The sequence below is a fragment of the Panthera tigris genome, chromosome F3 (assembly GCF_018350195.1).
Source record: "Panthera tigris isolate Pti1 chromosome F3, P.tigris_Pti1_mat1.1, whole genome shotgun sequence".
NCBI lineage: Eukaryota > Metazoa > Chordata > Mammalia > Carnivora > Felidae > Panthera > Panthera tigris.
Window position 1 is genome coordinate 44,891,745 of NC_056678.1, and position 248,219 is coordinate 45,139,963.

Here is a 248,219-nt window from a genome sequence, read left to right on the forward strand (position 1 = left end):
GGGAATGTGGCAAAAGCACGATAACCTCTCTTAGGAAAAGGATCATACAAAAAAATCTTGTGTACCATTTCAGGGAGTTCACAGATCCTCTGAAGACCAACTAAAGACCTCTTCCATGAGTCCCCAGTTAAGAAGTTCAGGGCTAAAGAAAGCATTTGTTGGATAAGACTCTTCCCTGTGACAAGGCCATCATGCCGCAGCCACATCACAATCTACCATCACCAGTGGCAGCGTGCCAGCGTTGGGGAAGAAGTCACTATTGTTGAGAAACCCATGTGCTTTTAGGATTTATTTTTATCTAGCCCAAATGTTGCTGCAACTTAGGGCCAAGACTTTCTTCTTTTGCCTTGCTCCATGGCAGAGAATAGCTGAGTTCTGCTTCTATGCGACTAACCCTTTACAGATGTGAAGGGACTATTTTTGGGCAAGAGGCTGTGGACTATTTGCTTAGAGGGGCTTTAAAACACTGGAAGTCCCTACCTGCCTGAGCTTTGGATGGGCCATCTGGCCTTGAAAGCAGGAAAGGCACTAAACCCACTGAAATCACATGTATAGAAAAGGGACTCCACAACAACCTCTTATGTCAATTTAAATTGGCGAATGACTGGGGCACCTGGGTGGCGCAGTCGGTTAAGTATCTGACTCTCAATTTCAGCTTAGCTCATGATCTTGTGGTTTGCGAGTTGGAGCTATGCGTCGGGCTCTCTGCTGACAGCTCAGAGCCTGGAGCCTGCTTCAGATTCTGTGTCTCCCTCTCTCTCTCTGCCTCTCCTCTGCTCATGCTCTCTCTCTCAAAAATAAATAAATATTAAGAAAACAATTAAATTGGCGTATGACTTGAAAATTTTACTACAACATTTTAGCTAAGTGGAGGAAACAAGAGGGAAATCAGATTTAGATTAGAATAAAAATTTATTTTGGTAAAGAATTATATTGTTTCATTTGTAAAAGCTGAAAATGCTCATATAAATTACCAGCCCAGAGCTTGATTTCCACTGGATCGCCCGCATGAAACAAGAGTCTGTTACTTCTTCTTGCCAGGTTTGGGGGCCTTTTCGAGGCCTTGGATGTGTTTCCGAGGAAGCTGATACTCTTCTACAATCCAAAAAGCAGAAACTCCAAGCTCGCTCTTCTCCTGCTCCCTCCCTGCCACCTCCTGCCCTTGGCCCCCCACCCCCATGGGCTGACCCACCTGCACAGCTACCTCCCCGCCCTCTCACCCCACTGTGCGCTCATTTCTGTTGTGAACTTCCGTTCAATCAACCTCCATCATGTGACCGCTTCTTCTATACCCAGCCCAAACCTAGCTCCTCTGGGAAGCGGTCTGGGATGGACCATTTATCCTTATACCTCATGGCTGAAATGTGTATTTTAGCAATTTTCACACTGATAGCCACTTTCTAGGGTATACTTGAGGCATTTATAATTTTCTCATGAGAGAGAATGTATGCATCTGTGTTTAGTCATGTGCTTGGCTATTTTCCTCTGTATTTCTTCTTAGTATCTCAGATAGGAATTCTTCACTTAAAGGGGTCAACTCCAAAAGTTAGCTACAGGGTCCTGCCTTAAGCCCTAAAATACATTTGCTTATTGAGCATTTACTATGCCAGGCCCTGAGCATGAAAAGGATGAAGGCAAGGTCTCTGACTTAAGTTGCTCCGTCTAGCAGAGCGCTGATATTAGGAAAAATTGGCCAAGTCGCAGACGCTAACCAGAAACATAAACACAACTGGAAAGTGATACATTGGCAATTTCTTAAATGCTAATTTAAGGACAGAAAAAAAGTGGGGCTGCTCTAAGACAGGCTTTGTTTGACCCCTAAGCTGGGCCAATGAGCCCAGATGTGGTTGGGCAGATGTGGGCTGTGGGAGGGCGGGCGCACCAGGCAAGGGAACAGAGACAAAAGCACCAAGTGTGAATGTGCCTGGCACATCTGGGGAACAGCAAGGGCGGCAGCATGGCAGAGGCCCAGGGGTGGGGGAGAGAGCTGCCAGAGACCCCGAGGGGAAGATGATCTGGACTGGGAGGGTCTTATTTACTGAGTGTAGGAACTTATTCTGAAGGCAGTGACAAGGCGTAAGGAGTTTTTACAGGAGAGTGATGCGATCTCGTTTGTTTTAGAAAGCTGACTCAGACAGATATGGCGTGAACTGAGGACAAACTGGAGGCTGGATGCCCCAGACGTGGTAGAAAGAACTCAGGCTCTACAGTGTGACAAACCAAAGTTCAGAGCTGGGCTACACCACCAAACAATTGAGTATCTCAGGGCAAGGTACTGAATCTCTCTGAAGCTCAGTTTCCTCATCTGCAAAAGAGAAACAGTTCTGCAGCATCATCAGATTAAGAGAGATCATGCCTGCATGAAGCCCAGCAAAGTACCTAGCCCAGTCTGGATGCTCAAAAAATGTTTTATAAAAGGGAGAACCAGGAAGAAAACTACTCCGATAGCATGGTGGAGAGAGCTCTGAATTTGGGGGGCGGGGTGGGGGGGCGGGGCAAAGGATCTGGCTCAAGTATTAGCTCCAACTCTTGCTGGCCAAGAACCATATGGCCACAAAGATTACGACGACTGGCGTGAGTTGAATTGGTGGGAAGATTTCTGCTCCTTCAGAGGGGATGCTCACCAAGCAACAGGCGGCTGAGGTGATGGACCTGGTTTCCCTGGATCTGGACCTGCAGGCTGTCCTTGGCCCCAGGGGCAGGCGTGACGGTCGCACTAGCCTGGCATCGCTGCTGGAGGATGGCGGCCACTGAACACGGGTCCAGGCCATAGGCCTCCAAGTTCCGGACCACAGTCACCTGTGGGGACAGAAGACTGATGGCAGGTGCAACCACAGGCCCTCCCCTTCACGGAGCCTTCTGGAGCCTCCGCAGCTCTCCACCCTCTATGTTCACCATCCCCACACCCACGGTACCTTTTCCTCCACGTGGTACTTTTATTTTTATGCTTGTTTCTTTCTATCCCATCCAATATATATACTTAATGGAATACTCTCTATCCCACATGTAACATGTGGGAACTTCTTAAAAAGTTCTTTTATGGGGCACCTGGGTGGCTCAGCCAGTTAAGCGTCCAACTTCAGCTCAGGTCATGAACTTGCTTTTGTGAGTTCGAGCCCCATGTCAGGCTCTGTGCTGATAGCTCAGAGCTGTCTTCGGATTCTGTGTCTCCCTCTCTCTGCCCCTCCTCTGCTCACACTCTGTCTCTCTCTCTCTCTCAAAAATAAATAAAGTTAAAAAAAATTCTTTTTAAGTTCTTTTATTATGAAGAGTTAAAAACATAAATAAAAGTAGAACTGATTACTGAGCTCCTACGTTCCCATCACTGGCTGCAACAATTATCAACTCAGGACCAACCTCAATTCACCTAGACCCCTGTCCATATTACTTTAAAGCAAATCCTCCTGCACATCAGATCATTTTATCTACAAATGCTTTTGTACGTATCTCTAAAAGATAAGGGTTCTTTCAAAGACAAAGACAAAACCATCATCACACCTAAAAATGAATGGACAATAATTCCTTAATATCAAGCATTTCATCAGGAACACACTACATTTTTCTATTATTCATCAACTTCACAAATGACATATATATCATTTTGAGATTTAAAAAGAACATCAACACTTAAAATCACAATTCTCTCTTTTTGAAACAAGTTCTCTCGCATTATTTGTGACTAGAGAGAGATGGTCGAGTATGTTACCATCAGGAGTGGGTTGGGGAGGGCTGCTCTCGATAAAGTTACAGGTTCCAAATAACCCAGGCCTGTCAAGGGACTCCAGCCCCAGAGAATCTCAGAATTGATAAGACATCAGAGGTCACACCTATTTCGGCACCCCCATCTGATGCATGAACTCCTGGCTACATCTTCCCCCAAGTGGTTGCCCAATCTTTGCTTGTAGACCTCCAGACAATAACTCCCTATTTTGCAAAGCACCAATTTTAATTTTGGACAATTCTAACTGCAATCATCAATATTAAAAGTTAATGTTTAAATAAGTTAATACAAGCATTCCCTGATTTTTCAGAGTACACGGTATGCCACTTGGCTCTTATGAAAAGTCCTACATTAGTACCTGTTTTTGCTAACTGATTCAAATCCACAGGGTTTTCGCTTTTGTAAAAAAAAAATGTGAAAAGGGAAAATAGCATTCGGCATTGGTCTTCTGGGAGCCCTCACAGAGGCAGCAGGCACCAAGCAGCAAGAACACCCCGGTCACTCCTTCCCCGGAACTATACTCAGCCACCAGAGCTTTGAACTTTGTGAGCATCTGGGCCTTATCTCCATCTATTCTGTGTATTTGTTAGCAAGATGTGTCCTGAGGTATCAGAAAAGCCTAAAAGAAGTTATTTCTGGGGTCCAGGAACACTCAAAATTTTTTCCATATAAATTCACGGTAATTGCTTTTTTTGCTTTGCAACCCTTTCAGGTTACAATAGGATTCAGAGGAGTGCTCCACTTTAAATAGTGGGGATTGAAGAAGACACAAAGAAATGGAAAAACATTCCAGCTCATGGACTGGAAGAACAAATATTGTTAAAACATGAATACTACCCAAAGCAATCTGCACATTCAGTGCAATCCGAATCAAAATTGCACCAGCATTCCTCTCGAAGCTAGAACAAACAATCCTAAAATTTGTATGGAACCACAAAAGACCCCGAATAGCCAAAGTAATATTGAAAAAGAAAACCAAAGCAGGAGGCATCACAATCCCAGACTTTAGCCTCTACTACAAAGCTGTAATCATCAAGACAGTATGGTATTGGCACAAAAACAGACACATAGACCAATGGAACACAATAGAGAACCCAGAATTGGACTAACAAATGTATAGCCAACTAATCTTTGACAAAGCAGGAAAGAGTATCCAATGGAAAAAAGACAGTCTCTGTAGCAAATGGTGCTGGGAGAACTGGACAGCGACATGCAGAAGAATGAACCTGGACCACTTTCTTACACCATTCACAAAAATAAACTCAAAATGGATGAAAGACCTGAATGTGAGACAGGCAACCATCAAAACTCTATAGGAGAAAACAGCCAACAACCTCTTTGATCTCAGCCACAGCAATTTCTTGCTTGACACATGTCCAAAGGCAAGGGAATTAAAAGCAAAAATGAACTTTGGGACCTCATCAAGTTAAAAAGCTTCTGCACTGCAAAGGAAACAATCAACAAAAAGAAAAAGCAACCAACGGAATGGGAAAAGATATTTGCAAATGACATATCGGATAAAGGGCTAGTATCCAAAATCTGTAAAGAATTTACCAAACTCAACACCTGAAAAACAAATAATCTAGTGAAGAAATGGGCAGAAGACATGAATAGACACTTTTTCCAAAGAAGGCATCCAGATAGCCAACAGAAACATGAAAAGATGCTCGATGTCACTCATCATCAGGCAAATACAAATCAAAACCACACTGAGGTACCACCTCACACCAGTCAGAATGGCTAAAATTAACAACTCAGGAAACAACAGATGTTGGTGAGGATGTGGAGAAACGGGAACCCTCTTGCACTGTTGGTGGGAATGCAAACTGGTGCAGCCGCTCTGGAAAAGTGTGGAAGTTCCTCAAAAAATTAAAAATAGATCTACCCTATGACCCAGCAATAGCACTGCTAGGAATTTATCCAAAGGATACAGAAGTGCTGATTCATAAGGGCACATGTACCCCAATGTTTATAGCAGGGCTATCAATAATAGCCAAATTATGGATAGAGCCTAAATGTCCATCAACTTACGAATGAATAAAGAAGATGTGGTTTATATATACAATGGAATACTACTTGGCAATAAGAAAGAATGAAATCCTGCCATTTGCAGCAACGTGGATGGAACTCGAAGATATCATGCTAAGTGAATTAAGTCAGAGAAAGACAGATATCGTATGTTTTCACTCATGTGTGGAATTTGAGAAACTTAACAGAAGACCATGTGGAAAGGGAAGGGGAAAAAAAATAGTTACAAACAGAGAGTGAAAGAGGCAAACCATCAGAGACTCTTGAATACAGAGAACAAAATGAGGGTTTATGGGAGGGTGGGAGAGAGGGGAAAATGGGTGATGGGCACTGAAGAAGGCACTTGTTGGGATGAGCACTGGGTGCTATAAGTAAGCGATGAACCATGGGAATCTACCCCCAAAACCAAGAGCACGCTGTACACACTGCATGTTAGCCAATTTGACAATGAATTATTTAAAAACAATAATAAACAAACAAATAGTGAAGAAAACTTACATACATAGAAACTGCTTAGTACAGAGTCTGGCACATAACTATACACTCAAGAAACAGTGCCTATTGCTAATTATTATTGAGGTTATCATTACCGGTTCTCATTTACTGCTTATATGTCAAGCACAATTCTAAGTGCTTCACGCATGTATATGCCTTCATCTGGTCCTCACGGTGCCTTATAAGGTAGGCATTACCACCATTTTTCACATTAGTAAACTCAGGCAAAAAACCATTAACTTTCTCAACGTCAAGCAGCAAGGCAAAAGCCACATTTGAACCCACATGTTCCTAATGCCAAAGCCCACTCTTATAACCATACATTAGAAAGTTCTTTATTTTGAACCCAAGTATGTCTTCTTGGGATTTCCACCCAGTATTCCTACTTGTCTTCTCAAGGCATCTCAGAATAAGTGCACTCCTTTTCCCAAGAACAGCTTTTCATACACTTGAGGACAGAATTTGTTTCCTATGTGTCTGTTGCCAGGCTAAACACACTTCTTTACAAGCTATTTTCACTGAGCAAGGCCCAAGAAGTAACAATGAGTGAGAGCTGAAAGCCCATGACAGGTCTAAGAGAAAAATAAAAATAAAATCTTGTTTACCTTTGGAACTAGGCTCTAGCGAGTTTCCCAGCACAAAATCCCAGAGGGAGGGAGTGAGGGGGCAGCATTACCTGTTTTCTATAAGGCCCAGCCCACTTACGCAAGCATGGGTCTTTCATTAACTATCTTTGTGGTGTGCCAATCTAAAATCCTCTAATCACATTGTAGAGAATAAAACTTATAGCAGGGACATTAAATCACCATCTTCCAACATTGTGTCTTTTAAAATTTACCTTTTTATTAGATGCTCTCTGTGCTAGGGTGATGTCAATTGGGCAGATTCTGCCTTTCTTCACAATGGGCTCTTGTCCTGGAAAAGTCACTTGATACACAGGCTGCAATTTTTCCAAACATCTGAAACAGGAGTTCATAAGCTATAGACTGGTAAAGCCAACAGAAGCTATCTCCTCATTCCCCGCTACGAGCGGGCGGCTGGGTGTGAGCCAATTTGCAGGCAGTGGTCTGCCCTGGGCTGCACTCAGAATCACCGACCTCACCCAAGGAGCTGCACCCAAGACCAATTACATCAGAAACTCCAATATTCTTTAAAGATCCCCAGAGCTTGGCCAAAGTCAAGGCCCATGGATTCAGGGAAGGGATCATCAGTGACCTGAACCCCTGAAAACTGTCCAGCGGCCTGGCCTTCTGAAAATCTGTCCGGGCTGCCTTGTGGAGTTTACTCCGTCTCAAGACTCTCCTGTACCCAGTGTGCTGAAGTGCTGCTTCACATTTGTGACGTGTTCCAGTGAATCTTTTAGAGAACTCCTTTACCACAAAGAGTGTCCACCTTCTACCTAACCAGATTTTCTCGTTATCCTATACACTGGGACTGACCAACTTTTTCTATGAAGGGCCCGATGGTAAATATTCTACGCCTTAAGGCCACAGGGTCTGTGCAACCAGTCAACTCTGCCATGGTAGCATAAAAGCAACTGACAGACAATACATAAACAAATGGGTGTGGCTGTATTCCAAAAAATACAGGTAGCGGGTCAGATCTGGCTCATGGGCTGTAGTTTGCAAACTCCTGATGTACATAATTTTCAGTTTTGATCTGTGGAACGAGAACAAAGAATAAGAATCTTTCTTTTGAAGACTTTAAGACAATTTCTCCCAGCCTTCTTTTTGCTTCTAAATCTTTCTGAAGCTCTTAATTTTAATTCATTGTTCTTCTTTCTCCCTTTTCTCTTTTTTTAAAAAATTTTTTAATGTTTATTTTTGAGAGAGAGAGAGACACACACACAGAGTGAGAGTGGGGAAGGGGCAGAGAGAGAAGAGAGAGAGAGAGAGAGAGAGACAGAGAATCCGAAGCAGGCTCCAGGCGGAGCCTGATGCGGGGCTCGAACCCATGAGCCGTGAGATTATGACCTGAGCTGAAGTCGGATGCTTAACCGACTGAGCCACCCAGGTGCCCCTTAGGTTCTCTTCTATATTGTGTTGGCTCAAATCATTCCAAGGAGCTTCCACATCAAAATCACCAAAACTGTGTTCATGTAGACGATTATCAGTTGAATTATGGAAAGAAAAATCAAAGACTAAGACAGTGACAACTTTACAGTTCAATGTGATAGACATTCAGGGGAGGGTGGGGGGAAACACTGGAGAGGGACTGCCAATCCCCACTACCTGGTCAGGAGACTGTCCCATGGAAGCTTCATGACTGTGTGCTGTTCGTTTTTCTCTAAGATGCAGTCACATAGGATGGGATCCAATTTCACGAGACTGAAGGGAAAGAAGAGATAATAAAGAAATGCCACTCCCGCCCCTACTGACCCCAGGGCCACCTCAGGATTCGTCTCTTATATGTCCTTTGTTGTCATCCAGAACCATTAGAACCAATTCAGGGACCACAGTCCATGAAGCAGTGTACCCTGTGGATGGGACGTATGGAAGGTTTTCCTAGAACAAGGGTAATGCAGGTGGTAGAGGGGAGGGGGTGATGGGATCCCTGGCTCAGTTCTGCTAACTCATCATGATTAGGCCAACAGTTTCCAACTCTCTGATCATGGGGATATCTTCTGGAAAAAAAAAAAAGGAATGGAATGTTCTTCATTTAGTAGTTTATCTTTTGTATCCACTTACTAAGAAAACAGAGAATACCAAAAAGCCACAAGGACTTCGGTAAAATTTTTCTAAGTTTGCATTTTATTCCTCACAATAGCACATGCATTTGAAAACCAGCAGTGGATATATACGAGCTGATACGAACTCAGGCTATATATAGTCAGTGCTAACAGCACATGTGGATCCGAGCACCAGACAACTCGAGGTGTCCACAGCCTCTGGCTCAGGAACCACTGGTCCAAACGGCTGTGCTTTCCCCCGTTCCCCTCCAGTGCAGACATCCTCCACAGGGTGTGCAAGAGTGCGTCGTCACGGACTAATCTCCAGCAGAGCTCCACACCCACTCACTTTTTGTTGTCTGCATCAACGAGGTCATTTCTCTTGACATAGTTGATGATGATCATCCGGACCTCACCGCCCTCGAGAATGCTCCCCTTCCTAGGTCAGAAATGACCGGGGGGGTGATTAGTTCCTGCTGTGCCAGGAGATAAACTGTGGACACCAAGACTCGCTCTCTGCTAGGCAGGCTGCTTTCCTGGGCTCTCTGACCTCTATTTTCTTCCCTTTCCTGACTGACGTGAGCAGGACCGTGTGCAGAGTAGTTACAGGTAGAAAAGGGAGAGGACTACTCTCATTTGTTCAGAGACGCTTCCCAGGGGAAGGAGGCTGGAAGCTGGACGTGGGAGAAAGGGAGGACTGGGCAGAGCACATTCTGCCAGTCCCAGAAGAAAGCTACTCAGCTGGAGAGGATCTATGGCCAGAGCACCAAGCAGGCAGAGGAGGGCTGCTCTCCAAAAACTCACTTGTGGCCAGACTCCTGGAAGAGCAGAGTCATGCTGGCTGGGACACAGTAGAGGGATTTTATATCTGGAGGGTGATAGGGCTGTTCCCTGCTACCCTCCTGGATAGTCTGGGAGGTCGGGGAGGGCTCGGCTATGACGAAAGATGTGATCCTAAAACCCGGCAGAAGGAAAGAAAAAACACATTTTATACTATACCCACGTGCCCCGGGCCAGCTGAGCTACGGTGACCAGGCCCCCCTGCACTCACCTCGGGTGCTTCCAGTCCACAGCCACAATGCTCTCCACCCCTTTGCTCAGCTCCTTCACCTGTATAATCTGCTCCTGCTGCATGTGCTGCAGGAACTTAGAGAGCTAAGGGAGAGAGGGCCAGTGCCAGGGACTCCACCGATGGCACGCACATCCTGAGCGCCTGACATACCCCACGCTGAGCCTGGCCTGTCCCTGGGTGGGGCGCATGACAGTCCCTGCCCTCATCAAACCAGGAACTGGGAGGCCCCCCACTCTGAGGCTCAGGGAGTGGGAAGCGGCTACAGACTAACTGGTGAAACCTTTTGGAACTCTGGCCAGATATAAAGGGGTGGAAGGGAGAGAGGGGCGTGGGTGCCCGCCCAACTGCCTCAGTCCAGGGAGAGTTTTCTTTCCCCTCCTTACACCAGGAATCAAAAAGCTTAATTCTAGCCTGAGCCCTACAGACAGGGCTTCCCCAGCGTCCATCCAGCTCATGGCACATGGGCCCCTACATGACTCTCTGTGTGGGTATGTGGAGAAGGTACCTGCTTACCTTTTTGTAGCTGGACTTCTTGATGTCCAGCTGTCGTCCTTCAGGGCTGGTGGCAGATGGAAAAGGCAAGTTAAGCTAACAGAAGAACTGTGGTGGGAGCTGCCCGGTCCTGAGAGGGGGACATTGTTCCTCAGCCATCCCCCTCCACATTCAGGTAGAAGCCGCTGTTCCAGACTCTGACCAGTGGTGGCATCAGAGAGGGATACCGACTTTAGGACACTCTAGATCACTGCTATCCGTCAGACCTTTCTGTAAATATGGAGCGTTCTCTGTCTGTCTATCCAATATGGTAGCCACTAGCCACATGTGGCTATTAAGCCCTTAAAATGCAACTCACGGGACTGAGGAACTACATTCTAAATGTTATTTAATTTTAACTAGTTTCAATTTAAATAGCCGCATATGGCTGGTGGCTACCATACTGGATATGGCTTTAGAGTTCTCTCAAACTAGACCACCTTCTGTGGTCTCCAAAGATTCACCTCAAGGAGAACCTTTCCAACACCAAGCTCACTGAGGCAACTGGGCCCAGGACAGGATTTGGCAAACTACGTGCTGTCGGCCATATCTGGCCACATCCCTTCACTACTGTCACTGAAAGGGTAGAGCCGAGTAGCTGCAATAGTGACTGTCTGGTCTGCAAAGTCTAAAATATTTACTATCTGGCACTTTATAGAAAGAGTTTGCTGACCCCTACCCTACAGCTGTTAATTTTGGGGTGGGATGGTCCTGAGAAAATCATAATCAGTCCCTGTTCTCAGAACTTACATTTTTCTCAAAATGTGACAAGCAACAGCAGTGGGATACACAGAGAGCCCTTCTAGAACCCCTCCCAGGTTAAGAACCTCTATCCTAGAGAAGACTCTAGGACCTCTTTCCCAGTTACTCACAACCCAGCAAGAACAGGACAAATTACCACACACTCTGACCCCACACTCATATAGGATGCCTTAAAGAAGCCCACATGTAAACAGGAAGAGAATCACATTAAAACCACACTTTAAAAAACACGGTAAAATTCTCAAAAAAGAAAAGTTAGTCTGAGTGTAAAAATCAGTGAGCAAACCATCTGATCTGATATTTACTGGGTGCTTATTAAATGTCAGGCTATTTAACTTTGACAACAATCCTACAAGCGCTGGAAATGAGGGTTCAGAGAAGCTCCATAACAAGTTCAAATACACCTTGTTCCAAAACCCTGGGAGCTGGCATTTAAGCCGAGATGTCTGTTTTCAAAGTCCAGGTTCTCTCTACATGTGATCCTGTCTCCTGGCCCCTGTGTTCAGGGTGTGGGGGGGCTCACATGGATTCTTCCTCCTGACACAATGTAACCAGGCCCACCTACTTTGAAAGTAACCTGTGAAGGGGCTGTACAATCCAAATGAAGCCTCCTGACTGAGAGGCTCCGGGGGGGGGGGGGGGGGGGGGGGGGCTCTTCCTGAATAGGACAGGCTGCCCGATTCATGAGACAGCCCGGAATCACCATAGCTGAGGCAATGCTCGGAGAATATGGGGAATTTTAACCCGAATCAACATCCTTTTGCTCGCTAAAACTGAAGTGTTCAACACTCAGGACCAAATTCATTTGCCAGATCAACCCTCCACTCCACTCTCTCCAGAGCATGTCCCTCAACCAATTCTCCCACAGCCCTGTCCTGACATACCACCAAGGGACAAGAGAGAGCCCTCGCCCCGGCCGCCAGCCCCCACCACGCCTTCCATACCAGCAGGACAACATGTGGCTGCCAAGGAACGTGCTGGTGAGTAAAGGGAGGTCAGCTTTTCTGACTTGGCATTTTAAAGCATGCAAGAAGCATCGCTGTACCAGTTCATCCATTTGTTCTGCAAGGAAAAGACAAGAACCACATTTTTCTGACGGATACAGAATGCCTAGTGTAGTACAATCCCCACCCAGCCCCACCCCTGCCTCACCCCCTTAGCCCTGGAAGGAACCCATCCTGGGCAGTGCAGCTTCTGAGTACTGAGCCTTTCAAGAGGGCAGACGGCAGAGAAGAGGTCTAGCCACAAAGTCCCACCCAGCCAGGAGCAAGTGCTTCTCTGACAGAGAAGTCAGAGCCTAAAAAAACCGTGGAAGCCTCTGGGGCTGGAAACAGTCCAAGTGCCAGGACAGACCGGCACCAGGGAAACATGACTGGTGTGAAAGAGACTCCAGGTCAGATGTCAAAGGGCTGCTGAACTACCCTCACCAAAACAAGGACTTTCCTGTTCTCCTAGAGCTGCTCTAGTCAGAAGCATAGCAAAGCACGTTTCCTAAACTGACAGGAAGTGGGTCCTTCTACTCCCAGAGCTATACCTTGAAGGGTCTTGCTGTCTGTGGGGTCTGGGTTCAGGCCCCTGACACTGGGGTCTTCCGAGGCTTCTGATAGGGACTTCTCCTCACACATCCGCTGAACCTCCCCATTCTCCTCCTCTCCCTCCAGGGTCAGGCGCCTCAGGTCTCCCTGCAGGGTGGGGTCTGCCTGGACAGACTCCTTCTCTTCACTGAGATCTGGGGGATCCAGGGCCAGTGGAGCAAGGGAAGGTGGAGAAGACTTGTCTCCAGATCGCCTGGAAAAATCGCATGTCAGAAACGGCAAGCAGCAGCCACGATATTCTCCAGTCCTACTCAGGGTCAGCTGGGAGTCCAGAGAGAGGAGGAGCCATGGCAGTGGTGTCCAGGAGAGAGCAGAGAGTCTGAGCTCCCATCTAAACTCTATTTCCAGGGCACCTGGGGGGGCTCCACTGGTTGAGCATCCGGCTTTTGATTTCCACTCGGATCGTGATTCTAGGGTCGTAGAATTGAGCCCCGTGTCAGGCTCCATATTCAGCATGGAGCCTGCTTAAGATTCTCTCTCTCTCTCTGTCTCTCCCTCTGTCCCTTTCCCCAACTTGCGTGCGCTCACACTCTCTAAAATAAAATAAAATAAAATAAAATAAAATAAAATAAAATAAACTGTATTTCTAATTCTGGGCCCAGAAAAACCCCTGCCTCAGTTTCCTCATCTCTCAAATGGGGAGGGTAATTCTTGCTTCCTCCCTGGCCCAAAGGAATAATAATGTCACTAATATACATCTGGGGACAAGGACAGATCAAAGAAAAAGTAGTTAAAAGAGAAGCCCCCAACAGTATCCCCTTCACATGAGTTAACAATAAAACATTTTGGGGGCGCCTGGGTGGCTCAGTCGGTTGAGTGTCCAACTTCAGCTCAGGTCACGATCTCGCGGTCCGTGAGTTCGAGCCCCGCGTCGGGCTCTGGTCTGATGGCTCAGAGCCTGGAGCCTGCTTCCGATTCTGTGTCTCCCTCTCTCTGCCCCTCCCCCATTCATGCTCTGTCTCTCTGTCTCAAAAATAAATAAGCATTAAAAAATAAAAAAAATAAAAATAAAAAAATAAAACATTTTGAATTAAATAAACAGGAAGATGCGCAGGTACCTGCAGTACCAGTGTGGGGAAATACAAATCCAGGGCTCAGAGTACTTGTCAAGGAACAAACACCTGGCCTGCTCCACAACTGCAGAATCAGTTGCTTCCCTGTGATGTCAGGGTGCAATCTAACCTGCAGCATGGAGATTACGTGGCTTTATGCCACCGAGTCTCGGGAAGACAGGGAAAAAAGCAACACCTCGTACAGAGCACGTGGAGCAAGATCACAGAAAGCAAACTCAGTTCTAACTAAGGGTTGCAGCACGTCTCGTAGTAGTGTTAATAGTGAGGCCGGACTCTACATTTAGGCTGTTCTGCTAAGTACACAAATTTTTTAAAACGTGGGCAAGGGGAACGGAGCCGCTGCTGGTAAAACAATTAGCAGTGTGACCCCGACGGCCCTGCTCACACTGACAGAACAGCAGGTGCCTGGAGAACATCCGGAAGCAGCCCTCACATATCCGCTGGCACACAGGCCAACGGGGTGTACCTGCAGCACAGCAGGCTTCGGCCAATTCTTATCAAATGAGGGACTCCGACGCTGGGCTGAAGATGTAAGGATGTGTCTATGCCAACAGGCCACATCACCCAGCCTAAAGACCAGGTAGAGTGCTTTTGAGAAAAGTACTATTACTGTTTTGGTAAAAATGACAAGAAAATAACCAGAAAATAAACTGGTACATGGCCTGAGAAAGCAAGTGTTATGGTGAGAAAACGTAACTTCCACAATAGGGAGATTGGAAATGGGAAATCTGAACAAAAAAACTAATCAGGTCATGACTGTGGTGCCTGAAGGTCTACTCTGCTTTGATCTGGAATCATAAGCGAGAACACCGGCGCACTCACTGTAGGCAATAAGATGCCTAAATGTGTGTGGCAGATAGAACCACACTGATTAAAGCCATATAAAACAAGAATATCCCTGTACTGAAAGGCAGAGCAGAGAGCCTGTAAGGCCTTCTTCTAGGCCCAGGATTCTACAATCCACCTGGAAGATAATCAAAGTTCTCTGCAATTTTTCTCTGAACAAGAACAAAAAAAATTAAACCAATCCATCCATCCATCCATCCATCCATCCATCCATCCATTTTTCCTTTCCACACTAGCAAAGAAATTAATATCTGGACCAGCAACTTGCAGAAGGATGTGGCAGGGACCCAGGCTCTCATTTGTGAATGTAGGCCCTGTGCTCTATCCCCCCAGCCAGCCATCTCTCTGACAGAAGGAACACGGAACCCACCATAAGTGGTCCTGGTAGGTGTGGAGCACAGAGAAGCCCCTTCCCTTCAAGCCTGAAGTGAGCATCTCGGCTGTGGACATGGCAGCAACTCCGACGGCAACGGGGGCTCTGAGAGGGAGGAAGCCAGACACACACGTCAGGGAAAGTCTCACAGGAGGGCACATGTCAGGACTATCTCTCCACACATATGCTAAGAGCACCGCGTTTGCAAACTGGAAGCAACCACCCGCATCACAGGAGTAAACTCAGTCAGGTCTCAGTGTTCTTCAGATTAACTCTAAATAGGACTTTCAAAAATCCCTTGACCAACATGCCCCTTCTAAGTAACTACTCTGCTGATGTCATCACTGTTTGTTTTATCCCTATTATGAATCAAACCCAGGCATGACTTGCAAGCATATTTAAAGTTACCTTTGTTATGATCTCACGGTTGTGAGATCAAGGCCCATGTTGGCTATGTGCTGGGTGTGGAGCCTCCTTAAGACTCTCTCCCTCCCTCTCTCCCTTTCAAAAAAAAAAAATTCCCTCCATTTAATTCCAAAAATATAAATGACCTCCCTTACCTTAAAGGCATAGCCATCCTATGCAGAGATTCAAAAGGAAGGCCATTCGTATGCCATAAATTAGGCCAAGGGAGGCCACAGGGAAGAGAGAAGAGAGGAACAGTGGAACTAACTGGGGAGGTTCCTTCTAAGCTGGCTCTTTATTACAGGGCTCGCTCCTTGTAACCATCTACTAAGAACTGAGTGAGTCCAGTGATTATCAAAAACAATCTCTTTCACAGTAACTACATACACTTCCAAAGCCCAAATGGGACACGTGTGCCAGCCCAGTCCTTAAGCATTTCCCACACACTGCCTGTAAGGTCTGCTGCCCGACAGGATCACAGAGAACAGACAAGCCTGGCCAAGGTCACCTGGGCACAAGGGAGGAGATTCAAGGGCAGAGTTCCCAACACCTGAACTTAAGAAAAACGTTTGCTAAGCTGGTGGCTCCACTTACTGTGCCCACAGGTCAATCAATTACTGCCACAGAAACTTTGAAGCTGGCTTCTCTCTCAGTTCCAAAAAGAGGGATCTTTTTCTTCTACCTCTGGAAGGGCCGATGGCTCAAAAACTTCAATCTCGAACATGCTTCATATTTTTAATAAACCCCCCTTCATACCCTCATTCTCTGCCACAAACCATCTAAAGCTACATCCCCACAGACGTTTTAAAGGCCAAATTGAGCAGGCCAAATACACGTTTCTGTAGTTTTCTCCCATCTTGGATAGAATCCCGGGGGAAAACCAGTGACACCACCGTCCTTTTCAACTGCAAGTTGTGCAACAGGTAAACAAGGAAGGAAACCTTTCCAGGTCTTGGTTCCAAAAGGTTCAAGGAAAACAGGAGAACATGAGTAGCAACAGTAAGATCTTTCAACGCTGACCCCTCCCATGCCTACAATCTCTCTTTCTCTCTCAAAGAAGCAATGAGAAAAATGAGGTATGTTTCACTCAAGATGCCACAAGGAAGAACAACGGATTGTATCCAGTGTTGGTGGGAGTGTAGGAAGACACACTCTCCCTAGAGGCGTCAGTAAGATACTGTTTGTGATGAAGACACACTGGAGGCGACCACAAGGTCCACTCGGAGAGGACCTCTTCCATCACCATATAGCAGGTAAGAACGCTCAGCGTCCCTGAGCTTGCTGACCTGGAAAATGTCCCCATGATCTTAAGTGAAAAAACAATACAGATAAAGTGTAATTCCATTTGGTTGTATTTTTAACCTACACACCAAAATCGTACATTTTTATATGCACATATATACACACATTCAAGAAGGCTGACAAGGATGTATGCATCAAATGATACAGTTACTTCTAGGAGAAAAGAATTTTTCTGAACTATTCATATGAATATTCCCTAATTTATTTTTAAAAAGAAGCCGTGGGGTGATGGCTGAACGACTCTATAAAAATACACTACAAATCACTGAATTGTACATTTGGAATTGGTGAATTTTAGAGTAGGTAAACTATATCTCAATAAAGCTATTGGGGCATCTGCGTGGCTCAGTCAGTTAAGCTTCCCACTCTGGGTTTCGGCTCAGGTCATGATCCCAGGGTTATAGGATTGAGCCCTATATGGGGCTCTGTGCTGACAGCATAGAGCCTGCTTGGGATTCACTCTCTCTCTATCCCTCCCCCATTGCGTTCTCTGAAAAATAAATGATTAAAAAAAAAAAAGAATTAAGAGAGAGAATGATGACGTAGATGATGGGGAAAAAGGTGTTAAGACAATGAAAGAAAGACCAAGAAAATGTCACAGACAAGATGTGGTAGGGTCCCCTCCCTAAGGAGAGAAAAAAAGAGAGGGGAAAAAAACCACTTCAGGTAATCTGGCTATGCACCTACGTGACAACATCATGACCTTGTAAACTGAGACTACTTAATCAGACTACATGTTTGTGTGTGTCACCATACATGGAAGACAAAGAAATAGAAAATATATAAAAAACTATGCCATGATCTTCAGGGCTCAATTCTTCAGGTATGAACCTAACTGAGCGGTACTGGTAGGAATAAAGTTGCTTCCTGGAAAGAAAAGCCTCGGTGTCATGACTCCGTGTGAGAATTCTGCTATATTACTTGGGGGCTCGTCCGGGATCTGATGGTGCGTTTCCACCTCCTTCGTCACTGGGGATACAAACCTCAGGGCACCAGCAAAGGCGGCCTCCCCTGGCGCCAGTGGACTGCTTGATCCGCAGGAGACCAGCCCTCCCAGCATGCCGAGGCAAGGACCCCGTGTGTGCCAATGAAACCAATGAGGCCCAGGAACCAGCTCAGGGAGCACTCCTTGTCAGACTGGTAATAACCTGGGTTTGTTTAGGCATACTTGCCCTTAAGAGGCAGAAGGGGAACCTGATCATCTCCCAGAGTTGCCATAGTAGTTCTACAAGGGACAAAGAATGAAGCTGCAACTCTAAGGTGTTGGGCACTGGGCAGCAGGTTGGAGTTGCTGTGTGAGTGTGTGTGGGGACTTGTCTCTCGTTCATTTCCTGGGTCAATGACTATGATAATTAGAGCCAACTGTCTCTGGTTATTCTATCTCAGAACGGGGACTTTAAGGAATATTCCCAAGAAGCTGCCGAAACTACTTTTATTTTGGGGAAATTCCCTATCTTCTCTGGACTGACACAGACTGCCTAATTCCACTAGTGGAAAACAAAACAAAACAAAAGAAACCTGGAGTCTGCTTCTCTGTCTGAGCTGATAAGATTTAAAACTGGGAATTCTCTTTCTGTGCCTTCTGCTCATACCTCTCCTCTTCTGCCTTCCCTTCCCCCTCCTTTTCCACACCACCTGGGGGGCAGCCTGCATAACTGGCTCCTCAATGCCTCAGGCACCATCAGCCCTTTCTCCCATCCTAGAGGTCTTGGAGCAAAGACCACACACTTCATATTTCCCCACCGGTGCCCCAGGTAAAAATAGACAATGGGGAACAGATTGATTCACTTTTAAATGGACACAGATGGAACATATTTAGTATTTAAATGGATTTAAGTTTGTTGGTTTAAAACAGACGACTCTTTAGAATTATCAGCAGTAAATATATAAAACTTTTTTCTACCTAAGGTTTTCTAAAGGTCAAATAAACTGTTATCTCTGTTGCAATTTGTCAGCAAAAAGGTGACTTAAAATGATGGTTAATTTTGTCTGTCTCAAAGTTTTCATGGGTAATTGTTAAGATAGCTTTCAAAGTCATTGGTAACCTAAAACATTAAAGTTTTGCTTGCATGATAAATTGAGATTGAATTCATTAGATAGCTAACGAGATAAGAGGCTAAAGCACTAATTACTAGACGTAGGTTTGTGCTTCTGACTTGTCACAGAGAAACTAAAGATATTTGGATCTGTGGGAAAACATGCTTTATGATTAATGGATTCTTAAGTTTGCCATCTAAAAAAATTCTGATGTAACATAAAGTACACAGTTAGTTACCACTTAGTTTTCACTGGAGACTAAGGTTTCAAAGAGTTAAAATTCTGCTAAATGTAATTAAAACCGATAAAAATAAGAAAAGCAACTCTGTATGTAGAAAAGTAGGAGATATGAAAGAAAGATATAAGAAATGGAAAGATATTTTTGTTAAAGGTAAAAAAAAAAAAAAAGTAATTTTGTCCTAAATGAGACTGGTTATTTGGAGAGAAATGGCTTGGGATAAAATCTAAACGCAAAGAAAGGTTGTAGAAGGTTCATGAAGAAAATCTTCACACAGAAATTTTATGTGTGGTCAGGATGCACTAAGGTTACAATAAAAGGATTTTAAAAGTATACTGGGTTAAGATTAAAACTCCCCCTCCTTTGTTCCAAAGGCTGGGAACATGATGTCAATACCCTTCGTGCCGGCCTCCAAATCCTCCACATTTCTGTTGTTCCTGGTCAGCAGAGGACTGGATGCCCATGCCATATGAGGGAGGGATGATATATGAAGGGCTTTTACTAAGATATGTGGGAGCCATTTTACTAACCTTAGTCCATTGTATGCTGAAAACGGATATCCACATGGCTGAAACATATTTATGTGGGCATTGTTGAAAACAGCAGGGGAATAGACCTTGACTTTGGCTCTTTAACCCCTTCCCTCAATGGCCAATAATCAATATGTAAGTTACTGTTGGGCCAAAATAAAATTAGTGCATATTATGACAACCAGGAAAGTCTTGCTTGGTCACAGTCCATACCCCAAAGGTCCTGCAGGTGGGAAACGGAGGGGTAAAAACAAAACAAAACAAAACAAAACAAAACAAAACAAAACAAAACAAAACAAAACAGGAAAGACCAGGTCAGCTCTTGGGAGGTAGGGTCAACCCCGGGTAAGAATGACTACTCTCAGCACCTTGCGAGACTGACAGGGCTTTTGGCTGCCAGTTGCATAGCCAGCCAGAACCCAGGGCCAGGAGATGAGGTTTCTCCTGGCCAGCTATAGGAAATTGAGATAAGGGACAACTTTCTTCCTCTTTCCTATAAATGGGTAATTCCCCAACCAAGGGCATTACTCCTTTGGAATGCATTATGATTCATTTTCTTTTGCACAAAGGCTTGGCCCCAAAACAAACTGGAAGAGGGAACCTGGCCACCAGAGGGAAATATCAATGACATTACTATCCTACAATTGGACTTGTTTTGCAAATGTGAAGGGAAATGGGGAGAATTCCCCTATGTTCATTGTATTTGGGCCAAAACAGACCTAGAGAAGGAGGAAGGGAAGTCTCCCACCTCAACCTCCTCCTCCTCCTCCTCCTCCTCCTCCTCGGGTTCTCAATCTGTAAAAAACAAAAAATACAATTCTGCTCCCTGCTACCCACCTTATCCAGGCCCTCCCTGTAACAGGCATGTATCCCTTATAACAAGCTAGAATGCCAGAAGAAAAAACCTTTATGTTACAAGGTTTAAGACACATAAAAGGAGATCTAGGTAAATTTTCTGATCGTTAAGTACATAAAGGCCATTCAGAATATTATGTATGTTTCGGTGTTGATCTGGAAAGATATAATGCTTTTGTTAAACCAGACTCTTAATGAGACATGTTTTGAAAAAAAAAATTAAGGAAATCTAAGATTTGGCCCTTAAATTATGCTAAATTAGTCACTATCTTACAAACACAAAATGAGAGCCTGATGGCCTTCCTGAAGAGGTTGAGGGAGGCTCTCATTAAATATATGGCCATCTCCCCTGACACCCCTAAGGCTGAGATGATTTTAAAGGACATTTTGTCACTCAAGCAGCCCTAGATATTCAGAGAAGATGCAAAAATCGGCTGTTGGCCTTTGAAGGGACCCTGGAGGAGCTCTGATGAGCTGCCAATTGGGTATATTACAACCAAGATCAAAGGAGAATAAGAATAAAAAAACAAAACAAAACAACAAACAGAAAAGGAAGCTTAAAAAAAAATAATCTGAGACCTTAGTTGTGGCCTTATGTACTATGTCAGACCGGACTTCCCAAGGTCCTGGCACCAAGTGCCATTTATATGCCCGTTCAGAGCACTAAAAGGAGAATGTCCTCAGAGGGGACAACCAAAATGAAAACCCTATAAGCCATGCCCCTTATGTGGAGACAATCAGTGGAGATCCGAATGTCCTCAGGGACCTCTATCTGTGAGGGCTCAGATAACTAATGTCCCTGGAAGGGACTAAGTGGGGCCTGGGGCTCTTCAAGGTAGCTCCCCTAAACCAACTGTCTATCAGAAACTCAGAGCCTTGGGTAACTCCAGGACAGAGACACAATTATGTGAGTTTTTAGAAGTTACTGGATATTGTAGGCTGCAGATACCAGGTTCAGGAAAACAGTTTGCCTGCTATATCAAGTATTAAAGGAAACTCAATCCCATCTACTCTCCCGAAAAAATAATAAACTGGGGTCTGACTCCTAGACACTGTCTCCAGCCCTTGGAATGATTATAAACAGAGCAGAGTCATTACTATTACCAAACTCACAGAGCTAAAAGATCATTAAAACACAGGATCAGGGGCGCCTGGGTGGCTCAGTTGGTTAAGCGTCCGACTTTGGCTCAGGTCATGATCTCGCGGTCCGTGAGTTTGAGCCCCGCGTCGGGCTCTGTGCTGACAGCTCAGAGCCTGGAGCCTGTTTCAGATTCTGTGTCTCCCTCTCTCTCTGACCCTCCCCTGTTCATGCTCTGTCTCTCTCTGTCTCAAAAATAAATAAACGTTAAAAAAAAAAAAAAAAAAACACAGGATCAGACCTTTCTTTTAGGAAGGGACAAAATTTAATCAAATGGCCTAAAGGGTGTTTACTGGAAAACAATTTGTCAAGGACAGTTCTGCAAGTGGTAGCAGCCTGTGAGGTATGTCTTAAAAACAATCCTTTCGGGGCGCCTGGGTGGCGCAGTCGGTTAAGCGTCCGACTTCAGCCAGGTCACGATCTCGCGGTCTGTGAGTTCGAGCCCCGCGTCAGGCTCTGGGCTGATGGCTCGGAGCCTGGAGCCTGTTTCCGATTCTGTGTCTCCCTCTCTCTCTGCCCCTCCCCCGTTCATGCTCTGTCTCTCTCTGTCCCAAAAATAAATAAAAAACGTTGAAAAAAAAAAATAAAAAAACAAAAAAAACCAAAAAAAAAAACCAATCCTTTCAACCATAAACTTGCTCTCCCAGACAATCAAGAAACTGGAGGCTATCCAGAAAGGACTGACAATTAGGTTTCAATACTTTTACTAATTGGTAAAGGTCTTCCCCTCCAAGACAGGAAAGGCACAAAAAGTAATACAAATTCTGCTTTATAAAATAATATCCAGGTTTGGCTTACCTAAAAATTTACAAATTAATCATGGTAAATGGCTGCCTCGACTCTTTCTCTAGAACTCCTGGCTCTTGGAAGTTTTACACCTCAAAATAAAGCAAACTGCTTATACTCAGCAAAACTCTAAAGAACACCTCACAAGCATTAGAAGCTTTAAAAAATTTTTAAATGAAGTTAGGGCCGAACTCTTAAAAATAGAGCTGCCATAATGACTAACTGCTCCTGCTCCTCCATCACCTGGGTTATAAGAGAGTCCCTGACATACGTTGTTTACAAAGGCAGGGTCTCTCCTAGACTGTTTGACAGGTTTGGAAACCGTAGACATTATCTTAAGATACTATCTTGTCGGTCAGTATAATCTTTACTTTGTGTTTTTCTCTTTATGTCCACTAATGTTTATGCTACCTCATGCCTGCCAGCCTTCCTGTAAAACCATACTGTGGGCCACTCAACCGACTCTTGGGTAGACTAACAGCTGTACCCCCACACCATCCCTTATCAGCTTAAAGAAGCCGGAACGGTCATCGTCCCTGTTTCCTAACAGCAGTTACAGGCCCCACTTCAGGGAAGAAATAAATAGGGAAAGGGTTGACATTAGGTAGGGAGAGATAAAGGACCTTCAGGGAGGCAGACTGCAGCTGCAGGTGGGAGGCAAAAGAAGCAGATGGGGTTCTCCCTTTATGAAATCCTTTATGGGTGCCCTCCCCCCATTATCAAGGGCATAAGAGGAGATCTAAATGAGGTAGACAATCTAACACTAAGACAACAGATGTGGGCCCTCGGCTCTACCCTAACCACCTTACACCACTGGGTCAGGGATATTACCTGTGAATCTGAACACAGATGCTCACCCCTTTAAACCAGGAGATGCAGTATGGATAAAGGAGTGAAATGTCCAACCCCTAAAGCCCCCTCTGGAGGGGCCCATTCACTGTTATTTTGTCCACCCCTATTACAGTAAAAGTGGCCAAAGTGGGTCCCTGGATTCACTACAGCAGAGAAAAGCTGGCATCTCGAAACTGGGAATGCATTCCTGGGCCTTCAACGCCATACAAGCTGACCATACAGAAGAAGATATCTGCAACTCCAGAGGCTTGGGGAGACTGCAGCCCTGCTTTAGTCACTCTGGAAGCTGACTAATCTACACACAGCAGAAGCTTAAGGAATCGATGGTTTGGTGAAACAAAAGACTGTCCTTATTTTCCAGATCTATTTCCTTACTGTGATGCACTGTCATGTCCTGTTTCTCACTATTATTGTGATTCTTTCTCTACTCTGCCATAGGATTGGCCGAGGCCACCCCGGCCAGCTGGAAATGTGGGGAGAGGTTTCTGTTAACACTCACCTTCCTTTTGTGGATAGGATACTTTGATGGTACCAATGCTGGGAAACAATGGCCATGAGAGACTAGAAAATCAGATCCCCACAAACCTTACAGTAAAACAAAATACCCCAGTCCTACTACCGGGGTTTGGCTTCCCAAAAGCTCAATTATTGGGAAAGACTGTCTTGTCTAGTGGGGAAAAAATTCATCACCATCTGTTAAAAACTTAACATGCCTAGGCCAAAGATTTTATAACTCAAATGCCCAAAAAAACCAATGTTGGGGAACCCCAGATCACCGTAAGCCAGATCCCCACCGCTTATCTAACTTCTCTCATCTCCAAGAGGCTGAAGACAATGTCAACGCAGCCATCAAATGGTGGGCCCCAGGGGGACTACACTAGATGTGAAAAAGGAGCGCCTATATAGTACCTCCCTAGTCTGGTCAGGGTCATATGTGCTGGAAACTATTCGTCCATGTCTTCCTGATCCCACTTGCCAGAGGGAAACATTTGGGAGCCCAAGTGTATGGACACAAGGAGACTAAAAGGAAGCAGGGTGCCTTACAGATTGGTAATTAAAAAGATGATAAATGGCCTCCTGAGCATATAATCCAATATTACGGCCCTGCCACCTGGGCAGAGGATGGGTCTTGGGGCTACCACACTCCTATTTATGTGCTAAACCACATAATCAGACTGCAAGCAGTTGTAGAAATTATAACCAATGAAAATGCCAGAGCTCTTAACTTACTAGCCAAGCAGCAAACCAAAATGTGCAATGCCATCTATCAAATGCCATCTATCTACCTGCTTGCTTCTGAGGGAGGTGTTTGTGAAAAATTTACCCTGAGGAACTGCTGCCTACAGACAGATGATGAGAGGAAAGTCACAGAGGAGATCACAGATCAATGAGAAAGGTTACTCATGTCCCAGTTCGGATCTGGAAAGGTTGGGACCCCGGGGAGTTATTTGGAGGATGGTTTTCAACTCTCAGGAGATTCAAAACCCTCATGGGAATTATCCTCCTAATTTTGGGAGGGTGCTTAACCTTACCCTGCTTAGTTCCCTTGGTTGTACGGTCCGTCTCCAGTCTCACTGAGGCCATGATTTAAAAAGGACAGCCACTCAAAAAAAAAAAAAACAAGAAGAAGAAGAAGAAAAGCAGGGGGGGGCGCCTGGGTGACTCAGTCGGTTAAGTGACTGACTTTGGCTCAGGTCATGATCTCGCAATTTGTCATTTCAAGCCCTGCGTTGGGCTCTATGCTGACAGCTCAGAGCCTGGAGCCTGCTTCGGATTCTGTGTCTCCCTCTCCTCTTCATGCTCTGTCTCTCTCTCTCAAAAATTAATAAACATTAAAAAATTTTAAAAACAAAAAAGGACGGCCACTCATGTAATAATGTTATAAAAATATAAACCTCTTGGGGAGCCTGGGTGACTCAGTCAGTTGAGCATCTGACTTCGGCTCGGATCATGATCTCATGGTTCATGGGTTTGGGCCCGCGTCGGGTTCTGTGGTGACAACTCAGAGCCTGAAGCCTGCTTCGGATTCTGTGTCTCCCTCTCTCTCTACCCTCCCCAGCTTGTGCTCTGTCTCTATCTCAAAAATAAATAAATATTAAAAAAAATTTTTTTTAAATATATAAACCTCTAAACCAAGATGATGCTCTATGAAACAAAATAGAGAAGTCTGAGCATCAAAGGTGGAAATGTTTCTCTCCCTAAGGAGAGAAAAAAAGAGAAAAAAGAAAGAAAAAACAAAAAACAAAACAAAAAAACTTTAAGGTAACCTGGCTATGTGCCTATGTGACAACATCCCTCATGACCTTGTAAACGAAGACTACTTAATTAGACTACGTGTTTGTGTGTGTTACCATATATGGGAGACAAAGAAATAGAAAATGTATAAAAAAAATTATACCACGAGACATTCGGGGTCCAGTTCTTTGGGTACAAACCCAACTGAGTGGTGCCGGCAGAAATAAAGTTGCTTCCTGGGAAGGTAAGCCTCGGTGTCACGATTCTGTGTGAGAATTCTGCTACAAAGAGACTAAGAAGCCAACAACTAAATGCAAAAGGTATCCTAGATTCTTTTTCTTTTTTTTAATCTTAATTTTTGAGAGAGAGACAGACAGAGCATGAGCAGGAGAAGGGCAGAGAGAGAGAGAGAGGGAGACACAGAATCTGTAGCAGGATCCAAGCTCTGAGCTGTCAACACAGAGAGCCTGACATGGGGCTCAAACTCATGCACCGTGAGATCCTGACGTGAGCTGAAGTCGGACGTTTAACTTTAACCCCTAGACTGGATTCTTGAATGGAAAGAAATTTCATGGAAAAGCTGGGGTAATATGAATAAAATCTACAATTGTATTCATAGGACTGTGCCAATGTTAATTCCTTAGTTTTGATACCTGTACTTTGGTTATAAAAAAACGTTATCATTACAGGAAGCTGGATAAGAACTCTATACCTCTATACTATCTTTGTAACTCTTGTGTAAATGTAAAATTACTAAAAAAACAAAAACAGCAGCAGCAGCTATGCTTGGCCCACATGTATAGACAGCCCCACAGGCTCACTACCATCCCCCAGTGGCCCACTCCACAAGAAGCTGCTTTTTCTTCCTTTAATCCTTTATCCATAAGCTTGGGAAGTTGTCATTTCCCAAACCCTTCCCCAGTTTTACCCAAGCTTTTCCCCCAAAGGCACAGCGGACTGACACAGTACCTGTTCCCCAGCAAGGCAATGGCACAGAGGTCACCCTTCTGTACCTGAGGCAGACCAGCAGGGGGCACCACGAGTCCTGGCAGCATCAAATCTGTAGCAAACAAACAAATGCATCACAACCTGTATTCTGCCTCTAAACAATTCCAAGTTCTACTTCATCATTTATTCATTCATTCAACCTACAAACCTTTATCAGGTATCAGCTAGGTTATTCATAATGAAAATTAAAAGATGGCAACCCGAGTATCACACCATTTCCCTAGGGGGGCTAGTGGTCCAACTGAAGCACCAAGGCCAGTTCCATGACCTATCTTATTCTGGTTTCCCAAATTTAGCTTACTGACTTAAAGGACAGCATATGGCAGTTCACAAACTGTTTTCTCATTGAAGTACAAAGTACAAAGCTGATTGAAGCCTTTCAACAGTGTCGTAGACGCCCAGGGACCTCACGGAAGCAGTCAAGAGAGAGATGAAACGCAAATGGGGGAAAAATTCCATTTTTCTACCATATGAACGCAGGAAGCGGGTACATTTATTGGAGTAGTCGGTCCTTCCTAAGTGGGTTTCAGTCGATAGCCAGAATATAGGGAAATCTTCTTACCTGCTCCCCCCACCAGTTTTTCAAGCACCGGAGGCCACGTTGTGAAAGCTGGGAGAAGGTCAGGATAGGACCACAAGGTATACACTGCCCAAAAAGAGACACAGATTTATTGCCAAAAAGTCAATCCCCTGGGGCACTGGCAAAGCCAAACGCAAAGGCCACTTTAATTCAGGGACAGTAAAGGAACTCAGCTCAAAGCTAGAGAAGAGGCTATGAGGCCCAAAGAGGGTTCATTCTGGTCTTTTTGTGTTTTTTTTTTCAAATTTAAATGTATTTATTTAAATTCAAGTTAGTTAACATACAGTGTAGCCTTGGTTTCTAGGGGTTTCGTTCTTAAAATAGGCAGATTCTTTTTTTTTCTAATATACCTTTTTATCTTTTCATAATCGCAATATAAGCGATTACAAATATACATAAAAATGCTTACAAATCACATAAACATATTTATACCATTATACAGCCATATAAAATGGAAATATGGAAGGATAAATATTAGGGTATCATCAAGAATTTCCACACTTGTGAAGGTGGTAAAACTACTAAAAAGTGAAAAAGTATACATATATACAAAATTACATGTGAATGTAATTTTTAAAAATTATAAATGGTAATCACTCTCTTGTCTTTAAAGCTCTCTCCTCAGTGACTAAGGAAATCTTCTGTGGGTATGCTTAGGAAATAACAGGGAGGCAGTGGGCCCACAGGCTTTGCTATTGGAATGAAGAAGGTAGATTCTTAAAAACCTGGATGTCACCTGAGACTGGGAGGCCCCATCATTCCACCTGATTGTAGCTGCAGAAATGCGCACAGCAGGTAAAAGCGGGGACAAACACCAAGGAGGATTCCATTTGTGACCTCAGAAACAAGTAGACTAAGAACAGGGCACCAGCCTGTAAACAATTTGGAAATTTCCGCATGTTTATTATTTGTATTCCCTCTGTTTTCATAGTGATTAGTGGTAAAAACCCTTAGATCAAAAAGCGCCCGTGTCCGTACAGCAGCAAAGTGGGGTGGGGGCAGCAGCGGCCCAAGGAGACCGCCCTACGCTGCTGTAGCCCAGCTTAGGGCAAGAAAAGCCCCAAGTGACAAAGCAGGTGTCAGCAGCTAGAGACAAAAGGACCCTAGATGTCTGAGATCTGTCACAAGGAGAGAAACCAAAGGATCCTGAGAGCCAGACAGAGCCGAAGGAAGAATCCCTGGGGGGTATCTCGATGGGAGTACATCACTAAGACAGCTGGGTACGTGGTTTCATTAACCCAGCTTCTTTCCCATCACAGGATCTTTTCAGTCTCTAAAGAAAATCCTGCTAGTCATCCTTTTAAGATGTATTTCTCACATGTTCTGAAATGCCACCCTTTTCGAGACCCCTGCTCCATCCCTAGTTAACCCACTAGGAACTACTATTCCTTCATCTCAGAATATCTCTTGGCAACCACGCTCTTTCTGTATTGGCCCTTTCATTCTCCCTCCTACGGCAGTAAGTTTCGACCTTGAAAGACCCAATTCTAGGGACACTGGGCCCGAAACGATTCTTACGGATGGTACTGGGAGATTTGGCACTTACTGTTTTGAGTAAGACAGGTGAATGAAAGAAATAAGGAGAAACGGATGCCAGGCAAGGATTACAATAATGGCCATCCTGTTGCCATACCTGTCGGATACAGATTTTTCTCCACTTCGAACAGGATGGGGTTACCACCGCTCACGTACACGGTCACTGCATCCCCTCTGTGAGCATACAGTTTCACAATGTTGAGCTCCTCCTTTCCAGGTACCAACACAGAGACCTGATCTGTTCCTAGAGTGGGGAAAGCAGCCATCACATCAGCCCGAAGCTTTCTCCTGCAGAAAGCAAACCAATGAGTGGTATGAATCGTGCCTGGATGCATTTTGAGAAATGCAAAGGATTCGGAAGGACTTACTATCAAATCAAAGGGCCAAGGAAAAACTGCTTTATGATGCCCTACTCTCGTACACTCTTCCAAAACATCCTATTCTCTTTCACATCCAATGTCTCCTCTATTGTCACATATTCTTGGGGGCAAGACTTTCCATTTTACGAAGAAAGAGGGAAACTGCAGTAACCAAGTTAGCCTGACTGGAAATTCAGCCCTGCCTTCCTGCCTCTATGCCTAGCCCTCGCACCCACTCCCTTCTCTATATGCTTGGCAAACCTGTCCCGATGCTTAAAAAGCTATACCAGGGCACCAAGAGTGACAACTATAGAACACGGGGTCCAAAATTCGCAACGTGCTATCTGCGTTTGCGACACTGTCTGAACAGATACAGGTCTCCTCAAAACATGTCCCGTAATTCTCCCTCACCTCTCCCTCCATCTGTCTGTCTCTCCTGCCAGAAGTAATCACTAGACACTGTTCCTCCCATCGTTGTAGTTCCCGGTTCCCCATCTGATTTCTCCTCAGGGACTTAAGCTCTTAGGAGAGTGGCACCCTGTCTGTCTGTCTTTCTTCCTTCCTTCTTTCCTCTCTTTTTTGGCGCCCTCCGCAATACCTTCTATAGATCGCAGTCAGTAAGCGCCGATCGAAGTACGTTTTCCTTTAAACGAACGACAATATCCAAAAGATAGCCTGGGAGATAAATCAGGCCTCCTCTCCCTCTTCACCCTCAAAACATGTCTATCCCAGCCTGGTCCCCTGGGGTCCCTTCCCCCGCTGGACCCCTCGGCCTCCACCCCGGGTCGGCTGAGCTAGTCCAAAAGGGCTGTGGGCCAGCCGGGATGGAGAAATGGCTGGGTGTCCTGGTGGGCGGAACAGGGCCCTTCTCTCCCTCACCTGTCCGACCCCTTGATGGCCGTGTTGGACTTGACCCGAAAGGCCTTGGCAAACATGTCTGCTGGAGTGGCCTGGGGAAGAGAAGGAGAGCACAGACGCCAGGGGCCGTCAGGAACGCGACAACGCGGCACCGTCCCGACCCGCAGCCCTGGGGGCAGCCATGCTGGGGCCCGGCCGGGAAAGAGGCCCGGCTGGAAACCCGGGCCGCGCAGCTTCGCGGCTTTGGCCGCTGCCGAGACCGCGGCCGCCCCTACTGACAGGACCCGGAACTGAAGCAGGGAGGGCGGGGCCCGGGGAAGGCGGGGCGGATTCCCGCTCCGGCCCTGCGCCTGCGCGACTGGCTGGCTCCTGCACGCCTGCAGGGGTCCCGCGGTGGCTAAGGTGTCTCTGTCTATTGCCGCTCAGTAGGCGTTAGGGCGTCTTGACTTCCCTTCAGTTTAATTCAGCCCCACAGAAGTACGTGACCGTTGTGTTTTATTCGTTTCGTAGCCCTCTCGAATGGTTTTCTTAAGGGCTTTGTTTGTCTTTGCATTTAATTGCATGCTAGGAAGTCTCCGAATTTTCTCTTTTGTTTTAAATTTACATGGGGTGATAGCAATACGGGGAATCCGCCCTCGTCCAAGGTTTGCGCCTCCTGTTATGAGTAAAAACACTACAAACAATCTTCCAATCTGTTTTAAAATAGTTTTGACCACCTGCAGGTAACTTTTGCAAAGCGTTATTGCATTTTGGGTCAGGTGTTATATGGGGAGGGGAGGGTTTTCCAAAACTAAATTATTCACGTTGTTTAATAGAAAAAAAAAAAATCTGTGAGCCAGATTAGGGTCAGGTTATGGCTTGGCTTCTCCCTAGCAATGTGATCCTGAGCCAACGACTTATTCTTTCTAAAACCCTTGAATTCTCTGAAAGATGTGCATGGAGTACCTACGTCATAGGGTTTCCATGAGAAACGATTGAAGTAATGAGTGTGATGTGCTACACAGTGTTTTGCGAATTTCCAGTCATATCTTTCAAAATTCTGACAGGTGTGAAGTTTTGGGTTTCCCTGAAAGGGACTGCTGTGTGCCCTGGAGGCATGGATTTAAAGACCTGGGGTCTTGGCTCCTACTAGGTTAATTTTTGCGCATGGGAACGGTTAAGGGCAGAGTGTCCATCCACCAGGAAATAAATACTAATTGCTCGTTCGCTGACACAGTTACACAAAGGAGGATTTCACACTGCGCGTCCAAAGATTAGGTCTCCCAGTGTCTGCCCGCCACCAGGATTCTTACAAGGGCCCCTAACGTGGCCTGGGGCCAGGCGCAACTTGGGCTCCTCCTACCCTTCTGACCTAGGAGGCCTTTTTTCTCAAGCACCCCAGCGACAAGGCCAAGGTCAGAGGAGCCCAGAGGAGGGCAGTGCCAGACAGCCTTTTCCCTTCTGGCTCCCAACGCAGCCACATGTGGGGACGCTTGATCCAGACTGTGCTGTTGACCAGTGTCTACCGCAGCACAGCTCCTGAGGCAGCCTCTGTGCAGGGAGCTGAGGAAGGCTAGTCAAGAGAAGATTAGAATAATAAATACGACAACAGCAAGGTACAGATAAATGTGTAAAATCACCTCCCTTCTATATATTGAAAAAAGGAGATTAATAAACACTGGGAGGATGACAGAAACTAATAAAAATATAACTTTATTAAATGAGGAACAGATAAATGATGGAAAAAGCTTACTCTTCACAGAGCCTTGTCATGTGACTTTGACTTTTTTTGTTTTTTAATTTTTTTTTTCAACGTTTTTTAATTTATTTTTGGGACAGAGAGAGACAGAACATGAACGGGGGAGGGGCAGAGAGAGAGGGAGACACAGAATCGGAAACAGGCTCCAGGCTCCGAGCCATCAGCCCAGAGTCCGACGCGGGGCTCGAACTCACGGACCGCGAGATGGTGACCTGGCTGAAGTCGGACGCTTAACCGACTGCGCCACCCAGGCACCCCGTGACTTTGACTTTTGAAACATGTAGCTGTTTTTCATATCTAAAAAGTTTAGCTTAATAGAGGAAGAAGCATGATTTAAAATTAAAATATGAATGCAAATAAATGTAAAACTGTATTAAGTTGGGAAGTGAACCAGAAGGTTCAGAAACCTTCAGGATTATTTGAAGTCATTTTGGAAGAGAGTACTTACATTCAGAGTTGAACATCCCGGGACAAAATCAATGCCAAGACATTGTAACCTTCATTCAGTAGGTTACCTGGTAGTAGTAATGTTTGCATTAAACTTTTTATATTATTTTTGCAAATATTGAAATATAAGAATATGTGAGTAAAGAGAAGAGACAGAAAATGTACTAGAAAGGTTTTAACCCTGTGTTATTAAACTTGAATTGTAAGATCCAATAGGAGCAAATGAATTTTAAATTTCACTTCTATTTCAGTCTTCTGACAAGCAAAAAGACATTTAAAGACGTTTCCACAGTGTTGAACATTTCTATTTCAGCATAATTCTCTTCACAGCATGGTACAATTCTTGGGTTCTAAACACTATTTCCCAGTAAAAGGAATCAGACCCCTTTGGAAAGGTGTATGCTTACAGGCGTTGGGCAGGGAAATACCCAGCGAGCCTGGAACATCATGTTGTCTTAAGAAATGCTCAAAGAATGATGGGGTATAACAAAGCAATCAGCAGCTAGTTTCAAGAGGCTCTCAACTAGCCAAATTTGGGATACTTTGAGTTTCAAAGACAATGCCTAGAATTAATTATGACAAATTGAATAAATAACAATTCAGGAATCCATGCTGATTATCTATCTATCTATCTATCTATTTATTTATTATTGTGTGAGAGAGAGGAGAGCTCGGTGGGGAGAGTGGGGCAAATGGAAAGAGAGAAAGAATCTTAAGCAGGCTCCCCACTCAGCGCACAGCCCAGAGCTCGAGCCCTGGGCTCGATCCCATGACCTGAGCCAAAATCCTGTTGGATGCTCCACTGACTGAGCCACCCAGGTGCCCCGGTGATACATTAAAAAATATACATATATATATATGGGGCGCCTGGGTGGCTCAGTCGGTTGAGCATCTGTCTTCAGCTCAGGTCATGATCTTCCCGCTCTGAGTTCACGTCCTGCGTTGGGCTGTGGGCTGACAGCTCAGAGCCTGGAGCCTGCTTCAGATTCTGTGTCTCCCCCTCTCTCTGCCCCAACCCACTCGTATTCTATTTCTGTCTCTCTCAAAAATAAACAAACATTAAAAAAAAATTTAAAAAATGTGTATATATGTAAAGCTATCAGAAGGTCACTATCATCAAGTTCTTATTCTAAAATATTCCTATTTAGTACCAAGGGCACAATAGTTGGCTTCTAAACACTATTTCCCAGTAAAAAGAATCACGGGTGTCTGGGTGGCTCAGTTGGTTAAGTGTCTGACCTCCACTCAGGTCACAATCCCGTGGTTCACGGGTTCAAGCCCTGCGTCTGGCTCCGTGCTGACAGCTCAGAGCCTGGAGCCTGTTTTAGATTCTGTGTCTCCCTCTCTCTCTGCCCCTCACCCACTCATGCCCTATCTCTCTCTCTCTCTCTCTCTCTCTCTCTCTCAAAAATAAATAAACATTAAAAAAAAGATTCAGACCTTTTTGGAAACATGTATGCTCTCAGGTATTGGGCAGGGAAGTATACAGCAAGCTTGGAACATCATGTTGTACTAAAGAGAAAAGAAATGCTCAAAGAATAATGGGGTACAACAAGGCAATAAGGAGCTCATTTCAAGAGGCTCTCACTAGCCAAATTTGGGATAATTTGAGCTTCAGAAATAATGACTATATTTAATTGTGACAGTTGAATAAATAAAAATTCATGAATTCATGCTGATACATTTATTATTTTTTTATTTTTTAATTAATTAATCAATTATTATTACTTTATTTTTTTGAGAGTGCAAACTCAATGGGTGGAAGAGGGGCAAAGGGAGAGAGAGCAAGAATCTTAAACAGGCTCCACACTCAGCACAGAGGCTGAGCTGGAGCCCAGGGCTCAATCCCATGACCCTGGGATCATGAACTGAGCCAAAATCTAGTCAGATGCTCAACCAACTGAGCTACCCAGGCTCCCCACTGATACAACTTTTAAAAAAAGAAAAAGAAAAAGAAAGAATATCTCTAAAGCCATCAGAAGGTGGCTTTATCAAGTCCTTACTCCAAAAATTGGAAATTAAAGAGCAAATATAAAGATTTACCAAATCTTTTTAGGTAAAAGTATTAAGGAGTTGGCAAATCAGCACTCATCTTTACATGGGAATGGCAATAAATGCAGAAAAATATTAGAATTAATCTTAAAATTTACTATTTCGCAGCCAAAAATGAAAATAATTGGTTATAGGCCATATTGGTTACAAGGCAAGTGTCGTACATACATTCCACAGGCTTTGGGTGAAAGGTTCTGGAGAAATAGTATATACACCAATATTGACAGCAAAGATAACTTGTGGATTGTAACAATATTCCTTTAAATGTGAGAAAACTGACTGTCATTTGTGATTCAGATTTAGATAAATCGGCTCCAGCAGAGACAGCCTGGTTTCTCATTCTGAGAATACCACTTGATTTGATGCAAATGAAGGAAGAAGCTATCACCTTAAGATACTTTTACCTTGGACGAGCACTGGGTGTTGTATGGAAACCAATTTGACAATAAATTTCATATATTAAAAAAAATACTTTTACCTTGCTTATATCTTTATTTTCATCCTAAAAATTTCATGTTTTTGTAGAAGTTAAAAATGTTTTCGGTCAACTGATTTTAACTGTTTATGTTGTTTGAAATGTATGAATTTAAAAATTGCATTTCAGACTCTTGTGGTTGAATGTGTTCAAAACTCTCTATACCAACAAAATCGTGGAGATGTCATTAGATTTGAACATCTTTACCAAAGAGGTCTTCATAGTTCTCAACATGTATTGCCTTACTTTATTTTAAAACAACATATTCTTGTGGTTCAAAGGTGATGTATATTAAAGACAGATACAATGGAGAATGCAGGTTAGTATTAAGAAGTTAAACAGCTACTCTTAACCCTAGTTTCTCTAAATTCTGCTGTCAATTTTTTATTGTGCTTCCTGACAATCTTTGTTTTATAAATATTTATTCAGTGTTCAAAGCACACTGTGCGTGTGTTTACACTTGACATCAGATTTTTTACTTTTCATGTCATGTTATCATAGTTATGTACCCAGTTCGATTCTAATCTCCCTTTATTCTTTCTTTAATTTTCATTGTGCTAGAGAGTTATCTTGTAGGAGATCATGTATTCCATTCTTTTTTTGGTATATCTTTCTTTTGATAGATAAGCAAAAGTAAGTAATAACTACTTACATCGTGTTAACATAGGTATGACGTAGTTAGGTTTTGAAGTGTTTTTGAAGTGAAACTATTTTGAAGATGGAAAAGCCTTTTCTCCCATTTCCTCCAAAACGGACGGTCTCAGGAAGCCTCAGAAGTTACCGAGGAAGATTTGAGAAAGGTAGGAGAAAGATGCATAGAAGTCGTCACTGAAGTGATTGAATCTCATTTCTTGTCATAGATATTTTTTTAATAGGACACAAAGCATTTTGGTTTGCCAAGTTTTAATGAAGTGCTTTTAAGAAGTGATTTATTCACTTCTCAGATTATAATTACATCATCCATGAAATATTTAACACAGATTCTGATATGAATATAAAGGAGTTTAACAATACCTGACAAAATAAGCATGAAAAATTTGAATAAATGTACATGTTTTAATTTTAGGACTGCATCTTAACCATTGCTTTTTACACAAACAGGATAGGTCAGTTTCCCGTCCCAACAGGTTGCTCGGAATGTTTGTTGTGATGTCTGTCTACGATATCCAGAATTACATTGAAATTGAACAGTTTCCCTTGTTTGGAAATATCTCTTTTTCTTAGAAGACCATCCTAATTGTATGTTATGTTTTCTCATGGTTTCTTCTGATACTATACAAACATCTGAAGATTTAAAAAAAATGAACATAAGCATTAAGTAGTAAACAAATATTTTCCACAGAATTTCAGACTTTCAAAGTAGAATCGTCTGCACTGGTCCAGGGCTTTGTTCTCAAAACCTTTTCCGACCAGTTCATTGACAATCCATCACATAGATGTAAACCATTTTAAATGATTAACGATGTAAAAATGAGGTACTGTGTTTAAGGTGTGCTAATTAAATGTTCTAATGAAAGATGCAGCATGTCAATAACAATAGGAAGAGCTTTCATTAAAGAATATTTTGGTGCTGTGGTTGCTTGACTAAGACCTTTTTTCTAACTTTATTTCTTCACATATTAATATTTGGTAGTCAAACATTTGATAGAATGATTGTGGTTAATCCATGAATATTCTGTTAATAAAGCAAAACACCTTTCTCATTATAGTGATTTTCCCAGGATCCAGGTGAATATTAAGATATTTACCCAAGCACTTTGGCGGTTCTGACCACTGTCCATATCTGCATGTGATGACCTTGTTTCCCTCAAGCACATACAAGGACTGGCACTGGTACTCAACAGATGACCCTGGAGCATATTCTGATGTTGGGAATGTGGTCATGTCTCCATTGTCAATAGCCGGAGGGGGCCCACATTTTTCTTTAGGGTCTAAAAAAGAATATTATTTGATTTATTGAACATCCAAAGAAAAACAGGGTAAAGTAAAGCAAATAAAAATATAGCACAATATACAACATCAAGACTGGTGATTTCTGCTGACAGAAATGATTCGTTGGAGAAATTCTAATCACTGAAACTGAGAAGAACACTTTTAAGCACTTCCTTTTGTCCCACATGAAAGCACACACAAAGCATTAACAAATTGTCTGCTTTGTAGTATTCTGGTATTAAAAAACATTTTCCCTAGTGAATAAATGCCAGACAGATGGAGAGCTAATATACACAAAGAAATTTTCTCATTAGTTACAACATATTGTAGTGTCTATTGGATCTCAAGTCACTGTGTATTGACTTTCATTGTTATTACAAAAGAAACATCAGCTTTAATTAAGTCAAAGAATTACAAATTTGTATAATGTGAAAGGGAATTGTTGGCCTCCTATTCTGGACAAGGTGAGGTAGAAACATTTCTGCTAATCCCTTTGCTAAGTAAAACTAAAAACCCTGAACGTATCATAAAAAACAATAAAAGGGATTATGGAAGATGCGGAGTAGATATCGATCTCATCAGAGACCTTGGGATTCAAGGAATTACACTGTAGTTAGTGAGTTTGGGTTTTCATTGTCTCTTCTATGGATCCTGGACTGAGCACTGAAGAAGACTGGAACCCAGAAACAATATCAAGTTCATGGAAAAAAAAAAATTCCAAGAATTGCCTGCTCTCTTTAGCCAAAGGCCCAGGAAAGGAGTATTCTAACAAGACAGAAGTATTTTTTACAGTATTCGAATAACTCCGAAAAAACATCATCAAGAAACCATGACCATTCCTCTCCACGTGTTGCTCAGAGATCAACAGTGATCAACACAGGCCAAGTGAGGTGCCCAGACTTCTATCCACACTCAGCAAACAAGACGCCTCTCCACTTTCCATGGTGTCAGTGGAGGCCAAGTGGGAAGTCTGGACTTGCACTCTGGCAGTTTTGGAGGCCTGATAAATAAGGGATGTCAATAAAATCCGGAGCCTTAAAGCATCATATCCAAAATGTCTAGAATACAACTGAAAATCATTCATTATAGGGGTGCCTGGGTGGCTCAGTGGGTTGAGCATCCAACTCTTGATTTGCGCACAGGTCACGATCTCACGGTTCGTGAGTTTGAGCCCTGTGTTGGGCTCTGTGCTGGCAGAGAGGAGCCTGCTTGGGATTCTCTCTCCCTCTCTCTGCCCCTCCCCTGCTCACACACTGGAATGAGTGCTCACTTTCCTAAAATAAATACACCTTTAAAAAAAGAGAGAAAAACATCACTCATTATGCCAAAGACCAGGAAAACCCCAAAAGAGAAAAGATAATCAACACATGGCAACACTGAGATGACACAGATAATGGAATTATTTAGTGATGGTTTTTCAAAATCCAATGGGAATTATAACACAGAAAAAGAGAATAATGTATTTTTAAAAATCCTCACTGGATGGGCTCTATCATGGATTACACATGACAGAAGGATAAATAAACTCGAATATAGAATACAGACTACTCACTTTGAAAACAAACAAAAGTGGACAGGGCTTCAGGGACCAGTAAGAGTATAGCAAAAGACTGGACAACCAGAAAGGGAAAAGAAAGGGGTTAGAGATGAAAACAAACAAACAAACAAACAAACAAATAAAAAACCCTCAAACAATAATGGCTGAAAATCTCCCATGTTGGGCACAAGGCATAAACATTCATACTGAAAAAGCCAAACAGGATAATCCTAAAGAAATTCAAGCCAAGATACATCATAATCAAACTGAGGGAAACTAAAGAAAAGGAAAAATCTCAAAAGCAGCTACACAGAAATTAGGCAAACCTCTAAGGGAAAAAGGGTTCAAGTGTCCGTGGGGTTCTCATCTGTGTCCATGGATCCAGAGAGCAGTGACAACGTTTCTCAAGTGCTAGAAGAAAAGAAACTGTCATCTCTGAATGCCACATCCAGTGACGCCATCCTTAGGATACAAGGGAGAAATAAAGACGTTCTGAGACAATGGAAAAGGGGGGAAATATCTCCAGCAGATCTACCTTTAAAGAATTGCTAAAGGAATTCTTCAAATAGCACCGAAAAGATAACAGAAGGAGGACTGAGACTTCATGCAGGAAGAAAGAACAAGGCGACTGAGAAAAATAAGGGTAAATATAATAGACTCTTTTTCCTAAGGAGTTTGTTATATTGGATGTTTGGGCAACATTGTATCATTTCCTATAGTGCTCAACATATGTAGAAGAAACACTTAACATTTATCCCCCCCCCCCCCCCCACCAAAAGGTATTTATGTTTAAAATGCGGGAGGGTAAGAGGTGCCTGAGGGTTTTAGTCACTTAAGCACCTGACTCTTGATCTCAGCTCAAGTCTTGATCTCAGGGTGGTGAGTTCAAGCCCCGCAATGGGTTCCACGCTGGCTGTGCAGCCTACTTAAAAAAAAAAAAAAAAAAAAAAGGTAAAATAAAATAAAATGTGGGGAGGATAAATGGACCTAAATGGAAGTAAGGTTTCCACATTTCACTTGAAGTGGTAAAATGTCAATTCCGGGAGGAGTGATAAGCTATCTATGTACATCTTAATATTAGGGCAACCACTAATGAAACTATACAATGAGATATGCCCCCAAACAATATAGAGGTGTCAAAATAATATTATTTTAAGATGTTTCAAAAATCTACAGTGATGAGAAGAAAGGAAACGGAAGTGAGAAACAGGAAACACAAAACAAACAGTAAAATGCCTGACACAGCCCCTAATCTATCAAAAACTACTTTAAGTGTAAGTGGTTTAAATACTTCAGTGAAAACACTGAAATGGCAGAGTGCACACGTAAACAAGAACCGACCGTCTGGCGTCTAAAGAAACTCGCTTTAAACGTGAAAACATAGGTGGGATCAAAGTAAAAGACTGGAAAATATATATGCCAGGCGAAAGTGGATTTGAAAACAAGTGGCTATAATATCGCCTTTGTTGGCTCCCTTCTTTCGTAAACTCTAAATGCTGGAGTGTCCTATGATCGAGTTCTCAGACTTTTTCTTCAGTATACACTAATTCCTGGGTTGAGCTCAACTAGTAACCTTCCTTTAAATATAATCCACACGCTGAAGAAGCCCAAATTTGTATCAAATTCTGGGATCACGCCCCAGCTGCGGATTCCATGTCTCCAAGTGGAATTTCATAGAGCTGTCAAATGTCCTCAATGTATCTTTAATACATTTATTCCTCAGGAAATAACCGAGTGTCTTAATGCTTAACACAGAGAGAATTTTCCATGATTCCAGCTGTCCTAATCTGGTCAAATCTTTCATAAAATAAATACATCCACAAAAAAGTCCACTGAAAGAAAAAACTGGATTTTAAGCAACACCACTTTATTTGCGATTAAAAAATGAACCAAAATAACTACTTCATTATATATTTATATTAACATATTTAGTCCCTGAAATTATCTCTTAATATTTAACGAGAATATTTTAAGGGAAATAAAACACTTTACCTACGCACTGAGGTGGTTGTGTCCAGTTCCCATTTGAACATGTCACTTCTCTGCCCCCAACCAGGTAAAAAGGTATGATGCATTCATAACGTGCCCTCTGACCAGGTAGATACTTAGACATCTCATCCAGTATAATAGCATTTTTCACTCTGGGTGGATTCCCACAGGAAATATCTGAATAGAAAGAAAAAAAGTCGCATCTCTAACATAACGGTCATTTTGAATAGCAAATCAACGCACGGGATTCCAAATAGATCTCTAAGAGGATTTTAAATCAACAGTTAATCTGTCATGAAAGGCTGCTAATTTTAAGAAATTTACATATAAGATTGAAGAAAAGGAGATAAAGCAATATCTTTTATTTTATAAGACTTGGCAAAATAACAGAAAAATAAATGTATAATTGACAAAAACAGCCTTCAATGATTCTTTCTTGCAAACGCTTAAGGACATTTCAATGCATAATGTATAATTCACCAGTGAGATTCAGGTGGACATAAATGTAACAGGCTATAGGTATGGTTCCTAGACTGGAGTATACACTGAATCCCTTGGGAATTGTTAAGACACTTTCAGGGTTGCAGCCCCAGAGTTTTTGCCACCACAGGTCTGAGCAAGCCTGTGAATTCACATTTGCGTTTCTAACCATTTCCCAGAAGATGCTGATTCTGTTCTTCCAGAGACCACAGTTTGAAAACCACTGGGCTTTCAGATTGACCACTGAGTACACAATTATACCCCTTTATGTTAAAACATAAACTTCTTCGACCTGGCCTCAAAGAATAATCCATGTCCATTTCATAAGTGCTCTTAGAAGGAATTGCATATTATATTAGTGAAGACATTTTGACAAATAGGTTTCAAAATTTCATTGAAGTACCTCTGCACATTGGCTTTCCTATCCATTGGCTGTTAATACACTGGATAGTATTTGGTCCATCCAAAAGGTAATTATTTGGACATTTATAAGTCACTTTTTCTCCTGACCTATAGAACGTCTTCTTCTGGCCTATGGGTGTGGCATTACCGAAGTCGGGTAAGCTAAAACAATCCGTGTCTGAAAGAAAAAGAATATGTACTTGTTCAGTAAATATTTTAAAATACATAATGGCTAATAACTATAATGTAGAATAATAGGTACACATCGAACCAATGAATACCTTGCAAAATTTTTCTTATACCTTGAAAAAATATGTTAGAAGTCTTCCTTATATTATATTGAATAGTCCTAGGTTTATCAAAGTATAACATGGGGATGATGACATCGTAAGTCTGAAGAGATATGGATACATGTAATGCTTGAGATCACACTTCTTACATTCAAATTCTTTCTTGCCCATACAAGCCATCTACCTTATTTGTATTTTCACCTCTATCAAAATCTGTTACCCTTATTCATGTCAAATATCTCAGAAAACTATACGTACAAGGAGATAACTGACAAACTAACAGTAAATTGAATAATGATGGGATTGATGAGCAGGGACCAGCTGTGACACAGGAACAGAGATGAGAAGTCTGAGGATGTGTATCACAGGAGGTCTAATGTGCACACACGGTGACATGAAAGTGAAATAATTTGGCTCATGCTGTCACACTTTTATTATTACTACGGCTATTAATTCTCTACTAGAATCCACAGCTTCCCAGAGATACCTTGTTAAATTATGGAATTACTGCCTAGTTTCATATTTGTACCATTTATGCTCTGAATTAAGAATATTTATCAATCGTAGAGTAAAATTAAATACACTATACTTTTGCATTCTGGTGCATGGGACCATTTTCCTCCTATACATCTTATGAATGCAGGTCCATTAATCTCAAAACCTTTGGTGCATTTGTATGTTACTTCTTCCCCATATTGGTAACTGTCTGATACGTGAGATAGAATACCATGTGGAATCAAGTGTGGTGGCTCACAAGAAAGTCCTAAAAAAAGAAAGAGACAAAGAAAGAATGACTCCATGTTTTACTAAAACTGAAACTTAATTTTATGCATTGGTTGACAAATTTGGCAGTTTATTTGAAAAAAATAACACAGGATCTGCAATTATATCACGGAGATGGTGTGCAAATGCTTCCCAAAACCATCATTCTGATGTATCCAGTTGACAACCTGAGTAGGACTTTGAAACTAAACATGTCAGTACATTATCAGCCATAGCGACTTCTTTCTAGATTGGTTTCCTGAGGCAAGGGAAACAAAAGCAAAAATAAAGTATTGGGATTACATCAAAATAAAACACTCGTGTACAGTGAAGGGAACAATCAACAAAATTAAAGACAAGCTACAGAAAGGGAGAAGATATTTGTGAATGATGTACCTGATAAAGCGTTAGTAACCAAAATATATAAAGACCTTATAAAACTCAACACCCCCAAACCGTAACCCAGTTAAAAATGGGCAGAAGGCAAGAACAGACATAGATCCAAAGAAGACATACAGACAGCCAACAGACACATAAAGAGATGCTCAACATCACTGATCATCAGGGAGATGCAATTCAAAACTACAATGGGATATCACCTCACACCTGTCAGATAGGCTAAAATCAACACACAAGAAACAACAGGTGTTGGCAAAGATGTGGAGAAAGGGAAACCCTCCTGCAGTGTTGGTGTGGGAATGCAAACTTGTGCAGCCACTCTGGAAAACAGGGTGAAGATTCCTCAAAAAGTTAAACGTAGAACTACCCTATGATCCAGCAATTGCACTACTAGATATTTACCCAAAGAATACAAAAATACTACTTCAAAGGGACTCATGTGCCTTGATGTTTATAGCAGCATTATTTCCAATAGCCGAGATACGGAAGCGGCCCAAGTGTCCACTGATAGATGAATGAGTAAAGAAGAGGGGGTACAAATACACAACAGAATATTACTCAGTCACAAAAGAAAGAAATCTTGCCATTTGCAATGACACAGACGGAGCTACAGAATATAATGCTAAGCGAAATGAGTCAGAGAAAGATAAATAACATATGATTTCGCTTATATGTGGCAGTTAAGAAACAAAACAAATGAGCAAAGGGGGGTGGTGGGGGGAAGAGGGAGAGGCAAACCAAGAAACAGACTCTTAATTATAGAGAACAATGTGACGGATACCAGAAGGGAGGTGGGTGGGAGGATGGGTTTAGCAGGTGATGGGGATTAAGGAGGGCACTTGTGATGAGCACCGAGTGTTGTATGGAAGTGTTGAATCACCATATCCTACAACTGAAACTAATATTACACTGCATGTTATCTACCTGGAATTTAAACTAAAACTTAAATAATAAAAATAAAAAAATAAAAATGTCAATATATTTATGAAAGACACTATCAGTGTTTCTCAAACTAATAGTGAATAATAAAAAGAAGAGCATTGAGAATTAATCATCTTATGTACCATGTGTTGTAAGAACTCCCATGACATTATAGGAAAAACAAAAGAAATTTATAAAAACTCATGGCAAAGCAATCAGTACAAGTTCCATATATAAATGGGTAGGAATATGAATAGGCGGTATGTATACGGACAGAGAGGTTTAGTTGTACTACACATCTAGTTGTCATTAAACAATTGCCAGAATTCAAAGTGAGTCTGTAATGAGTCAATGAAATTACCACAAAGAGGATAGATTTGATTGTGCAAAAATTGCTGTTAAGGTACATGAATATATAAATGATTTTAGATATTTAGCTATAAATGAGTTTGTATATTTAGAAATCTAAAGGATTCTTTCTCACGAATTTGACAATTGATTATGCTTAATGGATTATATCGAAAATAGAATTGTGGTTTGCATACTGTCCTCACCTACACACCGAGGTGGAGAACTCCATTTTCCCATGTGGCACGTTATCTCATCTTTTCCAGATATCCTGAAACCATCCTCGCAAATGTAATTTAATTTGGTGCCATGTACATAAACCTCAGGTTTCAATGTTTCGTCCATCTCTTCTGAAAATTGAGACGATTTAATGGTTCCATGTTCTATCTGAGGTGGTTGAGGACATGGGCTTTTTTCTGTATAAACAACAGAGATCAATGTTTAAATTGAAAAATGTAATCAAATACTAGGTGAGGTTTTAAAATAAGGATAGTCTGAAAAATTAAATTACTGAAAAACTAAAAAACATCTGAAATTTGCAAGCTTATGTCTCCATCAAATCTACAGTAGTATCTGCTTGTTCACTCTGCCCCCACATTCTTGTCCTGTTCATCACGAGTGAAATTTTCTATGGTATTTACACAGTAACCCAAAGTTTTTGTCTGTTTCTTTCATAGTGGAAGTGAAAGAATGCCGATTGATTTGTATACTTAGATTGCAATTTACTGTTTCAAGATAAAGTGAAATAGATAGACAGAAAGGTCCTTATCTTGTTCATTTACACAAAGCACAGGGGAGTATTAACCTCATTTGAAAGAATGTTACAAAGCAAGTTATGCATTACTGACCAACGCAGTGTGGTATTGACTGCCATCTTCCATCCTTGCACACGATTTCCTCTGCATCCTGAATTATATAATTGTCTTGACAGACAACAGATACTTTTTCTCCATCCTGATAATTTACCGTCGTTGCCATATTGTGAGCATTGGGAATCTGAGGTGGAGGTGGGCATGACTGCATTTGTACTTCTACAAATATGAAAATTAGATTTTGTGATGAAAATCACAAGTTAAAAATACTAAAGAGAAAGCCCAATAATAATGTATCATAAACGATCAAATAATAAGGTTATGCTTAAATATGTGATCCTCTTCAGCCTGTAGAGCGCTTTAATACATCACACGTGGTCTTAATGGTAGTATCTTCCTTTTATTCCTTCTGTGATAAATCGTGCATAATTTATGTAAAACTTCTTTTGATTATTTCTAACCATTACGATGTACTAACTGAATCATCCACTCAGTAACAGGCACTAAGTAAATACTGATATTAGGATCTTTTTACAGCTATCTATAATCAAATGTATTGTGATTGCATTAAAACCCTTATAAGATGTGGAATGGAAAATAATTAGCCACAAGAAGAATTACACGTAATCAATTATATGATACAGGTTCCTGGCCAAGACATGAATTAGATATGGTCACTAGTGATTAACAGTGTGTCGTTTGAAGTTCAAAACTCTCTGGAGATACTGTTGACTAGGTTGCCGACACTGTTTAGAGATACACAGATGATGAAATGCACCCTGTTTAACGGATTAGACAGCCTGACTTTACTTCTATGACCAGCAAGGTATACAAGATTCCTTTGCAAACTTGAGTTTGAGCTCCCATAAAGCAGAGATACCTCACATGTATCGTGGCAGTTCATAACCTGGAGACAAAGATGTCCTGTTACAATGAGGGAAGACTCTGGACGGCTAACCCTGGAGGCTTTTGGACCTCTCTATGATACCTACGTTTTGCTTTCTCCTGCCATGCGTTTATTTCCTTAAAGACCTTATGTGACTGTACTTTGGGAAGTCTCCTGAGTCCTTCCAATTATCTGACACTTTGTATTCAATTCAGAGAAATTGTTGACGGAATAGAATTCATTCATGCTGACTAATATGGTCATATTTTCTATTTCTATCTTTAGACAGAAGCAGGAGTATTTTATATTTAATCAAAAGTTGTTTTCTTATTTCTGTTTTCATTATCTTGGCATATTTTTTCAATGTATTCTCAAGGATTTATTCTCTTCTATATCTGCTTGTTTAAGCATTTTTGTCCTAATAATCTTAATTTCTACTTCCTCTTGATACATTTTACCAGAGGTTGGTCTGGCAACTAAATCTCCGGCAGGTGCCATGTCTGCACTTTCCCTCTACCTTGATGGCACCAGTGGGTGCACTCCAGCCCAGGGCTCTCCTGTGGCTTCATCAAAGCCGGCGAGCGGGCCCCAGCCCCGCATTCTGCTGCCTCGCTACAGCTGGCCAGCATGCTCAGCCCACAGAGGGCACACTCCTTGATCCCCAGGCTCTAGTGGCCAGAGGGGCTTGCATTTCTGGGGCCTGCAACGCACTACAACAATCCGAGAGATAACTCTTGGTGGGCCACTACCTCCAGGGCACCACAAAGCAGCCTGAAACACAGCCCAGACTTTCTGGGGAAAAAGCCTAATTATCTGTCTTAGACCGGTAGCCTGAGGGGTGGACTTGAGATTTGCCGCACATCTGGGGGCCACCGAGGTGCTCTCAGGGAACGTGGACCAGGGGATGCCATCTTTGTGCTCTCCTCAGCCTCAAAGAAAACCAAATCACTATTTCTTAAAGATACCCGACCGGCATTAATTTGAGGCCATCAAGTTTCTGGGTGGGTTGTTTTATAGGGGACTGAAGCACTGATGCACTTAATATCTAGAAATGATGTTGTGGTTAGTTTCTAAATTCCCTTCCGGCTTCAAAGTTATTTGTAATAATAAATAGCTAAACATGTTTAAAAGATGCCCAAATACTGCTTTGGCAAGTTCGGAAGAAATAGAATAAGATTTTGAAAGTACTATAAACAAGAGCTTACCTGTGCAGGTTAGTTCAGGATCCCATCTTCCATTTATGCACGTTGAGTGTTTCTGTTCTGATTTTCCTCTACATTTGTAACTTATGTTCTCATTATGATCAAATTCGGTCTTAAATGGATTTACGTCACGTATAGTTAAGCTGTGTTTACACTTCCGAAGTTCATCTGTTGCTAGAAATGAAAATATTGCCTTGAAAAGACTACTTATAAGAATCAAAGCAGTTAATGCAGAACAATAGCTTAGACTCAATAGTATATCGAAATTAGAATTTAGGCCCGTAAGTCCCACCAACCAAGCCATTCCTGATCATATTGCATGTGATGGGCTATTTATTATGTCTGAACATAAGTCCCGTGTCCAGGCTTTGAAATTTCAGAGAAAATGTCTGCCATAAATACAGCCTGGATGTTGGGGATTAGAAAGGCATTAAGAGGCTCACTTTTTTGGATGATTTACACACTAAACAGTCATCACCTGGTTAAATTTGGTCTCCTATTTATCTGTGGAAATAGAATATATGAAGCTGATAGTTTAAATATCAGAAAATATTTTTGTTTCAGAAAAATGAATCTATTTTTTCACTTAGGGTAATTTAAAAAAAAATTTTTTTTAATGTTTATTTAATTTTGAGACAGGGAGAGACAGCATGAACGGGGGAGGGTCAGAGAGAGAGTGAGACACAGAATCTGAAACAGGCTCCAGGCTCTGAGATGTCAGCAGAGAGCCTGACGCGGGGCTTGAACTCACTGACCGTGAGTTCATGACCTGAACCAAAGTCGGATGCTTAACCGACTGAGCCACCCAGGTGCCCCTTCACTTAGGGTAATTTAATAAACACATCTAAGATGTATTATGTAAAATGTGAACACTTAAGCAGATCTTTTGCATGATCACTAAAATGGGACAAATACTTGGACTAAGAAATTGGGTGCTTCAAGTCACAAACTGTTTACTGTATATACTCTTCCAATCTTTGAAATACTATTTTATACATCAGGTCAACCTATAATTCAATAATATTGTAAGAGTCAATTTTGTTGACTCTAATACGAGTATAACAACTTTTTATACAACTACATAGTTCAAAAATTCAATGCAGCCCGGAGTACTTTGTCAAGCTGATAAAATGTCAATTGATGTAGGTCTTTGGATTTTTTAATAAGTGCCCAAAGAAGTAATGATTTTGTAATACAATAAAAAATAATACAAAGGGGAATAATTCAAAACACACTAGAGGCTGAAAATAAATTCTGGTTTTAGGGCTTGTCCTCAGTGTTGAGGAAGAGAAAACAAAGTTTTCTGCAGGTGATAGTAACTCACCCATAGTCAAAAGGAGTGGTAGTGGGTGTTGTCATGGTCCTGTGATTGACTGGTTTCTGAAAGAAGTTCCTTGATTCTTACGAGAAAATAAACATTTTGAGAAGAGTGAAAAGCTAGACTAGCTAGAGGTACAAAATCAACACTGAGAGGAGAAAATTGGAGTAAGGTCTATGATAGTTAAAAGTGGATTATGGTAAACTTGAAGATAGGTCGAAGATTAACCTTGGAAAGGCAAATCTGAGATCTAAAAAGACTAATAAATGAAATAGATGTTTTAGTATAAGAGTGAAAAGTTGAGAGTTTTCATGCCTGTTACAACCTTGGGTTTTCCCCCATATAAAATGAGGGGAAATCGTTTGTGGAGATAGAAGAGGACAAAGATGAAATTTGGTCTTGAAAGACTGGCAATACTTCTCATGGGAATGTGTCTAGCAAAAATGTAAGGATTAAAAAGCAACAAAACCTAATGGTTCATTCAACAAACTCCTATTTCATGTCTGCTGTATGTTCACCAGTCCTTTGTATATTGGGAATACATCGTGAACAAAACAGGTGTCAATCTCTGCTCTCATGGAACTTGAGCCTAAGCCCTACCTTCTCCTTGGAACAATTAATGCCTAGACATCTGGTGAATAAGTAAGATTGGACATCCAGGACTGTCTTTGAATGTAGGACCCAAGAAAACTGTAGGAAAGAACTCATTCCAAGGGAAAAAGGAAAAGGGCCCCCAATATTTTCCCAGCTAGTCATCAAAGACTTGGTCATCCAAAGGTCAGGATGATGCACGTACATCAACCAGAGTGAAGTCCAACAATCAGGTTTGTTTCCTGGCCCCACCCTGACTGCCTCCTTTGACTGACTTATACTGCGAACCCAGAGGGTCTGCAGCTCACCCACCCTTTGGCACATCAACTTCTTGCTGCCGCATTTGAAACAGACTGAGAAATGCTTAGAAGCTTTGAGAGAGGCAAGATTCCTATAGGGATGTAGCAAGTGGGCACTTTCTTGACACTGTCTGTTTTCCAGGGCCTGAAAACAAGAGTGCCGCGTAAAATGAAAATGGGATTTATGCAAATATGCTTCTATTTTCCTGGCGATTAATACTCAGATTTAAATCATATGAATAACTGTAAGTAAAATTTAGCTTCACACTTAAAAAGCATGTTAATTTCAGGGATAGAAAGGGTGATCAGACTCTCTTGCTAGTTTATATTTTTCCTTTGTAGATGATAAGCAATCATTATAATTTAAGACCTGACATTTTCAAGCATATATCTAAATTTCAAAACTATGTTTGCAAATACAGTTTGTACAATAAAAATATTACATTTCATTGACCGTCTATTTGAGAAGGGTCTTCTCACCAATGCACTGAGGAAGTTGGGTCCACGATCCACTTATACATGTAATTGATTTCTGTCCAATCATTGTGAATCCTTCTCTGCAATTGAACTCCACTGAATCTCCATGGTGATAGGGAGGGTTAGAAGTCTGAACAGCGTAGCCATAATTAAGTTCTGGTATATCTCCACATGTAGTCTCCACCTCTGTGAAAATTTCAGAAAAATATGTTTACTTATAAAATACAATTTATGTGTTTCTATAAATATAAAAGGTTGGTTTATTTTAAATATGAATATATTTTATACATTACCAATACAAATAGGCAAGTCTGTCCACCGTCCATCAACACACTGAATTTTATTAAAACCCTTCATCAGAAATCTAGGATTGCACACATATTCCACCAAATCGTTGTGTTCATAGTTTTCTTTCTGTGTTTCTTTAACTTTCCCATTAAGGAGTTGAGGAGGTGGAGAACACCTTTTTGTTTGCTCTACAGGAGAAATAATGTGTAAATAATGATCAAATTACCTATTTCACAACTTAAAAAACAATAAAATGGAGAGTTTTTTCTTTAATTTATATTATTTATAATGTACTTTATTATAGCCTTCTTAAGCAATGAAAAACAAATAGTGCTTAAACAAGAAACATGTTTCCCAGTTCTTTTTTCAAAATTATTATTTTAGAAAGAGAGATAGAGGATAAGAAGGGAGAGGAGAAAGAGACAGAGTGAGAATCTTAAGCAGGCTCTATATGTTCAGCATGGAACCCGACATGGGGTCGATCCCATGACCCAGGGATCATGACCTGAGCTGAAATCAGGATTCAGATGCTCAACCAACTGAGCCACCCAGGCACCGCAACCCAGTACTGTTAATTACACTGAACTAGTATATTGGAAGTATATTGAAACCCAGAAAACATGTTTAATAATCTAGATATTCTAGAGATGTATGCAAACCAATTAATAAATATGGTCATGTAAATGTTAACAATATTCATATGCCATGGAAAAAGTTTATCAAAACTGTTTGAAAAAAAAGTCATCATTTGAGGCTAGCATTTTATCAACATATTTTAACTTTGGTTAAGACATACATGTGATTGAATGGACTGAATTAACTATACATTGCTTGAATATTGTTTAGACACTCGATGAAGGTTGAGGGAAGGCCCATGCCATACCAAGTGTCCAGTATTAACAGTGGAATTGTAGTCAAAAGGAAAAGTAACAAACATTAAGGCATAACACATGTATCTATGGCTATTACCACTACATACATCATACTCTGGTTTCTCTTCACATCGTGTAAATCTTTGGCCTTTTACCACTACATATTTCAAGAAACAAGTGGAGATTAATTTCTTAAATAAGAAAATCTGAGATATCTACTACCCAACACATGTCCTGGCTTAATGAATTAGATTACAGACACACACACTTGAAGCCAACAGAAAATTAAGCGTGAGAGAAACAAAAACATAAAAATGTTGGTTTCAAAAATCCTATTTCTTGTTGTAGCAATTAGAAGATAAATATTCACCTTTACACGTTGGAAGATTAGGGGACCATCCAAAGTCGTAACACTGAACTGAATCTGGTCCAACTCTTTTAAGTCTTTGTCTGCAGAAGAATTTCAACACATCTCCGACTCTATATTTGTCTTTTTTGGGCTGAGTATTTAAGTTATCTTCTATTTCAGGAATCTTGCATTCTATTTCTATAAAAATGTTCAAATAATTTGGTGAGAATATAAAATTAATCATTGGCAAAGTAAATTTTATATGTGTCGTATAAAAATGAGGTGCTGGGTACTGCTTATACAGAGGAGCCACAGAAAATTTTACATATTAGGTTTTCTACGCCCTCTAAATTCATAGGGGACCCTGAGAAATATTAAGGCATTGAAGAGCAACATATGTACCCTGAAAATGTATTTGGAAGGTCAACTTGCTTGCACTGGATCTGATTTTATAACTGACATTTATAAAATAAATGCTATATTATTTTGTACTCCCAAAACAGAAACATATTCTTTCACATTAAAAAAAAAAACCCCTGATGCTACATTTTCAAAATTGCACTAAATAAGATTAGGATTTTGTTTAATGTAAATATAATTGGACAACCAGAACACTAGGAGACATTTCTAACAGTTTCTAAGAAACTATTAAAATAGCTTAATTTATATTGATTATATTATATTAGTACAGAAACCAAACTGAAAAATGAAACAAAATAAGGAACCATGTTCAAAGCCAAATAGTTAGGCATATTCTAGGCATCCTCAGTATTTATGTAATACCCAATTATCTATTCTTATTAAACCTTTATACTATCTATTAAGAAATTATTGATTATTCTGATTCAATTTACGAATGTGTAAAATTATCCCTTCAAATTTGTCAAGTTTGTGACATTCGTGACATTCCCAAATAAAAATAAGCTAAATTCCTAAAATAAAGAGCTTCTCTCAGGGTCTGCAGAAATTAACACTCAAGGCAGAAGGTGTAAAAGCAGAAACTCAGGAGCAAAATAGCTGAGGAAATTGTAAGAAACTACAATTTTGGTTTTCTTATAGCATACACTCAAAGAACCCAGTTTTAAATAATATGATACCTTGCATTTAGAATAACAAACAAAATTATTCTTTGTTTATAAACCTATCATGTATATGGCCCATAGGAAACACTGTGTTAAAGAGAGATAATGGTCCTTGGGCTTTCAAACACCCTCTTCTCCCAGGTTACAGTAAATCAGAAGAAGACACCTTGATTTTAATCATGACTTCTTAAAACTTAATTAATTAATTATTTTTAGATGATTATTTGTTTTTGAGAGAGAGAGAGACAGAGTGTGAGTAGGAGAGGTGGAGAGAGAGAATGAGACACAGAATCTGAAGCAGGCTTCAGGCTCTGAACTGTCAGCATAGAGCCCCACATGGGGCTTACACCCGAGAACTGTGAGATCAGGACCTGAGCCAAAGTCTGAGGTTCAACCCACTGAGCGACCCAGATGCCCCCAAAATGACTTTAAATAATGCAAATTTGTTCAAATTGGGATATCTTAAACACGTTTTGGTAATTTTGTTAGTCCTGAAAAAAAAAATACCTGGAAAAATGGTACTTACCATAACATACTGATTTATGAGACCAACCATCGTTACCACACACTATTGAACCTGCGCGCCCATCTTGGCTTTCGTATCCATCGTGGCATTCATAGTCCAACTTGTCATTGAGTTTAAACCACGTGCCACTGCTTTTGGCTTTGGCATTCTCAAATACTGGCATGTCACAAGATTCTAATGCATAACAGAATTGAAGATTTCAATTCTAATATTATTTAATGGACGATGTAATTAAGTCTCATCCCAAGGAGGTAAAAAAAACCTTTATCAATTAGCTTGTGCTAGTAAATTCAGTATCATATTAAATTAAGAATACCAGTGATAAATCATTGTCTTCAAAGTTACTCGAAATGAAAAAATATGTTTCTACACAGCATTTTCCTTATCACTTAAACACTCTGAAAAAATTTTTCTACAAACACTTTTCTCAATCAGTTATACTTATGTGTTTATGCCATGCTTGTAATCAAATAGGCCATTACAGGTGCATCATATTTTAACTAGCAGAGAGGAATAGGATTTGGTGAACTAAGATGCCACATTCACTAGCAAGGTGACAAATATTCCAGACAAAACTGGATCAGTTGAATACGATTGGTTTTCAAAAATGCAAGTAAATTTTTAAACATTCTATAAAACTCTACTTTAAAACATCATAATTTCTAAAGCTCACATGCTGATTTTCTTCCCCAAATATTTTCCTAATGGCTGTTCATTTTTCTAAACTTACCAAGATTGAATGGAGAGATAACTATTTTTATTATTAGTTATAAGACAGTAAAATGTTAAAAGTTTTAATTTTTGCTACAGTGTGTTCATAAAGATTAGGTAATTCATCTCAAATTTTATGCTGTGTTACAGAGCCAGCTACCTTAAAGCTTTAAAAAACAAAGCAAAACTATACTAGTGAAGAGAGACAGTGTGTTTCTCTTCCATAGTAAGTATTACAATGGATAACTAACTAACATTCAGTATAAAATGACTTTATATGGGAGCCACTTTTATCATTTTTTTTTTTTGTGGCTAGTGCCCATAGTAAGCATGGACATTGAAAAAAATAAGGAAATGAAAACAGTACAAATGGATAATCAAATATCCACTTCCTTTAAAGTGAATATGTAAATATCGGTTCAAAACTATCAGTGTGTAGCTTTGGAGTATAAGATAAACTGAGGAAACTGTTCATAGAAATCTTCATAAACATCCAGGGACAGGGAAATGTTTCAACACAGCTGTATTTGGCACCATCTAGCAGTATTCCTTCTCCACTAACTAGATGTTTATGAACATTTTCTAAAGGAGAGGATTTTTAAAGTGGGCTACCCTGGAATGTCAACCATAAAACTCCATACTTTAATTAAAATTCTGCACTATGGACCCACATCTTCACTTACAAACATTACTTTCATGTCTAGAAACAAAGATTCTGTCATCAAAGTCTGATCACCTAAAAGCAGGAATAGGCACAAATATATTTTGCCAGCCAAAAATAAGTGAGTTTCCAGGAGAATACACATAAGGCTCCCTAACTCGTTTCCAAACCACAGGATATTTTAAAGTGGAAAATAACAGGGGCGCCTGGGTGGCTCAGTCGGTTGAGCGGCCGACTTCAGCTCAGGTCATGATCTCATTGTCCGTGAGTTCGAGCCCCGCGTCGGGCTCTGTGCTGACCGCTCAGAGCCTGGAGCCTGTTTTGGATTTTGTGTCTCCCTCTTTCTGCCCCTCCCCTGTTCATGCTCTGTCTCTCTCTGTCTCAAAAATAAATAAACGTTAAAAAAAAAATTTTTTTTTAAATAAAGTGGAAAATAACGTAAACTGAATGATGTCCTGCTACTACACTGTATAAGTGATTACTCTTAAAGGCAAAAAATTACATCTGTTTTCATTTATCTTTTCAAATGGGAATCATGTCAACCCCTCCCCCCAGAAAAGAATTAACTTAGAGTAAACTTTTGTTCAATAGCCATCAGCATAATGAATAGGAACATAATAAATTACTCACTAATACATGTGGGTTGAGGTGACCATCCACTTTCCAGACATGTAACCTGTCCTGAAGTTTTACCATCTGGTGTTACATATCCTGGTTTACATTGATACTGTGTTTCTTTATTTAAGGAATATGTAGGTTCATATTCAGAAAAAAATCCATTTTCAATTGTTATCTCTGATTTTGAACATGTTTCTGAAAGGCAGAAAGTATAAGGAAAAGCGAAGCATATAAATAAACATTTTTATAAAGATTCACTGTAACAACACAAAAATAAGGAGTCATTTACAAATGAAAACCGGGAAAAATCTGAATCATCCAAATTCCTGGGACAGAAAAAGTAAGCGACAAAGATACTAAATCAAAATAGTTCATTAATTTTTTTCTCTTTGGAATGAAGCGACATTTAGAATACCCAGAATCCCTACTAGGAAATTATTATGAATCTGTTTGTCTAATGGATCTGGAATCCTGCAGTGTGTCAGAGGTGTACCGGCAATAGGTCCTTTCCAGGCACTTGTTTTAAATATTGCCAACGCGGGGTCTCCTAAGCAACTCCAGTACTCAATTGGGGTATCTGAGATCAGGTGACGATCTCAGAGAAACTGCCACCATAGCTACCACAACTCTGAGAATCTGCAATGTTTGTCATCATAATTGGGTGCTTAAAACCATATGGATACGTGGAGTTCAATGAGTATGACACAGATCAGCACGTTCCTTCATGTTCTGAGACCAAAATGATGATTCCTCAAATTATGTGTAACGTGACTTGAAACAATAAACAAGACTTCTGTCATTTACAAAGTCTTCACAAAGTTCAGCTTTAGTTTTTAAATAACCCATGGATAAAGAAGAAATCAAAAGAGAAAATATGAGCTATATATTTTTTCATAATTGGTAATTTTATTCCTTCACTTGGGGTGCCTAGTACACTGGAAATGGGATACTAGGAATATTAAACACTCAGGATAAGGAGTAAAGTACATAATCTTATTTATTTATTAAAAAAATTTTTTTAAGTTTTTTTTGAGAGAGAGAGGGAGACAAGAGTGTGAGCGGGGGAGAGTCAGAGAGAGGGAGACACAGAATCTGATGCACGTTCCAGGCTCTGGGCTGTCAGCACAGAGACAAATGTGGGACTTGAACTCCCATACCATGAGATCATGACCTGAGCCAGAGTTGGATGCTTAATCACTGAGCAACCCAGATGCCCCTGTAATCTTTTTTTAAAAACATTAAATCTTTTGAATTGAATTATAAGAAAAATATTTTACATGAAAGTTTGTGAGATGATAACATAGTCTGAGAGGAAATTTTACTGTTATATACATATAATAGAAAAGAATACAGAATGAAAATCAATCTTCAGAAAAAGAAAAGCAAACAAAACCCAACATACATATAAATTTGAAAAAACATAATAGTGTTAGTGAGATGATGGAATAGGGTGTTTTGTTTACACATTATTTGATTTATTTCTGTTCTAATCTTTAGTATTTCCTCCCTTCTTCTAAATTTGGGCTTAGTTTGCTCTTTTTCTAGTTCCTTGAGCTATAAATTTAGGTTGTTTATATACAATCTGCTATGTCAAGCTAAATTTTTTATGTTTATTTGTTTATTTTGAGAGAGAGAGAGCGCACACACACACACACACACAAGTGCACATGTGCAAGCAAGGCAGGGGGGGGGGGATAGGGGGAGAGGGAGGGGGAGAGGGAGAGGGAGAGGGAGAGGGAGAGGGAGAGGGAGAGGGAGAGGGAGAGGGAGAGGGAGAGGGAGAGGGAGAGAGAGAGAAACCCAAGCAGGCTCTGTGCTGTCAGCTCAGAGTCCTACTGCGATGCTTGATCTCAAGAACCCAATCGTGAGATCATGATGTGACTCAAAATCAAGAGTTGAACACAAAACTAACTGATGGAGCCACCCAGGCGCCCTGATCTTCTTTGTTAATGTAGACATTTATCATTAAAAATTTCCCTCTTTGCACGGCTTTTGCAACATCTCTGAATTTTGTTACACTGTTTTTGTTTTTATTTGTCTCAAAATATTTTTAAAAATTCTCTTGCTCTTTCCTCTTTGACCCTATTGTTGCTTGAGAGTGTATTTTCTTTCCACCTATTTGTGAATTTTCCCATTCTAGTTTTACCCCATTGTGACTGAAAAAGATAGTGCATACAATCTTTCATGTGCAGCAGAATGTACTCTTTCACTGTTAGGTTGAAAATTCCATATATATCTATTAGGTCCAAAAATATTTATATTGTGGTTTAGTTCTTCAACTTCTTTCTTGCCTTTCTGTGTTGTATTTATTGTTCCAAGGGAGGTATTAAAGTCTCCTAATATTACTGTATTGCTGTCAATTTCTCCTCTTCACATCTGTCCATATTGCTTTATATATTTATGAATTCCAATGTTGGTTCCACGTCTGTTGAAAATTGTTACCATTTTCCTGATGAATGGACTCATTATTATTATATAACGATCTTCTTCATCTCTAGAGACAGTTTTAGATTAAGTCAGTTATTTTTTCTGATAGAAGTATAATCACTCCATCATTCTTTGGTTGCCATTTGCATGAAATATCTTCTTCCATTCCTTCACTTTAGCCTATTGTGTCTTTAAATCTAAAGTGATTTCTTGGTTATTTTATTTTAAATCATTCAGGTACTCATTCCTTTTAATAGGTAAATTTAAATGATGTATATTTAAGGAATTACTGGTAGGTGAACACTTACTATTAACATGTGGCTAACTGTCTTCTGTTTTGCATCTGTTTTTTTCAATTTGCTCCTCTTTTGATGACTTCCTTTGTTATTTGATTATAGTTTACAGTTATTTACTTTGATTCTTATTATCCAGTACATTAGATCTCCAGAATTATTTATAACTGAAGGCTTACACTCTTGGACCAGCATCCACACCCACCACCGGTACAGAACTTCCATTCTACATTCTGCTTCTATGAATTTGATGTTTTCTTTTTTCTTTTTTGATTTCATATAGAAGTTTTATCATGAAGTATTTGCTATCTCTGGATTATTACACTTAACGTATTGTCCTCTAGGTTCAACCATGTTGTTGTGAATATCAAGATTTTCTTCTTTCTCATGGGTGAATAATATTCTAGTGTGTGTGTGTGTGTGTGTGTGTGTATACATATTATATATATATATATATATATATACACCTTCCTTATCCATTCATTTATCAGTGGATCCTAAGCAGGGTCCATTCCAAGCTCCACATGGGACTTGATCTCAAGACCGAGATCATGACCTGAGCTGAATCAAGAGTCTGATGCTTAACCAACTGAGCCACCCAGGAGCCATGTTCCTCAGTCTTGAATGTCCTCCTCCCTGGCATCCTTATTTCCATGACTCCCATCCAACCTTCAAAGCCTACCCAAGATGCCATCGTGACCCTGACAGATTTGGCTCTCTTCATTCCACCTCTTACAAACAAACTCCCCAACCCAATCCCACTCCAGACTCTCATTCCAACTTGGAATTCTTGTCTCCTCTAAATGATCCTGTAGTCTCTCTTTTGCTTGCCTCCATCACAATGCTTTATATAGTAAAATACAATATGTTGATGAAATACAATAATCATTCCTTTTGTTTTCCCCACTAAATGGCCTTTTGGTAAATGCTAGTCCTAATGCCTGGCACTTAGCAGGCACTTAGCAGTCACTTAAAAAGTGACCATTGGATGGGCAAATAAACGAATGAAAGAATGAATGGATGAATATGAAGCTCTTTTGGAACCTTTCCATTATATCTGCAGATTGCAGGCAACCCATGGGAAGAGCACAATGGACGGTAACCAATATAAAAGGTAAGACATGAGAACACATGTGCAGTGATCTCAAAGCTCTACTGCATGAACCCAAGAAACTCTGCTATCTGTAACTCCATTGTACCTCTTGACTACATGTCTTAATTTTGAATTTATGCCATAATTTTGAAGTCAGGAATCATTTTAATTTTGTTCAAAAAGGCTTTTGGGAGCCTTTGAAGGAACAATTCTATAATCACTTTCCTATCTATTACATTTTTGGTCAACATGGTTTGAGAAAATTGGCTCTCTCAGTTAAAATGTCCAAACACATAAAAGTACTCTTTCAAATATTTTTACCCCTTTCCTTTTGTTCTTTTTTTGTGATTTTTTCCTAAAATATAGCACTTTTTACCTCAATTACATCATCTCTTATTTATGCACCATATTCTGAAACTAAAGTTGTTAAGATATGGGTAAAGTACCTATCAGGTAAGTGAGCACAGGATAGACTGGTTGGGAAAATCTTACATCCTGCATTGGTAGGGGATGGTGTGTGGGGTGAGGGGGGAGGCATAACTGGGATGAAGGAAAAGTGCAAAGGTTGTAGAACAATGAGGGATTGAGCAAAGAAAAGTGGATCAATGTAGACTTTGGCAGAAGCCCTAGCAATCAAAGGCCAAAGATGAAGAACCTACTAATTTATGTGTCATTGGGGGACTTAGTTTCAGCTAAGAACAATTTCAGCAATACTTAGTAATTCAGTTCTAGTTTAACATTATATGCAGGCAGGAGAGTAGCATATGGATTCTCTAGATATGTCTACATTAAAAATAAGGCTTGCTGTGGCACACCTCTCCCTCTTGTGACACTACTGGGGCATCTGCTCTGACCCTTCGCATGGCGCTCACTGTCAACTTTCACCCATCAGATCTCCCCTCCCCAGGGCCACCTCACCTTCCAGAGTTCCTTAGTCCCCTTCTTCACCTTCATCATCCATTTCTACCTTTCCTCACTGAAATTGTAATAGAGAACTTTTCAGCTTATAATGATTCACAGTAAACTGCAGTAAATACGATTGGATTTTACTATTCTAAAGTATTTATTCACAGTGTTTGTTATTCCACATAAATTTCAGGTTTGTTGAATCTAGTAATATCAATACATTTCTTTTTTTCTTTTTTAAAAAACATTTTCTTTTTTCTTTTTTTAAAATAGAATTTATTTTTTTAATGTTCATTTATTTATTTTGAGAGAGTGCAAACAGTGGAGGGGGAGAGGGGGAGAGGGGGAGAGGGGGGGAGGGGGGAGAGGGGGAGGGAGGGAGAGGGGGAGAGAGAGAGAGAGAGAGAGAGAGAGAGAATCCCAAGCTGGCTCCCAGGTGTCAGCACAGAGCCTGCTGTGGGGCTCAATGACACAAACTGTGAGATCATGACCTGAGCTAAAATCAAGAGTCGGATGCCTAACCTACGGAGCCACCCAGGTGCCCCTACTACATTTCAAAGAAGAGAGGATACTGAAGGCAGTTGGGCCACTGCACAACTTTAAATCACACCATATAGGTAAACATCACACAACTATTTCTAAAAACTGGAGTTTTCTTGACAGCAGAAGGCGAATTCCTATTTATCATATTGGCATTGAAACACAGGGTTCGGGATTAAACGCCACTACCTCAAGTTTTCTGGATTACATAACTATGTATAACATTCATACACATCTTTATAAAATAGTACTTTTAATTAATTTATAAATAATTCTTACGATTGATAATGTCAATTTTTTTTTCCATTTGAGGGTTAACTCTAAAATTGGAAACCATCTTGTACTTGAAACAATATACAAAAAATTGTTTTACTTTGTTTTCTGATAGAAGAGAATCTCTCTAACTTTGATCTATATTTTAGGTCCTGAAAGATTATTTTTGGCCCTTGAAACCTCCAGAATTAGGTAACACCCACATCTCATGAAAACTTATTTTAATTTCTCTTTCTGATAGTTCATTATTAGTGTTCAGAAATACAGCAGATTTTTGTATATTGATTTTGTATCCTACAACTTTACTGAATTCATTTATTAATTCTAACAGGTTTTGTTGTTGTTGTTGTTGTTGTTGTGGAGTCTTTAGTGTTTTCCCTAAAGAATACATCATATGCACACAGAGCTAATTTTACTTCTTTATTTATTTTTTATTTTTATGTTTTACATTTATTTATTTTTGAGAGACAGAGAGAGACAGAGCACAAGTCGGGGAGGGGCAGAGAGAGAATGAGACACAGAATCTGAAGCAGGCTCCAGGCTCTGAGCTGTCAGCACAGCACCCAATGTGGGGCTCGAACCCACGAACCGTGAGATCATGACCTGAGCATAAGTCGGACGCTTAACGGACTGAGTCACCCAGGTGCCTCTTTACTTCTTTATTTCTTACTTGGATACATTTTATTTCCCTTTTTCAACACTGATGAGAGTGGGTATCTTTGTATTTTTCCTGACCCTTGAGGAAAGCTTTTAGCTTTTCATCAAATGTGATGTTAGTTATGGGCTTTTTATTTATGGTCTTCATTATGTTGATGTACATTTCTTCAATACCTAATTGTTGTCAGTTTTTATCATAAATGGATGTTGAATTGTGTCAAATGCTTTTTGTGTATCTATCTGGATGATTATATGATTTTTACCTTTAATTTTGTTAATGTGCTATATCATATTACTGATTTAAATCTGTTGAATCACCCTTGAGTCCCATAGATAAACCCAACTTCATCATGGTGTGTGAATCTTTTAATGTGCTATTGAATTCAGTTTGTTAACATTTTGTTGAGCATTTCAATATTTATGTTTATCAGTGATGTCGGGTATAATTTTTTTTGTAGCATCCTTGTCTGGTTTTGGTATTAAAGGTAATCTATTTTTGGAAGTGCTCTCCCTCAAAATTTTGGAGTTTTTAAATAAAAATTGGTATTAAATCTTCTGTTAATTACCAGTGAATACTTCTGGTCCCAGACTTTTCTTTGAGGAGATATATTAAATTAATTATTCAGTGTTGTTACTTGTTACTGGTTTGTTCAGATTTTCCATTTCTTAATGATTTTGTCTTGTCAGTTTTATATTTCCAGGAACTTATCCATTCTCTGTCATCCAATTTGTCAGTGTGTAATCATTTATGGTGGTCTCTTATGAACATTTGCATTTCTGTGATATCAGTTGAATATCTTCAATTTCATTTCTATTTTATTTATGCGATCTCTCTTTTTAATTAGTTAATCAGCTTAGGTTTGTCAATTTTGTCTACATTTTGAAAAAGGTAGGTATCTATTTTGTTGACTTTTTGGTCTTTATTTCATATATTTCTGCTCTGATTTGTTATTTCCTTCTTTCTGCTAATTTTAGGCTTAGTTTTTTCTTCTTTTCCAAGTTTTTTAATGAAAAAAATTTCATTTTATTTGTTAGACAGACATCACAAGTCAGGGTAGGGAGGGGTAGGAGAGAGAGAATCTGAAACAGTCTCTACCCTCACGTGCGGAGCACTATGTGGGGTACAAGCCCATGATCCTGGATCATCGCCTGAGCAGAAATCAAGAGTTGGACACTCAACCAACTCAGCTACCCAGGTACCCCCTTCTTTTACTAGCTTTTTGATGTATACAGTTTGATTGTATATTTGAGATCATTTATTTTTTTACTGTAGGCACGTATTACTAGAAACACCTCCCACAGAAGTGCCTTTGTATGTGAAGCAGGTTTTTCTTTCTTGTTGCTTTCAAAATTCTTTGTACTGTATTTTTTTTCTAGATTGACTGTATGTATGTATGTATTTAAGTTTTCATTTTAACACCGGTTGGCTGACATACAGTGTTATATTAGTTTCAGGTATGCAGTATAGTGATTCAACAATTCCATACATCACCTAGTGCTCATAGTGACAAGGATACTCTTTCATCTCCATCACCTATTTCACCCATCCCCTCTGCCCGCTTTCTCCCCTCTGGTAACTATCATATTGTTCTCTACACTTAAGACACTGAAGAGCCTTTTTTTTTTTTTTTTTTTTGGTCTCTCTCTCTCTCTCTCTCTCTCTCTCTCAAATTTCCTCCCTTTGCTCATTTGTTTTGTTTCTTAAATCCCACATATGACTGAAATCATATGGTAATTGTCTTTCTCTCACAGACTTATTTTGCCTAGCATTATACTGTCTAGTCCATCCAAGTTGTTGCAAATGGCAAGATTTCATTCTTTTTTATGGCTGAATAACAGTCCATTTATCTTTATCTATTCACCAATTGGTAGACACTTAGGCTGCTTCCATATCTTGGTTATTGCAAATAATGCTGCAATAAAGATAGGGGTGCGTGTATCCCTTTGAATTAGTGCTTTTGTATTCTTTGGGTAAATACCCAGGAGTGTGATTGCTGGATATTACAGCAATTCTATTTTTTACCTTTTGAGGAACCTCCATACTATTTTCCAGAGATGCTGCACCAGTTTGGATTCTTGCCAACAGTGCAAGAGGGTACCCCTTTCTCCACATCCTCACCAACACCTGTGAGGTGACATCTTATTGTTTTTTCGGTTTGTATTTCTCTGATGATAAGTGCTAATGAGTATCATTCATGTGTCTATTGCCCATCTGTATGTCTTCTTTGGAGCAATATCCGTTCATGTCTTCTACCCATTTTTCATTGGATTATCAGGTTTTGGGGTGTTGAGTTTTAGAAGTTCTTTACATATTATGGATACTACCCTTTACCAGACATGTCATTTGTAAATATCATCTCCCATTCCATAGGTTGCCTTTTAGTTCTGTTGATTGCTTCCTTTGTTGTGCAGAAGCTTTGTAGTTTAATGTAGTCCCAATAGTTTCTTCTTTTTTGCTTTTGTTTCCCTTGCCACGGGTGATCTATCTAGAAAGCTGTGGCTGATGTCAGAGAAGTGACTGCCTGTACTCTCTTCCAGGAATTTTTATAATTTCAGGTCTCACATATAGGTCTTTAATCCAGTTTGAATTTATTTTTGTGTATGGTGTAAGAAAGTGGTTCAGTTTCATTCTTTTGCATGTTGCTGTGGAGTTTCCCCAACATCGTTTGTTGAACAGAATGTCTTTTTCCCACTGGATATTCAATCCAGCTTTGTTAAAAATTAATTGAGTGTATAATTGTAGGTTTATTTCTGGGTTTTCCATTCAGTTCCATTGATCTATGTGTCTATTTCTGCCCCAGTACCATATGCTCTTGATCACTATCTCTGTAATATTAATTTGAAGTCCAGAATTATGATGCCTCCAGCTTTGCTTTTCTTTTTCAAGATTGATTTGGCTAACCAGGGCCTTTTGTGGTTCCATACAAATTTTAGGCTTGTTTGTTCTAGGTCTATAAAAAATGTCGTTGGTATTTTGGTAGGGGTTGCATTGATTGTGCAGATTGCTTTGGGTTTTGTAGACATTTTAACGATATTTGTTCTTCCAGCCCATGAACATGGGATGCCTTTCCATTTTCTTTGTGTTGTCTTCAACTTCTCTTATCAGTGTTCTATAGTTTTCAGAGTACAGATCTGTCACCTCTTTGGTTAGGTTTATTCCTAGGTAACTTATTATTTTTATTGCAATTGTAAATGGGACTGTTTTCTTAATTTGTCTTTCTGCTACTTTATTATTGTTATACAGAAATGCAACAGATTTCTGTGCATTGATTTTGTATCCTATAGCTTTCCTGAATTCACTTCAGTTCTAGCACGTTTTGGTGGAGTCTTTTGGGTTTTCTGTATAAAATATTATGTCATGTGCAAATAGTGAAAGGTTTACTTCTTCCTTACCGAGTTGAATGCCTTTTATTCCTTTTTGTTCTAGTTGCTGTGGCTAGGACTTTCAGTACTTTATTGAGTAAAAGTGGAAGAGTAGACCTCCTCGTCTTGTTATGTCTTGTCTTGTTCCTGACCTTGGGAAGAAAGCTCATAATTTTCCCCCATTAAAGATGATGTTAGCTGTGGTTTTTTTCATGTATAGCCTTTATTATGTTAAGATATGTCCCCTCTAACCCTACTTTGTTGAGATCTTTTATCACGAATAGATGTTATAGTTTGTCAAATGGGTTTTTTGGTATATGTTAAAATGATCATATGGTTTTCATCTTTTCTTTTATGGCTGTGATTTGGTTGATGTGATGTATCACACATTGATTGGTTTGTGAATATTGAACCATCCTTGCAACTCAGGAAGAAATCACCGGGTATAAGTCGTGAACAGACATGACTTGATTGTGGGGAATAATTTTTTAAAATTTATTGTTGGATTCGGATTGCTAGTATTTGTTATGCATTTTCGCATCTATACTCATCAGAAATATTGACATATACTATAGTTCTCTTATTTTGTGGTGGCTGTATCTGGCTTGGTATCAGGGTAGTGCTGCTTCATAGAATGAATTTGGGAGTTTTTCCTACTTTTCTTTTTTTTTTTTTTTTTTTTTTTTTTGGAGTAGTTTGAGAATAGGCATTAACTCTTATTTATTTATTTATTTATTTATTTATTTATTTATTTATTGCTGGTAATTGATCTGTTCAATTTTCTTTCTTTCTTCCTTTTTTTTTTTTGAATATAAACATGGCAAGGTTTATTTGGGGAACTCCCAAATTCTTTTTTTTTTAATATGAAATTTATTGGCAAATTGGTTTCCATACAACACCCAGTGGTCATCCCAAGAGGTGCCTTCCTCAATACCCATTACCTCTCCACCCTCCCTTCCCTCACACCCACCATCAACCCTCAGTTTGTTCTCAGTTTTTAAGAGTCTCTTATGTTTTGGCTCCTTCCCTCTCTAACCTCTTTTTTTTCCTTCCCCTCCCCCATGGTCTTCTGTTAAGTTTCTCAGGATCCACATAAGAGTGAAAACATATGGTATTTGTCTTTCTCTGTATGACTTATTTCACTTAGCATAACATTCTCCAGTTCCACCCACGTTGCTACAAAAGGCCATATTTCATTCTTTCTCATTGCCACGTAGTATTCCATTGTGTGTATAAACCACAATTTCTTTATCCATTCATCAGTTGATGGACATTTAGGCTCTTTCCATAATTTGGCTATTGTTGAGAGTGCTGCTATAAACATTGGGGTACAATGCCCCTATGCTTCAGCACTCCTATATCCCTTGGGTAAATTCCTAGCAGTGTTATTGCTAGGTCATGAGGTAGATGTATTTTTAATTTTTTGAGGAACCTCCACACTGTTTTCCAGAGCGGCTGCACCAGTTTGCATTCCCACCAACAGTGCAAGAGGGTTCCCGTTTCTCCACATCCTTGCCAACATCTATAGTCTCCTGACTTGTTCATTTTAGCCACTCCGACTGGCGTGAGGTGGTATCTGAGTGTGGTTTTGATTTGTATTTTCCTGATGAGGAGCGACACTGAGCATCTTTCATGTGCCTGTTGGCCATCCGGATGTCTTCTTGAGAGAAGTGTCTATTCATGTCTTCTGCCCATTTCTTCACTGGATTATTTGTTTTTCGGGTGTGGAGTTTGGTGAGTTCTTTACAGATTTTGGATACTAGCCCTTTGTCCGATATGTCATTTGCAAATATCTTTTCCCATTCCATTGGTTGCCTTTTCGTTTAGTTGATTATTTCCTTTGCAGTGCAGAAGCTTTTTATCTTCATGAGATCCCGATAGTTCATTTGTGCTTTTAATTCCCTTGCCTTTGGAGATGTGTCAAGTAAGAAATTGCTGCAGCTGAGGTCAGAGAGGTTTTTTCCTGCTTTCTCCTCTAGGGTTTTGATGGTTTCCTGTCTCACATTCAGGTCCTTTATCCATTTTGAATTTATTTCTGTGAATGGTGTAAGAAAGTGGTCTAGTTTCATCCTTCAGCATGCTGCTATCCAGTTCTCCCAGCACCGTTTGTTAAAGAGATTGTCTTTTTTCCTTTGGATATTCTTTCCTACTTTGTCAAAGATTAGTTGGCTATACGTTCGTGGGTCTAGTTCTGGGGTTTCTATTCTATTCCATCCGTCTATGTGTCTGTTTTTGTGCCAATACCATGCTGTCTTGATGATGACAGCTTTGTAGTAGAGGCTAAAGTCTGGGATCGTGATGCCTCATGCTTTGGTCTTCTTCTTCAAAATTACTTTGGCTATTCGGGGCCTTTTGTTGTTCCATATGAATTTTAGGATTGCTTGTTCTAGTTTCGAGAAGAATGCTGGTGCAATTTTGATTGGGATTGCATTGAATGTGTAGATAGCTTTGGGTAGTATTGACATTTTGACAATATTTATTCTTCCAATCCATGAGCATGGAATGTTTTTCCATTTCTTTATATCCTCTTCAATTTCCTTCATATGCTTTCTATAGTTTTCGGCATACAGATCTTTTACATCTTTGGTTAGATTTATTCCTAGGTATTTTATGCTTCTTGGTGCAAATGTGAATGGGATGAGTTTCTTTATTTGTCTTTCTGTTGCTTCATTATTAGTGTATAAGAATGCAACTGATTTCTGTACATTGATTTTGTATCCTGCGACTTTGCTGAATTCATGTATCAGTTTTTGTTCCTGTTCAGTATTTGTTCCTGTTTCAGTTTTGGTAGTTTATGTTTCTAGGAGTTTATCCATTTATTCCAGATTGTCCAGTTTGTTGGCATATAGTTTTTCACAATATTCTCTTACAGTTGTTTGTATTTCTGTGGTGTTGGTTGTTATTTCTCCTCTCTTATTTGTGATTTTATTTATCTGGGTCCTTTCTCTTTTCTACTTGATACGTCTGGCTAGCAGTTTGTCATTTTATTAATTGTTTCAAAGAATCTGCTCCTGTTTTCTTCGATCTGCTCTGTCGTTTGTCTAGTTTCTATATCATTTATTTCGGCTCTAATCTGTATTATTTCCTTCCTTCTGCTTTTTGGCGTTTTGTTTGTTGTTGATTTCTAGCTTAAGTGCCAGGTTAGGTTGCTTATTTGATTTTTTTCTTGCTTATTGAGGTAGACCTGTATTATGATAATTTCCCTCTTAGAACAGTTTTGCTGCATCCCACAGGTTTTGAATTGCTATGTTTTCATGTTCACTTGTTTCTATGTAATTTTTTTCCTTTTATTTCCTGGTTGACCCATTCATTGTTTATTAGCGTGTATTTTCACTTCTGTGTATTTGTGTCCTTTTCAGATTTGTGTGTGTGTGTGTGTGTGTGTGTGTGTGTGTGTGGTTGACTTACAGTTTCATAGCACTGTGTTCTGAAAAGATTCATGGTGTGACTTTGATCTTTTTGAATTTGTTGAAGCATGTAATATTTATACACCCAACTTGTGACTCCACAACATAAAAGTTGTATCTTCTTGTTGGGTTGTCCCCTTTATTATTATGTAGTGTCCTTCTATGTCTCTTATTACATTCTTTGTTTTAAAGTCTACTTTCTTCAATATAAGTATTGCTACTCCAACTTCTTTTCACATCCATTTGCACAATAAATATTCTACATCCCCTCACTGTCAATCTCCAGTCAATCTGTAGTTGTCTTTTGGTCCAAAATGATTCTTTTGTAGGCAGTATACAGATGGGTCTTGTTTTTTTCATTCCGTCACCCTATGTCTTTTGATTAGAGCATTTAAACCGCATACATTCAAAATAATTTTTGACATGCATTTATTTTCATTGTATTACTTGTTTTGTGGTTGTTTCTGAAGATTTTCTCTGATCATTTCTTCTCTTTCTCTCTTTCATGGTTTGATGGGGGTTTTTTAGTGATATTTTGTTTTTCTCTCTCTTTATTCTTTGCATATTCATTAGTGATTTTTGATTTGTGGTCACCATTAGGTTTGTATATAACATTTTTTGTATATAGCAGTCTTTATTAAGTTGGTGGTCATAAGTTTGAACCCAAACACTACTCCTCTCTTCTCCAGGTATATGGTGTCATATGTTATATGTTACATCCTTTTATTCTGTGAGTTCCTTGACTGAAATTTGTTCACAGAAATATTCATCTTGAGTGCTTTTGTGTTTCCTACCTTCATACTGTCACTTTTGGTCTCTCCTCTCCACTCAAAGAGTCCTCCTTAATATTTCTTGCAGGTCTGGTTTAGTGGTCGTGAACTTCACTGGTTTTGTGTGTCTTGGAAACTCTCCTATTATGAATAATAGCCTTGCTAGATGGAATACTCTTGGCTGGATAGAGTACGTTTCCCATTCAGCACTTTGAATATATCATTCCACTCCCGTCTGGCTTGGAAAGTTTATGCTGAAAAATGCTCTCATGGCCTTATGGGTTTTCCCTTGCATGTGACTGCCTTTTTTCTTTCTTTCTTTCTTTTTTTTTTTTTTTTGTCTTGCTATTATAATTTTTTCTATATCCCTATGTTTTGCCAATTTAGTTACAATATGTCTTGGTGTGGTTTGCATTTGTTGATTTTATTGGGGGTTCTCTGCCTTCTGTATCTGGATATCTGTTTCCTCCTTCACATTAGGGAACTTTTCTGCTATTAATTCTTCAAATAAATTTTCTGCCATGTTTTTTCTTTCTTCTTCTTCTGGGACTACTCTAATATGAATGTTGTTATGTTTGATGGAGTTCTGACTCCCTGAATGTATTCTTATTTTGCACCATTCTTTTTTCTCTTTGTTTGGCTTGATTACTTTCCATTACACGGCCTTCTAGGTCATTAATTTGTTCCTCTTCTTATTCCAGCCTGCTGTTCATTCCATCAAGTGTGCTTCTAATTTTGTTTGGTGAATCCTTTATCTCTGCTATGTTATTCCTTATCTCTTTATTAAGAGTCTCACTCATGTCTTCCACTTTTTTTTCAAGTCCAGTGAGTATCTTCATAATTTTTACTTTAACTATCTATTAGGCATGTTACCTATATCTGTTTCACTTAGATCTCTGGCATTGGCCTTGTACAGATCTTTCATCTTTCACAGATCATTCTTCTGTTTTCGCATTTTGTCTAAGTTTCTGTGCCTGCTTCTCTGTATTAGGAAAGTCAGCTACTTCTCCTGTTCTTGAGGCTAATGGCCTTATGAAAAAGAGGTTCTGTCGTGCCCTGAGGTGTCCGCGATCCCTCTTCCCCAAGGCCTGGCACTTCAGGGAGTGTCTCCAATGTGTGCTGTGTTCACACTGCTCTTGTGTCCTGATTGCTTTGTCCTTCATGCCCCTCATCTGCAGAGGCTCTCTTTGCCTGTGTGGGCAGTGGTTGGTCTCTGGCCTGAATGTGGTGAGTTTTAACTTGGTGTGCTCTGGTCTGCTTGTGAGATGAGACTTCTCGCCACTGCTGCTGGAATCATGGCACCCCAAACACCCAGGTTGGGAGATGAGGTGTGGGCAGGGATTTGGTCTGGGCTTTTGGGGTTGGGGGCCACCTGTGCTGGGACTGAGGCCAAGTGTGACTGGGAAGGGTGATTCCACTGGAGCATGGGGAGGCAGGGCTTGGTAGAAGCAAGTTAGAGAGCAAGTGTGGGTCCTGTGCTGGTTCCCAAAGGTGACCATGTCTATATGCTGAAGGGCAGGGGAGGGAAATGGTACCTACCAGTTCCTTTGTTCCCAGAGGGGTCTCTGTGAAGGCTGCCTTTCTGCAATATTCTCCAAGGTGAGCAAATAACCTCCCCACTGTGTTCTCCAAGTGCTCTTCAGATTGCTGTTTCCATGCTGTATATCCACAGGCTCTTTGCTTGCCTTTTCTCCAAGAGCAGCCTCAATGCTGTTTGAACTCTCCCAGGGCCAAGTACGCTGTCCTTATAATACCCTAGGCTTTAAGCCCCACTGATTGCAAAGCTCACAAAATTTGCCCCCTCGCCCTTTCCAAACCAATTGCTATGGAGATTCGTTTTCTCGTGTGTGCTCACCTGTGTTTCAGTGTGTCTCTCACCATTCCCTCTGACCACTACTCCTTTCCCACCTCAGTGTTCACAATCTGTTTCTTCTCAGTTTGGGAAAGAAAACTGAATCTCTACACATCTTACTTCCTTGATATGGCTTGTTCTCTACCTTCAGTTGCAGAATTTGTTCTGCTGGTCTTTAGGTTAATTTCTAGGGTATTTAGGATGATTTGATAGTTATCTAGGTGTATTCATGGGATGAGGCAAGCCTAGGATCCCCCTACACCGCCACATCTACCTCCTTCCTCTTGTGTCACCCTATATTAGAGGTTTCTTCCTTGTACTTCCATTACTGTTTTCTTGACTAATGCCTATCAGTAAACATTTATTTTGCTATACATGTATCAAGAAATTTGTATATCCACTCATACACACTTGGAAAAAAGAAAACTAAGTAGTTCCATAGGGGAGATAAGAAAGTTGTTATAGATATTTTGTTACAGTCCATCTAGATGAGGGTTAGAAAAGCATAGTACACTGGGATCTCAGATCATTTACTTACTGAGAGGAATGCATTCAGGAGGAGGGAACCAGCCATCCTCTGTACAGGTCATTACAGTCTGCTCATTTTGAAGACTGTGGCCAGAATTGCAATTAACGCTTACATTTTCACCTTGTACATATTTAACTCCTTGTTTTGGATACTCTCCATTTTTCAAATGATTGAAGATACATTGTCCTAAAAATAATGAAAATAAGAAACAAAAAAAATTTAAAACCCATAAGTTCAGTGAAAAGAGCCAATTAAAAGTTATTTGTACAAAATTTAAACTCATGCATAAGTATCCAAAATTAAAGCTACTACCAAATGCTGGAAAAAAAATCAATGTTAAATATTATTTATCTTCAGGTTTATAATTAAGTCCTTGTAAATGATATAGTTATTTTCAGAAAGCCTCTATCTTTATCTTTAGTGTGATTTTTATGAAGAACTCTTCATAAAAGGAAAAACTCATATTGGTATTTTTGCTCATAACATTCATCCTTTGGCTTTATGTTAGTCATACTAAGCTTCATTGTATTCACTTATGTGTTTTCCCCCCTCTACTATTTGAAATATTTATACATATACAATTATAAAGGTTGACTTACTGCGGCATGGTACTGCTGGTGACCATCCTTCTTGTGTGCAATGAATATGTTCCCAGGGCTTTTGTGAAACAGTCACAAAATTTTGATCACAGGAATACCAATATTTTTCTCCTACACGTACTGGAAAGTTTTGTCTATAGTTACTTTCATGGTGTAGACTACCATGTTTTATTTCTGGAAAATCACAACGATACCCTTGCAATAAAAACAAAACAAACAAAAACAGTATAAATGATGTTTTACCTTAAGAAAAAAAATCAGATGGGAAATGAATTGTTTCACTGATGAATTATATCCTCTTATTAGTCTAATTTCACTCATTGCATCAGGTTTTCTAGGACAAGAGAAGTTATAAAATTCAGATGACTGGGATATGCTAATGAAGTTAAAATTATATCTTGTGGGTCATATGATATAGAAACTTGTATGAAGACTCTTCATAAATAAAACTCTACAGATCTATTTGGGTATGTATATGATCCACCGACTATGTATATCCTAGCCCTGGTATGTAAATGAGCAACTTGTTCGAGAGATGAAAGTATAGATTTTATTCCTAAGATCATCTATCTTCTTTATTTTCTTTTCTGCTCTCATCAGAAATCAGAGCCCTGCCTTTTCTTCTCAGACCAACTCAGTGTAGGGAAACAGTGCGGTTTTTTTTTTTTAGATAAACATTCATTAATTTACTTTTCTATTTATTCAAATAGTGTAAGAAATATAGAGAAACACATTTTCCATTCATCGCATTATACAGAAAACTAACCTTCTAATTAATGCCTGAAACCAATCATCAAGGAAAGTTTTCATTTAATCAGACAAATGAACTAGGACTATTTCTTAATATTCAAATAGTTAAGATTAGAGTAAACATTTGATTGTTATTTCTAATATTAATTGGAGAATGCGGTGTTTTAAAGTATGTCACATGTGTCTCAGAATATATATAACATATATTATGTACATGAAGTGATTTAAAATGTCATTCATAGTATGTCATAGTATATAAGGTTTATATGGCACACATATATGGCATATATATCATATATAATGTGGCATATGTTGTAACATGTACACATCATATATATGAGGTGTTTGTAACATGTCATATATATCATAATATATATATATATTTTTGAATACAAGTGAACATTTAATGCAACCATAGTTCAATTCTTTTTAAACACCAAAATGTCGTATTGTAATTGAGGTATAATATAATTGCATTTTATTGAGTTTCTTATATATGGAATATTTTTGACACATGTTTAAGTGTTATGCTGTTTATAACACATTTATATATAATATTTCCCAGAAAAAATTTCCGTTTTCATTTGATGATTTAGAGATAATCTAGTACTTTTAATACCATACCAGTATTAGTTTTTTCCCCACAAAATGATTCTATTACAAGAACTGTTGTGCAACACACGAAAAAAAGTTCCAAACACACACACACACACACACACACACACACACACACACACACACACACACCCCAAGTATTCATTATCATCTTCATCTTCCTTTTTTTTTTTTCAAGGTTTATTTACTTATTTTGAGAGAGAGAGAGAGAGAGAGAGAGAGAGAGAGAGAGAGAGAGAGAAAGAGACAGAGCATGAGCAGGGGAGGGGCAGAGAGAGAGGGAGCCTGAAGCAGGCTTCAGGCTCCGAGCTGTCAGCACAGACAGCCCCACAGATGTGGGGCTCAAACCCAGAAACCGTGACCTGAGCCGAAGTCAGACGCTTATCCGGCTGAGCCACCGAGGTGCCCCTCATCTTCATCCTTCTAAAGTACACTGGTAACATTTTCTTTCTTGTTTGATTAAAGTTTCCAGTAGTTTCAGCAGACTTATGTAGATTATACACCTGGAATACTTGAATATACTGATGTTTTTCTTTAGTAAAGATTTGTATATGATACCTTCTCTAGATATAGATTCTTGGCCTCCAGTTTATAGCTCTCATTGATAAATTTTTTCCACCACATTTTTGAAGCTTCCAATATTGAGATCAAGTGTTCATTTAGTCTTATTCCACTTAAGTAACCTTCTAGGTATTTTTCTCCACTACTCTTTGACGATTTAGATGAACTTCTCTTTATCCTTGGATGATGAATTTCATCATGATACATCCCAGATGAGTGTCATTTAACAATCATTCTACCTTGCGCAAACTTCACTGTTTGGATTTGCAAGAGTAGAGTCTTAAAGAACTCAAATAAATTGGTGTAAAATTGTAAAGGAGAGATTTGAACCCTGGTGGTCTGATTTTAGAACAAATCTGGTTATCCACCTATTATGGGTTTTCAAAGGATATCAGTTAGGAGTTAAGATGGTGGAGAAGTAGGGGGACCAAGACTTCACTTGTCCTTGTTTGAACTTGTTTGAACACAGCTGTTTTGGGGTCAGAACACTTGGAACACCCAGGAAATCTATCTGCAGAGTGACAGAAAAATCTGCACAGGTGGAGGGAGACAGCTTGGTGGGACAGAGGTGCTTGTATGCAAACTGAGGGAGATGAAACAGCATGGGCGTGGAAGGCAGGGATCCATAGAGAGAAAAAAGGGAGAGAAAGAGAAGCTGTGGATTGCCCTAACGTAAGTTAGGACAAGAGAAAAACCTCCAGATCACGGACTGGGGAATAAGAAATATGGAGAGTGCCAGTCTTTACTTTGAAAACAGCCAAAGGAGCTGAAGATCAGAGTTTTCAAAAGTGTGTGCCATTCTCTGGACCAAAGCCACTGTCACGTGCATGTGCCTGGGGAGGAGGAGAGCAGTGGCAATCTCAGGGGCACACTAGGAGAGAACAGTCCCCTCCGTCGAATACTGTGGGATATATTGCACCCTCAAAGACAAAAGACCCTGCAGTCGTCAGCCATATTAGCAGTGCAGAATGGCACTACCCCAGAACCAAGTGCCTATGGTGCAGGATCCATTACTATATCGGGTTTTGAATCCCAGCTGAGCACCTAGAAGTGTGGGAGAAGTGTGGAGCAAGACAAGCCACCTGCCTGCGCTACTGTGTGAGGCCTGCCTGAACAGTGTGGTTGAGACTGGGGTGTCATCATTTTCTTCCCCATCACCAACATGGTGGGGCTTCAGGGAAAAAGACCCCAGCACAGTCGTGATCTGCTTACATGAAGCCCCACCCCTGTGTGCCCGAAACTGCTCATCTACTGGAGCAGAACTGACACTGAGTGAAACAGATGACCTCTTCTCCGGACCAGCACAGCCGTAGGTCCCAGACACCAACAGACAACTGTCCTGCAGTTGTGTATGTTAGTCTGTTGCCCTTTTTTCTTTTCTTTTCGTCTTTCCTTTTCTTTCCATCTCTTGTCTTTTCTCATCATTTCTTTCAATCATCTTCTTTTTTTCCCTTTGGAATCAGGCTCTTAGTTTCTGATTTGATTTTTGGTCAATTCTTATAAATATATATATTTTGTCTTTTCTCTATTTTTCTGCTTTGTTTGTTTGTCTGTTTAATCAAGCATTTTTACTTTATTTTTTTACAGTTTTTCTATATCTCCTTCTTTCTTTTCCTTTCTTTCTCTCTGGATTAAGCCTTATAGCTTCTTTGATTCTCTGCTTGGTCCTTTTTTCAGACCTTTCATTTTTTTCTTTGTATGGGATTAGGTCCCCTGCCCTCTCATCTTTCTAGGGATACTTCAATGAAAAATCAAAGCACCCCTGGTGGAGGGTCTAAACTATCCACCACTGCAAGTAAGGAGGAGCCTTATAGAAGACTGTTTGGTGGGTTACAGCAACCAAATACACAACAAAGGAGGGCATGCAACACACTCCAAATGCAATTCCTGAAGTGCCAGGCCCTGGACAGTGTATGACCCCTTTTAAATATAGTTCTCACAGGTGCAGGACATATAACAAACTATTAAAACACATAAGGACAGAAACCAGGCCAAAATGATGAGATGGAAGAATTCTCCTGAAAAGAAATTCCAGGAAGAAATGAGAGCCAGGGTAGACATGTAAGGGCAGTAACAGACCTATCCACTGAAACTTGGCAGGCCAGGAGGGAGGGTAGGAAACATTAAATGTGCTGAATAGGAAAAATATGCAGCCAAGAATCAATTATCTGGCAAGGCTGTCATTATAATTGAAGGAGAGATAAAGGCTTTCCCAGACAAAAAATAACGAAAGGAGTTCATGACCACTAAACCAGCCCTGTAGGAGATTCTAAGGGAGACTCTGTGAGTGGAAAGCAGCAAAGACTACAAAGGACCAGAGACATCACCACAAGCACGAAACCTACAGGTAACACAATGACACTGAATTCGTATCTTTCAATAATCACTCTGATGTAAATGGACTAAATACTCCAATGAAAAGACATAGGGTTTCACCACGGGTTAAAAAAAAAAAAAGATCCATTTACATGCTGCCTACAAGAGACTCATTTTAGTCCTGAGGACAACTGCAGATTGAAAGTGAGGGGATGGAAAACCTTGTGTCATGGTACTAGATGGCAAAAGAAAGCCGCAGTAGCCATACTTATACCAGACAAACCAGATTTTAAAAGAAAGACTGTAATAGGAGATGAAAAATAGCATTTTATCATAATTAAGGGGTCTATTCATCAAGAAGAGACAACAGTTGTAAAAATCTATGTCCCCAATGTGACAGCATCCAAATATATAAATCGTGTAATTACAAACATAAATAAATGTATAGATAATAATACCATGTTTGAAGGGGACTTTAGTACTCCACTTACAGCAATGGACATATCATCTAGGCAGAAAATCAATAAGGAAACAATGGCTCTGAAGGACACATTGGACCAGATGGACCACTTGGACATTCTCCAAAATAGATCACATACTGGGTCACAAAACAGAATATATAAAAGGACTGAGATCATACCATGCACATTTTCGGATCACAATGTTATGAAGCTTGAAATCAACCACAAGAAAAAATTTGGAAAGCCCCCAAATGCGTGAAGGTTAAAGGACCTCCTACTGAAGAATGAATGAATCAACCAGGAAATTAAACAAAAATTTAAAAAATATATGCAGGTAAATGAAAATGAAAATACGACAGTTCACACCCCTTGGGATGCAACAAAGGCAGTCCTAAGAGGAAAGTATATTGCAGTTCAGACCTATTTCAAGAAGCAAGAAAGGTCCTAAATATACAACCTAACCTCACACCTAAAGGAACTAGAAAGGCAGCAGCAATGAAAGCCCAAAGCCAGAAGAAGGAGAGAAATAACAAAGATTAGAGCAGAAATAAACAGTATACAATCAAAAAAAAAAAAACCTTAAAAAACAAAAAAAACCACATTGGAATGGATTAATGAATGTAAGAGTTGATTTTTTGAAAGAATAAACAAAATCGATAACCCTGTAGCCTGACTTCTCAAAAAGAAAAGAGAAAGGACCCAAATAGATAAAATTACGAATGAAGGAGGAGAGATCACAACCAACACCACACAAATACAAACAATTATTGAAGAACATTATGAAAAATTATATGCCAACAAACTGGACAATCTGGAAGAAGTGGACAAATTCCTAGAAACTCACACACTACCAAAATTCAAATGGGAGGACATAGAAAATTTGAACAGACCCATAAGCAGTGAAGAAATTGAACTGGTTATCAAAAATCTCCCAACAAGTAGGAGTCCGGGGTTAGATTGCTTCCTAGGGGAATTCTACCAGACATTTAAAGCGGAATTAAGACCTCATCTCAAGTTGTTCCAAAAAATAGAAATGGAAGGAAATCCTCCAGACTCATTCTATGAAGCCAGCATTACCTTGACGCCCAAACCAGACAAAGGCCCCACTGAAGAGCAGAATTACAGGCCAATATCCCCGATGAACATGGATGCAGAAATTCTCATCAAGATACTAGCAAATTGACTTCAACAGTGTATTAAAACAATTATTCATCATAATCAACTGGGATTCATTCCTGGGCTGTAGGTCTGGTTCAATATTCACAAATCAATCAACATCATACATCACATTAACAGAGAAAAAGATAAGAACCATATGCTCCTGTGAATAGATGCAGAAAAAGCATTGGACAAAATATAGCATCCTTTTGTAATAAAAACACTCAAGAAAGTAAGGATAGAAGGAACATACCTTAACATCATAAAAGCCATATATGAAAGGCCCACAGCTAATACAATTCACAATGGGGAAAAACTGAGAGCTTTGCCCCTGAGATCAGGAACATGACAGGGATATCCGCTGTCACCCCTGTTGTTTAACATGGTATTAGAACTCCTAGCCTCAACATTCAGACAACAATGCAAAATAAAATGTATCGAAATTGGCAGACAAGCAGTCAAATTTTCACTCTTTGCAGATGACATGACACTCTGCATGGAAAATCCGAGACACCCCACCGAAAAACTGGTAGAGCTGATACATGAATTCAGCAAATTTTCAGGATATAAAATCAATGTACAGAAATCTGTTGCATTTCTGTACACCAATAATGAAGCAACAGAAAGGAATTGATCCCATTCTCAATTGCACCAAGGACCATAAATTACCTAGGAATAAACTTAACCAAAGAGGCAAATTATCTGTTTGCTGAAAACTATAGAAAATTGATGAATGACATTGAAGAAGACACAAAGAAATGGAAAACATTCCATGCTCATGGATTAGAAGAACAAATATTGTTAAAATGTTGATATTACCCAAAACAATCTACACATTCTAGCCATCTCAATCTAAATGGCATCAGCATTCTTCACAGAGCTAGAAGAAATAATCCTAAAATTTGTATGGAACCACAAAAGATCCTGAATAGCTGAAGTAATGTGGAAAAAGAAAACCAAAGCTGGAGGCATCACAATCCCAGACTTTAGCCTGTTTTACATAGCTGTAATCATAAAGACAGTATGGTATTGGCACAAAAACAGACGCACAGACCAGTGAAATAGAAAAGAGAACCCAGAAATGGACATACAAATTTATGGCCAACTAATCTTTGACAAAGCAGGAAAGGGTATCCAATGGAATAGAGATAGTTTCTTCAGCAAATGGTGCTTGGGAGAACTGGACAGCAACATGCAGAAGAAAGAAACTGGACCACTTTCTTACAACATACACAAAAATAAATTCAAAATGGATGAAGGACCTAATGCTAATGTTAGGTCAGTGTTAAACAGGAATCCATCAAAATCCTACAGGAGCAAACAAGGCAGCAACCTCTTTGACCTTGGCCATAGAAACTTCTTACTTGACATGTTTCCAAAGGCAAGAGAAATAAAAGCAAAACGGAACTATTGGGACCTCATCAAGATAAAAAGCTTCTACACAGCAAAGGAAACAATCAACAAAACTAAAAGGCAGCCGACAGAATGGGAGAAGATATTTGCAAATGACATATTGGATAAAGGGCTAGTATCCAAAATCCATAAAGAACTTACCAAACTCAACACCTGAAAAACAAATAATCCAGTGAAGAAACAGGCAGGAGATACAAATAGACACTTTTCCAAAGAAGACATCCAGATGGCAAACAGACACATGAAAAGATGCTCAACATTGCTCATTATCAGGGAAATACGGATCAAAGCCACACTGAGATACCACCTCATACCAGAGTGGCTAAAATTAACAACTCAGGAAACAACAGATGTTGGCGAGGATATGGAGAAAGGGGAACCCTCTTGCACAGTTGGTGGGTGTGCAAATTGGTGCGCCACCCTGGAAAACAGCGTGGAGGCTCCTCAAAAAATTAAAAATTGAATTACCCTATGATCCAGTGCTTATACTACTAGGAATTTATTCAAAGGACACAGGAGGGTTGATTCATAGGGCCACACGATAGCAGCACTATCAACAATAGTCAAATTATGGAAAGAGCCCAAATTTCCATCACTGATGAATGGATAATGGAGACATGGTATATTTACACAATGGAATACTACTCGGCGATGAAAAAGAATGAAATCCTGCCATTTGCAACAATGTGGATGGAATCAGAAGGTCAGTCAGAGAAAGACAGATATATTATTTCACTCATACGTGGAAATTGAGAAACTTTACAGGTGACCATCGGGGAAGGGAAGGAAAAAAGAAGATACAAACAGAGGGGAAGGCAAATCATACGAGGCCCTGAGATAGAACCTGAGGGTTGATGGAAGTGGGGGGTTGAGAGGATGGGAAAAATAGGTGGTGGGCATTGAGGAGGGCACTTGTCAAGTGAGGAGTATTGGGTGTTGTATGTGAGTGATGTATCAAGGGAATCTACTCCTGAAGCCAAGACTACTCTGTATGTTAGCTGACTTGTTAATACTAATTTTAAAAAATGGCATTAATTAAATAAAACAGTCCACTGAGATTTGTTTTCAAGAGGTATACAAAGGGGGTAAAATTAAGGTAGGTATTATTATGACAGGCTTGAATCCCTTTGCCATATTCTTCTCTCATCTGGGCATACTAAAACATGTTTTACGCTTTTAGAATATCATCTCTGAAGCAAATATAATATTTCATATATGGTCTGATCAGCACTGGGATGGGCAAAATTTAGAACAGCCTCATTCTACCTTAGATTTCTATCGATGCAGGGCGTGGTCTCATTAACAGTAGTGGTGGTTCTGTCATAGTTTTGACTCAAACTGATCTCAAAATTGATTAAAATATTCACCAACTTTTAAAATTCTTTCTAATCTGTCTGTACTTGTACATCTGATTCCTTTGACTTATACCCAGGATCTTATAGTTATCACTACTAAATGTCACATTATTAGATTTAACAGAGGATCCTTTTTGAATGATGAATCTGTGCTAATGCAGATTCACTATCATGACCCCCTGAATAATCCCACTTGTGAATTTGTACTGTGTTTCCCCTAAATCACTAAACTACCTGATAACACAAAGGAGTAATGAAATAGGCTTGAGAACAAAGTCCTGAATCTGATACTCGGGTAAGTTTACTTAACGAAGTTTCAAACTATCTCATAAACCATCTAACTGGTCCATTTCCCCATCTTGTCCACAAGAACTTCATAAGGCCCCTTCTGGAATAAACTTGGTGAGATCCAGATCCAGTTGAGCTGATCTACCATTTCCATAAGCCAACCAGAAACACGATTAAATATTTTCTTTATGGAAGTGGTTCAAGATGGAGAGGTAGGAGATCCTGAACACACCTCTTCCCTTGGACACACTGAATCTACAGTTACATACAGAGTAATTTTGTGTGGGGGCAAAAGAAAAAAAAACCTCTCCAAAAAATAACTGAGTGATTCCTACACACTGGGCAAATGAGAAAAAGCTCACATCAAAGTAGATGGAAGAAACTGAGATACGATCTGACCCTAAACCTCATCCCCAGCATGATGACCCACAATTGGGAGGGAATTCAAAACCCCAAGCTTCTCCCTGAGGAGTGAAGTGTCTGAGCCTTACATCTGGCACCCTGATTTTAATATCTACACCTGACAGACAAGCCCCCAAAGCATCTAGCTTTGAAAGCCAACAGGGCTTGTGTCCACAAGGACCCACAAGCTACAGCTAAGTGAGAAACAGCTCTTAAAGGGTCCACAGGCACTCACCCACCCCAGGGTCCAGCATAGAGGAAGCCACCTGAAAAGTGCCCAGACTTTCTGTGAAAGAGCCTTATTTGCCTACCTTAAGGCTCCGCTCTGAGGGGTAAGCATTTAATGTAAAACACATCTAGGGGCTTAGTAAAACTCTCCTCAAAGACAGAGACCAGCAGTCACCATCTTTATGCTCTCCTTTTGCCTCATTGGCACAATTTGCTAATTGCTCCCTGGTATCTCCAGGAAAGGAGCTTAGACCCTCCTCAGACACTCTCTGAATTTTGCAGCCACCACCAAGGAGATACCCCTAGATCACATGGCTGTAGTGGCTAGTGGGTCCTACAGGACTGTAACAAATAAAGAAAGACTTATTAACAGGCCACCACCCCCAAGGCACAGGAGAGTGCCCAGACTGAAGCACCCACCTTTCTCTGGAAAAGGCCAATCTGATTAATCTTTGTTGCTGTGGCCTGAGGGCAGACTTCTAATTAAAAAGACAACTGAGGGCCAACCATAATCCTCTACAGGGAACTTGGAGAATAGGCACTATCTTCAGGTCCTCCTTCTGCTGCGCTGCAGGGCACTGGTAACTCCTGGAGGGAAATCTGGACAAAGATCTGGTGCCCCAGCTTCTATGTCCGGTGCACTGGATTTCGTGGCTGCCACCCAGGGGACATTCTTTGATCTAATGGTCCGTGGGGTTTGTATTCACGGTTCCCATGGGACTGCAAAAAGTTCAGCGCTGGCCACCACCGCAAGGGCACACTGTATATACAGACTGAACTATACACTCAGTTTTTTCTACGAAAGAGGCCTGACAGCCTTTCCCGGAATTTTGGCTTGAGGAGCAGACTTGAGGCTTGGCACACATCTAGGGGCCTACTTAGGTGTGCTCTGGGGATAGAGGCCACTGGAGGCCATCCTTGTGATCTTCTTCGGCTTCGCTCTAGGTCAAAGGTATCTCTAGGAAAGGAGCTTATGCTTTTTTTATGGTGCCCTCGCTTCTGTGGTTGTCAGGCAGGACTTACCTCTAGATTGCCTGGCTCTGGTGGTGCGCTCTGCTTATGACTGTGGGTCCCCCAGGACTGTAACAGACGGAGAAAGTGTTCTTGACCGACTACCACCCCAGGGCGCTGCAGAGAGGCAGGAGAATAAAGAATATACTTTTTCTGTGAAAGAGCCCTAGCAGCCTGTCTTGGGGCGCCTGGGTGGCTCAGTCGGTTAAGCGGCCCACTTCGGCTCAGGTCATGACCTCGCGGTCCGTGAGTTCGAGCCCTGCGTCGGGCTCTGTGCTGACAGCTCACAGCCTGGAGCCTGTTTCAGATTCTGTGTCTCCTTCTCTCTGACCCTCCCCCGTTCATGCTCTGTCTCTCTCTGTCTCAAAAATAAATAAACGTTAAAAAAAAAAATTTAAAAAAAAGACCTTGCAGGTGCCAACCTGAGGCCCTTTGTTGGCAGGGAGAGTGGCATTATTCCGGAACCAGGCTCACGCAGAGCGGGATACGAGGTGCTGGAGGAGACTGTGGAGCAGGACAGGTTGAATGCCCACGCTACTCTGTAAGGCGCTGCCTGAACTGCACGGTTTGAGACACCCCCTGCGGGGAGGAGAGACTGGGGTGTTGCCATTTTTCTTACCAACACCAACATGCTGGGGCTTCAGGGAACAGGACAGTGGCTCCACTGGGAGCCTACTTACATGAACTCCAGCCCCTCCGTGCCTGTAACTGCTTATCTACTGGAGCAGGACTGACACTGAGTGAACCGCAGGGGCCAGATTCCAGACCAGCACAGCCACCAGTCCCAGGCACCAACAGACAACTGTCCTGCAGTTTTGTATATACGGACGTTAGAATCATAAAAATGAATCAGTGATATACAAGATAAACTTATGGAAAATAATGAAGCTGAAGAGAAGAGGTAAAGAAAAATATCAGATCATGAATGCAGACCTAGGGAACTCAGTGACTCCATAAATCATAGTAACGTTCGTATCATAGGAATCCCAGAAGAAGAGAAGGAAAAGGGGGCAGAAGTTTCACTGGAGGAAATTATAGCTGAAAACTTCCCTAAACTTGGGAAGGAAACAGACATCCAATCCAGGAGGCACAGAGAATTCCCATCAGAATAAACAGGTCATGATCTCAGGGTTGGGAGATCAAGCCCCATGTCAGGCTCCTCACTGGATGTGGCGCCTACTTAAGATTCTCTCTCTCTTCCCTTTGTCCCTCCCCTGACTCCCATACACACGTGCTTTCTCTATTTCTAAAAAACAAACGAAAAAAACACTCAAACGAAGAGAGATAGAGGGAACATACCTCATTATCATAAATGCCACATATTCTCAATGAGGAAAAACTGAGAACTTTTCTTCTATGGTCAGGAACAAGATAAGGATGACCGCTTTCACCATTGTTACTTAACATAGTACTGGATGTCTAGTCTCAGCATCAGTCAAGAAAAAAAAAAAAAAGGAAAGTAAAAAAGAAAGAAAAAAAGGAAGGAAGGAAGGAAGGAAGGAAGGAAGGAAGGAAGAAAGAAAGAAAGGCAGGCAAGGCATCCTAATCAAGAAGGAAGAAATCAAAGTTTCATTATTCACAGACAACATGATAATCTACATAGAAAACCCAAAAATCTCCACTAAAAATTTCAGGAACTGATACACAATTCAGTAAAGTTGCAGGAAACAAACTCCATGCAGAGAAGCCTGTTGCATTTTTACATACCAATAGTGAGAAAGAAAAATGAAAGAATTCATTTCCATTTGAAATTTCCAAATGAAAGAATTTCATTTCCAAATGAAAGAATTCACTCCATTTATATTTGCACCAAAAACCATAAGATACTTAGGAAAAAACCTAATCAAAGAGGCAAAAAGATCTGTACTCTGCAAACTACAGAATACTGATGAAAGAAACTGAAAGCAACACAAAGAAATGGAAAAATATTCCATGCTCATGAACTGGTAGAACAAATATCATTAAAATATCTATATCACTCAAATCAATCTACACATGTACTGCAATCCCTATCAAAATACCACCAGCAGTTTTCACAGAGCTGGAACAAACAATCCTAAAATTTGTATGGAACCACAAAAGATTCCAAATAGCCAAAGTAATCTTGAAAGAGAAAAGCAAAGCTGGAGGCATCAGAATTCCAGACTTCAAGCTACATTACACAGCTGTAGTCACCAAGACAGCATAGTGCTGGTATAAAAACAGACACGCAGATCAGTGGAACAGAACAGAAAACTCAGAAACGGACCCACAACTATATAGTCAACTAATCTTTGACAAAGCAGGAAAGAATATCCAATGGAAGAAAGTCTCCTCAATAAATAGTGTTGGGAAAACTGGACAACAACATGCAGAAGAATGAAACTGGACCACTTTCTTACAAGGTACACAAAATATATTCAAAGTGGATGAAAGACCAAAATATGAGATGGGAAACCATCAAAATCCTAGAGAACACAGACAGCAACCTCTCTGATTTGGGCCATAGGAACCTCTTACTGGATACGTCATCAAAGGCAAGGGAAACAAAAGCAAAAATGAACTATTGGGACTTCATCAAGATAAAAAGCTTCTGCACAATGAAGAAAACAATCAACAAACTAAAAGGCAACCTTCAGAGTGGGAGAAGATATTTGCAAATGACATATCTGATAAAGGGTTAGTATCCAAAATCTATACAGAACTTATCAAACTCAACACCCAAACAAATAATCCAGTTATGAAATGGGCAGAAGACATGACTAGTTTTCCAAAGACATACACATGGCCAACAGATACATGAAAAGATGCTCAACATCACTCATCATTAAGGAGATACAAATCAAAACCACGATGAGATACTATCTCACACCTGTCAATGGCTGAAATTAACAGCACAGAAAACAACAAGGCATTGGCAAGGAGGCAGAGAAAGGGGAACCCTCTTGCAGTGTTGGTGTGGGAATGCAAACTGGAACAGCCACTCTGGAAAACAATATGGAGGGTCCTCAAAAAGTTAACAATAGAACTACCCTACAATCCAGCCATTGCACTGCTAAGTATTTAACAGAAGGATACAAAAATGCTGATTCTGAAAGGCTACATGCAGCTTGATATTTACAGCAGCATATCAACGATTAGTCAAACTATACAAAGAACCCAAATGTCCACTGATGGATGAATGGATAAAGAGATGCAGCACACACACACACACACACACACACACACACACACACACACACACACACTGGAATATTACTCAGCCATCAAAAAGTATGAAATCTTGCCATTTGTAATGCACCGACAGAACTAGAGTGTATTTATGCGAAGCAAAATAAGTCAGTCAGAAAAAGACAAATACCACATGATTTCACTCATATGTGGAATTTAAAAAATGAAAGAGATGAACATAGGAGGAAAAAAAGAGAGGCAAACCATAAAACAGACTCTTAAGTATAGAGAACAAACTGAGGGTTGCTGGAGGGGAGGTAGGTGGGGAAATGGATTACAAGTAATGAATACTGAGGAGGGCATTTGTTGTGATGAGCACTGGGTGTTATGTGTAAATGATGAACCACTAAATGCTACTGCTGAAACTAATATTGCAGTAGATACTAACTAACTGTAATTTAAATAAAAACTTTAAAAGATAGAATGATTACATTTAAATAAAAACTTTAATTTAAAAAAACACTTTGAAAGATAGAATGATTACATTAGGTCTCCAATGATTACTTTTAAAAATGGCAAATTCAAAGATACTTATCACCAGACATATTTATTAGTATTACTTTCACTGCATAACTCCTTTCTTTACTTGGTTTTATGACAATGGCTTAACATTCTATTCTAGAATTTCTTTTTAAAAGGTAAGGGGCAAATAATCAACAGAGGTGAAGACCATCATGGAACCCATCTCTGATGAACATGTTTCACATTTCATACACGCTCCATATAAAACTAGACTTTTCTGTAGTAAATAATACTTGTGTGAGATTTCATATGCAGTAATTTCTCTTTGATGTTTTAGCACATTTTTAGCACATTTATGTTAGGGAACTTTTAATAAATGATTCTACATTAATTTTGATTTTTAGAATTTAAGTAAACATTCTGTTTCTCCACTAGATGGTGCTAACATCCTGTCATAAGACAACACAAACCACTTCTCTGGATTCCCCCCTCTTCCAAAGAGCCAGATTTTTTTTGTTGTTCGTTTTTAAATTTAATGTTCATGATGAAGATTTTATGCTTAATTGCAGGCTAATATGTGTGTTTTTCATTTCAGAAATTCAAATCCACTTCATGGCATTCTGGCTATTGGAAAAATAAGTTAATTTTCAAACACAGATGCCAATATTGTGAGTACAGAACTGTTTTTTAGTAATATGTTAATATTTTGATAAACACAGTTCCTATCCTATTAAGCTAATGCAAGGTAAAGGTAATAAAGTTTTATCAATTAATTTATTTCATTTAAATTATTTTTTGAACTAATCGGCCAAGAGTAATCCATCTTCAAAACATTTAAAGTAATCAATTCACACACACACACACACACACACACACACACACACACACACACCACTAGCCCATTAGCTAGCCTGAGGCAAATGCCTTTTCCTCAGGTTATGTTTCAAAATAATACATTTATACCATCTGCTCTTGAATTTTCAAATTTGGTTAATTGCTTTTAACAACCAGATGGGAAAGACAAATATACACACCTTTCACATAATCTTCCTAACAGCTTCTCACAATTTTTACTATGTATATATGTTTACTATAGTATAAGTATTCTCATATTGATTACCCTTTTTACTTCAAATAACTCTTAAAATTATGGTGCTTTTTCCATGAACTTTGAATGGCATCTCTTGACTGTACGAAAACAGTGTCACGACCCCCTACTCCATTGCCCCATTTTCCAGTGCCATCTCCAAAATCTGAGTTGTGATTATGACCATTTGCCACCTTCACTGTGACACAGTCTGCTAGCTAGTCTGCAAGCCTCCATTCTCCACGGGGTTACATAGGATTTTTTTTCCAAAATTGGTCATGTCACTCTTGTGATTAAAATTCTTTGCTGAATTTTCCTTTCATTTGTAAGACATTCTAAACCTAATCAAGAAAACCTCAATCAAATGTATACCAGACTGCTTTGGTAGAGTAAGGTTGGTCTCTTTGTACAATTACTCTATTTTTCTAAAATTATTTTGAGAAAAAAAGAATAGGAGATACTACTTTTTAAATAGCTTAATTCTAAACTCAGTAGGCATTAGAACAGATTCTAAAGCCAAACTAAAAATCAACATCGAAAAAGTAAATCAAATGGACAAAATGGAAATGGCAAAATAGATATTTTATGTTAAATTTCTTTCCTATCTTCTCATTGGTATATATGAATATTAGTTACATATACATGTACATGATATGATCCAATTAGTCTTTCAAAATACGATATATTCAGATTATTTTACAAATAACATGAGGATAAAGATATGTGGCAAATAATATATACACGTCTATAAATAAAGTTATCGGTTGCAATGAAGTTTTTAAAAATATAAACTCTAGAAAAAGCAGAGAGAGATTATATTATACTATTGAGGCATTTGAAAAAATAAACTTATGCTTAAATATTTTCTTAAATATGACTATGCAATTTCCTCTTGAAATTTTAACAGTGTAAAGACCATGAAGATAATTACAGGATTATGGAAAGCAAATGGGAGAACAGGTCATAGCTATAAGAAATTGGGCAGAATACAAGTATGCCATAATTAGGATTGAAGCAAGTTACTATCAGGATACAGCCTGAATATATCACTGAAATCAAATTTCTTGAAATGTGTAGTATTTGGATCGCTACTACCTAATGCCAATTATTGTTCAAGTCAAAATGGTAGCTTCTTAAAATAAGTTGTTAGTATATATTGACTGGTTGCTATAAAAAAGGAGCTTAGTTGGAGGGAGACATTAAAATAAGGACGTTTAAAAACTGTAGCAGGAATGATTCTGCATCTGAATAATTATCATGTCAATCCTGAGGATAAGGATTAAAAAAGAAAAGAAGAAAAACAACACACACTATACCCAATTTCACCTGTAGTACTTCTGGAATTGTAACTGATGGAAGATTTAGAAAGGTGGGGATGATTTCAATCCTCCATTTTTACAGATCTACTATCAGTCTTTTGTAAACACAACTGATGTTTCCTCAGTCCTTTTTTTTTTTTTTTTTTTTTTTTTTTATGGAGGGGGCAGGAGTAAAAGGAGACAGAGAGAGAGAGAGAGAGAGAGAGAGAGAGAGAGGGAGAGAGATTGAGAGAATCCCAAGCAGGGTCCATTCCCAGGGTGGAGCTCCACACGGGACTCGATGTCAAGACTGAGATCATGACCTGAGCTGAATCAAGAGTCCGATGCTTAACCAATTGAGCCACCCAGGAGCCATGTTCCTCAGTCTTGAATGTCCTCCTCCCTGGCATCCTTATTTCCATGACTCCCATCCAACCTTCAAAGCCTACCCAAGATGCCATCGTGACCCTGACAGATTTGGCTCTCTTCATTCCACCTCTTACAAACTCCCCAACCTGATCCCACTCCAAACTCATTGCAACTTGGATTTCTTGCCTCCTCTAAATGACCCTGTAGTCTCTCTTTTCCTTGTCTCCATCACAATGCTTTATACAGTAAAATACAATATGTTGACGAAATACAATAATCATTCCTTTTGTTTTCCCCACTAAATGGCCTTTTGGTAAATGCTAGTCCTAATGCCTGGCACTTAGCAGGCACTTAAAAAGTGACCATTGGATGGGCAAATAAACGAATGAAAGAATGAATGGATGAATATGAAGCTCTTTTGGAACCTTTCCATTATATCTGCAGATTGCAGGCAACCCATGGGAAGAGCACAGTGGACGGCAACCAATGTAAAAGGTAAGACATGAGAACACATGTACAGTGATCTCAAAGCTCTATTGCATGAACCCAAGAAACTCTGCTATCTGTAACTCCATTGTACCTCTTGTCTACGTGTCTTAATTTTGAATGTATGCCATAATTTTGAAGTCAGGAATCATTTTAATTTTGTTCAAAAAGGCTGTGGGGAGCCTTTGAAGGAACAATTCTATAATCACTTTCCTATCTATAACAGTTTTGGTCAACATGGTTTGAGAAACTTGGCTCTCTCAGTTAAAACGTCCAAACACAGAGAAGTGCTCTGTCAAACCTATTTAACCTTTTGTTATTTTTCTGATGTTTTTCCTAAAATGTAGCACATTTTACCCCAAATATATCATCTCTTGTTTATGCACCATATTCTGAAACTAGTTAAAGTTGTTAAGATATGGGTAAAGTGCACATCAGCTAAGTGAGCACAGGATGGACTGGTTGGGAAAAACTCACATCCTGGGCAGGTAGGAATGGTGTGTGGGGTGAGGGGGAGGCATAATTGGGAAGAAGGGAAAGTGCAAAGGTTGTAGAACAATCAGGGATTGGGCAAAGAAAAGTGGATCGATGTAGACTTGGCCAGTAGCCCTAGCAATCAAAGGCCAAAGAGAATTTACGTGTCATTGGGGGACACACTTATTTTCAGCTAAGAACAATTTCAACAAAACTTGGTAAGTGAGTTGTAGTTTAACATTATGTGCAGGCAGAAAAGTAGCATATGCATTCTCCATTATGTCTACATTAAAAATAAACAAGGCTTGCTGTGGCACACCTCTCCCTCTCGTGACACTCCCGGGGCGTCTGCTCTGACCCTTCTCATGGCGCTCACTGTCACGCTTCACCCATCAGATCTCCCCTCCCCAGGGCCACCTCAACTTCCAGAGTTCCTTAGTCCCTTCTTCACCCTCATCATCCGTTTCTACCTTTCCTCACTGAAATTGTAATAGAGAACTTTTCAGCTTATAATGATTCACAGTAAATTGCAGTAAATACTATTGGATTTTACTATTCTAAAGTATTTATTCAGAGTATTTGCTATTCCACATAAATTTCAGGTTTGTTGAATCTAGTAATATCAATACATTTCCTTTTTCTTTTTTAAAAAACATTTTTTTTAATTTTTTAAAATAGAATTTATTTTTTTTATTGTTCATTTAGTTATTTTGAGAGACAGAGTGCCAACAGTGGAGGGGGGGAGGAAGAGATGGGGAGAGGGGGAGAGGCAGAGACGGGGAGAGGGGGAGAGGGAAAGAGGGGGAGCGGGGGAGAGGGAGAAACAGAGAGAGAGAGAGAGAGAGAGAGAGAGAGAGAGAGAGAGAGAATCCCAAGCAGGCTCCCAGTTGTCAGCACAGAGCCTGCTGTGGGGCTCAATGCCACAAACTGAGATCATGACCTGAGCTAAAAGGAAGAGTCAGATGCCTAACCTACAGAGCCACCCAGGAGCCCCTACTACATTTCAAAGAAGAGAGGATATTGAAGGCAATTGGGCCACTGCACAACTTTAAATCACACCATATAGGTAAACATCACACAAATACTTCTAAAAACTGGAGTGTTCTTGACAGCAGAAGGCGAATTCCTATTTATCATATTGGCATTGAAACACAAGAGTTCAGGATTAAACGCCACTACCTCAAGTTTTCTGGATTACATAACTGTGTATAACATTCATACACATCTTTATAAAATAGTACTTTTAATTAATTTATAAGTAATTCTTACGATTGATAATGTCAATTTTTTTTTCCATTTGAGGGTTAACTCTAAAATTGGAAACCATCTTGTACTTGAAACAATATACAAAAAAATTGTTTTACTTTGTTTTCTGATAGAAGAGAATCTCTCTAGCTTTGATCTATATTTTACTCCTGAAAGATTATATTTGGCCCTTGAAACCTCCAGAATTAGGTAACACCCACATCTCATGAAAACTTATTTTAATTTCTCTTTCTGATAGTTCATTATTAGTGTTCAGAAATACAGCAGATTTTTGTATATTGATTTTGTATCCTACAACTTTACTGAATTCATTTATTAATTCTAACAGGTTTTGTTGTTGTTGTTGTTGTTGTTGTTGTGGAGTCTTTAGTGTTTTCCCTAAAGAATACATCATATGCACACAGAGCTAATTTTACTTCTTTATTTATTTTTTATTTTTATGTTTTACATTTATTTATTTTTGAGAGACAGAGAGAGACAGAGCACAAGTCGGGGAGGGGCAGAGAGAGAATGAGACACAGAATCTGAAGCAGGCTCCAGGCTCTGAGCTGTCAGCACAGCACCCAATGTGGGGCTCGAACCCACGAACCGTGAGATCATGACCTGAGCATAAGTCGGACGCTTAACCGACTGAGCCACCCAGGTGCCTCTTTACTTCTTTATTTCTTATTTGGATACATTTTATTTCCCTTTTTCAACACCGATGAGAGTGGGTATCTTTGTATTTTTCCTGATCCTTGGGGAAAGCTTTTAGCTTTTCATCAAATGTGATGTTAGTTATGGGCTTCTTATTTATGGTCTTCATTATGTTGATGTACATTTCTTCAATACCTAATTGTTGTCAGTTTTTATCATAAATGGATGTTGAATTGTGCCAAATGCTTTTTGTGTATCTATCTGGATGATTATATGATTTTTACCTTTAATTTTGTTAATGTGCTATATCATATTACTGATTTAAATCTGTTGAATCACCCTTGAGTCCCATAGATAAACCCAACTTCATCATGGTGTGTGAATCTTTTAATGTGCTATTGAATTCAGTTTGTTAACATTTTGTTGAGCATTTCAATATTTATGTTTATCAGTGATGTCGGGTATAATTTTTTTTGTAGCATCCTTGTCTGGTTTTGGTATTAAAGTTAATCTATTTTTGGAAGTGCTCTCCCTCAAAATTTTGGAGTTTTTAAATAAAAATTGGTATTAAATCTTCTGTTAATTACCAGTGAATACTTCTGGTCCCAGACTTTTCTTTGAGGAGATATATTAAATTAATTATTCAGTGTTGTTACTTGTTACTGGTTTGTTCAGATTTTCCATTTCTTAATGGTTTTGTCTTGTCAGTTTTATATTTCCAGGAACTTATCCATTCTCTGTTATCCAATTTGTCAGTGTGTAATCATTTATGGTGGTCTCTTATGAACATTTGCATTTCTGTGGTATCAGTTGAATATCTTCAATTTCATTTCTATTTTATTTATGCGATCTCTCGTTTTAATTAGTTAATCAGCTTAGGTTTGTCAATTTTGTCTACATTTTGAAAAAGGTAGGTATCTATTTTGTTGACTTTTTGGTCTTTATTTCATATATTTCTGCTCTGATTTCTGTTATTTCCTTCTTTCTGCTAATTTTAGGCTTAGTTTTTTCTTCTTTTCCAAGTTTTTTAATGAAAAAAATTTCATTTTATTTGTTAGACAGACATCACAAGTCAGGGTAGGGAGGGGTAGGAGAGAGAGAATCTGAAACAGTGTCTACCCTCACGTGCGGAGCACTATGTGGGGTACAAGCCCATGATCCTGGATCATCGCCTGAGCAGAAATCAAGAGTTGGACACTCAACCAACTCAGCTACCCAGGTACCCCCTTCTTTTACTAGCTTTTTGATGTATACAGTTTGATTGTATATTTGAGATCATTTATTTTTTTACTGTACGCATGTATTACTAGAAACACCTCCCACAGAAGTGCCTTTGTATGTGAAGCAGGTTTTTCTTTCTTGTTGCTTTCAAAATTCTTTGTACTGTATTTTTTTTCTAGATTGACTGTATGTATGTATGTATGTAAGTTTTCATTTTAACACCGGTTGGCTGACATACAGTGTTATATTAGTTTCAGGTATGCAGTACAGTGATTCAACAATTCCATACATCACCTAGTGCTCATAGTGACAAGGATACTCTTTCATCTCCATCACCTATTTCACCCATCCCCTCTGCCCGCTTTCTCCCCTCTGGTAACTATCATATTGTTCTCTACACTTAAGACACTGAAGAGCCTTTTTTTTTTTTTTTTTTTTGGTCCCTCTCTCTCTCTCAAATTTCCTCCCTTTGCTCATCTGTTTTGTTTCTTAAATCCCACATATGACTGAAATCATATGGTATTTGTCTTTCTCTGACAGACTTATTTTGCTTAGCATTATACTGTCTAGTCCATCCAAGTTGTTGCAAATGGCAAGACTTCATTCCTGGATATTACAGCAATTCTATTTTTAACCTTTTGAGGAACCTCCATACTATTTCCCAGAGATGCTGCACCAGTTTGGATTCTTGCCAACAGTGCAAGAGGGTACCCCTTTCTCCACATCCTCACCAACACCTGTGAGGTGACATCTTATTGTTTTTTCGGTTTGTATTTCTCTGATGATAAGTGCTAATGAGTATCATTCATGTGTCTATTGCCCATCTGTATGTCTTCTTTGGAGCAATATCCGTTCATGTCTTCTACCCATTTTTCATTGGATTATCAGGTTTTGGGGTGTTGAGTTTTAGAAGTTCTTTATATATTATGGATACTACCCTTTACCAGACATGTCATTTGTAAATATCATCTCCCATTCCATAGGTTGCCTTTTAGTTCTGTTGATTGCTTCCTTTGTTGTGCAGAAGCTTTGTAGTTTAATGTAGTCCCAATAGTTTCTTCTTTTTTGCTTTTGTTTCCCTTGCCACGGGTGATCTATCTAGAAAGCTGTGGCTGATGTCAGAGAAGTGACTGCCTGTACTCTCTTCCAGGAATTTTTATAATTTCAGGTCTCACATATAGGTCTTTAATCCAGTTTGAATTTATTTTTGTGTATGGTGTAAGAAAGTGGTTCAGTTTCATTCTTTTGCATGTTGCTGTGGAGTTTCCCCAACATCGTTTGTTGAACAGAATGTCTTTTTCCCACTGGATATTCAATCCAGCTTTGTTAAAAATTAATTGAGTGTATAATTGTAGGTTTATTTCTGGGTTTTCCATTCAGTTCCATTGATCTATGTGTCTATTTCTGCCCCAGTACCATATGCTCTTGATCACTATCTCTGTAATATTAATTTGAAGTCCAGAATTATGATGCCTCCAGCTTTGCTTTTCTTTTTCAAGATTGATTTGGCTAACCAGGGCCTTTTGTGGTTCCATACAAATTTTAGGCTTGTTTGTTCTAGGTCTATAAAAAATGTCGTTGGTATTTTGGTAGGGGTTGCATTGATTGTGCAGATTGCTTTGGGTTTTGTAGACATTTTAACGATATTTGTTCTTCCAGCCCATGAACATGGGATGCCTTTCCATTTTCTTTGTGTTGTCTTCAACTTCTCTTATCAGTGTTCTATAGTTTTCAGAGTACAGATCTGTCACCTCTTTGGTTAGGTTTATTCCTAGGTAACTTATTATTTTTATTGCAATTGTAAATGGGACTGTTTTCTTAATTTGTCTTTCTGCTACTTTATTATTGTTATACAGAAATGCAACAGATTTCTGTGCATTGATTTTGTATCCTATAGCTTTCCTGAATTCACTTCAGTTCTAGCACGTTTTGGTGGAGTCTTTTGGGTTTTCTGTATAAAATATTATGTCATGTGCAAATAGTGAAAGGTTTACTTCTTCCTTACCGAGTTGAATGCCTTTTATTCCTTTTTGTTCTAGTTGCTGTGGCTAGGACTTTCAGTACTTTATTGAGTAAAAGTGGAAGAGTAGACCTCCTCGTCTTGTTATGTCTTGTCTTGTTCCTGACCTTGGGAAGAAAGCTCATAATTTTCCCCCATTAAAGATGATGTTAGCTGTGGTTTTTTTCATGTATAGCCTTTATTATGTTAAGATATGTCCCCTCTAACCCTACTTTGTTGAGATCTTTTATCACGAATAGATGTTATAGTTTGTCAAATGGGTTTTTTGGTATATGTTAAAATGATCATATGGTTTTCATCTTTTCTTTTATGGCTGTGATTTGGTTGATGTGATGTATCACACATTGATTGGTTTGTGAATATTGAACCATCCTTGCAACTCAGGAAGAAATCACCGGGTATAAGTCGTGAACAGACATGACTTGATTGTGGGGAATAATTTTTTAAAATTTATTGTTGGATTCGGATTGCTAGTATTTGTTATGCATTTTCGCATCTATACTCATCAGAAATATTGACATATACTATAGTTCTCTTATTTTGTGGTGGCTGTATCTGGCTTGGTATCAGGGTAGTGCTGCTTCATAGAATGAATTTGGGAGTTTTTCCTACTTTTCTTTTTTTTTTTTTTTTTTTTTTTTTGGAGTAGTTTGAGAATAGGCATTAACTCTTATTTATTTATTTATTTATTTATTTATTTATTTATTTATTTATTTATTGCTGGTAATTGATCTGTTCAATTTTCTTTCTTTCTTCCTTTTTTTTTTTTTGAATATAAACATGGCAAGGTTTATTTGGGGAACTCCCAAATTCTTTTTTTTTTAATATGAAATTTATTGGCAAATTGGTTTCCATACAACACCCAGTGGTCATCCCAAGAGGTGCCTTCCTCAATACCCATTACCTCTCCACCCTCCCTTCCCTCACACCCACCATCAACCCTCAGTTTGTTCTCAGTTTTTAAGAGTCTCTTATGTTTTGGCTCCTTCCCTCTCTAACCTCTTTTTTTTCCTTCCCCTCCCCCATGGTCTTCTGTTAAGTTTCTCAGGATCCACATAAGAGTGAAAACATATGGTATTTGTCTTTCTCTGTATGACTTATTTCACTTAGCATAACATTCTCCAGTTCCACCCACGTTGCTACAAAAGGCCATATTTCATTCTTTCTCATTGCCACGTAGTATTCCATTGTGTGTATAAACCACAATTTCTTTATCCATTCATCAGTTGATGGACATTTAGGCTCTTTCCATAATTTGGCTATTGTTGAGAGTGCTGCTATAAACATTGGGGTACAATGCCCCTATGCTTCAGCACTCCTATATCCCTTGGGTAAATTCCTAGCAGTGTTATTGCTAGGTCATGAGGTAGATGTATTTTTAATTTTTTGAGGAACCTCCACACTGTTTTCCAGAGCGGCTGCACCAGTTTGCATTCCCACCAACAGTGCAAGAGGGTTCCCGTTTCTCCACATCCTTGCCAACATCTATAGTCTCCTGACTTGTTCATTTTAGCCACTCCGACTGGCGTGAGGTGGTATCTGAGTGTGGTTTTGATTTGTATTTTCCTGATGAGGAGCGACACTGAGCATCTTTCATGTGCCTGTTGGCCATCCGGATGTCTTCTTGAGAGAAGTGTCTATTCATGTCTTCTGCCCATTTCTTCACTGGATTATTTGTTTTTCGGGTGTGGAGTTTGGTGAGTTCTTTACAGATTTTGGATACTAGCCCTTTGTCCGATATGTCATTTGCAAATATCTTTTCCCATTCCATTGGTTGCCTTTTCGTTTAGTTGATTATTTCCTTTGCAGTGCAGAAGCTTTTTATCTTCATGAGATCCCGATAGTTCATTTGTGCTTTTAATTCCCTTGCCTTTGGAGATGTGTCAAGTAAGAAATTGCTGCAGCTGAGGTCAGAGAGGTTTTTTCCTGCTTTCTCCTCTAGGGTTTTGATAGTTTCCTGTCTCACATTCAGGTCCTTTATCCATTTTGAATTTATTTCTGTGAATGGTGTAAGAAAGTGGTCTAGTTTCATCCTTCAGCATGCTGCTATCCAGTTCTCCCAGCACCGTTTGTTAAAGAGATTGTCTTTTTTCCTTTGGATATTCTTTCCTACTTTGTCAAAGATTAGTTGGCTATACGTTCGTGGGTCTAGTTCTGGGGTTTCTATTCTATTCCATCCGTCTATGTGTCTGTTTTTGTGCCAATACCATGCTGTCTTGATGATGACAGCTTTGTAGTAGAGGCTAAAGTCTGGGATCGTGATGCCTCATGCTTTGGTCTTCTTCTTCAAAATTACTTTGGCTATTCGGGGCCTTTTGTTGTTCCATATGAATTTTAGGATTGCTTGTTCTAGTTTCGAGAAGAATGCTGGTGCAATTTTGATTGGGATTGCATTGAATGTGTAGATAGCTTTGGGTAGTATTGACATTTTGACAATATTTATTCTTCCAATCCATGAGCATGGAATGTTTTTCCATTTCTTTATATCCTCTTCAATTTCCTTCATATGCTTTCTATAGTTTTCGGCATACAGATCTTTTACATCTTTGGTTAGATTTATTCCTAGGTATTTTATGCTTCTTGGTGCAAATGTGAATGGGATGAGTTTCTTTATTTGTCTTTCTGTTGCTTCATTATTAGTGTATAAGAATGCAACTGATTTCTGTACATTGATTTTGTATCCTGCGACTTTGCTGAATTCATGTATCAGTTTTTGTTCCTGTTCAGTATTTGTTCCTGTTTCAGTTTTGGTAGTTTATGTTTCTAGGAGTTTATCCATTTATTCCAGATTGTCCAGTTTGTTGGCATATAGTTTTTCACAATATTCTCTTACAGTTGTTTGTATTTCTGTGGTGTTGGTTGTTATTTCTCCTCTCTTATTTGTGATTTTATTTATCTGGGTCCTTTCTCTTTTCTACTTGATACGTCTGGCTAGCAGTTTGTCATTTTATTAATTGTTTCAAAGAATCTGCTCCTGTTTTCTTCGATCTGCTCTGTCGTTTGTCTAGTTTCTATATCATTTATTTCGGCTCTAATCTGTATTATTTCCTTCCTTCTGCTTTTTGGCGTTTTGTTTGTTGTTGATTTCTAGCTTAAGTGCCAGGTTAGGTTGCTTATTTGATTTTTTTCTTGCTTATTGAGGTAGACCTGTATTATGATAATTTCCCTCTTAGAACAGTTTTGCTGCATCCCACAGGTTTTGAATTGCTATGTTTTCATGTTCACTTGTTTCTATGTAATTTTTTTCCTTTTATTTCCTGGTTGACCCATTCATTGTTTATTAGCGTGTATTTTCACTTCTGTGTATTTGTGTCCTTTTCAGATTTGTGTGTGTGTGTGTGTGTGTGTGTGTGTGTGTGTGTGGTTGACTTACAGTTTCATAGCACTGTGTTCTGAAAAGATTCATGGTGTGACTTTGATCTTTTTGAATTTGTTGAAGCATGTAATATTTATACACCCAACTTGTGACTCCACAACATAAAAGTTGTATCTTCTTGTTGGGTTGTCCCCTTTATTATTATGTAGTGTCCTTCTATGTCTCTTATTACATTCTTTGTTTTAAAGTCTACTTTCTTCAATATAAGTATTGCTACTCCAACTTCTTTTCACATCCATTTGCACAATAAATATTCTACATCCCCTCACTGTCAATCTCCAGTCAATCTGTAGTTGTCTTTTGGTCCAAAATGATTCTTTTGTAGGCAGTATACAGATGGGTCTTGTTTTTTTCATTCCGTCACCCTATGTCTTTTGATTAGAGCATTTAAACCGCATACATTCAAAATAATTTTTGACATGCATTTATTTTCATTGTATTACTTGTTTTGTGGTTGTTTCTGAAGATTTTCTCTGATCATTTCTTCTCTTTCTCTCTTTCATGGTTTGATGGGGGTTTTTTAGTGATATTTTGTTTTTCTCTCTCTTTATTCTTTGCATATTCATTAGTGATTTTTGATTTGTGGTCACCATTAGGTTTGTATATAACATTTTTTGTATATAGCAGTCTTTATTAAGTTGGTGGTCATAAGTTTGAACCCAAACACTACTCCTCTCTTCTCCAGGTATATGGTGTCATATGTTATATGTTACATCCTTTTATTCTGTGAGTTCCTTGACTGAAATTTGTTCACAGAAATATTCATCTTGAGTGCTTTTGTGTTTCCTACCTTCATACTGTCACTTTTGGTCTCTCCTCTCCACTCAAAGAGTCCTCCTTAATATTTCTTGCAGGTCTGGTTTAGTGGTCGTGAACTTCACTGGTTTTGTGTGTCTTGGAAACTCTCCTATTATGAATAATAGCCTTGCTAGATGGAATACTCTTGGCTGGATAGAGTACGTTTCCCATTCAGCACTTTGAATATATCATTCCACTCCCGTCTGGCTTGGAAAGTTTATGCTGAAAAATGCTCTCATGGCCTTATGGGTTTTCCCTTGCATGTGACTGCCTTTTTTCTTTCTTTCTTTCTTTTTTTTTTTTTTTTGTCTTGCTATTATAATTTTTTCTATATCCCTATGTTTTGCCAATTTAGTTACAATATGTCTTGGTGTGGTTTGCATTTGTTGATTTTATTGGGGGTTCTCTGCCTTCTGTATCTGGATATCTGTTTCCTCCTTCACATTAGGGAACTTTTCTGCTATTAATTCTTCAAATAAATTTTCTGCCATGTTTTTTCTTTCTTCTTCTTCTGGGACTACTCTAATATGAATGTTGTTATGTTTGATGGAGTTCTGACTCCCTGAATGTATTCTTATTTTGCACCATTCTTTTTTCTCTTTGTTTGGCTTGATTACTTTCCATTACACGGCCTTCTAGGTCATTAATTTGTTCCTCTTCTTATTCCAGCCTGCTGTTCATTCCATCAAGTGTGCTTCTAATTTTGTTTGGTGAATCCTTTATCTCTGCTATGTTATTCCTTATCTCTTTATTAAGAGTCTCACTCATGTCTTCCACTTTTTTTTCAAGTCCAGTGAGTATCTTCATAATTTTTACTTTAACTATCTATTAGGCATGTTACCTATATCTGTTTCACTTAGATCTCTGGCATTGGCCTTGTACAGATCTTTCATCTTTCACAGATCATTCTTCTGTTTTCGCATTTTGTCTAAGTTTCTGTGCCTGCTTCTCTGTATTAGGAAAGTCAGCTACTTCTCCTGTTCTTGAGGCTAATGGCCTTATGAAAAAGAGGTTCTGTCGTGCCCTGAGGTGTCCGCGATCCCTCTTCCCCAAGGCCTGGCACTTCAGGGAGTGTCTCCAATGTGTGCTGTGTTCACACTGCTCTTGTGTCCTGATTGCTTTGTCCTTCATGCCCCTCATCTGCAGAGGCTCTCTTTGCCTGTGTGGGCAGTGGTTGGTCTCTGGCCTGAATGTGGTGAGTTTTAACTTGGTGTGCTCTGGTCTGCTTGTGAGATGAGACTTCTCGCCACTGCTGCTGGAATCATGGCACCCCAAACACCCAGGTTGGGAGATGAGGTGTGGGCAGGGATTTGGTCTGGGCTTTTGGGGTTGGGGGCCACCTGTGCTGGGACTGAGGCCAAGTGTGACTGGGAAGGGTGATTCCACTGGAGCATGGGGAGGCAGGGCTTGGTAGAAGCAAGTTAGAGAGCAAGTGTGGGTCCTGTGCTGGTTCCCAAAGGTGACCATGTCTATATGCTGAAGGGCAGGGGAGGGAAATGGTACCTACCAGTTCCTTTGTTCCCAGAGGGGTCTCTGTGAAGGCTGCCTTTCTGCAATATTCTCCAAGGTGAGCAAATAACCTCCCCACTGTGTTCTCCAAGTGCTCTTCAGATTGCTGTTTCCATGCTGTATATCCACAGGCTCTTTGCTTGCCTTTTCTCCAAGAGCAGCCTCAATGCTGTTTGAACTCTCCCAGGGCCAAGTACGCTGTCCTTATAATACCCTAGGCTTTAAGCCCCACTGATTGCAAAGCTCACAAAATTTGCCCCCTCGCCCTTTCCAAACCAATTGCTATGGAGATTCGTTTTCTCGTGTGTGCTCACCTGTGTTTCAGTGTGTCTCTCACCATTCCCTCTGACCACTACTCCTTTCCCACCTCAGTGTTCACAATCTGTTTCTTCTCAGTTTGGGAAAGAAAACTGAATCTCTACACATCTTACTTCCTTGATATGGCTTGTTCTCTACCTTCAGTTGCAGAATTTGTTCTGCTGGTCTTTAGGTTAATTTCTAGGGTATTTAGGATGATTTGATAGTTATCTAGGTGTATTCATGGGATGAGGCAAGCCTAGGATCCCCCTACACCGCCACATCTACCTCCTTCCTCTTGTGTCACCCTATATTAGAGGTTTCTTCCTTGTACTTCCATTACTGTTTTCTTGACTAATGCCTATCAGTAAACATTTATTTTGCTATACATGTATCAAGAAATTTGTATATCCACTCATACACACTTGGAAAAAAGAAAACTAAGTAGTTCCATAGGGGAGATAAGAAAGTTGTTATAGATATTTTGTTACAGTCCATCTAGATGAGGGTTAGAAAAGCATAGTACACTGGGATCTCAGATCATTTACTTACTGAGAGGAATGCATTCAGGAGGAGGGAACCAGCCATCCTCTGTACAGGTCATTACAGTCTGCTCATTTTGAAGACTGTGGCCAGAATTGCAATTAACGCTTACATTTTCACCTTGTACATATTTAACTCCTTGTTTTGGATACTCTCCATTTTTCAAATGATTGAAGATACATTGTCCTAAAAATAATGAAAATAAGAAACAAAAAAAATTTAAAACCCATAAGTTCAGTGAAAAGAGCCAATTAAAAGTTATTTGTACAAAATTTAAACTCATGCATAAGTATCCAAAATTAAAGCTACTACCAAATGCTGGAAAAAAAATCAATGTTAAATATTATTTATCTTCAGGTTTATAATTAAGTCCTTGTAAATGATATAGTTATTTTCAGAAAGCCTCTATCTTTATCTTTAGTGTGATTTTTATGAAGAACTCTTCATAAAAGGAAAAACTCATATTGGTATTTTTGCTCATAACATTCATCCTTTGGCTTTATGTTAGTCATACTAAGCTTCATTGTATTCACTTATGTGTTTTCCCCCCTCTACTATTTGAAATATTTATACATATACAATTATAAAGGTTGACTTACTGCGGCATGGTACTGCTGGTGACCATCCTTCTTGTGTGCAATGAATATGTTCCCAGGGCTTTTGTGAAACAGTCACAAAATTTTGATCACAGGAATACCAATATTTTTCTCCTACACGTACTGGAAAGTTTTGTCTATAGTTACTTTCATGGTGTAGACTACCATGTTTTATTTCTGGAAAATCACAACGATACCCTTGCAATAAAAACAAAACAAACAAAAACAGTATAAATGATGTTTTACCTTAAGAAAAAAAATCAGATGGGAAATGAATTGTTTCACTGATGAATTATATCCTCTTATTAGTCTAATTTCACTCATTGCATCAGGTTTTCTAGGACAAGAGAAGTTATAAAATTCAGATGACTGGGATATGCTAATGAAGTTAAAATTATATCTTGTGGGTCATATGATATAGAAACTTGTATGAAGACTCTTCATAAATAAAACTCTACAGATCTATTTGGGTATGTATATGATCCACCGACTATGTATATCCTAGCCCTGGTATGTAAATGAGCAACTTGTTCGAGAGATGAAAGTATAGATTTTATTCCTAAGATCATCTATCTTCTTTATTTTCTTTTCTGCTCTCATCAGAAATCAGAGCCCTGCCTTTTCTTCTCAGACCAACTCAGTGTAGGGAAACAGTGCGGTTTTTTTTTTTTAGATAAACATTCATTAATTTACTTTTCTATTTATTCAAATAGTGTAAGAAATATAGAGAAACACATTTTCCATTCATCGCATTATACAGAAAACTAACCTTCTAATTAATGCCTGAAACCAATCATCAAGGAAAGTTTTCATTTAATCAGACAAATGAACTAGGACTATTTCTTAATATTCAAATAGTTAAGATTAGAGTAAACATTTGATTGTTATTTCTAATATTAATTGGAGAATGCGGTGTTTTAAAGTATGTCACATGTGTCTCAGAATATATATAACATATATTATGTACATGAAGTGATTTAAAATGTCATTCATAGTATGTCATAGTATATAAGGTTTATATGGCACACATATATGGCATATATATCATATATAATGTGGCATATGTTGTAACATGTACACATCATATATATGAGGTGTTTGTAACATGTCATATATATCATAATATATATATATATTTTTGAATACAAGTGAACATTTAATGCAACCATAGTTCAATTCTTTTTAAACACCAAAATGTCGTATTGTAATTGAGGTATAATATAATTGCATTTTATTGAGTTTCTTATATATGGAATATTTTTGACACATGTTTAAGTGTTATGCTGTTTATAACACATTTATATATAATATTTCCCAGAAAAAATTTCCGTTTTCATTTGATGATTTAGAGATAATCTAGTACTTTTAATACCATACCAGTATTAGTTTTTTCCCCACAAAATGATTCTATTACAAGAACTGTTGTGCAACACACGAAAAAAAGTTCCAAACACACACACACACACACACACACACACACACACACACACACACACCCCAAGTATTCATTATCATCTTCATCTTCCTTTTTTTTTTTTCAAGGTTTATTTACTTATTTTGAGAGAGAGAGAGAGAGAGAGAGAGAGAGAGAGAGAGAGAGAGAGAAAGAGACAGAGCATGAGCAGGGGAGGGGCAGAGAGAGAGGGAGCCTGAAGCAGGCTTCAGGCTCCGAGCTGTCAGCACAGACAGCCCCACAGATGTGGGGCTCAAACCCAGAAACCGTGACCTGAGCCGAAGTCAGACGCTTATCCGGCTGAGCCACCGAGGTGCCCCTCATCTTCATCCTTCTAAAGTACACTGGTAACATTTTCTTTCTTGTTTGATTAAAGTTTCCAGTAGTTTCAGCAGACTTATGTAGATTATACACCTGGAATACTTGAATATACTGATGTTTTTCTTTAGTAAAGATTTGTATATGATACCTTCTCTAGATATAGATTCTTGGCCTCCAGTTTATAGCTCTCATTGATAAATTTTTTCCACCACATTTTTGAAGCTTCCAATATTGAGATCAAGTGTTCATTTAGTCTTATTCCACTTAAGTAACCTTCTAGGTATTTTTCTCCACTACTCTTTGACGATTTAGATGAACTTCTCTTTATCCTTGGATGATGAATTTCATCATGATACATCCCAGATGAGTGTCATTTAACAATCATTCTACCTTGCGCAAACTTCACTGTTTGGATTTGCAAGAGTAGAGTCTTAAAGAACTCAAATAAATTGGTGTAAAATTGTAAAGGAGAGATTTGAACCCTGGTGGTCTGATTTTAGAACAAATCTGGTTATCCACCTATTATGGGTTTTCAAAGGATATCAGTTAGGAGTTAAGATGGTGGAGAAGTAGGGGGACCAAGACTTCACTTGTCCTTGTTTGAACTTGTTTGAACACAGCTGTTTTGGGGTCAGAACACTTGGAACACCCAGGAAATCTATCTGCAGAGTGACAGAAAAATCTGCACAGGTGGAGGGAGACAGCTTGGTGGGACAGAGGTGCTTGTATGCAAACTGAGGGAGATGAAACAGCATGGGCGTGGAAGGCAGGGATCCATAGAGAGAAAAAAGGGAGAGAAAGAGAAGCTGTGGATTGCCCTAACGTAAGTTAGGACAAGAGAAAAACCTCCAGATCACGGACTGGGGAATAAGAAATATGGAGAGTGCCAGTCTTTACTTTGAAAACAGCCAAAGGAGCTGAAGATCAGAGTTTTCAAAAGTGTGTGCCATTCTCTGGACCAAAGCCACTGTCACGTGCATGTGCCTGGGGAGGAGGAGAGCAGTGGCAATCTCAGGGGCACACTAGGAGAGAACAGTCCCCTCCGTCGAATACTGTGGGATATATTGCACCCTCAAAGACAAAAGACCCTGCAGTCGTCAGCCATATTAGCAGTGCAGAATGGCACTACCCCAGAACCAAGTGCCTATGGTGCAGGATCCATTACTATATCGGGTTTTGAATCCCAGCTGAGCACCTAGAAGTGTGGGAGAAGTGTGGAGCAAGACAAGCCACCTGCCTGCGCTACTGTGTGAGGCCTGCCTGAACAGTGTGGTTGAGACTGGGGTGTCATCATTTTCTTCCCCATCACCAACATGGTGGGGCTTCAGGGAAAAAGACCCCAGCACAGTCGTGATCTGCTTACATGAAGCCCCACCCCTGTGTGCCCGAAACTGCTCATCTACTGGAGCAGAACTGACACTGAGTGAAACAGATGACCTCTTCTCCGGACCAGCACAGCCGTAGGTCCCAGACACCAACAGACAACTGTCCTGCAGTTGTGTATGTTAGTCTGTTGCCCTTTTTTCTTTTCTTTTCGTCTTTCCTTTTCTTTCCATCTCTTGTCTTTTCTCATCATTTCTTTCAATCATCTTCTTTTTTTCCCTTTGGAATCAGGCTCTTAGTTTCTGATTTGATTTTTGGTCAATTCTTATAAATATATATATTTTGTCTTTTCTCTATTTTTCTGCTTTGTTTGTTTGTCTGTTTAATCAAGCATTTTTACTTTATTTTTTTACAGTTTTTCTATATCTCCTTCTTTCTTTTCCTTTCTTTCTCTCTGGATTAAGCCTTATAGCTTCTTTGATTCTCTGCTTGGTCCTTTTTTCAGACCTTTCATTTTTTTCTTTGTATGGGATTAGGTCCCCTGCCCTCTCATCTTTCTAGGGATACTTCAATGAAAAATCAAAGCACCCCTGGTGGAGGGTCTAAACTATCCACCACTGCAAGTAAGGAGGAGCCTTATAGAAGACTGTTTGGTGGGTTACAGCAACCAAATACACAACAAAGGAGGGCATGCAACACACTCCAAATGCAATTCCTGAAGTGCCAGGCCCTGGACAGTGTATGACCCCTTTTAAATATAGTTCTCACAGGTGCAGGACATATAACAAACTATTAAAACACATAAGGACAGAAACCAGGCCAAAATGATGAGATGGAAGAATTCTCCTGAAAAGAAATTCCAGGAAGAAATGAGAGCCAGGGTAGACATGTAAGGGCAGTAACAGACCTATCCACTGAAACTTGGCAGGCCAGGAGGGAGGGTAGGAAACATTAAATGTGCTGAATAGGAAAAATATGCAGCCAAGAATCAATTATCTGGCAAGGCTGTCATTATAATTGAAGGAGAGATAAAGGCTTTCCCAGACAAAAAATAACGAAAGGAGTTCATGACCACTAAACCAGCCCTGTAGGAGATTCTAAGGGAGACTCTGTGAGTGGAAAGCAGCAAAGACTACAAAGGACCAGAGACATCACCACAAGCACGAAACCTACAGGTAACACAATGACACTGAATTCGTATCTTTCAATAATCACTCTGATGTAAATGGACTAAATACTCCAATGAAAAGACATAGGGTTTCACCACGGGTTAAAAAAAAAAAAAGATCCATTTACATGCTGCCTACAAGAGACTCATTTTAGTCCTGAGGACAACTGCAGATTGAAAGTGAGGGGATGGAAAACCTTGTGTCATGGTACTAGATGGCAAAAGAAAGCCGCAGTAGCCATACTTATACCAGACAAACCAGATTTTAAAAGAAAGACTGTAATAGGAGATGAAAAATAGCATTTTATCATAATTAAGGGGTCTATTCATCAAGAAGAGACAACAGTTGTAAAAATCTATGTCCCCAATGTGACAGCATCCAAATATATAAATCGTGTAATTACAAACATAAATAAATGTATAGATAATAATACCATGTTTGAAGGGGACTTTAGTACTCCACTTACAGCAATGGACATATCATCTAGGCAGAAAATCAATAAGGAAACAATGGCTCTGAAGGACACATTGGACCAGATGGACCACTTGGACATTCTCCAAAATAGATCACATACTGGGTCACAAAACAGAATATATAAAAGGACTGAGATCATACCATGCACATTTTCGGATCACAATGTTATGAAGCTTGAAATCAACCACAAGAAAAAATTTGGAAAGCCCCCAAATGCGTGAAGGTTAAAGGACCTCCTACTGAAGAATGAATGAATCAACCAGGAAATTAAACAAAAATTTAAAAAATATATGCAGGTAAATGAAAATGAAAATACGACAGTTCACACCCCTTGGGATGCAACAAAGGCAGTCCTAAGAGGAAAGTATATTGCAGTTCAGACCTATTTCAAGAAGCAAGAAAGGTCCTAAATATACAACCTAACCTCACACCTAAAGGAACTAGAAAGGCAGCAGCAATGAAAGCCCAAAGCCAGAAGAAGGAGAGAAATAACAAAGATTAGAGCAGAAATAAACAGTATACAATCAAAAAAAAAAAAACCTTAAAAAACAAAAAAAACCACATTGGAATGGATTAATGAATGTAAGAGTTGATTTTTTGAAAGAATAAACAAAATCGATAACCCTGTAGCCTGACTTCTCAAAAAGAAAAGAGAAAGGACCCAAATAGATAAAATTACGAATGAAGGAGGAGAGATCACAACCAACACCACACAAATACAAACAATTATTGAAGAACATTATGAAAAATTATATGCCAACAAACTGGACAATCTGGAAGAAGTGGACAAATTCCTAGAAACTCACACACTACCAAAATTCAAATGGGAGGACATAGAAAATTTGAACAGACCCATAAGCAGTGAAGAAATTGAACTGGTTATCAAAAATCTCCCAACAAGTAGGAGTCCGGGGTTAGATTGCTTCCTAGGGGAATTCTACCAGACATTTAAAGCGGAATTAAGACCTCATCTCAAGTTGTTCCAAAAAATAGAAATGGAAGGAAATCCTCCAGACTCATTCTATGAAGCCAGCATTACCTTGACGCCCAAACCAGACAAAGGCCCCACTGAAGAGCAGAATTACAGGCCAATATCCCCGATGAACATGGATGCAGAAATTCTCATCAAGATACTAGCAAATTGACTTCAACAGTGTATTAAAACAATTATTCATCATAATCAACTGGGATTCATTCCTGGGCTGTAGGTCTGGTTCAATATTCACAAATCAATCAACATCATACATCACATTAACAGAGAAAAAGATAAGAACCATATGCTCCTGTGAATAGATGCAGAAAAAGCATTGGACAAAATATAGCATCCTTTTGTAATAAAAACACTCAAGAAAGTAAGGATAGAAGGAACATACCTTAACATCATAAAAGCCATATATGAAAGGCCCACAGCTAATACAATTCACAATGGGGAAAAACTGAGAGCTTTGCCCCTGAGATCAGGAACATGACAGGGATATCCGCTGTCACCCCTGTTGTTTAACATGGTATTAGAACTCCTAGCCTCAACATTCAGACAACAATGCAAAATAAAATGTATCGAAATTGGCAGACAAGCAGTCAAATTTTCACTCTTTGCAGATGACATGACACTCTGCATGGAAAATCCGAGACACCCCACCGAAAAACTGGTAGAGCTGATACATGAATTCAGCAAATTTTCAGGATATAAAATCAATGTACAGAAATCTGTTGCATTTCTGTACACCAATAATGAAGCAACAGAAAGGAATTGATCCCATTCTCAATTGCACCAAGGACCATAAATTACCTAGGAATAAACTTAACCAAAGAGGCAAATTATCTGTTTGCTGAAAACTATAGAAAATTGATGAATGACATTGAAGAAGACACAAAGAAATGGAAAACATTCCATGCTCATGGATTAGAAGAACAAATATTGTTAAAATGTTGATATTACCCAAAACAATCTACACATTCTAGCCATCTCAATCTAAATGGCATCAGCATTCTTCACAGAGCTAGAAGAAATAATCCTAAAATTTGTATGGAACCACAAAAGATCCTGAATAGCTGAAGTAATGTGGAAAAAGAAAACCAAAGCTGGAGGCATCACAATCCCAGACTTTAGCCTGTTTTACATAGCTGTAATCATAAAGACAGTATGGTATTGGCACAAAAACAGACGCACAGACCAGTGAAATAGAAAAGAGAACCCAGAAATGGACATACAAATTTATGGCCAACTAATCTTTGACAAAGCAGGAAAGGGTATCCAATGGAATAGAGATAGTTTCTTCAGCAAATGGTGCTTGGGAGAACTGGACAGCAACATGCAGAAGAAAGAAACTGGACCACTTTCTTACAACATACACAAAAATAAATTCAAAATGGATGAAGGACCTAATGCTAATGTTAGGTCAGTGTTAAACAGGAATCCATCAAAATCCTACAGGAGCAAACAAGGCAGCAACCTCTTTGACCTTGGCCATAGAAACTTCTTACTTGACATGTTTCCAAAGGCAAGAGAAATAAAAGCAAAACGGAACTATTGGGACCTCATCAAGATAAAAAGCTTCTACACAGCAAAGGAAACAATCAACAAAACTAAAAGGCAGCCGACAGAATGGGAGAAGATATTTGCAAATGACATATTGGATAAAGGGCTAGTATCCAAAATCCATAAAGAACTTACCAAACTCAACACCTGAAAAACAAATAATCCAGTGAAGAAACAGGCAGGAGATACAAATAGACACTTTTCCAAAGAAGACATCCAGATGGCAAACAGACACATGAAAAGATGCTCAACATTGCTCATTATCAGGGAAATACGGATCAAAGCCACACTGAGATACCACCTCATACCAGAGTGGCTAAAATTAACAACTCAGGAAACAACAGATGTTGGCGAGGATATGGAGAAAGGGGAACCCTCTTGCACAGTTGGTGGGTGTGCAAATTGGTGCGCCACCCTGGAAAACAGCGTGGAGGCTCCTCAAAAAATTAAAAATTGAATTACCCTATGATCCAGTGCTTATACTACTAGGAATTTATTCAAAGGACACAGGAGGGTTGATTCATAGGGCCACACGATAGCAGCACTATCAACAATAGTCAAATTATGGAAAGAGCCCAAATTTCCATCACTGATGAATGGATAATGGAGACATGGTATATTTACACAATGGAATACTACTCGGCGATGAAAAAGAATGAAATCCTGCCATTTGCAACAATGTGGATGGAATCAGAAGGTCAGTCAGAGAAAGACAGATATATTATTTCACTCATACGTGGAAATTGAGAAACTTTACAGGTGACCATCGGGGAAGGGAAGGAAAAAAGAAGATACAAACAGAGGGGAAGGCAAATCATACGAGGCCCTGAGATAGAACCTGAGGGTTGATGGAAGTGGGGGGTTGAGAGGATGGGAAAAATAGGTGGTGGGCATTGAGGAGGGCACTTGTCAAGTGAGGAGTATTGGGTGTTGTATGTGAGTGATGTATCAAGGGAATCTACTCCTGAAGCCAAGACTACTCTGTATGTTAGCTGACTTGTTAATACTAATTTTAAAAAATGGCATTAATTAAATAAAACAGTCCACTGAGATTTGTTTTCAAGAGGTATACAAAGGGGGTAAAATTAAGGTAGGTATTATTATTATGACAGGCTTGAATCCCTTTGCCATATTCTTCTCTCATCTGGGCATACTAAAACATGTTTTACGCTTTTAGAATATCATCTCTGAAGCAAATATAATATTTCATATATGGTCTGATCAGCACTGGGATGGGCAAAATTTAGAACAGCCTCATTCTACCTTAGATTTCTATCGATGCAGGGCGTGGTCTCATTAACAGTAGTGGTGGTTCTGTCATAGTTTTGACTCAAACTGATCTCAAAATTGATTAAAATATTCACCAACTTTTAAAATTCTTTCTAATCTGTCTGTACTTGTACATCTGATTCCTTTGACTTATACCCAGGATCTTATAGTTATCACTACTAAATGTCACATTATTAGATTTAACAGAGGATCCTTTTTGAATGATGAATCTGTGCTAATGCAGATTCACTATCATGACCCCCTGAATAATCCCACTTGTGAATTTGTACTGTGTTTCCCCTAAATCACTAAACTACCTGATAACACAAAGGAGTAATGAAATAGGCTTGAGAACAAAGTCCTGAATCTGATACTCGGGTAAGTTTACTTAACGAAGTTTCAAACTATCTCATAAACCATCTAACTGGTCCATTTCCCCATCTTGTCCACAAGAACTTCATAAGGCCCCTTCTGGAATAAACTTGGTGAGATCCAGATCCAGTTGAGCTGATCTACCATTTCCATAAGCCAACCAGAAACACGATTAAATATTTTCTTTATGGAAGTGGTTCAAGATGGAGAGGTAGGAGATCCTGAACACACCTCTTCCCTTGGACACACTGAATCTACAGTTACATACAGAGTAATTTTGTGTGGGGGCAAAAGAAAAAAAAACCTCTCCAAAAAATAACTGAGTGATTCCTACACACTGGGCAAATGAGAAAAAGCTCACATCAAAGTAGATGGAAGAAACTGAGATACGATCTGACCCTAAACCTCATCCCCAGCATGATGACCCACAATTGGGAGGGAATTCAAAACCCCAAGCTTCTCCCTGAGGAGTGAAGTGTCTGAGCCTTACATCTGGCACCCTGATTTTAATATCTACACCTGACAGACAAGCCCCCAAAGCATCTAGCTTTGAAAGCCAACAGGGCTTGTGTCCACAAGGACCCACAAGCTACAGCTAAGTGAGAAACAGCTCTTAAAGGGTCCACAGGCACTCACCCACCCCAGGGTCCAGCATAGAGGAAGCCACCTGAAAAGTGCCCAGACTTTCTGTGAAAGAGCCTTATTTGCCTACCTTAAGGCTCCGCTCTGAGGGGTAAGCATTTAATGTAAAACACATCTAGGGGCTTAGTAAAACTCTCCTCAAAGACAGAGACCAGCAGTCACCATCTTTATGCTCTCCTTTTGCCTCATTGGCACAATTTGCTAATTGCTCCCTGGTATCTCCAGGAAAGGAGCTTAGACCCTCCTCAGACACTCTCTGAATTTTGCAGCCACCACCAAGGAGATACCCCTAGATCACATGGCTGTAGTGGCTAGTGGGTCCTACAGGACTGTAACAAATAAAGAAAGACTTATTAACAGGCCACCACCCCCAAGGCACAGGAGAGTGCCCAGACTGAAGCACCCACCTTTCTCTGGAAAAGGCCAATCTGATTAATCTTTGTTGCTGTGGCCTGAGGGCAGACTTCTAATTAAAAAGACAACTGAGGGCCAACCATAATCCTCTACAGGGAACTTGGAGAATAGGCACTATCTTCAGGTCCTCCTTCTGCTGCGCTGCAGGGCACTGGTAACTCCTGGAGGGAAATCTGGACAAAGATCTGGTGCCCCAGCTTCTATGTCCGGTGCACTGGATTTCGTGGCTGCCACCCAGGGGACATTCTTTGATCTAATGGTCCGTGGGGTTTGTATTCACGGTTCCCATGGGACTGCAAAAAGTTCAGCGCTGGCCACCACCGCAAGGGCACACTGTATATACAGACTGAACTATACACTCAGTTTTTTCTACGAAAGAGGCCTGACAGCCTTTCCCGGAATTTTGGCTTGAGGAGCAGACTTGAGGCTTGGCACACATCTAGGGGCCTACTTAGGTGTGCTCTGGGGATAGAGGCCACTGGAGGCCATCCTTGTGATCTTCTTCGGCTTCGCTCTAGGTCAAAGGTATCTCTAGGAAAGGAGCTTATGCTTTTTTTATGGTGCCCTCGCTTCTGTGGTTGTCAGGCAGGACTTACCTCTAGATTGCCTGGCTCTGGTGGTGCGCTCTGCTTATGACTGTGGGTCCCCCAGGACTGTAACAGACGGAGAAAGTGTTCTTGACCGACTACCACCCCAGGGCGCTGCAGAGAGGCAGGAGAATAAAGAATATACTTTTTCTGTGAAAGAGCCCTAGCAGCCTGTCTTGGGGCGCCTGGGTGGCTCAGTCGGTTAAGCGGCCCACTTCGGCTCAGGTCATGACCTCGCGGTCCGTGAGTTCGAGCCCTGCGTCGGGCTCTGTGCTGACAGCTCACAGCCTGGAGCCTGTTTCAGATTCTGTGTCTCCTTCTCTCTGACCCTCCCCCGTTCATGCTCTGTCTCTCTCTGTCTCAAAAATAAATAAACGTTAAAAAAAAAAATTTAAAAAAAAGACCTTGCAGGTGCCAACCTGAGGCCCTTTGTTGGCAGGGAGAGTGGCATTATTCCGGAACCAGGCTCACGCAGAGCGGGATACGAGGTGCTGGAGGAGACTGTGGAGCAGGACAGGTTGAATGCCCACGCTACTCTGTAAGGCGCTGCCTGAACTGCACGGTTTGAGACACCCCCTGCGGGGAGGAGAGACTGGGGTGTTGCCATTTTTCTTACCAACACCAACATGCTGGGGCTTCAGGGAACAGGACAGTGGCTCCACTGGGAGCCTACTTACATGAACTCCAGCCCCTCCGTGCCTGTAACTGCTTATCTACTGGAGCAGGACTGACACTGAGTGAACCGCAGGGGCCAGATTCCAGACCAGCACAGCCACCAGTCCCAGGCACCAACAGACAACTGTCCTGCAGTTTTGTATATACGGACGTTAGAATCATAAAAATGAATCAGTGATATACAAGATAAACTTATGGAAAATAATGAAGCTGAAGAGAAGAGGTAAAGAAAAATATCAGATCATGAATGCAGACCTAGGGAACTCAGTGACTCCATAAATCATAGTAACGTTCGTATCATAGGAATCCCAGAAGAAGAGAAGGAAAAGGGGGCAGAAGTTTCACTGGAGGAAATTATAGCTGAAAACTTCCCTAAACTTGGGAAGGAAACAGACATCCAATCCAGGAGGCACAGAGAATTCCCATCAGAATAAACAGGTCATGATCTCAGGGTTGGGAGATCAAGCCCCATGTCAGGCTCCTCACTGGATGTGGCGCCTACTTAAGATTCTCTCTCTCTTCCCTTTGTCCCTCCCCTGACTCCCATACACACGTGCTTTCTCTATTTCTAAAAAACAAACGAAAAAACACTCAAACGAAGAGAGATAGAGGGAACATACCTCATTATCATAAATGCCACATATTCTCAATGAGGAAAAACTGAGAACTTTTCTTCTATGGTCAGGAACAAGATAAGGATGACCGCTTTCACCATTGTTACTTAACATAGTACTGGATGTCTAGTCTCAGCATCAGTCAAGAAAAAAAAAAAAAAGGAAAGTAAAAAAGAAAGAAAAAAAGGAAGGAAGGAAGGAAGGAAGGAAGGAAGGAAGGAAGGAAGAAAGAAAGAAAGGCAGGCAAGGCATCCTAATCAAGAAGGAAGAAATCAAAGTTTCATTATTCACAGACAACATGATAATCTACATAGAAAACCCAAAAATCTCCACTAAAAATTTCAGGAACTGATACACAATTCAGTAAAGTTGCAGGAAACAAACTCCATGCAGAGAAGCCTGTTGCATTTTTACATACCAATAGTGAGAAAGAAAAATGAAAGAATTCATTTCCATTTGAAATTTCCAAATGAAAGAATTTCATTTCCAAATGAAAGAATTCACTCCATTTATATTTGCACCAAAAACCATAAGATACTTAGGAAAAAACCTAATCAAAGAGGCAAAAAGATCTGTACTCTGCAAACTACAGAATACTGATGAAAGAAACTGAAAGCAACACAAAGAAATGGAAAAATATTCCATGCTCATGAACTGGTAGAACAAATATCATTAAAATATCTATATCACTCAAATCAATCTACACATGTACTGCAATCCCTATCAAAATACCACCAGCAGTTTTCACAGAGCTGGAACAAACAATCCTAAAATTTGTATGGAACCACAAAAGATTCCAAATAGCCAAAGTAATCTTGAAAGAGAAAAGCAAAGCTGGAGGCATCAGAATTCCAGACTTCAAGCTACATTACACAGCTGTAGTCACCAAGACAGCATAGTGCTGGTATAAAAACAGACACGCAGATCAGTGGAACAGAACAGAAAACTCAGAAACGGACCCACAACTATATAGTCAACTAATCTTTGACAAAGCAGGAAAGAATATCCAATGGAAGAAAGTCTCCTCAATAAATAGTGTTGGGAAAACTGGACAACAACATGCAGAAGAATGAAACTGGACCACTTTCTTACAAGGTACACAAAATATATTCAAAGTGGATGAAAGACCAAAATATGAGATGGGAAACCATCAAAATCCTAGAGAACACAGACAGCAACCTCTCTGATTTGGGCCATAGGAACCTCTTACTGGATACGTCATCAAAGGCAAGGGAAACAAAAGCAAAAATGAACTATTGGGACTTCATCAAGATAAAAAGCTTCTGCACAATGAAGAAAACAATCAACAAACTAAAAGGCAACCTTCAGAGTGGGAGAAGATATTTGCAAATGACATATCTGATAAAGGGTTAGTATCCAAAATCTATACAGAACTTATCAAACTCAACACCCAAACAAATAATCCAGTTATGAAATGGGCAGAAGACATGACTAGTTTTCCAAAGACATACACATGGCCAACAGATACATGAAAAGATGCTCAACATCACTCATCATTAAGGAGATACAAATCAAAACCACGATGAGATACTATCTCACACCTGTCAATGGCTGAAATTAACAGCACAGAAAACAACAAGGCATTGGCAAGGAGGCAGAGAAAGGGGAACCCTCTTGCAGTGTTGGTGTGGGAATGCAAACTGGAACAGCCACTCTGGAAAACAATATGGAGGGTCCTCAAAAAGTTAACAATAGAACTACCCTACAATCCAGCCATTGCACTGCTAAGTATTTAACAGAAGGATACAAAAATGCTGATTCTGAAAGGCTACATGCAGCTTGATATTTACAGCAGCATATCAACGATTAGTCAAACTATACAAAGAACCCAAATGTCCACTGATGGATGAATGGATAAAGAGATGCAGCACACACACACACACACACACACACACACACACACACACACACACTGGAATATTACTCAGCCATCAAAAAGTATGAAATCTTGCCATTTGTAATGCACCGACAGAACTAGAGTGTATTTATGCGAAGCAAAATAAGTCAGTCAGAAAAAGACAAATACCACATGATTTCACTCATATGTGGAATTTAAAAAATGAAAGAGATGAACATAGGAGGAAAAAAAGAGAGGCAAACCATAAAACAGACTCTTAAGTATAGAGAACAAACTGAGGGTTGCTGGAGGGGAGGTAGGTGGGGAAATGGATTACAAGTAATGAATACTGAGGAGGGCATTTGTTGTGATGAGCACTGGGTGTTATGTGTAAATGATGAACCACTAAATGCTACTGCTGAAACTAATATTGCAGTAGATACTAACTAACTGTAATTTAAATAAAAACTTTAAAAGATAGAATGATTACATTTAAATAAAAACTTTAATTTAAAAAAACACTTTGAAAGATAGAATGATTACATTAGGTCTCCAATGATTACTTTTAAAAATGGCAAATTCAAAGATACTTATCACCAGACATATTTATTAGTATTACTTTCACTGCATAACTCCTTTCTTTACTTGGTTTTATGACAATGGCTTAACATTCTATTCTAGAATTTCTTTTTAAAAGGTAAGGGGCAAATAATCAACAGAGGTGAAGACCATCATGGAACCCATCTCTGATGAACATGTTTCACATTTCATACACGCTCCATATAAAACTAGACTTTTCTGTAGTAAATAATACTTGTGTGAGATTTCATATGCAGTAATTTCTCTTTGATGTTTTAGCACATTTTTAGCACATTTATGTTAGGGAACTTTTAATAAATGATTCTACATTAATTTTGATTTTTAGAATTTAAGTAAACATTCTGTTTCTCCACTAGATGGTGCTAACATCCTGTCATAAGACAACACAAACCACCTCTCTGGATTCCCCCCTCTTCCAAAGAGCCAGATTTTTTTTGTTGTTCGTTTTTAAATTTAATGTTCATGATGAAGATTTTATGCTTAATTGCAGGCTAATATGTGTGTTTTTCATTTCAGAAATTCAAATCCACTTCATGGCATTCTGGCTATTGGAAAAATAAGTTAATTTTCAAACACAGATGCCAATATTGTGAGTACAGAACTGTTTTTTAGTAATATGTTAATATTTTGATAAACACAGTTCCTATCCTATTAAGCTAATGCAAGGTAAAGGTAATAAAGTTTTATCAATTAATTTATTTCATTTAAATTATTTTTTGAACTAATCGGCCAAGAGTAATCCATCTTCAAAACATTTAAAGTAATCAATTCACACACACACACACACACACACACACACACACACACACACACACCACTAGCCCATTAGCTAGCCTGAGGCAAATGCCTTTTCCTCAGGTTATGTTTCAAAATAATACATTTATACCATCTGCTCTTGAATTTTCAAATTTGGTTAATTGCTTTTAACAACCAGATGGGAAAGACAAATATACACACCTTTCACATAATCTTCCTAACAGCTTCTCACAATTTTTACTATGTATATATGTTTACTATAGTATAAGTATTCTCATATTGATTACCCTTTTTACTTCAAATAACTCTTAAAATTATGGTGCTTTTTCCATGAACTTTGAATGGCATCTCTTGACTGTACGAAAACAGTGTCACGACCCCCTACTCCATTGCCCCATTTTCCAGTGCCATCTCCAAAATCTGAGTTGTGATTATGACCATTTGCCACCTTCACTGTGACACAGTCTGCTAGCTAGTCTGCAAGCCTCCATTCTCCACGGGGTTACATAGGATTTTTTTTCCAAAATTGGTCATGTCACTCTTGTGATTAAAATTCTTTGCTGAATTTTCCTTTCATTTGTAAGACATTCTAAACCTAATCAAGAAAACCTCAATCAAATGTATACCAGACTGCTTTGGTAGAGTAAGGTTGGTCTCTTTGTACAATTACTCTATTTTTCTAAAATTATTTTGAGAAAAAAAGAATAGGAGATACTACTTTTTAAATAGCTTAATTCTAAACTCAGTAGGCATTAGAACAGATTCTAAAGCCAAACTAAAAATCAACATCGAAAAAGTAAATCAAATGGACAAAATGGAAATGGCAAAATAGATATTTTATGTTAAATTTCTTTCCTATCTTCTCATTGGTATATATGAATATTAGTTACATATACATGTACATGATATGATCCAATTAGTCTTTCAAAATACGATATATTCAGATTATTTTACAAATAACATGAGGATAATTAAAGATATGTGGCAAATAATATATACACGTCTATAAATAAAGTTATCGGTTGCAATGAAGTTTTTAAAAATATAAACTCTAGAAAAAGCAGAGAGAGATTATATTATACTATTGAGGCATTTGAAAAAATAAACTTATGCTTAAAAATTTTCTTAAATATGACTATGCAATTTCCTCTTGAAATTTTAACAGTGTAAAGACCATGAAGATAATTACAGGATTATGGAAAGCAAATGGGAGAACAGGTCATAGCTATAAGAAATTGGGCAGAATACAAGTATGCCATAATTAGGATTGAAGCAAGTTACTATCAGGATACAGCCTGAATATATCACTGAAATCAAATTTCTTGAAATGTGTAGTATTTGGATCGCTACGACCTAATGCCAATTATTGTTCAAGTCAAAATGGTAGCTTCTTAAAATAAGTTGTTAGTATATATTGACTGGTTGCTATAAAAAAGGAGCTTAGTTGGAGGGAGACATTAAAATAAGGACCTTTAAAAACTATAGCAGGAATGATTCTGCATCTGAATAATTACCATGTCAATCCTGAGGATAAGGATTAAAAAAGAAAAGAAGAAAAACAACACACACTATACCCAATTTCACCTGTAGTACTTCTGGAATTGTAACTGATGGAAGATTTAGAAAGGTGGGGATGATTTCAATCCTCAATCCTCCATTTTTACAGATCTACTATCAGTCTTTTGTAAACACAACTGATGTTTCCTCAGTTTTTTTTTTTTTTTTTTTTTTTTTTTTTTATGGAGGGGGCAGGAGTAAAAGGAGACAGAGAGAGAGAGAGATTCAGAGAGAGAGAGGGAGATTGAGAGAATCCCAAGCAGGGTCCATTCCCAGGGTGGAGCTCCACACGGGACTCGATGTCAAGACTGAGATCATGACCTGAGCTGAATCAAGAGTCCGATGCTTAACCAACTGAGCCACCCAGGAGCCATGTTCCTCAGTCTTGAATGTCCTCCTCCCTGGCATCCTTATTTCCATGACTCCCATCCAACCTTCAAAGCCTACCCAAGATGCCATCGTGACCCTGACAGATTTGGCTCTCTTCATTCCACCTCTTACAAACAAACTCCCCAACCTGATCCCACTCCAAACTCATTGCAACTTGGATTTCTTGCCTCCTCTAAATGACCCTGTAGTCTCTCTTTTCCTTGTCTCCATCACAATGCTTTATACAGTAAAATACAATATGTTGACGAAATACAATAATCATTCCTTGTTTTCCCCACTAAATGGCCTTTTGGTAAATGCTAGTCCTAATGCCTGGCACTTAGCAGGCACTTAAAAAGTGACCACTGGATGGGCAAATGAATGAATGAATGAATGGATGAATATGAAGCTCTTTTGGAACCTTTCCATTATATCCGCAGATTGCAGGCAACCCATGGGAAGAGCACAGTGGACGGCAACCAATGTAAAAGGTAAGACATGAGAACACATGTACAGTGATCTCAAAGCTCTATTGCATGAACCCAAGAAACTCTGCTATCTGTAACTCCATTGTACCTCTTGTCTACGTGTCTTAATTTTGAATGTATGCCATAATTTTGAAGTCAGGAATCATTTTAATTTTGTTCAAAAAGGCTGTGGGGAGCCTTTGAAGGAACAATTCTATAATCACTTTCCTATCTATTACATTTTTGGTCAACATGGTTTGAGAAACTTGGCTCTCTCAGTTAAAGCGTCCAAACACATAGAAGTGCTCTGTCAAACCTATTTAACCCTTTTGTTATTTTTGTGATTTTTTTCCCCCTAAAATGTAGCACATTTTACCCCAAATATATCATCTCTTGTTTATGCACCGTATTCTGAAACTAGTTAAAGTTGTTAAGCTATGGGTAAAGTGCACATCAGTTTAGTGAGCACAGGATAGACTGGTTGGGAAAAACTCACATCCTGGGCAGGTAGGAATGGTGTGTGGGGTGAGGGGGAGGCATAATTGGGAAGAAAGGAAAGTGCAAAGTTTGTAGAACAATCAGGGATTGGGCAAAGAAAAGTGGATCGATGTAGACTTGGCCAGTAGCCCTAGCAATCAAAGGCCAAAGAGAATTTACGTGTCATTGGGGGACACACTTATTTTCAGCTAAGAACAATTTCAACAAAACTTGGTAAGTGAGTTGTAGTTTAACATTATGTGCAGGCAGAAAAGTAGCATATGCATTCTCCATTATGTCTACATTAAAAATAAACAAGGCTTGCTGTGGCACACCTCTCTCTCTCGTGACACTCCCGGGGCGTCTGCTCTGACCCTTCTCATGGCGCTCACTGTCACGCTTCACCCATCAGATCTCCCCTCCCCAGGGCCACCTCAACTTCCAGAGTTCCTTAGTCCCTTCTTCACCCTCATTATCCGTTTCTACCTTTCCTCACTGAAATTGTAATAGAGAACTTTTCAGCTTATAATGATTCACAGTAAATTGCAGTAAATACTATTGGATTTTACTATTCTAAAGTATTTATTCAGAGTATTTGCTATTCCACATAAATTTCAGGTTTGTTGAATCTAGTAATATCAATACATTTGTTTTCTTTTTAAAAACCATTTTTTTTCTTTTTTTTAAATATAATTTTTTTTTAGTGTTCATTTAGTTATTTTGAGAGACAGAGTGCAAACAGCAGAGGAGCAGAGGAGGAGAGAGGGAGAGTGGGAGAGGGGGAGATGGGGAGAGGGGGAGAGGGGGAGGGAGAGGGAGAGGGGGAGGGAGAATCCCAAGCAGGCTCCCAGTTGTCAGCGCAGAGCCTGCTGGGGGGCTCACTGCCACATAATGTGAGATCATGACCTGAGCTAAAATCAAGAGTCAGATGCCTAACCTACGGAACCACCCAGGTGCCCCTACTACATTTCAAAGAAGAGAGGATACTGAAGGCAGTTGGGCCACTGCACAACTTTAAATCTCACCATATAGGTAAACATCACACAAATACTTCTAAAAACTGGAGTGTTCTTGACAGCAGAAGGCGAATTCCTATTTATCATATTGGCATTGAAACACAAGAGTTCAGGATTAAATGCCACTACCTCAAGTTTTCTGGATTACATAACTGTGTATAACATTCATACACATCTTTATAAAATAGTACTTTTAATTAATTATAAGTAATTCTTACGATTGATAATGTCAATTATTTTTTTCATTTGAGGGTTAACTCTAAAATTGGAAACCATCTTGCACTTGAAACAATACACAAAAAATTGTTTTACTTTGTTTTCTGATAGAAGAGAACCTCTCTAGCTTTGATCTATATTTTACTCCTGAAAGATTATTTTTGGCCCTTGAAACCTCCAGAATTAGGTAACACCCACATCTCTCCAAACAAAATTTTAGTAGGTTTAGTAGGTTTTTAATTTATTCACATTTCTCAGCCAGGAATTTCTGGGCTGTGGCTAATTTCAAAGATTATACACTTTTTAGACCCGAAGTCTAAACGGTCTACATGAAAAGCTGGTCATAATATATTCCAGGAAACAGAAACTACTATGTGGTAAGATTGAGGGACTGTTATTCTAAACTTTGTCCTGTAAATATGACCAGTACTTAGCAGCCTGTGGTGATTCGTCCAACTGCGATGTTTTACAAGGAAAACAACTAATGTTTCTACACGCCTGGCAATGGCAAAGCAGAGAGCCTATTGCATCGAAAAGGTACTAACTGGTCTCCATGAAACTTGGGCCAATAAATTCTTCCTATGGGCTATCATTCCTCTTTAGAGTGAGGAGGATTTTCTGAGGAATGTTCACTCTGAACAGGACAGAGGCAATTTATGAAATGCTAAAACATTAAGACCGGTTGAGTACAGCAGATTGTGCTGGTGTTCCAAACTGTCTTCTCAATTCCTCAATTTACCATTCACTATTCAATTTGGTATTTCTCAATATCTCAATTTACTATTTCATATTTATTTCTACATGGGAAATAAAACCAGAGGCAACTATTGAAGGATATATGGATATTTTTAATGAATAAGGTTACTTTGTTGAGTGAAATTTCTGTTAGGTATGGTAGACTGATGGAATTGGCATTTCAAACCAGTTTTAGAACTTTTTGGCAAACAAGGAATAAATCACAGTTCTACATCTGCTGAAAATTCATGTGATTTTTTTCCACTCACTTGTGCATCATGTGCGCTTTTGGGAAAATCATGAGGCTAAAGTATTGCTTTAAATACTTTAAATAGTAATGTTACAGTTTCTCTATTAGGACTTAGCCAGATTTACAGTCAGTCTCACGATAGTGTGCAGAGTGCTAATGCCCAATTCACCAGCAGAAACGGATGCCACATTTAAACACGTTTTGATGAAATAGAAAATACAGGTGAAATGAGTCGGCTGGAATCAATTATGTAAGTAAGGAGTTTACATCAGTATTACTTAATTTGTAATACATGCTTTATAACACCCGATTTTAAAGTTTCAAATTCCGCTTTGTAATCACTGAAACAGTTTAATTAAACTAGGCATCAATTCTTGAGTTTTAAACATGAGCTGGAAAGAAAACAAATCTTCCTTACATGACAAATGATGTCCACATAAAGCCTAGGCAAACAATATGTAAATATTGAGACACTGAACATACTCCTGCTAAAGAAAAGACAGAAACACTCGTGTACAGAAAAAGATGTTTGTAATGGTTTGTAGCATTAAGAGTGTTCTGGAACTCTTTGCCAATACAATAATATTTTACATTTGAATACACACTGCAATATTTACATATGCAGTAAATACGATTGTATAGCTAGTTTAAAAGGTGGCTGAATATAAGGTTTCTGAACTAAAAATCAAGCAATAGCATATCAGACTGTGAAACTAAAAACGCTCCGTGTCTCAGAAAAAAAAAAAAATTAAGCATATTTGAATAAACCTTAAAAAAATAACTGAGGAATATAATTAAAGAGAGATACCTGCCTTCATTTTCTAAATTGAAAGACCATCAATGACAGAGCTTTAGTGTTATTTGTTGGTATATTTCAATGCTTAGAGGCTGACAGGAAGCAAGCATTCAAAAAAACTTGTTGACTTAGTGAAATGTTTTGGAAATTTATGAATGATAGGTAACTCATTTGTTTTAAAAATGTCATTCAAAAAAAGTAAATCAAATAGTATCACACAGTTTCCTATCACGAACTAGAAACCAAATTCCATCCAAAGAAACTTTTTAATCTCTTGAGAAGTAGTGTTCGAATTAAATGTAATTATATGTCTAGAAATCGCCTTACTAATGCCAGAAAATAAAAACTTCTACATTCATATTCACTATTCTCTTAAGAATAGTCTTTAGACTGGTCTTCTAGAATATACCTCAAATACAACCACAGGCAAACACCCATGAGAATATTTGGATGTTATAAACATTGCATATTCATTTTTTTCAAATTTATATGATATATTCATGCCAAAGGTACAAGTAACGCTTGCTTGTCTATCAGACTTTTAAGGCCGTGACAATAACAGTTGTAAATGCTAAAGGGATTCTTCTTTAGAAAGAGTTAACATCTATATCTGAGATAAATCTAGTCATTAGATGATTTGAAGGTTTCTATTGTCTAATTTCTGTTCTGGTTCTATATATGTTCATATGCTTCTTAATACTTTCACAGAAAGCATTTGGGTAAAAACTCTAAGCAAAAAGAGTAAATTATGTTTTATGATAATTACAAGGGAAATGCTTATATTACAGCATTCAAAATATTAAAACTTGTTTTGAATTTTTACATTAAATAAAATTATGACGAATAATCACATCATCTAAATAAGCTGCTTCTATTTTTTGAAACTTAACAATGTCAAAAGCCACTCACACACTAAGCTACAGAACAGTAATTAAATCACAATCTACACCAAATTCCTGTTACCACTGTGAAAAGCAGAACAGAAAATGTTTTATAACACAGAAAAGGCTTTCTTTTTTTCACTCTTACCTTCTGCAACACAAACAGTCCACCACAAAAGCCAAACAACCTGTGCTGAAAATCTCATTTTGAGGATCCTTTAGGGGCACATTTAATAGCCGACACTGCTCACTCTATGTCAGCTGCTCTTCTGCTAAAAGCTGTGATTAGAGCAGCAAAGCACTTGCTCCAAAAGGAAGTTGAAACACAGTTTGGGAATGAAAGGGATTACTAGATGCTCCGCCCATCAGAAACTTGCAAAGTAAAAGAAAAAAAAATTAATCACAAGCCCCAGCAATGCCAGGGTTGGAATCAGACTCCCACTGCACTCCCACTGAATGTTAACGCTGTGACCCACTTTTGTTTTTATAAACCCAGGCTGTTCTAAGTTGGAACATGTTCAGGTTCTTGGAATGTGCAAGGCAGTAACCGGTGATATACTTCGGATTTCATTAACTCTCTAATTACTCAAACCCATTCAGATCTATTGTGTGTAAACTTCAAAAGATAAAACAATAAAAGCACCTTTAAAAATCATTTACAGGGGTGTCTGGGTGGCTCATTCGGTTAAGCATCCAACTTCAGCTCAGGTCATGATCTCCCAGCTCGTGGGTTCGAGCCTCAAGTCAGGCTTTGTGCTGACAGCTCAGAGCCTGGAGCCTGCTGCAGGTTCAGTCTCCCTCTTTCTCTGCCCTCCCCGCCCCAAATATAAACATTAAAAAAATTTTAAAAGAAATCATTTACAGAGCTTGACGTTAGGCAACGCTTTCACAAACAAGACCCAGACAAGGTGAGTGAACTTTGCCAAGAGTGCAGTGCGGGTTGATATTTGGGACCTGCTTTTCCGCAAACCATGCACTTATTCTTTTAAGGACGTGTCACATACGTGTGTGAAACAACAGGATTACTCTCATTGGACATAAATGAGTTTAACAATTCAAAACTCAAGAAACTGGAATGCTGGATTGCTAAAACTCTATGTTGAAATACGATAAGCATGAAGAGAAGGGAAGCAAAGGGTCTGCTGAATCTCCAGAAGGTGAAGACGCCTCTGCAGCAGCACCGAGCTCAGGAAACCGCGCAGCACTAGGTCTCAGGGAAGCCCCGGTTGTCCCTTCAGTCAGTCCCTCTCGCCCTCCTCTCACCACACACAGGGTGACCCCTCTCCGGATCTCTGGGAACATGGAGTCCATTTGCCTGTCTGGTACTCTGCAGCAGCTGAGAGATCAGATCCTGAGTCTTTAGTATTCAGAGCCTTTCGTGAAAAACCGTGTGTCATTCAACCACGCTGTTGGGTTTAATTGCGGACCATTAATTCTTAGGGCGTGTAATGTTCAATTCTTTGAACATATCTCATTTTATTTGTGTGCCTGCCACTGGGCATCTGGGTGGATTCTCGTTTGCAGCTAACAGAAGTAGTGCCGCTATGAGCCTGTTATGAGGTTTTGGTAAAGACAGGTCGTCATTCCTGATGAGTACATACTGAGGAGTGAAATGGTAGGACACGACGCGTGAATACGTTTACGTGTACCAGGTAACATCAGAGAGTTTTCCAAAAGGATTCTGCTAACTGGTGTGCCATCAGCAGTGTATACATTGCTCCAAATCCTCAACACACTTGATGTCTCCAATCTGTGCGATTTTAGCCATTCTGGTGAACACAGAGCAGTACTTCTTTGTGGCTTTAATATGCCTTTTCCCGATGACAAATGAAGTGGAGAACTCGCATGTAGCAACTGGTCATTTAGATATCCTCTTGGGTGAATTGTCTATTCAAGTCTTTGCTGCTGAGTTATCTGTCTTTTACTTACCTCATTGTGGGAATTCTTTCTATACTCTTTGTACATTCTTGGACATATGTACTATAAATATTTTCTCCGTCGATGGGCTATTTGCTCAGTGTTACATGTTTTTTACTGAGCAGAATTTCTTCATTTTAAATTGAACAGTTAGATGTTTGGTTTTCATAGTTATGCTTGGGTGTAATATTTTCACACGTATCCTTCAAGCCTGCTTTGGAAGTTGGTAGCCAGCTTTAGAAGCTGGACACGTTTTCAGAGGGTTCAAACCACAAATTTAGGCTGAATTCACTGACACGTGTAAGCAGAAAAGAATTCTGGGTCACTAGTCGCCTTGCATGTCTATGGCTCTAGCCACAGCAGAGACAGTCCTTGTTAATGTCACGGGATAGAATCATTGCAATGGACAAAAAGAAAATGTTTGGAGCTTAAAACCAAAAATAATTTTCTTGGGGCACCTGTGGCTCAGTTGGTTAAGTATCCGAGTCTTGGTTTTGGCTCAGGTCATGATGTCACACAGTTCCTGAGTTCAATCCCCATCAGGCTCCACACTATGAATGTGAAGACTGCTTGGGATTCTCTCTCTCCCTCTCTCTCCCCCTCTCTGCCCTTCTGCCCCTCCCCGCCCCCCCCAGCACGTGCCTGTGCATGTACGCTCACTCTTTCCCTCAAAACAAATAAATAAACTTAAAGAGTTTTTCTTAATTTTAAAATTGAATTAAATTTAAAATTGTTTCCCGTTTGGATTAGTACCTTTCGTGTCCTATTTAAGAAATCCTTGCCTAGTCCTAGGATGCAATAATGTTTTCCCCTAAAAGCATTGTTTTCTCTTTCACATTTACAACTCATTTGACTTTTGTGTATGGTATCTGGTACTAAGAGCGACAGACATATTTTTAAAATACAGCTATCCAACTGTTCGGGCAATATTTACTGAAAATATCACCTCCTTCCTACTACACTGCTTCACTCTGACTTTTGTCTTAAATCAGGCAACTGGTAATGTGTGAGTCTGTTTCTTAATGTCCTCAGTAAGCTCAGTGAGTTCACCAAGCTCATCACACCACAAAAGCTAGAAGTCCTGCTTTAATTTTTTAAAAGATTGTCTTCTAAAGTGTCGATTTCTGGTAACTTGGGGTTCTTCTAGTTATCTTTTACACTGATTTCTTGCTTAACTTTGTTTGGTCTGAGATGTACTCTCAATAATTCCAATCTTTTAAAATTTCATAAGATTAATACTGAAAACATATAAGGAACTCAACACCCAACAACAAGATATAAACTTAACACCCAAACAACAAATAATCCAGTTAAGAAACGGGCAGAAGACATGAATACGCCTTTTTCCGGAGAACACATCCAGATGGCTAACAGACACATAAAAAGATGCTCGACATCTCTCAACATCAGGGAAGTACAACTCAAAACTACAATGACGTATCACCGCACACCTGTCGGAATGGCTAACATAAACAACACAGAAAACAACAGGTATTGGTGAAGATGTGGAGAGAGGGAAATCCTCTGGCAATGTTGGTGAGAATGCAAACTGGTGCAGCCACTCTGGAAAACAGTAGGGAGGTCTCTCAAAAAGTTAAAAATAGAATTACCCTACAATCTAGCAACTGTACTACTAGGTATCTACCCAAAGGATATAAAAATACTAATTCAAACGGATACATGCACCCCAATGTTTATAGTAGCAACAACAGCCAAATTAGGGAAATAGCCCAAATGTCTAGTGACTGATAAATGAATAAAGAGAGGGTGGCATACATATAACATAGACACATACATTCACATACGGTATACATATACATATACATAATGGAATACATATACATGTATGACGTACATATATATTTATAATACACACACACACACACACACACACACACACACACAATGGAATATTTCCCAGCCATAAATAAAGAATGAAATCTTGCCATTTGCAATGACATGGATAGTGCTAGAGAGTATAATTGCTAAGTGACATAAATCAGTCACAGAAAGAAAAATATCATATGATTTCACTCATATGTGGAATTTAAGAAACAAAACATAGTGGGAAAAAGAAAAAGAAAAAAACAGACACTTAACTATAGAGAAAAACCTGTTGGTTACCAGAGGGCGGGGGGGCGGGGGGGGGCGGGGTGGATGGAGATCTCCTCCATCCCCCCCACCAGCCCAAAGATTAGGAACACGACAGGGATGTCCACTCTCACCACTATTGTTTAACACAGTTGTGGAAGTCCTAGCTTCAGCAATCAGACAACAAAATGAAATAAAAGGCATCAAAACTGGCAAAGAAGAGGGAAACTTTCACTTTTTACAGAGGACATGATACTCTATATGGAAAACCCGAAAGACTCCACCAAAGGCTGCTAAAACTGATACATAAAGGCAGCAAAGTCACAGGGTACAAAATCAATACACAGAAATCAGTTGCATTTCTATACACCAATAATGAATCAACAGAAAGAGAAATCAAGAAATTCATCCCATTTACAATTGCACCAAGAACCATAAAATACCTAGGAATAAACCTAATCAAAGATGTAAAAGACCTGTATGTTGAAAACTATAGTAAACTTATGAAGGAAATTGAACGAGACACAAAGAAATGGAAAAACATTCCATCCTCACGGATTAGAGGAATAAATATTGTTAAAATGTCAACACTACCCAAAGCAATCTACACATTCAATGCCATCCCAATCAAAATTGCACCGGCATTCTTCTCAGAGCAAATTTGTATGGAACCACAAAAGACCCTGAACAGCCCAAGTAATATTGAAAAAGAAAACCAGGGGCGCCTGGGTGGCGCAGTCGGTTAAGCGTCCGACTTCAGCCAGGTCACGATCTCGCGGTCCGTGAGTTCGAGCCCCGCGTCAGGCTCTGGGCTGATGGCTCGGAGCCTGGAGCCTGTTTCCGATTCTGTGTCTCCCTCTCTCTCTGACCCTCCCCCGTTCATGCTCTGTCTCTCTCTGTCCCAAAAATAAATAAAAAAAAAAAAAAAAAAAAAAAAAAAAAAAAGAAAAAGAAAAAGAAAACCAAAGTGGGAGTCATTACAACCCCAGACTTTAGCCTCTACTGCAAAGCTGTAATCATCAAGACCAGGTATCGGCACAAAAACAGATACATAGACAAATGTAATACAGAACCCAGAATAAGACCCACAAGTGTATGGCCAACTAATCTTTGGCAAAGCAGGAGAGAATATTCAATGGAAAAAAGTCTCTTTAGCAAATGGTGCTGCAAGAACTGGATAGCAACACGTAGAAGAATGAAACTGGACCACTTGGTTACATCATACACAAAAATAAACTCAAAACGGATGAAAGACCCAAATGTGAGACAGGAAACCATCAAAACCTTAGAGGAGAAAGCGGCCAACAACCTCTTTGATCTCAGTCGCAGCAATTTCTTGCTCAACACATCTCCAAAGGCAATGGAATTAAAAGCAAAAATGAACTACGGGGACCTCATCAAGATAAACACCTTCTGCACTGCAAAGGAAACGATCCACAAAATGAAAAGGCAACCAATGGAATGGGAGAAGATATCTGCAAATGACATATTGAATAAAGGATTAGTATCCAAAATCTATAAAGAACTTACCAAACTCAACACCTAAAAAACAAATAATCCAGTGAAGAAATGGGCAGCAAACATGAATAGACACTTTTCCCAAAGAAGACATCCAGATAGCCAACAGACACATGAAAAGATGCTCACCACCACTCATCATCAGGGAAATACAAATCAAAACACAAACTCACACCCATCAGCGTGGCTAAAATTAACAACTCAGGAAACAACAGATGCTGGCGAGGATGTGGAGAAATGGGAACCCTCTTGCACTGCTGGTGGGAATGCCAAGCGGTGCAGCCACTCTGGAAAATAATGTGGAGGTTCCTCAAAACATTAAAAATAGAACAACCCTACAACCCAGCAATAGCGCTACTAGGAATTATCCAAAGGATACAGGAGTGCTGATTCATAGGGTTACATGGACCCCAATGTTTACAACAGAGCTTTCAACATACCCAAATCATGGAAAGAGCTTAAATGTCTACCAGCTGATGAATGGATAAGAGGAATATATATATATATTCACTCGTGTGGAACTTGAGAAACTTAACAGAAGACCATTGGGGAAGGGAAGGGGAAAAAGTAGTTACAAACAAAGAGTGAGGGAGGCAAACCATTAGAGACTCTTAAATACAGAGATCAAATGGAGGGTTGATGGGAGGGGGCTGGGGAAAGGGGAAAATGGGTGATGGGCATTGAGGAGGGCAACTGTTGGCATGAGCACTGGGTATTGTATGTAAGCAATCAACGATGGGAATCTACCCCCAAAACCAAGAGCACACGGTACACACTGTATGCTACCCAATTTGACAACAAATTACATTAAGAAAAAAAAAAAGATATTGTTTGTGATGAAGACACACTGGAGGTGACCACAAGGTCCACTCGGAGAGGACCTCTTCCATCACCACACAGCAGGGAAGAAGGCTCAGCGTCCCTGAGCTTGCTGACCTGGAAAATGTCCCCACGATCTTAAGTGAAAAAACAATACAGATAAAGCATAATTCCATTTGGTTGTTTTTTTAACCATACACAACAAAACTGTACGTTTTCATAAGCACACATATACGTGTATTCAAGAAGGCTGACGAGGATGTATGCATCAAATGCTACGGTTACTTCTAGGAGAAAAGGTTTGTGAGGTGAGGGGGCTTTGGATTTCTCGGAACTGTTCCTATGAATACTTCCTAATTTATGTTTAAAGGCTGAACAACTCTGTAAAAATACACTACAAATCACCGAAATGTACCTTTGGAGTTAGTGGATTTTGTAGTATGTAAAATATATCTCAAGAAAACTATCAAAATAACTTAGGAGCATCTGGGTGGCTCAGTCGCTTAAGCGTCTGACTCTTGGTTACAGCTCAGGTCATGATCCCGGGCACATGGATTGAGTCCCATGCTGGGGGATTCTCTCTCTCGCTCTCTCTCTGCCTCTGCCCACTGACATCCTCTCCTTTTCAAAAATAAATAATGAAAAACAGAATTAAAAGAGAGGATGATGATGTAGATGATGAAGAAAAAGGTGTTAAGGCAATGAAAGACCAAGAAAGACCAAGAAAATGTCACAGACCAGACTAAGACAACATTTACATGCAAAGTGGTACGGAAAGACATTTCATGGAAAAACTGGGGGAATATGAAGAAAGTCTACAATTGTATTCATAGGACTGTGCCAATGTTAATTCCTTACTTTTGATACCTGTACTCTGGTTATAAAAAACGTTATCGTTACAGGAAGCTGGATAAGAACTCTACACTATCTTTGCAACTCTTCCGTAAATGTAAAACTACTAGAAAAAAAAAATCAGCAGCAGCAAATACACTTGGCCCAGATATAAAGACACATCCACAGGCTCACTGCCAAGGCCACAGTGGCCCACCCCAGAAAAACCTGTTTGTTTTTTTCTCGTGTAATCCTTTATTCATATGCATTGGAAGCTGTCATTTCTCAAATCTTTCCCCAGTTTTACCCAAGCTTTTCCCCCAAAGGCACAGCGGACTGACACAGTACCTGTTCCCCAGCAAGGCAATGGCACAGAGGTCACCCTTCTGTACTTGAGGCAGACCAGCAGGGGGCACCACGAGTCCTGGCAGCATCAAATCTGCAGCAAACAAAACAAAAGCATCACAACCTGTATTCTGCCTCTAAACAATTCCAAGTTCTACTTCATCATTTATTCATTCACTCAACCTACAAACCTTTATCAGGTATCAGCAAGGTTATTCATAATGAAAATTAAAAGACGGCAACCCGAGTATCACACCATTTCCCTAGGGGGGCTAGTGGTCCAACTGAAGCACCAAGGCCAGTTCTATGACCTATCTTATTCTGGTTTCCTAAATTTAGCTTACTGACTTAAAGGACAGCATATGGCAGTTCACAAACTGTTTTCTCATTGAAGTACAAAGTACAAAGCTGATTGAAGCCTTTCAACAGCGTCGTAGAGGCCCAGGGACCTCACGGAAGCAGTCAAGAGAGAGATGAAACGCAAACGGGGGAAAAATTCCATTTTTCAACCATATGAACCCAGGAAGTGGGTACATTTATTGGAGTAGTTGGTCCTTCCTAAGCGGGTTTCAGTAGATAGCCAGAATATAGGGAAATCTTCTTACCTGCTCCCCCCATCAGTTTTTCAAGCACCAGAGGCCACGTCGTGAAAGCTGGGAGAAGGTCTGGATAGGACCACAAGGCATGCACTGCCCAAAAAGAGACACAGATTTATTGCCAAAAAGTCAATCCCCTGGGGCACTGGCAAAGCCAAACGCGAAGGCCACTTTAATTCAGGGACAGTAAAGGAACTCGGCTCAAAGCTAGAGAAGAGGCTGTGAGGCCCAAAGAGGGTTCATTCTGGTTTGTTTTGTTTTTAATTTAAACTTATTTATTTAAATTCATGTTAGTTAACATACACCGTAGCGCTGGTTTCAAGGGGTTTCATTCTAAGGCAGATTCTTAAAAACCTGGATGTCACCTGAGACTGGGAGGCCCCATCATTCCACCTGATTGTAGCTGCAGAAATGCGCACAGCAGGTAAAAGCGGGGACAAAGACCCAAGGAGGATTCCATTTGTGACCTCAGAAACAAGTAGACTAAGAACAGGGCACCAGCCTGTAAACAATTTGGAAATTTCCGCATGTTTATTATTTGTATTCCCTCTGTTTTCATAGTGATTAGTGGTAAAAACCCTTAGATCAAAAAGCGCCCGTGTCCGTACAGCAGCAAAGTGGGGTGGGGGCAGCAGCGGCCCAAGGAGACCGCCCTACGCTGCTGTAGCCCAGCTTAGGGCAAGAAAAGCCCCAAGTGACAAAGCAGGTGTCAGCAGCTAGAGACAAAAGGACCCTAGATGTCTGAGATCTGTCACAAGGAGAGAAACCAAAGGATCCTGAGAGCCAGACAGAGCCGAAGGAAGAATCCCTGGGGGGTATCTCGATGGGAGTACATCACTAAGACAGCTGGGTACGTGGTTTCATTAACCCAGCTTCTTTCCCATCACAGGATCTTTTCAGTCTCTAAAGAAAATCCTGCTAGTCATCCTTTTAAGGCATATTTCTCACATGTTCTGAAATGCCACCCTTTTCGAGACCCCTGCTCCATCCCTAGTTAACCCACTAGGAACTACTATTCCTTCATCTCAGAATATCTCTTGGCAACCACGCTCTTTCTGTATTGGCCCTTTCATTCTCCCTCCTACGGCAGTAAGTTTCGACCTTGAAAGACCCAATTCTAGGGACACTGGGCCCGAAACGATTCTTACGGATGGTACTGGGAGATTTGGCACTTACTGTTTTGAGTAAGACAGGTGAATGAAAGAAATAAGGAGAAACGGATGCCAGGCAAGGATTACAGTAATGGCCATGTCCATCCTGTTGCCATACAGATTTTTCTCCACTTCGAACAGGATGGGGTTACCACCGCTCACGTACACGGTCACTGCATCCCCTCTGTGAGCATACAGTTTCACAATGTTGAGCTCCTCCTTTCCAAGTACCAACACAGAGACCTGATCTGTTCCTAGAGTGGGGAAAGCAGCCATCACATCAGCCCGAAGCTTTCTCCTGCAGAAAGCAAACCAATGAGTGGTATGAATCGTGCCTGGATGCATTTTGAGAAATGCAAAGGATTCGGAAGGACTTACTATCAAATCAAAGGGCCAAGGAAAAACTGCTTTATGATGCCCTACTCTCGTACACTCTTCCAAAACATCCTATTCTCTTTCACATCCAATGTCTCCTCTATTGTCACATATTCTTGGGGGCAAGACTTTCCATTTTACGAAGAAAGAGGGAAACTGAGATCCAGGCAGTAACCAAGTTAGCCTGACTTGGGAAATTCAGCCCTGCCTTCCTGCCTCTATGCCTAGCCCTCGCACCCACTCCCTTCTCTATATGCTTGGCAAACCTGTCCCGATGCTTAAAAAGCTATACCAGGGCACCAAGAGTGACAACTATAGAACACGGGGTCCAAAATTCGCAACGTGCTATCTGCGTTTGCGACACTGTCTGAACAGATACAGGTCTCCTCAAAACATGTCCCGTAATTCTCCCTCACCTCTCCCTCCATCTGTCTGTCTCTCCTGCCAGAAGTAATCACTAGACACTGTTCCTCCCATCGTTGTAGTTCTCGGTTCCCCATCTGATTTCTCCTCAGGGACTCTAAGCTCTTAGGAGAGTGGCACCCTGTCTGTCTGTCTTTCTTCCTTCCTTCTTTCCTCTCTTTTTTGGCGCCCTCCGCAATACCTTCTATAGATCGCAGTCAGTAAGCGCCGATCGAAGTACGTTTTCCTTTAAACGAACGACAATATCCAAAAGATAGCCTGGGAGATAAATCAGGCCTCCTCTCCCTCTTCACCCTCAAAACATGTCTATCCCAGCCTGGTCCCCTGGGGTCCCTTCCCCCGCTGGACCCCTCGGCCTCCACCCCGGGTCGGCTGAGCTAGTCCAAAAGGGCTGTGGGCCAGCCGGGATGGAGAAATGGCTGGGTGTCCTGGTGGGCGGAACAGGGCCCTTCTCTCCCTCACCTGTCCGACCCCTTGATGGCCGTGTTGGACTTGACCCGAAAGGCCTTGGCAAACATGTCTGCTGGAGTGGCCTGGGGAAGAGAAGGAGAGCACAGACGCCAGGGGCCGTCAGGAACGCGACAACGCGGCACCGTCCCGACCCGCAGCCCTGGGGGCAGCCATGCTGGGGCCCGGCCGGGAAAGAGGCCCGGCTGGAAACCCGGGCCGCGCAGCTTCGCGGCTTTGGCCGCTGCCGAGACCGCGGCCGCCCCTACTGACAGGACCCGGAACTGAAGCAGGGAGGGCGGGGCCCGGGGAAGGCGGGGCGGATTCCCGCTCCGGCCCTGCGCCTGCGCGACTGGCTGGCTCCTGCACGCCTGCAGGGGTCCCGCGGTGGCTAAGGTGCCTCTGTCTAGTGCCGCTCAGTAGGCGTTAGGGCGTCTTGACTTCCCTTCAGTTTAATTCAGCCCCACAGAAGTACGTGACCGTTGTGTTTTATTCGTTTCGTAGCCCTCTCGAATGGTTTTCTTAAGGGCTTTGTTTGTCTTTGCTTTAATTGCACGCTAGGAAGTCTCCGAATTTTCTCTTTTGTTTTAAATTTACATGGGGTGATAGCAATACGGGGAATCCGCCCTCGTCCAAGATTTGCGCCTCAAGTTATGAGTAAAAACACTACAAACAATCTTCCAATCTGTTTTAAAATAGTTTTGACCACCTGTAGGTAACTTTTGCAAAGCGTTATTGCATTTTGCGTCAGGTGTTATTTGGGGAGGGGAGGGGTTTCCAAAACTAATTAAATTATTCACGTTGCTTATTAAAAAAAAAAAAAAATCTGTGAGCCAGGTAGGGTCAGGTTATGGCTTGGCTTCTCCCTAGCAATGTGATCCTGGGCCAACGGCTTATTCTTTCTAAAACTCTTGCATTCTCTGAAAGATGTGCATGGAGTACCTACGTCATAGGGTTTCCATGAGAAACGATTGAGGTAATGAGTGTGATGTGCTACACAGTGTTTTGCAAATTTCCAGTCATATTTTTCAAAACTGACAGGTGTGAAATTTTGGGTTTCCCTGAAAGGGACTGCTGTGTGCCCTGGAGGCATGGATTTAAAGACCTGGGGTCTTGGCTCCTACTAGGTTAATTTTTGCGCATGGGAACGGTTAAGGGCAGAGTGTCCATCCACCAGGAAATAAATACTAATTGCTCGTTCGCTGACACAGTTACACAAAGGAGGATTTCACACTGCGCGTCCAAAGATTAGGTCTCCCAGTGTCTGCCCGCCACCAGGATTCTTACAAGGGCCCCTAACGTGGCCTGGGGCCAGGCGCAACTTGGGCTCCTCCTACCCTTCTGACCTAGGAGGCCTTTTTTCTCAAGCACCCCAGCGACAAGGCCAAGGTCAGAGGAGCCCAGAGGAGGGCAGTGCCAGACAGCCTTTTCCCTTCTGGCTCCCAACGCAGCCACATGTGGGGACGCTTGATCCAGACTGTGCTGTTGACCAGTGTCTACCGCAGCACAGCTCCTGAGGCAGCCTCTGTGCAGGGAGCTGAGGAAGGCTAGTCAAGAGAAGATTAGAATAATAAATACGACAACAGCAAGGTACAGATAAATGTGTAAAATCACCTCCCTTCTATATATTGAAAAAAGGAGATTAATAAACACTGGGAGGATGACAGAAACTAATAAAAATATAACTTTATTAAATGAGGAACAGATAAATGATGGAAAAAGCTTACTCTTCACAGAGCCTTGTCATGTGACTTTGACTTTTGAAACATGTAGCTGTTTTTCATATCTAAAAAGTTTAGCTTAATAGAGGAAGAAGCATGATTTAAAATTAAAATATGAATGCAAATAAATGTAAAACTGTATTAAGTTGGGAAGTGAACCAATCAGAGAAAAGGATTATTTGAAGTCATTTTGGAAGAGAGTACTTACATTCAGAGTTGAACATCCCAGGACAAAATAAATGCCAAGACATTGTAACCTTCATTCAGTAGTTTACCTGGTAGTAGTAATGTTTGCTTTAAACTTTTTATATTATTTTTGCAAATATTGAAATATAAGAATATGTGAGTGAAGAGACAGAAAATGTACTAGAAAGTTTTTAACCCTGTGTTATTAAACTTGAATTGTAAGATCCAATAGGAGCAAATGAATTTTAAATTTCACTTCTATTTCAGTCTTCTGTCAAGCAAGAAGACATTTAAAGATGTTTCCACGGTGTTGAACATTTCTATTTCAACATAATTCTCTTCACAGGATGGTACAATTCTTGGGATCTAAACACTATTTCCCAGTAAAAGGAATCAGACCCCTTTGGAAAGGTGTATGCTTACAGGCACTGGGTAGGGAAATACCCAGAGAGCCTGGAACATCATGTCTTAAGAAATGCTCAAAGAATAATGGGGTAGAACAAAGCAATCAGCAGCTAGTTTCAAGAGGCTCTCAACTAGCCAAATTTGGGATAATTTGAGCTTCAAAAATAATGCCTATAATTCATTATGATAAATTGAATAAATAAAAATTCAGGAATCCATGCTGATTTATGTATGTATGTATGTATGTATGTATTTATTTATTTATGTATTAATTATTTTGAGAGAGAGAGGAGAGCTCTGTGGTGAGAGCGGGGCAAATGGAAAGAGAGAAAGAATCTTAAGCAGGCTCCCCACTCAGCGCAGAGCCCAGAGCTCAAGTCCTGGGCTCCATCCCATGACCTGAGCCAAAATCATGATGGATGCTCAATCAACTGAGCCACCAGGTGCCCCGGTGATACAACATTAAAAACAAAACAAAACAAAACAAAAAAATATATATATACGTAAAGCTATCAGAAGTTCACTATTATCAAGTTCTTACTCTAAACATTGAAAATTAAAGATTTACCAAACCTTTTTAGTTAAAAGCTATAGTGAGTTGGCAAAGTAACACTCATCTTTACACAAGAATGACAATAACTGCAGAAAAATATTAGAATTAATCTTAAAAGTCATTACTTTGCAGCCAAAAATGAAAATAAATGGTTATAGGCCATATTGGTTACAGGCCAAGTGTCATACACTGATTCCACCAGCATTAGGTGAAATGTTCTGGAGAAATAGTATTTACACCAATATTAATACCTCAGATAACTTGACAATTTTAAGAATAGTCCTTTAAATGTGAGAAAATTGACTCTCATTTGTGATTCAGATTTAGATAAATTGGCTCCATTGGAGACAGCCAGCTTACTCATTCTAAGAATGCCACTTGATTTGATGCAAAATGAAGAAGATATCACCTTAAAATATTTTTACCTTAATTATATCTTTATTGTCATCTTTAAGTTTTTACGTTTTTTGTAGAAGTTAAAAATGTTTATGTTCAATTGATGTTAACTAATTATGTTGTTTGGAATGTATGAACATTAAAATCATATTTCAGACTCTTATGGTTGAATGTTTCCAAAACTCTCTATACTAACAAAATCCTGAATGTGTCACTGGATTTGAAGATCATTACCAAAGAGGTTCTCATAGTTCTCAGCATGTACTGTCTTACTTTATCTTTATTTTAAAATAACACATTCTTGGGGTTTAAAGGTAATGTATATGAAAGATAGAAAAAGTGGAGACTGCAGGTAAGTGTAAGTTCAACACCAATTCCTACCCCTAGTTTCTCTAAATTCAACTATAGTTATTGTACACTTCTCATTTTACTTCCTGACAATCTTTGCTCTGTAAACATTTATGCAGTGTTCAAAGCATTCTGTGTGTTTATACTTGATGTATTTTTTGTCCCTTTCATGTTGCGTTTTAGGATAGTGATGCACCAGTTAGATCGAATTTCTCTTTATGATTTCTTTGAATTTTTATCTGTGCTAGAGAGTCATCTTTTAGGAGATCATGTATCCCATCGTTTTTTGGTATATCTATTGCTAGATAAGCAATATTAAGTAGTAACTGCTTACATCTTCTAACTAACACAGGTAGGACATAGATTTTGATGTGTTTTTGAAGTGAACTTATTTTGAAGTTGTAAAGAAGTATCTTCTCCCATTTCCTCTGAAATGGATAGTTTCAGGAAGGCTCAGAAATTTGGAGGAAGACGTGAGAAAGGTAGGAGAAAGATGGATAGAAGTCACCACTGAAATGGTTGAATCTAATTTCTTGTCATAGATATTTTAAGAATAGGACATAAAGAATTTTGGTTTGCCAAGTTTTAATGAGGTACTTTTAAGATGTGATTTATTTGTCTCTCAGATTTAATTACATCATCCATATAATATTTAACACAAATTCTGATTTATGAAAGTAAATGAGCTAAATAACACTTGACAAAATAAACTGAGTTGGATTGACAATGAAAAATTCCCAATATTGTACATATTTTAGTTTTAGGACTGCATCTTAACCATTGCTTTTTACACAAACAGGATAGGTCAGCTTCCCCTCCCAACAGGTTGCTCGGAATGTTTGTTGTGATGTCTGTCTACGATATCCAGCTTTACATTCAAATTCAACAGTATCCCCTGTTGGGGAATACAGTTTTTTCACAGAAGACCATCGTAATTGTATGTTATGTCTTTCCATGGAGTCTTCTGATATTATACATACATCTGAAGGTTAAAAAAAAATGAACATAAGCATTAAGAAGTAAACAAATATTTTCCACAGAATTTCAGACTTTCAAGTAGAATCTTCTACACTATCCCAAGGCTCTGTTCCCAAAACCTTTTCCAAACCAATACATTGAAAATCCATCACATAGATGTAAATCATTTTAAATGATTAATGATGTAAAAATGAGGTACTGTGTTTAAGGTGTGATAATTAAATGTTATAATGAAAGATCCATCATGTCAATAACAATAGGAAGAGCTTTCATTAAAGAATATTTTGTTGCTGTTGTTGTTTGAGTAAGACTTTTTTCTAACTTTATTTCTTCACAGATTAATATTTAGTAGTCAAGCATTTGACAGAATGGTTGTGGTTAATCCATGAATATTCTGTTAATAACAGGAAAACACCTTTCTCATTATTTCCCAGGATCCAGGTGAATATTAAAATACTTACCTAAGCACTTTGGTGGTTTTGACCACTGTCCATATCGGCATGTGATGACCTTGTTTCCCTCAAGCACATACAAGGACTGGCACTGGTACTCAACTGATGATCCTGGAGCATATTCTGATTTTGGGAATGTGGTCATGTCTCCATTGTCAAGAGGTGGAGGGGGCCCACAGTTTTCATTAGGATCTAAAAAGATATTATTTGATTTATTGAAAGTGCAAAGAAAAACAGGTTAACGTAAAGTAAATAGAAATGTAGCACAATATACGATATCAAGACTTCTGCTGACAGAAATGATTCATTGGAGAAATTCTAATCACTTAAACTGAGAAGAACACTTTTAAGCACTTCCTTTAATCCCACATGAAAGTACACATAAAGCATTAACAAATATGTCTGCTTTGCAGTATTCTGGTATTAAAAACCATTTTTCCTACTGAATAAATGCCAGACGGATAGCTAATATACACAAAGAAATTTTTCTCATTAGTTACAACATACTGCATGGTCTACTATGTATTGATTTTCATTGTTATTACAAAAGAAACATCAGTTTCTTTAATTATGTCAAAGAATTACAAATCTATATAATGTGAAAGGCAATTGCTGGCCTCCCATTCTGGACATGATGACGTAGAAACATTTCTGCTTATCCCTTCTGCTAAGTAAAACTAAAAACCCTGAACATATTATAAAAACCAACATAGGAGATTACGAAAGATGCAGAGAAGATATCAATCTGATAAGAGACCTTGGGATTCAAGGAATTACACAGTTCATTTGGGTTTTCATTGTGCCTTCTACAGACCCTGGACTGAGCACTGAAGAAGAATGGAACCCAGAAATGATATCAAGTTCAAGAAAAAAAAAGTTCCAAAAATCATCCACTCTATTTAGCCAAAGGCCCAGGAGAGGAGTATTCTAGCAAAACAGGTATTTTTTACAATACTTGAAATGCTCCCAAATACCATCATAAAGAAACCGAGACCAGTCCTCTCCCTGTGTGGCTCACAGATCAACAGTGATCAACAGAGGCCAAGTGAGCAGCCCAGACTTCTCTCCACACTCAGGGAATAAGACACCTCTCCACTTTCCGTGTTGTCAGTGGAGGTCAAGCGGGAAGCCTGGACTTGCACTGTGGTAGTTTTGGAGGCCTGATAAATAAGAGATGTCAATAAAATCCAGAGCCTTAAAACATAATATCCCAAATGTCTAGAACACAATTGAAGATCCCTCATTACACTAGCACAAAAACAGACACTCAGATCGATGGAACACAATAGGGAACCCAGAAATGGTCCCACAAACGTATGGACAATTAATCTTTGACAAGGCAGGAAAAAATACCCAATGGAATAAAGACAGTCTCTTCAGCAAGTGGTGCTGGGAAAACTGGACAGCAACATGCAGAAGAATTAACCTGGACCACTTTCTTACACCATACACAAAAATAAACTCAAAATAGAGGAAAGACCTAAATGTAAGACAGGAAGCCATGAAAATCCTCAAGGAGAAAGCAGCAAAAATCTCCTTAACCTTGGCCACAGCAACTTCTTACTCAACGTGTCTCCAGAGGCAAGGGAAACAAAAGCAAAAATGAACTATTGAGACTTCATCAAAATAAGAAGCTGCTTCACAGCGAAGGAAACAATCAGCAAAACTAAAAGGCAACCAACAGAATGGGAGAAGATATTTGCAAACGACTTATCAGATAAAGGGTTAGTATCCAAAAATCTATAAAGAACTTATCAAACTCAACACCCAAAAAACAAATAATGCAGTGAAGAAATGGGCAAAAGACATGAATAGACACTTGTCCAAAGAAGACATCCAGATGGCCAACTGGCACATGAAAAAACGCTCAACATCACTCATCATCAGGGAAACACACCTGCCAGAATGGCTAACATTAACAACTCAGGCAACAAGAGATGTTGGCGAGGAGGCGGAGAAAGAGGATTTCTTTTGCACTGCTGGTGGGAATGCAAACTGGTACAGCCACTCTGGAAAACAGTATGGAGGTTCCTCAAAAAATTAAAAATAGAACTACACTACAATCCAGGAATTGCACTACTAGGTATTTATCCAAGGGATACAGGTATGCTGTTTTGCAGGGGCACATGCACCCCCATGTTTATAGCAGCACTATCAATTAAGAGCCAAAGAATGGAAAGAGCCCAATTGTCCATCGATGGGTGGATGGATAAAGAAGATGTGGTATATATATACAATGGAGTATTACTTGGCAATCAAAATGAATGAAATCTTGCCATTTGCAACTACGTGGATGGAACTGGAGGGTATTATGCTAAGTGAAATTAGTCAGAGAAAGACAAATATCATATGACTTCACTCCTATGAGGACTTTAAGAGACAAAACAGATTAACGTAAGGGAAGGGAAACAAAAATAATATAAAAACAGGGAGGGGGACAAACAGAAGAGACTCATAAATATGGAGAACAAACTGAGGGTTGCTGGAGGGGTTGTGGGAGGGAGTTGGGTTAAATTGGGTTAAATGCATAAGGGGCATTAAGGAATCTGCTCCTGAAATCACTGTTGCACTGTATGCTGACTTGGATGTAAATTACAAAATAAATAAAGAAATAAAAAAAAAAGAAAATCACTCAATATAGGGGCATCTGGTAGCTCAGTGGGTTGAGCATCCAACACTTCTTGATTTTGGCTCAGGTCATAATACCACAGTTCAAGAGTTCGAGCCCTGTGTTGGGGTCTATGATGGCAGACAGGATCCTGCTTGGGATTCTCGCTCTCACTCTGCCCCTCCTCTGCCTGTGTGCTGGTGTGAGGACGCTCTCGCTCGCTCTCTCAAAATAAAATTCTAAAGAGAGAGAAAATTACTTACCATACCAAAGACCAGTAAAATCTCAAAAGAGAAAAGATAATCAACAGATGGCAACACTTAAATGACACAGATAATGGAATTATTTAGTGATGGCTTTTAAAAATCCAATGGGAATTACAGCACAGAAAAAAATAATAATGGATTGTTAAAAATCCTCACTGGATGGGCTCTATCATGGATTACAGATGACAGAAGGATAAATCAATTTGAATATACAATACAGATTGCTCACTTTGAAAACAGACTGAAAGCAAAAGTGGACAGGGTCTCAGGGACCAGTAAGAGTATACAGTAAAGCATGGACAACCAGAAAGAGAAAAAAAAGGGGTTGCAGATGAAAAAAAAAAAAAAAAAAAAGAGAGAGAATTGAAATATAATGGCTGAAAATTTCCCAAGTTGGGCACAAGGCAGAAACATTCATATTGAAATAGCCAAACAGGATAATCCTAAAGAAATTCAAGCCAAGATACATCATAATCAAACTGAGGAAAAGTAAAGAAAAGGAAAAATCTCAAAAGCAGCTACACAGAAATTAGGCAAACCTCTAAGGGAAAAAGGGTTCAAGTGTCCGTGGGGTTCTCATCTGTGTCCAGAGAGAAGTGACAACATTTTTCAAGTGCTAGAAGAAAAGAAACTGTCATCCCGAATGCTATATCCAGTGATGCCATCCTTAGGATATAAGGGAGAAATTAAGACGTTCTGAGACAAAGGAAAACGGGGAAAATATCTCCAGCAGATCTATCTTTAAAGAATTGCTAAAGGAATTCTTCAAACAGCACCGAAAAGATAACAGAAGGAGGACTGAGACTTCATGCAGGAAGAAAGAACAAGGGAAGTGAGAAAAATAAGGGTAAATAGTATAGACTCTTTTTCATAAGGAGTTTGTTGTATTTGATGTTTGGGCAACATTGTATCATTTCCTATAGTGCTCAATATAAGTAGAAGCAACACTAAAGACATTTATGCTTACTAAGAAAAAAAAAAGAATTTATGTTTAAAATGTGGGAAGGGTAAGGGGTGCTTGGGGCTCAGTGAGTTAAGTGCCTGACCCTTGATATCAGCTGAGGTGTTGTGAGTTCAAGCCACACGTTGGGTTCCACACTGGATGTGAACCCTACTTAACATAAAATAAAATAAAATAAAATAAAATAAAATAAAATAAAATAAAATAAAATAAAATAAAAGTAAAATAAAATAAAATAAAATAAAATAAAACAAAACGTGGGGAGGGTAAATGGACCTAAATGGAAGTATGGTCTCCACATTCACGTGAGGTCGTAAAATGTCAAGACCAGGAGGGAATGATAAGCTATTATGTAGATCTTAATACCTAGGGCAACCACTCATAAAATGATACAAAGAGATATGCCCCCAAACAATGCAGATATACCAAAATGGAAGTTATCTTAAAATGTTCCAAAAGTCCATATAGATAATAAGAAAAGGAAATGGGAGTGAAATACAGGGAACACAAAATAAATAAAATGCCTGGCACAGCCCCTAATCTATCAAATTTTACTTTAAGTGTAAGTGGGTTAAATACTTCAATGAAAAGACTAAAATGGCAGAGTGCACACATAAACAAGATCCAACCATACGGCGTCTAAAAGAAACTCACTTTAAACATGAAAAACGTAGGTGGGATCAAAGCAAAAGACTGGGAAATATGAATGCCAGGAAAAGGTGATTTGAAAAACTGGTGGCTATACAGTATCTGCTTTGTTGGCTCCTCTTCTCTCCTAAACTCTGAATACGCGAGTGTCCTGTGACCAAGTTCTTAGACCTTTTCTTCTGTATACACTAATTCCCAGGTTGAACTCAGCTAGTAACCTTCTTTAAATATAATCCACAAGCTGAAGTAGCCCAAAATTGTATCCCAGTCTATGATCACAATCCAGCTGCTGATTCTGTCTCCAAGTGAAATTTTTATAGGGCTGTCAAATGTCCACAACGTATCTTTAATACACTTATTCCTCAGGAAACAACCAAGTGTCTTAATGCTTAAGATAGAGAATTTTCCATGATTCCAGGTGTGCTAATCTGGTCAAATCCTTCATAAAATAAATATGTCACATCACTTACGCAGTCCACAAAAAGAAAAAATTGGAGTTTAAGCACCATCATTTAAGATTAAAAGATGATTCTATAATAACTACTACATTATATATTTATGTTAACATATTTAGTCCCTAAAACATTCTCTAAAGTTTGGGGAGGAAATAAGATACTCTAATTAGGCACTGAGGTGGTTGTGTCCAGCTCCCATTTGAACATATCACTTTTCTGCCCCATCCAGGTCAAAAGGTTTGATGCATTCATGACGTGCCCTCTGACCAGATAAGATACTTAGGCATCTCTTCTAGCATAATAGCATGTTTCACTCTGGGTGGATTCCCACAGGAAATACCTGGATAGAAAGAAAAAAAAGTCGCATCTCTAACACAATGATCAGTTTGAGTAGCAAATCAATGAATGGGATTCCAAATAGATCTCTAAGAGGATTTTAAATCAACAGTTAATCTGTCATGAAAGGCTGCTAATTTTAAGAAATTTACATATAAGATTGAAGAAAAGGAGATAAAGCAATATCTTTTATTTTATAAGACTTAAACTTGTATGAAACTGAGAGTTTTTCTGGACATATCCCTTAGGGTCTAGTCAAATCACTCTTCCAAATTATATATTTTCAAAATGAATTTATAAACCACAAGAAAATCAAAATAAAAAGATTATTCGATATCAGAATTTGGCTTGCAATTATCCTGTTTATGAATGGAATTTTAGGCCCTTAGAAAAATAAACACAGCAGCCACTTCCTTAGAGAATAAATGAAGAATTAACACGCTTTGAAGAATACCAGAGCTGAAGGAAAAAGATGATTGACTGAGAGTCCAAACAGGAGATGAGTGGCAAAATAACAGAAAAATAAATGTATAATTGACAAAAACAGCCTTCAATGATTCTTTTTTGCAAACGCTTAAGGACATTTCAATGCATAATGTATAATTCACCAGTGAGATTCAGGTGGACGTAAATGTAACAGGCTATAGGTACGGCTCCTAGACTGGAGTATACACTGAATCCCTTGGGAATTGTTAAGACACTTTCAGGGTTGCAGCCCCAGAGTTTTTGCCACCACAGGTCTGAGCAAGCCTGTGAATTCACATTTGCATTTCTAACCATTTCCCAGAAGATGCTGATTCTGTTCTTCCAGAGACCACAGTTTGAGAACCTACTGGGCTTTCAGATTGACCACTGAGTACACAATTATATCCCTTTATGTTAAAACATAAACTTCTTCGACCTGGCCTCAAAGAATAATCCATGTCCATTTCATAAGTGCTCTTAGAAGGAATTGCATATTATATTAGTGAAGACATTTTGACAAATAGGTTTCAAAATTTCATTGAAGTACCTCTGCACATTGGCTTTCCTATCCATTGGCTGTTAATACACTGGATAGTATTTGGTCCATCCAAAAGGTAATTATTTGGACATTTATAAGTCACTTTTTCTCCTGACCTATAGAACGTCTTCTTCTGGCCTATGGGTGTGGCATTACCGAAGTCGGGTAAGCTAAAACAATCCGTGTCTGAAAGAAAAAGAATATGTACTTGTTCAGTAAATATTTTAAAATACATAATGGCTAATAACTATAATGTAGAATAATAGGTACACATCGAACCAATGAATACCTTGCAAAATTTTTCTTATACCTTGAAAAAATATGTTAGAAGTCTTGCTTAATTATATTGAGCAGTCCTGTGTTTATCAAAGTATAACATGGGGATGATGACATCGTAAGCCTGAAGAGATATGGATACATGTAATGCTTGAGATCACACTTCTTACATTCAAATTCTTTCTTGCCCATACAAGCCATCTACCTTATGTATGTATTTGTATTTTCACCTCTGTCAAAATCTGTTACCTTTATTCATGTCAAACATCTCAGAAAACTATATACATACAAGGAGATAACTGACAGACTAACAGTAAATTGAATAATGATGGGATTGATGAGCAGGGACCAGCTGTGACACAGGAACAGAAATGAGAAGTCTGAGGATGTGTATCACAGGAGGTCTAATGTGCACACACGGTGACATGAAAGTGAAATAATTTGGCTCATGCTGTCACACTTTTATTATTACTACGGCTATTAATTCTCTACTAGAATCCACAGCTTCCCAGAGTTACCCTGTTGAATTCTGGAATTACTGCCTAGTTTCATATTTGTATCATTTATGCTCTGAATTAAGAATATTTATCAATTGCAGAGTAAAATTAAATACACTATACTTTTGCACTCTGGTGGATGGGACCATTTTCCTCCTATACATCTTATGAATGCAGGTCCATTAATCTCAAAACCTTCGGCGCATTTGTACGTTACTTCTTCTCCATATTGGTAACTGTCTGATACGTGAGATAGAATACCATGTGGAATCAAGGATGGTGGCGCACAAGAAAGTCCTAAAAAAAGAAGGAGACAAAGAAAGAATGACTCCATGTTTTACTAAATCTGAAATTTAATTTTATGTACGGGTTTCCATATTTGGCAGTTTTATTTGAAAAATATGATAACACAGGATCTGTAATCATATCACAGAGACGGTGTGCAAATGCTTCCTAAAATCATTATTCTGATGTGTATCCAGCTGGCAACCTGAGTAGGAGCTTGAAACTAAACATGTCAATATATTATCGGCCGTAGCGACTTCTTTCTAGATATGTTTCCTGAGGCAAGGGAAACAAAAGCAAAAATAAACTATTGGGACTACATCAAAATAAAACACTTCTGTAGAGTGAAGGAAACAATCAACAAAACTAAAAGGCAAGCTACGGAAAGGGAGAAGATATTTGCAAATGACATAGCTGATAAAGGGTTAGGAACCAAAACATATAAAGACCTTATAAAACTCAACATCCGAAGAAAGTAACCCAATTAAAATGGGCAGAAGGCATGAACAGACATATATCCAAAGAAGACATACAGACAGCCAACAGACACATAAAGAGATGCTCAACATCACATTGATTATCCTGGAAGTGCAATTCAAAACTGCAAAGAGATATCACCTCACACTTGTCAGATAGGCAAAAATCAACACACAAGAAACAACAGGTGTTGGCGACGATGTGGAGAAAGGAAAACCATCTTTCACTGTTGCTGTGGGAATGCCAACTGGTGCAGCCACTCTGGAAAAACAGTATGGTGATTCCTCAAAAAGTTAAACCATAGAACTAGATCCAGCAACTGCACTACTAGATATTTACCCAAAGAATACAAAAATACTACTTCAAATGGATACATGTACCTTGATGTTTATAGCAGCATTATTTACAATAGCTGAGATATGGAAGCAGCTCAAGTGTCGATTGATAGATGAATGGAGAAAGAAGAGGTGGTATATATATACAACGGAATATTATTCAGCAAGAATGAAATCTTGTGATTGGTAATGACACAGATGGAGCTAGAGAGTATAATGCTAAGTGAAATAAGTCAGAGAAAGACAAATAACATGATTATACACACACACATGTGCAAGTTCAGAAACAAAACAAATGAGCAAAAGGGGGAAAGAGAGAGAGGCAAACCAAGAAACAGACTCTTAATGATAGAGAACAATGTGGTTACCAGAAGGGAGGTGGGTGGGAGGATGGGTTTAATAGGTGATGGAGATAAAGGAGAACACTTGTTTTGACCATCAGGTGTTGTATTGAAGTGCTGAATCACCATATTCTACACGTGAAACTAAGATTACACTGCATGTTAACTAATTGGAATTTAAAACTTAAAAAATAAAAATAATAAAAATTTCAATATATTTATGAAAGAGACCATCAGTGTTTCTCAAACCAATAGTGAATAATAAAAAGAAGAGCATTGAGAAGTAATCATCTTAAGTACTATATATTGTAAGAACTTAGAAATGACATTACAGGAAAGAGAAAACAAATTAAAAAAAAAAAAACTCATGCAAAGCAAACAGAACAAGTTCTATACATGGGAAAGGAATATGAATAGGTAGGTTTAACTTAATTGTGCTACACATCTAGTTTTCATTAAACAATTGCCAGAATTCAAAGTGAGTCTGTAATGAGTCAAATTAACACAAAGAGGATAGACTTGATGATGCAAAGATTGTTGGTAAAGTACATAAATATATAAATGATTTTAGATATTTAGCTGTAAGTGATTCTATATATTTAGAAACCTAAAGGATTCTTTCTCACGAATTTGATGACAATTGATAATGCTTAATGGATTATATCGAAAATAGAACTGTGGTTTGCATACTGTCCTCACCTACACACCGAGGTGGAGAACTCCATTTTCCCATGTGGCACGTTATCTCATCTTTTCCAGATATCCTGAAACCATCCTCGCAAATGTAATTTAATTTGGTGCCATGTACATAAACCTCAGGTTTCAATGTTTCGTCCATCTCTTCTGAAAACTGAGACGATTTAATGGTTCCATGTTCTATCTGAGGTGGTTGAGGACATGGGCTTTTTTCTGTATAAAGAACAGAGATCAATATTTAAATTGAACAATGTAATCAAATACTAGTTGAGGTTGCAAAATAAGGATAATCTGAAAAATTAAATTACTGAAAAACTAGAAAACATCTGGAATTTGCAAGCTCATGTCTCCATCAAATATACAGTAGTATCTGCTTGTTCACTCTGTCCCCACATTCTTGTCCTGTTCATCATGAGTGAAATAGGCACAAACAAATTTTCTATGGTATTTACACAGTAACCCAAAGTTTTTGTCTGTTTCTTTCATAGTAGAAGTGAAAGAATGCCGATTGATTTGTATACTTAGATTGCAATTTACTGTTTCAAGATAAAGTGAAATAGATAGACAGAAAGGTCCTTATCTTGTTCATTTACACAAAGCACAGGGGAGTATTAACCTCATTTGAAAGAATGTTACAAAGCAAGTTATGCATTACTGACCAACGCAGTGTGGTACTGACTGCCATCTTCCATCCTTGCACACGATTTCCTCTGCATCCTGAATTATAGAATTGTCTTGACAGACAACAGATACTTTTTCTCCATCCTGATAATTTACCGTCGTTGCCATATTGTGAGCATTGGGAATCTGAGGTGGAGGTGGGCATGACTGCATTTGTACTTCTACAAATATGAAAATTAGATTTCGTGATGAAAATCACAAGTTAAAAATACTAAAGAGAAAGCCCAATAATAATGTATCATAAACAATCAAATAATAAGGTTATGCTTAAATATGTGATACTCTTCAGCTTGTAGAACGCTTTAATACATCACACGTGGTCTTAATGGTAGTATCTTCCTTTTATTCCTTCTGTGATAAATCGTGCATAATTTTTGTGTAACTCCTTTTAATTATTTCTAACCATTACGATGTACTAACTGAATCATCCACTCAGTAACAGGCATGAAATAAATACTGATATTAGGATGTTTTTACAGCTATCTATAATCAAATGTATTGTGATTGCATTAAAACCCGTATAAGATGTGGAATGGAAAATAATTAGCCAAAGGAAGAATTACACGTAGTTAATCAATTATTTGATACAGGTTCCTGGCCAAGACATGAATTAGATATGGTCACTAATGATTAACAGTGTGTCGTTTGAAGTTCAAAACTCTCTGGAGATACTGTTGACTAGTTTGCCGACACTGTTTAGAGATACACAGATGATGAAATGCACCCTGTTTAACGGATTAGACAGCCTGCCTTTAGGTCTATGACCAGCAAGGTGTACAAGATTCCTTTGCAAACTTGAGTTTGAGCTCCCATAAAGCAGAGATACCTCACATGTATCGTGGCAGTTCATAACCTGAAGACAAAGATGTCCTGTTCCACTGAGGGAAGACTCTGGACGGCTAACCCTGGAGGCTTTTGGACCTCTCTGTGAGACCTACGTTTTGCATTCTCCTGCCATGCGTTTATTTCATTAAAGACCTTAATGTGACTGTACTTTGGGAAGTCCCCTGAGTCCTTCCAATTATCTGACACTTTGTATTCAACTCAGAGAAATTGTTGACGGAATAGAATTCATTCATGCTGACTAATATGGTCATATTTTCTATTTCTATCTTTAGATAGATGCAGGAGTATTTTATATGTAATCAAAAATTTTTTTCTTATTTCTGTTTTCATTATCTTGGCATATTTTTTCAATGTATTCTCAAGGATTTATTTTCTTCTATATATGCTGTTTAACCATTTTTGTCCTAATAATCTTAATTTGTACTTCCTCTTGATACATTTTGCCAGAGGTTGGTCTGGCAACTAAATCTCCCTAAAGGCAGAATCATTACTCTGCAAATCCTCTGTTTATGCTTTTTTTAAAAAGCTTCTTTGTATTTTTTGCATTGTATTTTATTTTTACATTTTAAAATTTTTTCTAATTATTATGTAGTCCTTTGAATAACAAATATACCACAAAAATGTTGTTAAAAGAGGATACATTTAAAAAAAAAAAAGAGGATACATTTATCTAAGAAAAAACTGAATATTTGTAAAGTAAGCAACAAAATTCTCGATAACTGATGAGTCAAAGAAGAAACCACAAGGAATACTAGGAAACATTTCACATAGAATTCAATGAAAATGAAATGTATATAAAAATTTTGAGACTTCTACAACAGTTTTAGAAGGGAAAATGAAGTTAATCCTTAAAAGTAGGATGGTTTAAATCCAAGTTTTAGTTTTCTACCTTAAGAAATAGAAAAGTAAAATTAAAATCGAAGTAATTAGAAAAAACAAGCCCACAGAAGAGAGAAAATTGAGAAAGACAAATAGAAAGAGAAAACAGAAAAAATGGTGAATGTTAATAAGGCTAAAAAATAGAAGAGAGAGTAATGGAGAAAATTGAGTGTTAAAACTGGTTATGTGGAAATGTTAATAAATTCAAGAAAAAAAATCCAGGAAGAATAATCAAGATACAAGTAATAAGCATCAATGTTAAGAAAGAAATAAGAGCTATCTGCCAGAAACTATACAACTAAAAGGAAAATAGCACATGAAGGGAATACTAGAAACAACTGTACACCAATCAATTCGACAAACGAGAGATTTGTTGAAAAATACAACTTCCTTTCATTGATGAAAGACAGTAAGAAAATGGGAATATTTCATTACTTATTAAAGAAATGGAATTCTTCATCAAGAAAACTTCCAAAAAAGCAAATTATATGTCACACGACTTTGCACGTAAATTCTATCAATCATTTAAGGTAAAAATAATGAAATAATAAGTGTAATTACCTATATATATATGTATTTATGTATTTATACATATATTTGCAATTTGTTTTATGAGGCCACACTAATACTGATAACAAAACTTGGGAGAGGCATTAAAAGAAAAAGCATCTATAGATTAATATCTCCCATGATCACAGATGCAGAACTTCTTAAACTATGTCAGTAAATCAAGTATATGAAAATATAATAGAGTTAACTCTAGGAATGAGAGATTTGGTCAACATTCAAGAAGTTACATATATAATTCACTACATTAACAGAGATAAGTGAGCCATATTATCCTATCAAGAGATACGTAAAAAGCATTTAAAAATATCCAACATTGGTTGATCATAAAATTTCTCACTCAGCTAAATAAGACTAGAAGGAGTAGTTTCCTTAAACTGATAAAGGGCGTCTACAAAAATCCTAAAGTGACATTATGATTGTGGTAAAATGTTGAATACCCTCTCTCTGTGGTCAGGAATAGGACAAAGATGTGCATTCTTATCACTTCCTTTCAACAGTTTACTGGACATCTTAGCCAGTACGATAAGATAAAAAAAACCAAAATCAAAATAGACTGGCAAAAATAAAATCTTGTGGTAGCACTGATATAACTGCTTACAGAAAATTGCCACAAATCTACGAAGCAACACCTAAAATGAAAAATGCAGCTTAGTATAATTTCAGACGATCCAATTAACATGCAGAAACCAAGCGTGAGGGCAAACACATAAAAAGATCCCAAACTCCTCTCCCACACACACTGAATCCATGGTACAATGGAGCAATCGCCTCTGAAAAAGACCTGAAAACCAGCTGAACGGCCCCTTCACAACAAACAGTAAAAGGGCCACATTCAGGTGGGTAGGAGAGTCAGGAAGACAGTATATGGAACAAACCCCACCCCTGGCAGGGCTACACACATTCAGGAGGGATCTCACTGACCCAGAGCCTCTCCCTGAGGAGTAAGGGGTTTGTTTCCCACATTAACAACCCAAACCCTGGAATCTGCAGCAGGAAGATGAGCCCCCAAGATGTCTGGCTTTGAAAACCAACAGAGCTCATATCCCGGATATCTGAAGGGCTATCGAGACTGAGATCCTTTTCTTAAGGAGCTTGCACCCAGACTCACTACCCCAGGCGACCAATGTGAAAGAACAGTTTGAGAAATACCTAGACATCTGAGAAGGGGATTCATTTGCTCGCCTTAAAGCATCTGCTTGAGGGGGGGCATCTGTTGGGACTCTTTCCGGGACGGAGGTGCCAGCAGGTGCCATGTCTGCACTTTCCCTCTACCTTGATGGCACCAGTGGGTGCACTCCAGCCCAGGGCTCTCCTGTGGCTTCATCAAAGCCGGCGAGCGGGCCCCAGCCCTGCATTCTGCTGCCTTGCTAAAGCTGGCCAGCATGCTCAGCCCACAGAGGGCACACTCCTTGATCCCCAGGCTCTAGTGGCCAGAGGGGCTTGCATTTCTGGGGCCTGCAACGCACTACAACAATCCGAGAGATAACTCTTGGTGGGCCACTACCTCCAGGGCACCACAAAGCAGCCTGAAACACAGCCCAGACTTTCTGGGGAAAAAGCCTAATTATCTGTCTTAGACCGGTAGCCTGAGGGGTGGACTTGAGATTTGCCGCACATCTGGGGGCCACCGAGGTGCTCTCAGGGAACGTGGACCAGGGGATGCCATCTTTGTGCTCTCCTCAGCCTCAAAGAAAACCAAATCACTATTTCTTAAAGATACCTGACCGGGTGTTAATCTGAGGCCATCAAGTTTCTGGGTGGGTTGTTTTATAGGGGACTGAAGCACTGATGCACTTAATATCTAGAAATGATGTTGTGGTTAGTTTCTAAATTCCCTTCCGGCTTCAAAGTTACTTGTAATAATAAATAGCTAAACATGTTTAAAAGATGCCCAAATACTGCTTTGGCAAGTTCGGAAGAAATAGAATAAGATTTTGAAAGTACTATAAACAAGATCTTACCTGTGCAGTTTAGATCAGGATCCCATCTTCCATTTATGCACGTTGAGTGTTTCTGTTTTAATTTTCCTCTACATTTGTAAGTTATGTTCTCATTATGATCAAATTCGGTCTTGTATAATGGATTCGCCTCACGTATAGTTAAGCTGTATTTACACTTCTGAAGTTCATCTGTTGCTAGAAAATGAAAATATTGCCTTGAAAAGACTACTTATAAGAATCAAAGCAGTTAATGCAGAACAATAGTTTAGACTCAATAGTATATCGAAATTAGAATGTATGCCCATAAGTCCCACCAACCAAGTCATTCCTGATCATATTGCATGTGATGGGCTATTTATTATGTCTGAACATAAGTCCCGTGTCCAGGCTTTGAAATTTCAGAGAAAATGTCTGCCATAAATACAGCCTGCACTTTGGGGATTAGAAAAGCATTAAGAGGCTCACTTTTTTGGATGATTTACACACTGAACAGTCATCACCTGGTTAAATTTGGTCTCTTATTTATCTGTGGAAATAGAATATATGAAGCTGATAGTTTAAATATCGTGTTTCAAAAAAATGAATACATTTTTTCACTTATGGTAATTTAATAAGCACATCTAAAATGTATTACATAAAATGTGAACACTTAAGCAGATCTTTTGCATGATCACTAAAATGGGACAAATACTTGGACTAAGAAATTGGGTGCTTCAAGTCACAACCTGCTTACTGTATATACTCTTCCAATCTTTGAAAAACTATTTTGTACATCAGGTCAACCTATAATTCAATAATATTGTAAGAGTCAATTTTGTTGACTAATACGAGTATAACAACTTTTTATACAACTACATACTTCAAAAATTCAATGCAGCCCAGAGTACTCTGTCAAGTTGATAAAATATCAATTGATGAAGGTCTTTGGATTTTTTAATAAGTACCCAAAGAAGTAATGATTTTGTAATACAATAAAAAATAAAACAAAGGGGACTAATTCAAAACACACTAGAGGCTGAAAATAAATTCTGTTTTTAGGGCTTATCTTCAGTGTTGAGGAAGAGAAAACAAGGTTTTCTTCAGGTGATAGTAACTCATCTATAGTCAAAAGGAGTGGTGGTGGGTGTTGTCATGGTCCTGTGATTGACTGGTTTCTGAAAGAAGTTCCTTGATTCTTACGAGAAAATAAACATTTTGAGAAGAGTGAAAAGCTAGACTAGCTAGAGGTACAAAATCAACACTGAGAGGAGAAAATTGGAGTAAGGTCTATGATAGTTAAAAGTGGATTATGGTAAACTTGAAGATAGGTCGAAGATTAACCTTGGAAAGGCAAACTCTGAGATCTAAAAAGACTAATAAATGAAATAGATGTTTTAGTATAAGAGTGAAAAGTTGAGAGTTTTCATGCCTGTTACAACCTTGGGTTTTCCCCCATATAAAATGAGGGGAAATCGTTTGTGGAGATAGAAGAGGACAAAGATGAAATTTGGTCTTGAAGGACTGGCAATACTTCTCATGGAAATGTGTCTAGCAAAAATGTAAGGATTAAAAAGCAACAAAACCTAATGGTTCATTCAACAAACTCCTATTTCATGTCTGCTGTATGTTCACCAGTCCTTTGTATATTGGGAATACATCGTGAACAAAACAGGTGTCAATCTCTGCTCTCATGGAACATGAGCCTAAGCCCTACCTTCTCCTTGGAACAATTAATGCCTAGACATCTGGTGAATAAGTAAGATTGGACATCCAGGACTCTCTTTGAATGTAGGACCCAAGAAAACTGTAGGAAAGAACACATTCCAAGGGAAAAAGGAAAAGGGCCCCCAATATTTTCCCAGCTAGTCATCAAAGACTTGGTCATCCAAAGATCAGGATGATGCACGTACATCAACCAGAGTGAAGTCCAACAATCAGGTTTGTTTCCTGGCCCCACCCTGACTGCCTCCTTTGACTGCCTTATACTGCGAACCCAGAGGGTCCGCAGCTCACCCACCCTTTGGCACATTAAATTCTTGCTGCCGCATTTGAAACAGACTGGGAAATCCTTAGAAGCTTTGAGAGAGGCAAGATTCCTATAGGGATGTAGCAAGTGGGCACTTTCTTGACACTGTCTGTTTTCCAGGGCCTGAAAACAAGGGTGCCGCGTAAAACGAAAATGGGATTTATGCAAATATGCTTCTATTTTCCTGGCGATTAATACTCAGATTTAAATCATATGAATAACTGTAAGTAAAATTTAGCTTCACACTTAAAAAGCATGTTAATTTCAGGGATAGAAAGGGTGATCAGACTCTCTTGCTAGTTTATATTTTTCCTTTGTAGATGATAAGCAATCATTATAATTTAAGACCTGACATTTTCAAGCATATATCTAAATTTCAAAACTATGTTTGCAAATACAGTTTGTACAATAAAAATATTACATTTCATTGACCGTCTATTTGAGAAGGGTCTTCTCACCAATGCACTGAGGAAGTTGGGTCCACGATCCACTTATACATGTAATTGATTTCTGTCCAATCATTGTGAATCCTTCTCTGCAATTGAACTCCACTGAATCTCCATGGTGATAGGGAGGGTTAGAAGTCTGAACAGCGTAGCCATAATTAAGTTCTGGTATATCTCCACATGTAGTCTCCACCTCTGTGAAAATTTCAGAAAAATATGTTTACTTCTAAAATATAATTTATGTGTTTCTATAAATATAAAAGGTTGGTTTATTTTAAATATGAATATATTTTATACATTACCAATACAAATAGGCAAGTCTGTCCACCGTCCATCAACACACTGAATTTTATTAAAACCCTTCATCAGAAATCTAGGATTGCACACATATTCCACCAAATCGTTGTGTTCGTAGTTTTCTTTCTCTGTTTCTTTAACTTTCCCGTTAAGGAGTTGAGGAGGTGGATAACACTCTTTTGTTTGCTCTACAGGAGAAATAATGTGTAAATAATGATCAAATTACCTATTTCACAACTTAAAAAACAATAAAATGGAGAGTTTTTTCTTTAATTTATATTATTTATAATGAACTTTATTATAGCCTTCTTAAGTAATGAAAAAGAAATAGTGCTTAAACTAGAAACATATTTCCCAGTTCTTCTTTCAAAATTTCTACTTTAGAGAGACAGAGAGCACAAGTGGGGGAGATGGGCAGAGAGAGAGAGAGAGAGAGAGAGAGAGAGAATCTTCAGGAGACTCTATGCTCAGCGTGGAGCCCAACATGGGGCTCGATTCCATGACCCAGGGATCATGACCTGAGATGAAGTGCAGAGTGAAATGCTCAACAATTGAGCCACCGTGGCACCCTAACCCAGTGCTATTACTTACACTGAAGTAGTATATTGGAAGTGTACTGAAACCCAGAAAACATGTTTAAAAATCTAGATATTCTAAAGATGTATGCAAACCAATGCCTCAATATGGTTGTGTAAATCATCTCAATATTCATATTCCACAGCAGTTATCAAAACTGTTTGAAAAAATGCCAGTGTTTGAGGCAAGCATTTTTTTATTAAATCTTTTAATGTTTATTCATTTTTGAGAAACAGCGCATAAGCAGGGGAGAGACAGAGAGAGAGGGAGACAGAATCCGACGCAGGCTCCAGCGTTCAAGCTGTTAGCACAGAGCTAGACACGGGGCTCGAACTCACAAACAGCGAGATCATGACCTGAGTGGAAGTCTGACGCTTAACCGACTGAGCCACTCAAGTGCCCCTAGGTAAGCATTTTATCAACATATTTTAACTTTGATTAAGCCATACATGTGGTTGAATTCCCTGAATTGAGTATAAATTGCTTGAATACTGTTTAGATGACCTAACAAAACCTGAAGTAAGGCCCATGCTATAGTTTCAATATTAATGATGCAAATGTAGGCAAGAAGAAAAGTAATAAACGTGTAAGGCATCATATATGTATCTATGGATAATGCCACTACATATATCAAGAAACAATCGAAGATTAATTTCTTAAAAAAGAAAATCTGAGATATCTATTACCCAACACATATCCCGGTTTAATGCATTAGATTACAAACACAGAGACCTGAAGCCAACAAAAATTAAGAGTGGAAACAAAAAAAGTTAATATCCAAAATCCTAATTCTTGTTTCAGCCACTGGAAGATAAAATATTCACCTTTACATGTTGGAAGATTAGGGGACCATCCAAAGTCGTAACACTGAACTGAATCTGGTCCAACTCTTTTAAGTCTTTGTCTGCAGAAGAATTTCAACACATCTCCGACTTTGTATTTTTCTTTTTTGGGCTGAGTATTTAAGTTATTTTCTATTTCAGGAATCTTGCATTCTTTTTCTATAAAAAGAGTTAAAATAATTTAGTGAGAATATATAATTAATCATTGCCAAAGTATATTTTATATGTGTCGTATAAAAATGAGGTGCTGGGTACTGCTTATACAGAGGAGCAACAGAAAAATTTACGTTAGGTTTTGTATACCTTCTAAATTCATAAGGGACCCTGAGAATTATTAAGGCATCGAAGAGCAACATAGGTACCCTGAAAATGTATTTGTAGGGTCAACTTGCTTATACTGGTTCTGATTTTATAACTGACATTTATAATGTTATTGTTTTGTACTCTCAAAACATAAAAGTATTCCCTCACATTAAAAAAAAAAACCTTGATGCTACAATTTTAAAGTTGCAGTCAAATAACAATCGGCAGTTTTGTTTAATGTAAATACAACTGGGGAATCAGAACACACACGAGGCATTTCTAACGTGTCTTAAAGAAACCAATAGTCGCGGAGGCGCTTCCCGAGTGCGACGCGTGGACTCCGCCCCCGGCCTCGCTGCCGCCTCCCTCGCTCCCTCAGCGCACGGAGCGCAGCCCAGTGTCCAGACCGGAGGCCGGGGGCGGGGCGACGCGGCGACGCGGCCCCGGGCGGCGAGCACCGGTGTATTTGGAGGCGGCTGTGTCGGGCCTGGGTGTCCGCCTCTCGCGCCCGCCGCCGCCTGCTCCTATGGGGTCTTTGCAAGGGGCTGACCCGCAGGCTGCTCATCTTCTTCGACCTGGCCTGGCGGCTGCGCGTCAACTTCCCCTCTACGTCTACATCGTGGCTTCCATGATGCTCAACGTCCGTCTGCAGGTTCATACTGAGATCCATTCTGCTGACTGGCAAAGGCGTGTCGTCAGGCTACCACACCACAGAACACGCAGCATGAGGGACAGAGTAGGGGCTCTGGGCGGCTACCTCGGGAAGGTGAAGGGGGCAGGGGAGGACTCAGACAAGCTGCTATGTGGCCTTGAAGGAGCACAGGGGGAGCGCCCGTGCCCGAACTCCTGGATGCATACGCCCTGCGGTTCAAGTAGATGGAAATTCACAAAATGAGTTATCAACGGAAGTGAAGAATGCTGAGGTCAACCTCTCGCTTCACAATGGCAACAAAGCGCTTCCATGTTTGAAAGAATCATTAAGAAGTTCAGCTTCCGCAGGGGCCTAAAGCAAGACTGTGGATCTGTCCTGTGCTCCTACAGGAGAGCATCGTGCTGGGATCTCCTGTGGTGGTGGTGGTGGCTCTGGTGAGGGGCTGGCCGGGAGGAGGGCCCAGGGCCAGCGACAGCACACAGGATGGTGCCACAAAGGAGAACCTTGGGGGTCAGGACTACCGTGCCTTCAGAAACGGCCAGAAATGGGGATTTCTGAGGAGGAAGCGCCAAATGCTCTTCTAGAAGGGCGAGGCTCTGAGTGGGAAAGGTCTGGCCTGCATCTCCTCCTGTCTACACTGCTCCATGCATGCCCCGAAGCATTCCTGAACGATGAGACAGAATGTGTTTTCCTTGGCCATTCAAAGCCCGCATTTTCAGAGCAAACAGAATCCAAGAAAACGCTTTCACAGGCACAAAGTACCTCAACTGATCTGCAGATAACACTGGGGTTACTACTGGCTCTACCAGCTTTGGAAGGAGCAAATCCTGTATGCCACAGTTAAGGTACAAGCAGAACAACAAAAAGAGTGAGATTGATTTCGAAAGCTGTCTTAGAGGGGCGCCTGGGTAGCTCAGTCAGTCAGGCGGCCAACTTCGGCTCAGGTCATGATCTCGGGTTGGAGACCCTCGTTGTGCCCCGTGCTGGCAGCTCGGAGCCTGGAGCCCGCTTCAGATACTGTGTCTCCCTCTCTCTCTCCCCCTCCTCTGCTTGCTGTTTCTTTCTCAAATAATAAACATTAAAAAAATAATAATAAATAAAAATTTAAAAAAGCTGTCTTAGAATGAGTTCTTTCACACTGACACTGGATGCCTGTTAACAGGGCAGCAGTGAAGTTCCTGCCTCAGTTGGTGTGATCAAAGGAAGTGGAAGTGAAACTCCTGGGAGGCTGGTTGATGACGGAGGGGATTTTTGAGCATGCTTTAAATGGTGCTCAGAAGACATTCAGTATTGGGCTACCACTTCAAAGAGAGCATTAATACATCCTGTATCAATATCAGGTTAGAACGTGAAGATTTAACAAAATTCTTTATGGATCTTCAGCACTCATTGCCAAGGGCTACTGTCCCAGGTGCCATCTCCTCAGGCCATCTGCTGGAAGTGGCCACTTGTACCAGTCAGCCTCTCCATAGTTGACAGTTAGCTGTCCCCATGTCTGCATTCTGTAGAATAATTTTGGTCTGCAGAGCAATTTGATTTCTTTCCTCACATCCCCTCTCCTTCCACTTGAAACCCAATTTAAATGGAGGCCCCACAGTGAAAGCTGAAATACTAAATGTACTTTTAGTATAATCCTTTCTCACACTGGGAGCCCTACCAGTGTCGCCTGAAATAAAAGCAAGCTTGAGACTTCTCTGCTGCAGCTCAGCTGGGGAGACATGGATTTAGCGTTTCCCTTACGGGAAGGTTCCAGTTCCTAGGAGTGGAGGTATCTCGTATACTAACATTTTTTTCTGAGGTAATGCCTCTGGTTGTTGATAACTTTGATAAAGATCACTTGAGAGCATGGAGTTTTTAAGGAGTCCCAAAGACAGACTTCACCGTTTTCGGGGCTTATTGACTGCCTGCATCCATTTGTGTGCTACAATTACTATGCCATGTGCTGTTTTAGTGTTTTGGGAAAGTGAAAAATTAAAACTTTTTACTTAGCATAATAAATGTCTTATTTTAAGTGCATAAAAAAAGAAACTATTAAAATAGCTTAATTAGACACTGTATTATAAATTATATTAGTAAGGAAATTAAACTAAAAATAAAACAAAATAAAGAACTATGTTCAAGGCCACATAGCTAGGCATATTCTGGGAGTTCTGAACATTTACATAATATGCAATTATTATTATTAAACCTATAATTTTTACTATCTATTAAATTGTTGATTATTCTGATTCAAATTAGGAATGTCTAAAATCATCCCTTCAAATTTGTCAAGTCTGTGGCATTTGTGGCATTTGTGACATTCCCGAGTGTTATTTAAAAATGCATTTTTCTTATCTGGAATCCTCCTATCTTGCTAATTGATTTATAAATTAACTGGAATTTGAATATTATAATTATATTAAAAAAACCCAATCCTTTGAAATATTAGAACCTTTGTAAATATTAAAACATTTTATAGATGAGGAAGAGTGAATGAAGCTGCAAATAAGTGTGGTTATTGCCCTAAGATACATGTTTAGCCAGCTGATGGAATTGGAATTTGCTAGAACCCCGCCAGGCTGACTCCACTGGACTCACTTAGACTTCCTCATCCTTCAATCATTTTCTTCTCCCCACATCTAGGAGAACATTCACTCCAAAATGTTTTCTTCTCCCAATTCTCTGGGTCCTCCTTTTCCTATCTACTCTGCCATCTATTATCCCCACGTGACACCTAAACGTTGGAATGCTTCATGGCTCAGTCTTGAGCTCTCTTCTCTTTTTATTCTGTATTCTTTTCCAATTTCATATCCTCATTTATGCGGTAACAATTCCAAATATGTATTTCTTGGCTAGACCCACATAGTCAACTCTGTAGTTTACATATCCAAATTTGATCGTCCATGGGCAGCCCAACCATAATGTGCTCAAGTCAAAAGCTGGGATGTTCCTCCCAAAGCGCTCTTCTGTCAGCACCACCTTACAAAAAGGCACTGCCATTTACATGTTTGCTTATGAAAAAAAGGCAGTGAGTCCCTTCATTATTACTCTCTCTTACATCCAATATTTACTAACATCACCTGTGTTTTCTACCGACAACATAGATTTTGAACGTGTTCTGCTTTACATCTCATCACCCATCATCCTATCCCAATCCCCATACTTGTTCATGCTGCATAAACTCCCGAATCTTCTCCTGCCCACCACAATCACAGCATGTGGGGAAAAACAACAACAACAAAAAAAAACTTTTTGAAAATCTAAATGATTATATTTCTTCCTTTAAGACTCCTTTGTAGCTTTTTATCAGTCATAAAACTAATCTAAATGCTGATATGCCTGGGAAATAACCTGGGTAATCTTTTCTTTGCCTCCTATCCAGGCTTAGTTCATAAAATTCTCCCACATCTTGAGTAGAATCTGCTCACCCTGATATTTCTCAAATATTGTTTTGTTATCAAAGTTTTGCACAGACTGTTCCCTTGGTGTGGAACATTCTATAGCCACTCAAATTTTCCACAGATTCAAGTCCTACTCCTAATCCTGGAAAGTACTGGATTAGCAAACATGAAAGAGATTCATAGAATAGTCCACAGAACTTGTCCAAGTCAGAAAATAAAGAGCTTCTCTCAGGGCCTGCAGATATTAACACTCAAGGCAGAAGGTGTGAAAGCAGAAACTCAGGAGCAAAATAGCTGAGGAAATTGTCAGAAACTATAATTTGGTTTTCTTATATCACACTCTAAAAGAACCCAGTTTTAAATAATATGAAAACTTGCATTTAGAATAACAAACACAATTATTCTTTGTTTACAAACATACCACGTATATGGGCCATAGGAAACACTGTGTTATTGTCTTTGGGCTTTCAAACACCCTCTTCTCCCAGTTTACATTAAATCAGAAGAAGACACCTTGATTTTAATCATACTCCTTAAAAATGACTTCAAATAATGCAAGTTTGTTCAAAATGGAAATCTATTTTCTTTTAACATTTTTATTTGTTTTTGAGAGAGAGAGAGACAGAGTGTGAGTGGGAGGGGTGGAGAGAGAGAGTGAGACACAGAATCTGAAGCAGGCTTCAGGCTCTGAACTGTCAGCATAGAGCCCCACATGGGGCTTGAACCCGAGAACTGCGAGGTCATGACCTGAGCCAAAATCTGAGGTTCAACCCACTGAGCCACCCAGGTGCCCCCAAAATGACTTTAAATAATGCAAATTTGTTCAAATTGGGATATCTTAAACACGTTTTGTTAATTTTGTTAGTCCTGAAAAAAAAAATACCTGGAAAAATGGTACTTACCATAACATACTGGTTTATGAGACCAACCATCGTTACCACACACTATTGAACCTGCGCGCCCATCTTGGCTTTCGTATCCATCGTGGCATTCATAGTCCAACTTGTCATTGAGTTTAAACCACGTGCCATTGCTTTTGGCTTTGGCATTCTCAAATGCTGGCATGTCACAAGATTCTAATGCATAACAGAATTGAAGATTTCAATTCTAATATTATTTAATGGACGATGTAATTAAGTCTCATCCCAAGGAAGTAAAAAAAGCTTTATCAATTAGCATGTGTTAGTAAATTCAGTATTATATTAAAATAATCTAAGAATACAAGTGATAAATCATTGCCCTGAAAGTTACTCAAAATGAAAAACCATGTTTCTACATAGCAGTTTCCTTATTGCTTAAATATTCAGGAAGTTTGTCAAAGAACACTTTCCTCTGTCAATTATAATTTTGTGTTTATGCCATGCTTATAATAAAATAGGGTACTACAGATGCATCATACTTTTCTAGCAAAACAGAATATGTTCTTGTGACTTAAAACGCCAAACTCATTAGCAGTGTGGCAAGTATGCCAGAGAAAAATGGATTAGTTGAATAGGATTGTTTTTCAAAAATGCAAGTAAATTTTTAAACATTCTATAAAACTCTACTTTAAAACATAATAGTTTCTTGGGGCGCCTGGGTGGCGCAGTCGGTTAAGCGTCCGACTTCAGCCAGGTCACGATCTCACGGTCCGTGAGTTCGAGCCCCGCGTCAGGCTCTGGGCTGACGGCTCGGAGCCTGGAGCCTGTTTCCGATTCTGTGTCTCCCTCTCTCTCTGCCCCTCCCCCGTTCATGCTCTGTCTCTCTCTGTCCCAAAAATAAAATAAACGTTGAAAAAAAAAAAAAATTAAAAAAAAAAAAAATAAATAAAACATAATAGTTTCTAAAACTCACATGTTCATTTTCTTTCCCAAATATTTTCCTAAAGGCTGTATATTCTTTTAAACTTACCAAGATTTAATGGAGGGATAACTCTAATTTTTATAATTAGTTATAAGAAAGTAAAATGTTAAAAGTTTCAATTATTGCTAATAGGATGGTGATATTCAAATAATTTTATACTGTGTTATGTAACCAGCTACCTTAAAGCTTTAAAAAACAAAGCAAAACTGTACCAGTGAAAAGAGACAGAGAGAGAGAGAGAGACAGAGAGAGATTCTCTTCCATAATAAGTGTTATAACGGATAGCTAATTACAATTTAGTGTAAAATGAGTTTGATATGGGAGCCACTTTTATCATTTTTTTCTGTAGCTAGTGCTCATAGTAACCAAGGAAACTGAAAAAAAAAATAAGGAAATGGAAACAGTAGAAATGGATATTCAAATATCCACTTCACTTAAAGTGAATATGCTAAATATCAGTTCAAAAATATCACTGCGTAGCTTTGGAGAATAAGATAAACTGAGGAAACTGTTCATAGAAAAATCTTCATAAACATCTAGGGACAGTGAAATCTTTCAACACAGCTGAATTTGGTGCTATCTAGAAGCATTTCTGTCTCTACTAATTAGATGTTTATGATTTTCTAAGGGAGCTGTTTTAGAAGTGGACTTACCCTGGATTGTCAAACATAAATTCTACAGGTTCAATTAAAATTCTACACTATGGACCCAGATCTTCACTTACAAACATAATATTATGTCTAGCAACAAAGATTCTGACATCAAAACCTTATCACCTAAAAACAGGAAAAACAGGCACAAAGGTTGGTGTCAGCCAGAAGAAATAAATGAGTTTCCAGAATACACATAAGGCTCCCTACCCAGTTTCCAAATCATAGGATTTAAAAGAAAAAATTTTTAAGTTGTATTTATTTTCAAAGGAGAGAGAGAGCATGAGCAGGGGAGGGGCAGAGAGAGGGGGAGACACAGAATCTGAAGCAGGCTCCAGGCTCTGGGCTGTCAGCACACAGCCCGATTCAGGGCTCGAACTCACAAGCTGTGAGATCATGACCTGAGCCAAAGTCGGACGCCCAACTGACTGAGCCACCCAGGTGCCCCCACAGGATGTTTTAAAGTGGAAAAAAATGTAAACTGAAAGATGTCCTGGTATTACACTCTATAAGTGATTAGTCTTAACCGGCAAAAAATTAATCCTTTTTCATTTATCTTTTCAAATGGGAATCACGTCAGCCCCTCCCCCCCCAGAAAAGAATTAACTTAAACTTTTGTTCAATGGTCATCAGGATAATAAATATGAACATAATAAATTACTCACTAATACATGTGGGTTGAGGTGACCATCCACTTTTCAGACATGTAACCGATCCTGAAGTTTTGCCATCTGGTGTTACATATCCTGGTTTACATTGATACTGTGTTTCTTTATTTAAGTAATATGTAAGTTCATATTGAGAAAAAAATCCATTTTCAATTGTTATCTCTGATTTTGAACATGTTTCTGAAAGGCAGAAAGTATAAGGAAAAGATAATCATATAAATAAACATTTTTATAAAGACTTAACACTATAAAAATGAGTCATTTATAAATAAATGAAAACCTAGAAAAATCTGAATCATCCAAATTCTTGGAATGCAAAAATTAGCTACAAAGATACTAAATCAAAATAATTCATTAAATTTTGCTTGGAATGAAGCAAGATTTAAAATACCCAGAATCCCTTCTAGGAAATTATGATGAATCTGTTTGTCTAATGGATCTGGAATCCTACAGTGTGTCAGAGGTGTACCGGCAATGGGTCCTTTCCAGGCACTTAAGCAGGATCTCTTAAGCAACCCCAGCACTTGGTTAATTAACTGGGGTATCTGAGATCAGGAGACGATCTCAGAGAATCTGCCGCCATAGCTACCACAACTCTGAGAATTTGAAATGTTTGTCACCATATTTGGGTGCTTAAAACCACATGGATACATGGAGTTCAGTAAGTATGACAGAGATCAACACATTCATTCATGTTCTAAGACCAATATGATGATTCCTCAAATTATGTGTAACTTGGCTTGAAACAATAAAACAAGACTTCTGTCATATACAGGGCTTCACAAAGTTCAGCATTATTTATTAAATAACCCATGGATAAAGAAGAAATCAAAAGAGAAAATATGAGCTACATATTTTTTCATCATTAGTAATTTTTTTCCTTCACTTGGGGTGCGTAGTACACTGGAAATGGGACACTTGGAATATTAAATACTCAGGATTAAGGACTAATGTATATAATCTTCTTATATTTTTTATTTATTTATTTTTTTACTTTTTTTACTGTTTTTTTTACATTTATTTATTATTTATTTTCAATATATGAAATTTATTGTCAAATTGGTTTCCATACAACACCCAGTGCTCATCCCAAAAGGTGCCCTCTTCAATACCCATCACCCACCCTCCCCTCCCTCCCACCCCCCATCAACCCTCAGTTTGTTCTCAGTTTTTAAGAGTCTCTTATGCTTTGGTTCTCTCCCACTCTAACCTCTTTTTTTTTTGTTTTTCCTTCCCCTCCCCCATGGGTTTCTGTTAAGTTTCTCAGGATCCACATAAGAGTGAAAACATATGGTATCTGTCTTTCTCTGTATGGATTATTTCACTTAGCATCACACTCTCCAGTTCCATCCACGTTGCTACAAAGGGCCATATTTCATTCTTTCTCATGGCCACGTAGTACTCCATTGTGTATATAAACCACAATTTCTTTATCCAATCATCAGTTGATGGAAATTTAGGCTCTTTCCATAATTTGGCTATTGTTGAGAGTGCTGCTATAAACATTGGGGTACAAGTGCCCCTATGCATCAGTACTCCTGTATCCCTTGGGTAAATTCCTAGCAGTGCTACTGCTGGGTCATAGGGTAGGTCTATTTTTAATTTTTTGAGGAACCTCTACACTGTTTTCCAGAGTGGCTGCACCAATTTGCATTCCCACCAATAGTGCAAGAGGGTTCCCGTTTCTCCACATCCTCGCCAGCATCTATAGTCTCCTGATTTGTTCATTTTGGTCACTCTGACTGGCGTGAGGTGATATCTGAGTGTGGTTTTGATTTGTATTTCCCTGATGAGGAGCGACGTTGAGCTCTTTTCATGTGCCTGTTGGCCATCCGGATGTCTTCTTGAGAGAAGTGTCTATTCATGTTTTCTGCCCATTTCTTCACTGGGTTATTTGTTTTTCGGGTGTGGAGTTTGGTGAGCTCTTTATAGATTTTGGATACTAGCCTTTTGTCTGATATGTCATTTGCAAATATCTTTTCCCATTCCGTCGGTTGCCTTTTAGTTTTGTTGGTTGTTTCCTTCACTGGGGCCACAGTCAGACTGGTGTGTACCTTCTCTTCCCGTCTCCTAGGGGCGGGATTCACTGTGGGGTGGCGTGGCCTGTCTGGGCTACTTGCACACTGCCAGGCTTGTGGTGCTGGGGATCTGGCATATTAGCTGGGGTGGATCAGCAAGGTGTACAGGGGCAGGAGGGGCAGGCTCAGTTCGCTTATCCTTTGGTGATCCGCTTCGGGAGGGGCCCTGCGGCACCTGGAGGGAGTCAGACCCGCCGCTGGAGGGATGGATCCACAGAAGCACAGCGTTGGGTGTTTGCCTATAATCTTTTTTTAAAAAAAGACATTACATCTTTTAAATGGAATAAGAAAAACATTTTAAATAAAATTTTGTGAGATGATACTAAAGTAGTCTGAGAGGGAAGATTACTATATATACATACAATAGAAAAGAATAAAGAATGAATATCGACGATCGCAAAATGAAAGCAAACAAAACCCAACATACACATAATTCGAAAAAACAGAATAGTGTTAGTAAGATCGTGGAATAGGGTGTTTTCTTATTCTCTATTTCCGCTCTAATCTTTATTATTTCCTCCTTTCTAAATTTGGGCTTAGTTTGTTCTTTTGCTAGTTCCTTGAAGTATAAAGTTAGGTTGTCAATATACAATCTGCTACTTTAAGCTAAATTTTTTTATGTTTATTTATTTTGAGAGAGAGCTTGCCCGCGTGTATGCACAGGTGCGCGCGCGCGCGCACACACACACACACACACACACACACACACACACACACACACACGCAAGTGGGGGAGGGGTAGCCAGAGAGGGAGAGAGAATCCCAAGCAGACTCTGTACTGGCAGCACGGAGCCCTACTGTGAGGTCCAATCTCATGAACTGAACCGTGAGATCATCACTTGAGCTGAAATCAAGAGGTGGATACTTACTTAACTTGACTGAGCCACCCAGCACCTTAATCTTCTATTTTAATGTAAGCATTTATCACTAAAAACTTCCCTCTTTGCATTGCTTTTGGAGCATCTCTGAATTTTGTTACATTGTTTGTTTTCATCTGTCTCAAGATATTTTTAAAAATTCTCTGCACTTTCCTCTTTGACCCGATTGTTACTTGAGTGTGCGTTTTCTTTGTACGTATTTGTGAATTTTCCCATTCTTTCCCCAGTTACTGTTTTCTAAATTTACCCCATTGTGACTGAAAATGATATTGCATAGAATCTTTCATGTTCAGTAGAATGTACTCTTCCACTGTTGGGTGTAAAATTCCATGTATATCTATTAGGTCCATAAAATGTTTATATTGTTGTTCAAATCTATAGATTCTTTCTTGAATTTCTGTCTGTGTATTCTATTTATTATTCAAAGTGAGGTACTGAAGTCTCCTAAGATTATTGTATTGCTGTTAATTTCTCCTCTTCAGATCTGTCAATATTTGCTTTATATATTTAGGAATTCCAATGTTGGTTCCACATATGTTGAAAATTGTTACCATCTTTCTGCTGAATGGATTCTTTATTATTATATAATGATCTTCTTTGTCACTAGAGACAGTTTTGACAGAAAGTCAATTTTTTTTTTCTGATAGAAATATAGCCACTCTATCATTCTTTGGTTGCCATTTGTATGAAAATCTTTTTCCATTCCTTCACTTTAGCTTACTGTGTCTTTATCTATCTATCTATTTATTAAATATAGTTTATTGTCAAGTTAGCTAACATAGTGTATACAGTGTTCTCCTGGTTTAGGGGGTAGATTCCCGTGATTCATTGCTTACATACAACACCCAGGGCTCCACCCAACAAGTGCTCTCCTCAATGCCCATCACCCATTTTTCTCCCTCCCTTGCCACCTCCCCACCATCAACTCTCAGTTTGTTCTCTGTATTTAAGAGTCTCTTATGGGTTTGCCTCCCTCTCTGTTCAAAACTACTTTTTCTCCTTCCCTTCCCCCATAGTCTTCTGTTAAGTTTCTCAAGTTCCATATATGAGTGAAAACATATGGTATCTATCTTCCTCTGACCGAATTATTTCACTTAGCATAATACCCTCCAGTTCTATCCACATTGTTGCAAATGGCATGATTTTATTTTTTCTCATTGCTAAGTAGTATTTCATTGTATGTATAAACCACTATTCTTATCTATTCATCATTATCTAAATGTCCAGCTGATGGACATTTAGGCTCTTTCCATGATTTGGCTATCGTTGAAAGCGCTGCTGTAAACATTAGGGTATACGTGCCCCTTTGCAGCACTCCTGTATCCCTTGGATAAATTCCTAGTAGTGCTATCATTGGGTTATAGGGAAGTTCTATTACTAATTTTTTGAGGAACCTCCACACTGTTTTGCAGAGTGGCTGTACCAGCTTGCATTCCCACTAACAGTGCAAGAGGGTTTCCGTTTTTTCCACATCCTTGCCAACATCTGTTGTTTCTTGAGTTATTAATTTTAGCCACTCTGACCTGTGTGAGGTGGTAACCCCATGTGGTTTTGATTTGTATTTCCCTGATGATGAGTGATGTTGAACATCTTTTCATGTGTCTGTTGGCCATCTGGATGTCTCCTTTGGAAAAGTGTCTATTCATGTCTTCTGCCCATTTCTCCACTGGATTATTTGTTTTTCAGGTGTTGAGTTTATAAGTTCTTTATAGATTTTGGATACTAACCCTTTATCCAATATGTCATTTGCAAATATCTTCTCCCATTCTGTCAGGTGCCTTTTAGTTTTGTTGATTATTTCCTTTGCAATGCAGAAGCTTTTTATCTTGATGAAGTCCTACTAGTTCATTTTTGCTTTTATTTACCTTGCCTTTGGAGACGTGTCAAGTAAGAAGTTGCTGTGGCTGGGGTCAAAGAGGTTGTTGCCTGCTTTCTCCTCTAGCGTTTTGATGGTCTCCTGTCTCACATTTAGGTCTTTCATCCATTTGAGTTTATTTTTGTGTAATCAGGAACACATCAGGGTTGTCTACTCTCACCGCTATTGTTTAACATAGTGTTGGAAGTCCTAGTCTTAGCAATCAGACAACAAAATGAAATAAAAGGCATTCAAATTGACAAAGAAGAAGTCAAACTTTCACTTTTTGCAGATGACATGATACTCTACATGGAAAACCTGAAAGACTCCACCAAAAAGCTGCTATAACTGACACATGAATTCAGCAAACTCACAGGATACATATCAATGTACAGAAATCAGTTGCATTTCTATGTACCAATAATGAAGCAACAGAAAGAGAAATCAAGAAATCGATCCCATTTACAACTGTACCGAGAACTATAAAATAACCTAGGAAAAAACCTAACCAAAGATGTAAAAGATCTGTATGCTGAAAACTATAGAAAACTCATGAAAGAAAACTGTAGAAAACTCATGGAAGAAAGAAATGTGGAGAAGACACAAAGAAATGGAAAAATATTCCATGCTCATGGACTGGAAGAACAAATACTGTTAAAACATGAATACTACCCAAAGCAATCTGCACATTCAGTGCAATTACAATCAAAATTGCACCAGCATTCTTCTCAGAGCAAGAACAAACAATCCTAAAATTTGTATGGATCCACAAAAGACTCCGATTAGCCAAAGTAATGTTGAAAAAGAAAACAAAGCAGGAGGCATCAAAATCCTGGACTGTAGCATCTACTACAAAGTCGTAATCATCAAGACTGTATGGTATTGGCACAAAAAGAGACATTTAGGTCAATGGAATAGAATACAGAACCCAGCAATGGACCCACAAATGTATGGCCAACTAACCTTTGACAGAGCGGGAAAGAGTATCTGATAGAAAGAAGACAGTCTCTTTAGCAAATGGTGCTGGGAGAACTGGACAGCGACATGAAGAAGAATGAAACTGGACTACTTTCTTACAACATACACAAAAATAAAGCTATTGTGTCTTTAAATTGAAAGCGAGTTCTTCATTATTTTAAGTCATTCAGGTATTTTATTTCTTTTAATAGGTAAATTTAAACAATTTATATTTAAAGAAATTATTGATAGGTGAACACTTACTATTGACATGTGGCTGTCTTCTATTTTGTAGTTGTTTTTTTTAATATCTTTCTCTTTTAATGACTTCCTTTGTTATTTGATTAAGGTTTATAGTTGTTTAGTTCGATCCTTATCTCCTTATCTTTTGTTTGTCTATTATATGTTTCCCTCCTTACTTTATTGGGAGTATAGTTGACAAAATTGTATATATATAAAGTATAAAATGAGATGACTTGGTCCACAGATACATTTGGAAATAATTGTCAATATCAGGTTAATTAACACATTAATCACCTCACATAATTAATTTTTTTTATTAAGCTGGAATGCTTAAGATCTATTCTCAGCAAATTTCAACTACACAATACATTATTACTAACTGTAGTCACCATGCTGTACACTAAATCTCCAGAATTTTTTTTATCTTATGAAGGCTTACACCCTTGGAACAGCATCTCCTCATTTCCCCCATCTGCACCCACCACTGGTAACTACCATTCTACTCTCTGCCTCTATGAATTTGGTGTTTTCTTTTTTGATTTCATACATTAGTTTTATCAAGAAGTATTTTCAACCTCTGGCTTATTATACTTAATATATTGTTCTCTAGGGTCAACCATATTGTTGTGAATAGCAAGACTTTCTTTTTTCTCATGGTTGAATAATATTCCATTGTACATATCATGTCTTCTTTATCCATTCATCCATCAGTGGACACTTAGGTTGTTCTGTATGTTGGCTATCGTGATAAAGCTATAATGAAATTGAGGATGCAGATATTTCTTCAAGATGCTGATTTCATTTCTTTCAGATAAATACCCAGAAATGGAATGGCTGGATCATACGGTAGTTCTTTTAACTTTTTTCATGTACGGTTTTCCATATGCCTATAACAAATTACATTATCACCCAAAGTATACAAGTGTTCCCTTTACTCCACATTCTCACCAACACTTGTTATGTCTTGTCTTTTTGATAAAAGACATTTTACCAGGTATAAGGTAATATTTCATTGTGGTTTTCATTTTCATATGCCTGATGATTAGTGATTTTGAGTACCAATTGGCCAATTGTATGTATTCTTCAGAATAATGTCTACTGAGATCTTTGTCCATTTTTAATTGGATTGGATATTTTGCTATTAAGTTGTATAATTTGTAGAATATATACGTATAATCTATGTAAAATACATACAAAGTGTGTGTGTGTGTGTGTGTGTGTGTGTGTGTGTGTGTGTATCTATATATATCTCCCTTATCAGATCTATGGCTTGCAAATATTATCTCTTATTCTGTACGTTGCCTTTTCGTTTTGTTGATTTGCTGAATAGAAGCTTTTGCATGAATTTGATATAATTTATTTAAGTCTTTAATTTGTCTAAGAGTTAATTTTCATCAGTGGTTTCACATAGTGGTTTCATTTTTTGGCTTATGGATATCCGGCTTTTCCAATACCATTTACTGAAGACATTACTTTCCTCATTGTGTTTTCTTGGCTCCCTTGTCAAATTTTAATTAACTATGTATGTGTGAGTTTATTTCTGGCTCCTGACTCTGTTCCATTGATCTGCCAATAGGATATTGTTTTCATTTTTATCACTTTATAATATAGTTTGAAATCAGGGAGTATGATGCCTTCAGCTTTGTTCTTCTTTCTCAAGATTGCTTTGGTTATTTGGGAGTCTTTTTGGTTCCACATAAATTTTAGGATTGTTTATTTTATTTCAATGGGAAATGTCAGTGGGATCTTGATAGGAATTGTATTGTATCAATGGATTGCTCTGGGTAGTATGCACATTTTAACAACATTAATTCTTCTAATCCATGAACACAGACTATCTTGTGATTTATTTATGTCTTCTTCAGTTTATTTCACAATTGTCTTACAGTTTTCACCATACAAATATTTTACTTCCTTGGATGGATTTATTCCTAGGTATTTTATTGTTTTTCATGCTATTGTAGATGGGATTATTTTTAAAATTTCTCTTTGTGATAATTCATTATTAGTGTACAAAAATACAACAGGTTTTTGTATATCCATCCTGCAACTTTACTGAATTCGTTTATTAATTCTACATTTTTTTTTTTTGGTGGAGTCTTTAGGGTTTTCTCTGTATAATATGTCATCTACAAACAGATATTTTACTTCTTTATTTTTTATTTCACTGAGGTGGTGAAAGTGTGTATCTTTGTCTTTTTCCTGATCCTTCAGGAAAAGCTTTCAGCTTTTCATTATCAAATATGATGTTAGTTATGGGCTCCTTATTTATAGTCTTTATTATGTTTGATGTACATTTCTTCAATACCTAATTGTTGAGAGTTTTCATCATAAATGGATGTTGAATTGTGTCAAGTGCTTTTTTTGTTGGTGTCTATCTGATTATATGATTTTTATCCTTCTTATTGTTAATGAGCTATATCACATTACTGATTTGTGTCTGATGAACCATCCTTAAGTCCCATAGATATACCCGACTTCATCTTGGTGTATGAATCTTTTAATGTGTTGTTGAATTCACTTTGCTAACATTTTGTTGAGTATTTCAATATTTATGATTATCAGTGATGCTGGCCTATAATTTTTTTGTAGTGTTCTTTGGTATTAAAGTAATGCTGACCTTGTAAAGTAGTTTTGGAAGTGCCTCCTCCATCCTTTCAAGTTTTTGGAATGGTTTGAGAAGAACTGGTATTAATTCTTCTTTAAATTACCAATGAAAACTTCTGTTCCCAGACTTTTCTTTGCAGAGATATTTTTTATTATTTATTTATTTATTTATTTATTTATTTATTTATTTATTTATTTAAATATCAGGGTTTTTTAAATGTTTATTTATTTTTGAGACAGAGAGAGACAGAGCATGAACGGGGGAGGGGCAGAGAGAGAGGGAGACACAGAATTGGAGGCAGGCTCCAGGCTCCGAGCCATCAGCACAGAGCCCGACAGGGACTCGAACTCACGGACCGCGAGATCGTGACCTGAGCTGAAGTCAGACGCTCAACTGACTGAGCCACCCAGGCACCCCTGCAGAGATATTTTAAATTAATGATTCACTCTTGTTCCTTGTTACTGGTTTGGTTTGTTCAGATTTTCTATTCTTGATGATTTTGTCTTGTAAGTTTTCTATTTCCAGGGATTTATCAATTTATTTAGGTTATCCAATTTGTTGGTGTGTAAATGTTTATGGTTGTCTCTTATGAACATCTGCATTTCTGTGGCATCAGTTGAATGTCTCCGATTTCATTTCTCATGTTATTTATTTGATCTCTCTTTTTTCTTAATCAACCTAGGCTTATCAAGTTTGTTTCTGTTTTGAAAAAAATAGGTATTAATGTTGATTTTTTTGGTCTTTATTTCATATGTTTTTGCTCTGATTTCTGTTATTTCCCAGCTTGTTAATTATAGGCTTGGTTGTTCTGTTTTTTAATACATTTTTTTTCATTTTATTTGAGAGACAGAGAGAGAGACAGAGAGAGACAGAGAGAGAGATAGAGCATGAGTCAGGGAGGGGCAGAAGGAGAGAGAGAATCTTAAGCAGGCTCCACACTCAAGTGCAGAGCCCAATATAGAGCTCAAGCCCGTGACCCTGGGATTATGATCTGACCCCAAATCAGGAGTTGGATGCTCACCCAACTGAGCCACCCAAGTGACCTCTTCTTTTTAGTTTTTGGATGTATAAAGTTAGGTTGTATATTTGAGATCATTTCTTTTTCTTACTGTAGGCATTTATCACTATAAAGACCTCTCATAGAACTGCCTTTGTATGTGAGGTATTTATTTCTCTCTTGCTGCTTTCAAAATTATTTTTCTTTGGTTTTAGCCAGTTTTATTGTAATGTGTCTTAGAGATGATTTCCTTGGGTTGAATCTGTTTGGGGGAATTAATGAGCTTCTTGATTTTGATAGTCCGTATCTCTTCCCAGATTGATAAATTCACAGCCATTATTTCCTTAAGTAAACTTCCTGTCCCTTTCTCTCTCTTCTCCTTTTGGGACTCACATAATGCCTACAATGTCTCCTCTGATAGTCTCCCATAATTCATATAGGCTTTCTCTGGAATTCCTTCTCCTTTTTTCTCCTCTGACTACAAGACTTCAAATGACCTCTCTTCTACTTCATAGATTCTTTCTTCTGATTGATAAGATCTGCTGTTGATACTTTTTGTTGTATTTTTCCTTTCATTCATTATATTCTTCAGTTATAGAATTTCTGTGCGGTTCTTTTTATAATTTCTACCTCATTTTCCTGATTTCTTTGGATTTTCTTTCTGTGTCTTCTTATAGCTCACTGAGCTTCCTTAAAGCTACCGTTTTCAATTCTTTATCAGGAAAATCATAAATCTTCATTATTTAGGGTAAGCTACTGGAAAAGTGTTGTGTTTCTTTGGTGATGTCATATTTCCTTGATTTTTCATGTTTCTTAAAGTCTTGCATTGTTGCCTTTGCCTTTGAAGAAGGTCTCACTTTCTCTGGTCTTTCCTGATGTTGGCAGAGAAATACTTTCTGTCATACTTGTTAGGGATCCTGAGGCTTTTTGAAGATGTTTTTAATGGATACATTTTTCCAGTATGTCTTACTACGATTTAAGAGGGAATTTTTGGATGGTATGCCTTTCTTCAATCCTGCAGAGTTAGTCAGGGTCCTGACAGCTTTCTGTTTGATTTCCTGGAGGTAATGCTGAATGGTCAAGTACATTCTTTTTACTCTATCTGTGGAGTCAGTTTGAATTTCTAAGTATGTTCACTAGCCATTTGAAAACTCCTGCACACACTACCTTTGGGGAATATACAAAAGGAGCTGGCCAGTGGATAGCAGGTATGCAGAATGTTGGGGGATGCCACCAGGTGAGCAAGATCTGAACCCAAGTCATCCCAGTGGCTAGTGGGTAGGCTACTGAATGTAGTCTGCAAAGTGGTTAGTAGGGTCTTTGTCCCTTGAGGAATTCTGAGCCCTGACTGTTGTGGTCCAAACTTTTCTCATTCCCTTCACTCATGAAGATCACTTCAGTATTCTGGATGTAGTTAGAAAGAAATGGACCTTTTGGTCAGTGACCCATGCAGTTGAAGAAGCCAGATGATCACTCACACACTTTCTCCCTGTGGAGAAATTGCAGGCTGAATGGGTCTCTCTTGGCACTGAACTGTACCCCTTTCAGGGAGGAGTGACTCAGATAAGAAAAAAAATGTTCCATTCATCCTCTTCAGTGCACCCACTCTTGGATCTTTTTGCTGTCAAAGTGTGCAAAAACTTCTGCTAGATTCCCAGACTCTTACAAAAATGCTCTTTCTGTGGGTGATTGTCAAAACTGTGATCTTGGCCAGGAAGAACTGAAACTTGTGTTCTGACATCTAGCTGGTGTCACTCTATTTTTTTCTAGATTGACTTCATGTATGTATGTATTTTGTGTTTTTATTTTTGTCGACATACAGTGTTATATTATTTTCAGGTGTATAATATAGTGATTCAACAATTCCATACCTTACCCAGTGCTCATAATGACATCACTATTTCACCTGTTCCCTGCGCCACCTTTCTCCCCTCTGGTAACTATCACTTTGTTCTCTATAGTTGAGTCTTTTTGTTTGTTTGTTTTGGTTTTGGTTTTTGTTTGTTTGTTTGTTTGTTTGTTTTTGGTTTATCTCACTCTCACATATTTCCCAATTTGTCATTTGTCTTAAATCCCACATATGACTGAAATCATATGGTATTTGTCTTTCATTGACTGACTCATTTTACTTGGCATTATACTGTCCAGCTCCATACATATTGTTGCAAATGGCAAGATTTCATTCTTTTTCATGGCTGAATAATAGTCTCTCTCTCTCTGTATGTATACACACACACACACACACACACACACACACGCACACACACACCACTCATCTTTATTCATTCATCAATCAATAGATACTTGGCTACTTCCATATCTTGGTTATTGGAAAGAAAGCTGATATAAACATAGGTGTGCATATATCCCTTTGAATTAGTGTTTTTTTGTATTCTTTGGGTAAATACCCGGAAGTATGATTGCTGGATCATACAGCAAGTCTATTTTTCTTTTTGAGGAACTTCCATACTGTTTTCCAGAGTGGCTGCACCAGTTTGCATTCCCAACAGTGCAAGAGGGTACCCCTTGCTCCACATCCTCACCAACATCTGTTGTTTCTTGTGTTGTTGATTTTAGCCATTCTGTCAAGGGTGAGGTGATATCTTATTGTTGTTTTGATTGCATTTCCCTGATGATAAGTGATGATGAGTATCTCTTCATGTGCCTGTTGTCCTTTGTATGTCTTTGGAGAAATGTCTGTTCATGTCTCCCATTCATTTTTTTAGTTGGATTATTTGGTTTTTGGTGTCGAGTTTTATAAGTTCTTTACATATTTTGGACACTACTCTTTACCAGACATGCCATCTGTAAATAACATCTCCCATTCCACAGGTTGCCTTTCAGTTTTATTGACTGTTTCCTTTGCTGTGCAGAAGTTTTTTTATTTTAATGTAGTTCTAATAATTTTTTATTTTATTTTTATTTATTTATTCTTGCTTTTATTTTCCTTGCCTCAGGGGATCTGTCTAGAAAGTTTGTGGCTGATTTCAGAGAAGTTACTGCTTCTGCTCTCTCTCTTCCAGGACTTTTATAGTTTCAGGTCTCACATTTAGGTCTTTAATCCACTTTGAATTTATTTTTGTGTATGGTGCAACAAAGTGGTTCAGTTTCATTTTGTGCATGTTGCTGTGTAGTTTTCCCAGTACCATTTGTTGAACACATTGTCTTTTTCCCACTGGATATTCGTTCCTGCTTTGTTGAAGATTAATTCAGTATATAATTATGGGTTTATTTCTGGGTTTTCTATTCAGTTCCATTTGTCCAAGTGTCTATTTTTGTGCCAGTACCTTACTGTCTTGATCACTATAGCTTTGTAATATAACTTGAAGTCTGGAATTGTGATGCTTCCAGCTTTGCTTTCTCTTTCAAGACTGATTTGACTATTCAGGTTCTTTTGTAGTTCCATACAAACTTTAGGATTGTTTGTTCTAGGTCTGTAAAAAATGTTGGTATTTTGATGGGGACTGCATTGAATGTGTAGATTGCTTTGGGTTGTGTAGACATTTTAACAATATTTGCTCTTCTAGTCCATGGACATGGGATGTCTTTCCATTAATTGTGTCATCTTCCATTTCTTTTTCATCAGAGTTTTATAGTTTCAGAGTACAGATCTTTCACCTCTCTGATTAGGTTTATTCTTAGGTATTTTATTATTTTTAGTGCAATAGTAAATGGGTTGTTTTCTTAATTTCTCTTTCTGCTGTTTCATTATTAATATATAGAAAGGGATCAAATTCCTATACATTGATTTTGTATCCTACAGCTTTTCTGAATTCATTCTAGTTCTAGCAGGTTTCAGTGGAATCTTTTGGGTTTTCTATATAGAATATTATGTCATCTGTAAATAGTAAAAGGTTTACCTCTTCCTTACTGATTTGGATGCCTTTTATTTCTTTTTGTTGTCTGATTGCAGTGGCTCGAACTTCCAGTACTATCTCGAATAAAAATGGTAGAGTAGACATCCTTGTCTTGTTCCTTAGGGGAAAAGCTGTTTTTCCCCTTTAAGGATGATGTTAGTTGTGTGTTTTTCATGTATGGCCTTTTTTTATGTTGAGGTATGTCCCCTCAAAACTTACTTTGTTGAGAGCTTTTATTATGAATTGATGTTATATTTTGCCAAATGCTTTTCTGGCATCTGTTGAAATGATCATATGGTTCTTATCCTTTTTTTTTATTGATGTGGTTTGAATGATGTGATATATCACATTGATTGGTTTGTTAATATTGAACCATCCTTGGAGTCCAGGAATAAATCACCGTGCGTAAGACTGATGTGGTGAATAATTTTTTAATGTTTTGTTAGATTTGGTTTGCTAGTATTTGTTATGGATTTTTGCATCTATATTCATCTACAGTTCCCTTTTCTTGTTTCTTTATCTGGTTTTGGTATCAGGGTAGTGCTGCCTCATAGAATGAATTTGGAGTTTTCCTTCTTTTTCTATTTTTTTGGAATAGTTTAAGAAGATCACTTCTCGGACTTCTGGCTAAGATCAAGTGTGGAGTAGTGTGAGAAGAATACGTATTAACTCTTCTTTAAATGTTTGGTAGAATTCACTTGTGAACTCATCTGGTCTTGGACTTTTGTTTGTTGGGAGGTGTTTGATTACTGATTCCTTTTTTTTTTTTTCTGTTAATTGGTCTGTTCATTTTTTTATTTGTTCCCGTTTCAGTTTTGGTAGGTTTATGTTTATAGGAATTTATCCATTTCTTCCAGATTACCGACTTTTTGGCATACAGTTTTCCATGATATTCTCGTATAATTGTTTGAATTTCTGTGGTGTTGGTTGTTATTTCTCCTCTCTTGTGATTTACTTATTTGGGTCCTTTATCTTTTCTTCTTGATAGTATGGCTAGCAGTTTATCACTTATTAATTTTTTCAAAGAACCAGTTCCTGGTTTCTTTGATCTGCTCTATTGTTTTTCTAGTTTCTATGACATTTCTTTCTTTGATTTAAAAATTTTTAAAGTTAATTCATTTTTGAGAGAGAGACAGAGTGTAAGCAGGGGAGGGGCAGAGAGAGAGGGAGACACAGAATCCAAAGCAGGGTCCATGCTCTGAGTTGTCAGCACAGAGCCTGACATGGAGCTTGAACTCACAAACCGTGAGATCATGACCTGACTTGCAGTCAGATGCTTAACCGACTGAGCCACCCAGGCACCTCCATTTATTTCTGTTCTAATCCTTATTATTTCTTTCCTTCTTTTTTTTTTTTTTCCTTAGGTTTTGTTTGTGGTTGCTTTTCTAGCTTCTTCAGGTGTCAAGTGAAATTGTTTATTTGATTATTTTCTTGCTTCTTGAAGCAGACCTGTATTGCTACAAACTTCCCTCTTAGAACCAGTTTGGCTGCATCCCAAAGGTTTTTAATTGTGGTGTTTTCACTTTCACTTGTTTCCATGTGGTTTTTTGAATTTTCTTTTATTTTCTGGTTGACCCATTCATTGTTTATTAGCATGTTACTTTACTTTCATATATTTATGCTCTTTTCAGACTTTTTCTTGTGGTTGACTTCTAGTTACATAGTAGTGTGTTCAGAAAAGATGCATGGTATCACTTTGACCTTTTTGAATTTGTTGGGGCTTGTTTTATGTCCTAATATGTGTCCCATTCTGGAGAATGTTCCACATACACTTGAAAAGATTGTGTATTCTGCTGTTTTAGGATGCAGTGTTCTCAAAATATCTGTTAAATCCATCTGTTCCAGTGTGTCATTCAGAGCTGTTGTTTCCTTGTTGATTATCTGTTTAAATGATCTTGTCCATTTATGTAACTGAAGTGTGAAAATCCGCTACTATCACTTATGAATGTTTAGTTCTTTTCTATTTGTTATTAACTTTTATGTATAGGGGAGCTTACATGTTGGGTGCATAAACATTTACAATCGTTATATCTTTTTGTTGGATTGTCCCCTTTATTATTTCAGCTTCTGCTGAAAAATGCCCTAGGAGCCTTATGGGTTTTCCCTTGTATGGGATTTTTTTTTTTTTTTTTTTTTGTCTTGCTGCTTTAAAATTTTTTTTCTATACCCCTATGTTTTGCCAATCTAATTACAATATATATGTTTCTGTGGGTTAGCTTTTGTTTATTTTCTTGGGGGTTCCCTGTGCCTCCTGGATATGGATATCTGTTTCCTCCCCCCCAAATTAGGGAAGTTTTCTGCTATTAATTCTTCAAATAAATTTTCTGTCCCTTTTTTTTCTTTCTTTTTCTTCTGGGACTCCTCTACAATGAATGTTGTTATGTTTGATGGAGTCATGGAGTTCCATAAATCTATTCTCTTTTTGCATAATTCTTTTCTCTCTTTTGTTCAGCTTGATAACTTTCCGTTGCTTTGTCTTCTAGGCCATTATGTTGTTCCTCTCCTTCTTCCAGCCTGCTGTTCATGCCACCAAGTGTGTTTCTGATTTTGTTTATTGAGCCCTTTATCTTTGCTGTGTTATTCCTTATCTCTGTATTAAGGGTTTCACCCATGTCTTGGATTTTTTTTCTTAAGTCCAGTATCTTTAGATTTGTTACATTAAATTCTCTATTAGGTATTTTACTAATATCTGTTTCACTTAGATCCATGGCTGTGGCATTGCACTGTTCTTGCATTTGGGACAATTTCTTCTGTTTTCTCATTTTGTCTAAGTTTCTTGGCTTACTTTTCTGTGTTAAAAAAGTCAGCTACTTCTCCTGTTCCTGAGGGTAATGGCCTTATGAAAAAGAGGTTCTCTCATGCCCTGAGGTGTTGTGACCCCGTTTCCCCAGGGCCTGGCACTTCAGGGAGTGTCTCCAATATATGCTATGTGCACACTGTTGTTGTGTCCTGACTGCTTTATCTTTCCGGTCACTCATCTGCAGAGGCTCTCTTTGCCTGTTGTGGGCAGTGTTTGGTTCCTTGCCTGAATGTGGTAAGTTTTAACTTGGTGTATTCTGGTCTGCTTGTGAAATGAGACTTCTCAACATTGCTGCTGGAATCCAGCCCCACCTCCCTGCCCCCTGCCAGAAACAAATAAACAAAACAAACAAACAAACAAACAAACAAAAAACCTCCCAAGTTGGGAGATGTAGCTTGGGCTGGGATTTGATCTGGTCTTTTGTGGTTGGGGGCTGCCTGCTCTGGGACTGAGGCAAGTGTGACCGGGAAGGGTGGTTCCACCAGAGCATAGGGACATAGGGCCTGGTGTAAGCAAGTAAGATAGCAAGTGTGAGCTCTGAGCTGGTTCCCACAGTTGACCCTGTGTCAATGTCGAAGGGTGGGAGAGGGAAATGGCACCTGCCAGTTCCTTTGTTTCCAGAGGGGTCTCTGTGAATGCTCCCTTTCTGCAACATGCTCCAGGATGAGCAAATAACCTCCCCACTGTGTGCTCCAAGTGCTCATCAGATTGCTGTTTCCATGCTGTATGTCCACAGGCTCTTTGCTTGCCTTATCTCCAAGAGCAGTCCCAATGCCCTTTGATCTCTTCCAGACCCAAGCACACTGACCTTTCAAACCCCAGGCTTTAAGCCTCACTGGTTGCAGGAACTCACAAAATTTGTCCCCTCTCCCTTTCCAAGCTAATTTCTATGGGGATTTGTTTTTCCTGTGTGTTCCTCTGTGTGTCAGTCTGCCTTTCACCCTCTCTGTGACCACTACTCCCTTACCACCTCAGTGGCCACAGTCCATTTCTTCTCAGTTTGGGAGAGAAACCTGCATCTCTGTACATCTTACTTCTTCAATGTGGCCTATTCTGTATCTTTAATTGTGGAATCTGTTCTGCCAGTCTTCAGGTCAATCTCGGGGGTATTTAGGATGATTTGATAGTTATCCTTATGGGATGAGGCAAGCCTAGGATCCCCCTACTCTGTCACATCTTCCTCCTTCCATTGCTGGTGTCACCCTATTAATACAGGTTACTTCTTTGTAGTTCCATTACTGTTTTCTTGACTAATGCCTATTATTAGACATTTATTTTGCTATATATATGTACCAAAAATGTGTATATCCACTCACACATTCTTGGAAAAAATAAAACTAAGTAGATTCATTGGTGGAAATAAGAAAGTTGATATAAATATTTTGTCACAGTTAATATAGATGAGGGTTAGAAAACCATAAATATACTGAGATCTGAGACCATTTACTTACTGAGAAGAATGCACTCGGGAGGAGGGAACCAGCCACCCTCTGTACAGGTCATCACAGTCTGCTCATTTTGAAGACTGTAGCCAGCATGGCAGTTAACTCTTACAGATTCACCTTGTACGTATTTTACTTCTTGTTTTGGGTTATCTCCATTTTTCAAATGATTGAAAATACATTGTCCTAAAAATCATAAAAATAATAAGCAAAAAATTTTTAAACCCATAAATTCAGTGAAAATAGCAAATTAAAAATTATTTGTAGGGGCGCCTGGGTGGCTCAGTCAGTTGGGCGGCCGACTTCAGTTCAGGTCACGATCTCGCGGTCCGTGAGTTCCAGCCCCGCGTCGGGCTCTGGGCTGACGGCTCAGAGCCTGGAGCCTGCTTCCGATTCTGTGTCTCCCTCTCTCTCTGCCCCTCCCCCGTTCATGCTCTGTCTCTCTCTGTCTCAAAAATAAATAAACGTTAAAAAAAAAAAAATTAAAAAAAAATTATTTGTACAACATTTAAACTGTAATGCATAAGTATCCAAAAATAAAGCTAATACCAAATGTTGAAAAACAAAAAAATCAATAGTCAATACTATTTACTTTCAGTATTTATAATTAAGGTATGGGTAAATGATATAGGTATTTTCAAAAAACCTCTAACTTTATCTCTAATAAGATTTTAGGAAGAGCTCCTTATAAAAGGAAAACCTCATGTTGGTATTTTTGCTCATAAAATTCATCCCTTGGCCTTCTTTTTGTCATAGTAGTCTTAATTGTACTCACTTACATGTCTGCTCCCTCCAGGATGTGAACTATTTATACATATACAATTATAACGGTTGACTTACTGCGGCATGGTACTGCTGGTGACCATCCTTCTTTTGTGCAATGAATATATTCCCAGGGCTCTTGTGAAGCAGTCACAAAATTGGTCTTACAGGAATACCAGTATTTTTTTCCTACACGTACTGGAAAGTCTCGTCTATAGATAATTTCATAGTATAGACTACCATGTTTTATTTGTGGAAAATCACAACGATTCCCTTGGAAGAAAAACAAAACAAACAAAACCATTATAAATAATGTTTTGCCTTAATAAAAAATCAAACCGAAAATGAATTGTTTCATGGGTGAATTCTATCCTCTTATTAGCATTATTTCATTAATCGCATCAGGTTTTCTAGGACAAGAAAAGTTATAAATTTCAGATTTTTTCCACATTTTTGAAGCTTTCAATATTGAGATCAAGTGTTCATTTAGTCTTATTCCTTTTAAGTTATCTTCTAGTATTTTTCTCCACTGCTTTTTGACGAGTTAGATTCTTTTCCCTTTATCCTTGGATGAATTTCATCATGATACATAAATATGAGTGTCATTTAACAATCATTCTACCTTGGGCAAACTTCAGTGTTTGGATTTGCAGGAATTAAGTTTTAAAGAACTTAAATACATTGCTGTAAAATTGTAAAGGAGAGATTTGAACCCTGGTGGTCTGATTTCAGAACAACTTTGGTTATCCACCTATTAGGTGTTTCAAAGTGTATCAATTAGGGGTTAAGATGGTGGAGAAGTAGAGGGACAAAGATTTCCCTCGTCCCTCAAACAGCTGTATTGAGGTCAGAACACCTGGAACACCCAGGAAATCTATCTGCAGAGTGACAGAAAAATCTGCACAGGTGGAGGGAGACAGCTTGACGGGACAGAGGTGTGTCTATGCGAATTGGGGGAGATAAAACATTATGGGCCCGGAGGGAAGGGTTCCCCCTCTGTGGAGAGACAAAAAGGAGAGAGAGAAACTGTGGATTGTGGTATGTTAGGACAAGAGGAAAACCTCTCCAGACCACGGACTAGAAATGAGAAATCTAGGGAGATTGCTAGCGTACTTTGCAAACAGCCTTAGGAGCTGAAGACTGCAGTTTTCAAAAGTGTGTGCCATCCTGTGGAAGAAATCTGCTTCCACGTGCATGCACTTGTGGGGAGGGGAGCCAGCCCCAGTGTAGTATCCCATCTCAGGGGCACAGTGGGGAGAATAGTCCCCTCCCTTGAGTACTGTAGAAGAGTGTATATCGCCTCCCCAAGGTTAAAAGACCCTGCATGTGCCTGCCATATGGGCAGGGTGGGGCAGCACTATCCTAGAACTGGTGCTGGGTCCTTTAAGACACCAGGTTTTGAATCCCAGCCTAGCACCTAAGAGGCATGGGGGAACTGTGGGACAGGGGAAGCCACCTGCCTGAGCTACGTTGTGAGGGCTGCCTAAACAGCATGGTTTAAGACACCCAGTCTGGGGAGGAGAGATTTGGGTGTTGCCATTTTTCTCCCCATCACCAGCATGGTGCGGCTTCAGGGAACAGAATAGTGGCCCCCTGTGGAGGCCGACCCGCTTACACAAAATCTCACCCCTCAGTGGATGGCAACTACTTATCTAATGGCGTAGACAACTATCCTGTGGTATTATATATTACTGTGTTGCCATTTTCTTTTCTTTTTTTTTCCTTCTCTACTCTTTTCTATATTTTTCTTTCTACCTCTTCATTTTTTACTCTGGAATCAGGCTTAAACTTTCTGATTTGATTTTTGGTCAATATATATACATATATAACACATGTTTTATACATATAAAAATATATTTATGTTACATATTAATAAATTAATAATAAATAATAATAAATTAACAATATAATAATAAATAATAAATTAATAAATACAAATTATATATATTATAAAAATATATATATTATATATATGTATTTTTTCTTTTTTTGCTTTCTCTGTTTCTGTGTCTGTTTAATCAGGCATTTTTATTCTATTTTTTTTACACCTTTTCTATATCTCCATCTTTATTTTCCTTTTGCTCTCACTGGATTAACCCTTATAGTTTCTCTGATTTGTCTAACAATGGTGTAAACATTCTACCAGTATGACTAAGGAGAAGCTTTGTAGAAGACAGACGAGTGGGGTAGAGCGGCCAAAGACGCAACAATTGAGTGCACGCAACACACTCTAAAAACACTTCCCGAAACGCCAGGCCCTGGGCCAGTGTATGACCCCTTTTTAATATAGTAATTCTCGTTGGTGCAGGACAGATAACAAACCATTAAAACACATAAGAGACACAAACCTGGCAAAAGTGATGAAACAGAATTCTCCTGAAAAGAAATTCCAGGAAGACAGCCAGAGAATTGCTCAAACCAGATGTAAACAATACATCTGAACAAGAATTTAGAATACCAGTCATACAACTAATAGCTGGGCTTGAAAAAAGCATAGACAACAGCAGAGAATCTATTGCTGCAGGGATTAAAGACCTAAGAAATAGACACAATGATTTAAGAAATGCTACAAATGAGATATGGAAAGGAAATTACTAGACCACAAAGGGCAATAAGAGACCTAAGTGATTCAATGAAACGAAATAATATCTATATCATAGGAGTTCTAGAAGAAGAAATGAGAGAAAAAGGGCAGAAATTTTATTTGAACAAATCACAGCTGAGAACTTCCCTAATCTGGACAAGGAAACAGGCATCCAGGTCCAAGAGGCACAGAGAACTCCCTTCAAAATCAACAAAAACAGGTCAACACCAAGACATATCATAGTGAAACTGGCAAAATACAAAGACGAAAAGAGAATTCTGAACACCTCTAGGGACAAATGGGCCTTAACCTAAAAGGGTAGACACATAAGAGTAATAGACACACACACACTACCAAAACTCAAAAGGGAAGAAATAGAAACTTTGAACAAACCATAAGCAGAGAAGATATTGACTCAGTAATCAAAAATCGCCCAACAAATAAGAGTCCTAGGGCAGATGGCTTCCCAGGAGAAGTCTACCAGACACTTAAATACCTATTCTTCTCAAGCTGTTCCAAAAAATAAAATGAAAGAAAAGTTTTCAGGATCATTATACGAAGCCAGCATTACTTTGATTTCCAAAACTGACAAGAACCCACTAAAAAGGAGAATTACAGGCCAATATCTGATGAACATGGTACTGATCATGGTACTGAACATGGTACTGATGAACACGGGTACAAAAATTCTCAACAAGACACTAGCAAACCAAATTTAACAGTATATTAAAAGAATCATTCAACATGATCAAGTGGGATTCATCCTAGGCTGCAGGGCTGGTTCAATTTTTGCAATTCAATCAACTTGATATATTACCTTAAAAGAAGAAGGATAAGAACCATATGATCCCGTCAATAGATGCAGAAAAAGCATTTTCTTAATAAAAACCTTCAAGGAAGCTGGGATAGAAGGAACATACCCTAACGTCATAAAAGCCATACATGAAATGCCCACAGTAAATATCATCCTCCATGGGGAAAAACAGAGAGCTTTCCCCCGGAGATCAAGAATACGCCAGGGATGTCCACTCTCACCACTGTTGTTTAACATAGTGTTGGAATCGCTAGCCTCAGCAATCAGACAACAAAATGAAATAAAAGGGATTCAAATTGGCAGAGAAGTGAAACGTTCACTCTTCGTGGATGACATGATAGTCTACAAGCAAAACCCACAAGACCCCACCAAAAAAAATGCTAGAGCTGATACGTGAATTCAGCACAATCACAGGATACAAAATTAATGTACAGAAATTGGTTGCATTCTATATACCAATAACGAAGCAAGAGAAAGAGATATCAAGGAATTGAACCCATTCACAAACGCAACAAGAATGATAAAATACCTAGGAATAAACCTAACCAAAGAGGTAAAAGATCTGTACACTGAAAAAAAAAAAAAACAAACCAGAAAGCTTATGAAAGAAATTGAAGAAGACACATTGAAATGGAAAAACGTTCCATGCTCAGGAATCAGAAGAACAAATATTGTTAAAATTTGATACTACCCAAAGCAATCTACACATTCTAGCAATTTCAATCAAAATAGCACCAGCACTCTCCAGAGAGCTAGAACAAACAATCCTAAAATGTGTATGGAACCACAAAAGATCCTGAATAGCCAAAGAAATGTTGAAAAAGAAAACTAAAGCTGGAGGCATCACAATCCCGGACTTTAGCTTGTATTACAAAGCTGTCATCATCAAGACAATATGATGTTGGCACAAAAACAGACACATAGACTAATGGCACAGAATAGAGAACCGAGAAATGGACCCACACATATATGGCTAATTAATCTTCAAAAAAGCAGGGAAGAGTATCCAATGGAAAGAAGACAGTCTCTTTAGGAAAACGAATTGGGAAAAGTGGATAGCAACAGGCAGAGGTATGAAACTGGACCACTTTCTTAAACCATACACAAAAATAAACTAAAAATGGATGAAAATCCTAAATGTGAGATAGGAAACCATAAAAATCCTGCAAGAGAAAACAAGCAGGAGCCTTTTTTACTTTGGCCGCAGCAACTTCTTACTTGACATGTCTCAAAAGGCAAGGAAATAAAAGCAAAAATGAACTATTGGGACCTCATCAAGATAAAAACCTTCTGCACAGCAAGGGAAACAATCAATAAAACTAAAAGGCAACCAATGGAAAGGGGGAAGGTATTTCCAAATGGCATACCAGATAAAGTGTTAGTATCAAAAACCTATAAAGAACTTACCAAACTGAACATCTGAAACACAAAAAAAGGGCAGAAAAAATGAATACTTTTCCAAAGAAGATATCCAAATGGCAAATAAACACATGAAAAGATGTCCAACATTGCTCATCATCCGGGGAATACAAATCAAAACCACATTAAGATACCACCTCCCACCAGAGTGTCTAAAATTAACAACTCAGGAAACAACAGATGTTGGCAAGGATGTGGAGAAAAGGTAACCCTCTTGCACTATTGGTGGGAATGCAAACTGGTGAAGCTGCTCTGGAAACAGTGTGGAGGTTCCTCAAAAAATTAAAAATAGAATTACCTTACGACCCAGCAATAGCACTACTAGGAATTTATCCAAAGGAAACAGGAGGGCTGTTTTGAAGGGGCACAAGCACCCCAATGTTTATAGCAGCACTATCAACAATAGCCAAATTATGGCAAGAGGCCAAATGTCCATCAACTGCTTCTTTATCCAAAGAAGATGTGGTATATTTATATATATTGAAATACTATTTGGGGATGAAAAAGAATGAAATCTTGCCACTTCCAACAATGTGGATGGAAGTGGAAGGTATTATGCTAAGTGCAATAACTCAGTCAGAGAAAGACAAATATTATATGATTTCACTCATATGTGGAATTTGAGAAACTTTTCAGGTGACCATAGGGGAACGGAAGGAAAAAAAATACAAACAGAAAGGGAGGCAAATTCTAAGAGGCCCTTAAATAGAACAAACTGAGCGTTGATGGCGGTGGGGGGCTGGGAAGATGGGGAAAATGGGTGATGGGCATTGAGGAGGGCACTTGTCAGGATGAAAATGTAAGTGATGAATCAAGGGAATCTACTCCTGAAGCCAAGACTACTCTGTATGTTAGCTGACTTGCCAATAATTAAAAAAAAAAAAAAAAAAAAAGGATATTAATTAAAGCAAACACTCCACTGAGATTTTTTTTCAAAAGTTATACAAAGGGGGTAAAATTAAAGTAGGTATTATTATTATGACAGGCTTGAATCTCTTTGCTGTTTTCTTTCATCTGGGTACACTTAAATATGTTTTATGCTTTTAGAAGGTCATCTCCGAAGCAAATATAGTATTTCATATATGGTCTGAGCAGCACTGGGATGGGCAAAATTTAGAACAGCCTCATTCTACCTTGGATTTCTATCAATACAGGGTGTGGTCTCATTAACAGTAGTGGTGGTTCTGGCATAGTTTTGACTCAAACTGATCTCACAATTGATTAAAATATTCACCAACTTTTAAAACTCTTTCTAATCTGTCTGTACTTGTACATCTGATTCCTTTGACCTAAACCCAGGATCACTACTAAATGTCACGTTATTAGATTCAGCCTAGCACAGAGAATCCTTTTTGAATGATGAATCTGTGCTAATGCAGATTCACTGTCATGACCCCCTGAACAATTCCACTTGTGAATTTGTACTGTGTTTCCCCTAAATCATTAAACTATCTGATAACACAAAGGAGTAATGAAATAGGCTTGAGAACAAAGTCCTGAATCTGATACTCGGGTAAGTTTACTTAACGAAATTTCAAACACTCTCATAAACCATCTAACTGGTCCATTTCCCCATCTTGTCCACAAGAACTTCATAAGGCCCCTTCTGGAATAAACTTGGTGAGATCCAGATCCAGGTGGGCTGATCTACCATTTCCATAACCCACCATAAACACGATTAAATATTTTCCTTATGGAAGTGGTTCAAGATGGAGATGTAAGAGATCCTGAACACACCTCTTCCCTTGGACACACTGAATCTACAGTTATATACAGAATAATTTTGTCTGAAAAAAAAAAGAAACCCTCTAAAAACTAGCTGAGTGATTCCTACACACTGGGCAAATGAGAAAAAGCTCACATCAAAGTGGATAGAAGAAACAGATACAATCTGACCCTAAACCTCATCCCCAGCATGATGACCCACAATTGGGAGGGAATTCAAAACCCCAAGCTTCTCCCTGAGGAGTGAAGTGTCTGAGCCTTACATCTGGCACCCCGATTTTAATATCTACACCTGACAGACAAGCCCCCAAAGCATCTAGCTTTGAAAGCCAACAGGGCTTGTGTCCACAAGGACCCACAAGCTACAGCTAAGTGAGAAACAGCTCTTAAAGGGTCCACAGTCATGGACTCACCCACCCCAGGGTCCAGGATAGAGGAAGCCACCTGAAAAGTGCCCAGACTTTCTGTGAAAGAGACTTATTTGCCTACCTTAAGGCTCCACTCTGAGGGGTAAGCATTTAATTTAAAACACATCTAGGGGCTTACTAAAACTCTCCTCAAAGATAGACTCCAGCAGGCACCATCGTTATACTCTCCCTTGCCTCTTTTCAGCTCACTGGTATCTCTAGGAAACGAGCTTATGTTCTCCTCAGACACCCTCTGAGTTTTACAGCTGCCACCCAGGAGATACCGCTAAATCATATGGCTATGGTGGCTAGTGGGTCCTACAGGACTGTAACAAATAAAGAAAGACTGATTAACAGGCCACCACTCTCAGGGCACAGGAGAGCACCACAGACTGAAGCACCTATCTTTTTCTGTTAAAGTCCTATGAGATTAATCTTTTTTGCTGAGGCCTAAGGGGCAGACTTCTAATTAAACAGACAACTGAGGGCCAACCATAATCCTCTATAGGGAACTTGGAGGATAGGCACTATCTTCAGGTCCTCCTTCTGCTGTACTGCAGGGCACTGATAACTCTTAGAGGGAAATCTGGACAAAGATCTGGTGCCCCAGTTTCTACCTCTGTTGCATTGGATTATGTGGCAGCCACCCAGGGGTCATTCCTTGATCTGATGGCCGGGGGGGGGGGGGTTTGTATTCACGGGCCCCATGCGATTGTAAGAAATGCAGAGACAGTTCAGGGCTAGTAACCACACCAAAGGCACACTATAGCTACAGACTGAACTATAATCTCAATATTTCTACGAAATGCCTGTTGGCCTTTCCTGTAGTTTTGGCTTGAGGAGCAGACTTCTGGTTTGGCACACATCTAGGGTCCTACTTAGGTGTTCTCTGGGGACAGAAGCCACTGGAGGCCATCTTTGTGATATTCCTCTGCTTCCCTCTAGGTCAAAGGTATCTCTAGGAATGGAGCTTATACTTTTCTATGGCACCCTGGCTTCTGTGTCAGCCAGCCAGGGTTTACCTCTAGACTGCCTGGCTCTGGTGACCAGCTATGCTTATGATTGTGGGTCCCACAGGACTGTCACAAATGGAGAAAGTTCTCAACCAGATACCACCCAGTGCACAGAAGAGAGGTAGGAGACTAAAGAATATATGTTTTATGTGAAAGAGGCCTATTAGCCTATCTTCATAGGTGAGGCCTGAGAAACAGGCTTTTCACTCAACAGACAACTAAGGGCCAACTGTAATCCTCTCCAGAGACCTCCAGAGACCACAGTTATGTTTTTGCTGCATTCCAGAGTGTTGGTATCTCCTAGAAGGGTGCTTATACACACATCTGGTGCCCAGTTTTTGCATCTGGTGCCCTGGGCTTTGTGATAGATGTCCAGGTGTTGCCCCTTGATCTCCTGCCTCAGTGGCCTCCAGGGCTTGTGTTCATGAATTCAAAGAGATGATGGCAGATAAAAGAAACAGTTCTGAACTGGCTATCACTCCATTGCTCAGTTCAGAAGGAGCGGACATCTCCCAGTCTTCCCTTGAAAGGGGTATATGTGCATACTTTAACCTTTGCTGCCTGAGGGCCTGGCTTCCAATCAGCCTGAATCTAGGTGCTGACTGAGACCCTTCCTTCTGGGACACTGTCAGGTCTTGACAAACTCTCAACTACTGGGAGACACTAAAAATAATACTGGCTAATTATACAATCACAAGACTTGAGAGACATCCATGAACTAGGCTAGGGTTGAACAATAATGATTATCTCCTAAGTGACCCCATTCCTTCAAGACTAGCAGAGGTGGCTATTTTTTCTAATGCACAGAAGCCAACCACAGAGAATCAAGGAAAATTAAGAAAAAGAGGAATACGTTAAAACTGAAAGAACAAGATAAAACCACAGAAAAAAAGCCTTTAACTGCATGAAAATAAGTGATTTACCTTAAAATAAGTGATAAAGAGTTAAAAATAATGGTTATAAAGATCCTCACTAAGCTTAGGAGAAGAATGGGTAAGCATAGGGAGTATTTCAACAAAGAGAAAATATAAGAAAGTACCAAGTAGAAGTCACAGAGCTGAAGAATACAATAATCGTACTGAAAAATACAATAAAGTGTTTCAACAGCAGCCTAGAGGAAGTAAAAAAAGGATCAGTAACTTAAAGGCAGGCTGGGAGAACTCACTCAATCAAACCAGCACAAAGAAAGAAGAATAAAAATGTATAAAGACTTTACACTGATGGACACTGATGGGACAACCTCAGCAGACCAACATTTACACTATAGGAGTTCCAGAAGAAGAAAGGGGCAGGAAACTTCTTTTGAAAAAATAGTGACTGAAAATTTCCCTATCCTGGGAAAGAAAATAGACATATAGATACAGGAAGCCTATAGAGTTGCAAAAATGATGAACTCAAAGAAACCCACACCAATGCACGTTATAGTTAAAATGTCAAAAGTTAGGGGCGCCTAGGTGGCTCAGTCGGTTAAGCGTCCGACTTCGGCTCAGGTCATGATCTCACGGTCAGTGAGTTCGAGCCCCACGTCGGGCTCTGTGCCGACAGCTCAGAGCCTGGAGCCCGTTTCAGATTCTGTGTCTCCCTCTCTCTCTGCCCCTCCCCTGTTCATGCTCTGTGTCTCTCTCTGTCTCAAAAATAAATAAACGTTAAAAAAAAAAAATTAAAAAAAAATGTCAAAAGTTAAAGACAGAGAAAGAATCTGAAAAGCAGCAAGAGGAAAACAACTTGGTACACAGAGAGAAAAAGTTTTCCAGACAAGCAAAAGCTAAAGAAGTTAATCACCATGAGACCAGCATTATGAGAACTGTTAACAGGAATTCTTTAAGTTGAGGTAAAAGGGTGCTAATTAGTAACAGGAAAACATATAAATCTCATTTGTAAAGGTAAATATATAGTAAAATTCAAAATAATCTAATGTAAAGGTGGTGGGTTAGTCAATTATAAAGTTAGTAGGAAGGTTAAAAAGGCAAAAGAAGTAAAAATAAGTATAACTAAAATAATTCATTAAAAAATACACAAAACATGTAAATTGTGACATCAAAAATAAAAACATGGGAGGAGTGAAAAGGTAGAGCATTAGAACACAATGAAAGTTAGGTTCTTTTCAAGTTAAAGTAGACTGTTATAAATACAAATTGTTTTATGGAAGCCTTGTGGTAATCACAAAGCAAAAACTTTTGGTAGATGCACAAAAATTAAAGAGAAAGAAATCTAGGCATACTACTGCAGAAAATAAATCACAAAGAAATACAGCAAGAGAAGAAGAAAGGACAAAAGGAATTACAAAAAATGGGAAAACAACTAACAAAATGGCAATAAGTACACTCCTATCAATAATTACTTTAAACGTAAATGTACTAAATACTCCAATCAAAAGATATAGCATGGCTGAATAGATTAAAAAAAAAAAAAAAGGACCCATCTATATGCTGCCTACAAGAGACTCAGTTCAGAAATAAGGACACATAGACTTAAAGTGAGGGGATAGAAAAAGATATTCCATGCAAATGAAAACAAAACAGTGGCTCAGTCAGTTAAGCACCCGACCTTCAATTTTACTGCAGGTCATGATGCACAGCTGTGAGATCAAGTTGCATGTCAGGATCCACTCTGGGCATGGAGCCTGCTTACAATTCTCTCTCTCTCTCTCTCTCTCTCTCTCTCTCTCTCTCTCTCCTGCTTGTGCTCTCTCTCCCTCGCTCAAAAAAAACAAAAACAAAAACAAAAAACAATAAAACACAAAAGCTAGTGTACCTATATTTATATAGGACAAATAGACGTTTTAACACAAAGACTGTAATAAAAGACAAAGATGGGCATTACATAAAGGGGTTCATCCCATAAGAGAATATAATACCTGTAAATTTTAAGCAGCCAACATAAGAGCACCTAAAATGTAGAGCAAATATTAACAGAAATAAAGGGAAAATAGACAGTAATAAATAATTAATACTCCCACTTTCATCAATGGATAGATCATCGAGGAAAAAATCAATAAGGAGACAATGACATTGTGATGTTAGACCATATGTACTTACCAGACATATGCAGAATATCCATATAAAACTAACAGAACACACCGTCTTATCAAGCATACATGGAACCTTCTTTATGACAGACATACGTTATACCACAAAACAAGTCTTAACACTAAGAAGACTGAAATCATATCAAATAGCTCTTCTGAGAACAATGGTATGAAACTAATAAATCAATTTCAGGAATAAAACTGGGAAATCCACAAATACGTGGAGATTAAACAACATGCTACTGAATGGGTCAAATTTAAAAAAAAAGTAAAAGAGGATCAAAACTACCAAGAGACAAATGAAAATGGAAATACAACATATCAAAACTTATGAAATGCAGCAAAAGCAGTTATCATAGTACATGCTTACATCAAGAAGAAACCTCAAATGAACCAATTTTACATCTCAAGGAGCTAGAAAATGAAGAACAAACAAAACCGAAAGTTAATAGAAGGCAGGAAATGACAAAGATCAGAGTGGAAATGAACGAAATAAAGGCTTAAAAAATAGAAAATATCAATAGAAATACCAATAAGATGAATAACACTAAAGGCAGAATTTTGAAAAGATAAACAAAATTGACAAGCCATTAATTAGACTCACCAAGAAAAAAGAGAAAACTCAGATATGCGCGTGTATGTGTGTGTGTATACAAACACACACACACACACACACACACACACACACACACACACACACCTACCTATATATTATCAGAAATGAAAGAGGAGATGTACAATTGATACCAGAGAAATATAAAGGCCATAAGAGACTACTATGAACAATTATACAACAATAAATTGGACAACATAGAAGAGATGGATAAATTCATAAAAACATACGGCCTACCAAGACTAACTCATGAAGAAATAGAAAATCTGAAAGACTAATTACTAGTCAGGAGATTAAATCAGTAGCCTAAAACCTCACAAAAACTAAAGTCTAAGACCAGATGCCTTCACTGGTTATTTCTATCAAACATTTAAAGAAGGATTGATCCCAATACTTTTCTAACTCTTCCAAAATATAGAAGAGGAGGGATTACTTCCAAACTTGTTTTATGAGGCCAGCATTATCCTGATATCAAAACCTGAGAAAAACACCATGAGAAAAGAAAATTACAGCCCAATACCTAAAAGACTTAGGTGCAAAAATCTTCAACAAAATATTAGCAAACTGAATTCAATAATACATTAAAAGGATGATACACTTTAATCAAGTAGGGGACTCATTCTAGGGATGCAAGGATGGTTCAACACCCACAAATCAGCGTGATAAACCACATTAATAAAAGGAGGGAATAAAAAAATCACATGATCATCTCAATAGATGTACAAAAAGCATTTGATAAAATTCTACATTTTTTACGATCAAACTCTCAACACAGTGGATGTAGAGTGAACATATTGCATTGTGATAAAGCTATATATGACCACTCCACACAAACTTTATACTTAATAATGAAGATCAGGACCAAGATTAGAATGCCCACTCTCACCACTTCTATTCAACAACTTAGTACTGGAAGTCCTAACTAGAGTACTTAGGCAGAAAAAGAAAGAAAAGGCATCCATTCAAGAAAGGAAGAAATAAATCTGTCACTATTTTCAGATGACATGATATTATATACATAAAACCCTAAAAACTCCACCCAAACTCCTGTGAATTAATAAATGAATTCAGTAAAAATGCAGGATACAAAATCAATGTACAAACATCTGGTATGTTTCTACACACTAATAATAAACTATCAAAAAAGGAAATTAAGAAAACAATCCCATTTACAATAGCATCAAAACAAAGAAAATATCCAGGAATAAATCTATCCAAGAAGGTGAAAGATCTGTATCCTGAAAACTCTAGACAACGATGAAGTAAATCAAAGACACAAATAAATGACAGATAGTCCATATTCATGAATTGGAAGAGTTAATATTGTTAGAATGTTCATACCACCCAAAGCTATCTATAGAGATTCAGTGCAATTCCTATCAAAATTCTAAAGGCATTTTTCACAGAAATAGAAGAAGCAATCCTAAAATGTGTTTGTAATCACAAAAGAATCCAAATAGTCAAAGAAATCCTGAGAAAGAAGAACAAAGCTAGAGGCATCATGCTTCAAGGTTTCAAACTATATTACAAAATTAGAGTAATCAAAACAGTACAGTATTAGCATCCGACACATAGCTCAACAGAACAGAGAGCCTAGAAATAAACTCATACATTTAAGGCCAGATAGTTTATGACAAAGAAGCCAAGAATATGCAGTGAGGAGAGGACAGTCTCTTCAATAAGTGGTGTTGTGGAAACTGGACAGCCACATACAAAAGAATGAATCTGGAACACTATCTACAACATACACGAAAACTAACACAAAATGGACGAAAGACCTGAAAACATAAAACTCCTGGAAGAAAACATAGGGGATAAGTTCCTTGACATTGATCTTGGCGATTATTTTGTAGAATTCACACCAAAAGCAAGGCAATCCAGGCAAAACTAAACAAGTGGGACTGCATTAACCAACTACTTCTGCACAATAAAGGAAACCATCCACAAACTGATGACTAGCCTAATGAGTAGGAGGAAATATTTGCAAATCATATGTCTGATAAGGGGAAACATCCAAAATATATTTTAAAAACTCATATAATTCATTAACAACAATAACTAAAGGCCCAATCTGAATAACACATGGGCAGACGATCTGGACAGACATTGCTTCTAGAGAAGAAACACAGATGACCAAAAGGCACATGAAAGATGCTCAACTTAACTTATCATCAGAGAAATGAAAATCAAAACCACAATAGGATATTACTTGATACTTGTTTACATGGCTTCATCAAAAAGAAAAAAAAATGTTAGTGAGGATATGGAGAAAAGGGAGCATTTCTGCCCTGTTAATGGGAATGTAGATTGGTGCAGCCACTATGAAAACGGCATGGAGGTTTCTCAAATAATTAACAGAACTACCATATGATCCAACAATTCCACTTCTGGGTATTTATCTGAAGGAAAGGAAAACACTAACTGAAAAGGACATATGTGCCCCATATTCACTGCAGCATTATTACAATAGTCAAAATGTGGAAGCAATCTAAGTGTCCATTACTGGATGAGTGCATAAGAAACTAGGATTATTATTCAGCCAATAAAAGAAGGAAATGTTGCCATTTGTGATGACATGGATGGACTTGGAGGGCACCATGCTAAGTGAAATAAATCAGACAGAGAAAGACAAAGACTACATGAGCTATATTTGGAATCTAAAAATACCAAACTCTTAGATAAAGAGAACAGAGTGGGGGTTGCTAGAGGCAGGGCCTGAAGGGCAGGAGAAATGGGTCAAGGGAGGTCGAAAGGTACAAACTACCAGTAATAAAATAATAAAATGATGGGGATGTAAGGTACAGACAGCATGGTGACTACAGTTATTAATACTGCATTGTATATTTGACAGTTGCTAAGAGAGTAGATCTTAAAGGTGCTTCCACAAGAAAAAACATGTTAACGATGTGGTGATAGATTTAACTACAATTGTGTTTGAAGTCATTCCACAATATATAAAAGTATCAAATCATGTTGCACATTTGCAACTAATATAATGTTATATGTCGATTATATCTCAATCATTCAATCATTCAGTATTTTTATTATAATTGTTTTACACATTAAGGTCTGTTTCATGTTGATGATAGGGTCTTTTGATTTGAAAATTCATTTTGGAGTTATCCCTAGAATTAATATGGAGGCCACTGACCTACTTTTTGTATCATAATGTATTCATATATTATCCGGCGTTAAGTGCAGTACACCTGTACAACCAAATGCGGTATGGAAAGGAAAGGAATAGAACTATAGAGACAAAAAATACCTGGAAAAGAGTAGAGGAAACATTCCCCAGGAAAAAAGACAGTACTCTGTTGAATTGAATGGAATTTTGTTACATGGATGGTTTTGGAAAATTCTGCAGTGTCTTTTTCTCCCTTCAAAAAGAGGAGCCTAATTCTCCTCCCTTTGAGTATGCAGGACTTAGAGACCCACTTCTAAAGTCTAGATATGGCTAAAGTGACAGTGTGTGACTAGTTTGTAAATGGTATGGAAGCTTCTGCCGCTCTCTCTATCAGATCATGAACTCTGGAGAAAGTTAGCTGCCATTCGTGAAGCCTATGGAGATTCCCATGTGGTAAGTTACTGAAGCTTCCTGCCAAAAGCCTTATGAGTCAGCCGTCTTGGAGGCAGATCCTCCGGCCCTACCAAGCCATCAGGTGACTGCAGCCTAGGTCAACATCCTGACTGCAACACAAGAAGTGCCTGGCTCGGAACTAGCTAGCTAAGCCACTCCCAAATTCCTGACCCACAGAAACTCTGAGAAGATAAAGGTGTGTTGTTTGACGCCAATATGCTTTGGGGGAAATCTGTTACACAGAAATAAAGAACTAATATATTAGGTGTTCAATGACACTAGCCTTACCAAATGTTTTATTTATTTATTATTTATTTGATTATGACAGCTTTATTCATAATTGGTAAAACATAGAAACAACCAAGATGTCCACCAGTACACGAATCTAATGAAGAAACCGTGATATATCCAGGCAATGGAGTATCATTTAGAGCCAGAAGAAATGACCTCTCATATCATGAAAAGACTTGGAGGAATCACAAAAGCTATTTCTCAGCATTAAAAAAAAAAAAATCTGGGGGCGCCTGGGTGGCTCAGCCAGTTAAGCAACTAATTTCGGCTCAGGTCACGATCTCGTGGTTTGTGAGTTCGAGCCCCACATTGGGATCTGTGCCGACAGCTCAGAGCCTGGTGCCTGCTTCGGAGTCTGTGTCTCCCTCTCTCTCTGCCCCTCCCCAGCTCACGCTCTGTCTCTCTTTCCCTCAAAAATAAATAAACATTAAAAAAAATTTTTAAAAAAATCTGAAAAGGCTACAGGATGCATGAGTCCCACTATATGACATTCTGGTTGCAGAGAACGAGCAAGGGGAGGAATCAATAGGTGGAGCACAGAGGATTTTGGGGGCAGTGAAAAGCTCTGTATGATACCATAATGATGGACATGTCACTATACAAACCTGACATATACATATGTCACTTGTCCAAACCTGTAGAATGTACATCAAGAGTGAACTCTAAGGTAAACTACTGACTTTGGGTAATATGATGGATGAATGCAGATTCATCAATGTAAAAACATACCTTTGGGGATGGGGGCATGTTGATAAATGGGGAAGGTATGCATGTGTGGCAACACTGAGTGTATAGGAAGTTTCTGTACCTTCCTGTCAATTTTGCTGTGAACGTAAAATTGCCTTAGGTAAGTTATTTGTTTCAAGTTTTAATTTAAATTCCAGTTTGTTCACATTTAGTGTAATAGGAGTTTCAGGAGTAGAATTTAGGGATTCATCACTTACATATAACACCCAGTGGTCATGAACACACGTGCCCTATTTAATACTCATCACTTACTTAACCCGTAACCCTCCTCCCCCGCCTACCTCACCTCCAGCAACCCTCAGTTTGTTCTCTATAGTTATGTGTCTCTTTTATGTATTGCCTCTATTTCCTCCCATGTTCATCTGTTTCATTTCTTAAATTCCACATATGAATGAAATCGTATGGTATTTGTCTTTCTCTGACTTATTTCACTTCGCATAATATATTCTAGCTCCATCCATGTCATTGCAAACGGCAAGATTTTATTGTTTTTGATGGATGAGGAATTTTCCAGAGTAAATATATACCAGAAGTTCTTTATCCGTTCATCAGCTGATGGACATTTGGGCTTTTTCCACACTTTGGCTATTGTTGATAATGCTGCATTGGGGTGCATGTATCCCTTTGAATCACTATTTTTGTATCCTTTGAGCAAATACCTAGTAGTGTAATTGCTTGACTTTAAAAAAAATTTTTTTTTAATCTTTATTATTTATTTTTGAGAGAGAGAGAGACAGTGTGAGCAGGGGAGGGACAGAGAGAGAGGGAGACACAGAATCCGAAGCAGCTCCAGGCTCTGAGCTGTCAGCACAGAGCCCGATATGGGGCTCGAACTCATGAACCGCAGGATCATGACCTGAGCTGAAGTGGGAAGCTTAAAAGACTGAACCAACCAGGCGCCCCTGACTTTTTGAGGAACCTCCATACTGTTTCCCAGGGGGGCTGCACCCGTTTCATTTTCCACCAACAACGTAAGAGGTTTACCCTTTCTCTTTAACCTCACCAACATCTGTTGTTTCCTGTGTTGTTAGTTTTAGCCATTTTGACAGGTATGAGGTGATATGTTATTTTAGTCTGATTTGTATTTCCCTGATGATGTATGATGCTGAGCATCTTTTCATGTGTCTGTTAGCCATCTGGATGTCTTTTTTGCAAACATCTATAAATAACTTCTCAAACTTAACACACAAAAAACAAATAATCCAGTTAAGAAATGGGCAAAAGACATGAATAGACATTTTCCAAAGAAGACATCCAGATGGCTAACAGACACATGAAAAGATGGTCAATAACACTCACCATCAGGGAAATACAAATCAAATGGTTTAATTCAGATATTAGAATTACATTAGTTAGAGAAATTCACAAACACATATTTAATACCAAATAGCAAAAATTAAATAGCTTTTAATTTTCAAAAATGTGGCTTAGATTGTATTAGAATTATCTACTTTGAAAAGAAAAGAATGTCTCCGTAGGCTCTGCTTTACATACACAGTAAGGCAAATACTTGGATTTACTGTGTACTCATTTTTGTTGTTGTTAAAGAGACAATAATTTCAGAATTTAGAAGTAGGTCAAGATAGAATGGAACTTACTAGTACATCCTGGCTGAGGTACCCAGCCTCTATTTGTACATGTTGCCGTATTTCCTTGGGTTGAACGATCAAAGCCAGTTTTACAATTGTATGTGATTTCATCTCCACTTCTGTATCTGATGCTTTCTGGTGCATAGTTACCATTTTCAATGTGAGGAGAAGCACATACAATTTCTGGGAAAAAAAAAAGAATATGTAGGTAATGTTGAAATCACTACCCATTAAAATAATCAAGTACATAAAAATATAGAAAGTGGGTATTATTATTTTTTGTCCCTACCACAGCATAAAATGGGATTAATGTGAGTTTAGTCTTACATCCTTCCCATCATATCATTCATGTCCCACCACTATATCTCACATCTGATATATTTGTGCCCCCTGGACTCTTGAATCCTTTCTCCAAAGCCATCACATATATCATAATATTCTATATGTGGCAATAAACTCATGACATATCACTTCAACTCTTCTTACAAACTATTCAACTTCCCTGGCATCTGTGATTCTCCTAGGACTGTTTACAAACGGCTTGAGTCTTTTCCTTCCAGACACTTAGTAGGATTTCATATCCTTGCCAAGAATTAGATGTGGTCGTCTGATTTACACAGGTCAAGAAAATGAGTAAAGTAACACGTTTCCCTTTAGGGAGGAAGTTTTAAAAAGCCACTGTGCGAATTTTTATGTTCTTTTTTCTAGCTGCAGGGATTAAGGACAGCCATGGAGAGGTGATGTCTCTACCCTTGATTCTTACAGCTACTATAATGAGCAGAGTCCCTTCAGACCTACATTGGAAGTGGGCATAAACAGGAAATAAACTTCAATTTTTTAGGCTATTGAAATTCTGGAATACATTTTTATTAGTATAATAGAATAAACTAGTCCAGGGTTTGGAGAAAACCTTTTATGTAAAGAACCAGATAAAATGTTTCTGTCCCAGCTACTCAATACGAACACAGCCCTAAAAGATACATAAACAAATGAGCATGGCTATATTCCAATAAAACTTTGTTTACACAAAGGGCAAAGGATGGATTTGATTTTCAGACTATAATGTGCTCTCCCATGACCTACTCTATCTTAATTTTTAAAGTTCTGTCTCAGTTCTTTCCATCAACTTTGCTAATATCTAGCCAATGGATCAATCTGCAAAATTCCTTGTATAATAAAATATCATACCTTTAAACTATTGTAGAAATGTTACATAACCATTTATATTAGTGCCATGGTGGACATTCAGCAATGCCAAAAATCCATTTATATGCCCCCAATTTACTTCCTATTCCATTTCCCAAAGTAACTTTCATCACAGTCTCATCATTTTCTTCAAAAGCCATCTAACACAATAGTTCCGTCATCAACAAATAAATCCTTGCATTCACACATAACAAATTTCAGACTACCAGCTGTGGGGTTCCCTAGATTTCTTACTAACATGTCCTTAACTTTGGCTACATCTGTTTGAACTTTAGCCTTTCTCTTACTTGTTGACGATGAGGTGTTTATTTCATTCAAGTTAGCTTTTCAAAAGTTTAATTCTTCCATCGAGCATGAACCATTGTATATTCCTTCCCTCTCTCATTTTGTCTACTATTCTCTCTTAAATGGATATACAAGCTTCTCCAATTTTAAATTCCTTATCTCATCCCTTTTTCCAAGGTTGTTAATGTACTATACTTCTTCACAACCAAGATCCTTCAAATATCATCTTCCAATTAGTCTGGTTTTCAATCTCCCACTTATTCTTCAACCTACTGCTATCTGGCTTTTGACATCTTTAACATGCTGGTGCTATTAAGACAAAAGTCACCAATGTCCTCCAATTTCCAAATCCAAAATCTCTATGAATTGCTCATATCACAGTGACTGGTATTATATACTATGGGCTCCTTAATTATTTGTTGAACTGAATAGATAAAAACCCTCTGTAATATTTGACACTGTTGATCACTGACTTACTGGCATTCTCCAATGCCCTGCATTCTTATGTTTTCCTACTTCTCCTTATTTTTGTCTGAACAGTACTATTTTATTTTATTTATTTTACTTATTTTATTTATTTATTTATTTATTTTACTGGCTAGTAAAACACTGCCAGGGCAAGTGCCTCTATCTAAAACAGTACTGGAGAATGTCTGCATGTGTGGGGTCACATTTTTTCCTACTGTTAGATACCACCAGTATCTAACCACTCTGCTCTACTTAATTTTAGGCCCTGTCTACTTCTCAGATCTCATCTCCTACCAAGGTCCCACTTACTCTATACGACCAACACAATAGCCTTCTGTCTGGTGTTCACACATGCCAGGCTTATTCATAGCACTTGCACTTTTTATTCCTTATTTCTTGGGTGATGCTCCTCTAGATCTTCTGGCTGACTCTTATCACCACCTCAGAAATATCTTCCCTGAAGACCCAACGAGTATTGTATGAATGAATATCTATGCTTGACAGTTGGTTCTACATGAGTATTTGTCCTTGATTTTGTTGTTTGCTTCTTCACATTTTCTCTGTGAATCAAGATACTTCCACAATAAAAAGCTATCAGCATTATGCTAATAACTCTTCAGTGAGATCCAAATCCATATATCCAACTGAAGCTTCACACTAGACAGGTCCATGTGAATAATTCAAAGGCATATCCAACTAACTACATGCCAACTAAATCAACCTTTTCTCAATATATGCTTTTCCTCCTGTGTTCAACATTTTAATTTGTGACACAAAAACCTCATGACAGGAGCCTGGAAATTTACCTCACCTTCCCTCCTCCCCATCACTTCAATATTCATTCACACAGCACATTCTATAATCTTATAATTATTGCTTATACATCTCCTCCCCTTCATTCCATGCTTCAACTGTGTACATCCAACTCTTAGAGGTTTTATGATAGTCTTTTAATTGGTCTTAAATTTGTACTTCATTCCTCCAGAATAAGCTTTAATAAGTCTCTATTCTAAACATGATACTATACTTATATTAGCAATGGTTATATTAGAAAGAATATGTGACCATCTAACCACAAATCTTAAGTATGTCTACACTGCTTGATTTTAATTGACACTACCTTGAGATGAGCCTTAATGTACCTTAAATGTAACCTTAAATTTACTTTTAGTTTTTTCTCCTCACTTTATTCTGCTCTATCATATTTTCACAGACCTTTGCAGTGGAGTTTATCATATATTAATTTTTACTTCATAGTGTGGCTTAACTTAATTTTGAAGTCAAAAGCTACAAGATATAAAAACAAGAGTTTTACTAAGAGCCCAACCAAAAAATACTGGGAGAATTTGTTAAATAATTTTTAATAAATTTGTAATAATACTTTGTTAAAATAATTAAAATAGAAGAACTTCAGGTGATTACTTTTGAGCAGAAGACATAAACTCAATGATAAATTGTAATCCCTACTTTCATAATTTCCATTAATATAAATGATGCTAGTAAAACACTGCCAGGGCAAGTGCCTCTATCTAAAACAGTACTGGAGAATGTCTGCATGTGTGGGGTCACATTTTTTCCTACTGTTAGATACCACCAGTAAGCATTTGAGATAAGAACAGTAATTTAATGCTAGCACTCTATGTTGTTCGTCATCAGAAAATCTGACTTGTACAGAGAACAGATGGATTTGGAGCAAAGGTGGCTTTTATTTAGCAGGTCTTGGTACTTTTAATTATTCCTATAAATGATTTGCTGTCAGAGACTGGCTCCTATTAGATGAAGAGACCAAAGTTTTGACAAATCACCTTCAAACAGAACCCCTGAAGGGCGCCTGGGTGGCTCAGTTAAGTGTTCAACACTTTATTTCAGCTCAGGTCATGATCTCATGGCTCGTGAGATTGACCCCACAGTGGGCTCCATGCTGATAGTGTGAAGCCTGCTGGGGATTCTCTCTTTCCTTTCTCTCTGCCCCTACTCCCAGTCATGCGCGCGCGCGCGCTCTCTCTCTCTCTCTCTCTCTAAGTAAATAACATTAAAAAAAAAAAAACCTGACACATAAAATCATAAACCGGATGGAAGAAATTTTAAGTATTTTATCCTAGGTTATTTTATTTTAATTTTATTTTAGTTCCAAATTTATCATAGATTTGGAGAAAGCAAGATCTATAGATTTGGAATTCATCATTACCAGCAGGTAGATCCTTCTATTGTCCTAGGAAAATAAGGAGAAGCATTTGTGATATACTAGCTAAGGTACAATGTAGAGTACCTTTTACTTTTAAACTTATTTTTAAATGTTTATTTATTTATTTTGAGAGAGAGGGAGTGCACGCACGAGGGCGTGGCAGAGAGAGAGGGAGGGAGAGAATCCCAAGCAGGCTCCATGGTGTCAGTGAAGAGCCTGATGCAGTGCTCAAACTCTAGAGCCAAACTGTGAGATCATGACCTGAGCTGAAATTAAGAACGGTATCCTTAACTGACTGAGCCAACAAGGTGCCCCTGGAGTTCCTTTCAATAAAAGACTTCTCCGTATCCAGTTAATGTAAAACACATTTCAATAAAATTAACCACTGTTGTAACAGAGAGTGCATGCTTATTTAATTTGGGGTGAACCATTCTTTATTTATCTTGATCATTAGTAAACTGTTTTGTGAAAGAGAGTATCCAATCTTAGTGACATCTCTCTCCCCAAAGAAAGGAGGATTCTAAGGCATCCTGTCTTGAGTTTTTGAGTTATACAATTGACTAAGAAAATGAAAAACAAATTCTAAAAAGAAAATGTTTTACAAATGTGGGATCTTTACTGTGTGTGTGTGTGTGTGTGTGTGTGTGTGTGCGCGCGTGTGCGTGCATGGGTGTGGTGTAGATGGGTCAAGTTTCAAGTAAGCCTAGGAATTGTAGCAACACATATGGGAAAAACAGATTTCCCACATTAAAACAAATATGTGCTCAGCAACAGCTTTAAGCAGGTAGCTATGTGACCAAGAAAAAGAACTAACTAGACAATTTCTATGGAGCAGTCAGGCTATCCTGAGTCCTATGTCAAAGTAAAACTGAATTCAGATCCTGACGTCTTACTTAGAAGTAAATTTCACTGAAACCTGGAATGATGATTTATTCTAATGTTCACTGAAATGTGGAGTGATTTATTCTAATGTTTATACAGGACAAAGGGCCTGATATAAAGTAAGTGGTTTATAAGTTATATTTTGACGACTGGATGGATAATTTAGCTCTCTAAATATTTAAGTCAGGCTCTGGAAGTAAAACATACGGCGGAAGTTAATGCCAGAGGACTTGTGCACCCACTTTCTTTGAGTAGGAGCCACAAATGCCATGAAGCCAAACAGCTGGACTCCACACACGATCAGCCGATCACAGATCTAATGTGGGTGATCACTGTCTTCTCTTCACTAACCTCTTTGTAAAATATTTTCTTAACAATGCCTGAAAGTGGAGGTCACTCAGTTGTAGGGGGATATATTTTCCAAGGAGCTACTTGTGGACTCAACCCCAAATTTTTTTCGGGGGGTTGGGGTGCCTGGCTGGCTGAGTCAGTAGAGCATGTGACTCTTGATCTCAGGGTTGTAAGTTCAAGCCCCAGGTTGGGTATGGAGCTTACTTTTTTAAAAAAAAGGTAAAAAAATAAAAAAAAATTTTTTTAATGTTTATTTTTGAGAGAGACAGAATGTGAGTGGGGGGAAGGGCAGAAAGAGAGAGAGGGAGACACAGAACGTAAAGCAGGCTCCAGGCTCTGAGCTGTCAGCACAGAGCCCGACACAGGGCTCAAACTCATGAACTGCAAGATCATGACCTGAAGTCAGACGTTTAACCGACTGAGCCACCCAGGTGCCCTCAACCAAAAAATTTTTTAAAATAAGAACAAAATCATTCAAAATCTAACTCTAGTTTTTGCAAGAGAGGATCATTAAACAAGGTTTACGCATGGAATTATGAATCATATGATTAAAAGTTCAGAGAGCTCTTAAGAGTTCAACTCTTCTCACCATCTCCCCACCTACCCTGGGCCACGATATGACCATATCTATAAAAGTCACCCTTTTAGAAAGGCACTTGACCTCTGATTTCATGTAGGATAGCACTTGTAACTTGTTTCACTCGCTGCTGCAGCCCGCATCCGAAGTTAACGCACTCTTTTCCATAAATGTTTGCAAACAGCTCAACACAGTTGTTACCGTGCGACATGTAATAGCTGTACCTTCTTGCTATTCTTCTAATGATATGATGTCTTAAACTCAACCTTTTACAGTTTTGCATCTGGACCACGATAGTTTGAAACTCTCTCTTTTCAAATGAGGTAGGCTAAGTAGAACACAATATTACAGACATAACTTTTGGTGGCACGAAGCACAGTTGACGTGGATTCTACATCTGCACAATATCCCCCATTAGGAAGCCTAAAAGAGTTTGGTGGGTGCCCCCTGCCACCCCCCCGCATCATCATCACTATTGATTCATATTACGCCTGTGCTTAGTGAAATCTCTAGTTATTTCCACTTAATTCCATTGTTAATTGAGGGTTCCCTCATATGACATTCATCTCATTTACTTTGTTTGCAAAGCTAACTGCTGGGCTTTAGAAGAGCAATCTGTCTGAGAAGTAATCATGCCTGGGGAGCCTATTATTGCCCTGGCTCTGCTCTAGACTTGATTTTTGACCGCAGACCAACTACTTAACGAGCTATTGAACTCTTCTGTTCCTTTTATGTCTATTTTCAGAACGAGAGAATTATACCAAAATTAATTTTTGCACACATAAAACGTTAAGTATATCGTATTTATAAGAGTTGGGTCTTGTCAACATTAACGCTCCATTGTGAGAAAAAATAAACTGCTTCACTGTAAGGAATATATGAATGAAAAGAATTGATAAAATATATAGAAAGGAAATATAACATTACCTTTACATGAAGGGGTTGGAGTCCATCCCGATGCAGTGCATATGGCATCTCCTTTACTACCGTATTCATAACCCTGGTGACATGTATACTGAAATCGTTCGTTTTCCTTGTAAGTTTTCTTCAGAGATGCAGCATTTCCATTTGCGATTTCTGGCTTTTGGCAGGAAATTTCTAAATATAAGGGATTAAATTCCAAAATGTTTGTTATATATTAAAAAGCCATGTCTAAGACATAGTTATATTAAAGATACAAGTTTTGTTTCCTTTAGGCAAATCAGACAACGAAACAAAACTTCTATTTTGACATGGTTGCTTGAATTATTACCTGTTGTTCTTAATTTTGATTTTTGAAATAAGGTAAAATTCTGATTAAACTTCTGTTGCTAGGGGTGCCTGGGTGGCTCAGTTGCTTAAGTAACTGGCTCTTGATTTTGGCTCAGGTTATGATCTCGTGGTTCCTGGGATCGTACCCTGTCTGTGGCTTCCTGCTGGCACTGTAGAACCTTCTGGGATTCTTTCTCTTTCTTTCTCTGTCCCTCCCTTACTCATGCTTTCTGTCTCTCTCTTTCTATCAAAAATAAATAAATAAATAAAAATTATGTTGCTTATTTTATTTGCTTTGAAGATAAATTAGTCCTCTTCAAGTAAATAGTGGCCAGTAATGATACCAACTATATATATATAATTGGGTATAGATATATAGGCTTATTGTGATAAATATTTTCACCGAATGACTTGTAAAAATTATGTATTTTCTAGTTATCGATAATAGAGTCATAATTGGCATAACACTTTGTCAAAGAAGTTAATTTAACCTACTGTCATTATATCTATGAATTACATCTTCTGTTTTTGTGGCTTACCATCCATCCAAATTTTCTGTCAAGAAAACCCAAAAACTGGCCATCATATTTGCCCCCATCTTCTCTCAAACATTTCCCCCTGGGATTATGGCAACAATGACTAATTTCCCAGATGCTATTCTTGCACCTCTGTAATCTATTTTCCTGTTTGTAACTTAATGACTGTTTTTCTTGTCCCTTCATCGCTCCGTTGAAGGATTCCACTGAAATCCTCCATCGATTCCCAATTCAGTCTGAATAAAAGCCAAATTCTTCAGCATGATATGGAGCACCTTAGAACCTTGCACTGGCCTATCTTCAAGCCATCACTGACCTACCCCTGCTTGTGTCCTACACAATGGCCTCGAAGACATGGAACAGGGGAGCTTCAGGCTCCTGGAAGCCTCACTGCATTTGTACCTTCCTCTCCCTGAACTTCTCCTGACTGATATACTTTCCCCCCCCTCAACTTCGTTGGAAAAAGTCTCATTCTTTCTTCAAAATGTATCTTATGCATTAGTTATTCCAGTAAGGTTTTACTAAGCACAGAAATTTAGGTTTTTTTTAAATTTTATTTATTTTGAGAGAGAGAGATTGAGAGAGACAGTGAGATAGAGAGATAGATAGATAGAGAGAGAGAGAGAGTGTGAGTTGGGGAGGAGCAAAGACAGAGGGAGAGAGAGGATCGCAAGCAGGCTCCACCATGAGCGTGGAGCTGGATGCCAGGCTGCATCTCATGACCGGGAGATCACGACCTCAGCTAATATCAGGAGTGTGATGTTCGACTGACTGAGCCACCCAGGTGCTCAGAAATTTAGTTTTAAGGGGGAAACCCCATCTGTGAGCCTCTGGGGTATACAGTATTTGCTGTGCTGAATAGAAATATGATTGCCATTACTGACTTGAAGAACTAATATTGTTAGAATTTTTAAGAACAGAAATGCTTTTCCCTGCATCTCATTATAGGATAGACTAAACTAAGAAAGTGTGAATTTTAGAAAAAATATTAAAAAAAATAAATATGGCAGATATATCTGCCAAAAAAGTATTGGTAAAGTGAAGCAGACTGACCATAATGTTTCATTACAAAAGCCCAATCACCATACTGGTCATGATGCACTGGTTAGCAGTATTATAACTAAAGAAATCTTGACTTGCAGTTTACTATAGAACTTTTTTTAAAAGGCAAAAACTTATTTAGTGAATTCAGTTTAGTTTCACAATATTTCTCTAAACTTACAGTGCAAATATAAAATAGGACCCCATTCTAGAAGTATTATTCAACAACAGAATGTTATAATGCTATATCAGTGGAAATACATAATGGCTTTTTGATCTTACAAATTAAAAGAAAGCCTGTTCTGTAGGCCAATATTAAATCTTGCAGCAGAACTGCTTACTAATCTATTTGAGCATGAAAGCCAATTACAATTTAATTATGGATATGACCATGGAATTTGGTTTCAGATAACCTAGGTTTGAATCTTAACTCCACCGTCATGCCATCATAACCTTGGTCATGAGATGTAACTTTTTTGCCCCACAATGTCCTCAGTTATAAAATAGAGGTGAAAACAGTGCATAAATCACAGTCATTTTGAAGGTAAAATGGAATGTAAAGAACTTAGATCAATTACTGACAAATAGTAAGTGCCCAATAAATGTTAGTTTTAATGTTATTAGTATAATTAGTATTATTCTATGCATAATATTTAAAAGTGCAAATTTTCATGAGAAAAACTAAAACTGTCCGATCCCATGAACAGTAAATGTATCTTACCCACACATTTTGGGCTTTCTCCACTCCAAACACCATTCGTTGAGCAACGTATTTCTGCAGGCCCAACAAGCATGAAGCCTGAATTGCACGCAAACCGTACTACTTGTCCAAAAGTATATTCCTTGTCTAGGTCCAATGCGCTACTGGTCAATCTCCCATTCTCTGGATGTGTCACTGGTAAACACTTAACAACTGAAAAAAATAAATATAACTTTTCCTAATAGAATTTGACAACTTTATTATGAAAAATATGTATATATACACATACAGGTATAAAGTCACTAACAAAGAAAGATTGGGGGAATTACTTAATTTTTTTAAAGAAGCATTTAATAAACCTGTTTGTTGGATATAAAGGCTTATAAATTAAAAAAAACACCAATAAGCTTATCTCTGATTATTTTCTATGAGAGCGGACAAAGAAAAAATTATTTCTTTGAATGTCAGTTTACATTTTTATAGTAACAAATAAATGTTCCTTAAATAATTGAAAAATATAAAGGTTGAGATAGTTAGATGAAATTTTTCACTTAAGCCCTAGGATAATATAACACTGTATTCCTAAAAGGTATAAATGCAAACTTTCTGACTCTATTTCTTTCAATAGACAAACAGTCCTTAATTTTCCTTCCTCTCCCACATCAGTGCTCAAAATAATCTGAGTATTCCTTTTGATTTTACTTAATATTTTCCAAATACCTTGTAGGTTATGGCATTTAAACTTTATTTTAGAGTAGAATCATCCAGGATGCTCATTAAGATGGAAATTCTATGGCTATCTCCCTGCGCTATTACCGGAGATACTGATTTAGTAGGTTTTTAGTAACCCAAAATTTCAGCATTAAACAAGCACCTCAGGTGATTTCAGTGTAGATGTTCCTTAAAACATTTAGATCTCTCCTCTCATTCCCGTAAGTTCTCTTCTTTAGGTAACAGGACTTTTGAGTGATCACATTCCCACTCGCCCTCCTCCTCCTCCTCCTTCATCCTCTTGGTCCTCCCTCCCTCCCCCTTTTCCTCATTCCCTCCCTCCTTCCCCCTCTCTCTCCCTCTCTATTTACTTCTCACCATGGAACTAAGAAAGACTACTCTGACTCATCTATTTCCATGATGACTAGAGAGATTGGCATTACTAGCCCAAAATTTAGAAACAGGATCTACATTTTTCTCATTCTGACTCTTGGCTTTATGGATCAGTAAGAAAAGTAGAGCTCTTCCTTACTTCCTGCCTCTTTTCAGTAAGACTAAGGCCACAGGAAAATCTCCTTTGCCATGCAAGAGGGGAGAGATAACTGAATCATGGTCTCCATTTCAGCTGTTATTGACAATCTCTGCATTTGGGTGGATATTGGTTGAGTATGTATTCATTAGTAAAGCTGAAATTCTGATCCTTGTGCTATTTCTAGTGTTTAGAATCCAAAAGGAAAGGAAAATAGGTTTTAGATTTCCTAATCTCTAATACTTTGAATACATTAGATCAGATGAAACTGCACTCACATTTGGTTAATGAAACACAAAATAGCGTAGTAATAAAAAGCTTAGATATCCATTCCAAACTATATTAGAAGCCATAAAAATACTTTGAATCAAAAATATGTAATTACAAACTTTAAGGATGTTTCAATGTAAGATATCTCAAAAAATCTTAGATATTTTAAATATTTGAATATATCTGTAAATCAATTTTACATATACCTTCACATATAGGAATATCATTGGTCCATCCATCAGATTCACACTCACGGAAATTAATCCTACCTAGCATCTGATACCTAAAAACCAAAAATGACAGAATGGTGAGCTAATTTATTATATGCATTTATATGAAATTTTAAGTTTGATACATTCTGAATGTCCAGGAACTCCATTTCAGAGAAAATTAACAGCATATACATTTCTTTCCTCCTTCCCTTCCCTCTTCTTTCCTTCCTTCCTTTTTTCCCTCCATCCTTACTCCCTTCCTTCCCTCTTTCTTTTCCTTTTCATTCTTTCTCTCTTTCTATTCTTTCTCCTCCTTATTCTTAAATTTCTTTCTTTCTTTTTTATTTAACTTGTTTGGGTTTTTTTGTATCTGTATGAGATGAAGAAATTTTTTTAAGTTTATTTATTGAGAGAGAGAGAGAGAGAGAGAGAGAGAGCAGGAGAGAGAGAGGAAGAGAGAGAATCCCAAGCAGGCACTGTTTCGTCAGTACAGAGCCAAATGTGGGCCTCTATCTCAACTGTGAAATCATGACCGGAGCCAAAATCAAGAGTGGGACGCTTAATCGACTAAGCCACCCAGATGCCACTTTCTATTGTTCTTAAACTTCTCTACTACTTAAGAAAGGCTCTCAGACAGAGTTAACACAGTGGAGAAGTAGGGGGACCCGAAGTTCCCTTGTCCCTCAAACACAGCAGTATTTAGCCCAGAAGATTTGGAATTCCAGGAATCCGGGCTAAAGAGCAACAGAAACATCTCCAGGGGCCCACGGGGACAACCTGACGTGCCATAGGTTCATGATTGCCAATTGGGAGAGATAAAATGGGTGGTGGTGTAGGCACAGAAGGGAGGGATCCCCTTCTGTGGAGAGACAAAAGGAAGAGAAAGAGAGGCTGTGGAAGTGTAGGATTGTATTTGGAGAAGAGAAAAACCACAGACTGGGGAACAGAATAAATGGAGACAGAACCAATTTCTAGCTCATTCCAGGGTTGTAGGGCTTCCTCCAGACTGGGGCCTGCTGCCCTATATGCATGCCTGGGTAGGAGGGGAACCAGCCCTGGGCTCAGTAGCACACTCAAAGGTGCAGTCAGAGAGCAGTCTCCCAACCTTGAGGACTGTGGGAAGAAGGCACAAGACACTCCAAGGACAAAAGACCCTGCAGGCACCCGCCAGCCAGAGGCCCTTTGTCGGCTGTCAGGGCAGACTGGCACTACCCCAGAACTGAGACTCCAGGGTGGGATCCTTTAAGACATCGGGGTTTGAATCCCAGCCAAGCGCTTGGGAGGCAAAAGAGACCGGAGCGCGACAAAATGGCCTGCTCGCACCTGCACAGTACTGTGAGGATGGCCTGAACAGAGTGGTTTGGGACACCCGCTCTGGAGAGGAGAGACTGGTGTGTCGCCATTTTTCTCCCCATCACCAACAAGGTGGGGTTTCAGAGAACAATGGACCACAGTGGAGGCGGGAACTGCCTACAACAAACCACAGCCCTCTGCGCCTGGTAACTGCATATCTAACAGAGCAAGATTGACACTGAGTAAACCAAACAGCACCTCCTCCAGACCAGTGCAGCCACTGGTTGGTCCAGTGGTTTTGCATTTTTCTGAATTGATTCTTGTTCAATTCCTATTTTGTGTGTACGTGTGTGTGTGTGTGTGTGTGTGTATTTTTTTTCTTCCTCTTATTTCTCCCCTTCTCTTTTGGTTACTTTGGTTGTTGTTTAAGTAGACTTTTTAATCTAGTCTTTTTACACCTCTTCTGTACCTCCTTCCTCTTTATTTTCCTCTCCCTCTCTCTAGATTAAGCCATATCGTTTCTCTGATTCTCTACCTGGTCAATTATTTTTTTTCTTTTTTCCCCTACCTTGTCATTTCTCTCTTTCTATGGGATAAGACTTCTTTTGCCACCACCCCCATTTTTAAAATTTTTTTCCAGGGTTACTTAAATGAATGTATCAAAGCACACCTGGTGGAAGATCCAAACAACAACTACAAGGAAGGAGACACAGCAACCACAGTCACAACAACAAGAGAGAGAATGCAACACATTCCAAAAAACACCTCCTGAACAGTCAGGCCTGGGACAGTTTATGACCCATTTTTAATATAGTAGTGCTCATAGGTGCAGGACACATAGTAGTGCTCATAGGTGCAGGACACATAACAAGCTATTAAAACACATAAAGGACAGAAAACTAGCCAAAATTATGAAACGGAAGAATTCTCCTCAAAAGAAATTCCAGGAAGAAGTGATAGCTAGAGAATTGCTCAAAACATATATAAACAATACACTTGATCAAGACTTTAGAATAATAGTCATAAAATTAATAGCTGGCCTTGAAAAAAGCATAGAAGACATAAGGGAATCTATTCCTGCAGACATCAAGGAACTAAGAAATAGTCATGATGAATTAAGAAATGGTGTAAATGAGGTACAAAATAATCTAGATGCAGTGACAGCAAGGTGGAGGAAACAGAGGGGGAGAATAAGTGAAACAGAAGAGAAAATTATGGAACATGATGAAACTGAGAAAAATAGAGATAAGAAAATACTAGACCATGAGGGGAGAATTACAGACTTAAGTGATTCAATGAAATGAAATAATATCCGTATGATATGAGTTCCATAAGAAGAGAAAGAGAAAAGGGAAGAAAGTTTATTTGAACAAATTATAGCTGAGAACTTCCCTAATCTGGGGAGGAAAACAGGCATCCAAGTCCAAGAGGCACAGAGAACTCCCCTCAAAATCAACAAAAGCAGGTCAACACCATGACATATCATAGTGAAAATGGCAAAATACAAAGATAAAGAGAGAATTCTGAACACCACTAGGGACAAACGGGCCTTAACCTACAAGGGTAGACAAATAAGGGTATTTGCAGACCTGTCCACTGAAACTTGGCAGGCCAGGAGGGAGTGGCAGGAATTAGTCAATGCGTTGAATAGTAAATATATGCAGAGAATCCTTTATCCAGCAAGGCTGTCATTCAGAATAGAAGGAGAGATAAAGGCTTTTCCAGACAAACAAGAACTAAAAGAGCTGATGACCACTAAACCAGCATTGCAAGAGTTCCTAAGGGGGACTCTCTGAGTGGAAAGCAGCAAAGACTACAAAGGATGAGAGAACATCACCACAAGCATGAAACCTACAGCTAACACAATGACACTAAATCCTTATCTTTCAATAATCACTCTGAATGTAAATGGATTAAATGCCCCAATCAATAGACAAAGGGTATCAGAATGGATGAAAAAACAAGATCCATCTATATGTTGCCTACAGGAGACTCATTTTAGACCTGAGGACAGCTGCAGATTGAAAGTGAGGGGATGGAAAACCATCTATCATGCTACTGGAAGACAAAAGAAAGCTGGAGTAGCCATACTTATATCAGACAAACTAGACTTTAAACTAAGGCCGTAACAAGAGATGAAGAAGGGCATTATATCATAATTAAGGGGTCTATCCATCAAGAAGAGCTAATAATTGTAAATGTTTCTGCCCCTAACTTGAAAGGACCCAAATATATAAATCAATTAGTCACAAATATAAGCAATCTTAATTGATAAGAATACGGTAATTTCAGGGGACTTTAATACTCCACTTACAACAACGGACAGATCATCCAGGCAGAAAATCAATAAAGAAACAATGGAGTTGAATAATACACTGGACCAGATGGACTTGATAGATATATTCAGAGTTTTTCATCGAAAAGCAGCAAGAGACTCATTCTTCTTGAATGCACATAGAACATTCTTCAAGATAGATCACATTTGGGTCACAAAACAGCCCTCCATAAATATAAAAGAACTGAGATCATACCATGCATATTTTCAGATTACAATGCTATAAAGCTTGAAATTAACCACAAGAAAAAAAGGGGAAAGCCTCTAAATGCATGGAGGTTAAAGAACATCCTACTTAAGAATGAATGGGTCAACTAGGCAATTAAAGAAGAAATTTAAAAATATATGGAAGCAAATGAAAATGAAAACACAATAGTCCAAACCCTTTGGGATGCAACAAAGGCAGTCATAAGAGGAAAATACATTGCAATCCAGACCTATCTCAAGAAACAAACAAACAAAATCCCAAATATAAAATGTAACTGCATACCTAAAGGAACTAGAAGCAGAACAGCACAGAAACCCCAAATCCAGCAGAAGAAGAGAGATAATAGAGATCAGAGCAGAAATAAACAATATAGAATCCAAAAACAAAAAACAAAAAAAACAGTAGAAGAGATCAATGAATCTAAGTGCTGGTTTTTTGAAAGAATAAACAAAATTGATAAACCCCTAGCCAACTTCTCAAAAAAAAAAAAAAAAAAGAGAGAGAGAGAGAGAGAGAGAGAGAGAGAACCTAAATAGATACAACCACGAATGACAGAGATCACACCACAGAAATACAAACAATTATTAGCAAATACTATGAAAAATTATATGCCAACAAACTGGACAACCTGGAAGCAATGGACAAATTCCTAGACACCCATACACTACCAAAACTCAAATGGGAAGAAATAGAAAATTTGAAAGGACCCATGACCAGTGAAGAAATTGTAACAGTTATCAAAAATCTCCCAACAAATAAGAGTCCTAGGTCAGATGACTTCACAGGGGAACTCTACCAGACATTTGAAGCAGAGTTAATACCTATCCTTCTCAAGCTGTTCCAAAAAATAGAAATGGAAGGAAAGCTTCCAGACTCATTCTATAAAGCCAGCATTACCCTGATTCCTAAAAAAGACAGAGACCCCACTAAGAGGAGAATTACAGGCCAACATCCCTGTTGAACATGGATGCAAGAATTCTCATCAAGATACTAGCAAATCGAATTCAACAGTATAGTAAAAGAATTATTCACCATCATCAAGTGGGATTCATTCCTGGGCTGCAGGGCTGGTTCAATATTTGCAAATCAATCAGTGTGATTCATCACATTAATAGAAGAAAGGATAAGAACCATATGATCCTGTCAATAGATGCAGAAAAAAAAAAAGCAATGGACAAAATACAGCGTCTTTCTTAACAAAAATCCTCAAGAAAGTTGGGATAAAAGGAACATACCTAATGTCATAAAAACCATACAAAATGCCCACAGCTAATATCATCTTCAATAGGGAAAAACTCAGAGCTTTTCCCCTGAGATCAGGAACACAACATGGATGTCCACTCTCACCACTACTGTTTAACATAGTAGTGGAAGTCCTAGCCTCTGCCATCAGACCACAAAATGAAATAAAAGGCACCCAAAAAGGCAAAGAAGTCTAATTTTTATTTTTTGCACATGACATGATACTTTACACGGGAAACCTAAAAAAACTGCTAGAACTGATACATGGAGTCAGCAAAGTCGCAGGAAATTAAATCAATGTACAGAAATTGGTTGCATTTCTATACACTGATAATGAAGCAACAGAGAAATCAAGAAATCAATCCCATTTACAATTGCACCACAAACCATAAAATACCTAGGAATAAACCTAACCAAAGATGTCAAAGATCTGTATGCTGAAAACTACAGAAAGCTTAAGAAAGAAATTGAAGAAGACACAAAGAAATAGAAAAATATTCTATGCTCATAAACTAGAAGAACAAATATTGTTAAAATGTCACCCAAAATAATCTACACATTCAATGCAATCCCAATCAAAATTGCACTGGCATTCTTCTCAGAGCTAAAGAAAACATCCTAAAATTTGTATGGAACCACAAGAGACCCCAAATAGCCAAAGTAATGTTGAAAAAGAAAACCAAAGCCAGAGGCATCACAATTCTGGACTTTAGTCTCTACCACAAAGCTGTAATCATCAAGACAGCATGGTATTGGCACAAAAACAGACACATAGAGCAATGGAATAAAATATAGAACCCAGAATTGGACCCACAAATGTATGGTCAACTAACTTTTGGCAAAGCAGGAAAGAGTATCCAATGGAAAAAAGACGGTCTCCTTAACAAATGGTGCTGGGAGAAGTGGACAGCAACATGCAGAAAAATTAAACGGAACCACCTTCTTACACAAAATAAACTCAAGATGGATGAAATACCTAAATGTGAGACAGAAAACCATCAAAATCCTAGAGGAGAAAACAGGCAACAATCTCTTTGACCTCAGCCACAGCAACTTCTTACTCGACACATCTCCGAAGGCAAGGTAAATAAAAGCAAAAATGAACTAGTAGGACCGCATCAAAATAAAAAGCTTCTGCACTGCAAAGGAAACAATCAACAAAACTAAAAGGCAATGGACAAAATGGGAGAAGATATTTGCAAATGACATATTGGATAAATGGTTAGTGTCCAAAATCTATAAAGAACTTACAAACTCAACACCTGAAAAACAAATAATCCAGTGGAGAAATGGGCAGAAGACATGAATAGACACCTTTCCAAAGAAGACATCCAGATGGCCAACAGACACATGAAAAGATGCTCAACATCACTCATAATCAGGGAAATACAAATCAAAACCACATTGGGATACTACCTCACACAGGTCAGAGTGGCTAAAATTAACAACTCAAGAAGCAACAGATGTTGGCAAAGATGTGGAGAAGAGGGAACCCTCTTGCACCGTTAGTGGGAATGCAAACTGGTGTAGCCACTCTGGAAAACAGCATGGAGTTTCCTCAAAAAATTTAAAATAGAATTATCTTAGGACGCAGCAATAGCACTACTCAAAATTTATCCAAATGATACAGGAGTGCTGATTCGAAGGGGCACATGTACCCTAATGTCTACAGCAGCACTTTCAACAACAGCCAAATTATGGGAAGAGCCTAAGTGTCCATCGACTGATGAATGGATAAAGAAGATGTGGTTTATATATACAATGGAATACTATTTGGCAACAAGAAGGAATGAAATCCTACCATTTGCAGCAATGTGGACGGAACTGGAGGGTATTATGCTAAGTGAAATAAGTCAGTCAGTGAAATACAGATATATGTTTTCACTCATGTGGAACTTGAGAAACTTAACAAAAGACCATGGGGGAAGGGAAGGGAAAAAAAACAGTTTCAAATACAGAGGGAGGCAAACCATAAAGAGATTCTTAAATACAAAGAACGAACTGAGGGTTGATGGAGGGGCGCAGGGGAGAGGGGAAAATGGGTCATGGGCACTGAGGGGTGATGGCTATTGAGAGGTGATGGACATTGAGAAGTAAAAATGGGTGACGGGCACTTGTTGGGATGAGCACTGAGTGTTGTATGTAAGTGATGAAACATGGGAATCTACCCCCGAAGCCAAGAGCACACTGTATATACTGTATGTTAGCTAATTTGACAGTAAGTTATATTAAAAAAAAAAAGGCCCTCAAGTCTTCAGGCACATGGACTAATCATTATCCTTGGTTCATGACAGAAACTCATTAGAATTTTGTGCACAATATCCTCTTATTTTATCACTGAGTTAGTCAATTACACTTAACAATGTTATAACCTCCTTGAACTACCACCAAAACGAAAACCCAAAAAACGTGATAGTAAGCAAGAGCTAACAATATGTTCCACTTCCTCCACTCTTGTTCCATACTCCTATCGTCCACAATTATGATATCTTTGGAACTTTGGGCCTCATTACATAATCTATTCTTGATTAGACAAAATTTTGAATAGACAAAATTTCTTAGCATGTTTATTTTGAACACTTGTCTTCATCTTCCCATTTCCATCCTAGGCATTTTTTACAGTGTGGTCATCGAGTCAGATTTCCTTATAAAATTCATTCATTCAAAGTCAAATTTATCTAACTGTGGTAACACATCAAGCCCATCCTTAAAATCTAAAATGCTCTAGTTGGATGAAAATTTCTTAGGGCAGATGCAAAATGTATAATCATTACCAGAGGCTTTAGAGCAAAGCAAAGCATCCTTCTTAGTATTACAGTGGACAGCAAGAAGCAGAAAGCTTTTTCTCAAAACATAAGTAATGGGCAGCATTTTGATAACCACAAGAGAGATAATTTTGAGAATGGGCCTTTCATTAACACCTAAATAATTGTACATAAACAAACGTTTCCTTCATCTGCAAATAAGGATTGCTTCACCCATTACACAAGTAAAAAAACCACAAGCTTTCTCCCTCAAAAATTACTTTGTCTTCCTTTGAATGTTACTATTTCTTCCTAATTCTCTAAAGGAAGAAAACATTTTAAATGAGGATCACGGAACTTGAAGTCAAACATTTATCTATGTCTCTGTCATATAAAGAAACAAAATAATTGGTGATTAATTTTCCTTCTTTGTCTCCTCTACTGGTACCCTGTTCCGAAAGTACATTTCCTGGTTAACATTTTCCATCTACACCAGAAACCCACCCGTTCCCCCAAAGTTGTTTTAGGGATTCTGCCAAATTCTACACAAAACCGCTTATGGCCCATATACACAGGGAAAGGGGGAAGAAAAAGAGACTGTCCAAATGTTGGTACTTGGGGAAAAGTAATAGCTCATGTATCTGCAACCCCAGCTGGGCAAAATTGCAGAAAAAAGGTGGATGGGAACAAGGGATCAAAAAAGGTCGGTTGACTAGCAGAAGCCATGGGTGTAGTAAGCCCATTCTACACTGATTCAACAACTAGGTCAAAAGGTACATCCCCTCAGGTAGGTAAAAAAATCTAAAATTTTTAAAATAGCATGAAATATTGATGTTTGCTGATCTTGCATGGTCCAAGGACCTTTATTTCACTAATGAGTATCTAGTTCTTGGTGGAGATCCAAGCTGAGAGGCAGATAGTTACTTTTTATAGAATCTTTAACAGAGTTTGCCCAGAACTTATACAAGATGAAAGAAGCAAAGATGAATTAAAGTGCAGCCAAGATCAGAGGTTAAGTATGTCGCTAATTTTTTCACCGAATTATAAATATTTATTTATTACTGAGATTTAGGGAATCTAGTGGATGAAGTCTGTGAGTTTTGATCCCTTTTGCCAGGTCCAATATGGAAACTAAAGGGGTCAGACAAGCCTGTATTGACAGGGATATTACAGAGGTGAACAGTGAGGTAACTGGAAAGTTTAAGCCCAGATGGTCGTCATCTATTTGGTCATGTATAACAAAGCCAGCAGCAATGATTGAAAGTTGGGCTAAAAATGTCTTTGAAAAATCTCAGTGGCCAAAGAGACACTAAAATCATAAGAACTAAGACTTATTGGGTGCCTACAATATCCCACGAACTCTTCGAAGGGCTTCAGTGTATCTTATTTATGTTTTCCACCAATCCTATGATGCACCTGCTGTGTTTCTACTTTTCTTTTTAGAGACAGAGTGTGTGTGCAAGCTAGGGAGAGGGACAGAGGGAGAGAGAGAAAATCCCAAACAGGCTCCATGCTCAGTGCAGAGCCTGATGTGGGGCTCAATCCCATGACCCTGGGATCATGACCTGAGCTGAAAGGTAGAGTTGGATGCCCAACTGACTGAGGCACTCAGGCGTCCCATGTTTCTACTTTTATAATTGAGGAAATGGGAGTGAAGAGCTATTAGAATGATACATACAGTTATTAAGTGGTGGAGTTTTGGGATGCAGGCTTATTCCAAAGCCTAACCTTTAAAATATTACATTGATCCTATTTGTATTTATGTAGCATAAACTTGTAATGATACTGGTTTTCCCATGTATGAAACTTTCTTCAAAACAATGTGTAGACCTAGATGGGCATAACAGGAATAAAGAACCCTGAAGAGGTATCACAGTGTTAAGATCAGCCATGAAAATCCAACAGGAGATTAGAGAACAGAGTCTATGATTATGAAGGTAGTAGCATTTTTGGTCCACGTGATAAGAATAATTTACACACCATGGAAACTTAAATAATGGTAGTTATTATTGCTTTGGTGTAAAATATTTGTTTCTCCTAAATTTTATAAGCTTTTGTCAAAGAGATGCCATGTAATCTGATTTTGTTGCCATTCTCACTGTCCCTGACATATTGAACTCCCTCCCATATACTCTGTACATAATAGAATATAGTCAGGAATTTTTGGAATAAACCCTTATTTATATATATACTATTTTCCAGCCCTCCTAGAACTACACTCTTTAAGAGTAATTATAACTCATTTAAAATTTTCAATGTTGAGGAGATAATATGGTATCCAAATATAATCATTTCCATTATACATTAATTTTTCAGGCTTCTTGTATGGTACTTATAAAAATGCTCATAGAAAAATAAAGTAACTGGGGTGCCTTGGGTGGGTGGCAGTTAGGTGTCCAACTTCATTCAGCTCAGGACATGATCTCATGGTTTGTGGGTTCAAGCCCCACATTGGGCTCTGTGTTGGCAGCTCAGAGCCTAGAGCCTGCTTTGGATTCTGTGTGTGTGTCTCTCTCTCTGCCCTTCCCTCTGTCTCTCTTTGTCTCTCAAAAATATAAAATAAAACATTAAAAATTTAAAAAAAAAGAAAAATAACGTGACCTTAAAAATACTAATCAGTACAGTCCCTATTTACAATCTAAATTATAATTGTCTCAATTTTTTTATATTGACTACATACCCCTCATTACATGTGTAAACAACCTTTGCTCCATATTCAAATTCATTTCCTCTTGCAAGATGAAAGGAACCAAAAGAAGTATCTCCAGGATGTCCACAGGGCCTTTCTAAAATGATCAAAAGAATATAATATCATTATGTAATGCAGGGAAACACATTTGATGTAGAAGTTCAAGGAAAATGGTATTTAATATTATATCCAAAGACATAATTGAAGATGTAGAAAAGTGAAAAATAACACAAAGTTATTATTTTATTATTAAACTTGTCTATATGGTGGATTTTTTTATTTTGGAAGATTTCAACTCCTTATTAAGAATAATGATGGTATAGGGGCGCCTGGGGGGCTCAGTCGGTTAAGCATCCAACTTCGGCTCAGGTCATAATCTCACAGTTCGTGGGTTCAGCTCCGCGTCGGGCTCTGTGCTGACAGCTCAGAACCTGGAGCCTGCTTCATATTCTGTGTCTCCCTTTCTCTCCCCCCCTCCCCTACCTGTGCTCTCTCTCTCTCTCAAAAATAAAAAAACATTAAAAAAAAAGAATAATGATGGTATATTATTTTGTGTTTAAATGACAATTATGATATAATTCAGCTAATATTGCTACGATATCAAACATTTGGTATTTTCACAACTAAAGTTTTCACAAATGTATGATTTACTTACTCTGACATATCCTCAATGGATTAAGAGCCACCCATTCTCCATTCTTGCATTCCATTATAATAGCTCCAAGAGTTCTATATCCAGGTCGGCATTTATATGTAGCCTGAGTTCCCTCTGGATATTTTTGTTCAGGCCAGACACCTACCAAAATTTCATTTTGTTTTCCTGGAGGCGGTCCTTCACAATCTAAAAACAATAAAAATAAAGTAATTGCTTAAAGTGTTTTTTTAAACTTCCAAAACATTTAGGTTATTTTTTCTTTTAAAAATACCTATGCTGGGAGGAGTCAAAATGGCAGACAAGTAAGAAGATCATTATTTCCTTCACCCCTCAAAGACACCAGTATTAAGGTCAGAACACTTTCTGCAGAGGAAATCAATCTACAGAGTGGCAGAAGGATCCCCACAGGTGGAACGAGACAGTTTGGTGGTACAGAGGCAGGCGTTTGAGAATCAGGAGAGAAAAAATGGGCAGTGTAGGCAAGGAGAGGAGGGGACCACTTTTGTGGAGAGACAAAAGGAAGTGAAGAAAGGTTGTAGAAGTGTGGGATTGTATTTGGACAAGAGGAAAACTTCTCTGGACCATGGACAGGGGAACAAAAAATACAGATAGAGCCAATTTCTACTTTGCAAACAGCCTTATAAGTGAAGATCGGAGTTTTTAGGGTTGTTTGACTTTCTCTGGACTGGAGCCGGCTGTGTGCAGGTACCTGGTGGCGAGAGGGGCCAGTCCTGGGGTGCGGTAGCATTCTCAAGGTCTCAAGTTCTCAAGCACTGGCAGACAGCAGTCCCTTCCTCCCAAGTACTGTGGGAAGAGGGCATATTGCCCAAGGACAAAGACATTGCAGGTGCCAACCTGAGGCCCTTCGTTGGCAGGGCAGAGTGGCATTATTCTGGAACCAGGTTCACGCAGAGTGGGATACGAGGTGCTGGAGGAGACTGTGGAGCAGGACAGGTTGAATGCCCACGCTACTCTGTAAGGCGCTGCCTGAACTGCACGGTTTGAGACACCCCCTGCGGGGAGGAGAGACTGGGGTGTTGCCATTTTTCTTACCAACACCAACATGCTGGGGCTTCAGGGAACAGGACAGTGGCTCCACTGGGAGCCTACTTACATGAACTCCAGCCCCTCCGTGCCTGTAACTGCTTATCTACTGGAGCAGGACTGACACTGAGTGAACCGCAGGGGCCAGATTCCAGACCAGCACAGCCACCAGTCCCAGGCACCAACAGACAACTGTCCTGCAGTTTTGTATATACGGACGTTAGAATCATAAAAATGAATCAGTGATATACAAGATAAACTTATGGAAAATAATGAAGCTGAAGAGAAGAGGTAAAGAAAAATATCAGATCATGAATGCAGACCTAGGGAACTCAGTGACTCCATAAATCATAGTAACGTTCGTATCATAGGAATCCCAGAAGAAGAGAAGGAAAAGGGGGCAGAAGTTTCACTGGAGGAAATTATAGCTGAAAACTTCCCTAAACTTGGGAAGGAAACAGACATCCAATCCAGCAGGCACAGAGAATTCCCATCAGAATAAACAGGTCATGATCTCAGGGTTGGGAGATCAAGCCCCATGTCAGGCTCCTCACTGGATGTGGCGCCTACTTAAGATTCTCTCTCTCTTCCCTTTGTCCCTCCCCTGACTCCCATACACACGTGCTTTCTCTATTTCTAAAAAACAAACGAAAAAACACTCAAACGAAGAGAGATAGAGGGAACATACCTCATTATCATAAATGCCACATATTCTCAATGAGGAAAAACTGAGAACTTTTCTTCTATGGTCAGGAACAAGATAAGGATGACCGCTTTCACCATTGTTACTTAACATAGTACTGGATGTCTAGTCTCAGCATCAGTCAAGAAAAAAAAAAAAAAGGAAAGTAAAAAAGAAAGAAAAAAAGGAAGGAAGGAAGGAAGGAAGGAAGGAAGGAAGGAAGGAAGAAAGAAAGAAAGAAAGAAAGAAAGAAAGAAAGAAAGAAAGAAAGGCAGGCAAGGCATCCTAATCAAGAAGGAAGAAATCAAAGTTTCATTATTCACAGACAACATGATAATCTACATAGAAAACCCAAAAATCTCCACTAAAAATTTCAGGAACTGATACACAATTCAGTAAAGTTGCAGGAAACAAACTCCATGCAGAGAAGCCTGTTGCATTTTTACATACCAATAGTGAGAAAGAAAAATGAAAGAATTCATTTCCATTTGAAATTTCCAAATGAAAGAATTTCATTTCCAAATGAAAGAATTCACTCCATTTATATTTGCACCAAAAACCATAAGATACTTAGGAAAAAACCTAATCAAAGAGGCAAAAAGATCTGTACTCTGCAAACTACAGAATACTGATGAAAGAAACTGAAAGCAACACAAAGAAATGGAAAAATATTCCATGCTCATGAACTGGTAGAACAAATATCATTAAAATATCTATATCACTCAAATCAATCTACACATGTACTGCAATCCCTATCAAAATACCACCAGCAGTTTTCACAGAGCTGGAACAAACAATCCTAAAATTTGTATGGAACCACAAAAGATTCCAAATAGCCAAAGTAATCTTGAAAGAGAAAAGCAAAGCTGGAGGCATCAGAATTCCAGACTTCAAGCTACATCACACAGCTGTAGTCACCAAGACAGCATAGTGCTGGTATAAAAACAGACACGCAGATCAGTGGAACAGAACAGAAAACTCAGAAACGGACCCACAACTATATAGTCAACTAATCTTTGACAAAGCAGGAAAGAATATCCAATGGAAGAAAGTCTCCTCAATAAATAGTGTTGGGAAAACTGGACAACAACATGCAGAAGAATGAAACTGGACCACTTTCTTACAAGGTACACAAAATATATTCAAAGTGGATGAAAGACCAAAATATGAGATGGGAAACCATCAAAATCCTAGAGAACACAGACAGCAACCTCTCTGATTTGGGCCATAGGAACCTCTTACTGGATACGTCATCAAAGGCAAGGGAAACAAAAGCAAAAATGAACTATTGGGACTTCATCAAGATAAAAAGCTTCTGCACAATGAAGAAAACAATCAACAAACTAAAAGGCAACCTTCAGAGTGGGAGAAGATATTTGCAAATGACATATCTGATAAAGGGTTAGTATCCAAAATCTATACAGAACTTATCAAACTCAACACCCAAACAAATAATCCAGTTATGAAATGGGCAGAAGACATGACTAGTTTTCCAAAGACATACACATGGCCAACAGATACATGAAAAGATGCTCAACATCACTCATCATTAAGGAGATACAAATCAAAACCACGATGAGATACTATCTCACACCTGTCAATGGCTGAAATTAACAGCACAGAAAACAACAAGGCATTGGCAAGGAGGCAGAGAAAGGGGAACCCTCTTGCAGTGTTGGTGTGGGAATGCAAACTGGAACAGCCACTCTGGAAAACAATATGGAGGGTCCTCAAAAAGTTAACAATAGAACTACCCTACAATCCAGCCATTGCACTGCTAAGTATTTAACAGAAGGATACAAAAATGCTGATTCTGAAAGGCTACATGCAGCTTGATATTTACAGCAGCATATCAACGATTAGTCAAACTATACAAAGAACCCAAATGTCCACTGATGGATGAATGGATAAAGAGATGCAGCACACACACACACACACACACACACACACACACACACACACACACTGGAATATTACTCAGCCATCAAAAAGTATGAAATCTTGCCATTTGTAATGCACCGACAGAACTAGAGTGTATTTATGCGAAGCAAAATAAGTCAGTCAGAAAAAGACAAATACCACATGATTTCACTCATATGTGGAATTTAAAAAATGAAAGAGATGAACATAGGAGGAAAAAAAGAGAGGCAAACCATAAAACAGACTCTTAAGTATAGAGAACAAACTGAGGGTTGCTGGAGGGGAGGTAGGTGGGGAAATGGATTACAAGTAATGAATACTGAGGAGGGCATTTGTTGTGATGAGCACTGGGTGTTATGTGTAAATGATGAACCACTAAATGCTACTGCTGAAACTAATATTGCAGTAGATACTAACTAACTGTAATTTAAATAAAAACTTTAAAAGATAGAATGATTACATTTAAATAAAAACTTTAATTTAAAAAAACACTTTGAAAGATAGAATGATTACATTAGGTCTCCAATGATTACTTTTAAAAATGGCAAATTCAAAGATACTTATCACCAGACATATTTATTAGTATTACTTTCACTGCATAACTCCTTTCTTTACTTGGTTTTATGACAATGGCTTAACATTCTATTCTAGAATTTCTTTTTAAAAGGTAAGGGGCAAATAATCAACAGAGGTGAAGACCATCATGGAACCCATCTCTGATGAACATGTTTCACATTTCATACACGCTCCATATAAAACTAGACTTTTCTGTAGTAAATAATACTTGTGTGAGATTTCATATGCAGTAATTTCTCTTTGATGTTTTAGCACATTTTTAGCACATTTATGTTAGGGAACTTTTAATAAATGATTCTACATTAATTTTGATTTTTAGAATTTAAGTAAACATTCTGTTTCTCCACTAGATGGTGCTAACATCCTGTCATAAGACAACACAAACCACCTCTCTGGATTCCCCCCTCTTCCAAAGAGCCAGATTTTTTTTGTTGTTCGTTTTTAAATTTAATGTTCATGATGAAGATTTTATGCTTAATTGCAGGCTAATATGTGTGTTTTTCATTTCAGAAATTCAAATCCACTTCATGGCATTCTGGCTATTGGAAAAATAAGTTAATTTTCAAACACAGATGCCAATATTGTGAGTACAGAACTGTTTTTTAGTAATATGTTAATATTTTGATAAACACAGTTCCTATCCTATTAAGCTAATGCAAGGTAAAGGTAATAAAGTTTTATCAATTAATTTATTTCATTTAAATTATTTTTTGAACTAATCGGCCAAGAGTAATCCATCTTCAAAACATTTAAAGTAATCAATTCACACACACACACACACACACACACACACACACACACACACACACCACTAGCCCATTAGCTAGCCTGAGGCAAATGCCTTTTCCTCAGGTTATGTTTCAAAATAATACATTTATACCATCTGCTCTTGAATTTTCAAATTTGGTTAATTGCTTTTAACAACCAGATGGGAAAGACAAATATACACACCTTTCACATAATCTTCCTAACAGCTTCTCACAATTTTTACTATGTATATATGTTTACTATAGTATAAGTATTCTCATATTGATTACCCTTTTTACTTCAAATAACTCTTAAAATTATGGTGCTTTTTCCATGAACTTTGAATGGCATCTCTTGACTGTACGAAAACAGTGTCACGACCCCCTACTCCATTGCCCCATTTTCCAGTGCCATCTCCAAAATCTGAGTTGTGATTATGACCATTTGCCACCTTCACTGTGACACAGTCTGCTAGCTAGTCTGCAAGCCTCCATTCTCCACGGGGTTACATAGGATTTTTTTTCCAAAATTGGTCATGTCACTCTTGTGATTAAAATTCTTTGCTGAATTTTCCTTTCATTTGTAAGACATTCTAAACCTAATCAAGAAAACCTCAATCAAATGTATACCAGACTGCTTTGGTAGAGTAAGGTTGGTCTCTTTGTACAATTACTCTATTTTTCTAAAATTATTTTGAGAAAAAAAGAATAGGAGATACTACTTTTTAAATAGCTTAATTCTAAACTCAGTAGGCATTAGAACAGATTCTAAAGCCAAACTAAAAATCAACATCGAAAAAGTAAATCAAATGGACAAAATGGAAATGGCAAAATAGATATTTTATGTTAAATTTCTTTCCTATCTTCTCATTGGTATATATGAATATTAGTTACATATACATGTACATGATATGATCCAATTAGTCTTTCAAAATACGATATATTCAGATTATTTTACAAATAACATGAGGATAATTAAAGATATGTGGCAAATAATATATACACGTCTATAAATAAAGTTATCGGTTGCAATGAAGTTTTTAAAAATATAAACTCTAGAAAAAGCAGAGAGAGATTATATTATACTATTGAGGCATTTGAAAAAATAAACTTATGCTTAAAAATTTTCTTAAATATGACTATGCAATTTCCTCTTGAAATTTTAACAGTGTAAAGACCATGAAGATAATTACAGGATTATGGAAAGCAAATGGGAGAACAGGTCATAGCTATAAGAAATTGGGCAGAATACAAGTATGCCATAATTAGGATTGAAGCAAGTTACTATCAGGATACAGCCTGAATATATCACTGAAATCAAATTTCTTGAAATGTGTAGTATTTGGATCGCTACGACCTAATGCCAATTATTGTTCAAGTCAAAATGGTAGCTTCTTAAAATAAGTTGTTAGTATATATTGACTGGTTGCTATAAAAAAGGAGCTTAGTTGGAGGGAGACATTAAAATAAGGACCTTTAAAAACTATAGCAGGAATGATTCTGCATCTGAATAATTACCATGTCAATCCTGAGGATAAGGATTAAAAAAGAAAAGAAGAAAAACAACACACACTATACCCAATTTCACCTGTAGTACTTCTGGAATTGTAACTGATGGAAGATTTAGAAAGGTGGGGATGATTTCAATCCTCCATTTTTACAGATCTACTATCAGTCTTTTGTAAACACAACTGATGTTTCCTCAGTCCTTTTTTTTTTTTTTTTTTTTTTTTTTTTTTTTTTATGGAGGGGGCAGGAGTAAAAGGAGACAGAGAGAGAGAGAGATTCAGAGAGAGAGAGGGAGTTTGAGAGAATCCCAAGCAGGGTCCATTCCCAGGGTGGAGCTCCACACGGGACTCGATGTCAAGACTGAGATCATGACCTGAGCTGAATCAAGAGTCCGATGCTTAACCAATTGAGCCACCCAGGAGCCATGTTCCTCAGTCTTGAATGTCCTCCTCCCTGGCATCCTTATTTCCATGACTCCCATCCAACCTTCAAAGCCTACCCAAGATGCCATCGTGACCCTGACAGATTTGGCTCTCTTCATTCCACCTCTTACAAACAAACTCCCCAACCTGATCCCACTCCAAACTCATTGCAACTTGGATTTCTTGCCTCCTCTAAATGACCCTGTAGTCTCTCTTTTCCTTGTCTCCATCACAATGCTTTATACAGTAAAATACAATATGTTGACGAAATACAATAATCATTCCTTTTGTTTTCCCCACTAAATGGCCTTTTGGTAAATGCTAGTCCTAATGCCTGGCACTTAGCAGGCACTTAAAAAGTGACCATTGGATAGGCAAGTAAATGAATGAAAGAAGGGATGGATAAATATGAAGCTCTTTTGGAACCTTTCCATTATATCCGCAGATTGCAGGCAACCCATGGGAAGAGCAAAGTAGACAGTAACCAATGTAAAAGATAAGACATGAGAACACATGTGCAGTGATCTCAAAGCTCTATTGCATGAACCCAAGAAACTATCTGTAACTCCATTGTACCTCTTGTCTACGTGTCTTAATTTTGAATGTATGCCATAATTTTGAAGTCAGGAAGCATTTTAAATTTGTTCAAAAAGGCTTTGGGGAGACTTTGAAGGAACAATTCTATAAGCACTTTCCTATCTATTACATTTTTGGTCAACATGGTTTGAGAAACTTGGCTCTCTCAGTTAAAACGTCCAAACACAAAGAAGTGCTATGTCAAACCTATTTAACCCGTTTGTTATTTTTGTGATTTTTTTCCCTAAAATGTAGCACATTTTACCCCAAATATATCATCTCTTGTTTATGCACCATATTCTGAAACTAGTTAAAGTTGTTAAGCTATGGGTAAAGTGCACATCAGTTTAGTGAGCACAGGATAGACTGGTTGGGAAAAACTCACATCCTGGGCAGGTAGGAATGGTGTGTGGGGTGAGGGGGAGGCATAATTGGGAAGAAAGGAAAGTGCAAAGGTTGTAGAACAATCAGGGATTGGGCAAAGAAAAGTGGATCCACGTAGCCTTGGCCAGTAGCCCTAGCAATCAAAGGCCAAAGAGAATTTACGTGTCATTGGGGGACACACTTATTTTCAGCTAAGAACAATTTCAACAAAACTTGATAAGTGAGTTGTAGTTTAACATTATGTGCAGGCAGAAAAGTAGCATATGCATTCTCCATTATGTCTACATTAAAAATAAACAAGGCTTGCTGTGGCACACCTCTCCCTCTCGTGACACTCCCGGGGCGTCTGCTCTGACCCTTCTCATGGCGCTCACTGTCACGCTTCACCCATCAGATCTCCCCTCCCCAGGGCCACCTCAACTTCCAGAGTTCCTTAGTCCCTTCTTCACCCTCATCATCCGTTTCTACCTTTCCTCACTGAAATTGTAATAGAGAACTTTTCAGCTTATAATGATTCACAGTAAATTGCAGTAAATACTATTGGATTTTACTAAAGTATTTATTCAGTGTTTGGTATTCCACATAAATTTCAGGTTTGTTGAATCTAGTAAAATCAATACATTTCTTTTTTTCTTTTTTAATTTTTTTCTTAACGTTTATTTATTTTTGAGACAGAGAAAGACAGAGCATGAACGGGGGAAGGTCAGAGAGAGGGAGACACAGAATCTGAAACAGGCTCCAGGCTCTGAGCTGTCAGCACAGGGCCAGACGTGGGGCTCGAACTCACGGACCGCGAGATCATGACCTGAGCTGAAGACGGCCATTTAACCCACTGAGCCACCCAGGCGCCCCAGTCTTTTTTTCTTTTTTAAAGAACATTTTCTTTTTTTTTTAATAGAATTTATTTTTTTTAATGTTCATTTAGTTATTTTGAGAGACAGAGTGCAAACTGCAGAGGAGGAGAGGGGGAGAGGGGGAGAGGGGGAGAGGGGGAGAGGGGGAGAGGGGGAGAGGGGGAGAGGGGGAGGGAGAGGGAGAGAGAGAGGGGGAGGGAGAGGGAGAGAGAGGGGGAGGGAGAGGGAGAGAGAGAGGGGGAGGGAGAGGGAGAGAGAGAGGGGGAGGGAGAGGGAGAGAGAGAGGGGGAGGGAGAGGGAGAGAGAGAGGGGGAGGGAGAGGGAGAGAGAGAGGGGGAGGGAGAGGGAGAGGGAGAGGGAGAGAGAGAGAGAGAGAGAGAGAATATCCCAAGCAGGCTCCCAGTTGTCAGCACAGAGCCTGCTGTGGGGCTCAATGACACAAACTGTGAGATCATGACCTGAGCTAAAATCAAGCGTTGGATGCGTCACCTAAGGAGTCACCCAGGTGCCCCTACTACATTTCAAAGAAGAGAGGATACTGAAAGCAAGTGACCACTGCACAACTTTAAATCACACCATATAGGTAAACATCACACAAATACTTCTAAAAACTGGAGTTTTCTTGAGAGCAGAAGGCGAATTCCTATTTATCATATTGGCATTGAAACACAGGGTTCGGGATTAAACGCCACTACCTCAAGTTTTCTGGATTACATAAGTATGTATAACATTCATACACATCTTTATAAAATAGTACTTTTAATTAATCTATAAGTAATTCTTACGATTGATAACATCAATTATTTTTTCCATTTGAGGGTTAACTCTAAAATTGGAAACCATCTTGTACTTGAAACAATATACAAAAAATTGTTTTACTTTGTTTTCTGATAGAAGAGAACCTCTCTAGGTTTGATCTATATTTTACTCCTGAAAGATTATTTTTGGCCCTTGAAACCTCCACAATTAGGTAACACCCACATCTCTCCAAACAAAATTTTAGTAGTTTTAGGAGGTTTTTAATTTATTCACATTTCTCAGCCAGGAATTTCTGGGCTGTGGCTAATTTCAATGATTATACACTTTGTAGACCCGAAGACTAAATGATCTACATGAAAAGCTGGTCATAATATATTCCAGGAAACAGAAACTACTATGTGGTAAGATTGAGGGACTGTTATTCTCAACTTTGTCCTGTGAATATGACCAGTTCTTAGCAGCCTGTGGTGATTCGTCCAACTGCGATGTTTTACAAGGAAAACAACTAATGTTTCTACACGCATGGCAATGGCAAAGCAGAGAGCCTATTGCATCGAAAAGGTACTAACTGGTCTCCATGAAACTTGGGCCAATAAATTCTTCTTATGGGCTATCATTCCTCTTTAGAGTGAGGAGGATTTTCTGAGGAATGTTCACTCTGAACAGGACAGAGGCAATTTATGAAATACTAAAACATTAAGACCGGTTGAGTACAGCAGATTGTGCTGGTGTTCCAAACTGTCTTCTCAATTCCTCAATTTACCATTCACTATTCAATTTGGTATTTCTCAATATCTCAATTTACTATTTCATATTTATTTCTACATGGGAAATAAAACCAGAGGCAACTATTGAAGGATATATGGATATTTTTAATGAGTAAGGTTACTTTGTTGAGTGAAATTTCTGTTAGGTATGGTAGACTGATGGAATTGGCATTTCAAACCAGTTTTAGAACTTTTTGGCAAACAAGGAATAAATCACAGTTCTACATCTGCTGAAAATTCATGTGATTTTTTTCTACTCACTTGTGCATCATGTGCGCTTTTGGGAAAATCATGAGGCTAAAGTACTGCTTTAAATACTTTAAATAGTAATGTTACAGTTTCTCTATTAGGACTTAGCCAGATTTACAGTCAGTCTCACGATAGTGTGCAGAGTGCTAATGCCTAATTCACCAGCAGAAACGGATGCCACATTTAAACACGTTTTGATGAAATAGAAAATACAGGTGAAATGAGTCGGCTGGAATCAATTATGTAAGTAAGGAGTTTACATCAGTATTACTTAATTTGTAATACATGCTTTATAACACCCGATTTTAAAGTTTCAAATTCCGCTTTGTAATCACTGAAACAGTTTAATTAAACTAGGCATCAATTCTTGAGTTTTAAACATGAGCTGGAAAGAAAACAAATCTTCCTTACATGACAAATGATGTCTACATAAAGCCTAGGCAAACAATATGTAAATATTGAGACACTGAACATACTCCTGCTAAAGAAAAGACAGAAACACTCGTGTACAGAAAAAGATGTTTGTAATGGTTTGTAGCATTAAGAGTGTTCTGGAACTCTTTGCCAATACAATAATATTTTACATTTGAATACACACTGCAATATTTACATATGCAGTAAATACGATTGTATAGCTAGTTTAAAAGGTGGCTGGATATAAGGTTTCTGAACTAAAAATCAAGCAATAGCATATCAGACTGTGAAACTAAAAACGCTCCGTGTCTCAGAAAAAAAAAATTAAGCATATTTGATTAAACCTTAAAAAAATAACTGAGGAATATAATTAAAGAGAGATACCTGCCTTCATTTTCTAAATTGAAAGACCATCAATGACAGAGCTTTAGTGTTATTTGTTGGTATATTTCAATGCTTAGAGGCTGACAGGAAGCAAGCATTCAAAAAAACTTGTTGACTTACTGAAATGTTTTGGAAATTTATGAATGATAGGTAACTCATTTGTTTTAAAAATGTCATTCAAAAAAAGCAAATCAAATAGTATCACACAGTTTCCTATCATGAACTAGAAACCAAATTCCATCCAAAGAAACTTTTTAATCTCTTGAGAAGTAGTGTTCGAATTAAATGTAATTATATGTCTAGAAATCGCCTTACTAATGCCAGAAAATAAAAACTTCTACATTCATATTCACTATTCTCTTAAGAATAGTCTTTAGACTGGTCTTCTAGAATATACCTCAAATACAACCACAGGAAAACACCCATGAGAATATTTGGATGTTATAAACATTGCATATTCATTTTTTTCAAATTTATATGATATATTCATGCCAAAGGTACAAGTAACGCTTGCTTGTCTATCAGACTTTTAAGGCCGTGACAGTAACAGTTGTAAATGCTAAAGGGATTCTTCTTTAGAAAGAGTTAACATCTATATCTGAGATAAATCTAGTCATTAGATGATTTGAAGGTTTCTATTGTCTAATTTCTGTTCTGGTTCTATATATGTTCATATGCTTCTTAATACTTTCACAGAAAGCATTTGGGTAAAAACTCTAAGCAAAAAGAGTAAATTATGTTTTATGATAATTACAAGGGAAATGCTTATATTACAGCATTCAAAATATTAAAACTTGTTTTGAATTTTTACATTAAATAAAATTATGACGAATAATCACATCATCTAAATAAGCTGCTTCTATTTTTTGAAACTTAACAATGTCAAAAGCCACTCACACACTAAGCTACAGAACAGTAATTAAATCACAATCTACACCAAATTCCTGTTACCACTGTGAAAAGCAGAACAGAAAATGTTTTATAACACAGAAAAGGCTTTCTTTTTTTCACTCTTACCTTCTGCAACACAAACAGTCCACCACAAAAGCCAAACAACCTGTGCTGAAAATCTCATTTTGAGGATCCTTTAGGGGCACATTTAATAGCCGACACTGCTCACTCTATGTCAGCTGCTCTTCTGCTAAAAGCTGTGATTAGAGCAGCAAAGCACTTGCTCCAAAAGGAAGTTGAAACACAGTTTGGGAAGGAAAGGGATTACTAGATGCTCCGCCCATCAGAAACTTGCAAAGTAAAAGAAAAAAAAAAATCAATCACAAGCCCCAGCAATGCCAGGGTTGGAATCAGACTCCCACTGCACTCCCACTGAATGTTAACGCTGTGACCCACTTTTGTTTTTATAAACCCAGGCTGTTCTAAGTTGGAACATGTTCAGGTTCTTGGAATGTGCAAGGCAGTAACCGGTGATATACTTCGGATTTCATTAACTCTCTAATTACTCAAACCCATTCAGATCTATTGTGTGTAAACTTCAAAAGATAAAACAATAAAAGCACCTTTAAAAATCATTTACAGGGGTGTCTGGGTGGCTCATTCGGTTAAGCATCCAACTTCAGCTCAGGTCATGATCTCCCAGCTCGTGGGTTCGAGCCTCAAGCCAGGCTTTGTGCTGACAGCTCAGAGCCTGGAGCCTGCTGCAGGTTCAGTCTCCCTCTTTCTCTGCCCTCCCCCCCCAAATATAAATAAACATTAAAAAAATTTTAAAAGAAATCATTTACAGAGCTTGACGTTAGGCAACGCTTTCACAAACAAGACCCAGACAACGTGAGTGAACTTTGCCAAGAGTGCAGTGCTGGTTGATATTTGGGACCTGCTTTTCCCGCAAACCATGCACTTATTCTTTTTTTTTTTTTTTTTTTTAGTTTATTTATCTTTATTTTTTTTTCAATATATGAAATTTATTGTAAAATTGGTTTCCATACAACAGACAGTGCTCATCCCAAAAGGTGCCCTCCTCAATACCCATCACTCACCCTTCCCTCCCTCCCACCCCCCATCAACCCTCAGTTTGTTCTCAGTTTTTAACAGTCTCCTATGCTTTGGCTCTCTCCCACTCTACACTCTTTTTTTTTTTTTTTTTCCCTTCCCGTCCTCCATGGGTTTCTGTTAAGTTTCTCAGGATCCACATAAGAGTGAAAACATATGGTATCTGTCTTTCTCTGTATGGATTATTTCACTTAGCATCACACTCTCCAGTTCCATCCACGTTGCTACAAAGGGCCATATTTCGTTCTTTCTCATTGCCATGTAGTACTCCATTGTGTATATAAACCACAATTTCTTTATCCATTCATCAGTTGGTGGACATTTAGGCTCTTTCCATAATTTGGCTATTGTTGAGAGTGCTGCTATAAACATTGGGGTACAAGTGCCCCTATGCATCAGTACTCCTGTATCCCTTGGGTAAATTCCTAGCAGTGCTATTGCTGGGTCATAGGGTAGGTCTATTTTTAATTTTTTGAGGAACCTCCACACTGCTTTCCAGAGTGGCTGCACCAATTTGCATTCCCACCAACAGTGCAAGAGGGTTCCCGTTTCTCCACATCCTCGCCAGCATCTATAGTCTCCCGATTTGTTCATTTTGGCCACTCTGACTGGCGTGAGGTGATATCTGAGTGTGGTTTAGGTTTGTATTTCCCTGATGAGGAGTGACGTTGAGCATCTTTTCATGTGCCTGTTGGCCATCCAGATGTCTTCTTGAGAGAAGTGTCTATTCATGTTTTCTGCCCATTTCTTCACTGGGTTATTTGTTTTTCGGGTGTGGAGTTTGGTGAGCTCTTTATAGATTTTGGATACTAGCCCTTTGTCTGATATGTCATTTGCAAATATCTTTTCCCATTCCACTGGTTGCCTTTTAGTTTTGTTGGTTGAAACAACTTTGCTGTTGAGAAGCTTTTTATCTTCATAAGGTCCCAGTAATTCATTTTTGCTTTTAATTCCCTTGCCTTTGGGGATGTGTCGAGTAAGAGATTGCTATGGCTGAGGTCAGAGAGGTCTTTTCCTGCTTTCTCCTCTAGGGTTTTGATGGTTTCCTGTCTCACATTCAGGTCCTTTATCCATTTTGAGTTTGTTTTTGTGAATGGTGTGAGAAAGTGGTCTAGTTTCAACCTTCTGCATGTTGCTGTCCAGTTCTCCCAGCACCATTTGTTGAAGAGACTGTCTTTTTTCCATTCGATGTTCTTTCCTGCTTTGTCAAAGATTAGTTGGCCATATGTTTGTGGGTCTAACTCTGGGGTTTCTACTCTATTCCACTGGTCTATGTGTCTGTTTTTGCCATGCACTTACTCTTTTAAGGACGTGTCACATACGTGTGTGAAACAACAGGATCACTCTCATTGGACACAAATGAGTTTAACAATTCAAAACTCAAGAAACTGGAATGCTGGATTGCTAAAACTCTATGTTGAAATACGATAAGCATGAAGAGAAGGGAAGCAAAGGGTCTGCTGAATCTCCAGAAGGTGAAGACGCCTCTGCAGCAGCACCGAGCTCAGGAAACCGCGCAGCACTAGGTCTCAGGGAAGCCCCGGTTGTCCCTTCAGTCAGTCCCTCTCGCCCTCCTCTCACCACACACAGGGTGACCCCTCTCCGGATCTCTGGGAACATGGAGTCCATTTGCCTGTCTGGTACTCTGCAGCAGCTGAGAGATCAGATCCTGAGTCTTTAGTATTCAGAGCCTTTCGTGAAAAACCGTGTGTCATTCAACCACGCTGTTGGGTTTAATTGCGGACCATTAATTCTTAGGGCGTGTAATGTTCAATTCTTTGAACATATCTCATTTTATTTGTGTGCCTGCCACTGGGCATCTGGGTGGATTCTCGTTTGCAGCTAACAGAAGTAGTGCCGCTATGAGCCTATTATGAGGTTTTGGTAAAGACAGGTCGTCATTCCTGATGAGTACATACTGAGGAGTGAAATGGTAGGACACGACGCGTGAATACGTTTACGTGTACCAGGTAACATCAGAGAGTTTTCCAAAAGGATTCTGCTAACTGGTGTGCCATCAGCAGTGTATACATTGCTCCAAATCCTCAACACACTTGATGTCTCCAATCTGTGCGATTTTAGCCATTCTGGTGAACACAGAGCAGTACTTCTTTGTGGCTTTAATATGCCTTTTCCCGATGACAAATGAAGTGGAGAACTCGCATGTAGCAACTGGTCATTTAGATATCCTCTTGGGTGAATTGTCTATTCAAGTCTTTGCTGCTGAGTTATCTGTCTTTTACTTACCTCATTGTGGGAATTCTTTCTATACTCTTTGTACATTCTTGGACATATGTACTATAAATATTTTCTCCGTCGATGGGCTATTTGCTCAGTGTTACATGTTTTTTACTGAGCAGAATTTCTTCATTTTAAATTGAACAGTTAGATGTTTGGTTTTCATAGTTATGCTTGGGTGTAATATTTTCACACGTATCCTTCAAGCCTGCTTTGGAAGTTGGTAGCCAGCTTTAGAAGCTGGACACGTTTTCAGAGGGTTCAAACCACAAATTTAGGCTGAATTCACTGACACGTGTAAGCAGAAAAGAATTCTGGGTCACTAGTCGCCTTGCATGTCTATGGCTCTAGCCACAGCAGAGACAGTCCTTGTTAATGTCACGGGATAGAATCATTGCAATGGACAAAAAGAAAATGTTTGGAGCTTAAAACCAAAAATAATTTTCTTGGGGCACCTGTGGCTCAGTTGGTTAAGTATCCGAGTCTTGGTTTTGGCTCAGGTCATGATGTCACACAGTTCCTGAGTTCAATCCCCATCAGGCTCCACACTATGAATGTGAAGACTGCTTGGGATTCTCTCTCTCCCTCTCTCTCTCCCCCTCTCTGCACTTCTGCCCCTCCCGCCGCCCCCCCCACCCCGGCACGTGCCTGTGCATGTACACTCACTCTTTCCCTCAAAACAAATAAATAAACTTAAAGAGTTTTTCTTAATTTTAAAATTGAATTAAATTTAAAATTGTTTCCCGTTTGGATTAGTACCTTTCGTGTCCTATTTAAGAAATCCTTGCCTAGTCCTAGGATGCAATAATGTTTTCCCCTAAAAGCATTGTTTTCTCTTTCACATTTACAACTCATTTGACTTTTGTGTATGGTATCTGGTACTAAGAGCGACAGACATATTTTTAAAATACAGCTATCCAACTGTTCGGGCAATATTTACTGAAAATATCACCTCCTTCCTACTACACTGCTTCACTCTGACTTTTGTCTTAAATCAGGCAACTGGTAATGTGTGAGTCTGTTTCTTAATGTCCTCAGTAAGCTCAGTGAGTTCACCAAGCTCATCACACCACAAAAGCTAGAAGTCCTGCTTTAATTTTTTAAAAGATTGTCTTCTAAAGTGTCGATTTCTGGTAACTTGGGGTTCTTCTAGTTATCTTTTACACTGATTTCTTGCTTAACTTTGTTTGGTCTGAGATGTACTCTCAATAATTCCAATCTTTTAAAATTTCATAAGATTAATACTGAAAACATATAAGGAACTCAACACCCAACAACAAGATATAAACTTAACACCCAAACAACAAATAATCCAGTTAAGAAACGGGCAGAAGACATGAATACGCCTTTTTCCGGAGAACACATCCAGATGGCTAACAGACACATAAAAAGATGCTCGACATCTCTCAACATCAGGGAAGTACAACTCAAAACTACAATGACGTATCACCGCACACCTGTCGGAATGGCTAACATAAACAACACAGAAAACAACAGGTATTGGTGAAGATGTGGAGAGAGGGAAATCCTCTGGCAATGTTGGTGAGAATGCAAACTGGTGCAGCCACTCTGGAAAACAGTAGGGAGGTCTCTCAAAAAGTTAAAAATAGAATTACCCTACAATCTAGCAACTGTACTACTAGGTATCTACCCAAAGGATATAAAAATACTAATTCAAACGGATACATGCACCCCAATGTTTATAGTAGCAACAACAGCCAAATTAGGGAAATAGCCCAAATGTCTAGTGACTGATAAATGAATAAAGAGAGGGTGGCATACATATAACATAGACACATACATTCACATACGGTATACATATACATATACATAATGGAATACATATACATGTATGACGTACATATATATTTATAATACACACACACACACACACACACACACACACAATGGAATATTTCCCAGCCATAAATAAAGAATGAAATCTTGCCATTTGCAATGACATGGATAGTGCTAGAGAGTATAATTGCTAAGTGACATAAATCAGTCACAGAAAGAAAAATATCATATGATTTCACTCATATGTGGAATTTAAGAAACAAAACATAGTGGGAAAAAGAAAAAGAAAAAAACAGACACTTAACTATAGAGAAAAACCTGTTGGTTACCAGAGGGCGGGGGGGGGGGGGGGGGCGGGGTGGATGGAGATCTCCTCCATCCCCCCCACCAGCCCAAAGATTAGGAACACGACAGGGATGTCCACTCTCACCACTATTGTTTAACACAGTTGTGGAAGTCCTAGCTTCAGCAATCAGACAACAAAATGAAATAAAAGGCATCAAAACTGGCAAAGAAGAGGGAAACTTTCACTTTTTACAGAGGACATGATACTCTATATGGAAAACCCGAAAGACTCCACCAAAGGCTGCTAAAACTGATACATAAAGGCAGCAAAGTCACAGGGTACAAAATCAATACACAGAAATCAGTTGCATTTCTATACACCAATAATGAATCAACAGAAAGAGAAATCAAGAAATTCATCCCATTTACAATTGCACCAAGAACCATAAAATACCTAGGAATAAACCTAATCAAAGATGTAAAAGACCTGTATGTTGAAAACTATAGTAAACTTATGAAGGAAATTGAACGAGACACAAAGAAATGGAAAAACATTCCATCCTCACGGATTAGAGGAATAAATATTGTTAAAATGTCAACACTACCCAAAGCAATCTACACATTCAATGCCATCCCAATCAAAATTGCACCGGCATTCTTCTCAGAGCAAATTTGTATGGAACCACAAAAGACCCTGAACAGCCCAAGTAATATTGAAAAAGAAAACCAAAGTGGGAGTCATTACAACCCCAGACTTTAGCCTCTACTGCAAAGCTGTAATCATCAAGACCAGGTATCGGCACAAAAACAGATACATAGACAAATGTAATACAGAACCCAGAATAAGACCCACAAGTGTATGGCCAACTAATCTTTGGCAAAGCAGGAGAGAATATTCAATGGAAAAAAGTCTCTTTAGCAAATGGTGCTGCAAGAACTGGATAGCAACACGTAGAAGAATGAAACTGGATCACTTGGTTACATCATACACAAAAATAAACTCAAAACGGATGAAAGACCCAAATGTGAGACAGGAAACCATCAAAACCTTAGAGGAGAAAGCGGCCAACAACCTCTTTGATCTCAGTCGCAGCAATTTCTTGCTCAACACATCTCCAAAGGCAATGGAATTAAAAGCAAAAATGAACTACGGGGACCTCATCAAGATAAACACCTTCTGCACTGCAAAGGAAACGATCCACAAAATGAAAAGGCAACCAATGGAATGGGAGAAGATATCTGCAAATGACATATTGAATAAAGGGTTAGTATCCAAAATCTATAAAGAACTTACCAAACTCAACACCTAAAAAACAAATAATCCAGTGAAGAAATGGGCAGCAAACATGAATAGACACTTTTCCCAAAGAAGACATCCAGATAGCCAACAGACACATGAAAAGATGCTCACCACCACTCATCATCAGGGAAATACAAATCAAAATACAAACTCACACCCATCAGCGTGGCTAAAATTAACAACTCAGGAAACAACAGATGCTGGCGAGGATGTGGAGAAATGGGAACCCTCTTGCACTGCTGGTGGGAATGCCAAGCGGTGCAGCCACTCTGGAAAATAATGTGGAGGTTCCTCAAAACATTAAAAATAGAACAACCCTACAACCCAGCAATAGCGCTACTAGGAATTTATCCAAAGGATACAGGAGTGCTGATTCATAGGGTTACATGGACCCCAATGTTTACAACAGAGCTTTCAACATACCCAAATCATGGAAAGAGCTTAAAGAGCTTAAATGTCTACCAGCTGATGAATGGATTAGAGGAATATATATATATATATATATATATATATATATATATATATTCACTCGTGTGGAACTTGAGAAACTTAACAGAAGACCATTGGGGAAGGGAAGGGGAAAAAGTAGTTACAAACAAAGAGTGAGGGAGGCAAACCATTAGAGACTCTTAAATACAGAGATCAAATGGAGGGTTGATGGGAGGGGGCTGGGGAAAGGGGAAAATGGGTGATGGGCATTGAGGAGGGCAACTGTTGGCATGAGCACTGGGTATTGTATGTAAGCAATCAACGATGGGAATCTACCCCCAAAACCAAGAGCACACGGTACACACTGTATGTTAGCCAATTTGACAACAAATTACATTAAGAAAAAAAAAAAGATATTGTTTGTGATGAAGACACACTGGAGGTGACCACAAGGTCCACTCGGAGAGGACCTCTTCCATCACCACACAGCAGGGAAGAAGGCTCAGCGTCCCTGAGCTTGCTGACCTGGAAAATTACCCACGATCTTAAGTGAAAAAACAATACAGATAAAGCATAATTCCATTTGGTTGTATTTTTAACCATACACAACAAAACTGTACGTTTTCATAAGCACACATATACGTGTATTCAAGAAGGCTGACGAGGATGTATGCATCAAATGCTACGGTTACTTCTAGGAGGAAAGGTTTGTGAGGTGAGGGGGCTTTGGATTTCTCGGAACTGTTCCTATGAATACTTCCTAATTTATGTTTAAAGGCTGAACAACTCTGTAAAAATACACAACAAATCACCGAAATGTACCTTTGGAGTTAGTGGATTTTGTAGTATGTAAAATATATCTCAAGAAAACTATCAAAATAACTTAGGAGCATCTGGGTGGCTCAGTCACTTAAGCGTCTGACTCTTGGTTACAGCTCAGGTCATGATCCCGGGGCACATGGATTGAGTCCCATGCTGGGGGATTCTCTCTCTCGCTCTCTCTCTGCCTCTGCCCACTGACATCCTCTCCTTTTCAAAAATAAATAATGAAAAACAGAATTAAAAGAGAGGATGATGATGTAGATGATGAAGAAAAAGGTGTTAAGGCAATGAAAGACCAAGAAAGACCAAGAAAATGTCACAGACCAGAGACTAAGACAACATTTACATGCAAAGTGGTATGGAAAGACATTTCATGGAAAAACTGGGGGAATATGAAGAAAGTCTACAATTGTATTCATAGGACTGTGCCAATGTTAATTCCTTACTTTTGATACCTGTACTCTGGTTATAAAAAACGTTATCGTTACAGGAAGCTGGATAAGAACTCTACACTATCTTTGCAACTCTTCCGTAAATGTAAAATTACTAGAAAAAAAAAATCAGCAGCAGCAAATACACTTGGCCCAGATATAAAGACACCTCCACAGGCTCACTGCCAAGGCCACAGTGGCCCACCCCAGAAAAACCTGTTTGTTTTTTTCTCGTGTAATCCTTTATTCATATGCATTGGAAGCTGTCATTTCTCAAATCCTTCCCCAGTTTTACCCAAGCTTTCCCCCCAAAGGCACAGCGGACTGACACAGTACCTGTTCCCCAGCAAGGCAATGGCACAGAGGTCACCCTTCTGTACTTGAGGCAGACCAGCAGGGGGCACCACGAGTCCTGGCAGCATCAAATCTGCAGCAAACAAAACAAAAGCATCACAACCTGTATTCTGCCTCTAAACAATTCCAAGTTCTACTTCATCATTTATTCATTCACTCAACCTACAAACCTTTATCAGGTATCAGCAAGGTTATTCATAATGAAAATTAAAAGATGGCAACCCGAGTATCACACCATTTCCCTAGGGGGGCTAGTGGTCCAACTGAAGCACCAAGGCCAGTTCCATGACCTATCTTATTCTGGTTTCCTAAATTTAGCTTACTGACTCAAAGGACAGCATATGGCAGTTCACAAACTGTTTTCTCATTGAAGTACAAAGTACAAAGCTGATTGAAGCCTTTCAACAGCGTCGTAGAGGCCCAGGGACCTCACAGAAGCAGTCAAGAGAGAGATGAAACGCAAACGGGGGAAAAATTCCATTTTTCAACCATATGAACCCAGGAAGTGGGTACATTTATTGGAGTAGTCGGTCCTTCCTAAGCGGGTTTCAGTAGATAGCCAGAATATAGGGAAATCTTCTTACCTGCTCCCCCCATCAGTTTTTCAAGCACCGGAGGCCACGTCGTGAAAGCTGGGAGAAGGTCAGGATAGGACCACAAGGCATGCACTGCCCAAAAAGAGACACAGATTTATTGCCAAAAAGTCAATCCCCTGGGGCACTGGCAAAGCCAAACGCGAAGGCCACTTTAATTCAGGGACAGTAAAGGAACTCAGCTCAAAGCTAGAGAAGAGGCTGTGAGGCCCAAAGAGGGTTCATTCTGGTTTGTTTTGTTTTTAATTTAAACTTATTTATTTAAATTCATGTTAGTTAACATACACCGTAGCGCTGGTTTCAAGGGGTTTCATTCTGAGGCAGATTCTTAAAAACCTGGATGTCACCTGAGACTGGGAGGCCCCATCATTCCACCTGATTGTAGCTGCAGAAATGCGCACAGCAGGTAAAAGCGGGGACAAAGACCCAAGGAGGATTCCATTTGTGACCTCAGAAACAAGTAGACTAAGAACAGGGCACCAGCCTGTAAACAATTTGGAAATTTCCGCATGTTTATTATTTGTATTCCCTCTGTTTTCATAGTGATTAGTGGTAAAAACCCTTAGATCAAAAAGCGCCCGTGTCCGTACAGCAGCAAAGTGGGGTGGGGGCAGCAGCGGCCCAAGGAGACCGCCCTACGCTGCTGTAGCCCAGCTTAGGGCAAGAAAAGCCCCAAGTGACAAAGCAGGTGTCAGCAGCTAGAGACAAAAGGACCCTAGATGTCTGAGATCTGTCACAAGGAGAGAAACCAAAGGATCCTGAGAGCCAGACAGAGCTGAAGGAAGAATCCCTGGGGGGTATCTCGATGGGAGTACATCACTAAGACAGCTGGGTACGTGGTTTCATTAACCCAGCTTCTTTCCCATCACAGGATCTTTTCAGTCTCTAAAGAAAATCCTGCTAGTCATCCTTTTAAGGCATATTTCTCACATGTTCTGAAATGCCACCCTTTTCGAGACCCCTGCTCCATCCCTAGTTAACCCACTAGGAACTACTATTCCTTCATCTCAGAATATCTCTTGGCAACCACGCTCTTTCTGTATTGGCCCTTTCATTCTCCCTCCTACGGCAGTAAGTTTCGACCTTGAAAGACCCAATTCTAGGGACACTGGGCCCGAAACGATTCTTACGGATGGTACTGGGAGATTTGGCACTTACTGTTTTGAGTAAGACAGGTGAATGAAAGAAATAAGGAGAAACGGATGCCAGGCAAGGATTACAGTAATGGCCATCCTGTTGCCATACCTGTCGGATACAGATTTTTCTCCACTTCGAACAGGATGGGGTTACCACCGCTCACGTACACGGTCACTGCATCCCCTCTGTGAGCATACAGTTTCACAATGTTGAGCTCCTCCTTTCCAGGTACCAACACAGAGACCTGATCTGTTCCTAGAGTGGGGAAAGCAGCCATCACATCAGCCCGAAGCTTTCTCCTGCAGAAAGCAAACCAATGAGTGGTATGAATCGTGCCTGGATGCATTTTGAGAAATGCAAAGGATTCGGGAGGACTTACTATCAAATCAAAGGGCCAAGGAAAAACTGCTTTATGATGCCCTACTCTCGTACACTCTTCCAAAACATCCTATTCTCTTTCACATCCCATGTCTCCTCTATTGTCACATATTCTTGGGGGCAAGACTTTCCATTTTACGAAGAAAGAGGGAAACTGCAGTAACCAAGTTAGCCTGACTGGAAATTCAGCCCTGCCTTCCTGCCTCTATGCCTAGCCCTCGCACCCACTCCCTTCTCTATATGCTTGGCAAACCTGTCCCGATGCTTAAAAAGCTATACCAGGGCACCAAGAGTGACAACTATAGAACACGGGGTCCAAAATTCGCAACGTGCTATCTGCGTTTGCGACACTGTCTGAACAGATACAGGTCTCCTCAAAACATGTCCCGTAATTCTCCCTCACCTCTCCCTCCCTCCATCTGTCTGTCTCTCCTGCCAGAAGTAATCACTAGACACTGTTCCTCCCATCGTTGTAGTTCCCGGTTCCCCATCTGATTTCTCCTCAGGGACTTAAGCTCTTAGGAGAGTGGCACCCTGTCTGTCTGTCTTTCTTCCTTCCTTCTTTCCTCTCTTTTTTGGCGCCCTCCGCAATACCTTCTATAGATCGCAGTCAGTAAGCGCCGATCGAAGTACGTTTTCCTTTAAACGAACGACAATATCCAAAAGATAGCCTGGGAGATAAATCAGGCCTCCTCTCCCTCTTCACCCTCAAAACATGTCTATCCCAGCCTGGTCCCCTGGGGTCCCTTCCCCCGCTGGACCCCTCGGCCTCCACCCCGGGTCGGCTGAGCTAGTCCAAAAGGGCTGTGGGCCAGCCGGGATGGAGAAATGGCTGGGTGTCCTGGTGGGCGGAACAGGGCCCTTCTCTCCCTCACCTGTCCGACCCCTTGATGGCCGTGTTGGACTTGACCCGAAAGGCCTTGGCAAACATGTCTGCTGGAGTGGCCTGGGGAAGAGAAGGAGAGCACAGACGCCAGGGGCCGTCAGGAACGCGACAACGCGGCACCGTCCCGACCCGCAGCCCTGGGGGCAGCCATGCTGGGGCCCGGCCGGGAAAGAGGCCCGGCTGGAAACCCGGGCCGCGCAGCTTCGCGGCTTTGGCCGCTGCCGAGACCGCGGCCGCCCCTACTGACAGGACCCGGAACTGAAGCAGGGAGGGCGGGGCCCGGGGAAGGCGGGGCGGATTCCCGCTCCGGCCCTGCGCCTGCGCGACTGGCTGGCTCCTGCACGCCTGCAGGGGTCCCGCGGTGGCTAAGGTGTCTCTGTCTATTGCCGCTCAGTAGGCGTTAGGGCGTCTTGACTTCCCTTCAGTTTAATTCAGCCCCACAGAAGTACGTGACCGTTGTGTTTTATTCGTTTCGTAGCCCTCTCGAATGGTTTTCTTAAGGGCTTTGTTTGTCTTTGCATTTAATTGCATGCTAGGAAGTCTCCGAATTTTCTCTTTTGTTTTAAATTTACATGGGGTGATAGCAATACGGGGAATCCGCCCTCGTCCAAGGTTTGCGCCTCCTGTTATGAGTAAAAACACTACAAACAATCTTCCAATCTGTTTTAAAATAGTTTTGACCACCTGCAGGTAACTTTTGCAAAGCGTTATTGCATTTTGGGTCAGGTGTTATATGGGGAGGGGAGGGTTTTCCAAAACTAAATTATTCACGTTGTTTAATAGAAAAAAAAAAAATCTGTGAGCCAGATTAGGGTCAGGTTATGGCTTGGCTTCTCCCTAGCAATGTGATCCTGAGCCAACGACTTATTCTTTCTAAAACCCTTGAATTCTCTGAAAGATGTGCATGGAGTACCTACGTCATAGGGTTTCCATGAGAAACGATTGAAGTAATGAGTGTGATGTGCTACACAGTGTTTTGCGAATTTCCAGTCATATCTTTCAAAATTCTGACAGGTGTGAAGTTTTGGGTTTCCCTGAAAGGGACTGCTGTGTGCCCTGGAGGCATGGATTTAAAGACCTGGGGTCTTGGCTCCTACTAGGTTAATTTTTGCGCATGGGAACGGTTAAGGGCAGAGTGTCCATCCACCAGGAAATAAATACTAATTGCTCGTTCGCTGACACAGTTACACAAAGGAGGATTTCACACTGCGCGTCCAAAG

The 248,219-nt window shown here is 39.0% G+C and overlaps 2 protein-coding genes and 1 pseudogene across 12 annotated transcripts; 1 reads left to right on the forward strand and 2 right to left on the reverse strand.

The window, feature by feature from the left end:
- Window positions 1–893: 893 nt before the first annotated feature.
- Window positions 894–30,175, reverse strand: EIF2D (eukaryotic translation initiation factor 2D). Of its 3 annotated transcripts, XM_042975895.1 has the most exons (15): window positions 29,905–30,175; window positions 28,764–28,954; window positions 27,113–27,196; window positions 26,512–26,602; window positions 15,162–15,269; window positions 12,812–13,065; window positions 12,222–12,339; window positions 10,498–10,543; window positions 9,964–10,067; window positions 9,717–9,866; window positions 9,262–9,351; window positions 8,476–8,571; window positions 7,083–7,203; window positions 2,625–2,799; window positions 894–1,095 (listed from the first exon to the last, which is right to left on the reverse strand). In XM_042975895.1, the coding sequence occupies exons 1-15, from the start codon at window positions 29,958–29,960 to the stop codon at window positions 1,025–1,027; spliced, it is 1,755 nt and encodes a 584-aa protein (XP_042831829.1). In that variant the 5' UTR covers window positions 29,961–30,175; the 3' UTR covers window positions 894–1,024. The 3 variants fall into 3 exon arrangements, with proteins under 3 accessions (XP_042831829.1, XP_042831831.1, XP_042831830.1); XM_042975897.1 differs by lacking the exon at window positions 9,717–9,866; XM_042975896.1 differs by lacking the exon at window positions 9,262–9,351.
- Window positions 30,176–35,481: 5,306 nt separating this feature from the next.
- On the reverse strand, window positions 35,482–235,499 carry LOC102956603 (complement factor H-like). 9 transcript variants are annotated; one of them, XM_042976088.1, is made up of 22 exons: window positions 235,363–235,499; window positions 223,060–223,245; window positions 222,396–222,501; window positions 211,888–211,964; window positions 210,193–210,384; window positions 207,571–207,741; window positions 200,699–200,872; window positions 182,961–183,155; window positions 182,130–182,306; window positions 164,403–164,585; window positions 162,148–162,321; window positions 50,771–50,947; window positions 49,534–49,716; window positions 49,244–49,426; window positions 46,559–46,729; window positions 44,504–44,686; window positions 43,862–44,071; window positions 41,815–41,988; window positions 40,937–41,113; window positions 40,057–40,230; window positions 36,344–36,526; window positions 35,482–35,879 (listed from the first exon to the last, which is right to left on the reverse strand). In XM_042976088.1, the coding sequence occupies exons 1-22, from the start codon at window positions 235,418–235,420 to the stop codon at window positions 35,671–35,673; spliced, it is 3,717 nt and encodes a 1,238-aa protein (XP_042832022.1). In that variant the 5' UTR covers window positions 235,421–235,499; the 3' UTR covers window positions 35,482–35,670. The 9 variants fall into 9 exon arrangements, with proteins under 9 accessions (XP_042832022.1, XP_042832030.1, XP_042832029.1 ...); XM_042976091.1 differs by lacking the exons at window positions 35,482–35,879; window positions 36,344–36,526; window positions 40,057–40,230; ... (6 more) ...; window positions 49,534–49,716; window positions 50,771–50,947 and adding exons at window positions 137,783–138,196; window positions 138,654–138,836; window positions 144,931–145,107; ... (5 more) ...; window positions 155,498–155,680; window positions 156,893–157,069; XM_042976090.1 differs by lacking the exons at window positions 35,482–35,879; window positions 36,344–36,526; window positions 40,057–40,230; ... (6 more) ...; window positions 49,534–49,716; window positions 50,771–50,947 and adding exons at window positions 137,783–138,196; window positions 138,654–138,836; window positions 144,931–145,107; ... (5 more) ...; window positions 155,498–155,680; window positions 156,893–157,069.
- Window positions 157,670–158,904, forward strand: LOC122235826 (annotated as a pseudogene).
- Window positions 235,500–248,219: the final 12,720 nt, after the last annotated feature.

What these genes read in the sequence shown, in the direction of transcription:
- EIF2D (XM_042975895.1), bottom strand. Translation starts at nt 29,960, where the DNA reads ATGTTTGCCAAGGCCTTTCGGGTCAAGTCCAACACGGCCATCAAGGGG. An exon ending in AAAACTGGTGGGGGGAGCAG is followed by an intron (nt 26,603 to 27,112) that starts GTAAGAAGATTT and finishes TGTTTGCTACAG; the next exon opens with ATTTGATGCTGCCAGGACTC. An exon ending in ACCTACCAGGACCACTTATG is followed by an intron (nt 13,066 to 15,161) that starts GTGGGTTCCGTG and finishes CGATTTTTCCAG; the next exon opens with GCGATCTGGAGACAAGTCTT.
- LOC102956603 (XM_042976088.1), bottom strand. Translation starts at nt 235,420, where the DNA reads ATGAGATTTTCAGCACAGGTTGTTTGGCTTTTGTGGTGGACTGTTTGT. An exon ending in ACCAGCAGTACCATGCCGCA is followed by an intron (nt 182,307 to 182,960) that starts GTAAGTCAACCG and finishes TATGATTTTTAG; the next exon opens with GACAATGTATTTTCAATCAT. An exon ending in ACAACCACCTCAGTGCGTAG is followed by an intron (nt 36,527 to 40,056) that starts GTAAAGTGTTTT and finishes ATTCTTTTTTAG; the next exon opens with ACCCTAAAGAAAAATGTGGG.